This window comes from Armigeres subalbatus, chromosome 1 (assembly GCF_024139115.2).
Source record: "Armigeres subalbatus isolate Guangzhou_Male chromosome 1, GZ_Asu_2, whole genome shotgun sequence".
NCBI lineage: Eukaryota > Metazoa > Arthropoda > Insecta > Diptera > Culicidae > Armigeres > Armigeres subalbatus.
Window position 1 is genome coordinate 13001349 of NC_085139.1, and position 218388 is coordinate 13219736.

The 218388-nt window shown below is 41.2% G+C and overlaps 11 protein-coding genes, 4 long non-coding RNA genes and 1 pseudogene across 20 annotated transcripts; 8 read left to right on the forward strand and 8 right to left on the reverse strand.

Annotated features, from left to right (window-relative positions):
• Positions 1 to 36162: 36162 nt before the first annotated feature.
• LOC134205963 (beta-1,3-glucan-binding protein-like) lies at positions 36163 to 38304 on the reverse strand. The gene is made up of 3 exons (XM_062681661.1): positions 38056 to 38304; positions 37844 to 37998; positions 36163 to 37781 (listed from the first exon to the last, which is right to left on the reverse strand). Exons 1-3 carry the CDS (start codon positions 38302 to 38304, stop codon positions 36989 to 36991), a joined length of 1197 nt encoding a protein of 398 aa, XP_062537645.1. The 3' UTR covers positions 36163 to 36988.
• Positions 38305 to 53038: 14734 nt separating this feature from the next.
• Positions 53039 to 54934, reverse strand: LOC134208109 (leucine-rich repeat-containing protein 74A-like). The gene is made up of 3 exons (XM_062684192.1): positions 54435 to 54934; positions 53570 to 54373; positions 53039 to 53512 (listed from the first exon to the last, which is right to left on the reverse strand). Exons 1-3 carry the CDS (start codon positions 54804 to 54806, stop codon positions 53099 to 53101), a joined length of 1590 nt encoding a protein of 529 aa, XP_062540176.1. The 5' UTR covers positions 54807 to 54934; the 3' UTR covers positions 53039 to 53098.
• An 891-nt stretch (positions 54935 to 55825) lies between these two features.
• On the forward strand, positions 55826 to 106231 carry LOC134221831 (serine palmitoyltransferase small subunit A-like). 3 transcript variants are annotated; one of them, XM_062701013.1, is made up of 3 exons: positions 104333 to 104689; positions 104750 to 105001; positions 105458 to 106231. In XM_062701013.1, exons 2-3 carry the CDS (start codon positions 104902 to 104904, stop codon positions 105619 to 105621), a joined length of 264 nt encoding a protein of 87 aa, XP_062556997.1. In that variant the 5' UTR covers positions 104333 to 104689; positions 104750 to 104901; the 3' UTR covers positions 105622 to 106231. The 3 variants fall into 3 exon arrangements, with proteins under 3 accessions (XP_062556991.1, XP_062556997.1, XP_062557003.1); XM_062701019.1 differs by having other exon boundaries at positions 104770 to 105001; XM_062701007.1 differs by lacking the exons at positions 104333 to 104689; positions 104750 to 105001 and adding an exon at positions 55826 to 55988.
• On the forward strand, positions 80329 to 81126 carry LOC134208110 (uncharacterized). The gene is made up of 3 exons (XR_009978500.1): positions 80329 to 80463; positions 80584 to 80667; positions 80742 to 81126. It is a non-coding gene; the product is annotated as an uncharacterized LOC134208110 (long non-coding RNA).
• Positions 102587 to 103783, reverse strand: LOC134208112 (uncharacterized). Of its 2 annotated transcripts, XR_009978503.1 has the most exons (4): positions 103717 to 103777; positions 103464 to 103610; positions 103068 to 103401; positions 102587 to 103001 (listed from the first exon to the last, which is right to left on the reverse strand). It is a non-coding gene; the product is annotated as an uncharacterized LOC134208112 (long non-coding RNA). The 2 variants fall into 2 exon arrangements; XR_009978502.1 differs by having other exon boundaries at positions 103464 to 103783.
• A 108-nt stretch (positions 106232 to 106339) lies between the features above and the next one.
• LOC134221818 (TELO2-interacting protein 1 homolog) lies at positions 106340 to 109643 on the reverse strand. Of its 2 annotated transcripts, XM_062701001.1 has the most exons (3): positions 109546 to 109630; positions 108416 to 109481; positions 106340 to 108353 (listed from the first exon to the last, which is right to left on the reverse strand). In XM_062701001.1, the coding sequence occupies exons 2-3, from the start codon at positions 109444 to 109446 to the stop codon at positions 106358 to 106360; spliced, it is 3027 nt and encodes a 1008-aa protein (XP_062556985.1). In that variant the 5' UTR covers positions 109447 to 109481; positions 109546 to 109630; the 3' UTR covers positions 106340 to 106357. The 2 variants fall into 2 exon arrangements, with proteins under 2 accessions (XP_062556985.1, XP_062556981.1); XM_062700997.1 differs by having other exon boundaries at positions 108416 to 109643.
• An 11543-nt stretch (positions 109644 to 121186) lies between these two features.
• On the forward strand, positions 121187 to 185318 carry LOC134205964 (uncharacterized). Its single transcript, XM_062681662.1, has 21 exons — positions 121187 to 121472; positions 121537 to 122042; positions 122106 to 122297; positions 122487 to 122810; positions 122869 to 123048; positions 126262 to 126492; positions 129104 to 129691; positions 129749 to 129940; positions 130007 to 130243; positions 131600 to 131931; positions 149048 to 149338; positions 165835 to 165983; positions 166049 to 166380; positions 166442 to 166786; positions 166863 to 167351; positions 167581 to 167760; positions 176383 to 176577; positions 176634 to 176816; positions 177069 to 177311; positions 184712 to 184891; positions 184957 to 185318. Exons 1-21 carry the CDS (start codon positions 121329 to 121331, stop codon positions 185105 to 185107), a joined length of 5664 nt encoding a protein of 1887 aa, XP_062537646.1. The 5' UTR covers positions 121187 to 121328; the 3' UTR covers positions 185108 to 185318.
• LOC134208113 (zinc finger protein 26-like) lies at positions 124982 to 127039 on the forward strand. Its single transcript, XM_062684193.1, has 6 exons — positions 124982 to 125263; positions 125328 to 125845; positions 125909 to 126100; positions 126262 to 126585; positions 126643 to 126822; positions 126884 to 127039. The coding sequence occupies exons 1-6, from the start codon at positions 125117 to 125119 to the stop codon at positions 126960 to 126962; spliced, it is 1440 nt and encodes a 479-aa protein (XP_062540177.1). The 5' UTR covers positions 124982 to 125116; the 3' UTR covers positions 126963 to 127039.
• Positions 128786 to 132939, forward strand: LOC134221850 (zinc finger protein 836-like). Its single transcript, XM_062701027.1, has 4 exons — positions 128786 to 129045; positions 129104 to 129691; positions 129749 to 129940; positions 130007 to 132939. Exons 1-4 carry the CDS (start codon positions 128801 to 128803, stop codon positions 130245 to 130247), a joined length of 1266 nt encoding a protein of 421 aa, XP_062557011.1. The 5' UTR covers positions 128786 to 128800; the 3' UTR covers positions 130248 to 132939.
• On the reverse strand, positions 132735 to 134489 carry LOC134221861 (zinc finger protein 62 homolog). Its single transcript, XM_062701036.1, has 6 exons — positions 134248 to 134489; positions 133940 to 134086; positions 133695 to 133879; positions 133490 to 133637; positions 133315 to 133430; positions 132735 to 132997 (listed from the first exon to the last, which is right to left on the reverse strand). Exons 1-6 carry the CDS (start codon positions 134392 to 134394, stop codon positions 132805 to 132807), a joined length of 936 nt encoding a protein of 311 aa, XP_062557020.1. The 5' UTR covers positions 134395 to 134489; the 3' UTR covers positions 132735 to 132804.
• On the reverse strand, positions 146913 to 163286 carry LOC134208114 (uncharacterized). Of its 2 annotated transcripts, none has more exons than XR_009978505.1 (3): positions 162556 to 163286; positions 147342 to 147549; positions 146913 to 147230 (listed from the first exon to the last, which is right to left on the reverse strand). It is a non-coding gene; the product is annotated as an uncharacterized LOC134208114 (long non-coding RNA). The 2 variants fall into 2 exon arrangements; XR_009978504.1 differs by having other exon boundaries at positions 147342 to 147552.
• On the forward strand, positions 148825 to 149924 carry LOC134212638 (importin-5-like; annotated as a pseudogene).
• Positions 163658 to 164450, reverse strand: LOC134208115 (uncharacterized). Its single transcript, XR_009978506.1, has 3 exons — positions 164305 to 164450; positions 164085 to 164237; positions 163658 to 164016 (listed from the first exon to the last, which is right to left on the reverse strand). It is a non-coding gene; the product is annotated as an uncharacterized LOC134208115 (long non-coding RNA).
• Positions 181749 to 183732, forward strand: LOC134221869 (zinc finger protein Xfin-like). The gene is made up of 5 exons (XM_062701042.1): positions 181749 to 182118; positions 182178 to 182473; positions 182535 to 182759; positions 182879 to 183086; positions 183599 to 183732. Exons 1-5 carry the CDS (start codon positions 181960 to 181962, stop codon positions 183629 to 183631), a joined length of 921 nt encoding a protein of 306 aa, XP_062557026.1. The 5' UTR covers positions 181749 to 181959; the 3' UTR covers positions 183632 to 183732.
• Positions 185319 to 187429: 2111 nt separating the features above from the next.
• Positions 187430 to 203832, forward strand: LOC134221878 (serine/threonine-protein phosphatase 5). The gene is made up of 7 exons (XM_062701050.1): positions 187430 to 187826; positions 200522 to 200914; positions 200978 to 201099; positions 201170 to 201440; positions 201506 to 201956; positions 202649 to 202730; positions 202814 to 203832. Exons 1-7 carry the CDS (start codon positions 187685 to 187687, stop codon positions 202868 to 202870), a joined length of 1518 nt encoding a protein of 505 aa, XP_062557034.1. The 5' UTR covers positions 187430 to 187684; the 3' UTR covers positions 202871 to 203832.
• Positions 203833 to 205141: 1309 nt separating this feature from the next.
• Positions 205142 to 207407, reverse strand: LOC134205965 (uncharacterized). The gene is made up of 3 exons (XM_062681663.1): positions 206190 to 207407; positions 205973 to 206133; positions 205142 to 205814 (listed from the first exon to the last, which is right to left on the reverse strand). Exons 1-3 carry the CDS (start codon positions 207405 to 207407, stop codon positions 205142 to 205144), a joined length of 2052 nt encoding a protein of 683 aa, XP_062537647.1.
• Between the last annotated feature and the right edge of the window lie 10981 nt (positions 207408 to 218388).

Sequence of the window (218388 nt, forward strand, 5' to 3'; positions counted from 1 at the left end):
TATTTATTTCTTGAATCCCTTCGTATATTTCTCAGGAAATTTAATAAGATTTCCTTGAGATTTTTTCGGGAATCAGATCAGAAATTCTTTTAGGAATCGAAATTCCTTTTGGAAATTCCGTTAGAAACTCTTCGGAAAATTCCTTTAGTATTTTCAATTTTATAAATTTTATATAAATCAAATTCCGAAAAGATTCCCTAAAGAAATTTCCAAAGAAAAGATTCCTAATGAAATTTCGGAAGGATTTCTCCTAAATTAATTTTCGATTTTCTAAAAGAATTTCTGAAGAAATTCGGATTTACCTTGGTTTTGACTCTGAAATTGCTTATTGTATTGTATTGTATTGTATTGTATAAGCATACGCACAGCCAGTATTGAAAAGCATCCTGGAAATGTCGGTTGTATTTTCGAGCATTTTCTTGCCAGCATTATTATTTGGGGCATATCATAAATAGGGACACGGCAGGTATTTCCGTCCATCGTCATAGGGGCTAAAACCAACGAAAGCAACGTATATTTGCTAGAACTCCACTATAGCATAACGTTTCTCCTGAGCTTACGATTGCTTACGATGACGAAAATAGCTGCCGTCTCCCTATGACACAAATATTAAAACGGCCAGGCGCACCGTGCAGGCTTGAAATTGGAAGATAATTCATAACTCAACGGCAATCATATTATTCATTAATAAATAACATGATCAACGAAGAGTTTTGAATTTACAAAAGGAAGAAACTGGGACCGCCGTTCCAACCGTTTCACATTCACATTGAAAGTTTTTCGAAAAATATTTTTTTAAAATCCTAGTGACCTTTTCAATTATAGATGATAAAATGCAATAAAAATGTCGTTATATAAAACTGCCCAACATTTAATTCTTACTACTACTTATAAATAAACCAATTACGCAAAAAATGCGTCACCATTACCAGAACTCTGGGTCCGCCAGTAATTGTTATCCAAAACAGAAAGTCAATCCTGTCAAGACTACAGTCTGACTAGTTTGCCTGTCTCATCCAATTAATGAATCAAATATAAATATGAATTCCTTAATATTCCCTATATGCAAGCCATCTATCATCCAGATAAGGATCTGTATTACCTGTTAGAACAGTCAATTTTTATTAGTATTAATTTAGTAAATTCAACCCCCTTATTTCAATGATCCCTGGTATACAACATTGTGTACGATTTCCCTAAATCGGAGAGACGCACACAATGCACTAATTAGAAGGGTATTTAAACTGTGATGTTTCGTGTTACCATTCCCGTTCACCCTCATGCACCACGATCCATCGTTGAATCCACAGAATCCATCCTATGTCGTTAATTGGATTAAACTGGAAGCGATTCTGATCGGACTGTGTCCGGCCGATGAATTATTTACGACTCAGGTGATTAATTTTCGACGAATTATCATCGACCCTAGCCTATCCGGATACAGAAAAAAAAAGAATATTTCACCATTTCGGGTCAATCCTCCTCATTCTAAATCACATCTAAACATTCATGAGTGACTAGAATATAAGCTGTCCTACCTAGAATATAAGCTATCATGGACAAATAAAACGAGCAAAAAACCACAAAAGTTGAAAAGCACCGCTCGCTTTCGTACAAATCGAAATCCACCAACAAGACAGCAAGATATATTGCGATAGCATCAATATGCAAACTAGATGGATGTGCGCTAATTTAGAACATCATCCTCGTCTGTCGATCGCAGTAACCCGGCAACTCGATCGTAATACCACCCCGAGAAAATGGCGACCAGTCTGCTTAAAATTCTAAACTTTTATCTCCCTCTGGTTCAAGTTATGCGCGGGGCTGGCGCTCGAACTACGAGCCAAGCTGTGGCAACCACAAGCAACGATCAATCTGCTCCGATAAAATCCATTAACCTTTCCGTAACGACAGCCGTGCGAATTATGCACTTCCCGCTCCTGTCATTGCTTCCATACTAGAGCAGTTTGGTACGGCCATCGGAGGTGCCCGTTGCACCCGTGGTTGCTGTGGGAAACCGACAGCCATCCATCCACTATCCTAGGCCATCTGCGATCCCTGCGATAGCGATACGATTTTTTTTTATTTCGCCTCTCCGTTCTGGCAGTGCCTCCTCCATACTCATCCTTTTGACGCTATTTCGGCGATAGGTGGCCTGGCGACCAATCAGCAGACAGAACGTTGGCGACTTTGTTGGCTCCACGGCAATTGAAATGCACATTCGGAGCACTATGGCGCTTGAATTCCACCTTAAACAGGAGCAACCGGGCGGGAATACTAATTTGAAGACCACGAAGATTGATTGGCGGTACCCTTTAAGGCCCCATCGAGACTCGATCAAATGGGGTTTAAATGGATGGACTTTATGGGCTTTGAACGTTGCGCCGAACGTTAGTTACGTGTTTTTGGAAGCAATTAAATTCGGAGTAGGAACCTTGCTAAGTACCACAAATGCAGACAAATTCGAATTACGTACGCGGCGGCGTCTAGAGGTGAAAAAAGCAATTTGCATTTCGGTTTTTAACGAGCGTGACGTGTGTAGTACAGCACATTCCAATGCCCCAACGGTAAATGTTGTGTAAATAAGAGCACTTCGCATCAGGCTCATAGTGAACAATATTTGACTCGCTTTTGATGTTTTATATGGGCGATCTTACAAGCCCATAAAACCACATCGTTTAGAAACTGCTCAAAGTTTTCGAAAGCGGGGTCGAATGCTGCGAATAATATTTCTGTCATGCGCCTTCTTGTACCAACCAAGCGAGTCCGACATAAACAAGAATTTGTAAAGCTACTTCATCTTCACCCTATCTCACAAATGATTCCCTTGTAAGCAGCCAAAGATGGCTTTTACCCTTTTTGTGCAGCTCCTTGAAACATATCTCACGCATAGGATTCCAGAATATAAGCTATATGTGGTCCATCGAAGCATTAGGGGAGACTGTGGCGACTTGATCCCCTTTTCTGATTTCCGATGTAGGGGTAATGACGGCTTTGGCAGGTTTTATTCCATTATTGGCAGGGGTTTTTTTATGACTGATTATGCTCAAATTTGGCCCAAACATTCTTTGCATATCAAAGAATATTGTGGCCAAATTTCATAAAATTCGGTCGACAAAAACCCCCCTGCCAATAATAGAACAAAACCTGCCAAAGCCGTCTGTTCCCCTATCACAGCCAAAAATAAATAAACATACGCGATTTCCACACAGACTCTCTAAGAAAGATAGTATTTAACTTTTCTGATGTCGTCTTTTGAAATATTCGGGAGAAATTTATCCCTCTCCAAGAACTTGCTTTGATAAAATTAGAAAGATGCCTTCAGATTTTTTAAAATGTTTTTCCTTCAAAATACGCGGAATTTTCGAATTGCTGTGCGTATACATGAACGATTTTGTTATTGAATTCGACAGCACATGGAATTCTAAAATTTGGGGAGACTTGATCCCCTTTCTATGATATCTACGCAATAAATAATTTTTCCTGCCAACTTTTCATCAAATCTGTCAAATCTACGAAAAATTAGAAACCTGAGAACAGATTTATATTCCATCAGTACAGATCGTTAAGTATATTTATAGCTTTGTTCTGTGAAAAAACGAAAGCATTTGGTCATTGTTATGAAAAGTTGTTCAAGTTTTGCGTGGTCAAGAAAAAAATCTTTCGGAAGGTCAAAACATACAAACCGCCCGCAGAATAAATCAGGTTGTCAATCCAAAACATAACTCGCCAAATAAAGGTCAGTTGTCCAGTGGTGGTCAGCATTTTGTGCGTTTTGCCTTTCTCGTACAACAAAGTTGTACCGAAAGGCTATATGATTGCTTCAAAAAAGAACTTTTGATAGAAGGCCCGGAGACCCATACTGTTATATACCGATCAACTCAGCTCGACGAACTGATTTATTTATCATCAGACTAAGGCCGGAGTGGCCTGTGCTGCACATAAAAGCCTTCTCCATTCAGCTCGGTTCATGGCTGCACTTCGCCAACCACGCAGTCTGCGGAGGGTCCGCAAGTCGTCCTCCACCTGATCGATCCACCTTGCCCGCTGTGCACCTCGCCTTCTTGTTCCCGTCGGATCGTTGTCGAGAACCATTTTCACCGGATTACTGTCCGACATTCTGGTTACGTGCCCGGCCCACCGCAGTCTTCCGATTTTCGCGGTGTGAACGATGGATGGTTCTCCCAACAGCTGATGCAACTCGTGGTTCATTCGCCCCCTCCACGTACCGTCCGCCATCTGCAACCCACCATAGATGGTACGCAACACTTTCCTTTCGAAAACTCCAAGTGCGCGTTGGTCCTCCACGAGCATCGTCCAGGTCTCGTGTCCGTAGAGAACTACCGGTCTTATAAGCGTTTTGTAGATAGTCAGTTTGGTACGGCGGCGAACTCTATTCGATCGAAGCGTCTTGCGGAGTCCAAAGTACGTACGATTTCCAGCCACTATGCGTCTCCGAATTTCTCTGCTGGTATCGTTATCGGCGGTCACCAGTGAGCCCAAGTACTCGAATTCTTCAACCACCTCGATTTCGTCACCACCGATAGAAACTCGTGGTGGGTGGCTCACATTGACCTCTCTTGAGCCTCTTCCTATCATGTACTTCGTCTTCGACGTGTTGATGACTAGTCCAATCCGTTTAGCTTCGCTTTTCAGTCTGATGTAGGCTTCCTCCATCCTCTCAAAGTTACGTGCCATGATATCAATGTCGTCGGCGAAACCAAATAACTGGACGGACTTTGTGAAAATCGTACCACTCGTGTCAATCCCTGCCCTTCGTATTACTCCCTCCAAAGCGATGTTGAATAGCAGACACGAAAGACCATCACCTCGACGAACTGAGGTGATGTCTGTATGTGTTTTTTTTTTACAAGGGTTAAAGGCCATCAAAAATCTGCGCGACAGACACCTCGAGCATCCACACTATGCTCGAAGGCGAACAGGGATGGGCTCCTCCCGACCTGCCAAAAATGTGCCTCCCGGATAAACCGGGTCCCTTATCCTCCTTGCCTCGATCCCCCCGGGACCACGGGATGCTGCGACCACCTTGGTGGGGAGGGGGGGGCTGTGCTCATGCACTTCTTCTAAAATTCCGGCCCCTAGCTTAGGCTAATTCGCCGACTGGCTTGCTGAGATCCACTGCTACGTTGTTTCGATCCCTCGGCGGTCGTGCCGCAAACTTCCTCACTCGAATCCTCCTGACTGATCCGGTGAAGGAAACTTCCGCACTGATGGTGCCCCGACTACCGGCGGCTATCGCAGGGGACGCTTTCGCGCATTGCGCCGACTTCGTCTTCGGGTTGCAGAGGAGTCCGACAGTTCCGGTGGTGGATGACGTCCGCACTGGCGGTGCCCTACATACCCGAAGCACTTCCTTCTTCTTTCTTCTTTCTTCAGCAGGTTGACTAATCGAGTGCCGAAGTCCGGTCCGACGATTCCGGTTGGCAGAAGACTTCCGGTTCATCGGCGCCCCGACGACCCGAGGCCAAACACTGCTCACTATGCTGGTTTTTACTCCGAGCCGACGCTGGTCCCTTCTCCATCTACGCTGCAGCTCTGACATTATTTGCCTCACGACTCTGCTTACCGCATTCCACGTATCTTCATCGTGACACATTCGCTCTGCGATGTTGTCCACGCTTAGGGCAGGCATTCCTCTACGTGCTTCCACAAACCTCGGACAATCGAATAACACGTGCTCTGGAGTCTCCTCTACGTTGATACACGCCGGGAAGAATGGCGAGGACGCATGGCCACACCGGTGCAAATATTGGCGGAAACAACCGTGTCCGGACAGGAACTGTGTAAGGTAAAAATTCACCTCACCATGCTCCCTGTTCACCCACGTCGACACATTGGGGATGAGCCGATGTGTCCACCTTCCATTATCCGCATTGTCCCAGTCCTGCTGCCACTTCACCATAGAGTCCAGTTTCACCGTCTTCCTCACATTTCTGGTATCTCTCCGTTGGTAACACTCGATATCCTCTGCTAGAGTTATGCAGATTGGAATCATCCCTGCGATAACGCAAACTGCCTCCAAGGAAATGGTTCGGTACGCACTCGCGACTCGAACGGCCATAAGGCGAAACACGCTGTTCAACTTTCTGCGGTTACGTTTCGTCTTGAGCGCAGCTCCCCAGGTTGGGGCTCCGTACCTCAGTATCGAGGATGATACTGCTGCCAGAAGACGTCTACTGCTGCTTTTAGGACCACCCACGTTAGACATGATCCTTGCAAACGCACTGACCATTTTAGCCGCCTTTTCGCAGGAAAAGTCCACATGGGTGTTGAAATTCAACCGGTCGTCGATCATCACTCCTAGATGCCTCAAAGCCCGCACGGACGGTATGTTGTGCCCTCCTACGGTAATCTGGATCCGCTGGATCTCTCGGCAGTTGCTAACCAGCATCACTTCTGTTTTGTGGTGAGCTAGCTGCAGCTTGACTCCGTTCATCCAGTTTTCAACTGCGTCGGTCGTTTCTGCCACCAACATTTCTACTTCTTCCAACGACTCTCCGGTTATTGTAAGGACGACATCGTCCGCGAATCCGAAGATCTTCACGCCTTTTGGCAACTTCAGTTTTAGAACTCCATTGTACATAATGTTCCACAGCGTTGGGCCTAGTATGGAACCTTGCGGAACACCTGCCGTAACCCTAATCGACTTCTGCCCCGAATTCGTTTCGTAAACCAGGATCCGGTTCTGAAAGTAACTTTCTCCTGCACATTCCGTTGCTTTTTCGTGACTTCCTGCTCTCCAGGCGAATCCCTTCCTCGCTTTTCCGTGCGAGTGATTCGAAGACTTTTAGGTGCCTGCTGTGCCTCAACTGCTGTATGATCCGCCGCTTCTTTCAGCACCTTTTCAGCTGCTTCGGCTCTCTTTTTTAGCGCGATCTGTTCGTGTTCGGCTGCTTTTACGGCGGACTTGATGCTCGTCACTAGAAGCTTGATCCTCGTGTGAACATTGTGCTCGTCCTTCACGAAGTCATAAAGCTCGTTGACTCGCTTCCGCACCTCCATCAGGTTGGTCCTCTCAAGTTGTAGCTCCTTCTGAATAGCACCACTTTCCGATTTTTGGGTGGACACCCTATTCCCGGATCCTAGCTCATGTTGGCCTGCCTGATTCTCAGCAGTCTTGGCCGTACTAATGGTACTCGCTACTGCTGCCTGCGATATCACTGGAGATCGCTGCAACTTCCCACTTTTTGCGAAAACATTCACTCCGCCTGCTCCTTCGTTGTTTTTTGAATTCGTTTCCACGTTAAAAGGGTCCCCCCTCCGGGCCGTTATCTCTACCTGTTGTAGATAGTAGCCTTTTGTGATCCCATGGGTGCCTTTGTAAACAGTGAGGTCCATGTAAGGGTTGACTCCGGTGCCTTATAGCACCGTGTTCAGAGCCGGATCGGCGTAAATCAGGAATGGTGCATCTGAACCTACTACCCACCGGTATAGGTGACAGGTTTTGAGCGTTACCGGAGGGCTGCCAGGTTGTTTATCGGGACGGAGGCAGACGAACCCTTAGCCTGCTTGCCATTTCAAAAAGATGTCACTCTTTTTTACTCAGGAAACAGAATAGCTCGACTGTCAGCCCATATACGCCTAGTCCTATCCATAACCGAGAATCGTCCAATGTCATTTGCCGTGACCAGTATACCATAATCAGGATCTTACTGGTGGGAATCCTGATGTGCCGGTTGGCACTCCTCTTGGGCTGTTTTTTTTTTTTTTTTTTTTTTTGACATAAACTACGTCTAAGGGGAAGACTCGGATACAGGGTGTAAAACGGAAATTTCCAAATTCGAGGCCGTCACGAAATTAGGATAGATTTCAAACGCTAATAGCTCCTTTATCTTTCAATGGATTTTCGAGATTTTATTATCAATCGAATCGGAAACTCTCCAGCAATTTTGTATGCCCATTAGAACTATTGAATATTAACGTAAAAACATTGAAAATCCCAATTCTTCAGAAACCCATTAAAATTTTAGGGTTTCGTTACGTCCGTCATATGGTGCGGTTAGTTCTTGCGCTCTACTTTTGTGCGGTGATTCGCACAAAAACTAGAACAAAAGAACCAAAGCCATGACCGCTGTCGAAGCAAAAGAGTAATGTTTATGAAAAAGTGCTTTAGGTGCTGGACATGCTCGCCCTTGCTAATAATTATTTAAAGCTTACACTGATGGACATAATTATACTTCAAATTTTCATTGTAATCCCTCTAAATGCATAAACAGGTTTACGTTAAAAGGCAATCCTAGACTAACATTATAAAGCCAATTTTGACGTAAACTGCGTCTAAGGGGAAGGCTGGGATACAATTTGTACAATATTTCAAAATTGAGGACCGTCATGAAATCATGTAAGATTTTGAAGTTAATAGCGCCTTTATTTTTTAATGGAGTTCTAAAATTTATTTATCAATAGACTCGGAAACTCGCCAACAGTTTAAAAGTTCTATTAAAATTGATTATTAACTTTAAACAAGGTTATCTTACCATTTGGGCAGCACCCCTTAAAATAATACTTCAAAGAATTTAATAGCCATTTATTAGACAATTACCTTTGAGATGCATTAACCACTCTAAGTCGAATAGGTAATAATCGAAGAAAGGCATCATCACCACTGGGGAATGAATTCGTTTTTTTTTGAGTGAAAATTTTAAATTGTCGCATTCAATTCTTTTCATATTTTGAATTACGTCAATTTTGTTCGAAATCAGTAACATCAGCAGAGATTCCATGTTGCCGTGCCACATTGCATAGTTCGATAAACCGTGAAGCGATAGATGTACAGGGGTTAGACAAAAAGGTTGAGATAGGTAAAAATAAGTCGAAATTCAAATCAGCATAACTTTGCGTATAATAATCCGATTTTGATAAAACCAGGACCATGAGAAGCGGACACTCTTCTAGTATACTGTCCTCCTGCAAAACCTGAGATTGGTCCTTGGCCACCGGAAATGTTCCGGGTTTTCCGAGGGTATGTTCAAGATGCATTTTTTCCACTGCTTGTCATTTTATGTGACGTTATCTTTCATCATGTTTTATGCTTTCTCCTAAAACTATAACTAATATGCCGGCCTATTGTGGCTGTAGATCGAGAATCCATCAATCCATATATTTTGAGGACTGTAAGACTCTTTGGCCAATTTGTAACAGGTTTTGGAAGTTCTGCGAAAGTGACATTTGTTCAGGGTATATGGTCAATCCCGTATCGTTTTCACGAAAATGGCCATTTCTCTGCGTGTACCTATCGGATTTTCGATCTGCAGCCAGCATTGGTCAGCATATTAGTTCTAGTTTCTAGGGAAAACATAAAACATGATGGCAGTAAACGTTATATAAAATGACAAGCAGCAGAAAAAATGCATTTTTAACATACCCTTGGAAAACCCGAAACACCACCGGTGGCCAAGGGCCAATCAGAGGTTTTGCATAGGACCAGTACACTAGAAGAGTTTCTGCGTCCGATGGTCCCAGTTTGATCAAAATCGGATCATTCTACGCAAAGTTATGCTGATTTGAACTTCGACACATTTTTGCCTATCTCAACCTTTTTGTCTAACCCCTGTACTTGCTTTTGGAAATTTTTGATGTCATGTCCATCGAACTATTTCATTTATTTCGCGACGCAGAGAATACACTATTTGAACACTTACCCAAGCTAATTCAGCTAAATGTAGTCATGTAACTACTGTTCTGATGTTAGCCAAATGAGTTTTATATTGAATATTATGCAACCCATTTGATTTGATAACGTTCATTAAAGCACCCATTTCGTTGGTATGGAAAAGTAGGCCGTTTTATGACTCAACAATGAACCAGATATTATGATCAGGAATTGCAAAAAGTTAATTACAGTCGCCTTTCCACATCTCCATATTGAAGGGACCATCGAGATAAGGAGAGATCGAGGAATTAAAATGGGTAGTAGATGAAAAAAAGCTCGTTGCTATGAAAAACGGTAAAAAACCAAATGTCATTTCTTCTGTTTGATGCGTTTATCATTGCCCCAAGGTTTTCTAGTAGCCTAGAAACTTGAATATATCGACATAGAGAGAGTGAATCCTGAATAAAACATGATCAGAACACATCGAGATAGAGATACCAAGATAGGGAGGTTATCGAGATGCAAAAAGCAAAAATGTATGTAGTTCGTAGGGACGGAGAAAAGGGACATAGGGAGATATATCGAGATGTAGACTGTCGACGGTAATTGGTGCGCGATCGGTGCAGAACACTCTCGCGAAATACTGAATCGTGGGAAAATCAATTTGACACGTAAAAGAATTACATAAATATTAATAATGAGCAACAATCCGATCGCTTCGGAAAAATGACTGTCTTACATATTAGGAAATATTCTATGAAGTCTCCGGGTTGGGCCGCCACACAAAATGATCATATAAGGGGCGATTTCTATAGTAATTTGCATACAAGTATCAAACTGCTCGTGCTCAGTCAAATTACAACCAATTCAGTTAAAAAATTAGGAGGTTCATTAGAATAGCAAATTTTATCGTTCAAGCATAGGGGAGCCAAAAAGGTCAAAATTTGAATCACTCTAAGCTCATGCTCAAACCAGTGACATCAAATGAATTATCTTATAATAGGGGGATTCACTTAACGGCGTAGGTTGCTGTGTATCTGTTTATGGAAATGTTTCATAGGCGATTTGAAATATGTCCCTTGTGATTGAGTGTGAAACATTTCTATAATCAGATACGCAGCGACCTACGCCGTTAAGTGTATACCCCTAATCTGTTTTAGTTTACGTCGGGCGGTCGTATCTTGTATATAACCCTTCTGATTTTTTACAAGGGTTAAAGGCCATCAAAAATCTGCGCGACAGACACCTCGAGCATCCACACTATGCTCGAAGGCGAACAGGGATGGGCTCCTCCCGACCTGCTAAAAATGTGCCTCCCGGATAAAGCGGGTCCCTTATCCTCCTTGCCTCGATCCCCCCGGGACCACTGGATGCTGCGACTACTTCGGGGAAGGGGGGGCTGTGCTCATGCACTTCTTCTAAAATTCCGGCCCCTAGCTTAGGCTAGTTCGCCGACTGGCTTGCTGAAATCCACTGCTACGTTGTCGCGATCCCTCGGCGGTCGTGTCGCAAACTTCCTCACTCGAATCCTCCTGACTTCCCCCGGCGTCGAGGGTGGTCCACCAGTTCCTCTTGGGCTGTATGTCTGTATGTGTGTATGTATGTATGTGTGTGTGTATGCGTGTATGTGTACAAATTTTGTAGACACACTTTTGGAACTTACCATTATCCGATTTACTCGCAACAAGTTGTATTCGACGGGGAATGCGGTTCCATTGTTTGCTATTGATCGGACATTGCATCGGATCGGACTCGATCGGACATTGCATTTCGGAATTATTGAAAAATCATTGTTTTTTCCCAAGGGTCCCCCCTTGGAAAAAAAATTTCAAGACCAAAAAAAATTTTTTCCGAAAATGATGGCGATGCATTTTAACTAATGCAAAAACTTGCAAAATGATCGAAAAAATGTGATCTATTCTCCTTAAGAGCTTTTTTGACCTTTCTAATGTGATTCTTAATATATTTTATAATGCACGAGAAAGGCATCATCACTGCTAGGTGGATTAATCTGGGTTTTTTCCCTTAATTTGCTTGTCGCACAATAAACATGAGCTGAGGATATTAAAACGAATATTGGTGTTAAAATCACTCTGTACGACTTGATCAAAGTAAAATTACCTTGCGGCCCGCGGGCCGCACTTTTGTTTTGCTTTGATCGATTCGTACGGAGTGAATTTAACACCAATATCAGTTATATTACCCTCAGCAAATAGATATATTTGAAAGCTTTCGACCAAGTGCTAATTTGTATGGTCAAAGCTCATTTTTCTTGTATGAGAAGCAAATTAAGGAAGAAAACGCCCAATGTTATGAGCACCACTGGTCTAGAGGATCTATTCTAAAAATTTCGCTAGAACCAAACTACTTTAGTTCTCGATAAAACAGAAGGGGTGATCAAGTCTCCCCACCTTCCCCTACATTACAGGAAAATCTTTTCATAGTGCACATTTTTTATTGTACTCGGGGAACCTGTCAAAATTGCATGATCATGATTAATGAAATTCAACACTTCATAGATGCTATGTGGGCCAACAGCAAACATAATTCGATGTGTTTGCTCCAGGTTATGAAAAGAGCAAATGTGTATTCGTGTTTTTTTTTTCGTAGAGTTTGTGGTTTTCAGCAAAACTGTTCATAGAAAAAAAAATATCGGAGGTCAAATTAAACTATACCCTGAAGACCTAGATATCCAAAACTTTGGGAAGATATCGCTTCTGAAAGCATGCAAATAAATCTGATAATCCTATACCACATTGTTTGATAAATCTAAACACTTAATCAACCTGTCATAAGACGAGTTTATACAATCCCATTGAATTCCACCACTTAATTGTATCTTGACAGATACGTATTTCGACCTCAAAAGTAAGGCCGTCTTCAGTGTCTCGTACTTGACTCGACTTAAGTCTTTTTTCTTCTTTTCCTAATCTGTCAACAATTAAGTGGTGGAATTCAATGGGATTGTATAAACTCGTCTTATGACAGGTGAAAACATTCCACTAAAAAGCTCAAAATAATTTTCTTATCACTTAATCAAGTTAAGTGATCCTGAATGTTAAGCCAGTGATCAATTATCAGGATTACGAGATGCTCAAAGTTTTCCAAAACGATCTCGAATTCAGCCCACGGTATCTAACAGACCTAGGCTAATGCAATGTACTCACCTCATCATCGGCATTATTATTATTATTATTATTTATTCAGACTAAGGCCGAAGTGGCCTGTGCAGTATATAAGAGTCTTCTCCATTCGGTTCGGTCTATGGCTGCACGTCGCCAACCACGCAGTCTACGGAGGATCCGCAAGTCATCTTCCACCTGATCGATCCACCTTGCCCGCTGCGCACCTCGCCTTCTTGTGCCCGTCGGATCGTTGTCGAGAACCATTTTCACCGGATTACTGTCCGACATTCTGGCTACGTGCCCGGCCCACCGCAGTCGTTCGATTTTCGCGGTGTGAACGATGGATGGTTCTCCCAGCAGCTCAAGCAACTCGTGGTTCATTCGCCTCCTCCACGTACCGTCCGCCATCTGCACCCCACCATAGATGGTACGCAGCACTTTCCTTTCGAAAACTCCAAGTGCGCGTTGGTCTTCCACGAGCATCGTCCAGGTCTCGTGTCCGTAGAGGACTACCGGTCTAATGAGCGTTTTGTAGATTGTCAGTTTAGTACGGCGGGGAGCTCTATTCGATCAGAGCGTCTTGCGGAGTCCAAAGTACGTACGATTACTATGCGTCTCCGGATTTCTCTGCTGGTATCATTTTCGGCAGTCACCAGTGAGCCCAAGTACACAAATTCTTCTACCACCTCGATTTCGTCACCACCGATGCAAACTCGCGGTGGATATCGGCAGTTACAAACGCTAAAATCGAGCAATACAGATACGCGTGCCACAAGTGATATCTTGACCAACTAATGATTACTTGAATTAGTCCGTAAATCAGTGTACGACGAAAATTCCACGAGGGTTACATTTGTTTGTCTGCAGTTTAATCTTATCAACCATCAGCGGTAGCATGTTCACGCACTTCACGTCCTTCCATCTGGGCATGTAAATAATCCAGAATGAGCATAACTTCATACAGGATTTGAAACTTGGTCTCATGGTGAACATTCAATCTCTTACACCTCTCTCTGAATATCTCGTCTTATCGCAAAGGGTACCTTACTTGTATATACAGTGTTGATATATGTCCTTTCTTATTAATTGAATCGTTTAATTTCTTTTCTTATCAACTGATTGAGGAACGTACAGTCACACTTAATATTTCTACTGAACGTCACGTCAGATCTCTCTTTCTCAAACAACTTAATTAGGATCCCTTTTTATTTCAGAAAATTCTTCCCAGACGTCCAACAGTGTGGTATACAAGTTCCTACTGGATGTCGAATTTGGTTTTTCTTTTTCTCTCACACAAACTTTCCAATTGTTACCGAATGGTAACATTTACTCAATGCACGACTAGTGTGTGAATGTAGGGAAACTATTGTAAATTTAGCAACCGTCATTTCAAACCGGCGTGCGATACATCAACGGTGTATCTCTGCACTGTGGGTGGCAGCTGGATTTAACTACCAAAAGTAAGCTACCACGGCGATGCGGAAATGTTCGCCGTTAACCCACACTGGGTAATCCTGGCTACAGGAGATTTTGAGAAAGCCAAAAGAAGGGAAAAACAACGATAATTCGGTAGAAGACACACAACCAATTTGGAAGTGATTAACCCGAAAGTTTTGCTACAAAAAAGTTTGCAAGTTCAATCAGTTGTTACCAACCACAGGCTTTATTTGGTACAAACGTCGCGCTTAGAAACCAAGAATTGGAAGTCATCGCGAGTGAGTGGAATTTTGCAACCACAATAACGTACCTAATCTCCAACTTGGAAAGCTCCGGCATCTACGCACCTTTCCCAGACGAACGAACGTTCGGCGTCCTTGTGCTAGCCTGCGGGCTGCTGCCGGCTCAGTTTCCAGCCGATGAAAGTAAGTGCAAATATCTACGCGCCCAACCTCCCTTGGGCACCGGCACGTTTTTACCCGCAACCCAACTCTTCGTCGTGCGCCACCGTTGTCGGCGTTCTGTTATCAGATCCAATTTCCCGCAGGTGAAATTTTGTTCAAGCATCTCCGAATCCAACCTACTACCTAGAGTGCACCGGAATCTACTCGCTCCTGCCCGACGCTCGAGCGACGTCGTTACCGGTTCCCGTTTTCCCGCCTTATCAAACTTTCAATTGGTGATTCCCGCCAACTGAGATAATCCGACCGCAAATCTTATCATCGTCATCCTGCTACCTCGTGTGAACTACTAGCTCCATCACCCGTTCCGAACCCACGGTCCTGCCATACTCGTCAAGAAAAACCAAGAACGTCTTCGAACGCCCTGGGACCCTGAAGAAAAGAGGCCTTCTGCGCCCACCCCGGAAGCTGCCGTTGGTCAGACCACCAGCTTGGGGTCTAGGCTAGTCCCCTTCCGGGACAGCAAGAACTACCGGGCCATAACGTTTCACAATGAACCCGTCTCATTGCAAGAATACTCACAGGCATTCCACACTGTGTTGTGAATGTTTCTACCAAACATCCCGTTTGGTTTTTTTTCTCTTCACAATGAGCATCCCACACTGTGCTCCTACTAAACATCCTGTTTGTCGATCTTCACTTTACAATGAGCGTCCCATTTTAATGCAGTCATACTCACAGGCGTCCCGTACTGTGTCCCTACTAAACATCCCGTTTGGTTTCAATCTTCTCTTTACAATGAGCGTCCCGCCTCAATGCAGACATACTCACATGCGTCCCGCACTGTGTCTCTCCAGAAAAAACTCACATTTCGAAAAATACGAAAATACTTTTCTTTTCGAATGTTGCACCCATCAATTTTTAACTTACCAATCTGCAGCCTATATTGTTTTTCATTGGCATTTTCCTTTTTTAAACGAATTGACAATGAATCTTGGCCAGGATCGCCAAAAGTGTAATCCGTCGATGCCAGCAGGATCCGGAATCTTCTGGAGCCGTCACTGTATACGTCCGTCGCGTGCCACCGTCAGTTTTAGGAAGAGGGAGAGTCATGGCTTGCTATGCGCTGATCGACAACCGTCGATGAATCGTGCATAATGCAATCATTGAACAGGTAAATGAATCCATGTTAATTCATCTGCTTACATACTACATACATACATACTTACATAAAACGGGATTTAGTTAACTCCTTGATAAAGGTACAATATATGTAACCGGTAAGCGTACCATTGGTACTTCGCGTACCTGAAGGAATAAAATAGACCCCATCTCGCGGTCCTTAGCCTCTTACCCAGCAACTCCTATCCCTACCTCCCCGCGGTGATGGCCGGGATACGAGCAACCTTAGGGAAGATCGGGTAACCAACCCCGGTGGGAACTATGGTCGTATGCTGACAGGGAAGGGGGGGTTTGCTCCTCTCCGGAGGTGCAAATCTTATTGAGCGTCTGTTCTCCATGTCAGGATCGGCTGATCATCGTCCGAGTGCCAGCGAGGGACTCTAAGTGAAACTGTGCACCATGGTCCACCGGAAATAAGGAGGAATGGTCCTCCGGAAATTTAGGGGGTTTGGTGTCAGGCCCTGCAAGCCAGCCTTTAAAAAATCATAAGCAACGAACAATCAACAAGAGAGTACGGACCGGAACCATCGGCGAAGACCACTGCGACGAAAAGGGACTAGCGATTGGAAACTCGGTTCGTGGAACTGCAAATCTCTCAACTTCATCGGGAGCACACGCATACTCGCCGATGTGCTCAAGGACCGTGGATTCGGCATCGTAGCGCTGCAGGAGGTTTGTTGGAAGGGATCAATGGTGCGAACGTTTAGAGGTAATCATACCATCTACCAGAGCTGCGGCAACACACACGAGCTGAGAACAGCTTTCATAGTGATGGGCTATATGCAAAGGCGCGTGATCGGGTGGTGGCCGATCAATGAAAGAATGTGCAAGCTGAGGATCAAAGGCCGGTTATTCAACTTCAGCATAATCAACGTCCATAGCCCACACTCCGGAAGCAATGATGATGATAAGGACGCATTCTACGCGCAGATGGAACGTGAGTATGACAGCTGCCCAAGCCTTCTTCTTCTTCTTCTTATTGGCATTACATCCCAACACTGGGACAGAGCCGCCTCGCAGCTTAGTGTTCATTAAGCACTTCCACAGTTATTAACTGCGAGGTTTCTAAGCCAAGTTACCATTTTTGCATTCGTATATCATGAGGCTAACACGATGATACTTTTATGCCCAGGGAAGTCGAGACAATTTCCAATCCGAAAATTGCCTAGACCGGCACCGGGAATCGAACCCAGCCACCCTCAGCATGGTCTTGCTTTGTAGCCGTGCGTCTTACCGCATGGCTAAGGAGGGCCCCAAGCCACGACGTCAAAATCATCATAGGAGATTTGAACGCTCAGGTTGACCAAGAGGAGGAGTTTAGACCGACTATTGGGATGTTCAGCGCACACCGGCTGACGAACGAAAACGGCCTACGACTAATTGACTTCGCCGCCTCCAAGAATATGGCCATTCGCAGAACCTACTTCCAACACAGCCTTCCGTATCGGTACACCTGGAGATCACCTCTGCAGACAGAATCACAAATCGACCACGTTCTGATTGATGGACGGCACTTCTCCGACATTATCGACGCCAGGACATATCGTGGCGCTAACATCGACTCTGACCACTATTTGGTGATGGTGAAACTGCGTCCAAAACTATCCGTCATCAACAATGTTCGGTACCGACGACCGCCGCGATACGATCTAGAGCGACTGAAGCAACCTGATGTCACCACTGGATACGCGCAGTATCTCGAGGCAGCGTTGCCGGAAGAGGGTGAGCTCGATGGGGCCCCTCTTGAGGACTGCTGGAATACAGTCAAAGCAGCCGTTAACGACGCAGCGGAAAACAACGTCGGGTATATAGGACGAAGTCGACGGAACGATTGGTTCGACGAGAGTGCAGACAGATTCTGGAGAAGAAGGACGCAGCGCGGGCGGTCGCGCTGCAGCAAGGTACCCGGCAGAACGTGAAGCGATCACCATCCTTAATGCCGCCTACAAAGTGATATCCCAGATCATCTTCCGTCGTCTGTCACCATTAGTGAACGAGTTCGTGGGAAGTTATCAAGCCGGCTTCGTTGACGGCTGCTCGACAACGGACCAGATCTTTACTGTACGGGAAATCCTTCAAAAATGCCGTGAATACCAGGTCCCAACGCACCATCTGTTCGTTGATTTCAAGGTGGCATACGACAGTATAGACCGCGTAGAGCTATGGAAAATTATGGACGAGAACAGCTTCCCTGGGAGCTTACCAGACTGATCAAAGCAACGGTGGATGGTGTGCAAAACTGTGTGAAGATTTCGGGCGAACACTCCAGTTCGTTCGAATCGCGCCGGGGACTAAGACAAGGTGATGGACTTTCGTGCCTGTTGTTCAACATTGCGCTAGAAGGTGTCATGCGGAGAGCCGGGTGTAACAGCCGGGGTACGATTTTCAACAGATCCAGTCAATTTATTTGCTTCGCGGATGACATGGACATTGTCGGCCGAACATTCGCAAAGGTGGCAGAACTGTACACCCGCCTGAAGCGTGAAGCAACAAAAGTTGGACTGGTAGTGAATGCGTCGAAAACAAAGTACATGCTTGTGGGCGGAACCAAGCGCGACAGGGCCCGCCTGGGAAGCAGTGTTACGATAGACGGGGATACCTTCGAGGTGGTCAAGGAATTCGTCTACCTCGGATTCTTGCTAACGGCTGATAACAATGTTAGTCGTGAAATACGAAGGCGCATCATCTGTGGAAGTCGGGCCTACTACGGGCTCCAGAAGAAACTGCGGTCAAAAAAGATTCGCCACCGCACCAAATGTGTCATGTACAAGACGTCAATAAGACCGGTAGTCCTCTACGGACATGAAACATGGACAATGCTCAAGGAGGACTTGCAAGCACTCGGAGTATTCGAGAGACGGGTGCTTAGGATCATCTTTGGCGGTGTGCAAGAAGACGGTGTGTGGCGGCGAAGAATGAACCACGAGCTTGCCCAACTCTACGGCGAACCCAGTATCCAGAAGGTAGCTAAAGCCGGAAGGGTACGATGGGCAGGACATGTTGCAAGAATGCCGGACAGCAACCTTTCAAAGATGGTGTTCGCTTCCGATCCGGCAGGTACGATACGGCGTGGAGCGCAGCGAGCGAGATCGGCAGACCAGGTGCAAAACGACTTGGCGAGCGTGGGGCGTATTCGAGGATGGAGAGATGCGGCCTCGAACCGTGTATTGTGGCGTCAAATTGTTGATTCAGTGTTATCTGTTTAGATGTAAACTAAATAAATTAAATGAAATGGGAGAACCAGTTTAGGCTTATTTTTAAGGACTTTGCAGACTTTAAGAGTGGTTTGGAGTTATTATCAAGACTCTGCAATATTCTTTCAAAGTTTTTGTTACGAAGATACTGCAGGCGATCTTGAATACAATTGTTTAGGACGTGCATTTGATGTTTTTTGTTGGGGTCACCACTCCGTTGAAACTGTCGTCGGCAGAGCGATTCCGCACTTGGATGAAGTATTTGGTGTTTGGATCGATATGCAAGTACTCACCCTTTATTGGCAATCGTCTAATGTGGGTCTCGTCCGCAGTTGACCCAGTTGACATTGTGATAATCCTTTCGAAGACGGGCTGGAGTTGATGGTTACCGAATTTATCGAGCACACGACTGGGCTGTGGTCAGAGCTGAGGTCGATCACTGCTGACGGCTTGGAGATACTAAAGTTGGCCAGGAAAAAGTCCAGTGTACAAGTAACGATCAAAATGGCTCACGCGCAGGTTTCTTGTATTCGATAAAGTGATCCCATTAGCCCCGCCTTATCGTTAATCGTAATAATACACTCATATTTACATTTATGACATATCACAAAGGGGCGGGGCTAACGGGCTTACTTATTGAATACAAGAAAGCTGCTTTCCGGCTCGCGCAAGTCAGCTACCTTGGTCCCACCGGAAGTCAAGCCAAGCAAAGCAACATCCAGCCCGTCCACCAGCGAATGGCCGCCGCGCCCTACTCCTGGATTCCGCCAGCAGCAAGATAAGCACCCTCTACCCCCGGAGCAGGTGGCTCCGATATTCAGCCAACTTGCGGCTCGGCTTCGAAGCTGCAAATTCCGATTCGACCAGATTTTAAATTTCGTAATTGAAAATGGCTTCTTGGTTTGTTCTGTTAAATTGGAATGCTTGCTCGCTCAAGGGCAAAATCGTCGAGCTCAGCGATTTCCTTCAGGAGAAGAAGATTGACGTGGCTTTTATCACTGAAACCCACCTGAAGCCGGAGGTAAGCGCAAAAATTCCGGGTTTTGGGCTGGCGAGGATCGATCGAACAAGCTCCAGAGGGGGAGGAGTGGCAATCGCCTTGCGGTGGAACATCGAGTGCCGCCTGCTGCCGGATTTCAAGCTCAAAATCATCGAAGCCATTGGAGTGGAAGTTACCACATCCGTCGGAGTCGTCACGTTCATCGTGGCTTACTGTCCCATACAAGCCATAGTTGACGACGGCACGTCGGCTGAACTAAGGAGGGATATAGTGAAGCTCACTCGGCGGCAGGGGCAGTTCATCATCGCTGGAGATCTGAACGCAAAGCATCAATCGTGGGGAACACCGTCTCAAACCGGAACGGAGTCGTATGGTTAAACGACGAGTTGGAGTGGAGGGCCACTACACCATCCTGAGCCCTGACAGTCCTACCCGGTTGACACGGTCCGGGAAACATGCAACACTCGACATCTTCATCACGAACATGAACGGTCACGTCTCCCAGCCGGTCGTCTTCCAGGAACTCAACTCGGACCACTACCCAGTGGTGGCGGAAGTTGGAACTTCGGTGAATCGGCACAAGCTAACCCGGCGAAAATACCACCAAGTCGATTGGGTCGGTTTCAACGGTGCGTGAACGAGAACATCTATTACCAGCGGCATCCGGTGTCTTCCATAGACGTCGACAAGCAGCTGCACGCCATCCAGCAGGTGCTCTCCCTTGCCCGCGAGCAGAATGTACCAAAGGCCCAGCAGGTAAACAACACCGTGACCCTGATTGTGCTACCGAAGCAAGGAGCTAGACTTTACTAAGGTGGCGCAGATCAGGGCTGCGTGCCACTAGTTATCTCTTTCACTCTCCCGCTGTTCTTATGCAACGCAAATAGTGACGTCACTATTTGCGTTGCATAAGATCAGTGGGAGAGTAAAAGAGAGAACTAGTGGCACGCAGCATTGATCTGCGCCACCTTAGTAAAATCTAGCTCCTTGCTACCGAAGTGCAACTTTCTGTCGTCGCCGAACGATTAAGTTTTGCCCTTTGAAGAAAATTCATCTTGGATTAACCATATTTTGTATAAAACGTATAAAATGGTGACCCGGACAAAAAATCGATTTAATTTCCAATGATTAACAGAAACAAAATCAAAGAATCTTGCCACTTTCCGTCGACGATCCAAATCTATGTAGGTAGATGCCGTAGGCTTTTAAAATCTATTTAGACGCCATCTTAGTGGAAAATTTCATTTAGCCGCTTTAGTGTATAAAATGACGCATTATTAAGGATCTTTTCAGAACCATCATTGTCGTTTCAACTGATGAATTCGAAAACTTAAGCCTAATAGTCTGTTTGTCTGATGAAGATTTTTCCCAACGGTCAATACCTCTTCTTGGATAAATACTTCCAGTCCTGAAAAAGACTATGTGTAATGAATTCTTGTAGCTCCTCTCTTTTTCGCCACCGGCGCCATAGAAAACGATACACGTACGCTCCCATTGCGGGCGGAAGCCGAACCTTGCGAATAAATATATTTGCGTTTGGTTTCGCGCCACTTCAAGTCCTGCTTATTCTTCCATTGTTTCGGATAGTTTTGAGGATGGTGTCTTGTAGGATTCTAATGTCCTCCACTGAAAGCCAGACTTGGCTTCAGCGGCGATGCAGCCGATGAGTCGTGTTAATCCCTTTTCCACGGTTGGAGACTCAAAGTCCATCGAATTGGGAGCTACTATTCGGCTTCTTGATTCGGTTGACTTCCGAGCAGTTGTTAATAAAGAGACACAAATTATGGATACAAATACATTTTTCGTATAGCTACGTGGTCCTACGTCACCTTTGCGTACAACACGATTGGGCTGCACCTTTGAGTTTTTATATTGAGTTTTTGACCCGCGCAACCCCTATACCATTTCAAACGGTAAATCAAAAATTATGAGGAAAAGGATAAGAAATTAACTTTTTTCAAAAGTTCAAACAAACTAGTATCGACCAGTCAACATAAATTCAAACAAAAACTTCTACTATTTAACTAAAATTATTCCCATAAAACCGTTCATCGACTAACTTCCCTGCCTTCCGATAATATCTCACTTCAACCGGGTCAGATCTGCAGCTGATCGCAGCCTGCTTTGCCATTTATGGCTCACAACATCGAATCCGCGTTTACCATACAAAAACAATTATGTAAGCAATCTCGGAGCCTGCTTAGATAATCTAGATCTTCTATCACATCGCAGGCAAAACAAAAACTCCCCAGCTCTTAGCTGTAGTCAACAAGCTGCAAACATCTCAATTTCGTCGTGTCCCTCGCGACCGATCAGGATCGGCACCGGCATGCGATCCGCGGGATCCCCTCGAAAATAATAGGCTAATTAAGTCCCATTATTCCAATAAACTTTCCTATTCGTCCGGGAATAATAAAAAGACCCACACTTTCCGCCGCTGTGTGGGGACTTGGCAGCACATTGCAACTGATCGACTTCCGATAAGGCGTCGCGAGAGCCGTACTGCCGGCATATACAGCAGCGCGGCTGTCGCCGTCGTCGTCATCAGGCGATATCACAATTAAAACATAAAATTGTGTATTTTTTTCCTGCAATGGCCACTACTGTGTTGCGGCTAACGTTTCCCATTGGTTCCATTCCTAGGTATGGCCAGCCAGCGGCAATATGCTACACATTCCGCGCGGGTCCCGATCGCACGCCGCACGACAACAGCGGTGTGCAATAATAAAAAGTGTCACGAACTCGCGCTGCATCGATCCCTAAGCAGGCGGATGCTTCGCGGCGAGAGTTTAGTTTTTCAGCCTACTTAGGTACTATCGGAGCGCCCGTCGCGTCACACAGTGGAGAGTTTTCGATACACATCGGATCAAATTATGGCGACATTCCGTTTAATATGCATATTCCTAATGATAACTAGGCATAAGCACGCCTATTTCGCTAGTCATATGGCGTTATCCTGCTTTCTACGTTGAAACGTTTCGTTTACTATAGTTCACTTTGTAGCCTAAATAAAAGCATACGTACTACAATAAAAGTCACAAATTCATCTAATTATTTGTAACAGAATATTGATTTTTTTTTTAATATTTAAAGCAATCTTCTAAACATGTGATCACATTCCACTAAACACGCTGGTCTCGTTTTGCTATCTGTCACTGTGCACCGTCGTCGCCTGCTGCGAACTAGATCGGTTCGCGGTCGACTCCTCCGCCTCATCAGTTATGACCGATCTTAATTAACTCATTAAATGGGTTCCCGCGTTGCTGGTTGGTGCGATTGCCAAATCAGGAGGCGGGACGATTTTCCCGAACCTTTCTCGGGTCGCGTCCATTTTTGGGACAATTATCACCTGCTGGCAATCGGAACGGGACCAACCGGCGAAAGCGTGAACGACATATCAATTAACAAACTGTTGCACGCTTTGTGCCGTTGATAGCGTGACACGTCGCCGTCAACATCGGAGGAAACTTGATACCACCATAATTGTCCGCCGGCTTACCGAGAGGAATGCGAATTTTGGATCGATCGAACGCTCAATTATGCCAAAGCATCGCCGTCACTTACGTGAACTACTTCGGCCGTCTAGCGAGAGAAGCTCAGCTCCCGCGAGAATTCAATAAACCTCGTATTAATTCTGCAGATTAAGATTAATAAAATGACAAACTGTTCAAGACTTCATTAAATTATCTTGCGAAGGTCTCACAGCTCACAGGACTGACTCATGCGCGCCAAAAAGCGTGATCTCCGGGTCTATAAACGAGTGAATGGGCCTGAGAGTTCTCCCTGGAGCGCAAAAGCACACCCCGCTACGGCAGACATCGAGCCTTGAACAGCACAGCGGCGAGGTGTGCATTTACATGGAAACCGATAAGAGCTCGCGCGATCGCTTGCAAATTTTTCAATCTTTAAGTACACACTTAACTGTAGTCAACGCCAAGATCGCTCGAGCTCCTCTAGAGCAGCGTTCATTAATGATGAAAGAGGTCTCCCTGCATAGTTTTTGCCCTCTGTCTGCCTGGGACTCCCCATTATCTATGACACTCTGCTATCTTCAATTTGCAGCCTCACGCAGTTGAATTTAGCCTGCCAGGCAAGTGCACGAGCGTGAGAGACTTAATCGGGAAGTATATAAATTGTAGGGTCTCTTTTTCCGTTCAGTTTGTATCACAGTGGACAGATCACCACGCCACCCATTTCACCAGGTCGAAACGGGGAACCTGCATAGCAGGCGCGTTAAAGCCATCTTTCCACTGGCCTACTTAGACGGGTCATCAAGCTAAAAATACTACTCACGCTATTTTTCAATATTGCAATCGTCTACACGGCTCTCCTTCTAAGGTCTAAGGCGACAGAATCGACGTCGTTGATAAGACCGCGGTCACACTTTTTGCGGTTTTCGGCTTGATACTATTGTGTAGGCTTATTCTCTGGCCTGGAAATATCTTTATCAGCGCGTGCCACTCTTGCCGGCGGAATTCCACCATCGCACAACATAATAAAAAGAATAATCTGGCGGCTATCGGAAGAGGCACGGGTTGCTACGGCCAACGCAACGCTTGCTTGTCAACACGACGAAAATATTTCAAGGAGCAAATTGGTTTATGAAGCATGGGTGAAGTGAATCCAGTTCCAATTTGTGCGCGGTCTCCTCTCGCAGTCAGCAGAAAGCATGCACGCTCATTCCCAATAGTGGCCTTATTGTCTGGCTTTGTTGGCGTTATTATTGACAACCTGACCAAAAACCGGAAGCAAGTGCTTGAACGAGGCGAAGCAAACAGAAAATACCTACTCGATCTAGATCACGAGTGCGCGAGTGACCAAGCCATCATCACCATCAGTCGGCACACGATACAATAGGTCGGCGCAAGTAATAAAATTATGTTTGCATCAACGAATCACCAGACTGATCTCGTTGCGTATCAGAGGCGTAATCGGGCGTCAAGAGGAGTTTTGGAAACAAGATTGGCGACAAAATATATAATTCTCATTTGCAACATAATTTCATTTCATTTACATTTTCATTTTGCAGCATTTGGTGGGGCAATGAGAGCGCAAGTCAATCCAAGGCCGATAATGGCAGAAGAGTCCTTGCAGACCACTTGAACGCCATGGGGGATAGGGATGGGGTGAAGTGAGGCTCGGATTTGGAATCGACTCGACACTAATGCAAAATGTAATTGAATGCAAACTAGTCAATGATCAAATTTTAAAATGATAATTTCAAAAATTCTAGTACAACGTTTTTCTAGTTTTTAAAAGCAATGTTTTAAATATTAGTGTAACTCTTATTTATGGAGAATGAAAATTAATTAACTTTGTTTGTTTTGAGTTTAGGGTATGCGTTCGTCAAATCACTTTGTTTACCTAAATCATTGTTTCGTCAATGTTCTTAAGCTGTGTCGACACTACAAACTCAATGTAAGATATATTATGTAAAAGTGGAAACTGTTAAAGAATTTAGTTTATTCTATTATTTTTTTTTTGTCTATAACTTTAAACTGTTCTAACAAGTAGCTTTATCGTTGTTTACTACGGTGATTATCTATTAGGTTCCAATCAAGGTCAGCTATAGGATTCACTTTTCGGTGGCAAAGTAGAGCTTCATCACGCCTATTCCCTATCTATTAGTAAAATTTATCGAAAATGAATTCGTTATAAGATTTTTCATATACCATCATTATAATGTGTGATATTTTTTATTATTGCTCTTCGAATAACAAAATAAAACTGGCACCACGTTCCTAGTTTTGAAAAAAACTTCTACTCAGGGAACCCAGCAATCGATTCCCTACGAATGTCTTGAATACATTGTTTTTCATTAAAAGCCTATCTAAAAAAATTGGTTGATCTAGAAAAAAAATTTGGTTGATCTAGATCATTCCTCGATACTATAAAGGCTTTGTATGCAGACTACGTAACGCATGAGAGGAAGGCGAGGAACCGTTACTTATGTAGTATAATAGATTGAGTTGCTGTAAGTAATGGAAGTGTTGCGACAGGTGATGATTGTTTCGGACAATCCAAAGAGCGAACTCGTTTTTGGTTTGTGGAGTTGCTTTTAGCTGCAAAATATATTTTGTTTCAATTAGTATTAAGTTCAAACATAGTTCGTAAGTTCAATTTAGCATGAATAGGAAATTTTACAATTTAGTTCATAATTTGCATGATTTAGTTATAAGTAGGATAACAAATTGAGTGTTTAGCTTACATTTTTAGTCCCTTTTATGTGTGAATCCTGTCCAACAAACAATAATTAATCAAGTAATCTCACTTTTATTGACGGTCTCAACTTTGTGTGCTACGTGTGTCTCGTTTGCTATCTGTTTTGTACTGTATTGGGTGGACTGAAATGATCGGCTACGAAGTCATCGGTGCGGTTGTTTTTTGTTCGTTCCTCACAGTTGGCAGTAGGTACACGGGGGGAAATTATTCAGACGATAGGGCGCCGTCCTGAACAATCCCCGACCCGTATTGCTCTGTGTCCTCTCGAGCATTACCACCAGCAATATCTAGGACGGCTAGTTTCGCCACCGGTCGTCGAAGTACACCAGTTGCTGTCTGCACGTTTGCGCTGCGACATCTGTCATCTCGTCCTGAGAACACGCGTAGAACTTGTCCCCTTATCTATCCGTTACGGACTTGATCGTCCACGATGACCACCAGATTACCGGCAGAGACCGGCTTGATATCTATGAACCACTTGGTCCGTTTGGTGATGGTTGGTAGATACTCCTTCACCCAGCGCGTCCAGAATTGGTCCAACAGTCGCTGGCACAGGAACCAGCTGGTGTGCAGAGCCCGCCTATCATCCACAAGCTGGGTTGAAGACTGATTCACCCCGCTAGTACTAAGCAGAAGGAAACAGTTCGGAGTAAGTGCCGCATGCTCCGAAGTCGGGAGGGGCATGTAGGTTTACGGCCTCGAATTTACCATCGACTCAGCTTCTACTAGTAGCGTGACCAACACTTCCTCGCTAGGTTTGCGCTCGACAGATAGCGAAGCCAATGCACACTTCACCGACCGAACCATGCGTTCCCAAGACCCCCCCATATGCGGCGCAGCTGCAGGATTGAAGCACCAATGCCAATGCCAAATCTTGGTTGATTGCTCTCACTTGCTCCCTTAACTCGCCGCTGACTTCAACGAAGTTAGTACCCCGATCACTGTACATTTCCGAAGGTGCCCCCCTCCGTGCTATGCACCGCCGTAAAGCCATCTTGCAGCACTCCGTTGACAAGCTGGTGACGATCTCGAGATGGATCGCCCTGATTGTCAGACAGGTGAAGAGGGCGACCCATCGCTTCACTTCACGACGACCTTGGACGACCAACAGCGGGCCGAAGTAATCCACTCTGACGAAGCTGAACGGCCTGATGCGAGGAGTGACTCGTGCTGCCGGTAGCGGTGCCATTCTTGGAACTGCAGGTTTCGCTTTGTAGACCTTGCACCACGTACAAGTTCTGCTGATCTTCTTGAATGCTGCTCTCATTTCCGACAGGTGATATTTTTGCCGCATTTCATTCACTGCTGTTTCTCCTTTGGAATGCTTGTACCGCCGATGGTACGAATCGACGATAAGCCGGGTAACATAATGGTTCTTCGGCAGCACAGAAGGATACTTGAAGTCGTAGGGCGCATCCACAAAACCGTCGATCCGTCCCTCCATTCTGACTACACTTCGATTGTCCAGGAAAGGAGACAGTTTGTACAGCTCGCTTGCACGTCGTGATCGTGATCACCTCATCTGCAAAGGCTTCGAACTGGGCCTGCTTGATAATAGTCTCTTCTGCTCGCTAGAGCTCTTTGCGAGTAAGGATGGATGTAACGTCGGATTGTTCTTTACGCCGCTTTCGCTTCAGCTGATCGATGAATCGATGAACATTGGCAACGGCACGCAGACAACGCTCCCACTTGGAAAAGCGGCAGAACTGCACCACTTGCTCTCTTCGGAGTTCTCGATGTACGTGGATGGGTCTCAGTTCCTCTGTAGTTGGAGTAGATGGCGCGTTCTGTTTTGGCCACAGATTTGGAGGATCGTACAGGAAGTCTGGTCCACAGAACCAGCGATGATTGTTGCTGATCTGGAGCCGTTCTTTCCACTTTGTGGCGTCATCCGCCACATTCAGATGCGAGGGAACGTAGTGCCATTCGTCGACCTTTGAAGTGTCTAAGATCTCAGATACGCGGTACGCCACAAACTGGCGATATCTCCGGTGGTCCGAGCGTATCCATGAGAGAACAGTGGAGGAATCACCGCAGCAGAATCGTTGTTTGATTTGCAGTGTGTGGTTTTCCGCTACAGACTTCGCTAATCTGGCTCCGAGCAACACAGCCTGCCAACTTTCGTCTTCGATGATACCAGAGCGCAACGAATTTGGGACTGATCTACAATCCTGAAGAAGGCGATTGCTGCGTACGCATCTTTGCTCGCATCTACAAAAATGTGTAGCTGCAAAGATTCGTAGCTTTTCGGTAGATATTCTGGGAAGTAGCACCGTGGTATGCGAATTGTGTCAAGCTGTCCTAATAGCTTAATCCACCGCCGCCATAGTTTGAGCAGATCTTCGTTGATTTTGTCGTCCCACCCGATTTTAGCTCGCCGCCATGTCTTCTGAACGAGGATTTTTCCGTGAACTACGACAAGCGACACCAGACCAAGTGGATCAAAAATGCTCATGACCACTTGGAGGAGCTGCCATTTCGTTGGAACAATTTCTCCGTGAAGTAGGGGCATCAGTTGTTCGCGGAAAAGTCCGCGGAATCCAAATTCGTCCGATTCGGGAAACCAGCTCATCCCGAGTACGTGTTCCAAAACTGCAGCTTTATGCGTCTTGAAGCTCTTCGCAGATTCTTCAGCTGAATCCCCAACCCGTGAAAGCACCTTTCTAGAGTTGGACATCGAGTTCCGAATGTGGAACCCAGCCTTAGCGTGGACTGTTTTCACTTGCAGCGCCAGGTCTGCTGCTTCCTCGACGGTGTCCCGACTATCCAAATAGTCGTCCACGTAGTGATTGTGGACGATTGCTGCGGCAGCCTCGGTAAATTCAGACTCAAACTCCTTCGCATTTTGGTTTTTGATAAACTGTGCAGCGGAGGGAGAACAAGTTACACCAAAAGTGGCAACGTCCATGACGTAAATCTCGCAGTCCTTGAAGGGGTCGCTTCGAAACAGGAACCGTTGTGCCTGTCGATCTTTGGGTCTTATCTGAAACTGGTGGAACATCTCTTTAATATCGCCACAGATTGCAACCTAGCGTTGGCGGTATTTGGAGAGTACTGACGGAAGGGAGGATACCAGATCGGGTCCCGGAAGCAAGGAGGAGTTGAGGGACTGACCTTGGACTGTCGCTGATGCATCTCAAACTATGCGAACTTTTCCAGGCTTTTTGGGGTGTACAACTACCCCCAACGGAAGATACCACACTTTCTTGGGATTCGAACAGAGAACCTCTTCTTGTGTAATCTTATGCGCGTAGCCTTTCTCCACGTACTCGACTATCTGCTGCTTCAAGTTCTCGAACAGTTCGGGTTTCTGCCTTAAACGACGCTCCAGTGATTTCAGCCGACTCTTTGCCTGTCTGGCTTGCTGTCTGGAAAATCAATATGATCGTACTTCCAAAGCAGTCCTGTCTGGAATCGTCCGGATGGCAGCCGTGAAGTCGTTTCTTCGAGGATCTTTCTGGAGCGCATTTCGTCGGATCCTTCCAACAAAGGAGCTACAGCGACTCCAACGTGCTCCACCGAGAAAAACTCCTTCACAAGTTCGTGTAGCACATCGTCAGGGTTTCGAGTTTCTTTGCACAGATGAAACTGGCACTGCTACATCGAGGAACTTTCACCAGGAATAGGGCCGTACACCGTCCAACCAAGTCTAGTTTTTGCCAACCAAGTCTAGGACTTTGAGGAGAGTCTTCAGGTGAGTGTTGTCCAAATCGATCAGGATAGTTGGAGTGACGTTGCGATATCCTTGAACGGGTAGACCACGGAGGTGCGGAAACTGTTGAGCGAGTTGATCGAACGGCAAGCTTCGCTGAGGAAGACATGGTATGAGCTGCTGCAAGAGCGTGTCGTTTCTGAGCTCCATGCCCAGAGATTTCAAGACGAATCAGCTGCGAACTGTCCTCACAGCGTTCAACATCGCAGGTCCACTGCAAGTAAAGCGGGTAGACTTCACCTTTCACTCCCAACTCACGAGCAATTCGGTCATCGACCAACGTAGATGAAGACCCTTCGTTTCAAAAACGCAAACGTGTGGACAGATCGATCGTTGCCGAACAGCGTCACTGGTACTATACGAAAGAGCGTGGATACTTTCAGAGCGGTGTGAACGGCTGCTTTGCTGGGACTGCTGATTGTGGCTTGCCTGGGTGCAAAAGTTTGTGGTGTCGCTCATCACATCCTTCCATTCCGCACGAAGTTGCCTTACACGGGAACTGGAACTGTTTACCTCCAGAATTGCTTGGAGGATTCCGTTTACCAACTTTGTCCACCGGATTGCCAGATGCATGGGTGTTCACATACAGCTTCTCTTTTCCCTTTCCTTTGTCTGAACCGACACGAGCTTCTGTAGATGGTTTGTAGGGAGCGACGTCACTTGCAGCAACCACCAGCTGCGCCATGTAATTGCCAAATGTGCCAAGGTCGACTGCAGTGCACTTTTGTTTGAAAAGCGCCCAATCCAGCTTGATGTTCGCTGGCAACTTGCTGACTAACTCCTGCAGCAAGGCCGGATTGGAGAAGTGTGCCTGTTGTCCAGATACTCGCAGATGACCGCAAAGGTTTTGGCATGCTAGACCGAACGATATCAGTGACTCCAGCTGGCACCCGAAATTGCCACATGGCCGCGCGCTACAACAAGTGTGGTAAACTGCACCCGACGGATGAGTGCGACAAGATGGAGGTGGCCGATCCAAAGTACGCCAACTGTGGCGAAAAACATCGGGCCACTACGAAAGCCTGTCCGAAACGCGCGGAGTTCCTGGAAATCCGAAAGAAAGTATCCACCAAAGCCCATCCGAAGAGGAACCGTGTTCCAGTGATCGACGAGGTGAACCTTCCTGCTATTATGGCTCCCCGACGAGCGGACCAGTACTTCCACCGTTGCAGCCGCCCAAGCGACTGGCCGCAGCAGCAGCATCGATTCAAGCCCCAGCACCACCAGCTCCATCCTCCAGCGAATGGCCCCCGCTTCCTCCTCCTGGATTCCGTCGACAGCCGGAGAATCAAACTGACCCGCCGGAAGAATCTGCTCCGCTCTACACTCCGGAGCAGCTGATGCCGATCTTTGCACAGCTCGCCACTCGGCTGCGCGGCTGCAAAACCCGTTTCGACCAGGTCTTCACTCTTGGCATGTGGAACACAACTGGAACGCTTGCAAAAGCATCGAACTGGCTGATTTCCTCGAGGAGAAAGAGATCGATGAGGCGGTTATCACTGAAAGGCACCTTAAACCGGAGGTAAGCGTCCACATCCCGAACTTCCGCATCGTGCGACTCGACCGGCCCTCCAGGAGACGTGGTGTGGCCATCGCACTCCGATATAATATCAACTGTCGTCTGCTGCCAATCTTCCAGCTGAACATCATCTAGGCCATCGGTGTCGAAGTGACTACTTCCGTCGGCACAAACACGCTAATCGCGCCCTATTGCCCAATTCAAGCTAAAGCCGGCGATGGTTCATCGGCCGCCCTTCGGAGGGACATCGTCAAGCTAACGCGGAGACAACGGCAGTACATCATTGCCGGTGACCTGAATGCCAAACACCAAGCCTGGGGCAACAGTCGCGGCAATCGAAACGGCACCATCAGGAGCAACGATATGGATGAAAGCCACTATACGATCTTGAGCCCGGATTCCCCCACTCGGCTGAGTCGGTCCGGTGTCCACGCAACCCTAGACCTATGCATAACCAACATTAACGACCACGTCTCACAGCCGGTCGTCTACCAGGAGCTCAGTTCGGATCACTATCCGGTGGTGGCGGAAGTGGGATCCTCGGTCAATCGGTTCCAAAGGTGCGTCGACAACAACGTCGACTACGAGGTGCGGCCGGTAACGCCTTAAGCAACAGATCGGCAGCTGTGTTCTATCGAGGAGGCGATCCCGGTGGCCCGGGAACAACATGTACTGACGGCTCGGCAGGTAAGCAACTCCTGCTACTAAAAATCGATACTCTCACCAAAGATTGGATTCGATTGCGGAACGTCACTCGAAGGCAGTTTCAGCGTACTGGACTGTCTGAGCTTAAGGCACGCTGCAATCGAATCACAAAAATTATCAAGACCAGAATGGTGGATCTCAAAAATAACGATTTCTCGAATAAGATTCGCGCTCTCCCAGATTATGCTAAGCCGTTCCGGAAAATGACCAAAATACTAAAACCCAAACCTCGGCCCATTCCACCTTTGATCCCACTAGACAATAATGGCTCTAAACATCGCTTGATAACTCCTGCAGAGAAGGTCGCTGAAATAGGTCGTCACTTCGTCAGCTCACACAATCTTGGGCAAAACATCGTCAGTCCACACGAAGCAGCCGTCAACGAGCATGCTAACAACATCCATTTGATTCCCAACGACTTCTCGGAGGAGTTGGAGATCTCAGCTAGCGAATTGACGTCCTATATCAAATCATCGAAGAACATGAAGGCCCCAGGCTTCGACAGCACCCTGAACCTCGAGCTCAAACACATGAGTGCTCCGTTCTTTGAGCACCTCTCGATGATCTTCAATCAGTGTATGCGACTCAGCTACTTCCCATCCCGAGCAGCACAAATGTTTCAAATAAATTGCAGCAACTTCTATACGACCAGATTCAGTCACAACTAAGTCGCAGCAACCAAATTTGCTTTGATTGTGCTGCTTGGGATCGTCCTGGAAGTCAGCGAAAGTCATCCCCACAAGGAAGCCTGCGAAGGATCCTTCCTTCCCCAAAAGTTATCGTCCCATCAGCCTTCTCTCAGGTCTATCCAAGCTATTCGGCCGCCCTCTATTCGTCGGAGCGTTGACTTGGCTCGGCGAAACGAACGACCTACGGTCACGACAACTTATTGTACAGGGGGGAGCTTTTTCAATCATTACGTAACAAAACAACCAATTTGAAATAAAACATCTAAAGCGCTTACCTATGCAATTTTGACGTAAACTATGTGTAAGGGGAAGCCTCGGTTTTTCGAGATTTTCTTATTAATAGATTCGGAAACTTTCCACCAATTTGCTAATTGTACTAAAACTATTCATTATCAACTATTGAAAATTTTTGTTCTTTCACGGTTAGGGAATAATTTCAGAACCAACCAATTCCGTACATGCATCCCCAACACGGACATCAGATTGCTGTAACGTACGGACCTTTTGGCCCACCGCTTTATTTTCTCTGTATGTAAACAGAGCCGTGTCTTGCGCGCGCGCGTCATTTTCGTTCGAGATTTCACGGCGAGCGGACTGCTCCACTGGAGCGTGGACCGTCTGGTAACGGTCTGGTAACAAACAACGGCTCGTGGTTCATTCGCCTCCTCCGCGTACCGTCCGCCAGAGATGGTACGCAGCACTTTCCTTTCGAAAACTCCCAGTGCTCGTTGGTCCTCCACGAGCAGTGATGGGAAATGTCAAAAAATGTCATGGGGTTGCTATTACTAATTTGCTAATAACTTTTTTCAAAAGTCTTTTACAACTCGGATTTTTTTATTAACATGTAATGCTTAAAGGATCCTACAACTTTGCCAAACAGGTCATTGTTCTAAATATACAGTGTGAGGCATGATAACGAATTTAAAAAAATGTCACGGAATGTCATGACATTAATGTCATTTGACACTAATTCAGCTCTCACGCCGCCATTTTTAGTTTTAGAGCAATGACCTATTAGAAAAAGTTTAAGTATCCTTTGAGTGCTTTATGTTTATATAAAACATACGATTGTAAATTACTTGTGAAAAAAGTTATTAACAAATTAGTCCCATGACATCGATATGACATTTCCCGTCACTGTCCACGAGCATCGTTCAGGTCTCGTGTCCGTAGAGAACTACCGGTCTTATAAGCGCTTTGTAGATAGTTAGTTTGGTACGGCGGCGAACTCTATTCGATCGGTCTTGCGGAATCCAAAGTACTTCGTATTTCTAGCCATTATTCGTCTCCGAATTTCTCTGCTGGTATCGTAATCGGCGGTCACCAGTAAGCCCAAGTACACGAGTTCTTCAACCACCTCGATTTCGTCCCCACCGATAGACACTCGTGGTTGGTGGCTTACATTGACCTCTCTTGAGCCTCTTCCTATCATGTACTTCGTCTTCGACGTGTTGATGACTAGTCCAATCCATTTAGATTCGCTTTTCAGTCTGATGTAGGCTTCATCCATCCTCTCAAAGTTACGTGCCGTGATATCAACGCAGTCGGCGAAACCAAATAGCTGGAAGGACTTCGTGAAAATCGTACCACTCGTGTCAAACCCTGCCGTTCGTATTACCCCTTCCAAAGCGATGTTGAATAACAGACACGAAAGACCATCACCTTGCCGTATCATATGCGGCTTTGAAGTCGATAAATATATGATTTGTGGGCACGTTGTATTCGCGGCATTTCTGCAATACCTGACGTTCGGCGAACACCTGGTCTGTGGTAGAGCGTTCACCCATAAATCCCGCCTGGTACTGCCCCACGAACTCTCTTGCGATTGGTGTTAGTCTGCGGCATAAAATTTGGGAGAGAACCTTGTAGGCGGCGTTCTGCAATGTGATTGCGCGGTAGTTGCTACAATCCAGCTTATCGCCCTTTTTGTAGATGGGACACACGACACCTTCCATCAACTCCTGCGGCAGAACCTCATACTCCCAAACCTTGGTAATCACCCAGTGCAGCGCTCTAGCCAGTGCCTCACCACCGTGTTTAAACAACGCTCCTGGTAGTTGGTCAACTCCGGGGGCTTCATTGTTTTTCAGCCGGCCGATCTCCTCCTGGATTTCCTAGAGATTCGGAGCCGGAAGTCGTATGTCCTGCACGCGTGCTCCTAGCGTTGAAGTCTGATGGGTTTGGTATCACTCTTAGACAGTCACTTCTACTATTTTAAACATTAATTTTAAGTATATATTAATTTTTATAATTGTTACTCGTTATTTGGAATGATGTTATGTAAATTTCTAAACAAAAAACTTTACAGATTATTTGGTTACTCATTTTTTTGTTATTTGATTTTACATCCATAGCTTATTTATTACAGCTCAGATCTTTTTTGTCCTCCATTTCATATGAATTATATAATTAATTATGAATTGCTAACCTTGTTAAAACTAAAATACAATTATTTATTTCCATCCACATAATATTCATTAATTATGTTTGATTTGAATTTGGATGTCAGTCTTTGTATACTCCCACACATCCAACACTACTTTTCTATTTTCTGATACATTGTCTGATACATTTCCTTCAAAACACTTCCAATTCTTAAAAAAAAAGTTCAAATGTTTCACCATGATTTTCATCTTCTCTCCGTATTCAGAGGACTCCCTTGCTTAAAACATGTTTCAACAACTCACTCATGAGAAAAAGAAATATCGTCACCTATTCCTCCTTCGTAGTAATTCCTCAATTAAAACACTCTTTCGCTAGGGATCCGCCATTCGGCCCCTCTTCTTAGCAGAATTTTCCGAAACCCACGACCGCCCGGCGGCGCCAAGTCGAACGAAGGCTTGTTTTAATTATTCAAAATATCGTTCACTATCGCACTACACACATAAAATCATTAATGTAAGAACTATAAGCGAGTCTCTAGAATATTTTTTTTTAATTCGAGAAAATTGAAAAATTCGTGACAGGAAAAACTATTGGAACCAACCGTGCCCGTCGATTGCTGCGATCCAATCTTGATTAAGGGTATATGGTATGAATTTCAAATTGGCGATCTATTTAAAAACACCAAATATCAACAGTTTTAAGTAAAACTGTTTGGATAACATATTTTATTATTAGTATATCATTATCCATCATAATGCATTATGAAATTATGGATTTCTTTTGGCGATTCCCATGTGCTACAAACAAATAACACTGAAAGTCTAACTTTTTATTCAAACTAGTATAACTCTGGAGTTCGGACGAGTTCGGATGAGTTCTTGGCAGCAATAAAAACGTGGAAAGCTATCTTTTTATTTACAACTAATCTATCTTATTTACAACTAAACTATTTTATTTACAACTAAAACTTAATTTTAAACCGTCTAAGACGAGTTAAGTACTCTCCATTTAATTCCACCATTTTTTTTTCTTAATTTTAAAATTATTATCAATCATTAGGCCTATAAGACCAACCAAGTCTTGAATTTTCTCACCGATAAATATTTAAGTAAGTCCGTTGAGTCGTGATGATTAGCTACTTTAGATAATTTAGGTCCTCCTTTAGGTTGCTTTGATCATTAGCTTATTATGTAATCAACAACTATTTGAACGAACAAATTTGAACATTATATACCTCCACGAGGATATTGGTTTCTCGTGATGAGTACGTTCTCATAAATCAGCTTGAGTTTTTGTCGATGCTGAGAATATTGCAAAAGATGTGGTTGATACTATGGTCTGAACCCAAGGAATTTTTAAAAGATCTTGAACTTCTCAAATGACTAGAAATCGAATTTCCGTGGAATTTGTCTTAAAAATTTAATTTTTGATAAAATTAGGAAAACACCAAATTAAAATAATTTTAAGAAAAGTAGTTTTTAGCAAGGGGAAGCATACGATAAGCAGGGCATGTTGCGAGAATGCCGTTCAAAAATAAAAACAGGGTTCTTTCCAGACCCGGCTAGTATAAAAAGGCGGGAATCGCAGTGAGCTAGGTGGATGGACCAGGTGCGAAATGATTTGGCGAGTGTGTATAGCGCACCCAAAATTGGAGGAATAGTATTGTGGCATTAATGTAAGATTGTAAGAATAAATTCAAATGTTAACATTTCTGCAATAATCGTTGTGTTAATCAAAGCAAACTAATCGATTGTGTCGATAATTTTGTTAATCGATTAATCAATCGATAATCGAACAGCTCTAGTTACAATGCCCATACTCTCACGTAATCTACTTGCAGAGAAGCATCTTTGCTATCATTCTCATCCAGGTTCCACGTTGGCAACCAATCTTCCTTAGCAGACCAGAAACCACCTCTAGCAGTCGGTGATCCATTTGCCCATGGTTTGGCATTGTTCTTGTTCACAGCAGGTGAGTCCGGAAAATATCCATTTGTGCCCCCGACAGCAAGATTCATTATAATATGAAATTCTTCATCAAATGGAGCCATAAACCCTCCGCTACTCCACGGATTCGGAGTTCCGGGTGCCTTTTCATCGAAATTACCTCGCTGCCAAAAATTACCATCAACAAATAGATGTTCTTCATCGTCAACACTAAATTTCATGAAATCAGGCGTCCATTCAAGCTGATAACGGTGAAAGCCCTTGTTGAAACCTTCCGCAGGAGCACTGTTCTTCGAAGCAGTGGATGTCTCGAAGCCATTCAGCGATGGATTCGGTCCAAAATGTAGCGTCGAGCCCACCTGTTCAACACCAATATGAGTTCCATCTTCGAGGCGGTAATCCAGGTTACCACGACCTTCCATCAGATCGATTTCTCCCGAGGACGGCCATGTACCATATTGATTGAGCTTTGGCATCAACCAAAGGGCAGGCCAGAGCCAGTCGCCTGTCGGAAGCTTTGCCCGTATCTCCAGCTTTCCATACTTGAAGTTGAAAGATCTCAACGTACGTAAGCGGGCACTTTTGATCGGGTTCAAAGGATTTTCGAGTCTGCCAGTGCGTTCACAACCATCCCACGCGGGATTTGTACAGCTGTAATGAATAATACATTCCTACATTTGCGGCATCCTGAACATGTTTACATTGAAGCATACCAGTCGTACGGAGATCCTCCATTTATATCCAATGTGCCACTAGTAAGAAACTCCTCACCAGTTTCATCAGATAGTAAGGTTGGTCGAATAAACAGTGTTCCATTTTCCACGTATGAGTTTTGACGACTATTTAAATAGTATTGAAACTCCCAGTTCTGAAGGAAAGAAATCACGTGTCAGATGTTTACAAATTCAAATTAAATAATACTCACTCCTCCACCACCAAGAGTGTGTTCGTGTTCCCACTTGTCCAAATCCAGCCTATCGAAATTATCCTCAAAAATCAGATCTCCGGAACAGAAAATCTTTCGATTGACATATGATCCACTCGCAGTCGTGACAGAAGGTCTCTTACAAGAAGTTTTTTTATATCCGCAATCTGCCTGAACAACGCTCACAACTGAGGCTACTATCACTAGAGGAAGAAGGAACAAAATTGCACTTCTTCGGATAAAACACATTGTTCCAACAACTTATGGTATCTCTACTTGGTATTACACAGCTTCTAAAGTGAACCAGAGCTAGCCTTATATAAGCTGGTACGATTAGAAAATATAGATAAGAAAGGAAAATATCTCATTGAACGATGCATGTCTACTTGGGGGGATTCTCAATTTGAGATAATTGTATTCAATAAGGTTTTCTGCTATCATCTGCTATTATATACAGGGTCTACCTTGACATTTACTCTTATTTAGGTATAGATAGTACGCATGTTTATTAGTTTGCTGTCTACACACGGGAGCAAATCCATTCCAGAAAATGGAAAAATGACTCATGATCTCATGAATATATTGGGTGTTATAAAAGTGAAAAGTGATTATGAAGGATGATTTTATGATCTGTTTTAGGGTCTGTTACGATTTGTACTTCTTCTTATTATTATTATCATTGGCATTACATCCCCCACTGGGACATTGCCGCCTCGCAACATTTATTAACTGCGAAGTTTCGAAGCCAAGGTACCATTTTTGCATTCGTATATCATGCGGCTAACATGATGATACTTTTATACCCAGGGAAATCGATACAATTTCCAATCTGAAAATTGCCTAAACCGGCACCAGGAATCGAACCCAGCCACCCGCAGCATTGTCTTACCGCTAGGCTACCGAATGCAAATCATAAAGACGGTTGATGAAATCAAAAGTTATCTCACCTGAAATCTTGACTTTAACTTATTCAGCTTTGATCATATTACAAGGTAAACCGGCCCAGGGCCGAAAACCTCGTTAATAAAAACAGTAATAATAAGCTTTGATCATTAATGTGGGCTCAATCCGTAGTACATCTGGAATTCGACTCATGGTATCATGAGTCTTTTAATTTGTTATTTCCAGTTGATATAGCAGCGTCAGAAGCATTTAATGCTCATTGCTATCCCATATACTACTCCATTTCAATTTGTTTTAATCTAAACGTCATAATGTCGAGTGCCCAAACCCTATATTGTCTGTCGAGTGTTTTAAAAAGGGTTAACATTCAAGTTTTTATTCAAGGATTTCTCATTATAATTTCAAATTTGACACCCAACCAGCGGATGGCAGATTTTAATACAGTTAGAAACTGTATACTTTTTGATATATCAATTACGGCAGTGCGTATAAAACGGTTTCGAGATTAATGATGATACATTGATGATACTTCTAACAATTAGGCAAATAGCGCTAGTGGCAATAATTCACGATGCACCACGCGTCTCCACGCATTATTCATACCCGAATGTCGAAACCAGGGATTGAACTTATCATTTCAGTATCATTTAGTATTCAGCCAATAACTCATTCCAGAGACGGAATTATGAAAAGTGTTGTATGGCGGACTTCTAGCGCTGTTTCCCCTCTACAACTTTGTCTAAGGGTACATTGCCATATGTATAATATTTACATCGTTAAACGCTAGTATCACTTAAAATACTAAATGATAATAAGTGTTTTTATCATTTATTTAGTTTGTTAAATGATACTAGCGTTTCACACTGTAAATATTAGACATACAGCAAAGTACTCTTAGACAAAACTGTAGAGGGGAAATAGCGCTAGAAGTCCGCCATACAACACTTTTTGGAATTCCGCTTCTGGAATTAGTTATTTGCTGAATACTAAATGATAATGAAATGATAAGTTAAATCCCTGGTCGAAACATTGACTAGCCCTGGGGACCGTACACATATTACGTGAGCACTTATTGGGGGAGGGAGCGTCTGTCGTTTTCTTACGCACCATATAAATAAAAAATCATTTGTACTGGAAAAATCTTACATGGGGGGAGGGGAGTCGAAAACCCAGACACATGCTTAAGTAATATGTGTACGACCCCCTGGTACGTTGTTTCCTAAGAGATACCAGCTGAAATACGTTTTGGAATGCGCGATCAATTGTACTATTGCTTGTTGGAGCGGTGGCTTGTTAAAAAAGAATCACAGAGTAAAAAAACATTGTACGGTCAGAGTACAAATTAATTAGGGCACATTCCCGATCAATAATTAAAAACAAAATTATAACAAGGGAAGTTATTTATTTCAGAAAAATATTGTAACAAAATGTGTTATAAATTTTGCTGGTTAGTTGTTAAAATAACAAAAAATTTATCAAAAATACCTCTAGTCATAACACAATTAAAACAGAGGTTGATACCTTCATATCAACATTATAACAAACGTTGATATAATTTTTCTGTACAAAAATCTACTTTCAAGGTAATTGTCTACATCACGGATAGAAATCTGGTACGCTACCACGACAGATTTCCATCCATAATGTAGGCAATTAACTTTGTTCCAGCTATGTATTAATATTAAGCATATGCGGTATTTCGAAAAATTTCGTTTCAAATGGTTCGAAACAAAATTCCGCGGAATCTCGCGGAATTTGAGCATGGCGAAATCTGTTTTTTTGATTTCGTTTCGTTTCGTTAATCTACATAAATTTTGCCATCAAAAACTAGCTTTTAACGAAATTTAACGGAATTCCGCGGAATTTCTAAATTGATTTAAATATCATACTTCAAATTACTCAAAATTTCGGCTGCGCCGCTGAAAAAAATCAAGGAGGCTATTTTTAAATTGTGTTGCCTGTACAAGTTTTTTTTATATTGATGCCTACTATTTACGTAACCCCATTCCGAGTCGACAAATAAGGTAAATAATCCAATAGTGGAGGAACTAAGCATGATCCAACAATATTCATTTTCCTATAATTAAACGAAATTTCATTTCGCTTATCTTAGATATAGCGTTCCCCATCATTTTTATTGGAAAAATGTTTCCGTTGCATGTATTCCATGTATTCCGTCCTAACTCTAATTATTGGTACACTGTTTCGGTATTTTTAATTAGTTTTCCAAAAGTTGCAAATCCCATTGTTTTCTTACTGGGCTTGCAACTATAGGAACACTACCGCAAGTACTGGTGTACAGGCGAAAATTTAGTAAGGTATTTTCCAGATGTGCATCAGTTTTTGAAGATAATCAAAGCTGTTTTCATTTGCTTCGTATATTGTCATATCGTTTTATCATTGGTCGTAATGGGTTGCTGCGTTTGATTCGTAAATGTAACGCACACTGTACTACCGCAACTATAAGAAAACCCACGGCTATCAGATCGTTAGCGCTACGTATTTAATATTCTTCTAGAAAACGTGTTCAGTGTTTCTTTGGAAATGTTCAAAAGAAAACGAAAAGCATCTTTAACTAAATTGTTAGGATATCCTATTTTTAACGAAAATGAGTCGGATTTAACACAATTAGTACGTCAGGTTCAGAGTGAATATGTTCGTAAGGGGATGTCCACAAACCACGTGAATCGAAATTTCACATTTTCAAGCCCTCCTCCCTCTGGTAGACTTTTGTAGACTTTCTTACTAAAGGCCTTCTCCTCCACTTAGGCATTAGGCCAGGTTTAAGCGTATGAATGAGCAACGTTCAAGAGTTAAGAGAGCATGAAGAAGGCCCTCAGAAAAACAAAATGTGCAACATTTCACATCCAAACTACAATTTGAATCTCATAGAAAGTATGTGTTATCTGTAATACAACAGGCAATATTCAGCAAATCAACTAAATATACATACAGTTCTGCAGGTTTGAAATTTTGGCATATTGTTTGAATATTTGCAAAATATGTATGTAACATCGCAGAGTCGTAGGTATTTCTAGATCTTTGTGTGGAATTTGCCAAAGTGCTGTCCATAGCAGCTGTTTCTTGCACTTAAAGGGAAACAAAAAACCACTACACAAATCTGTATTTTTTGACTGAGTGTTTGTGGTATTCCCAGTATTGCACTACTACAATTACAATTTTATGAAGGATTTAAAGAGACGACACAACGCCGGTGGTAAAGCATTCAGAAAACTTTTCATCTTTCAAATTTTCTTTAGCCTTAATTGAAGAAATCTATGAACTTTATAGCACATCTCAGAAAGGGTGACTTAAAAAGCATGACAAATCGTGACAAATCATATCTCGCGCATAGTTTCATAAGGGCGTAACTGCATTGATCGATTTCTCTTCATCGATTTTTTCTTTCGTTAATAACGCACAAGATTCAAAGCTACAACCATGATTGTTTCTTCTGAAGAAAGATGCAATCATCATTCACCACCTCAAACTATAAAATCCATAGCAAACTGTCTAAATTCGCTGCATTGTTAAAAAGAAAGCGCGAGATAAACAAATTTCTGATGGTTCGCCACCTATGAAGTGGATCGATCAATGATCGGATTCGCTATCGAATCTTTGATAGCTCGTGCTGGTTGTATTGCGGATACATTTTGCTCATCTGTATGACGATATGGAGTATGCTTCAACATGATCAATTAATCTTAAGGTTTTTTTATTAGCTTTATTAAGGAGACTTGCAGCCCCAGGCTGGCTCGCCTCCGGTAATCTTAAGGTGAAATAAGAGTTTTAACAGAATTATATCCGTTAAGTGCTCATCACATGTTACAGATGTTAATCATCGCCAAGAATGTAAACATTGTGAACATCAGCATCGTAAATACTTAAGCACCCTAAATTCCCTTCCTTTCCTACTGTATTATTGTATTCCCTAACCTCGACCAAACCGCGAGTCTTTCGGTTTCCCAAAACTAACATTATTGTATATGAATCATGAAAAATTGTATTAAAACATGATTTCGGCTCCGCAACGCTTCACGGCAAATGAGCCTGCCAAATAAACGATAATTAAAAAAAAGTGCTCATCACGAGAAGAATTTCAAACTGATATAAACTGATATTATTCGCGGGCATATGCTTCACGATTAATTCCTTTAAAACGGCTTCTATATCCTGCTTCTTCTGTTACTAAAACTCTATTTGTTGCGTAACAGTTAGACCAATACAAATATTTGAAAACAATTATGTCTCCCCTCAGATCTTTTTGCCCAAGAATAATATTTTGAGGGGGCAACCAAAAAAAATTCGAGTGATTTTGAGGATTTTCAAAACATTATTTGCCAAATCCGGGGAATTTTATGATTTTTTTTTATTATCCACCGGAAATCCCACCCACCCTCGAGTAGTGGGAAATAATTTTATTTAAACATTTGTAACGGCCTCTTTCGAGTTTCAAAAATTTAATTTAAATTGGGTACATGAGCAATTCACCAAAAAATCCGCGGAAAAAAATTAAAATTTCGTTTCGTTTCGAAAAATCTTGAATTAAATAGACCTTGATTTCGTATCGTATTTCTTCCTTTTTTTCTCCCTTTTTTATTCCTTCTTCCTTTTTTCCTTTTTACTTCCTCCTTCCTTGTTCATTCATCCTTTCTTCTTCTTCCATATTTCTTCCTGTTTTCTTTTCCATATTCTTTCTTCTTTATTCTTTCTTCCTTCTTCCTTTTTGTTCTTTCTGTTGTCTCTATTCATCTTCCGTCTTCCATCTACCTTCTTCATTCTTTTTCCCTTCTTCCTTATTTCTTTTTACAAATTTTGTCATCCTTTTTCCATCTTCCTTCTTCCTTCTTTTTTTCCTTCTTCCGCTTCTTCTTACTTCTCTCTTATTTATTCTTTCTTTAATCTTTTTTCACCTTTTTTCTTCTTCCTTCTTCTTTCGTCATCATTCTCCCTTCTTTCTGCTGGCTTTTTCCTTCTTTCCTATTCCTTCTTCCTTTTTCTCTCTACCTTCTTTCTTTTTCCTTCTTCTTCCTTGTTTATTATTCTCCTTGTTTCTTTTTTCCTTCATCCTTCTTATGATTTCTTCCTTCTTTCTTTGTTATTCTTTTTTCCCCTCCTTCTTTCTTTCTTATTCTTTTTCCCCCTCCTTCTTCCTTCTTATTTCTTCTTTGTTCTTTATTCTTTTATCATTTTTTATTCATTAAAATTTGTTTTTTATTCCTTATACTCTATTCTTTAATTCTTCTCTATTATTTAATTCTTTATTCATTATTAATTACTCAACAACTCAACAGCCGTACTACGGAGAACAACGGTTGAAATTCATTGTATCCAACCAATTTCTGCCTTCTGATGCTTTACAGCCTTTTGATACTTTAAGCCTTGTTAGGTTTTCAGACTTTTGAGTTCCGCCTTATGAGTATTCAGCCTTATGTGTGTCAGCCTTTGGTGGGACCACGTGCCCTACGGAAGGTTGAATACTCATAAGGCTGAACTCAAAAGGCTGAATAAAGAATAAAAAATAAAGAATAAAGAATAAAGAATAAATAATAAAGAATAAAGAATAAAGAATAAAGAATAAAGAATAAAGAATAAAGAATAAAGAATAAAGAATAAAGAATAAAGAATAAAGAATAAAGAATAAAGAATAAAGAATAAAGAATAAAGAATAAAGAATAAAGAATAAAGAATAAAGAATAAAGAATAAAGAATAAAAAATAAAGAATAAAGAATAAAGAATAAAGAATAAAGAATAAAGAATAAAGAATAAAGAATAAAGAATAAAGAATAAAGAATAAAGAATAAAGAATAAAAGAATAAAGAATAAAAGAATAAAGAATAAAGAATAAAGAATAAAGAATAAAGAATAAAAGAATAAAGAATAAAGAATAAAAGAATAAAGAATAAAGAATAAAGAATAAAGAATAAAGAATAAAAGAATAAAGAATAAAGAATAAAAGAATAAAGAATAAAGAATAAAGAATAAAGAATAAAGAATAAAGAATAAAGAATAAAGAATAAAGAATAAAGAATAAAGAATAAAAGAATAAAGAATAAAGAATAAAGAATAAAGAATAAAGAATAAAGAATAAAGAATAAAGAATAAAAGAATAAAGAATAAAGAATAAAGAATAAAGAATAAAGAATAAAGAATAAAGAATAAAGAATAAAGAATAAAGAATAAAGAATAAAGAATAAAGAATAAAGAATAAAAGAATAAAGAATAAAGAATAAAGAATAAAGAATAAAGAATAAAGAATAAAGAATAAAGAATAAAGAATAAAGAATAAAAGAATAAAGAATAAAGAATAAAGAATAAAGAATAAAGAATAAAAGAATAAAGAATAAAGAATAAAGAATAAGAATAAAGAATAAAGAATAAAAGAATAAAGAATAAAAGAATAAAGAATAAAGAATAAAGAATAAAGAATAAAGAATAAAGAATAAAAGAATAAAGAATAAAGAATAAAGAATAAAGAATAAAGAATAAAGAATAAAGAATAAAAGAATAAAGAATAAAGAATAAAGAATAAAGAATAAAGAATAAAGAATAAAGAATAAAGAATAAAGAATAAAGAATAAAGAATAAAGAATAAAGAATAAAGAATAAAGAATAAAGAATAAAGAATAAAGAATAAAAGAATAAAGAATAAAGAATAAAGAATAAAGAATAAAGAATAAAAGAATAAAGAATAAAGAATAAAGAATAAAGAATAAAGAATAAAGAATAAAGAATAAAAGAATAAAGAATAAAGAATAAAGAATAAAAAGAATAAAGAATAAAAGAATAAAGAATAAAGAATAAAGAATAAAGAATAAAGAATAAAGAATAAAGAATAAAGAATAAAGAATAAAAGAATAAAGAATAAAGAATAAAAGAATAAAGAATAAAGAATAAAGAATAAAGAATAAAAGAATAAAGAATAAAGAATAAAGAATAAAGAATAAAGAATAAAGAATAAAGAATAAAGAATAAAGAATAAAGAATAAAGAATAAAAGAATAAAGAATAAAGAATAAAGAATAAAGAATAAAGAATAAAGAATAAAAGAATAAAGAATAAAGAATAAAGAATAAAGAATAAAGAATAAAGAATAAAGAATAAAGAATAAAAGAATAAAGAATAAAGAATAAAGAATAAAGAATAAAGAATAAAGAATAAAGAATAAAAGAATAAAGAATAAAGAATAAAGAATAAAGAATAAAAGAATAAAGAATAAAGAATAAAGAATAAAGAATAAAGAATAAAGAATAAAGAATAAAGAATAAAGAATAAAGAATAAAGAATAAAAGAATAAAGAATAAAGAATAAAGAATAAAAGAATAAGAATAAAGAATAAAGAATAAAGAATAAAGAATAAAGAATAAAAGAATAAAGAATAAAGAATAAAGAATAAAGAATAAAGAATAAAAGAATAAAGAATAAAGAATAAAGAATAAAGAATAAAGAATAAAAGAATAAAGAATAAAGAATAAAGAATAAAGAATAAGAATAAAGAATAAAGAATAAAAGAATAAAGAATAAAGAATAAAGAATAAAAGAATAAAGAATAAAAGAATAAAGAATAAAGAATAAAGAATAAAGAATAAAGAATAAAGAATAAAGAATAAAGAATAAAGAATAAAGAATAAAGAATAAAGAATAAAGAATAAAGAATAAAAGAATAAAGAATAAAGAATAAAGAATAAAGAATAAAGAATAAAAGAATAAAGAATAAAAAGAATAAAGAATAAAGAATAAAGAATAAAGAATAAAGAATAAAGAATAAAGAATAAAGAATAAAAGAATAAAAGAATAAAGAATAAAGAATAAAGAATAAAGAATAAAGAATAAAGAATAAAGAATAAAGAATAAAGAATAAAGAATAAAGAATAAAGAATAAAGAATAAAGAATAAAGAATAAAGAATAAAGAATAAAAGAATAAAGAATAAAGAATAAAGAATAAAGAATAAAGAATAAAGAATAAAGAATAAAGAATAAAGAATAAAGAATAAAGAATAAAGAATAAAGAATAAAGAATAAAGAATAAAGAATAAAGAATAAAGAATAAAGAATAAAGAATAAAGAATAATTAAGAATTAAGAATTAAGAATTAAGAATTAAGAATAAAGAATAAAGAATAAAGAATAAAGAATAAAGAATAAAGAATAAAGAATAAAGAATAAAGAATAAAGAATAAAGAAAAAAGAATTAAGAATTAAGAATTAAGAATAAAGAATAAAGAATAAAGAATAAAGAATAAAGAATAAAGAATAAAGAATAAAGAATAAAGAATAAAGAATAAAGAATAAAGAATAAAGAATAAAGAATAAAGAATAAAGAATAAAGAATAAAGAATAAAGGAATAAAGAATAAAGAATAAAGAATAAAGAATAAAGAATAAAGAATAAAGAATAAAAGAATAAAGAATAAAGAATAAAGAATAAAGAATAAAGAATAAAGAATAAAAGAATAAAGAATAAAAGAATAAAGAATAAAGAATAAAGAATAAAGAATAAAGAATAAAGAATAAAGAATAAAGAATAAAGAATAAAAGAATAAAGAATAAAGAATAAAGAATAAAGAATAAAGAATAAAGAATAAAGAATAAAGAATAAAGAATAAAGAATAAAAGAATAAAGAATAAAGAATAAAGAATAAAGAATAAAGAATAAAGAATAAAGAATAAAGAATAAAGAATAAAGAATAAAGAATAAAAGAATAAAGAATAAAGAATAAAGAATAAAGAATAAAAGAATAAAGAATAAAGAATAAAGAATAAAGAATAAAGAATAAAAGAATAAAGAATAAAGAATAAAGAATAAAGAATAAAGAATAAAAGAATAAAGAATAAAGAATAAAGAATAAAGAATAAAGAATAAAGAATAAAGAATAAAGAATAAAGAATAAAGAATAAAGAATAAAGAATAAAGAATAAAGAATAAAGAAAGAATAAAGAATAAAGAATAAAGAATAAAAGAATAAAGAATAAAGAATAAAGAATAGAGAATAAAGAATAAAGAATAAAGAATAAAAGAATAAAGAATAAAGAATAAAGAATAAAGAATAAAGAATAAAAGAATAAAGAATAAAGAATAAAGAATAAAGAATAAAGAATAAAGAATAAAGAATAAAGAATAAAGAATAAAGAATAAAAAGAATAAAGAATAAAGAATAAAAAGAATAAAGAATAAAGAATAAAGAATAAAGAATAAAAGAATAAAGAATAAAGAATAAAAGAATAAAGAATAAAGAATAAAGAATAAAGAATAAAGAATAAAGAATAAAGAATAAAAGAATAAAGAATAAAGAATAAAGAATAAAGAATAAAGAATAAAGAATAAAGAATAAAAGAATAAAGAATAAAGAATAAAGAATAAAGAATAAAGAATAAAGAATAAAGAATAAAGAATAAAAAGAATAAAGAATAAAGAATAAAGAATAAAGAATAAAAGAATAAAGAATAAAGAATAAAGAATAAAGAATAAAGAATAAAGAATAAAAGAATAAAGAATAAAGAATAAAGAATAAAGAATAAAGAATAAAGAATAAAAGAATAAAGAATAAAGAATAAAGAATAAAGAATAAAGAATAAAGAATAAAGAATAAAAGAATAAAGAATAAAGAATAAAGAATAAAAGAATAAAGAATAAAGAATAAAGAATAAAGAATAAAGAATAAAAGAATAAAGAATAAAGAATAAAGAATAAAGAATAAAGAATAAAGAATAAAAGAATAAAGAATAAAGAATAAAGAATAAAGAATAAAGAATAAAGAATAAAGAATAAAGAATAAAGAATAAAGAATAAAGAATAAAGAATAAAGAATAAAGAATAAAGAATAAAAGAATAAAGAATAAAGAATAAAGAATAAAGAATAAAGAATAAAGAATAAAGAATAAAAGAATAAAGAATAAAGAATAAAGAATAAAGAATAAAGAATAAAGAATAAAGAATAAAAGAATAAAGAATAAAGAATAAAAGAATAAAGAATAAAGAATAAAGAAAAGAATAAAGAATAAAGAATAAAGAATAAAAGAATAAAGAATAAAGAATAAAGAATAAAGAATAAAGAATAAAAGAATAAAAGAATAAAGAATAAAGAATAAAGAATAAAGAATAAAGAATAAAGAATAAAGAATAAAGAATAAAAGAATAAAGAATAAAAGAATAAAGAATAAAGAATAAAGAATAAAAGAATAAAGAATAAAGAATAAAGAATAAAGAATAAAGAATAAAAGAATAAAGAATAAAGAATAAAGAATAAAGAATAAAAGAATAAAGAATAAAGAATAAAAGAATAAAGAATAAAGAATAAAGAATAAAAGAATAAAGAATAAAGAATAAAGAATAAAGAATAAAGAATAAAGAATAAAGAATAAAGAATAAAGAATAAAGAATAAAGAATAAAAGAATAAAGAATAAAGAATAAAGAATAAAGAATAAAGAATAAAGAATAAAGAATAAAGAATAAAGAATAAAGAATAAAGAATAAAGAATAAAGAATAAAGAATAAAGAATAAAGAATAAAGAATAAAGAATAAAGAATAAAGAATAAAGAATATGTAAAGAATAAAGAATAAAGAATAAAGAATAAAGAATAAAGAATACAGAATAAAGAATAAAGAATAAAGAATAAAGATTAAAGAATAAAGAATAAATAATAAAGAATAAAGAATAAAGAATAAAGAATAAAGAATAAAGAATAAAGAATAAAGAATAAAGAATAAAGAATAAAGAATAAAGAATAAAGAATAAAGAATAAAGAATAAAGAATAAAAGAATAAAGAATAAAGAATAAAGAATAAAAAATAAAGAATAAAGAATAAAGAATAAAGAATAAAGAATAAAGAATAAAGAATAAAGAATAAAGAATAAAGAATAAAGAATAAAGAATAAAGAATAAAGAATAAAGAATAAAGAATAAAGAATAAAGAATAAAGAATAAAAGAATAAAGAATAAAGAATAAAGAATAAAGAATAAAGAATAAAAGAATAAAGAATAAAGAATAAAGAATAAAGAATAAAGAATAAAGAATAAAGAATAAAGAATAAAGAATAAAGAATAAAGAATAAAGAATAAAGAATAAAGAATAAAGAATAAAGAATAAAGAATAAAGAATAAAGAATAAAGAATAAAGAATAAAAAGAATAAAGAATAAAGAATAAAGAATAAAGAATAAAGAATAAAGAATAAAGAATGAAGTATAAAGAAAAAAGAATAAAAGAAGAAAGAATAAAGAATAAAGAATAAAGAATAAAGAATAAAGAATAAAGAATAAAGAATAAAGAATAAAGAATAAAGAATAAAAAGAATAAAGAATAAAGAATAAAGAATAAAGAATAAAGAATAAAGAATAAAGAATAAAAAGAATAAAGAATAAAGAATAAAGAATAAAAAGAATAAAGAATAAAGAATAAAGAATAAAGAATAAAGAATAAAGAATAAAGAATAAAGAATAAGAATAAAGAATAAAAGAAAAAAGAATAAAGAATAAAGAATAAACAATAAAGAATAAAGAATAAAGAATAAAGAATAAAGAATAAGAATAAAGAATAAAGAATAAAGAATAAAGAATAAAGAATAAAGAATAAAGAATAAAGAATAAAGAATAAAGAATAAAGAATAAAGAATAAAGAATAAAGAATAAAGAATAAAGAATAAAGAATAAAAGAATAAAGAATAAAGAATAAAGAATAAAGAATAAAGAATAAAGAATAAAGAATAAAAGAATAAAGAATAAAGAATAAAGAATAAAGAATAAAGAATAAAGAATAAAGAATAAAGAATAAAGAATAAAAGAATAAAGAATAAAGAATAAAGAATAAAGAATAAAGAATAAAAGAATAAAGAATAAAGAATAAAGAATAAAGAATAAAGAATAAAGAATAAAGAATAAAGAATAAAGAATAAAGAATAAAGAATAAAGAATAAAGAATAAAGAATAAAGAATAAAAGAATAAAGAATAAAGAATAAAGAATAAAGAATAAAGAATAAAGAATAAAGAATAAAGAATAAAGAATAAAGAATAAAGAATAAAAGAATAAAGAATAAAGAATAAAGAATAAAGAATAAAAGAATAAAGAATAAAGAATAAAGAATAAAGAATAAAGAATAAAGAATAAAGAATAAAGAATAAAGAATAAAGAATAAAAGAATAAAGAATAAAGAATAAAGAATAAAGAATAAAGAATAAAAGAATAAAGAATAAAGAATAAAAGAATAAAGAATAAAGAATAAAGAATAAAGAATAAAGAATAAAGAATAAAGAATAAAGAATAAAGAATAAAGAATAAAGAATAAAGAATAAAGAATAAAGAATAAAAGAATAAAGAATAAAGAATAAAAGAATAAAGAATAAAGAATAAAGAATAAAGAATAAAGAATAAAGAATAAAGAATAAAGAATAAAGAATAAAGAATAAAGAATAAAGAATAAAGAATAAAGAATAAAGAATAAAGAATAAAGAATAAAGAATAAAGAATAAAGAATAAAGAATAAAGAATAAAGAATAACCAAGACAGGTACAGTGATCACCACGTCACTATCCAAGCCGTTCCTAGGTGGCCGCTCGCCGAAAAAAAGCCAATAAATTAATTTCGATAAAGTCAAACAAATTCGGGGATCAAAGCTTTCCTAACAATAAAGAATAAAAAATCTAGACCAACATTTGAAAAGGGCATAACATCCAACATTTATTCCTTCTGATTATTTGTCCACATAAATAGCTTTGTATGTAGACGAAGAATCAAAAGGAATAAATTTTGGCTGTTACGTCCTTTTCGAATGTTGGTCTAGGAATGAAGAATAAAAATTGCACATAGAAGAAAGAAGAAGAGAGAAAGAAGGTGGAAGAAGGGAGGAAAAAAATGAAATATTGAAGAAAGAACACAGAAGAAGGAAGAAGGAAAAAGTAAGATAATGATAAAAGAAGGAATAATGATGAAGCAAGAAGAAACAAGGAAGAAGAAAGACAAAAGGAAAAAGGAAGCAAGAAGACGGAAGAAAGGTGAAAAAACGGAAGAAGCAGGAAGGAAAAAAGATTGAGGAAAAAACAGAAAGAAGAAGGAAACAGTAATATTAAAATGGAAGAAGGCATAATGATGAAGGACGAAGAAAACAGGACGAAAGCAGAAAGAAAGATGAAGAAACAAGGGACAAGGAAGAAGAAAGGAAAGAAAGAAGAAGAAAGAACGAAAGAAAGATAATGAAAAAAGGTTGAAAGAAGGAAAAAGGTAGAATAAAGAAAGAATAGAAAAAAAAGGAATAAGGAAAATGAAGAAGGTAGAGGAAAGAAGACAGAAAGAAAGAAAAAACTAAGAATTTAAAAACGGAAGAGGAAGGAAACAAGGAAAAGGAAGAAGTAAGAAAGTAAAAGGAAACAATAAAGAAGGAAGAAGAAGAACAAAGAAAAATTATGGAAGAAGAAACCAGAAAAAATAATTAGAAAGAAGATAGAAGAATAAAGAATAAAAAATAAAAAATAAGAAAGTAATCTTGGCAAGGATCAATAATCAAATACAAGAACAAAGAACAATAAAGTCTTGTTCCTTTCTATGTTACCTCAAAATTTTTTGAGCTGTATAACCAAAAAAATAAGAATTCCGTATAAAAATTGACAACAAGAAGTCGCAAGAAGGTTGCTGATCATTGCTGGAAGAAGAAGAAGATTCCATGGGGCAACGTAAAAGTGCTGGACAAGCCCGTTGCAATTTCTTCAGCCAAATCCGGCCAGGTGCTTCGGGCTACGAAGACAGGTAAAATGGCATTAAAACCAATCATTGGATTAAATAAAATGACCCATTACACATACAAAGATTTTTGGCCATTCCTGATCTGGATTCGAAACGATTTCAAGTATCATCCAGATACGAGAATAAAACTAAAAGAAGCTCATCTTACGCCCTAGTTATGCCCATGCGTATTCCACTGCTGAATCAGACTTGGAAACTACCATCATAAACGGCGAATGAATGAGCTAACGAACAGCCATATCATACTGTGACAAACAAGGCACTCGCAGTCTGATTCCTGAGGCTATGGAATGCCCACAATACATCGTACGATCGGATGCATACAATAGCCACTATTTTGTTGGAACCGAAATACTTTTATTATGGCAACTATGTTTCATTCTGTATAGCCCTTCCCGCGACCATTCATTTTGCCTTCGCTTTCTTCTTTCTCTTTCCTTTCTTCGGCTTCACCGGGGGCGGATCGGTGGGGTATTTACCCAGATATTTCAATGCCATGGCCGCGCAGTCAACCTGTTTCCGCTCCGCAAAGGCGTCCATCAGGGATCCGAGCAAGCTCTTGTCCAACTTGATGCGAAACTTTTTGACCAACATGACAAAATCATCCCTTTCCAGGAGAGGATTTTCAAGCTGCTGCAGTTGTAGCATGAAGTGACCCAGGTCACGTTTCCTTTTCTTCTTCTTAGGTTTGAAACCCAGAAATCGGCATCGCTCCAGCAGCATCTCCGGCACGTCCACCGGGCGGGGTGGATTGAATAAGATGACACCTTGGAACTTTATGGTTTTTGTGGGATCCCTAGTCATGAAGCGTTTTGAAAGCTGAAACATGTACAATTTTATAAGAAAATGAAACTACCGAGTGCAGGAGGAACCTACTCGTCCAGCCACTTTGTTAACAAATTGATACTCTCCCACTGATAGAAACTTCATGTTTGGGTTTCGCCCAAAAGCTTTAATTAGTTCTTTGATGTCATCTTCACTCATGAAGTTCCCACCAAGGAAGACTTCCTTCAAGATCTCGCATTTTCTAAACGCTTTCAATAAGGATGCACCCTCCTCCGAACGCAGACAGTTCATCTCCAAGTTCAGAACTTCCAATCGACTGCCCGTCATTGCTTTGTATAATGCTGCACTAAACAGAGTTCCACGTAGAGCGTTCCATGCCAAATTTAGCTTCCGGAGTGACTCATTCTTTGCAAGCTCTTTCAAGAAAGGAACGATGCACTCTTTCTCCAGATAAAGGAAGTTTCCTTCCAAGTTCAGCTCTTGAATTGTAGAGTTCGTGCTTAGAAATAACCCTGCCGCCACTCCTGTTAGGTGTTCCAATCTGTTCCAACTGACATCGACCTCTTCGATAGTAAACGACAGGGCCAACGCATTAAACAGTCGCATTCCGCCTACGTCGGTTAAATGACAATGCGACAAATTCAGTTTCCGTACGGCCGAATTGGACAGCGCTTCTGCCAAAATTGAGGCCACTTCGGAGTCACCTAGTGCGGAATGCGACAGGTCCAAATAAATGATCCTCTGTGAGAGCTGCAAAAGATTCGCCAAGCTGACGGTCAATGGAACGTTCATTAGAAGGTTGTGGCTTATGTTGAGGATGTTGAGTCGCTCCGGGCATGTCACCACTAAACAGTCCAAGATGATCTGGACTTGGCGGTTGCTGCATCCAATGCGCTATAAGATATGAAGAGTTACTCATCGAATTAGATCAATCTGTAGAGTATTTAGGTCTCACATTCAGGTCAACATCAACCAGTTCTTCCGGATTCTGTTCAACTGCTTGGAACACGTCGCATACGTACTGCAACGGAGTAACGCCATACTTGTGGCATTCATTCACGTAGATTTCTGCGAATGAACGCTTAGATAAGGGTGTCTCTTCAAGATCTTCCAAACGTTTTAAGGGATCTACAGGTTCCGGAAATTCTTCCGATTCATCTGCAATTGTCGATTTGGAGCTTACTCCTCGAAAAGGGCAAATTGTAAGCTGATGGAAATCTTCCGGAAATAGTTCTGGAGATATGATTTCTACTGGTTCAGCTAATTCTTCATTTTGATCAACAATCTCTTGCAGAGAGATTTGTTCAGATATTGTTTCGGCTTCCATTTTGTTTTTATTAGACTTCTAATTTATATTTTGATTTATTATATTATACGAAAATTTTGCTCCTCTCCATCCGAAACATGATTGCATTTGCGTAGGCTGCACGAAATGCCTTACTAATGACGTTAAAATAAAACAGCCTACTGCATACCATCAACTTCGTAAGCTTGAAATAGCAGCCCTCATATCGGAAAAGATCTTCGAGATAAAGTAAGTGATAAATCAACGTAAACAAAAAGTACCGCGACCATGATAACAGAGCTGCAGGGTACTCGAACTCTGTTTAGTCACACCTTCGAGTAAGAACGATGCAAGCCCATGAACCGCAAGGCTATACAATGCATTGCACGCGTTAACTTCGGCCATGGGACCAAAAACTATCATCGCAAGGACCGCAGCTCATACGTTCACCTGCACCTTCAAGGATCCAACGACAAAGTGCGTCAACTGCGACCTGAATCACTCGTCAAAATTCGAGCTGAATTTATCCTGTTTCGCAAAAAAGCATCAAACGTGATCAAATGCTTGCTTCAAAGACCAACTTGTCTCCTACTCCATACTTGTTGCACCAGATTTGATTTGGAGAGGACTGATTTTCTTAATTACATGTGCTCCCTGTCACTGACTGTGGGTAAAGATAAGCTGGAGTGGCGTGAGAACATCCATTAGCAACGCCGATTTCACAACGCCAAATCAATGTTTGAAGTATTCCAATCCGCAATGTTATGCACAAAACCCAAAGATATCAGTTGCTTATAAAATTAGATCAATATCTACTACGAGCATTCCATACCCAAAATTTACTTTATATGAAGACACTGCCCCCAGATTATCTGATAAACAAGCTTCGATAAGATATTATCTGTTTCGTTCCGGTGCAAAACGATCACCGGTTTGGCAGTGCAAATTCTGCTTCCCCGCAAGTTACCGGTTGTTCGGAATGTGATAAAAAGTGTTCTTCCGACAGTAGCTAAAGCCTATATCTATAGTTTGTGCGTCGCGTGTGTGCCGTGTTTCCAAATATGTTGGAGAAGGATATTAAATTACTGGATTATTCGCTGAATCGACCCAAACCGCCGGAAAACTTACGACAGTTTCTCCGCCGACAATGGGACGAGTTCTACTTCCAGTGGGAGATCTACACTATGACGTATATGTTTGAACCGTGGGAAAAGTACGTTGTTAGTATCCTTTTCAAATGTTATTGCGAGGTGTTGATCGTGATAGTTATAAACAAAACAAAACTACATGCATACATGTTCATTGGTTTCTAAATCACTAGTTTATATTATTGAGAGAATATATTTTCTGAATATCCATCAGCGATTGAGTTGCATTAGTGTAGATTTTGGGATTTCTTTTTAGAGTGAACTTTCCAAATTAAGTTTGTTTTTCTGAGGACCTTTCTAGAATTAAAAGAACTTTTCCAAGGAATGATTTTTGCGTTCTGTTTGACTCCCACTTCCTACATATGTATAAAAACTACCGTTTCTGGTTTGGTATTCCTTCGTGCATTACTAATGCCACTACAAACAAAGCGCCCCAAGGCTTTTTTTATCCACTAGTTTGACGCCATCATTTCCAGAAACCTTGTAGTTGCCATTGTACGAGCTGGAATTGCGACAAACGATTCTGGATCGGGCAAAGCATGGAGTGATCCTCCAACCAAGAAATGAGCCGGCGTTAAAGGTTCTAAGTCCTATGGATCATCGGATACTGCTGTCAATGGCATCGATTTCAAGCACCCTTCTACTTGTTCAAACAGTGCTACGCAATTCTCAGAGACACTGGAATCCTGAAATTCCACGTATCTGTTTTTTTGCGCCTACAAAATTGGTACCGTTCTCTGAATAGACGTCAATAAAACGCCAACGGCGCGCAAAGAATCTTCGCAAAGCTTGCAGAAAGCGCTCCGTCGACAGATCTGACAACAACTAATATGGACGGCTTTCGTAGCAATACAAACAAAGATTGCAACATACGCCTTCGTTGGTTTACGTCCTCTCCCTTCTCGCAAGTATACTGGTCCAAAATAGTCCACGCCTGTTTTCAAAACGGCCTTGAAACAAAGACTCTTGCTGCTGGCCACTCGCCGGTGCCTTGCTTTAACCAGCTGAGTCCATGCCACCACAGCTCGTTCTCACGGATGTTGTTGGGTAGAATTCCACGCGATATTGAGTCTGCTGAATTGGTGTTACCTAGAACGTGCCTCCATTTGTCTACTCACGTCAAACCTTGAATTTTTGCCACGAAAGTTCGTGGTGACGACTTGATCCAATGAAGAACGCAGGTCGAGTCCATCCAAAAATAAACCCTGTCCTCTATCTTCAGCGTATCTGCCACCTTTACCCAGAGCTGTGCTGCCAACAGTCCTGCGTAGAGATCAATCGTGTTCGATATAGGGCCGTCCAGAAACCATGTGGTTATATAGGTGGGGCGGGGTGGTTGGGAAATGACCACGATAAGCCACATGGGGGGAGGGGGGGGTGTTGCTCTCCAACCACGTGTTTTTTTTTTACATGAAAAACTTTTAGTTAATAACAATAGCGGTGTAAAAAATACAAATCATTAAAATTTCATGATTTAATCATTAAACGAAAAGCGCATCTAAGTGCCGATGCCCACGTAGCGTCTTTTCAACTCAGCGTTAAAAAGACGTAGGTGTGCATCGAGAAAAATCGATAACGCAGCGTCGGTCGCAACGCCGATGCATATCTGCATTATTTGACCATCTTAGCCTAAGATCCTATATCCATACAAAAATAAACGAAAAAACAGGTTGCGATTCAGTCTCAATTGCCACAAAAAAAATTTGGAAAGAAAAAATGGAAAAATATTTTTTTTTAATTCCGCCGCAGATGGTTTTTGGCATCACGCCGCCGACACTTTTGCATCAGGGGACTGCAGCTACAATTTTGAAAAAGACGAATTTCGCGCCAACTCTTCTATGGGGCTGGCAGCACCATTTCAGAATCGAATGAAACTTGGTAGGCATAAAGATATGGTATTTTTAAGCCACTCTGCATACTTAATTTTTCAAAAATTGTCAAGAGTAACATTTGATGAGGGTCTAATTTTTTTTCATTGATTTTTTAAAAATCGAAGTTACTCTAAAATTACAAGACCTACAAAAAAGTGTTGTATGGCGGACTGTCGTCAAATTCCCTGAAGTTTTTTGGAAAAATATCCAAAAAATAATAAACCGATTTCTACACTGAAAAAAAATAGTTTTAAAAATTGAAATCGATATTACAAAAAAACCTCATCTCAGAAATCGATGAAATTTTTTCTGCACATAGGTATTTCAATTATCTAACTTTTCTGGGAATAATGGTCCTGTGACATATTTAAGGAAAAAAAGTTTTTCTAACAAAAACTTTTTCCGTGTCCATATTGAGTAAAAATTTATCAGCGTGTTATATGCCTACAGCGCCAAATATAGGTTCAGCAGCCTATCATAACAACAACGACACATTTTGGACGTATAAAAATTTATTTAGGGAGCAATTTAGCATAATCTAACATATTTGTGGACCAACATTTGAAAAGGGTTTATATTTTCTTTGACTTTTTGTATCGAAGTAACTTAAAAACAATAGAGTTTACAAAAAAAACAAATAATTGCTTTGAAAACGGGCAAATGTTGCCGAAACGAAATTGAAGTGATATTTAATTGTAATACAGGTCGGACTCGATTATCTGGAGTATCGATTTTATTTTCACTCCGGATAATCGAATAGCATAGCATAGCATATGTGATTGTACAAATCGTGGGTGGCTATACAATGCTCAATTCAAGCTCCATCCGGAATAAGGGCGAATGTCGCAAGAGAAGACTCTCCCCGTCGACCCCCTCCCCCTTAAACAAAAGTGACAAGCAGCAGATCTCTCTCTGGTTTATCACTTCAGAACGAAAGAAAACAATGCGAACTTGCATTCTGAGGTGATAAACTGCAAAGAAACTCCCTGCCTGTCACTTTCATTCAAATGAGGGGAAACGACGAAGAGAACCCTCTCCCGCGACACCCGCCCTTACCAAACAGAGCTTGAATTGAGCAATCTACTGTATATTGTCGCAAATTGGTACTTGGGATTAGTACCTTTCCCTATACAGTAGCAGTTGCATACCAGGCCACGTCCTTACAATCACGGAAGGAAGGGAAGGAATGTTAGTTCAACATCTATTAGTGAAGATGCAGGGAACCCATACTACCTTCATAGATGTCTCGGGAAGGAAAATTTGTGTTAGTGGGAAAGGTAAATAATAGGGAGCTCTATTCGACAATATAGAGCGTTTGTCAATAACAGTATATGCTGTAAAAGTAATAAAATATATTCATCAATTTACTTACGAACCGTCCTAAGGGAAAAACAAAACAAAACAAAAAATTTCGGCAAATCGCGCGATCGTTCTGCCGTCCGAAACAAGAGCCAACACGCACTGAACTCATTTTCACTCCGGATAATCGAATCACCACAAAAAAAAAAAAAATCAAATAACAAAAAAACTTATGTTTTATTTTATTTGCAGTGGTGTAGTCAGAACTTATTGGAGAAAAACATTGATTAATCCACCTAGCGGTATCGGTGACTTTCTGGTGTAATATGGAAAAATAGTATTTTTGCCAAAACTTTTGAGTCTATCGTCCGATTCAGTCTTGATGCATTGCAACTTGATAGTTGAGAATAGGTGCCAATAAAATAGCTAGGCTATTTAATTTTTTTGTATGTAAAATAGTATGTTTGCCTTTATTTCTTTTGAGTCCATTGTCCGATAAATTAAATCTATATACATAAAAATGAATTTCTGTCTGTCTGAACCTTATAGACTCCTTATAGACTTTGTATGCAAAGGTTTTTGGGGCCGGGGAAGGTTCTTAAGATGGTTCGAGAACCCTCCTTCCTTTGGAAAGGGGGGCTCCCATACAAATGAAACAAAAAATTCTGCATAACTCGAGGACTAATCAGAGAATAAATGAATTTTAGGCGATACGAAGTTCGTCGGGTCTGCTAGTTATCAATACAAAACAATATGCTTCAATAGGAAACAGGATTTCCCACTAAATGCAACCAGTTGGAAGCAAATAAGGATAAGGATAAGTACCGCAAAATGGGTTAGATTTTGTGCACTCAAAAACACAGACATCACCTCAATTCGCCGATCATAGACGGTTGGTATATAATATTATGGATCTCCGAGCCATCTAAAATAAAGTTAGAAATGTTAAAAATTTAAAATAATCTGAATGTTAAAAATTTAAAGATAATTTGGGAGATTTCCTCTGAAAGCTAGAAGGGGACGCCGTGGTCACTACTAACAATTTAGTTTTGCTGAAGTTGTTAACTAAATCTAAACTCTGCTTACCTAAATGAACATCCATGAATTACATAAGTGTGACAATTAATACACAATTTTAAAATGATTGATATGAGAAGTTTGAAGGAGGGTTGGAGGATAGGGTTGAAAATGGTCGATTTTCGCGTTACGAAATTAATGTGTAATTTCAATTCAAAACATGGCTTAGAAGCAGAATGGCACTTTTTTGCAACATCGCACGGAAAAGGCCCTTGCGAAGCTATTGGTGGCTCTCTCAAACGAATGACAAAACGAGCAAGTCTTGCCAAAGTTTATGGAAATACTATTAAGACTCCTCGGGAGTTGTACAAATGGGCAGTAACACAATGAGACAAAAATATTAGCATTACATTAGCATTAGCATTGAGCATTTCGTACAAATTCGTAGGTGGTACAAGCCAAGTCTATTGTACGAGAGTAGCATCACTTTCATCCGTTACCACAGATATTGATTTCGGGACTAATCACTATCTCTTAGATTTCATTATTTTATACCAATCACTCATAATAAAATCCTGGCTAAAAGTGTTCCAACTCAGAATAAGACCCAAATGTCTTCAAATTGTTCGAATAAGTTTACAAATTAATGAGTTTTTTTTTTTTTTGATAAACCAATTTTTAACTTTACATTCATTGATTTATTGTCTCGGTGAACGAAACGCTCTTTTATGTTTCAGATTTTACAGTTCAGACAAATTTGCAATAGTCCATCAAACATCACAATTTTGTAAATCTGGTAATTTGTGTGTAACATTGATATAAGAAATCTAGTAAAATATACGCCCTTTTCAAATATTGGTCCACATTAATGTTATAGAAATTGCTTCATAAACAAATTTTTAAACGTCCAAAATGTGTCGTTGGTTGATGATAGGCTGCTGAACCTATATTTGGCGCTGTATGCATAAAACACGCTGATAAATTTTCACTCAATATGGACATGAAAAAAGTTTTTGTTAGAAAAACTTTTTTTCCTTAAATATGTCACAGGAACATTATTCCCAGAAAAGTTAATAATTGAAATACCTATCCGCAGAAAAAAATTCATCGATTTCTGAGAAAAGGTTTTTTTTGCCTTTCTCGTATACTAAGTATACGTAAAGGCTATAATTTCACTCCAAAACCAAACTTTTGATAGAAGGCTCGGAGACCCATAGTGTTATATACCAATCGACTCAGCTTGACGAATTTAGGTGATGTCTGTTTGTGTGTATGTATGTATGTGTGTGTGTGTGTATGTGTGTATGTGTACAAATTTTGTAGACACACTTTTTGGAACTTAGCATTACCCGATTTACTCGCAACAAGTTGCATTCGACGGGGAATGCGGTCCCATTGTTTGCTATTGAAAATTGGCCTGATCGGACATTGCATTTCGGAATTATTGGAAAATCATTGTTTTTTCCCAAGGGTCCCCCGTTGGAAAAAAAAATTCAAAATAGAAAAAAAATTTTTTTTTTCAAGAATGGTGGGAATGCATAGTAATTAATGCAAAAACATGCAAAATGATAGAAAATATGCGATCTATCCCCCTAAAGTCCTTTTTTGACCTTTCCTATGTGATTTTTTCAGTACATTTTACGATGCACGAGAAAGGCATCATCGCCGCTAGGTGGATTAATCTGGGTTTTTAACATCGATTTTAATTTTTAAAATTAATTTTTTTCAGTGTAGAAATCGGTTTATTATTTTTTGGATATTTTTCCAAAAAACTTCAGGGAATTTCACGACAGTCCGCCATACAACACTTTTTTATAGGTCTTGCCATTTAAGAGTTATATCGATTTTTTAAAAATCAATGAAAAAAAATTAGGCCCTCATCAAATGTTACTCTTGACAATTTTTGAAAAACTAAGTATGCAGAGTGGCTTAGAAATACCATATCTTTATGCCCACCAAGTTTCATTCGATTCTGAGATGGAGCTGCCAACCGCTGGTCGAGTTGGCGCGAAATTCGTCAAAATGCTTAATCAAAGAAAAAATGTTAAGAAGAAAAATTCAAAAGAATTTCTTGTGGATATTCAGGAAAAATCAAGTAAAGAAATTGCCTTTAAAAACTTTGACATTACTTCATACAATCCTGATGAAGTGCTAGCATTCAAATTTTTTTTGAACAATTCTCTCTGAAAAATTTTGCTTGGAAATTTTGCTACAAATTGATAATGAAAATAAACAATACATCTCCAGTGTAATTTCCGAGAAAATTTCCTTAAGACTCCGAAAAAAATTTCATGTGAATTCTGTCTGAAAATTCAAAACAGTCCCGTGCGAAATACATATAATTTTCGGTGGAAAAACATTCTAATGAGCCTGTCATAAGACGAGTTTATACAATCCCATTGAATTCCACCACTTAATTGTATCTTGACAGATACGTATTTCGACCTCAACAGTAAGGCCGTCTTCAGTGTCTCGTCGAGTCAAGTACGAGACACTGAAGACGGCCTTACTGTTGAGGTCGAAATACGTATCTGTCAAGATACAATTAAGTGGTGGAATTCAATGGGATTGTATAAACTCGTCTAATGACAGGTGAAAACATTCCACTAAAAAGCTCAAAATAATTTTCTTATCATTCTAATGAGTTTCTTCGACAAGTTCTTCCGAATCTTCACCAGAAATTCTTCTTCATTTCCAAAAGAAGTTTTTCGAACATTTTAAGGAGTGCACTTCAAATGTTCAGTCTCCAGTTAGCCTTGCGAGCAAAGGCGTAGGATTGCCAATCCAGAGATGACGAGTTCGATTCTCGTTCCTGTCTAGGATGTTTTCGGGTGGGAAACATTCTCGACACCCTAGGTATAGTGTATCCATCGTATTTGCTACACAAGATATATAATCGTGCAATGGCTGTCATATAAAAGCTTTCAATTTATAACTGAGGAAATGCTAATAGAATATACTAAGTTGAAAAGCAGACCAACTTCCAGTTGGAATATGGAGCCAATGCCACATGAAACACTTTGATATTTCAGTTGATTCTTTTTTAATTTTGGAATTTTGAAATGAAATTTTTTTGGAATACTTTTTTACGCTCTTTGTGTATTTTTTTATTCGAGGCATTATTTAGAATTTCCACAGAAGAGTCTATGGATTATCTTCAAAAAATTCTTTGGATTTTCAAAGAATAAATCTTTAGAATTCTCAAGGTTCATGTTTTTTAAATTTGAAAAGTTGTTGATCATTGCAACGTATAGCAGTACATGTTTTGAAAATATTTGTTTCGATTCAAAATGTAAACACACATTGTTATTGCATGTTTTGTCTTAAAAATGATCATCTTCCCCCCAGTTGACGGTACTACAAAAGTACATTTTTTTCGTTATTTCCACTTGTAAAAACATCGGAGTTTCCTCGGGAAATTCATTATTGGTGTTTCAGATGAACTTTTTTCGATTTTCTACTGGAAAATCTTAGGAATTTCCATCGGAAATATTTTGGCATATTCCGAATTATTTGTTTTGGAAATTTAAAAAAAACTGCTGAAAATTTCTAAGAATTTTTTTGGAAAACGAAAAAAACTCCATTGGAAATTTAGAAGAATTCCCTTTGAAGATTCATTAAAGTTGCCCAGGATTTTGAAAAAAAAATTCAGAGATTCTGTAAAAGGGTAAGCTGGATTTTTTTTCTAATTTCTACTGGAAATTCTTCGGAATTTGATGTTTATTGGAATTTGGAATTGGAATTTTCATCGTAAATATGCATTTCGGATCCTTCTACGGATTCTTCTAGTTCCTCAAAATTTCTACTGAACATTTTTCGGAACTCTTCCACAGAATTTCGGAAAAAAATTTCGTTGAAATTCTAAAGATTTTCCGGGGAGACTCCGAAGAATTTCTTATCAATATTTCGAAGGGTTTCCCTTGCAACTCCAGAATAATTATTCTTGAAAATTAAGAAGATCTTGGAATTTAAAATTGATCCAAGCAATAAATGTAGGCAATAAATTAAGCTCTCAAGTTCAGCCCACGAATCTACCAGATCAATCAAGACATTTGCAATGTTCTCATCATCGGTATATACCCGATGAAATAAGCATATGATCCTAATTTCCATTAACATGAGATCCAAGAGACAAGGTACCCAAAATTATCAAGTTGCACAATGACTATGAGGTTTGTTCGCAAACTGTTTTTGTAGGGCCTTAGAAGCACTGGGTTCACGGACTTGAATGATCAAGTAGTTCAAACATTACGACTTCCAGGACGTTTTGTATAACCTTAAAAGTCTGTAGTCGCTCGTATAAATATCAACCCAATGGACCTACTGGGTATTATTTCATACATCATTCATAAGTTGGTTAATTAGATAAATCGAATGATCCGAACTCCAAAATAATAATTGGTCTATAATACATTCATTCCTCTATGAGTCGCTTATGAAAGGACCATTGACCGAAGCATATTCGAGATGTGGAATAGAAGTTCCTTGGAAAATTATTCCAAAGAACCATCAGAGTGACCGAGAAAATATTTTTAATATGGCATCATTGGCTTCCACGATTGGCTCTGGATTGAAAATCTCTTTAGTAGAAAAATAAAAGAAATTTTCCATAATAAAATAGGAAATTGCCAAGAAAGAACAATAATAAATTAGCACTTGTAAAAGCAAAAATTGCAATTATGAAATAAAAATTTTCGGTAAAGAAATCAAAATGTTCAACGAAAAAATACAAAATTTTAATGAATAAATTGAACAATTAAATTAAATAATGAACAATTAAAAAAAAAATTTTTGTAATTATTTATTTCTAATATTGATGATTCTGGAAACAATACTGAAATTTCTACAGGAATGCTACTCAAAAGAAACAACAGTAGGAGGTTTTATTTGCATCTCTAAGATTACATATTAACTTTGTGATTTTTTTGTAGGAGTTCAGTTCAGATGCTTCGCTGAGGTTAATATCTTAAGAATTTCCAGTACCTCCAGAGCTATGGAAGGTCCCAAATACTCTAAGGAATCTATAGGGATATTCCGTGATAAACTTAATAGTTATTTAAAAAAAAAACTAATAAAAAAATTTAAAAAAAAATTTAATATAGGGATATTTTGGAAAATTTCTAAACCATTATAAATTGACATTTGCGAGTCCACACTTTTTTGTATCCTCCTGATGCATTGAAGGTGTGCGAGTTCTACATAGATATCCTAATACCTGATACACATCACAACATGATAACATCATCAAAATTTTCGAATTCCTGAAAATTTATAATTTAAATGCTGGGTTTAGTTTGATTTTGAATTAGTTTGTATGTTTTATATATGTTTTAGTTACAAAAGGTTTTTTCTTTAATTTTTGTACTTGAAAAAAACCACGTGGTGATAGGGGGGGGAGGGGGGGTTCTGCCAAATGACCACGATAAGCCACATGGGGGGAGGGGGGGTTGAGAATCTTCAAAAATATGACCACGTGGTTTCTGGATGGCCCCTATTGCGTCTTGAGCGGCGCCACTCGGGATTTCGAGATCAACAGGTGAATCGCAACCGAGCCTTTCTCTATCTAACTCCATATGCGACTGTCGAAGCATGCGAGAAACAGTAATATTCTAGGAATACCCTGCGATACCGATCCTAGAACTACAACGCATCGTGGAACCCGTACATCGTTCAGTACTGGGATTTGCTCGTGAAACTTTCGCTATTCCTTACCCTTTCGGATAGCGAGTCATTCCATTGAAGATTTTCATCCTTCTGCTTTTGCAAGCACCAGAGACGCTGCATAAAAACATCCGCTTAGCTTAGCGGTTCTCAACCTGGGGTACATGTACCCCTGGGGGTACCTTCGCTGGCCCTGGGGGGTACCTCAGAAAAATACGTAATGGGGGACGTATTACAATTCCACTCGAAACTTTTTCAGGAAAGCTCAGTTGCTTCATTCTTCTTGTTCTATCGCTCTACATTCCAACTGGAACTAATATTTTTATAGCATCTCCTCAGTTATTGATTGAAAGCTCTCTATGTCCGCCATTGTATGAGTATGTATCTTGTGTGGCAAGTACAATGGATACACTGTGCCCAGGGAGTCGAGAATGTTTCCCACCAGAAAACATCCTAGACCGGATCGAGAATCGAACTTTCCATTTCCGGATTGGCAATCCTACGCCTTTGTACGCAAGATTAAAAGCATCCGTCTACGCTTCTCGGAAGCCTTTTCCCAAGCAGCTTGAAAGCCTCATTCTAAGATGTTCAGAAGCCTTCTTTCAAAAGTTTCGGAAGCCTTCTTTCAAGAGGCTTGGAAGCTTCCTTTCAAGAGGCTTGGAAGCCTCCTTTCAAGAGGCATGGAAGCTTCCTTTCAAAAGGCTTGGAAGCCTACTTTCAAGAAGCTTGGAAGCCTCCTTTCAAGAGGCCTGAAATCCTCCTTTCAAGATGCTTGGAAAACTTCTTTCGAGAGGCTTGGAAGCCTCCTTCCAAGAGGCATGAAAGCCTCCTTTCAAGAAGCTTGGAAGCTTCCTTTCAAAAGGCTTGGACGCATCTTTTCAAGATGCTTGGAAACCTCTTTTCAAGAGGTTTGGAAAACTCCTTTCAAGAGGTTTGGGGAACTCCTTTCAAGAGGTTTGGGAAACTCCTTTCAAGAGGCTTGGAAACCTCCTTTCAAGAAGCTAGGAAGCCTCCTTTCAAGATGCATGGAAACCTCCTTTCAAGAGGTTTCGAAACCTTCTTTCAAAAGGCATGAAAGCCGCCTTTTAAGAGGTGTGGAAGCCTCCTTCCAAGAGGCATGTTTTAAGCCTCCTTTCAAGAGGCTTGGAATTCTCATTTCAAGAGGCTTGGAAGCCTCCTTGCAAAAGAGGCTGCAAGCCTTCTCCCGAGAGGCCCGGAAGCCTTCTTTTAAGAGGCTCGGAAGCCTATTTTAAGACAGTCGGAATCCTTCTATCATAAAGCTATGAAGGCTCCTTTCAAGAGGCCTACTTTTAACTGGTTCGGAAGCTTCCTTTCAAGATGCTCGAAAGCCTCCCTTCAAGAAGCTCGGAATTCTTCTTTCAAGAGGCTTAAAGCATACTTTTAAGAGGCTCAGAAGCATCCTTTCAAGATTCAAGGGAAGCCTCCTTTTAAGTGACTCGAAAGCCGCCATTCAAGAAGCTTAGAAGGCTCTTATCAAGGGGTGCGGAAGCTTACTTTCCAGATATTCAAAAGCCCCTTTCAAGAGGCTCGGAAACCTCTTTTCAAAGAGCTTGGAATTATTCCCTCAAGCAGCTTGGAATCCTACTTTCGGGAGGGGTACTTCAATTAATGCAAAAGTTCGAAAGTGTACCTTTCAGGAAAAATGTTGAGAACTGCTGGCTTAAGTAATCGTTAGCTTCGTAAGAATCTGCGGTGACATTGCGCACCTCGACTCGAAACGAGCAAACCATGCAAACTGTCATACGAGAGAGCTGTCGAAAAAAGATGCGCAATGAGGTGAGAGGAGGAATCTCGAACTTGTACCGAAACGATCGACGCAATGCGGTGAGAGGAGGAATCTCGAACTTGTACCGAAAACGATCAACGTTGAGAAGCCATGTTAAACCCAATGCTTTCAGGTAACGCCAAGCATTCGCTCGGAAGGTCTTTGAGTACTTCCGGACGAGTCGAAGCCCAATTTTGCAGTTTAAATTCTCCGCTGATCATCGTCGAGTTGACGCCTCAATTCGATTGCAGATTCGAAGTCGCCCGCGCCGAAGATAACGTCGTCCATATACACGTCTGGTTCGAAAGTCGCTGCCGTGAGTGGGAATCGCCCCCGCTTGTCGGACGCCAGTTGCTTCAAAGTACGTGTAGCCAGATATGGTGCAAATTTGGTACAGCACGTCACCGTCAGGGGTCTCCAGTTAGCCTTGCGTGCAAAGGCGTAGGATTGCCAATCCGGAGATGGCGAGTTCGATTCTCGATCCGGACCGGGATGTTTTCGCGTAGGAAACATTCTTGACTCTCTGGGCAATAGTGTATCCATTGTACTTGCCACACAAGATACATACTCATGCAATGGCGGGCTTAGAAAGCTTTCAATTAATAACTGTTGAAATGCTAATAGGACACTAAGTTGACAACCGGCCAAGTTCCAGTTGTACGACTATTCGGCACTGTTGCTGATGGTGAAAATGGCTTCTTTCGCTAGTAGAGCTTTGCGAATTTCCGCTGCTGGAACTCCAGTATTTTTTTTGTGGTCCCCTGCTCCTGCTCGAGCTTGTTCGGCCAGCAACAGATCCTTGTACTCGGCCGATTGGATGATCTGATCCAGGGACAGAATCACACTCTATCGAATCCATCGAACAACACTTGCTTCTTCCGTAAAAGCTTGCTGTTGTTGTAGTATTTTAGCAATGACTGCCAAGCAACCTGGTAGTTGTCCCTCGCAATCTTTTAAGGATCGACTAGTGCCTTACTATCGCATGCTAAGCACCCTTTGAGATATTGGAATATCTCCACATTGGGTAGAACTGGCTTCTCGTGAATCAGAGATGAGTAGAGATTCTTGAAGTTGACCCAGTCATCGATGTTGCCGTCGAAATTCTGCAACTGAATTTGAGGCAGGCAGGTGGTCCATACCACCATGAAGAGTGACATCTCCAGGATGAGTTGACTGGTTCTTGACGGAATTGTGTTGGAACTCTCCCACCTTCTCCGCTAGAAACGATTTCGTATTGTAGTAGCGATTCTCCATCTCCCTCTGCACACTTTTGGGCTCCGTGAAGTCTTCGTGCGCTTGTACTTAACAGATTGCCTCACTTATCAGAGCCCACAATACATCTAACTTTTCGAGGCGTGCATTGATCTGAGCGACAGGGTGACCCCCTTAAAGTTCTTAACATACGCGCTAATGTCCTCGTCGTCAAAGAGAATCCGCGTTTCTGGTAGCGGGCTTCATGATTGATGTCGTCACACCACGGAAACTCGAACAATGTCGATTGTCGGATGGGTTACGTAGAATCGTAGAATCGTCGAGAAATCCAAAATCGATAGAAAAGGAGATGTAGTAGGGGTAATGACGGCTTTGGCAGGTTTTGTTCTATTATTGGCAGGGGGGTTTTTTATGACTGATTCTGCTCAAATTTGGCCCAAACATTCTTTGCATATCAAAGAATATTGTGGCCAAATTTCATAAAATTCGGTCGACAAAACCCCCCTGCCAATAATAGAACAAAACCTGCCAAAGCCGTCTGTTCCCCTACTCAATATTGTCCGCTTCGGCAGGATATATATTGTTCAGCTTAGGGATCCTATATTAAGAGATGTGCGAATACTTTTCCAGACGATTTAGCAACGCTGTTACTTTAGTAAACAAACGCTGCCATCACTTGCTGCAGTGAAAAATGTTTAGGCTTGCACATGACTTTACATTCGAAGACACTTTTTGATTATTTTGTCTATTCTCTAGCAGTGCATTTTCGCTAGAATTGAAGAGCAATACAAATGAACAGAATATAAGGCATCAATTAGACTACTTTTACTTACGAAAGCAAAATAAATTGTTTATTCGATAAAACTTTTCATAAAATCTTTTTCACCAAAATCGCAATACCTTTCGATCTGCAACAATAACGATGTTCATTTGGCTTAGATTTTGACAGTTCTCAATGCTCGATTGGCTCAAGATGGCCGCTTTCGCATATCTCTGAATGTAGGATCCCTAGTTCAGTTCACCTGTGAGAAGAAACAGCGGCGCAGCCGAAGCCAAAACAACAAATTCTACGATTGAGTAAAACCTCCAATATTCGAACGAATGCCTCAGATTCCGATACCAGCCAGCAAATGCGAGGGAGAGGAAATAAATATGTAGTGTATACCAAAATTAAACTAGACATATACTGTTAGGTGCCCGCCAGCGTAAACGCGACGAGCGATGCGACGCGACTCACGTAAAAGAATAACAATCATTATCAACAGGCTGTCAAATTGCACTGTCGCGTCGCGTCGCATCGCACGTCGCGTTTACTCTGGCTTCACCCTTAGCCTCACCTATTAAACAAATGCAGTTCAGAAATTCAAATTATTGCCCGTTGCATCAATTTTTAGACTCTGGCGCAACTTCGTTTTACTTCGAATTTTTGGCGTGCACACCAATACATTCAAACTATCTTCGTAATTGTTTTTTGTTGTAGTTATTTATCGAACACACATGTTTTTGTTTACTCAAATAAACAATAAGCAGTGTCAATTCATTTGTATGTGTGACACGGGAAAAATATTCACGCAAATAATTTTCGCGCAGGAGTCTAATAAGGCGGAATCTGCGCAATATGTCCAATACCTTTATTGTACTTCCAGTTGAAAACCGAAGTGAGCTCTCGCGACAATCGAGTTTTCTCACGTTTCCTTTTGTCGCAACTACGTCGCGACTAGTGCGCATCATGGCGCACGACGGTGGCATAGATGCGCACTAGTCGCGATGCAGTTGCGACATCAGGAAATAAGGAAAAACTCAATTTTCGCGAGAGCTCACTTCGGTTTTCAACTGGAAGCACAATAATGTTAATCACCTGGTAGTTTGACACGAAATCGTCTTAGTGCACAGTGTTTTCTAACCCAGGAATTCGTGATCGAAAATGTTTTGGCCATGAAAAGTTGATTTTAGAGTCTCAGTGACTTCGGAGAAAAGTTTCAGTATGTTAAGCTCCATATTTCGGAATTTTTTTTTTTGACTAATCCCCCTAAAAGTGAAATGGAAATTCTCTTTCCTCCAATTATGAAGATGCATCATCGGTGTCTTCGAAAAAGTTGTAGAAAAAGTTTCTAGGAAAAATTTTGCTATATAAACTTTATTTCTATCTGCTATAGAAGTTGAGATATGGGTCGTTATTTATGAACGACCACCAAAAAACAGGTTTTTCACGATACTTTCGTCAATGTATTTTTTAGATTTTTCAAATGTTCTACAAAGATCTCCGTCGCGATAAAAAACATGAACCTTTAGAAGACAGTTTCTTCTTATTTTCAATATTGACGAAGTTATTGACATGAGCATTTTGACATTAACTGCATACATTTAGGGGCAAAATGGGGCAGAATTTTAATTAGGAGATTGAACGTATAACTCATGCACTAACGGTTGCATTGCAACATATATGTGACTTAGCTTTCCGTAAGTATCGTATAGATCTGGGAGCTGCGGATAGAGTCAAAACGAGTGTCAAAGAATCTCCAAAGTAAGCTGTCAAAAAGTATCCATCGCATCGAGAGAGGTTTTGTGCATTCTGAGCGCAGACGTGAGAGTACACGTATAAATCAACTCTTACTAAATATAGCTCCTCTTCAACAAATTTCAATTTTACGGCGTCATTTTTAATATATCGACGGATTCAACATAAGTAGAGGGTATGAATTAATTTAACATTCGATACGTTAGTTTATACGATGCGGCAAATTGACGAAATATTTGTAATTAATTTTTTAACGATAAACATAATGATAATTCAATGTGAGAAAATCGTAACGTGCACAGTAAACACTGAGAGGAAATTTGCGAGTTTCAAGCAAAATATCTTGAAAATTGGATTCGATTGAGTCCGCAGCTCCCAGGTATAGATATGTTTTATTCTTCTGGTTGTTATATATAAAAAATGAATTGGTGTGTATTCCGCATAACTAAGAAACGGCTGGGTTCAAATTTCTTCATCACAGATTCCGATGGGCTTACATAGTATTTTCTTATGTAAAAGTCACGACTTAAACTGAAAAAATATGAAAAATTCAAATTAGAATTTGTATGAGTATTTTGTATAGGCATATCACAACACGCATTCTCACCTACTGTGCAAGACAACGTCTGCCGGGTCATCTAGTTCATGATAATAACACTTACGCCAGACATATGTCTTGTTTTAATGTCCAAATTTTGAAAATGATTATCGAATCGACGGATATTTTACAGAGAAATACCAATATATCGGCATATTGGTATTTCCAGAGAATTCTAAATGAAAAGAAATAAACTAAAAATTTTGGAACACTTTTCTGTTAACCTGTTTTGCAATATTGTGATGTTTTAGACGTAGCAAACCGGCTTTTTATTATTCCGGGATATTTCTAAAAGTAAATAGGTAAAACAAGTACCTTCGAATTGCTTTCATAAAAATATATTTAAACTTATGATGTTTGAGGCGTCACTAACCATAGTTTCCATTCAATAATTACTGATTTACCCGATACTACATTTCCTCTCATCAGCATTCCTGGCTGTATGGTGATTTCTAAAATAATACTATTTGCCAAATACACTGGGGTCGCTTTTTACGTGACTTTTCGATGATTTTTTTTTTAATTACGCTTTGTTTCTTCCCGCGGAATTTGAAATTCATGTCAGTTCTGTAAAACATCCATCCATAATCGTTTAGAAAATTTTCATAGGTCATAGGTCTGGCGTAAGTGTAAACACTAAAGATGACCCTGCAGACGTTGTCCTGCACAGTAGGCGAGAATGCGATCTACCTTTTTAAAATTTCCATACAAATTTTGTTTTCAATTTTTCATATTTTTTTCCAATTTTGGTCGAGATTCTTACATGAGAAAATATTCTGTAAATTCATCGGACATGTTGATAAACAAATTTGCTGAAGAAATGAAGAAAATCTATCCAGCCGTTTCTTAGTTATGCACAATACAGACCAATTCATTTTTATATATAACAAGAAGAAGAAGAAAAAGATGTTCATACGGCACTTATGTCAAGCTATGTCACATATATGTTGCAATGCAACCATTAGTGCATGAGTTATACTTTCAAATACCTAAATAAAATTCTGCCCCATTTTGCCCCTACATGTATGCAGTTAATATCAAAATGCTCATTTTTGAACCGAAAATCGTCAATAACTTCGTCAATATTGAAAATAAAAAGAAACTGTCTTCTAAAGGTTCATGTTTTTTATCGCGACGGACATCTTTGTAGAACATAAGATAAATCTAAAAAATATATTGACGAAAGTATCATGAAAAACCTGTTTTTTGGTGGTCGTTCATAAATAACGACCCATATCTCGACTTCTATAGCAGATAGAAATAAAATTTATATAGCAAAATTTTTCGTAGAAACTTTTTCTACAACTTTTTTGAAGACACCAATGATGTATCCCCAGGTAACCATTAAGCACTTTAATAAGCCTTATGTAAACCATACACACCCGTTTCACATCACTCAGAGACTGAGTGAAATTGTATTGCCGTCTCTTTTTTTCCCACGGAAAAGTTACTCAATTTTCGTAAAAAGTGGAACTACTCAAAATTTGAGTAGTTCCACTTTTTACGAAAAATGAGTAAGATTTCCGTGGGAAAAAAAGAGACGGCAATACAATTTCACTGAGTCTCTGAGTGATTTGAAACGGGCGTGTATAATAGCTTTTCAGTGCTTATAACCCGAATAAAAAATACAGTAGAATAACAATACAATTTATTGTAACACTACTATTAATAACATTAAATTGGCAATAGATTATATTGTAAATGAAATCATAGAAATACATTAGAATGCATTGTTATGAACCATTTACTGAAATGTAAATGAAGTTTTCGCAATAGAATGTACGGGTTGTTAAGTATCGTAACTATACAAAATCTGAGATTTTTCCATACATTTTTTTCGTCACACAATAGAGTGTATGGTTAATATATTGTTGAAATATCCGAACAAAACTGTTCAAAATACAATGGATTGTATTGTATTTATATAGTAAAACAATACGATTTTAAATTTCTCAGTTGTGACAGGTTTACTGTTCAACAATGCAATTTAAAGGGAAAAATGCATATTTGGCGCTATGAGGCAAATATTGTTATATAGTTTATATCCAATGTAAAGAAACGTTTCAAAAACTATCAATGTATGAAACTTATGTACTAAAACGTTCCAAAAACAATTGCAAGTATAGTTACATTAGAGAAATATGTTGATGTATTGTATCCTCAGTGTTGATACAATCTGTGCAACCATCAAGAAACAATGTATCCTATTGTGTACCGTACATTTTATGGTAATTCAATTGTTTACACTATTGAACCAATAGTACATTTTTATCCGGGAAGCTATATAATTGATTTTCAAGTGCTTATTGGCAGTTTAAACTTTAAGCTGTATATCGGTATATAACGCTTCGATGCAATGCTGATCAGCCCTGTTTATACAAGCAACTATCATTTCTAATTTAGAGCTACAATCTATGACGTTTGAGTGCCACCAATAACAAGAACGCATAGAATTCCATAATATGTCTCTTTTACTCGCATTTGAAACAGAGATTGTTTTTAAACGTGTGATGTATGCCATTCAATAATAATTATGATAACGATGATTAAATATCATTTGTATAGAGAAAGAGAACTGCAGCATGTTGCAAGGAATATGCCTGATGAATGATTTACGAGCTGTAGATTTAATCTTGAGCGATATTTATTATTTCTCACTTAAAGAATGCTTTATAAATACTAGAATATTCCCATGTAAATTAATTGCAGATTCATCATGTTTACATATTTTACTCAATTCTTTGGTGGATCAGATGGCAAACTCATCGGGCAGCCGAAATCATATCCTTCCACTAAAGACAACAAGCGGTTCAAATCCGGGAATAAAATGGAATTATGGGAAGGGGAAGGGGGGGGAAGGAACAAAATTGTAAATAAATATTTTTCGTTTCATTTTTATTTTCGTTCCATTCCCACTCGTCTAAAAATTTTGTCATTTTTGTCATAGACGTGGAAAAATAGGTAGGGGCAAGCAGTATATTAGCCAAATAATTCGCCAAAAGTGGCTTTTGAGCAGCACTACAGCGTAGTTTAAGGTTTAATAAGCCATTTTATAGAAAGCTCAAATGACAGGAGACCTAACACTAATATTTACATTTTACAAGGAACATTTGCGAAATTGAAATGAAATGATGATGATGATGACGAAATGATGATGGTTTGCAAGCAAATTTACCAAAACAAAGACCGAGCCGTTCACTCAAAATTTCGATCAGCTGTTCGAATCTGTCTCATAAAATGGCTTATAGCACTGTTGACCATGTTCTAAATACGGCTATAGAACCGAATTAAAGTCATTTTTAACGGCTTAATGGTTACTTGGGTCTTCATAATTGGAGGAAAGAGAATTTCCATCTCACTTTTAGGGGGATTAGTCAAAAAAAAATTTTTCCAGAATATGGAGCTTAACATACTGAAACTTTTCTCGGAAGTCACTGAGACTCTAAAATCAACTTTTCATGGCCAAAACATTTTCGACCACGAATTCCTGAGTTAGAAAACACTGTGCAGTGGATCAAATTCAGTGCAGTGGGGAATGAACCGTAGTTTAAAAAAATTGCCTGCTTTGGCAGGACATATACTGGAGAACTGAGAACTACAGTGTCGCCCGTTTTCGCAATCGGTCGTCGTCGCTCCGTCTTGACTAGCATCGAATCCGTACCGTACCTTGCGTGGGTGCAGAGAAACGCCCAGTAAGTTTTTTCGCGAACATATCCTACAATAAACGGCAATGAGTCCAATGGCAACGAATGAATCGCCTGCTTTGAGCGTAATTACAGCGGCACACTAGGAGTTAACTTTCTGAAATCAGTATGGCGAAAGGCATCTAAGGTTCGATTTCTCAAAATTAAGCACCTTCATCGAAAAAATATTTGGTAGGTGTAGTAGCGGACACCTTCCTACAAAACCGGTACCAAATAGTTTTTCATGAAAAGTTCCTAATTTTAAGAAAACCCGCGTTAGATGTCTTTCGCCATACAAATTTCTTGCGGTTAAGGAAGCGGCGAGTAAAAAATCTAATAATTCATTAGCGAAAGCAAAAGTGGAGATTTGAAATGAATCGCCTGCTTTGAGCGTGCTTACAGCGGCACACTAGGAGTTAACTTTCTGAAATCAGTATGGCGAAAGGCATCTAAGGTTCGATTTCTCAAAATTAAGCAGCTTCATCGATAAAATATTTGGTAGGCGTAGTAGCGGACACCATTCCTCATAGCCGGTACCAAATAGTTTTTCATGGAAAGTTCCTCATTTTGAGAAAACCCGCGTTAGATGTATTTCGCCATACAAATTTCTGGGGGTTAACTTGGGGGTTCTTGGCTATTTACGCATATACGATAGCGCCTGGATGTGGAAGGGGCGGGTAGAAAATCAGCCACTGCCAATAATTCATTGATTTGATTTGAAAGAGGACAATTTGTCGACTGGATATATTAACCGAAAGTTGGCTCACCGACTCTGACCGCCTTGTTGGCGTCGGTGGCCGGTTACTTCAAGCTCTATCTGGTAAAAGGGCGAATGTCGCAAGAGAGGATTCTCTTCGTCGACTTCCCCTCTTTTAAATAAAAGTGACAAGCAGAGGATTTCATCGCGGTTTATCACCTCAGAATGCAAGTTTTCATTGTTTTCTTTCGTTCTGAGGGGAAAAACCGCAACGAAATCATCTGCTTGTCACTTTAATTTAAAAGAGGGGAAGTCGGCGAAGAGAATTCTCTTGCGACATTCGCCCTTATTCCAGATAGAGCTTGACTTCATCGTGGCAATCTTCGTCCCCTGCGATCCTCTATACCTTCCACCTTCCAATAATAGCGATATCGGGAACAAGGGTGTGGTATTCTTGAATAACAGTGTAGCAGGCAGTGTGTAGAGAGATGGAGTGAGATGTGCAAGTGGATGGTAGTTGTGTCGAATAAAGAGTGTTGGATCAGTGAATATGGAGTGTTAATATATTGTATGGATGGATATCACATTGGCGATCCTAGCCACGACAAAAGTGCGCTGGAAAGGAATGCGATATATACTTTGATATGTACAAAAAAAACTTGTTTGTGATCGAGCGGTAAGTTGTTTATCTTTATTTTTTGCTTCCACGGCTTCCATAATGAGTGACAGCCGACTCCGCCAACACTGAAAAAAAAAGGAAATGAATTCGACGGTGTGCACGGAAAAAGATGAAGGGTCTAAAATGAGTAGAAACTACACAGGGCTAGTTTTTTTTTTGGGCATTCAGATTGTTGCGCATCCTGAAAGTAATATGAAAACTGTGGCTAAATCATAAGTTTCGATAATTTTGATGCACGGAACGATTGGAAATAAGTTTGAAAAACTATGGAACATGCCTATTTTGATTTTACTATGAGCCGAGCTGTCAAGCTAAGCTTACTGTCAATGTATCGAACTTTATAAATACTTTCAAAATTAATTTTATATATGAGTGAAAAAAAAAAAGAAAGGAAGAAAAAAAATAACGTCAACAACTTGATTTTTCAGATTGTTTGATTGATTTATTTACCATAGTTTCGGTTAAGTAAAACGATTCAAAATAAAGAATTAGTTTATAAGTAATTAGAATCAAAAGTAAATACAGGATTAACCATGATTCGGTTTAATATTATTTAACTTATTGTTTAATTGATTTTATTCTTTGAATGAAGTATTCATGAAGGGTTTTTGTATCCGTGATATCGTAGAAATGAAATTTTTTTTAGGGCAGTACCAATTATTCATGCAGTATATCAATCTCGTATCTAAAGTTTCATTGAAAGAGTGACACTATGTGCTTAGTTTGGTATGCGAATGCGTAAGGGCGCGGTCAGAGTAAATGCGAAGTGCGATGGGAAGCGAAGCGTCCATACGATTTGACAGCTCATTAATATTGATTGATATTCTTTTGCATACAGTTTTCGAGTTCAACACGTCGCGTCTACTCTGGGACCTTCTAAGAATTAATGAAGCCTGTAATGATTTGTACACTTGATCGCACTGTTATCAGGTGTTCGATTAATATCGGAATGAGATGCGTCGGGTTGAGCCCAAGGCCATCTGGTATTTGTTCCATAGCGGCGAAAGATGAGTCGAGTGAAGCCCAATGCCATCAGGTATTTGTTTCATATAGGTGAGAGATGAGTCGGGTTGAGCCCAAGGCCATCTGGTGTTTGTTTTGTAGTGAAAGGAGATGAGTCGGGTTGAGCCCAAGGCCATCTGGTATTTGTTCCATAGCGGCGAAAGATGAGTCGGGTTAAGCCCAAGGCCATCTGGTGTTTGTTCCAAAGCGGTGAAAAATGAGTCGGGTGAAGCCCAATGCCATCAGGTATTTCTTTCATATAGGTGAGAGATGAGTCGGGTTGAGCCCAAGGCCATCTGGTGTTTGTTTCGTAGTGAAAGGAGATGAGTCGGGTTGAGCCCAAGGCCATCTGGTGTTTGTTCCATAGCGGTGAAAGATGAGTCGGGTGAAGCCCAAGGCCATCAGGTATTTGTTTCGTAGTGAAAAGAGATGAGTCGGGTTGAGCCCAAGACCATCTGGTGTTTGTTTCGTAGTGAAAAGAGATGAGTCGGGTTGAGCCCAAGGCCATCTGGTGTTTGTTTCGTAGTGAAAAGAGATGAGTGTGGTTGAGCTCAAGGCCATCTGATTCTATTGGAGAATTGAGATAGATTAGTCGGGTAATGCCCAAAGTCACCTGATATCTGATTTGAGATGAGTTTGTATAAAAAAAGACGGGTAAATACCAATGGCAATTTAAGATGTAAAGACGGTAAAGACCAATGAACATTTAAGGCGTATGTAAGGATGTACCATAAAGTTAAACATTAAAAATAAATAAATTAAACGAATGCTTAAAAGGTAAAATGATATAAAATTTGCATGTTGAAGAAGAATATCAACAAATTTGAATATCCTTGGAGCCAAACCATTTTAAAAAATGGTTTACTTTCCACGTGGCACCATAATAAAAAAAAAATGGTTACTGAACCATAATCGTACTGTAGTCCGTTAATATTTTGACCATAGTGAGTACAGTTTTTGAAGACCGGGCTGTATGAGTAACGTGGTTCGTAGACTGTAAACAATGAAGGTTAATGTGCAGTCAAGTAGAACTACCATTTAAAATCAATCGGTGAACCAAATTTTGCTATGCTATCCCGCATAATTACGAATTGTGCACTCTGTAAAAAGTCTATGTTAAACGCGTTTTTTTTCCTTCGATTATCTGCAGTTTATACTTGTTTATAATCCGTATCCTCCATCAGTGCAACGTTTTAATTCAAAATAGATTAGTTTTCAAAGCTATCTTAGCATAAACTTTGTGAATGTTTGTTTGAATGTTATTATAGGTTTGGTAACGTTCATTAGACAAATAACAATATGTTGAAATTCGGTGATTGTTTTCGCTTGCAAAATGTATAGAATGATAGAATGTGTACATATAATGCAGGAAATAGAAATCATTTTAAGTAGTATTTATGATTGAATCGATCGAAGTTTTTTTTTCTAGAATGGGGAGGGATCTTGAACCATCTTAAGAACCTTCTCCGGCCCGAAAAACATCTGTGTACAAAATTCCACGTCGATCGGTTCAGTAGTTTCCGAGTCTATAAGGGTCAGACAGACAGAAATTCATATATAAATTAATAAAATGTATATAAATTAAGTTAATTGCATGCTAACAATAGTATGAAAGAATAGTGACAATATACCTTATTGCTGGTCAAAAGTGAGGTTAGCATTCACAAAATTTTCACAGTACAAATAGATTAAAAAAAGGTGAAATAATAGATGTGTTAAATAGTGTACACGTGAATAAAAACCTTATAAGTTATTGCAAAAATCCATTTTAAAATACTTTACACTTCTTTATGTCACTTGATGATAGATCCTATACCAAAAAGCTAATAATATATATAAATTATATAATTTATATATAAATGTATATAAATCAAGTTAATTGCATGCTAACAATAGTATGAAAGAATAGTGACAATATACCTTATTGTTGGTCAAAAGTGATGTTAGCATTCACAAAATTTTCACAGTACAAATAGATTAAAAAAAAGGTAAAATAATAGATGTGTTAAATAGTGTACACGTGAATAAAAACCTTATAAGTTATTGCAAAAATCCATTTTAAAATACTTTACACTTCTTTATGTTACCTGATGATAGATCCTATACCAAAAAGCTAATAATATTTATAAGTTAATTAAAAGTATAAGTTTTGTAATGTATATGGCTGATGCCTTGGTTAATGCAATGTGCTTTGGCAAGCGGCACCAATTTTCATTTCTTGAATGAGTTACACTCAAATTAATCCAATGATATATTCTATGTGCGAAACTCGCATAGAACATTCGGCTAAGGATATTTTCTCGTTTTAAGTGCTCATCTTACAAATTATGTGCAAACCTTTTAGAACATATGACTGATTTGTATAATTTATGAGTGCAACAGCCATCACCATTAAACTATTATCCATCGCACATATATTTTAAAATAAAGCATAATATACATTTTAAACAACAAGTGGCAGGAAAAAAAAAAAACTTCTTCGGTTTTCATAGCCGGGAGCTCGCGGGAACCTAATAATAACTTTAAAGGTAGGTAAAAAGCTAAATGAACTCAACACAATAATGCATTCAAGGAATATATTTATTCTCCGAAATGGGGATCTCATTCAGCTGCATTTTTCTTTTGTTTTTCTCCCAATCGGCTAAAAGGCCCTGAAAGCTATACAGATCTGAGATATCACTGGAAGGTACAGAACTGCGATGCGGATCGTTGTCCCAGATGTTTCGAAAATGGTATAATTGATACAATACACTATTTGAGTGTAACCATGTTATAATGATATTATTTTTTCACCACGTTTTTACAGGCAGCTCTTGGTAGAAACTTCGCAGATGAAGATCGGGGATAAGGAAGCTGATGCGCCGGCTATACTTCTAGCCTTGTCCTTGGCGAGGTCTTCGGGATGGAAAGAATTTCCCGAGGAATTTCCATCGAATGGCCCAGAATTAAGTTATGCCCCAATGGTCAGCAGCCAAAAAAACAAATCATTGAGAAACTAAGATGTGCTACATATCATGAAATAAATATGATAACCTTTAGGCTACATTTGTATCACATGATGGAGAGTCACTTGATGTTATCCAATTTTGGGTAATCTATATGGCATTGTACTCCAAGATACACTCCATCAAGTGATAAAGCTTGTATACTATAGACTGACTATGTTATAAAAATACATATTTTCAATTGCATATTCTGATATAATTATTATTAATGCAATCATAAATCTGAATCAGATTGATAAACTTTTGAAAAATATGATTAATACTAATGCACATTTCATATTGCAAGCGTTTTATATTTCAAGTGCGGGATTATTGAAAAATCCAATACATTTGCACATAAATTTTATGATAATCGAATCGACAGAAATCTATTAGCAGCGCACATATTTTAGAAATGCGAAAGCAACTGATCATATTCTATGTGCACTGCAATTACGGATAATGTGTACTTTTTTCTGAGTGTATCTACGCATTTTAGCTGTAAGTTAGATTGTAAATATCGCATATGTAATTTTGATTGCATGGTATATCGTTTTTTCATTATGCCCGCAATATCCCGGGTTAACTTCCTATTCAGAACAATCTGCCAATTTAAAAACAGAATAGTAGCCTCACACAAACAGCAAACCTCCAGTATTTCTTCAAATGTTTTTAAGTACGCACAAATTCGAGTGAAAAGAGTAGCAGTCAGATAGTCGCATGTTAGAGAAAACGTTATTGCAGTGGTACAGGGAGCAAGAGATAATCTTTTCACACTTTAGTTGATTACTTACTACTACTGTTCTCTTAAACACCTTCATATCCCATTCCCATGTTTTCCTTTACATTATTTGTCGATTTCCTGCTTATATTCTTCCATGAGCTTATGGAGGATTTGGAAGCGAATAGTAGCAGGGAGAACACAACAGATTTAAACGCCAAACAGCGATGGGTTCTATAAGCTTGGTGCATGAAACATTGTTTTGCAATTTTTACGGCTGCTGGCAGCTAGAAGTGATTTTCAGCGAAGTAACATGTCAAAATATTATTGGGACCATCCTCATTGATAGATCGAAGGACGCTGGACGTAAACATGTCTTTCCATGATGATATTCAATCAGCGATTGCGAGGGTATTTTGAAAAGCCTACTGCATCTTCTACAAGTCTACAGGTCATATTCTGAAATTTGCTTTTACTGAACTTGCTTTCGATATGCGTACTACAGGGGGCCAATGTATCAATATGGTTCCGATAAATCAAATGAGATTAAAACCAAACAGCGAAAACGTAAGTGACTTAAAAGATAGGGTTAGAATATTGTTTTAATTGTAACGAATCATAACTTTTATTTATTTCTTTTACTTATAATTTTTATTTTGTATTATTTTTGTTCAAGTATTTTTTTTAGTATCGCCGGAGGAAGATGGGTTTCAACATAAATACCAGTAAGATTATCAACGCTATTCATCGGATAATCGTACCCCATGGGCAGACCGGTCACGACACCTTAAATGAACCAACAATACGGACTAAAGAACAAAAACCCAGTTTGACAATGGAATTCAGCATTTATATTAAATATTTATTTTGTATACCCATAATTCTGTCAGGGGAGGATGTGGTATTCTTGAATAACAGTGTAGCAGGCAGTGTGTAGAGAGATGGAGTGAGATGTGCAAGTGGATGGTAGTTGTGTCGAATAAAGAGTGTTGGATCAGTGAATATGGAGTGTTAATATATTGTATGGATGGATATCACAAAGGGAAGCACAGGGAAATTTATTTAATTCAACTAATTTTGCGACCAGCAAAAAAAGAAAAAAACTGATATCAACACCTGCGATCAATGCCGTAACGGCCGTAACAGCCACGAGTTGTCTTTGCGGATTTGTCAACGAATCGACTGCTTTGAGCGTGCTTACAGCGGCACACTAGGAGTTAACTTTCAGAAATCAGTATGGCGAAAGGCATCTAAGGTTCAATTTCTCAAAATTAAGCATTTTAATCGAAAAAATATTTGGTAGGCGTAGTAGCGGACACCATCCCTCATAACCGGTACCAAATAGTTTTCCATGAAAAGTTCCTAATTTTGAGAAAACCAGTGTTAGATGTCTTTCGCCATACAAATTTCTGGCGGTTAACTCATGCTGGCTATTTTGTGCATATACTATAGCGCCTGGATGTGGCTGCAGCGGGTAGAAAATCAGCCACTGCCAATATTCATTTCAATAATTGCTACACTGAAAGAAACGCGTTTTAAATTTACAGTTTGGTCCGAATAAAAACACTTTTAAAATAAAAAGATAACTTTCACAGTAAAAAAAATACTTTCATTTTAAAGAAAATAAAGCACTTTTCAAACATAAAGTTCAAAATATTTATAAAAATAATATTTGTTTTTTGTGTGTACGCATGTGCTACCACTCCACTCTCGTTCTTGATGGCCAATCTCTTCCGCTGATGTGACCTCGTCCAGCTTTTTACAGTGGAGTTTCTCCTCGCCGTGAAGGAACAAAATAGGCCCCATTTCGCGGTCCTTAGCCTCTTACCCAGCAGCTGCTATCCATAACTCCCCGTGGTGCTGGCCGGGATAGGAGCAGCCTTAGGGGAGGTCGGGTAGCCAATCTCAATGAGAACTATGGTCGTATGCTGATAGGGAAGGGGGAGATTTACTCCCCTTCAAAAGTACAAATCTGATCGAGTGTCTGTTCTCCATGTTAGGGGCGGCTTGTCCGAGTGCCAGCGAGGCAAAACTGTGCACACTATGCTGCATCGTGTCAGCATCGAGAAGACAGCCCCTTCAACGCAATGTAGGTAGAGGTGAGGTAGCCTACCGAAGATTCTACAGAAAGGCAAAAGTAGAGCAAACGGATGGATTCAAGGGCAACAGACCCGGCAACGAATAAAGGACAAAAGTCGGATCTTGAAACGTAAGAACTTTGAATGAACCTGCACGTGTTGGGCTCCTGACTCGTGAGCTCCAGAAGGTCGGCGTGACCGTGGCAGCAATCCAGGAAATGTGGTGGCCCAAAACTGGAGAACGTGTATTCCGAGCGGTGGATCCCATTGCAAACATTCAAGCAGGGGAAAATACCTATTCTTGGCAGTCTAAGACATCCGCCAAATTGAATGATAAAAATAATTAATAATTTCACTAAAACACAGGTACAGCTTAACTGGTATACATTTGTATGCTCTTTCTTTGATGATTGGTGTTCACTAAATATAACAGCTTTTACCACAAACTCAGTAAATTTATTATAAAGTAACAGGTCAACGTTTCTTCTATTGGCATAGCAATTTCTATTATCAGCAATGGATTTGCTCCCTTTAGCAACTAGACATGAACTAAACCAAGATGACGTCACGCGTCGATTTTCAGTAAGAAGAAAACCTCATCTGAGGGCAAAGTTTACAAATAATGAACATAAACGTGAACATCCGGTGAACTAAAAGCTCCGAATTCACTCAAATATTCATCGGCCCGCAGCGGATGTCATTTTTTTGAACGAAAAGAAGAAGAATCGTGAACAAAGAAGACGCTCGTGGTTGAGTCCATGGAAGTGAAAAACTGGTAATGTATTGGTGCCAAATGCTGGTTGGTTATATCCTCCAGTAGTAAAATTCATTCATATTAATCGGCCGCACGCTCATCTCGCTTCACTCAATTTTGGAACAAACTTTATTGTTTATCAAAACTGGCTTAACACAAAACATGAATTTTTAGCCTTGGCATCAATTTTATGTCATGTAGACAGATAGGCAAAAGCATTGTAAAACAAATTTACCCCTAATGAAGCCAACAAAAATCAGACGTGAATGGCATATAGGGTACCCGTGTACCCAGATATTGACATTTTCATTACTTTTACCATTTTCAACCTATTTGAATAATATTTGCCATTTAGGAGAAGGGAACTTAAATGCTTTTTGTCCGCTGCCAAGATTTACATCTTTTGTCTTTTGTAATGCCTTAGAGTCTACACGCGTAAGCAAAAGTCTATCAACCAGTTTCAAATATACAACTTGTTCTTGGCGGTCCTTACATGATATGTTTGTTTCATAAAAAAAATCATGGTGCTTGTGTACAAGACACGACCGCTCGACGTAAACTACGTGAAACCAAATCCATACACATAAGATATTTGTCTGTCTGCCCTTATAGACTAGGAAACGGCATGAACATTTGTATGTAGAGGTTTTAGGGAACGATGAAGATTCTTATGATGATATTAGACCCCTCCTCTTCTGGAAGAGGTATTCTCATACAAATGAAGTACACATTTCTGCTTTTTCGAAAATTAATCTAAAAAATGGAATCCAAAATTTGCAAATTTCGAATACTTAACGTCTTTTAAATAATGTAAAAAATATATATTTAATCAATTTTAGGTAAAACTAAGCTCGTCGGTTCTGTTAGTATAGTATATTAACAATACAGTGAACTCTCCCTTACTCGATATTGAAGGGACCATCGAGCTAGGGAGGTATCGAGATAGGGATCACATTTATATTTGGTAGAATGCCGTTTAGCCGAACAGTTAAAATGTGTTTTTTTATTAAGTGAAGTGAAAAGAGAGATGTTCGAGGTGAATGTTGAACAGCGAGAACTGAGAAGTGAGAAATGAGATTTTTTAAATGAGTACAAAGTAGTGAGAAGTGGGTACTGAGAAACGGAAGTGAGAATTGAGTAGTGAGATGTGTGCAGTAATATGTGAGTAGTGGAAAGTGAGAAGAAAGAGGTGAGAAGTGAGTTGTGATAGTTCCGAAGTGACAAGAAGAATGTGAGTAGTGAGAAAAACAGAAGAAATGGGTGAGAAGGAGAGAGGATAATTGTGAGATGAGAAGCGAGATGTTAAGTAGTGAGAAGTGAGTGGAGAGATATAAGACAGAAGAAGGAAAACAGAAGAAGGAAGAGAAAAGAAAGAAGGAAACAGGAATAATATCGTTTTTCACTTCTTGTTCCTCGGTCCTCACTTCTCATTTCTCAAAGCTTACTTCTCACTCCTAATTTCTCACTTTTCACTTCTCACTACTTACTTCTGACTTCTCTATTCGCACATTTTGCTTATCATCTTCCTTTTCCCACTACTCACGTCTCACTTTGCACTTCTCACTATCCAGCTTTCCACGATCGCCATAATGGCGGCTACTATAAAAAATCTGACAGTAACTGCTTCCGACGCCAAAACGTTATCGACGCTGTTGTATCTGAGCAACCATTTTCACTTTGTTTGTTGTTATTTTAACAAAACGAAAATGAATTCTGTTTTTCTCACACTTAGGATATTGATCTATTTATATTTTCAGAGGTGAAGCTGCAATCGAAAAGTATTATGATTTTATATACATGAGGATAATCTTCATAGGGCGCTCTTTGTTAATATCGATGCTTAGGATCCAAGACCCTCAAAAGCTAATAAACGGTTACAAGGAAATACGTTATTCATAAGTTCAAGAGAGTGCTCGATTCTAGGCTTAGTGAGAATCTGATAGTGAGAATGATGTTTCTGCAAAAACATGGTGGAAATCGGATCATGACTATCTAGAAAGATGCGTCAAAGCCTCGGTCAAAGCATTCAGAGCTACGCAGAATGGATAAGTTTGCGTGGCTTTTTACTCCATTCCTGAGGTCTCAGCTCCATTCGAAAGTAATGTAAGGAAATAATAATTTACTGGAAATAAAGGGAAAATATTACCTGATTCAAAGTTTAAAGTTCCCCTTCTAGATTCGTTGTTAACTAAAAAAATTGACTAGCAAGCAACCAAATTGTTTTTTTTTTTCAACATTTAAGTCCACAAAGTGGTATGATAAATACATTCTGCAGAAAATATTGACGCAGCTTCTGTAATCAGAATGTGTTTCGGAATGTTGAAATACTAAAATAATGTCCTGTGCCCGGCTCCGCTCTACAAGTTTGAGCAATTGTTGAATAAGGGATTGGTATGGTATCGAAACCATGGGGTCAATGGCAGTAATGGTAAAAGTCGCACTAACTATCTGCTATCGAAAAGATTAAGTAATATCAAATACTGCTTACTTCCGTTACACAATTGAATTACATGCGGAAGAACATTATTGGTAGACTTTATAAAAACTTTATAAGGCCCTCTGGTGATGATTACCCAATAAACTATTAATGAATATACGTGAGTAGCACGAATAATAAGCTTCATTGCTAACGCAATATCGAGTTCTAATGAGCTTGAAATAACGATTTAAAATAACACGGACATCTATATCCATTCCATTCTGAATCCTGCCTAAGATTCATTCACACTCGTTGGATCAATGGAAATGCATGGTGTAGCTTCCTATAACTAAATCGGAACATGAATTTACCAAAATCAGCCTTGTATTAGACCCGGTGTATAAATTAATAATTTTCTTCAACCTAAAATGCAAAAAAAATGTTAGCATATTAAATCTTAAAAATGTTGTTCCTAGATTCAAATTTCAGTTTGGTCGAAATGTGATAATTTTCATAAAAGTAAATAAACAACGTGAAAATTGTTGCTTGGATACGACCAGCGTCGAAAGCAGGTCAGCGTCGGAAGCAGTTACTGTCAGATTTATTTATAGCAGCCGCCATTATGGCTAACGTGGAAAGCTGGATTGATTTCTCACCTCTTATTTCGCACATCTAATTTCTCTCAACTCATTTTTCACTTCTTACTTCTCACTTGTAACTTCTAATATCTCACTTCTGATTTCTCATTTCTCACTCATCGCTTTTCACTTCTATCTTTTCACGTCTCATTTTTCCCTTCTTACTTTTCATTCCTCACTATTCGTTTCGATCTTCGTACTTTTAACTTCTCACTTCTCACCTCTCATTTCTCACTTCCCACTACTCACCTCTCACTCCTTATTTCTCATTTCTCACTTTACACTTCTCGCTTCGAATTTCTCACTCCTCACTTTTTACTTTTCATTTCTCACTTCTCACTTTGCACAACTCACTTTTGACTTCGCACATATAATTACTCCTTTTTTTACTTTTCACTTCTCACACTCAACTTCTTATATCTTACTTCTGACTTTCCATTTCTCACTTATCATATTTCACTTCTAACTTCTAACTTTTTATTTCTCACTTCTCGCACTCCAAATTTCTCACTTTTCACTTTGTATTTTTCACTTCCCACTACTTATTTCTTACTTCTTACTTCAAAATTCTCACTTCTCATTTCCCACTTCTCATTTCTCACTTCTCACTTACCATCTCTCACTTTTAATTTCTCACTTCTAACTTTTCCTCTCTCACTTCTTGCTTATCACTTTTCACTTCTAACTACGTCGTGCATGTACTGTTTCTGACAACATCGAGTTAGAGAGGTGAAAATGCTTTGAAAAATTACTTCGACTTAGGGAATATTGAGTAAGGGAGATATCGACTTACGGAGGGAGCGCAGTATGCTAAATTCAAGGAACTATGAATTTCATCTAGTTAGAGAAAATATCGAGTTACAGAATATCGAGTTAGGGAGAGTTCACTGTATATTCCACCTCGTGAGTCTTCATATGTTGAATAATGGACAGCCTCCAGCCGCTGGAGCCACCCCATTCTTACACTACGTTTCACAGTTGAATAATAGATAATACCCTAAAAGTAGGCAATTATTTTTGGTTGAAATGCGCTATGTAGGATCGGGAATGATTACAATTTTTTTGATGAGCTTGGAAAGTATTGAAGTTGCAAAAGGAAAGCGGTTCTGTCAACCACATAAGGGTTAAAACACTACGGTGTTGCTATCACTTTTAATATAATTCATGGTCTGTGTAAAAATCCGAATAGAAACATTTGTATTTTAATACTTTTTTTTAAATAAATGCCATCGCCGGATATTTTGTTCGTATTTTTGCTAAAATCAAATCACATAGAATTGTGCGTGGTATCTTTTTAGCGTGTGCTTGATATGCTCACAAACACATTCTCTCGCTCTATTCCAAAGTGTGCTGCTGTCAAAGAAAACGAACAGTCCCGATTTTATTTAGTGAAACATACACGCTCATTTGAATCTACTCAAAAGTGAGTCAAAGTGACTCACTTTAGCATTTGGATGGACATGTCAAAAAGTGAGTAACATTATATTTGGCAAGTGAGTCAATTTTCACTCACTTCTCAGAGATTTAGGCTTTACTCACTTTTGCGTTGTTTTCAAACCGTCAAACAGTTAGCAAAATATCCGTGAAAAATGTTCTCGTATTTTTATAAAGTTTTTTAGTTTTTGTTATAAATTTGATGTGGATAGCAGAGCTGCAGGAGGAGGTGATCTGGCTAGGCATGGCCCCCAAGGATTCTCGCAGAACTGGCAGTTCCGTAGCACGGTCGATTCGGAGGAGTTGTTGGTAAAATGTTCGGCAACAGAGGTTTCAATGCCGGATTCGATGATTTTTCCGATTGGCGATATGGTGTTGATTGTGCCCAGAAATTCATGATGCACTTGTCCTTTGCAAAAGGGGTCGCGGTGTCAACAAACGTGGTGGATATATGCCCCAAATGTACCGCATCATGATGCGATCAAAGCATCAAGACCGGCATGTGCCAGTACTGCGACGGAACCGGAATGGAGACTATATCTATCGGACCGCTTATGATGCGGTTCCATATGTCGGTATTGTATAAGGATACGCGAATGTACATTCAATATTCATGCCTGAACTGCGCCTGCAACGTGCAGATGGTTCAGCAGAAGCGGGTAACCATCACAGTGCCGGCCGGCGTTGATGATGGTGCGAAACAAGGAGCTGTGGTGCGCACTACCAACATGAATGAGTGCGCCCCCTGGATACACCTATGTAGAGTAGTAAAAGTTGGCGCCGCCATATTTGTTGTCAGTCAGTTGAAGTTATAATAAAAAACAATAAACACGCGTTTTTATCTTCGTTCCGCGTTTCCGTTTATTTATCGTTAGAAACGTCCTCCGGTTCCCACATTGGTGACCCCGACGTGATATTCCGTCGCGTTTGAACGAAAACACAGCGAACATGTCACAAGAGAACCTTGCAGGAAATGTGCAGACAGCCGCGGCCGCCGTGGCTGGAGTAGCGGTTAAGCTTCCGGATTTCTGGAAGAACGATCCGGTGATGTGGTTCGCACAGGCCGAGGCGCAGTTTGCTCTGGCCAATGTGGTGCGCGATCACACAAAGTTCTATCACATCATCGCAAAAATTGACCAATCCGTCATTTGCCATGTGACAGATTTGGTCACGAATCCGCCAGCCAATAACAAATACGACACTCTCAAACAACGTCTGATTTCCCGATTCCAAGTATCCGCACAAGGTAGATTGGAGCGGTTGCTGAGTGCTTGTGATCTTGGAGACATGCGCCCAACCCATCTACTTGCAAAAATGCAAGAAATCGCTACTGGACTGAACGTAACAGACGATTTGATGAAGATGCTATTCCTTCAGCGTATGCCTCCCAGCGTGAAGGCAGTACTTTCAATCAGCGACGGAACTATCGGGAAGTTGGCGGAGATGGCAGATAAAATGGTTGAGCATCCATCTTCCCACATCGCCGTCGTTTCGAATGTAGCTTCTGCTTCCGATACCGTTGCTGATTTACAGAACCAGGTTGCGGCTTTGACGGCTGAAATTAGAAACCTAAAAGCAACACGCGGCACATTCCGAAGTCGATCAACATCTAGATCTTCAAGCCGTTATCCGGAAGACGAAATATGTTGGTTCCATCGCAAGTTTGGCGGTCGAGCTTTGAAATGTCGGGAACCATGCAGATACAGTTCAAAAAACTAGATTCTCGTTCGCTCGAAACGGCGGGAGTGAACGCAAACGCAGTCAGCCGCCGTATACTTCTATTCGACCGTTCATCTAACATGCGATTCCTTATCGATACCGGTTCGGATGTATCGATAATTCCGGCAACAAGCAGAGACAGGAACAAAGAAGCGACACCATTCATCCTACATGCAGCGAATGGTTCCAGAATAAAAGTGTATGATAAAAGGTTTGTCACGATGGATCTGGGGTTACGTCGTCGTTTCAACTGGCCGTTTCTTGTTGCTGACGTGGGAATGGCAATTATCGGCGCAGACTTTCTCGCAACACATGGCATACTAGTGGACTTGAAGCATCGACGGCTTATTGACGAATTGACCAAGCTATCATCGACAGGATTATTATTTATTCAGACTAAGGCCGAAGTGGCCTGTGCGGTATATAAGAGTCTCCTCCATTCGGCTCGGTCCATGGCTACACGTCGCCAACCACGCAGTCTACGGAGGGTCCGCAAGTCATCTTCCACCTGATCGATCCACCTTGCCCGCTGCGCACCTCGCCTTCTTGTGCCCGTCGGATCGTTGTCGAGAACCATTTTCACCGGGTTACTGTCCGACATTCTGGCTACGTGCCCGGCCCATCGCAGTCGTCCGATTTTCACGGTGTGAACGATGGATGGTTCTCCCAACAGCTGATGCAATTCGTGGTTCATTCGCCTCCTCCACGTACCGTCCGCCATCTGCACCCCACCATAGATGGTACGCAGCACTTTCCTTTCGAAAACTCCAAGTGCGCGTTGGTCCTCCACGAGCATCGTCCAGGTCTCGTGTCCGTAGAGGACTACAGGTCTAATGAGCGTTTTGTAGATTGTCAGTTTGGTACGGCGGCGAACTCTATTCGATCGGAGCGTCTTGCGGAGTCCAAAGTACGTACGATTTCCAGCCACTATGCGTCTCCGAATTTCTCTGCTGGTGTCATTTTCGGCAGTCACCAGTGAGCCCAAGTACACAAATTCTTCTACCACCTCGATTTCGTCACCACCGATGCAAACTCGCGGTGGGTGGCTCACATTGTCTTCTCTTGAACCTCTTCCTATCATGTACTTCGTCTTCGACGTGTTGATGACTAGTCCGATCCGCTTAGCTTCCCTCTTCAGTCTGATGTAGGCTTCCTCCATCTTCTCAAAGTTACGTGCCATAATATCTATGTCGTCGGCGAAACCAAATAGCTGGACGGACTTATTGAAAATTGTACCACTCGTGTTAATCCCTGCTTTTCGTATTACCCCTTCTAAAGCGATGTTGAATAGCAAACACGAAAGACCATCACCTTGCCGTAACCCTCTGCGGGTTTCGAAGGGACTCGAGAATGCCTCTGAAACTCGAACTACGCACATCACCCGATCCATCGTCGCCTTGATCAACCGTATCAGTTTATCCGGAAAACCGTGTTCGTGCATTAGCTGCCATAGCTGGTCCCGATCGATTGTATCATATGCGGCTTTGAAGTCGATGAATAGATGATGTGTGGGCACGTTGTATTCGCGGCATTTCTGCAGTACTTGGCGAATGGCGAACACCTGGTCCGTGGTGGAGCGTTCGCCCATAAAACCCGCCTGGTACTGCCCCACGAACTCCCTTGCAGTTGGTGCTAGTCGACGGCATAAAATTTGGGAGAGTACCTTGTAGGCGGCGTTCAGCAATGTGATTGCGCGGTAGTTGCTACAATCCAGCTTATCGCCCTTTTGTAGATGGGACACACGACACCTTCCATCCACTCCTGCGGCAAAACTTCCTCCTCCCAAATCTTGGTAATGACCCAGTGCAGCGCTCTAGCCAGTGCCTCACCACCGTGTTTAAACAGCTCTCCTGGTAGTTGGTCAACCCCAGGGGCTTTGTTGTTCTTCAGCCGGCCAATCTCCTCCTGGATTTCCTGGAGATCCGGAGCCAGGAAAATTATGTCCTGCGCGCGTTCTCCCAGGTCCATCACCATACCGCCATCTTCGTCTGCCACATCGCCATTCAGGTGTTCTTCGTAGTGCTGCCGCCACCTTTGGATCACCTCACGCTCGTTCGTAAGAAGGTTCCCGTTTATGTCCTTACACATATCAGGCTGTGGCACGTGGCCCTTACGTGAACGGTTTAACTTCTCATAGAACTTTCGTGTGTTATTAGCGCGGTACAGTTGCTCCGTTTCTTCACGGTCTCGATCTTCCTGCTGGCGCTTTTTCCTCCGGAAAATCGAGTTTTGTCTGTTCCGCGCCTGTTTATATCGTGCCTCGTTCGTCCTCGTGCGGTGTTGCAGCAATCTCGCCCATGCTGCATTCTTCTCTTCCACTAACTGCTTACATTCGCCGTCATACTAGTTGTTTCTCTGATCCGTGGCACCGTGCCAAGTGCAGCGGTTGCGGTGCTACCAATGGCGGATCGAATATCTCTCCAGCCATCTTCAAGAGACGCTGCGCCTAGCTGCTCTTCCGTTGGGAGTGCCACTTCCAGCTGCTGTGCGTATTCTTGGGCTAGTCTACCGTCTCGTAGCCGCCCGATATTAAGCCGCGGCGTCCGACTTCGACGCGTGTTGTACACCGTCGAGAGTTTTGAGCGCAGGCATACTGCAACGAGGTAGTGGTCGGATTCAATATTCGCACTGCGGTAAGTGCGGACGTTCGTGATGTCGGAGAAGAATTTACCGTCGATTAGAACGTGGTCGATTTGGTTTTCCGTTTCTTGGTTAGGTGATTTCCATGTGGCCTTGTGGATATTTTTGCGGGGAAAGAAGGTGCTTCGGACTACCATTCCGCGGGAGGCTGCGAAGTTTATGCATCGTTGGCCGTTGTCATTCGATACGGTGTGCAGACTATCCGGTCCGATGACCGGTCTATACATTTCCTCCCTTCCTACCTGTGCGTTCATGTCACCGATGACGATTTTAACGTCCCGCAGTGGGCATCCATCGTATGTCTGCTCCAGCTGTACGTAGAACGCTTCTTTCTCGTCGTCGGGTCTCCCTTCGTGTGGGCAGTGCACGTTGATGATGCTATAGTTGAAGAAACGGCCTTTAATCCTCAGCTTGCACATCCTTGCGTTGATTGGCTGCCACCCAATCACGCGTTGGCGCATCTTACCCAGCACTATGAAGCCGGTTCCCAGCTCGTTGGTGGTGCCACAGCTTTGGTAGAAGGTAGCCGCTCGATGCCCGCTTTTCCACACTTTCTGTCCTGTCCAGCAAATCTCCTGCAGCGCCACGACGTCGAAGTTGCGGGGATGTAATTCATCGTAGATCATCCTGTCGCAACCTGCGAAACCTAGCGACTTGCAATTCCATGTTCCAAGCTTCCAATCGTGATCCTGTATTCGTCGCCTAGGTCTTTGCCGATTATATCGAGTCGCATTATCTCTTATATTGTTCGTAATGATTGGTTTTCTAGGCGGCTTATTGGGCCTGCGCAAACCTCCTGTCTCGTCGGAGGGCCGTCGTGTCAGGGCTGTTTAACGTCCCACCTAACACCAGGACTTGGGCTTGTGCGCTTTGAGCGGCACACGGTCGCTTTGGTGGGGCCTACTTGCGGATACATGCAGCTTTTTATAGAGGTTTAACAGGGCCCACTGTCAAACCCCACCACATCCTAGGCAAGCCCCACAACTCGCAGATGGCCTGGGGAGGGATCGTCAAGCCCTTGGACATAGTCCCTGCTGCCCGACAGGAGGCGTGACTGAAACATCGGTTCATTCCGTAACATTGATAGCTTCCGATCACCCGTTCCGGGAGTTGCTGAACAAGTTCAAGGAAATTACTTTACCGACGATGATCAAAACAGCAGTGCAACACGACGTTACACACCACATTCAAACCAGAGGTCCCCCGGTGTCAAGTAAATGCCGTAGAATGGCCCCAGACAAGGTGAGTGCTGCAAAAAAAGAATTCCAAGTAATGATCGATCTCGCTATATGCCGTCCCTCCAGTAGCTGTTGGGCAAGTCCGCTCCACTGCGTTCCAAAAAAAAGTGGAGAATGGAGGTTTGTGGGGGATTACCGTGCATTAAATAAAGCAACCGTGCCCGATCGCTACCCGGTTCCTCACATCCACGACTTGTTAAACACTTTTCAGGGTAAATCCATTTTTACAACACTGGACCTCGAAAGAGCTTACCATCAAATACCAGTAGAGGAACGGGATGTGCCAAAAACGGCAGTAATTACGCCTTTCGGACTCTACGAGTTTACGCGTATGCAGTTTGGGCTTTGCAACGCTAGCCAAACGTTTCAAAGATTCATGCACAAGGTATTCAGCGGCATGGATTTCGTAGTAGTTTTCGTGGATGATATCTGCATCGCATCTAGCACACCAGAAGAACACTACGAACATGTGCGGGCCGTTTTCGAAAGGTTGAAATCATATGGCCTCGTTATCAACGTGGCCAAAAGTAGATTTGCAGAGGCTTGCGTCGACTTCCTCGGATACGTGGTAAACAAGGACGGCATTACTCCTTCGCCGGATCGTGTTAAGGGTATTATGAATTTTCCAACGCCTAGTACCGTAAAGGATCTGAGGCGATTTCTAGCGCTTTTGAATTGCTACAAGAGATTCATCCCACGAGCATCGAATTTGCAGATCGAACTCCGGAATCTTATTCCGGGAAATAAAAAGAACGATTCTCGAAAAATAGTGTGGTCTGAAGAATCGAGAAAAGCATTTGAAATTTGCCGGAAATCTTTGGCAGATAACGCTCTCCTGCATTATCCTGATTCTTCGAAACCTTTGAGCCTCCTCATAGACGCATCAAATACCGCTGCGGGTGCTGTGCTTCAACAGTTTAATGGTGAGAATTGGATTCCTTTAGGTTTCTATTCCGAGAAATTTTCTCCTTCTCAGTTGAAGTATTCAACATTCGGTCGAGAATTAACAGCCATGAAGAAGTCGGTCCAATACTTTCGGCACATGCTGGAAGGAAGAAAATTCGTAATTTACACTGATCATATGCCGCTAACACACGCTATGACATCGAACCCAAGCAGTCGTTTACCACACGAAGATCGCTATTTGAGGTATAATAGATGTTTTGATTGTGTTATAATTTCCCCGTGACTCTTATTTTTAGGCGTACGGAATAAGAGTCATGATCCTCTGGATCAGATTCATCTAGTTTTTCATCAATTTTCACATCACCGTAACTCTCCAGGTCTGCATCGTGCACATTGAAATCATCATTTAGTTTCTCAGCCAGGACAAGTTTGCTTGGTCTTCGTATGGTACGTGTATTACAGCTACCAGCAAATTCCACACCAGCTGGAACTGGAACGAAATGCATCGCTGAAGAGGCATCGACAAGCAGCTCAAATTTAACGACCTCAGAAGAACCATTTCGACGACGCTTTAAATGTTTGTGGCCGCTGAAAATTGATATTACAACCAGAGTCTATTATATATAGAGTTACGCAAAGAGTGAAGCCAAATCTACCTATTGAACTGTCAAACCGTCTACCTATCGAGCAAAGTAAACAAATGCTTGTTGGTAAGGCGGAAGTATTGTTATCGCCTAATGGTTTTTATGGCGAATTAAAACGCATGAATTAAAATGTATTAGATTTGTTCTAGAAACAGCTTCAAAAACTTCAATACACCCCCCCCCAATAAAGTAGCAACAAGAAACTCACGTGTTTGCACTCTGTGGGTGACTTGGTTATCGAATTAAAAAGCTTTAGCAGTGAACACTCCCGTGAAGTCACTTTAAGGGTTGAACAAAAATGAAAGTTGCAAACACAATAACAAGAAGATTATTCAGAATAAGTGTAAGAAGATCCTCTTTGCGCAACTCTATATAATAGACTCTGATTACAACCTATTACAACTATGTTTACAACTAGAGGAATGATAACTAATGTGTTAATTAGTCTAGGAACACTATAGGAATTGTTGTTAAGTGGTTAGTTGTATGTAATGTTAGAATGAAACAAAAATGTTCTGTACCTATCTAGATGGGTTATAACCCAAGATCTAATTAATAAATGAAATGAGTAAAGCAGATAGCTTCTTTTTCTAATATTTAAAATGCCATTTATCAATATAAATGTTCCCGGCATTTCCAAAAAGTGAGTAAAATCTACTCACTTTGAACAAGGAAAAAGTGAGTAAGTCTTACTCTAATTTTGACATGATGCTACATTACTCATCAGTGAATAAACATATGGTTACTCAAAAGTGAGCTGTTCCACTTTTTTTCAAAGTGAGTCGAATTCGACTCACTTTTGAGTAGATTCAAATGAGCGTGTAGAGCAAATATTGGATAAATTTGCTCTTTGTGGTAATAATCAATGTAAATAAATACTAAGGTATGGAAATCCATATATTGTGTGCGTGCCTTTCGTGTATGGCGAAAAATCTTTCACTAGTACATTCAAACGAGCTCCCATAAGAAGCCGTGCAAATATGTACGTCACCATTTGCTGTTTACATTTTCCATCATCCACTAATACACTTGCATTTGGTCTTCTTCCTCACCTTCTATCTATTCTCATTGGGTAATAATCAAGTGGTGATAAGGGGCCGTTCAAAAATTACGTCCAAGGTTTGAGGGGGGGAGGGGGGTCAGAGTTTTGTGACAGTTTGTGACAGGGGGAGGGAGGGGGGTTCGTCTTATGTGACGTCCGTTCACAAGAAAAAAATACTGAAAGCATTTTAGAAACAACTTGCATTTTAAAAACATTCAAACTGTTAGTAAGGGACATAACTCACTATGTTATTGTGAAAATAGTGTACGAAAAAGATAAACCACAGTAATCGCTAAAATATAAATGAGACATGTACGTACAGGGGGAGGGGGGGGTCAATTATTTGTGACAGTTTGTGACAGGAGGGGGGGAGGGGGGTTGAAAATGCCGAAAAACGATGGACGTAATTTTTGAACGATCCCAAAGTGTAAAAAGTAGTGTACGTACTTAATTTGTCGTGTCAAACGCAATAAAGAGGAGAAACAGGCGATCCAAAAAAGTAAGTAACAGTTTGCTATTCGTGCGCTGCTTTCTTTGGCAATGCAATAATGGCAAGGATTTCGAAGGTGCAAATTTGTTTCGATAATTAACTCATCAAATCTTGCTACTTTTACACAAACAACTTATTCAAATGAAAGCTTAGACTTGAAATTGTGTGATTGAATCAAAATTATGTTCATAAATAGTGTATGTTTGCTGGAAAATGCAAATATTTTTGAGGGTGCCAACAACTGTCGCACCCTGCCAATGCCGTATTCTACCCTAGCTCATTTACTATAGTGGTTGTGACAGAGCAGTACCTGGAGTTGGCTTCTTGGTGATCGGAAAGCAGATGAAGCGGGTTATCCGGTGGATGCCGATAAACGACTGCATTTGCGTTTTGAGAGTGAAGGGCAAATACTTCAACTACAGCTTGATCCGCATCTATGTTCCAACGAACGATAAGCCCTATGCCCACTGTAGACGACACTGTTTGCATCTCATCATTGAAAAAACTTACTTTCTCGTGGTTCCGGAACAATGGACAAGAGAGTGAGAGCGCCGGGAGCTACGGAACCGGGATCCAAATCACACCCAGAAACGCTACAAACCCGAGAAATCTAAAAACCACCGCATGCTCGGGTGAACCCTGTTTTGCACAAGTAAATGAGTGCTAGTGGAAGACGTTTTTGAAAGACAGTGGTAAACAAGGGATTGCTAAAGCGTAGATGGGCACCGTTCGTCCCAGAAAAATTCCGCAGTAGTGATCAGTGATCGTGACCGTGACCCTCGATGCTCTGGCGGGGAATAACACGTGAACCGAAGCCATGTTCGAATACCTTCTGGTAGTGGCGAGCTTTTGAATTGGTGGCCGGTGAGCCCCCACGTCATTACCGCTCCGCACGTGGCGAGTGCGTGTACAATACATAAAAGTCTTCTCCCTTCAGCTCGGTCCATGGCTGCACGTCGCCAACCACGCAGTCTGAGGAGGGTCCGCAAATCGTCCTCTACCTGATCTATCCACCTTTCCCGCTGTGCACCTCGTCTTCTTGTTCCCGTCGGATCGTTGTCGAGAACCATTTTTACCGGATTACTGTCCGACATTCTGGCTACGTGCCCGGCCCACCGCAGTCTTCCGATTTTCGCGGTGTGAACGATGGATGGTTCTCCAAACAGCTGATGCAACTCGTGGTTCATTCGCCTCCTCCACGTACCGTCCGCCATGTGCAACATAGATGGTACGCAGCACTTTCTTTTCGAAAACTCCCAGTGCGCGTTGGTCCTCCACGAGCATCCTCCAGGTCTCGTGTCCGTAGAGAACTACCGGTCTAATAAACGTTTTGTAGATAGTCAGTTTGGTGCGGCGGCGAACTCTATTCGATCGCAGCATTTTGCGGAGCAATACAAACTCGTGGTGGGTGGCTTACGTTGTCCTCTCTTGAGCCTCTTCCTATCATGTACTTTGTCTTCTGATGTAGACTTCCTCCATCTTCTTACAGTTATGTGGGATTGACACGAGTGGTGCGATTTTCTGATTTTCACGAAGCCCGTCCAGCTATTTGGTTTTGCCGGCGACATTGATATCAGAGCACGTAGCTTTGTGAAGATCGAGATACAAGGTCGAGATGCAAGAAACCTGCATCAGGCTTGAAAGGGAAGCAAAGCGGATCGGACTAGTCATCAATACGTTGAAGACGAAGTACATGATAGGAAGAGGCTCAAAAGACGACAATGTAAGCTAACCACCACGAGTTTGTATCGGTGGTGATGAAATAGACGTGGTTAAGAATTCGTGTACTTAGGCTCATTGCTGACCACGACCAGGAGTTGCTTCAGCTGTTGGGAGCACCATTCATCGTTCAAAATTGGACGACTGCGGTGTGCCAGGCGTGTAGCCAGAAGAATGTCGGACAGTAATCCGGTGCAAATAGTTCCCGACAACAATCCGATGGGAACAAGAAGGCGAGATACACAGCGAGCAAGGTGGATCGATTAGGTGGAACTCCACAGACTGCGTGGTTGGCGACGTGCAGCCAGGAACTAAGTTATTAGTTCTTGGTGCAGCCATGAACCGAGCTGAATGTAGAAGACTTTCATGCACTGCACAGGCCACTCCGACCTTAAAGACTGGTTTACAGCAGAGTGTATGTAATTAAGAGTGGCGACATGTGCCGCATTTGACAGGTCTCCTGCTCGTTTGGAACACGGTTTTGTATGGGAATGACAGATGAATTCTGTTCCAATTCTGACAGTGTCGCCACTCTTAATTACATACACTCTGGTTTACAGTTCGGAAAACGTGTCCGCGGGATTTGATACGGGATTTTGCTCCGGGTTTTGTCAGGGAAAATTTTCCGCCGATAAGTCTCCACTGTCAAAACATTTTCCGTGATTGGGTTTACACTTCAGGATTTTGCTTCGGGATTTGAGAATCTGCGTATCCTCGCCCGTGCTTGAGTTTACACTTCGGGGTTTTGGTTCGGATTTCTTTATACAAGAGTTGGAAAGATAACGAGAAGAGGGAGATATAGCGAGAGAAAGGGAGAGAATGAGTGAGAGAGAGCGATTGAGTGGGAAAGAAAGAGGAAATGAGTGAGCGAGTGAGTGAAAATGAGTAAGTGAGAGTGGGTGAGTAAGTCAAAGTGAGTGAGTGAGTGAACGAGTGATTGAGTTAAGGTGATTATACAATCACGCCATGTGGTGAATTTTAAATTCACCACACGGTTTTCTACTCCTATGATCAAAAGTTCAAATCTGGCGTAGTAATTTTCGTGCAATGCTGAAATTAAAGTCGATTGTTTAGCATAAGTAAGCAAACGATCTACGGATGTTTCATCTCCACAGGCGTTGTGGTTCTCTCAATTCGTGCTCTTGGAAAATCACTAGAAAAAGCACGTGGTTTCCAAAATGGCCGATTTGTGGCTTTGTTGTATAACCACCTTAAAGCGAATGAGTGAGAATTCATGAGTAAGTGAGAATTCGTGAGTAAGTAAGAATGAGTGTGTGAGGTTGAGTGAGTGAGTGAGAATGAGTGTGTGAAAGTACGTGAATGAGAGATAGTGAGTGAGTGAGAAATAGTTAGTGAGTGATTGAGTGAGAGTGAATAAGTGAGTGAGCCAGAGTTAGTGAATGTGAGTGAGTGAGTGAGATTGAGCTTGTGAGTGAGAATGTGTGTATATGAGTGAGATTGAGTGAGTGAATGAGTGAGAGAAGGTGAGTGAGAATGAGTTAGAGCGAGTGAGTGAGAATGAGTTAGAGCGAGTGCGTGAGAATCAGTTAGAGCGAGTGGTGAGAATGAGTTAGAGTGAGTGAGTGAGAATAAGTTAGAGCGAGTGAGTGAGAATGAGTTAGAGCGAGTGAGTGAGAATCAGTTAGAGCGAGTGGTGAGAATGAGTTAGAGTGAGTGAGTGAGAATGAGTTAGAGCGAGTGAGTGAGAATGAGTTAGAGCGAGTGAGTGAGAATGAGTTAGAGCGAGTGGTGAGAATGAGTTAAGGGAGTGAGTGAGAATGAGTTAGAGCGAGTGAGTGAGAATTAGTTAGAGCGAGTGAGTGAGAATGAGTTAGAGCGAGTGAGTGAGAATGAGTTAGAGCGAGTGAGTGAGAATGAGTTAGAGCGAGTGGTGAGAATGAGTTAGAGTGAGTGAGTGAGGATAAGTTAGAGTGAGTGAGTAAGAATGAGTTAGAGCGAGTGAGTGAGAATGAGTTAGAGTGAGTGGTGAGAATGAGTTAAGGGAGTGAGTGAGAATGAGTTAGACCGAGTGAGTGAGAATGAACTAGAGCGAGTGAGTGATAATGAGTTAGAGCGAGTGAGTGAGAATGACTTAGAGCGAGTGAGTGGGAATGAGTTAGAGCGGGTCTCACTATGCACTATTTCTCAATTTTCTCAGCTTACTTTGCACTTCTCACTTCTTAGTACTCATTTCTCACTTTACTCTTCTCAATTCCCACTTCTCACTATTCATTTCACTTCTCACAACTCATTTTTTCACTTATCATTCTTCACTTCTCACTTCTCATTAGTCACTTTTCACTTTTCTTTTCTCACTCTTCATAAATCACTTCATACTCTTCACTTCTCGCGCCTCATTCTCACTACCTATTACACTACTCATTTCTCACTACTCAACTCTCACTTCTAATTTTACACTTCTTACTTATTATTCTCATTACTCATTGCTCATTGCTTACTTACTCATTTTTTTCATTTCTCGCTTATCATTCGTTAGTTTTCTCTTCACACTTCTCACATTTCTCAATTTTCACTATCCACTTCACTAATTTTTTCCCATAATAAATTTCCGTCATAGATTACACATTTCCCGTCCGGAATCAATTCAAACGGAATTGTTTCCCCGCGGGATTTGCATCTCTACACATGGGATTTTTAACCGTACACTTTTCCCGCGATTGGGTTTACACTTCAGGAAAATATTTTTTCATGTAGACTTCTGCTCCTGTCGCGGGAAACGCAAATCCCGCTCCCATTTAATTTACATGGGAGACCAAATCCCGGGACACGTTTTCCGAACTGTAAACCAGCCTTTTTACAGTTCGGAAAACGTGTCACGAGATTTGGTTCCCCATACATTTTTAAAGGGTCGGGATTTATGGGATTTGGGCACGGAAAACTGTTGGAAAGAAAGTGACCCCCCTCACAAAGAATAACAATACTCACGCTTAGTTCAGTTCACCCAAATATGGGTGAAAAGTACTCATAATCACCAAAAAGTGCACATACGTATTTATGGGTGAATTGCCGTTTACCGATTTATGAGTAAACCATAATTTACCTATATTTGGGTGATTTATAGAACAAAAATTCCTAGGTGAATTTTACCTATATTTAGGTAAATATTCAAGCTTTTTTAGTGAGCGTTGCAGCCAAGGTTGCAGCAGTATTTCCGAAAATTCTGAAATTATTATTTATGAAACCATATATGAATATATTCTTAAAAACAGTAGACAATCATTTATTATAATATAAAAGCTTAATACAATTTGACTTCTGTTATTTATGATCATTACTTCTTCAGAGCAATGCATCATTCTTCAGATCAATGCGAATCAGCGTAAAAGTTCACCGAGCTAGAATTATAGGCTTCTGTGGATCCTCTCCGGAAGCACCTGGAATACTCCGCAGATCACTATGTTGGAACCAATTCCCGGAAGATCACAAACCAGAATATCACGAGTGAATTGGAGTTTCTGGTGCCAAATAGTATTGATTGTTTGTTTGATTTGGCCTCGCAAACTGCAGCCGTCCTTCTCCTGGTCTAGCTGATTGGAGACACTCGGTAATCTGGACTCGGATAAATCCAGCACATTGGTGCGGATATCGCTGAGATCATATGGCAGTTTGTTATATAAACCTACGATTAGATAAGAGAGTCAATTGTTTTAAATTTTCCACAAGTTCTGGACTTCTCGGAACTTACATTATAAAGCGCTAATGCCGCCCCCGAGCCCCTTTGTAGTTGAGGAATCGTTTTCAGTCCCGAACGTTCCGGACGAAATTCTACCAACGTACCGACGAGCATATTATTCTTAACCATCTTTCGGGCTATGTAGCTGAGCGGCAATTTCCGACATGGAATTGTTGTTCTTTAATTTCCACAAGCGTATTCGTAAGGAATAATTTATAAAGTTTCAGCTACGCTTGATTATGAAGATGATTACGCTGCCCCAGAAAGCGCACGTTCATTGCCTGCATCGTAACTAATCGAACTGGTGACTTCCACCGATTCTTCAAGCAAATGCGAAATCGAAATTCTGCAAAAACAAAAATAAACATTAAATCTTTGTGAGCTGTTCAATATATCTCTAACACTTACATTGTTTGCAACCATGCTACGCCTTGGGAATGCACAATTTATGAATAATTTAACGGCGACGATGAAAATAGCAGAAGAATTTTTAGAATCTCCATGTTTGTTGTGAAGTTGTTGACAAGATTTTTTTTTCATCCAAAAATAGGTAAGCTAGATCACCCAAATATGAGTAAAGGCAGACTTACCAATAATATGAGTGAAATTTACAGATTTTATTAGTAAATTTTACTGATAATATCAGTAATGTTTCATTTACCCATATTTGAGTGAATAGGTTACGTATTTATGGGTGAACTAGGCTAAGCGTGAGAGTTCCCTCTCACTTCACGGCAGGCTACTGACTGATACTTATGCCAGCAGCTGCTGCAGTTCTCTTTATTTCAACAACAGGTATATGCAATCATCAATAACAAACTTCCTTAATAATATTTTAACATTATATTTCGAGTGGAGAATTAATAGGAATGCAATGCAACTAAAAAGCACTCGTCACAAAATTTCACGAGATTCAGCAACTGATTGGAGCTGGAAGCTGGAGAAATTCGAAGAGCGGAAAATGTTTGACAGACAAGTAACTGCAAAATAATTTTATTCTATTGGAGTGTTTTCAAAATATTCATGGACTCACTTGAGAGCAGAAAAGCGGCTCTATCCGCAGCACCCAGCTTTAGACTGAAAATAAATAAATTAATCAATTTTTATTATTTTTATTTTATCAATGAGTTTTAAAAAAATTGAGAGCCAACTCTATTCTGCATAGCCAAAAACGAAACGTTTGAAGCAGACGTCAATCGTTTTTGCAGACTATAAGAATTAGGGCAAAAGCGAAACGTCAAAATATGTTTCGACCAGCCGCGTTCTGTTTTATTTTTGTTCAAAATCTTCTTTAGTTTTCTGTTTCTTACAATGAGTGCAAGTTGTTTTTCTGAACAAAAGTTTTGTTGTCGTCAGTAGTCTGGAAGAAAGTTGGATGAATAATCTCAAAAATCACAGTGTTGTGTGTGTCAACATGATTATTATCTGCCATTTGATAAAGTTGCGATAAGAGTTTTTCAACTGAGAAGATTTGTACAACTAAAGAAAATCCTTCCAGTGGCTATCGATTTAAGAAGCAAATCTACGGAATCTACGTCTTGAGTGAGGGTATTTTTCTATTTGTTACATCAATGCAATAAGGAGGATCGATTTCTTCAAGGTGCAGATTAATTGCCTTCAGTTTGAAAACACAGGTACCTAACTTTATCTTATCTTGCTTCTGAATCACAAACGTTGTAACATTTTTTTGACAGAATTTAAGGTTCTTTCATAGTGACTGGACGATTTGCCACTCGTCATATTGATTAGCTATCGGGGAACGAGCAGTACGCGATAAGCTGATCCAACAGTTGTTAGTCATCGTCATACGACGCAGTTGGTTGGCTAACTGAAAGGAGTTCTCAAGATGCTCAGCTCCATCAAGAAATCGATTTCTTCCGTGTATCTGCTGTACGAGCTGAACACTTGCATTTACATGCTGGATCCTTGGGAGAAGAAGTTTATTAGTATCCTTTTATAAAAATATTCTGACAAACAAATAACAATAGTGGTTGATAGGTCGAGATAAGTATATCCGAGAACTTGTTCTCATATTTGGGAATTTGGGAATCAATTATTTTCTCATAAAATGGTATCTAATTTTCAGGATTTGTGCTCCCATTAACGGTGATGGCATTCGTGGAGCATATCGTAAACATATTCCAATTAGTGTACGATCACTAACCCATGACCCACTTCAATCGATTTGTGGAATAAACTACCCCAAAAAATCCCAATATCAATTTTTTAGGCATCGTCGTAGTCATATGCTTGTTAAGTATTTGATGAACTCATTACGTTTACATTACATTTTTAGGTACGCGTTCATATGTTCTGTAACTGTTGACCATCGGGCTTCATTGCCTTGAAGCGTGCATCAATCTCTAGTTTTGTTCCTTACATCAGCAATCTTCTCCCACTAGATGGTGTCATTTTCAGTATCCTGGCCCTGCTCGCTTTCTCCAGTTACGTGTACCTACCGAGCTACACCCGGAAGTTGATAAACGCCTTCATGCCGACCGGAAACGAGCTCACATTGGATCTGATGGATCACCACCAGCAACCGATTGACTACGGCGTAAACTAAGGCTAGCGGCGCCCGTTCCGGGAGACGCAATTAGAGAAACAGTCTTCGCAAATACCAAACTACGTTGGATGATGCTTTACTGGAATGAAATTTTAAATCAGCGGAGCAAAAGAATATCTCGCATTTACACGAACATAATTATACGATAACATAGTTGCGAAAAAAGATGCTATTTGAGCTACATAGTTTAAGCAGAAGTTTAGGGAGTTTTCAGAACATTGTTGGTGCTGGCTGCCGCAGCAGAAAATATTTGATAACCTTAATGACGTAGGTGGTATTTTAGAAAGCAGAAAGTTTCTTAACTTTTATAACGTACTGATCGCTTCTTAACTACTGAGTTACACTTGAATAGTAGCAAACACCCAGGGCGGTAGACGCGAGGGAATCATGTGAAATTAGGGCTGTTTCTTGTCTGTAGATATAGCTATTACAAGTATAATTAGAAACTATCACAAATAACAATTATAAAACATAAATTTTGTGTTGATTTGAGACATTTTTGAAATTGTTTTCTACTTGTTCAAATTCAACTTTAAAATTGCATATTTTTAAAATACTACTGTTTATGGATTCTTAAATTTAATAAACTTTTCCAACTACATTTACCTAATTTCGAACTTTGAAACTTTTTTGAATCAAATCCCTACCCTGGACGCGTACGCCAAGCTTCTGAGTTAGCTTCGGGCAGTTCTTTCACAAAATCTAAATTGCTCTCGAGTCTTTCCCGATAAACATTTTATTTATCCAACCCACACCCGTTCAGCTTTACAAAGACGGCACCCGGATCGTACAGTGCCAACTGGTCGAAAAACTCCCGAGCCAACTGTTGCAACTCCCGCCGAGGTGATTTAGTCAAGTAGAGCTTACCCACATTCAACACCTGATCCAGCTGGCGTTCGTTCAACTTCAACGAGCTGACCAACGTCGGAGCGTGAGCTAAGATTTTCCGCTGCAGTTTATACGTTTGCAAGGCACTGAAATCGGCACCGACATTGGCACGCATAAATTCATTCAGCCGCGGAAGAACGTCATCCAGCGTCCTCTTCCGAATGAAGTCCTTGGCTAGTTGACCCAAACTGATCAGCAAGTCGAACGCACAGCTCATCACCACCGGACTGGGATCCGCGAATCGTTCCGCAAAGTTGAACCAAATCTGATGCACTAACGGAAGCAGCTGGTTTTCGTGCTCGCTCAACAGAAAAATGCCCTCATTTAATGTCCCCAACGCGATGATTCTTTCCTCAGGAACACCCGACGACAGGTATTTAAAGTTCACCGTCAGAATTTTAACCGTTATACGGATATGCGGCGGCAATTTGTCCTCCTCGCTTTGATATGGTCCCTCGTGTTCCAGGGGTACGTCTTCATCCTCATCTGGTGCCACGGAATCATCTTCCACGGGGTCTAAAACTTCATCAATCTTTGCTTCTTTACTGGGCAGTTTGTTATCTAAATCCGTCTTCAGTTGTTCCATTTTTTCACGCAGCTTAGATTCCATGTCACTTTCATCGTTCTGCGGATGAGCCTCTGTTCGATAGCGGTACCGAATAGCCCGGACGAAGATTTGCAACACCCGCAGGCACAGTATGCGTCCCGTCCCCATTCGCTGGTCGTGCCCTTCCAGAATGGCCATCACGATGGGGCTGATGGTGGACTCGAGCACGGCGGACGATTCGTACGGAACGAAACGTAGAACCGATTCCAGCATTTGAACCCCCTCTGCGAAGGTAACGGTTCGCTTCAGACAGCGAGTTATGTGCTGCGAAACGTAGTCCAGGTTCTGAAAGATAAGTTCCTGGATGGAGGGCAGCTGTAGAGAAGTGGCAATCGCGTCTAGGGTGATTTCCGCTGCCTCGTTGACGCAGTTTAGATTACTTCCCGAGAGGGGTAGAATGTGCCTCAGGACGTCATACAGTTGCCAACGAAAATCGCCGCGAAATAACCGACAGAAGCGGGCGATCAGTCGCAAGGACAGACAAATGTGTAAAATGTTGAACTTCAGGTCGCTTATTTGGGTTGACTCTTCCAGATCGACCTGCCAGTGGTAGTCCTGAAGAATTTCGGCGAAAACGCTGCCGAACAGAGACCGTAATGACGGATGGTCGATTTCTGAGGGAATCAATTCCGATAATAGAAAAAGATAGCCGTTGATGTTCAGTTTGGAGGTAAACAGGTCTTCGAGAATATAACTCAGTATGGTTGACAATGTTTCCGGTCGATTTTGCAGACTGTATAGGATTTCTAAAAAACTGTTTCGGCAACGATCTGATCCATGAAAGTTACGCAACACTATCCATCGGGACTCTCTCTTCTCCTTGTCCAGTTTGGATTCCGGCTGAACGTATTCGAATCGATACGAAACGTACTCTCGTCGAACGAGTTCCTCGGGTTGATCCAATTCAGCGCCCGCCACCAAAATCATGACAATTTGATTGACAATTTCCTGGTTCGAAATAATGGTGTTCAACTGGGCATCCGTCATGAAGTTGAAGTAGCCATTCAACAATCGAAACCGGGCGATCTGATCTGATTCTTCACCTCTATAGATGCACCTAGGGATGGTTTTGAGGGATTCATAAAATAGCTCGTCCAATCGGGAGCTGCCGAAGCAAACACTCGAATTGGGATATGCCGTGAGAGCTTTCTGGCAAATAGAACTAATATTGTTTGATTCATCTTGAGAAAGCGCAAGAAGGGATTCCAAGAAAAACACTGAGCATGTTGGCATATTACTGGAACAAATAAAAAAAATAGAATACATTTTTAGCACTTAAAAACTTAGTTTACTACTTACGGAACACATTTCTCCAATAATGCAGCATTCATCCGAGCAAATTCAAGCCGTATCGTGTCTTCTTCTGCTCCTCTTAAATGACCAATTGTATTCAAGACTTGATTAACCTTCTTTTCCGCCTCCAGTAGCCATTCCCTGCTTCGACAAGTATTGCTGAAGTAATCCTGTCGGGCCTTGGAATCTCTCAGGCCCATTCCTAAAACATTTTTACCGCTTTCGCCAAAGTTATTCATCTCCTTCGAAAGCTTAACAAACATCTCCGTTTGGATATCTTCTTCCTCAACACGACCATCATAATCCTCGAATATCAAACCAAGCACTCGCCCCAGAGCCTTAATCCCCGTTCTGGTAAGGATCTTCCCCTGCTTTTCGTCGCCATTTACAACCGATACCAACGCCACCAGCAATTTCGGTAGCACTATAAAAAGCAGCTCCGCCACCTGACATCGCAACACCTTGTCCGAGAAGTCAAACTGATCGTGAATCTGCAATGTGGCCATAATACATTCCACCGCTTGAACCCGCAACTTTCGGAACTGTTCGCCGGATATAACGCTCACACAGACAAACAACACCTGCGACAGCAGGCTTAGGTTGTCCCTGACGTACACCTCCTCCACCAAATCCGGCTGGACATTCATGCTCGCCAGGGTTAACCCACGTAGCGTAACCATTTTGAATTCCTCCGAGAGACCCTCAACCAGCTGACCAGTCCGTGTGTCGTACAGCTGCCTCAGCATCACTACCAACATGGTCTTCATCGCCACGGCTTGGCGCAGCTTGGTCCTGGCCAAAATAGTACACAAACACTCCATCAGGTTGGTCTTCAGCTCGTTCCGGTTGCGCCATGGAACGCTGTCCAGCAGCATGGCCACCTGCTGGAGGATGACGTTCTGCAGGATCTGGAGACTCTCGCCATCGATTTGCGTCAGACATCCGTTCAATTGTTCAATATCCGTCAGCTGTGGATCACGGATTACTCGCTCGAGCAACGATTTCAACCGCTGAGAAACTTGCACGAACGAACTCATGAATTAGTTGAATATTATTTCCCACTTTCCTTGACCTGAAATCAGATGTGCCCGACAGGGTATCGTAGGATTAACAAATTACAATTAACTGCAAATTACTTTTGCAAAAGGAGCAAAAGGAGTCAAGCCGCCAAGCCAAAAAATAATTATTATTCACTGTTTTGTTTTTTTTTTTTTTTGTTTTGGCTGTTTCCGTTGTTTCTTGTTTCACAATAGACTAACGCAAAATGAACTCCCCCAAGAAATTATGACGTTTGAGCGGGTCGCATAATGAACGCAAAATGAACTTTTGTTCGAGAAGACGACCCGCTCAAATGTCAAAATCCATCAGGTGAGTGAATTTGATGAACTCCTGCACAGGTCTATGGTCCAATGCACCGAATGAACACAATGACGTTTGAGACGGGCGCTGTTTACTAAAAATGAACACTTGCATGAACTCGATGAATGAAAAAGTATTCATTCTTAGTAAACAGCGCCCGTCTCAAACGTCATTGTGTTCATTCGATGACTCATAAACAAATGAACTCCCCAAGAAATTATGACTTTTGAGCGGGTCGCATAATGAACGCAAAATGAACTTTTGTTCGAGAAGACGACCCGCTCAAATGTCAAAATCCGTCGGGTGAGTGAATTCGATGAACCCCTGCATAAGTCTATAGACTTATGCAGGGGTTCATCGAATTCACTCACCCGACGGATTTTGACATTTGAGCGGGTCGTCTTCTCGAACAAAAGTTCATTTTGCGTTCATTATGCGACCCGCTCAAACGTCATAATTTCTTGGGGGAGTTCATTTTGCGTTAGTCTATATCAAAAAAGTGTCAGGCAAGATGAATATAGTAGTAGGTGCTCCAACCTGCCAAGTTTGTGGAGGAGAAGACGGCGGGGGTGAAAAGTTCATTTTCAGTGCAAAATGAAAACAAACCGGCTGGCTCTCCCATACTAAAATCCAAGATGGCTGAATCGTGAATTTGGCAGATTGGAACAAGATGAATACACAGCTAGGTGTTCCAATCTGCCAAATTCACGGTTCAGCCATCTTGGATTTTAGTATGGGAGAGCCAGCCGGTTTGTTTATGTTTTGCACCGAAAATGAATTTTTCACCCCCGCCTTCTTCTCGTCCATAAATTGGGCAGATTGAATTACCTAGCTGTGTATTCATCTTGGATTGGAACACCTAGTGGTGTATTCATCTTGGTGTCAGGGGCGGCAGGGGCTAGTCAAATTCAAATTCACTCACTTCGACACTGGCTAGTGGCGTGTATTCACTTGCACAAAAGTTCATTTTGCGTTCATTTTTCGCTCAACCGCGACCGATGAGAGGGTTCATTCCGTTCATTCAGCTCTCCTCTCTCTCCTAGCCAGCGATTTTGTTTCAGTGCAGTTTTATGCAACGTACACACCAGTCAAGCAGTTTGACGAACATTGACTCCGCCCCCCAGAAAACGCTTCGGTTGCTGCTTTGTTTGAACGTGTGTGAAGTTGTTCGAACAACCATTTGACAGTTGGCGGCTCGGTTGGAAAAAATTAAAACGGTTTGATTTTGTTTTGAGTTGTGGGGGGTGGAGACAAGGTACGCCGAACATGTTTGAGCATTTGTAGTGAAGTTGCACAAACCCCCATATATTTTTTGATGGTTGGTGCTCAAGTTGGCGCTTCGGTCGTTCGTGTGTGATATTGTTTGTCGAATAAATTGATTTTTCGTGCCGCTGTTGGTAAAACTAGATGGATGTTTGAATAAACGAGAGGTGGAGTCAAAGTTGGTCAAACTGCTTGACCGTGTGTACGTTCCATTACGACATAAAACCGTTTTGGGGATTCAACAGAAATCCTTCCTGGATTCGGACGGAAATGGTCCAATGCACCGAGTTCATCATTGACGTTTGAGCGGTGCGCTGTTTACTAAGAATGAATACTTTCTCATTCATCGAGTTCATGCAAGTGTTCATTTTTAGTAAACAGCGCCCGTCTCAAACGTCATTGTGTTCATTCGGTGCATTGGACCATAGTTTCGGGACTCCGACGAGAATCCTTTCGAGAATTGAGTGAATAGTGTTTCTAGAGAAGATCCTGAAATTCTATCCGGACCGGTGCAGACGGTGCGAGCGCTCAAGGAAAAAAGTAAGTAATCGGGGAGGATTTTCAACGGATTTTGTTTATTGCATCATTCGAATTAGGGTTTCTGAAAATGGGATTTTGGAATGTTTATAATTTGCGCTGCTTCTATATAACTGTTCGACTGCGACTTTGGAAATTTCGACGGAAATCGTTTCTGGATTCCTTTTGAGATTTCGATGAGAATTCTTTCGGGATTCCGACGAGAATTCAAGAATCCAGCATGATTCCCTTCGGATTCCGACGGGAATTCGGGACTCCGAAGGAATACCGACGGGAATCCTTCCGGGACTCAGACGGGGATTATGACGGGTATCCTTTTTCGGAATTCCGACGGGGATCCTTCCGGGATTCCGACGGGAATCCTTTCCTAATTCCGACGCGAATCCTTTCGGAATTTCGATGAGAATCCTTCGAGATTCCAACGGGAATCCTTTTGAGATTTCGATGAGAATCCTTTCGAGAGTCCTGGAGACGGGAATCCTTTCGGGATTTCGACGCGAATCCTTTCGGAATTTTGATGAGAATCCTTTTGAGATCCCGATGGGGGTCGTTTCGGGATTCCGACTGGAAATCTTTCGGGATTCTGACGGGAATCCTTTCGAGATTCCGACGTGAATCCTTTCGAGATTCCAAGGCGAATCCTTTCGGAATTTCGATGAGATTTTTTTAAAGATTCCGACGGGGATCCTTCGGGTTCCGACGGGAAACCTTTCGGGATTCCGACGGGAATCCTTTCGGGATTCCGACGGGATTCCGACGGGAATCCTTTCGGGATTACGACGGGAAGCCTTTCTGGATTCCCACGTGAATCCTTTCTAGATTCCAAGGCGAATCCATTCGGAATTTCGATGAGATTTTTTTCGAGATTCCGACGGGAATCCTTTCGGAATTTTGATGAGAATCCTTTTGAGATCCCGATGGGGGTCGTTTCGGGATTCCGACGGGAAATCTTTCGGGATTCAGACGAGAATCCTTTCGTGATTCCGACGGGAATTCTTACGGGATTCCGACGGGAAACCTTTCGGGATTCCGACCGGAATCCTTTCGGGATTCCAACGGGAATCCTTTCTGGATTCCGACGGGAATCCTTTCTGGATTCCGACGGGAATCCTTTCTGGATTCCCACGTGAATGCTTTCGAGATTCCAAGGCGAATCAATTCAGAATTTCGATGAGATTTTTTTCGAGATTCCGACGGGAATGCTTTCGGAATTTTGATGAGAATCCTTTTGAGATCCCGATGGGGGTCGTTTCGGGATTCCGACGGGAAATCTTTCGGGATTCTGACGGGAATCCTTTCGAGATTCCGACGTGAATCCTTTCGAGATTCCAAGGCGAATCCATTCGGAATTTCGGTGAGATATTTTTCGAGATTCCGACGGGGGTCCTTTCAGGATTCCGACGGGTGTCCTTTCGGGATTTCCACGGGAATCCTTCTGGATTCCGACGGGAATACTTTCGAGATTCCGACGGGAATCCTTTCGGGATTCCGACGGGAATCCTTTCGGGACTCCGACGGGAATCCTTTCGGGATTCCGACAAGAATCCTTTCGAAATCCTTTCGGGATTCCGACGGAATCCTTTCAGGATTCCGACGGGAATCCTTTCAGATTCCGACGGGAATCCTTTCGGGATTCCGACGGGAATCCTTTCGATTCCGACGGAATCCTTTCGATTCCGACGGGAATCCTTTCGATTCCGACGGGAATCCTTTCGGGATTCCGACGGGAATCCTTTCGGGATTCCGACGGGAATCCTTTCGGGATTCCGACGGGAATCCTTTCGGGATTCCGACGGGAATCCTTTCGGGATTCCGACGGGAATCCTTTCGGGATTCCGAGAATTTCGATGAGAATTTTTTCGTGATTTCTATGGGGGTCCTTTCGGGATCCTGACGGGAATCTTTTCGGAAATCCGACGGGTGTCCTTTCGAGATTCCGACGAGGGTCCTTTCGGGATTTCGACGAGAATCCTTTCAGGATTTCGACAGGAATCCTTCCGGGATTCCGAGGGGGGTCCTTTCGGGATTTCGACGGGATTCCGATGGGAATCCTTTCGGAATTCCAACGGGAATCCTTTCGAGATTCCGACGGGAGTCCTTTTGGAATTCCGACGGAAATCCTTTCGGGATTCCGACGGGAATCCTTTCGGGACTCGATGGTTCCAGTTCGTGAGAGCAGCACGTACGGACGTGCTTTTTGCTCGCTCCAAGTGTTTTTTCTCGTTTGTTCGATGTGTTTACTTTTTCGCTTCGTTGTGTTGACGTTATTTTCCCCCGGATCCGTCATGGGTGGCCGATTCGGTCGAAGGAAAGTGTGGGGTTTGAATAAGTTACCATCAGCGTGTGATTATAAATTAACACCTCAGCGTGTCGATCAGGGCACAGCAAGCCATGACTCGGGCCTTCTGGTCAAAACCTCCGTGGCGTCCACACGCATCCGGAGAGCTGCTGTTATAACTATTCGCTTGCGGCGCGGGTAACCCCTCCAAGCAGCTTTTGCAGAACAACGTATATTCGTCGTTGCCAATCAACGATGCCGGCAATCCGCCGAAAAAACGTAAGAAGCAGCAATCTCAGCTGCATACTGTTGGGCAGAACCAGGTCGCTAAATCCGTTGCCCGTACAAATTGTGGAGATGCAATGCCCCTAGCTTCGCCTCAGTACACCCCTGTGTACTCTCCACTGCTGTCAGCCAACCCACGCGGTGGGTGTAGAGATATTCAAAAACCAAAACGAACGTCATACCGTCGAGACGTGTGTGCTAATACTGTACTTTTTCCAATCGGATAAATAAATACCTTTTTTGTCTAACGCTCAGTAGTTCGCGAGTGCCTTTATTTCTTGTTACCGAATTTTCCCAGATACGCGTGATTCCACTGCTCATAGGAACCTGCACAATCCGTCAGGTTATTGGCCCAGTGGCAGCTGCGGAAGTGAATCGGTTCGCGAGTGGTCTTTTGCTCAAACGGAAAGTTCCGTGGTGTTCCGCCCCGGGAGAGGGCGAAGAAGGCAAAGCAAAGTAGTAGTGTTAAGCCCGCAGTCCACTGTTTGTCATAATGCCAAATATTTGTCAAGTTGATCTGGACATCTATCAAACCGATTATCACTTACAAAAAACTTCGCATTATATTCATGAGTTCACACATGGATTTTTGCAATGGGGGTAGCGAAATGGATTCCATACTTCCGACACATATATTCCATGCGCACACATGCATTGCATGAGTGTTCACACATACTATCCATGTGGGTTATAGTATCCATGTGTGAATTTGTATGCAAATTAAGTATGTGCCGACGCATGATATGTATATTTCAAAATACATGGATTTTTGCCATAAAGTATGTGTCGATTTTCCTGAGTGTAGAAATCGACATGGATATCAGGCTAACTTGACAAATATCTGTCATTATGACAAACAGTGTACTGATAGCTTTAGTGATCCCTTCTCCAGGAGGAGAAGAAGAACAGAAAGAAGAATTGCGTTGCCGAGCAACTGTCGCTTGAAGAAAATTTGTTGTTATTCTTCGTCAGTGTTTCCAAGCCATTGAGGTCAAAAAGAGACGAATAGTGTTTCGCGCCGTGACTTTAACCGACAAACGCAAGAGTGCTTTTCCAAGTAAACAAAACCAGTTTTTTTGTGTACCGTGTGCGCCGCGAATTTGCTAGTGTCGAAATGTCAGACGCGAGGTTTGCCGTTCCGAAGCTCTCCGGAACGAATTGGCAAACATGGAAAATACGCCTCGAAATGTTGTTGTGCTGCGAGAATTTGTGGAGCATTGTATCCGAAGATTTGTCAGATGAAGACGATCGCGATGACGAGTGGGAAATAAACGATCGGAAGGCGAGGGCAACGATTGTGCTGCTGCTGGAGGATAGCCAGCTACCGTTGATTAAAAAGTGCACAAATGCTCGCGATACTTTTTCGGCTCTTCGTAGTTACCACGAGAAAACGTCGCGTTCGGTCCGCGTCTCGCTTTTTAAGAAATTGTGCGCATTTGATTTATCGGAAGGCGGGAATTTGGAGCACCACTTGTTTGAAGTGGACGATTTGTTTGGATTGGTTGGAGGCCGCGGAATGTCCTTCGATATGGACACGAAAGTGTGTATGCTTTTGCGGAGCCTCCCGCGTTCGTTTGACAGTTTGGTGTCCGCTCTGACAGTAGGCCAGATGATGATATTACGCTTGGAGGTAGTGAAAGCAAAACTGGAAATATAATCGTTGTCTGGAACGCGATGCGGGTGCAAGAGGCTCAAAGCCGGAACGGGCAATGCGCTCTGAAATGAAGAAAGAAACGCGCAAATGTCATTTCTGTAAGTGCCCGGTCATCTCCGGCGTAACTGCAGGAAGTATAAGGACTCCGTGAAGAACGAAGAGAGTGACGTGAAGCCTTGCGTGAAGCAAAGAAGAGAAGAAGCCGGATAAGCCAAAACGGCTCGCAGTGAAGTAAAACACGTCGCGTTCGTGGTCGATGGTGACTCTCATTCGTGGCTTATCGACAGTGGGGCAAGTGCCCATATGACGAGTGACAGGGCGTTTTTCTCGGAACTGAAATGAGTTCACGGGCGGTTGGATCACGATGGCCGACGGAAAGAAAACGCGAATTTCCGGTGAAGGTCGCGGAGTGCTTTACGGTTACGATGATGACGATAACGTGGTACAAATTGAGATGAACGACGTAAAATTCGTACTGGTCTTGCAGCTAGTCTCTTGTGGGTCGGCAGGCTAACACAAAAGAACATGAGTGTGTGTTTCGGGAAGGAAGATTGCAAGATCGTCCACGCAACAAGCGATACAGTGGCGGCAGGCGTTCGCAGTGGTGGATTGTATTATCTGCGAATCGCAGGTGCAGCTATGAAGGCGACGGAGAGCCAGCATCGAGAGAATTGCCAACACCAGTGGCACAGGCGCCTAGGCCACCGCGACTGGACAGCCACCGAGTGGATGCTGAAGGAAGGTTTGTTCAACGAAATAAAGGTAAGCAACTGTAGGATGAAAATCATTTGCAAAATTTGTTTAGAGGGGAAGTCGGCAAGGGCGCCGTTCCCGGATGTCATCGACAGGAAATCCCGGCAGGTTTTGGACATTGTGCATACGGATCTCTGTGGTCCCACGAAAAATGCCACACCGAGCGGCAATCGTTACGTGATGCAAGTTATCGACGACTACAGTCGCTTCACCGTGACGTACCTACTTAAGCACAAATCCGAAGCAGCAGCGAATTTGAAGGATTATGTACGATGGACGGAGAACATATTTGGACGCAAACCTGCAGTAATCCGCTCGGATGGAGGAGGAGAGTTCGATAACAACGAGCTGCGAAAGTTCTACCGTGAGGGAAGGTATTAAGCCGCAGTTCACAACTCCGTATTCGCCTCAGCAAAATGGCGTAGCTGAGCGGAAGAACAGGAGCATCACCGTGATGGCCACCTGTATGCTGATCGACGCCGGTTTGGAGAAACGCTACTGGGGAGAGGCTGTGCTTACGGCTACATACCTTCAGAATCGCCTGTTGTCCAGATCGATAGGAAAAACACCGTACGAACTATGGTGAGGGCGGAAGCCCGACTTGTCACATTTGCGAGTGTTCGGCAGCGAGGCGTACGTGCATGTTCCTGCAGTGAAGCGTACCAAAATGGATAGCAAAGCACGTAAGCTGGTCTTCGTTGGGTACTCCATGGAGCATAAAGGGTACCGGTTCTTAGATCGTGATACGGACTCGGTTATAGTCAGCAGAGATGCTCGGTTCTTGGAGTTGGGCAACGGTTCATCCTTCGTGGAAATTCCAATGTCAGGTGGAGGTGGAGAAGGCACTGAAGGGACAGAGTACCCTGAAGCAGGAGGAGCAAGAAGTCGATTGTCCGAAGAACGAAACTTCAGAAGATCGTGATCCATCGAGTGACGGTTCTGGCTGTGACGAGCAATACGAAGATGCAGAGTCCGAAGGTGAAGAACAGCAAAGTCGTGACGGCGGTCCACCTGTTCTACTCGTGGTGTGGTTCCGCGGCGGCTCGGCGACTACGTACTGGAAAGTGTTGTTGAAAAGACGTCCTGTGCTTTCGAAGAGCCTGGTGATTATCGAGAGGCTATGAAGGATAAGGAGTGGCGTAGTGCTATGGTTGAGGAACCTAGCGCCCACAGGCGGAATGGAACCTGGGAGTTGGTGTGCCTTCCGAAAAACAGAAAATTGTTGATCCAAGTGGGTCTTCAGAGGAAGGAAACGAGAAAGGTGAACTGGTGAAACGCAAAGCCAGAGTCGTTGCTCAAGGCTATACCCAACGAGAGGGAATCGATTTCAAAGACGTGTACGTACCTGTGACTAGTCACGTATCGTTGCGTGCATTCCTGACTGTTGCGGTGAACAGAAAATTCCACGTTCACCACTTTGATGTGAAAGCCGCTTATCTCCACGGGTCACTCGAAGAGGAGATTTTATGAAACAACCTCCGGGATTCGAGAAGAAAGACAAGAGAAACTGGTCTGTAAACTGAAACGAAGCATCTATGGCCTTCGACAATCTGCGAGGTGCTGGAACCAGCGGCTCAATGAAGTGCTCTCCAAGCTTGGTTTCAAGGCATCTGTAGCTGATCCCTGCCTTTACGTACGAGAAGGAGACTGCGAGGCTTATCTGATAGTTTACGTAGATGACCTGTTGCTTGCGTCAGCGTCCGATGACATTCAGAACATATTCAACAATTTGAAGGCGGAGTTCGATCTGACGTCCCTAGGACCTGTGTGTCACTTTCTAGAACTGGAAATACAACGGAAGGAAGGCATTTTCAAGATCCGTCTCCACCAGTACATCGAAAAGCTTGTCAATACACATGGAATGGGAGAAGCCAAAGCGAGCAAAGTCGCCTATGGATTTGGGCTACCTGAAGGACATGGAGGTCAGTGAAGATCTGGAAGATGCAACTAAGTTTCGGAGTCTAGTAGGAAGTCTTTGTATCTGGCAGTGGTCGCTCGCCCCGACATAGCTAACGCTGCTGCGATCCTCGGTAGGAAGTTTTGTGGCCCGACGCAACGTGACTGGACTGCCGCAAAACGAGCTCTACGCTATTTGAAGCAGACTAGCGACCATTTCCTAGTGATTGGTGACGATCCAGATCAGAAGCTAAACGGATATTCGGACGCCGGCTGGGCCGGAGACCCAAACGACCGGCAATCAACGTCGGGAATGGTATTTTCTTCGGCGGTTCAGTGCTTTCATGGGCCAGCTGGAAGCAAGGGAGTGTAACGCTGTCGTCCATGAAGGCCGAGTATGTGGCCTTGAGCGAGGCCTGCCAGGAGGCTGTATGGATCAGGAAACTACTCAGCGACCTCGGAAAACCACAAGTACAGCCTACAGTGATTCGAGAGGACAATCAGGGCTGTTTATCTTTCGTGAAGTGTGAAAGGGCGAGCCGGAAATCAAAACACATTGACACCAGGCAGAAGTTCGTACAACAGCTGTGTTCCAACAAGGTCGTCGAACTCGTTTACTGCCCGACTGAGAACATGACTGCGGACGTGATGACCAAGCCGTTAGGGCCGACCAAACACGCGAGATTCTGTGAAGCTCTTGGCTTGCATCAGTGAACCCGAAGCTGATGTTCATTGAGGAGGAGTGTGGAGATGCAATGCCCCTAGCTTCGCCTCAGTACACCCCTGTGTATTCTCCACTGCTGTCAGCCAACCCACGCGGTGGGTGTAGAGATATTCAAAAACCAAAACGAACGTCATACCGTCGAGACGTGTGTGCTAATACTGTACTTTTTTCAATCAGATAAATAAATACCTTTTTTGTCTAACGCTCAGTAGTTCGCGAGTGCCTTTATTTCTCGTTACCGAATCTTTCCCAGATACGCGTGATTCCACTGCTCATTGAAACCTGCACAATCCGTTACAAATGACCCTCACTCCGAATTTTGTACGCCAACTACCACATGCGCCCGTACAAGTGGCCCGACTCCGATGCTTGTACGACGCCTCTCGATGCTCTACCGACCAGCTCCTGTTTCGACCCGTAACTCCCCCTGCACTCCTGCTGACCAGGCAGCATCCTACCGAACGTGATGAATTCCGTCTGGCGCTACCCATGACTAACGTGGCCGATCCATGATCCCGCTGCACCACGCGACTTATGCGGCCGATCCATGATCCCACTGCTGTAACGTTGACGGTCAATCCACCCCACTAAGATATAGATCCAGAACCGTGCTGGGCCCATAACCTGTTGGGCAGAACCAGGGAACCCCCTCACAAAGAATAACAATACTGAAGTTCCCTCTCTACAACAACATCCTGAATCTCGAGCTCAAACATATGAGTACTCCGTTCTTCGAGCACCTTTCGCTGATCTTTAATCAGTCTTTCCGAAAAGTTGTCGCTCCATCAGCCTTCTCTCAGGGTTATCGAAGCTGTTTGAAAAGCCGATTTACAGTCGGTTATTTGAGTATGCCGAACACCACAACATCTTGCCCGAGGTACTGATTGGTTTCCAACGCAGTCGGTAAACCGTACACCAACTGACCCCAGTTAGCAACGTCCTCAGACGAAACAAGTCTGTCTCTAAAACTTCCGCCATGACCTTACTCGATGTTGAGAATGTATGGCACGATAGCCTGGTGTGCAAATTACAACTCTACAATCTTCACAGATACCTGGTAAAAGTGGACCCTCCTTAGCCGTGCGGTAAGACGCGCGGCTACAAAGCAAGACCATGCTGAGGGTGGCTGGGTTCGATTCCCGGTGCCGGTCTAGGCAATTTTCGGATTGGAAATTGTCTCGACTTCCCTGGGCATAAAAGTATCATCGTGTTAGCCCCATGATATACGAATGCAAAAATGGTAACCTGGCTTAGAAACCTCGCAGTTAATAACTGTGGAAGTGCTTAATGAACACTAAGGGAAGATCCATAAAGTACGTCACGCAAAAAATGGCGATTTTCAACCCCCCCTCCCCCCTTCGTCACGTTTTTTGTAACAAACCCCTAAAATTTTTGTATGGATCGTCACGCTGCTCAGAACCCCCCCTCCCCCCTAGAAGCGTGACGTACTTTGTGGACGGCCCCTAAGCTGCGAGGCGGCTCTGTCCCATGTAATGCCAATAAGAAGAAGACCTGGTGAAAATCATCAACAATTGTCTGTCGGCAAGGACATTCCGGGTCTCAATCAGCGCAGCGAGGTCCAATGCGCACAACATCGTCGCAGGCCTCCCCCAGGGCGTACAGAGCACCTCACCAGCATTCACTCACGTAATGGATTTTGACCCTTGAGCACTCTAACAAAAGTTTATTTTGCGCGTTCATTTATGACCCGCTCAAACGTCATAATCAGGGTTCTTATATCAGGCGATGTGCTTCAGTAAAGGTGTGGGCCAAAGTCCTCTAAGCCTGTAGTAGTCGGAAAAATAATGTAAACGATGCCACCCACAGTGGGCGGGCGGAGTGAAACGTCACGTCTGTTATAAAAATTGTACTGAGTATAAAAATCCAAGATGGCTGAATAATGAAATTGGCATACTGCAGACTGCTACACCTTTTTGTATACACCTTGGTCATAATTTCTTAGGGGAGTTCATTTTGCGTTGGTCTATCGCCAAATTTAACGTTATGTGATTTGTGAGCGACCCCTCGGGCCTCGCATTGACACAAATAAAATAAAAACAAACAACAGTGTGTTCAACTGCGAGTTGAAAATGGTTGCAATTTATCAACAGGCCATGTAGAAAATAGTTTCCATAGTTTATTGTGAATTAACTAATTAAAAATTTAAACAATGTCGTGTACGATCAAAACAGAATTCAATGGTTACAAATGTGGCTTCGGAATGTGTCGACTTTGCCTGAGTGAAGAGTCTTTAGAAGATGTTTTCGAGCAAGATGAACTTAATCAATGGATATCGAATTTTCTCTCAATTACGGTGAGAACTATTGAAATTAAGAATCAATATCATAAATTTAATGAGATTCAATTCGATTTTTCAGATATCTGTCGAAGACCACTTCAGTCAAACTATCTGCTCTATTTGTCGAATGCGGTTGATGGAATTTAACCAGTTTCGATTGCGATGCCTGGAAGTGCAAGGAGTATTACAATCTATGATTAAACCAGAGAATGTTACATTTGGAAAAACAGAGGCGCAAACGGCGCTCCAAGAAGCTAAATCAGAACCATGTTCCATGAAAAATGGGTACACGATACTTCACAAAGCATCTGCCAATAGTGACAACGACGATATGGAAGACATAATTGAGGCAGAAGCAATAAAAATTGAACCTCGTGAAGACGATGATCTTGTTGCGGATAACAATCCTGCAAGTGCAATGGAGAAAATTGATCCAGACGAAAGGCAAACGGCTTGTGATATGAAACATCAGTGTGATGTATGCCTTAAAATGTTTTCAAATAAAAAGAAACTTTCTTGCCACAGAAGGATTCACAAAGCAAAAGAATTTGTATGTACAGTTTGCGAAAAGCCTTTTGCATTACGGTAAGTAAAAAAGCGATTGTTTTTAATTTGAATTTATAAAATAATGTGCCTTCCTCGAAAAAGCTGGAAACTCCAAACCCATATGATCACGCATGAGGCGAAATTGACAACAGACGGGAATATCGCTCGACCATACACGTGCGATATCTGTCAGAGAGGGTTCCGGAACAGAGAATCGATACGAGTGCACTACACAGAAGTGCACGGACCAAAAAACCACGAGTGCCACATATGTGGACTTAGATTTCAAAAACGGTAAGAAAGCAAAAATGCCTAGTCCAGACAAAGACAGTACTCGACCATTGTTGTTCGAGTTTGCTTTTGTTTGCTGCCACTATCTTGTTCTTTGATCCGATAACATATGTCGTTAATGCTTTCTCTTGGGTGTGTGCAATTGTGAATAGTTTATCTATTGTCTGCTAATGTTCATTATTCAAATTCTAGGAGCGCAATGGCAATTCATATGAAGCATCACATTGCTCGTAGTGAAACCAAAGAGGAGTATCTTCTTGTAAAAGAGTTACGTCGAAAAAAAACTAGCGAGATCTGTAATAATGGTATTGAGGGCGAGCAACAAATAGACGGAGAATCGTCGAAACATATTCACCATGATGAGGTCGCATCCACTCGAACGGGTGAAACGAAAAGGCTGGAATGCGTAAAGTGTCACAAGATGTGTCAAACTATGAGAGGTCTATGGCATCACTTCAAACTTGCCCACCAGAGAAAATTTAATTGCTCCATGTGCAAGGGAGCGTTCGCAACGAAGTAAGATGTTCAACCTAACTTTTTTAGAAAATTGACATGAGAAACTTTATTTATTTAGGAAACTTCTGGACGCTCATGTCTTGAAAATTCATAAGCCAAAAGATGGCGAATATCAATCACTGGAATGTCTGCCGTGTAATAAGAATTTTTCATCCATATCTCGGCTCAACCAACATATGCGCATACACCAACCGAAGACGCTTAGTTGTAAAGTTTGCAATCGATTGTTTAGAAGAGAGTAATAATGTAGATTGATATGCTTGCATGAGAAAAGTATTAATTATTTATTTACTTTCAGGTATGATGTGAAGTCTCATATGAAAACTCACTTAAAAGACGATAATCGTCCACATGTCTAGGATAGCTGTGTGAGTTGAACTACGAAATGCTTAATGAACACTATATATACCAATCGACTAAGCTCAGCAAATGTCTGTGTGTGCGAGCGTGTTTTTTTTTCTCCAAGAAAGAATGCATTCACGCACGACCCAGCACACGTGCTCAATAGTTGCCACCTACTTAAAGCTACCGCACTGGAGTCATAAGTGAATACATGTTGCAGGTTATCAGAGATTCATCTCATCGCATATGGACGGATCCATATGCGATGAAGTTGAAGTCTGCGATGACGCAGCATTGTGTTTGACCCTTCAGACTCGACCAGTGACAGGTAATACCGACTAAACTCATCTTGGGCTCCGCTATAATTCCTCCCAGAAACTGCCTCCCAGCTCTGTGTCTTGTTACGGTTTATTTTATCTTACTTGTAAGTGACAAATATTTGAATGGATTTTTGTACGTTCCATTTCTGAATGTTCTGAAGATAGGCAAAAAAATGTAAATAGAAATGATTCCCAGACACAGATTATATTGCTGGTGTCACATGGCACAAATTAATTTAGGGTGCCCAAACAGGATCTGAATCCTACACCAACAGATCTGGGTTTCAGTTACACAGGTTTTTTTTTTCAGATTTTCGGGAACCCAAATTAGAGTAACCACTGCACTGCAGTGTTTTTCCTAATCTGGGTCACTTTGACATAATTCTGAGTAGATCCACGTTGGCGTGTAGTCCGGGCGTCACTACACTCAAACAAATATACACACTACTATAAAGTGTTTTGTATTTTGATTTGCCCTACTGCAGTCAAATATGTGAAACTCGAGTGCAAAACACTTTCAGTCACTTTGCATTTCACATATTAACGCATTTGCCCAAAAGTACACGCGGTGCTCCCCTCAGGAAACGACGCGCCGCGCTTTTCTCTACCCGTATACTCGATTCTTATGGGAAGATAACGTTGCGGCGTTTCCCAAGGTGCGGTTGTTCCTTTCCAATGTGAAACGCCGCGTGGAATCTTGTGCAAATGCGCTTTTGGAAACATTACAACAGCCGCGCGGTGTATCGTATTGACAGCACCCTACAATATTAGTCTGAACAGCAACACATTTTAGGCACAATTTTGTTTTATACTTGAGAAAAAAAAAGTTCTCTGCATTGCATATTCAAGATGGCATTGTATTGAAATCAAAAAGTATCATTCTTGATTTGCAACAGTAAAAGCTTTGGAAGCAAAAGTTATTACTATTCTGGCAATCGAATTTTCTCAATAAATATTCTAATTTAAATTCATTTTATCAAATGACATAAAAAACCGTGTATGATAATTCCATTTAATTTTTATTGAATAATATTTCAAGAATTTCCTCTATTACATTTTTATACAACTGAACCACCTGCGTGTTGTGTCATATTTGTTATGCTTGGAATGATGACTTCGTCGAGGTCTAAAGAGAAATAGAAGTTTAATAATCACCATATACGATTACCTATTTAAAAACAACGAGTTGTATCTACCTTAAAGTTAAGCTACATGTTACTAGACCTCCAATAATGCTAAGTTTATACAGGCCAAGTGAATTGAAGAAGTCGCTCGAATTGAACGTCTAAATATATTCGATGAATGAAAATAAATTTAAAATGTTCAACCTTTGGCAAGTCAATTAAATTCAACTGTGTTGTTCAGTTCACTTGTCCTGTCAAATCGTTGCATAAATACTTTCTACTGAAAACCGCGAACTGATTTACTCAATTTTACCAACGATTTTTTTTTGTGTGTGGGTATCCAAAAACGCCAAATTTAACTTTACGTGATTTGTGAGCGAGCCCCTCGCGTTGACACAAATAAAATAGAAACAAACAACAGTGAGAAACTGCGAGTTGAAATAGTTGCAATTTAGTAACAGACCATGTATAAAATTGTATCCATAATTTATTGTTTATGAACTAATTCAAAATTTAAACAATGTCATCGAGTACGATTAAAACAGAATTCAATGGTTACAAATGTGGCTTCGGAATGTGTCGACTATGCCTGAGTGAAGAATCTTTAGAAGATGTTTTCGAGCAAGACGAGCTTAGCCAATGGATATCGAATTTTCTCTCAATTACGGTGAGAACTACTGAAATTATGAATCAATATCATAAATTTAATAATAAATAATCTGATTTTTCAGATATCTGTCGAAGACAACTTCAGTCAAACTATCTGTTCTATTTGTCGATTACGGTTGATGGAATTTAACCATTTTCGATTGCGATGCCTGGAAGTACAAGGCGTATTACAATCTATGACTAAACAAAAGAATGTTACATTTGGAATAATAGAGTCACAAACGGCGCTCCAAGAAACTAAATCAGAACCATGTTCTATAAAAAATGAGTACACGATACTTCACGAAGCTTCTGCCAATAGTGGGGAAACATTCGACAACGACGACATGGAAGACATAATTGAGGCAGAAGCAATAAAAATTGAACCTCGTGAAGACGATGATCTTGTTGTGGAGAACAATCCTGCAATGGAGAAAATTGATCCTAACGAGAGGCAAACGGCTTGTGATATGAAAAATCAACACCAGTGTGATGTATGCCATAAAACGTTTTCAACAAAAAAGAAACTATCTTGCCACAAAAGGACTCACAGAGCAAAAAAATTAGTATGTACAGTTTGCGAAAAGCCTTTTGCATGGCGGTAAGTAAACAAGTAATTGTTTTAAATTTGAATCTATAAAATAATGTGCCTTCCTCGAAAAAGCTGGAAACTCCAAACCCATATGATCACGCATGAAGCGAAATTGACAACAGACGGGAATATCGCTCGACCATACAAATGCGATATCTGTCAGAGGGGATTCCGGAACAGAGAATCGAAACGAGTGCACTATACACAAGTGCACGGACCAAAAAACCACGAGTGCCACATATGTGGGCTAAGATTTCAAAAACAGTAAGAAAACAAAAATGCATGTCCAGACGAATAGACAGTACTCGACAATTGTTTGTTCGAGTTTGCTTTTGATCGTTCTCCGAAAACATATGTCGTTAATGCTTTCTCCTGTCTGTGTGCATAGTTTTTCTATTTGGTAATGTTCTTTATTAAAATTATAGGAGCGCACTGGCATTTCATATCAAGCATCACATTACTCGTGGTGAAACAAAAGAGGAGTATCTTCTTTTAAACGAGTTACGTCGAAATAAAACTGGCAAGATCTGTGATAATGGTATTGAGGACGAGCAACAAACAGAAGGCGAATCGTCGAACCATATATACAATGATGAGTTCGCATCTACTGGAACGGATGAGAAGAAAAGGCTGGAATGCGTAAAGTGTCATAAGATGTATCAAACTATGAGAGGTCTATGGCATCATTTCAAACTTGCCCACCAGAGAAAATTTGATTGCACTATGTGCAAAGGAGCGTTCCCAACGCAGTAAGATGTTTAGCCTATTTTCTTAGAAAATTGACATGAGAAACTTTATTTATTTAGAAAACTTCTGGACATACATGTCTTGAAAATTCACCAACCAAAAGATGGCGAACATCAATCACTGGAATGTCGGCCGTGTAACAAGAATTTTCCATCCATACCTCAGCTCAACCGGCATATGCGAATACACCAACCGAAAACGTTTAGTTGTGAAGTTTGCAATCGATTATTTAGAAGAGAGTAATAATATAGATTGATATGTTTGTGCGGAGAAAAGTATTAATTATTTATTTATTTTCAGGTATGATTTGAAGTCACATATGAAAACTCACTTGAAAGACGAAAATCGTCCACATGACTTGGGTAGCTGTTTGAGTTGAACTACGAAATGCTTACACTCTTAATTCATACCTCATAAATGTAACCATCTACATATAAGAACAAAAGAGGTTATAAACTACTGAGAAATATTGCCGCTGTCCGGAACATCTTTTGCTGCTGGATGAAAAAAAAGTCATACGATTTAACAGTTCTGTACCCAACATGTTTCGGACAGCAGAACAAAAGGAACCGAAGCGACAATCTTTCTATGTAGCTTATAGCCTCTTATAAAAACTTTTCTTCTTCTATGTTACGAACACTACATTCTAAAACGAATCTATGCTAACAGCGTTTCTTCTGGTTGGCCCTAGATTCGTTTGTGCAGTTCAAACTTGATTAGTATAACCTCCGTATCTTCTCTGTACACATTTTTAATCTTAAATAAATTACTTTTCAAAGTTAAACTTAGTATAAACTTTGCAAATATGAAAAATGCCTTGTTTGTATGTTATTTACAGGTTTGGTCTATTCTTGAGTGCGCGCTATATGTTCTCTCTGAAGAGGACGATTTTTGATGACATTTTATTCCACTCATTACCTCGGGTCATACTGACTCGTTCTTGTTCTTTCCTCGGTTCTTACTGGGTTGCCAAGAAATAAATACTTCTGCTGGAGACATCATCTGGGGTATGATCTTTCTGGGCGTCGATCGGTACACGAAAAGAGGAAAGTTAGAAGATCTTCGAAAATCGATGGCCTTCCTCCCTTACTCAACTTCTTCATTCCACGCTTTAAGAAATCGACAAATCGCTCAGTTCTCAGTCTGGATTGTGGATGATATGCACACTTAAAATTTTCCACCGTTCTCGGCTATGCAAATCTCGGTTAAAGATCGTTAGCTGAAATATCGGCTGAGTGGTGTAAACGGGCTTGGTAGTCATATGGCTACTGCTTCTGCCTCATGCGCAGGAGGTCGTGGGTTCGTGTTTTTTTTCTAGAACTGGAAATGGACTTCCATACCGTTTCCATTTCTATCCCTATACCTTCAACTTGGCTATTCTAGCAGTAGCTGCTAGAATTGGAAATGAACTAAAAAAACTAGTTTCCTACGTCCAATTAGAAATTCAATCAGTTGATTTCTTCTATCTATAACATTGCATTGGCAGGTCGTTAACCAAGACGAACCTCTGCCTGTCGAACCTAACCCAAAAATTCCAATAAATTCCGTATGATCTCGTGGCAAGTGCAGAGGTATATTCGGCTTGCAGTGGGCGAATGATTACATCATCATTTCCTCCCCTTCCGTACATTGACTTGCATTCTGACGTGGTGACTCTCGATAAAGGTAATTTACAACGGTGAATGGCTTCAGATATAGCATCTATGGATAAGGATAGAAATACATAGATGTAATTATTTCTCCGGAAATTTTCAACTGATTTAGACAATTTTAAGCGTTGTGGAGATAGCAAGTTCTGTGCTTTACAAAAGCTGGTTGTTATCAGTTATCTCATTCCTGTAAATTCGAATGAAATGTTCGGAATACAAATTGATAGCCCTATTACCGTATTCTAGGTACCGTATCGACAATCGTGTTTTTACTTTGTCAGTCGCGCAAGGCTCGATGCCCACGTAGCATCTTTCCAACGCTGCATGGACGTGGCGTCAAATAGACGGGGGTGTACCTCGGGAAAAAGTGGCGTTGAAAAACCGCTACGTGGGCAACGGCCCTAAAGAGTTAATGAAGATAACAATCATGAGAAAATTATAATGACTATAATACCACAGATAATACTGTGATAATACGATCATAAACACAATAACACTTTTCGACAATAAACAATTTTAGATTTCGCCGGAGGATTGCATGAGTCAGGCCATCTGCATAAGATGTCGAATGCAATTGACTAAATTCGATAATTACCGAAAACGTTGCCATGAAGTGCAAGATATTCTGAAATCCATGGTAAAATGTGATGATGTCGATGATGTGACACATTCCAAACAAGCAAAACCGTCGAAAAGTGTCACTACAGCAAGACAGAGTCAATTCCAGTGCGACATATGCAATATAATATTCACAACAAAGCGACAATTATCCACTCACCAACGGGTACATGGGCCGAAAAAATCAGATCATGGGTAAGAAAGTATGAGTTCAATTGTTTCTGATATTTTAATTCATTATTATTTATTCAAGTGACGAGATTAAGACAAACAATTCGATGGAACCTAGACGTGAGGATGAGGTTTCAGAAATGCTTCAAGAAGTTGAAAATGGACCTTACGACGATACGGCTTCTCGAAATGGGACACATGGAATTGAGACCAATAGAATTTCAAGTTTATCAATGACGATTGAATTTGCAACGCCGAGTATAGTTAAGCAAGAACAAAGTCCAGAGCCATCACCAGATGTTAAAGAAACTGATATGGAAACTTCCAAACAATCTGCAGAAGATGAACATCTAGTCGATGATATGATAACTATTTATGAAGTGAAAGTGGAATCTGATGAAGATAATATTGGTGTTACAGAATCAGGAAACAGTAAAGATCAGGAATCTAGTGTACCTGGAAAAGCTTGCACAAGCGGAAACACCAATGATGCAGGCATCTACGAACTTGTAAAATCGGAAAACGAAATATACACAATTCAATCTGTACAAGATCATCAGTGTGAAGTGTGTCTAGTTTTTCCGGACAGTATGGAACACTCACGACATAAAAGATTGCACAAACCAAAAAAACATGTGTGCAAAACTTGCGGAATGTCTTTTGCAATACGGTAAGACCGTTCATTTTGTTTTTAATTCGTAAACCCTAAATATCACTTCCTTCGTAGGTACAACTTACAGAGACACTTGCAAACGCACGTGCCGCTGAGCGAACGCCCCAAAGAACCCGTTGGCATGTTCGAATGCAAATTGTGCTCAAAAACGTTTAAATTCAAGCACCGATTAAGGCAGCACCTCAGCCAAGTTCACAGACCGAAGACACTTGCGTGCCACATATGTGATCTGAAGTTTTCACTACGGTAACGAAGACATTTTTAGTCTTATATTCAGTTGCATTTTCATGTCTGTTAACTTTCAAATCTTAGGAGCGTTATGTTGAGGCATTTACGATTGCATACAGCTCATGGTGATACCAAAGAAGACTTTGCCCGAAGACAACGAAAGCAACAAAAAGGCACATCCGGCAATGAAGACGTCGAGGGAGAGTTCAGCAAAAATCTAGTAGAAGTGTGCTGCGACCAGCGGAGTTTTTGGTGTCACTACGCTTTAACACATCAGAAATATTTCAAGTGTTCAATGTGTGACGCAGCATTTGGATCAAGGTAAGATCGGTACACCAAAATCGCAAAAAAAAAAATTGCCAAAAATTCAACGAACGAGATCGTTGAAAATTTGATCAATATTTCGATAAACTTTACCGAGCCATCGGTAAATTACCATAATAGCTTGCGGTAAACAATACTAAGCTGACACCTTCTTGCAAGTTCAACAAAACAGTTTAAGTGTAGAAGAAACACCTCGTGCCTAAATTATCAAGAATTCCTTTTCGGTTTTTAGCAAATACCTTAAACGGCATATGATGATACTCCACCAGTCGAACGATGGAAATTTTCAACCCCTGAAATGCCTGACGTGTGAACGGAGCTTCTCGAACGTTACTCAGTTTAGATCACATCAGCGAATCCACGTGCTGGAGCAATACAGTTGTAAGATTTGCAACCGACGATTCAATGCTTAGTAAGAACACATATTTTCTATTTCAAATCATTCCATTGAAGTGATTCTTTTGTTTTCAGTTACCATTTGCAGCGACATATGCATATGACTCATTTAATGACAGCGTGATCGTAGCGGAAGATGCAAAACCTGCTTTTTGGGTTACGTGTTTATAGGCTTAAGGTTGCGGCCTGAGTATAGACGCCACTACAGAGAAATGCATCAATGACACTCTTGATCAAAATGTTCTTCATATTTATGCCGAAATGTTCATAATTTTTAGCATCACTGATGTCCATTTGTTCTAAGAACACAGGTTTCATTAATTGGAAATCTGTCATGCGGAACTTGTAGCACCCGGTTTGATAGCACTAAAGACAGCATCTGGTAAGTTCATTTTATTATCGTGAAAACTGTTCTCGAAATGAAATAACGAAAAACGACATTTTACAAGCCTGATAATAATTAACTTTACTGCAGAATTATTATTCCATTTTGCATCTTCAAAGATTCCTTACCAAATAATAATGAAATGAAATTTTAACAGTACTCCTGAATAATACCAAATATCTGTTGAATGTTGGACAAGTCTAATGTTATGTGTACGATGTTTATAATCCCTTAAGCCCTGTGAATATGTTGTTGTCTATTGTATATTGAATGTAAAGAGCCGGCCAGACGCGGACCAGACGATCGAGTTTGTGAAACAGCGGCTGATGGACGAGTTCCACCGACGGATCGAGAAACGTGCAGGAATGTTCCGTGAATGTGATGACCTGACATTGAGTGTGCACAGAAGAAGAGGAAGCGCGCGTGCGAGGGAACGATTTTGTTACCAATGCCGAAAACCGGGTCACATCCGGGTAAATTGCCCTGTGCTGCAGAAGATGAACGAGCCGGAAGCGAAAACGGTAGCTTCGAGGGACCCCCAAATTTGTTTCGGCGTGTGAGGCGATCGACAGCAGTGGAACTGGTACGTGTATAGTGACGGATGGTTCCGCCGTAAAATCTGCCGGAGTAGGCGAAGGCACGCTGAACTGTATCGATGGTAACGGTGAAGTGAATGAGGTAGTCATGAGGGAAGTGCTGGACGCTCCGGGACTGGACAGTGGACTGATTTCGGTCCGGAAACTTGCTCAGAAAGGACTGAGTGTGAACTTTGACAAAGCTAAGTGCGAAATAATTAGCCTCGGAAGAAGAGTGGAAGCCGTTGCTGATCTCCGTGGAGGACTGTATGCCTTGAGAGTTGCAGAAGAAAAGGAGCGGAATTGGCGTACGGGCGTGCAAATGCAAAGTAAAGCTAGCAATCGGCGTTCGCTTGAAGAGGAGGCGCCTAAAGGAAGAAACCGATTTTTATGACTGTGTGGACGAATATTGAGGAAAAACCCGATGCTGTGTGCCGGATGAGTCGTGAATGACGAAGACCAAGCGGTGAAGAAGACGAAGCACGGGTCGACGACGCAGGGAGAGTACCGAAGACTGAGTGTCCAGCTATGTAGAACTTTTGTTTGACTTTGTGAGGTAATACTTTGTGGACTTAGTGATATCTGTTAGTGATGATAAACCTCGAAGAGCAGTGTTGAATGTTGGACAAGTCTAATGTTTTGTGTACGATATTTATAATCCCTTACCAGCCCTGTGAATATGTTGTTGTCTATTGTATGTTGAATGAAAATAGAAGTAAATAAACGACCACTGCGGAGAGCGAATCGCTTGTGTTTTTTCGTTCAATTACGCGTCCGAAATACCCTGTCGGGAGTTGTGTTGCTTCCGCTGTGTACCGTGGGAAGCCTCCGTGATAACTTCCCACAACATCAAGCTCTATATGGAATAAGGGCAAATGTCACAATAGAGAATTCTCTTCGTCGGCTTCCTCTCTTTTATATAAAAGTGACAAGCAGAAGATTTCTTCGCAGTTTATCACCTCAGAATGCAAGTTCTTTTATTCAAAAGAGGGGAAATCGACGGAGAGAATTCTCTCTTGTGACATTTTACCAGATAGAGCTTGATATATGCTAACAGGACACTGGAGGTATTTTTTTATTTGTTCTGCCCTGATTCTCAGCCTTATGATGTTTTATGTAGCAGTTTAATGTGTTCGCTCAAACAAAGCTGTTTATATTTCTTTAACTAAAATAAAATTTTCAATTAGCGCATCAATCAATTCTCAGCTCACTTCCTGTTGGTCATGCTTTTTTCGACGTCCTTCAACTTTCGGGCCAACGTGCTCGTTGGAAACATCAAATATATCCTTTTGAGTTTTCTCTTGTACATCTTGAATTGTAGAATTAGATCTTTCTGCTACTTCTTCCAACTTCCTAAAATGCTGCTTCGTTTTGAAGTGCCTTCTCATGTCACACCTGTATCAAAAAAGAACAATTTAAACAACCGAAGACACACTTCTAGATTGCTTTGAGAATAGGTCGTATGTGCAAAAGAGAGATTCTCTTTGATCGCGCTCTCTTTCGCTAATATATCGGCTAGTTTTGCATTTTTTGCTACATTTCCACTTCAGCATGATAGACAAAGCTATCGTCTTTGGTTATCTGCCAAAAAAATCGAAGTAAACTTTTGTATAGTTTTGTAATAATCGAAAGAGAATAGATCCAAAGAGAGACTCTCTTTTGCACATACGACCTATTTTCAAAGCACTCTAGACTTTATCAACACAACCTACAGAGTAGCGCAACGATAATCGCAGATTTCACATTTGTGATTTTTTGGTCCGTGAACTAGCCTCTTATGGACCCATAACTTTTTCTTGGTCGATCGCACCGTCTTGCATATGTCGCACTGCAATAGTCGATATTATCGTTATTCACAATACCATGAGATAGTTCAGCCTTCAATACCTGTTGTGGTTGCTGCGAATTGTCTTGGTTGTCACCAACAGCACGCTTTTCATTCAAAGATTGCATTCGCTCATTGAATTCGATTGAATTCTCATACACCAATCTCTTGTCTGAATGACATGAATCTAAGTGACCATGCAAAGATCGACTGGAAAGTAAAGCAGTTATAATAAAATAATATCAATGATGTTGTGTAATCACTGACAGATAAACAAACGATTTACCGCAACGTGAACATGCGAAGTTCTTTGGCTTATGGTTCCTCTTATGATCTTTCAGTAGTCTCCTGTTTTTGAACGTTTTTTGGCATACATCGCATTGGAGTTGTTCATATTTTCGTTTTTCTTTGCGAGTTTGATTAGTTTGAACCTTATTTGGTAAATCCAGCACCTAGAGAATCGTCAATTGTTTAAAATTAAATTGGATTGAAACTGAATTCAAAATTCTTACCTCTAAAGCAACGACATTTTCTTTCTCAACCAAGGATTGAAGTACGTCTTGCACTTCCATGCAGTTAATTCGAAATTGATGAAATTCGGTTAACCGTATTCGACAAATTGTGCATATTAAGTGACTCATGCGATCCTCTCTGGATATCTGTAGAGTATGGTACATACATGATAAAACTATTTCTAGCACAAATGGAATAGATATACAATAAATATATTCAATTGATAGTTTAACAAAACGCTCAAGCGAGACGATCGATTCACTTGCCCAATATAAACTTAATACATTTAAAATATTTCGATATTTACCACAACCGACAGATATTTCGAAATCCACTGATGGAGGTCTTGATCCTTCAATATATCTTCAAGTGATTCCTCGCTCATACATAGCCGACAAATTGTATGAGAACTCTCTGAATCTATTAATTCTGTCTTTACTTTAAACGATGCCATTGCCTCAGGATATTTTAATCACTTTCAAGCAACACAAAATTTTCGGATTACTAAATTATGAGGAATTATTTAAAAAAATACGATAGCGTGTTGTGTTGTTTGCTAATGTTTACAAACAAAATGAATTTGAATGCCACAGGTTCCACATCAGTGCTGCATTCTCATACACTGTAAACTTCGCATTATCCATTAATGGGGAAAATATACATTTTTGCCTTTCTCGTACACCGAGGTGTAATGAAAAGGCTATATATTCACTTCCAAGACGATTTTGTGATAGAAGGTCCGGAGACCAATAGTGTTATATACCAATCGACTCAGCTCGACGAATTAAGATGATGTCTGTCTGTGTGTATGTATGTGCGCAAAATATAACTCACTCATCTTTTAGGCAATTATCTTGATCCGATTTGTTTGCAATAATTTAAATTCGACGGGGAATCCTGTCCCATTGTTTCCTATTGAAAATTGGAAAAATCGGACTATGGGATCAAAAGTTATGGCCAAAATACGATTTATATACAAAAAACACGCTAAGAAATTCTCACTCCATTTTTTTTTATAGCACAGGATACTGTTTTTACACGATTTTTTTTCGCTCGTATTTTTGATCGTGTGACTTCAATTTTCCACCAAACTCTTTGCAAAATGGTTTAAAAAATCCAGAATAAATCAAAGAAAAATCACATGATAGTTGGGTTGTTCAGGGGTATCGATGTTTTTACATATTCTGAATTTGTAGGAAAAACTGAGCCTAACCCCAATTTTTCAGAATTTTTGGAGCCCCGGAACTATTTTTAATTTGCATTTTAAATTTATATGGAACTGAAAATTTGTTCTTATGCTGAATGGGCCAACTGTCATTCTATGAATGTTAGTGTCATTCTATCGATTGAAATGGCATGTTGTTTGCTGTATAAAAATGTAAATAAAAGGTTTACAAACAAAATAAAAATATGTTGGAGATCAGAAAAGCATGCTCTTTATGTTAAACTATAAAAAACCTCATATTTTTCTTCGCTAATCAACCCAATTGATATGCGGTAAACATTTAGGATGAGTGGAAAATTGAGAAAATGTAAATCGTGTAAAACCAGAATCCATGTTTGTTTTCCTTGAACATTTGCTCAAAGTAAAAAAAATAGATAGAAATATACTAATTTTAACTCAAGCTTTGATGAGGTGCACCATCAAGGAGTGTTTGTTTTCCTTTTATCACCACTCACACATTCGGACGTGAGAATCTAAATAAATGGAGCTTCCAAAATAATTAGCATTTTAAATTTTCAAAAAGTAAAATGGCTATTTTATCCTCATTATATTAAACAATGCAGTTGCCTATAGATAGTAGAATCTACACACTCAGTTTTTGACGTAGGACTTACGTCTCTCTTTACTATACCGGGTGTCATTCCAAAATATTCAAATCGACCGCGTTACGCTGTGTTGAAAGATTTTAAACGTTAATAGCGTTCGTCTCAATGGACGAATTTCTGCGGTAAGCCCCTCAATCGACAGATTTCAAGTATGCCTTTCATGTCCATGCTTGATAAGACCCGAAAAACTTGTTTCAATAGGCATGAAACTGTTTTCAATGAAAAACATTGAGATCAAGGGAACCTATAAATATGGGTACCGCATACTTCTTGCATCATTCCATTACCACGTTCTCATTGGTGCAGACACCAGCGAATTAGCAGCCGAATTAGCAATGCTGAGCAGATACCGGCAGCAGCAGCAGAGTCGAGCCGAGACCGGCCGGCATCGATGATGAGCCGAGACAGGCTGAAGAAAAGCCACATGATGCAGCATGTAGGGGAAGTGGGGGTAACACGCCCATAGGGGTTAAAACGCGCCACCCCTGAATAAGGTTAAATATCCCCATTGTGATTATTTTCAATAGTCTATGGAGTCTAATCTAATCAATGAAAAATATTGCCATTGGATACATATATTTCATGATTTTTCTCTAGTTACACATGAAAAACTCGAAAAAATGATTTTTGCGTGTTTTGATGCAATTCTAGCTCGGTGAAATTTAGTCTTTCTATCGCTGTTATTCATTGGTAAATTGAAAATTGAGCCATGAGCCATGCTGCTTACTCGTGTTCTTCATGTTCCACACGGAATCGTCGTCAAAATTGGTCTTAAAACGATTTGATGGGCCTTCAAACTTCTGAGGTCGGTGTGGGGCAGTACGCCCATGCTCATTTCGTATGACCGAAACAGCTGAAACATTCGGTTAATTGTCTTAATGTAGGCAATTAAAATGAAAATCAGTACGATAAACACATGCGCGTTTTAACCCATCCACTGGCGCATCTCACCCCGCATGGTTTCAAAATCAATATTTTTCGGGTGCTTTTTAAAAATCAAATTTCTGTGCAATAAAATGTACAATTAGATATCTGTCATCGGTAGTCAGTCGCAGATATGCTGTTCTTTAGTATGCGCTGATGAAAACTGGCTGAAATGGTGGTTTTCATTGATAAAAATGGCATTTTCCTTAACGTGGGCGTCCTACCCCCAGTTCCCCTATGTCCAAAAAACAAACGGTTCTTCACAGAGCCAATAATAGAGATCAATATCAAAGCTTTCAATACCCTTCGGGATAGAAATTGTACTTGGGTGCCAAATCCAATATTCTAGTGATAAAATTTCATCCGTGATTTTCATAAATAGCGTCAAAACTAACAGTGGATAATTTTTCTGATTTAACCGCGAAGTGGACGAAGGACTTCGCTTGACCATGCCTAAAAAAACATAAGATGTCCAAATCTCTCACATAATATTTGGATATTTGGATTTAAAAAAACACCGATAACAGCTCAAACATTAATAAACTATCAATCGATTTTTCATCAAATGTTGGATTTTTTGGCATTGATCAAGAAATATCTAGATAAACATTGTTTGATACTGACCGCACACAAAGCGAACGTGACTGAATGATCGTCCCATGTTACCAATTCTAAATCTTATCACCCGAAATCCCATGTCCGGGTGTTTCCTTCCATCCAAGGATGTTACCGATCATTTAGTAATCTGGGTTCGATCATTTAGTAGTTTATCAATAACTCATCCCAGAAGCTGAATTTTAAAATGTGTTGTATGGTGGACTTCGAGTGCGAAGGTTTTTCTATAACTCTGCCTAATGGTTCGTTGTTTGATTTCCTCTAATAACGGAGGTAAAGCGCTAGTTGCAGTTACTTAAACCACAGATAACAGATATTGAGGCTGACATCCGATACGTGTGTAAACATCCGAAACCGTTAATTCAAATGTATTTTAAATTGGGACCGCGTTTGGCAATCGATTGGAGATGGCGCAAAGATCATTGTTATTGAAAACGCAGCCCGAATGCAGCTGTCAAATACATTGGCTGCGTTCGACGATTGTTAATCCGCTGCGTTCGTATGTACTGCAGCAATCAGTTGAGTAGATGGCAGTAGTGGGCCAACGTATATCAATTCAAAAGTTTACACAGGATTTTCAATAAAATTTGTTCTAGCCTAAATATCTGTTATCTGTGCTTAAACTAAATGATAACAAAATTTCAATCATTTAGTTTAGGTTACTGCATCTAGCGCTATAACTCCGTTATTAGTGGAATTCAAACAATGAACCATTAGGCAGAGTTGCAGAAAAACTTTCGCACTCAAAGTCCACCATACAACACATTTTGATATTCAGCTTCTGGGATGTTTATCAATCAAAACTCCAAGGTCCAGCCCAATCGGGTTATACGCAAAGGTGACGTTGAACTACCCGACCAGTTAGTCATAACAAAATTTTATCACAATTATATCAATATGTGTTACAAATAACAAAACTTGTAATAATTTTGTTATAAATTCCCTGTCAAAGTTGATGGGAAAGAAAATTTCATGATCGTCATAACATGATTATAACATAATGTGTTAGGTTTTTTTTCCGAAAAAAGAATTGCCTACATTTTTGGTAGATAGGAATTGGAAAAAAACGAAGGTACCACCTTCAGTATAACTTGAACCTACATTCAAAGTTGAAGAAGCAGGACAAAGTTAATTGCCTACATTATGGATAATCATAATCTTTTCAATAACATAATTTGTTATAGTATAAGATATTTTCACCGCTTTTTATGTAACACATCGAGTTATATTTTTGTTCGAATCATAACATATTTAGTAATATTTTTGTTAAAACTAGAAGAGATTTTGTTACAATTTTTGTTATTTTAACTACTAATGGTACATGTTTTATAACAACCGCTGTTATGAAAAACGACTGTAACAGAATAACAAGTTCTGATATAAATCTGTTACTATCTACTGGTCGGGTACGTAGCTATGTGTAATGTACAGGTTTTCGACTCTTCCGTTCGATGAGACCAAAGCAAGCATTTTTCAAGCCCTGGGTGAATCTCACACAAAAACACAATGCCAATCATCCGATTCCAATTGAACTTCATTGTTCACATTAAATTGTTTTTAGTTAAGTTTACATTAAAATGAATCGATTCCCAAATTTGAAAAGTTTACGCCGATAACAACTCCGATAACAAACAATATTGTAACACACTGGAGTCGGTTTTTACGCGGAGGATATGGGCCGCGTGAATTAAAACAAAGTAAAAAAAACTGGTTAAATCCCATAATAAATCTGAATAAACCGCGGAACTCCCAAAATTCGTGTAAAAAAAATCGCATAAAAAGCGATTTGTTTAAAAATAACCGCGTAAAAAACGACTTCAGTGTACATCGGGTATGAAGCGTTGATTCTTCCTTGATTGAATGGTCCAAGAAAATTAAAAATCCATCGAGAAACGGCTGAGATATTAACGATCAAAGTCTATCATATTTTCGTGACGTTTTTCGATTTTGTGCAATCGCACACTAAAAAATAATTAATCTTACACGTGACGCAATCCTTAGCACATTTAAATATTCGAGCACGTAATCGCAAATACATAGCATATATACGTTTCATTTGATGCATAACGGCAATGCAGTTCTTAAAATGAAATACAAACATTTTTATGTTTTGAAACATGTAAATTCCCATTATAAATTTAAAATCTTTAGCTCTCCTTCAGCTTCAGTCGTCGGTAGGTACTCAACAACGTCGGTGCGAATCGAAATTAGTGATTTTTTGTTTAGGCATATGCTGGCAAATGCACATAAATTGACAAAAACTGCGAGTTAAAGTGATAAACTATGTTTGGTTCGCTTTCGGATTTGTTCATCAGCTGAAGGATTCAAAGCTGTGTGGCTGAAAAAATACTTAACACATCGTACGGTCGCCGCGTTCGTCGTCGTCGTCAAGAATTTGAAAATGAAGCCCGTTCAGTGCTTAGTGTTGTGATATGATTTTCTTCCATCTATGTAAGATATTGGATACTTGTAACTTATCGACACTTTTGAGTTCATATTATTTTGTTGAGCTTGGGAGGCAGAAAATCTAACAGGTGAGTTTGTTGATGACCGATAAATAATTGAAGTTTTATATGATAATTGACCATAGATTGATAAAGTGCGCCAAACAATCGGGAATGGAAAAAGCGGCTATATTTTATCACAATCTGCTTCTGATAACTTATTCTGGAATCAAGATTTCGTGGCAGTAAACAACTAACGTTTCGGTGCCGGAACTACATAAAAACAAAACCATGCAAATAACCGCACGTCATGATGTAAAAGCTATCGTCCATAGAGGCTGGCTTTTACGTCATGACGTGTATTTTTTTTAGATTCTGCTTGACGTGTAATTTTAAAATCAGACGTATTTTTCTGACAAATTGGCCGCTCCTTTTATGTGCATGTTATTCAACATAAAATTACACGATATTTTTTAAGTGTGCGTAAAGTGTACCCCAATATTGAAAAGACAGACGTAGTTCTACGTCAAAACTACTAAATGATCGGTAACATCCTTGCTTCCATCTACTACTAACAATGTTGTCTCAGAAAAGAACACGTACTTCTCACCTGAACTGCAATTCTAAGCTCGCTTGCCCGGCTTATTGGCCTTTTTTTTTCTTGAGCAAGGGTAAACGGAAATCTGCAACCAGACACCTGAGGAGGTACTCAGGTAGTGTGGGGATGGGTATGTCATGTAACTCTTACCCGACCCACTAAAACCAAAACCCTTTCGCCAGTCCGTACCCCCGGCCCGCAATTAAGCAATACATCAGGGGGGGACTATTGAGAACGCTCACGCCTATGCTAACGCACTTGACGTCAATACACACAACATCGACTTCAAGGGTGGCTACCTCACCACCCGTCGATCGCAAGCTATGATAGTAACCTAACGGTCCGTATCATAATCTCACGTTGGAGACGAGCACCCTGACAACAACCACCGCGCGTGAACCGCAATGACCTCTATATCTACATACTGAGGTCCCGCAGCCCACCCGCCACATGTTAGTTGTCGGGGTGAGCAAATGTTCACTGCATCACAGGTGCCCTTACTGCACTCGTTGGTTTTGTTCAAGACGCCACCACCGCTGCAGTTTCGACATGATCTGTTGAGATGCTGTGTTCACCGCATTCCATATAGCTTCTTCCCGGCACATCCTCTCGACGAGGTTGTCCGGGGTTGTATCCATACCACTAATAAGCAGCATGGTATTGCGTTCTACCTCGAATCGCGGGCATGCGAACATCACATGCTCTGCCGATTCAACCTCACCTACACATTCAGGACACTCCGCAGAATCTGCGAAGCCAAACCTGTGTAGGAATTTCTTAAAGCAGCCATGTTCAGACAACACCTGTGTTAGGTGGAAGTTGACTTGACCATGCTTCCTATCAACCCAGTTGGACACATCTGGAATCAGTCTGTGGGTCCAACGACCTTTGACTGCGGTGTCCCATGCTCTTTGCCATTTGAGCAACGAAGCTGCTCTCTTGACACGTCGCACTTGCACCGAGTCCCTTTCGTTGTAGCACTCCACATCCTCCTCTAGGAGTGTGTCGATCGGCATCATTCCAGCTATAACGCACACCGCCTCATATGATATGGTGCGATATGCGCTCGCGACACGTAAGCACATCAGCCGGTGTACTCTGATCAATTTCTTTACATTGTACTCGGCTTTTAGTGCTACGGCCCATGCCGGCACGCCATAACGGATGATAGACAATGCTACGCCAGCTATCAGCCTACGCACTTGACTATGCACCGCCGATCTGTTGGACATCATTCGTGATAAAGATTTTATCGCCAATGAAGCCCGCTGACATGCATAATCGACGTGGCTCGTAAAATTGAGCTTATCATCGATCATCACGCCCAGATGCTTGAGAGACCTCACGGAGTTAACTGTGCAGGTCCCTACTCTTATCCTAGCCTGTTGCAACCCATGACGGTTATGCACTACCACGACTTCCGTCTTGTGGTGTGCAAGGGATAACCGTCTCGAGTTGAGCCATTCCTCCACTCTGCCAATCGCGTATGAAGCCTTCAATCTAACTTCGTCGAGAGTGTCACCTGCTACTTCTACACAGTTCGAACGAATCATGTACATTTACATCAAATATCATGCACATAATTGGAGCATGATAAACAATAGAAATTTACATTTCATTTTATTTTTACATCTCTTAACATCCCAAATTTTTGTGTTGTTTTAAATTTACATGTTCTATTTTATGCTATATAAATAAAAAATGGTTAACATGAGAATCGAACTCAGGTCCGCAGAGTGATAGCCCGTTCTGATACCACTCTACCATCTTCACTTCTTGAATCCAATGTGGCCCAAAGAGTAACAGGTTCTGAGTTATGGCGATTCAAATATACCAGTATCGAACCCGTCGTGATCGGGTGCTGTCTAGGTAATGTAAATTTACATGTTCTGAGTAAACGCATGCGCATAGTCAGGGGAAAAATCTGACTGGATGAAGTGCAAGAATTCGAAGTTTTTCCAACGATTTTAGTAAACGCCTGATGAAGTACACCGATGAAATGCAGCATAATGGATGTTGCTTTGTAGTCGTGAATGAAAATCTTCACTTTAGTATATGACTGTGGTCGAAAACGAAGGTTTCCCGCTGCATTTACAGCTGCTGTGATGGATTTGTTTGTTTTGTTTACATTCTACCGAGATCGTCGCAAGCGTGGCCATCTTTAGTTTCGGTTCACATAATATCATGTAAACTTAATGGTTTATAAGAATAAAGTATTGTTGTCAACAGAGTGTAGTAATAATGGTAAGGTAATGTATTTATACGGTTTAAATCATGCTCTGTTTATGTGCATGATTTTCAACGCATAGTTACATTGAGAAAACGATTACATGATCTGCATTTACATTAGTTTCATTGATTACATTACCAGTAGAAGTCAAATTTTTTTGCAGTGTAGCATTACGTCATCCGCGAAGCCTTCTATCTTCACTCCGGCCGGGAGACTTAGGCGTAATACTCCATCGTACATAATATTCCACAGAACCGGTCCGAGGATCGATCCCTGTGGAACACCCGCTGACACTACGATCGACTTTCGACCGGCATCAGTGTCGTATAACAGCACCCTATTCTGAAAATAGCTTTTCAGTATCCTGCACAGGTAATCCGGAACTCTCAATCGGTGCAGGGAGTCAGCAATTGCTGCCCAGCTAGCATTGTTAAACGCGTTTTTACATCAAGTGTAATCAACGCGCAGTACCTAATACCTCTTCTGTTTAAACCTCTCGCTATCTTGGCCGTATCCGTTACCGCTCGAATTGCTTCGATGGTAGAACGGCCCTTACGGAAGCCATACTGGTTGCTAGATAAGCCACCAGCACACTCTGTATAAGCCGACAATCTATTCAGAATGACCCTCTCTAGCAGCTTTCCAGCTGTGTCGAGTAGGCAATTGGTCTGTATGCCGAAGGATCCCCGGCTGTTTGCCAGGCTTCGGTAATAGCACCAATTTCTGCCGTTTCCATCGATCTGGGAAGTTTCCTTCGTCCATGCATCTCTGGAGGCAGCTCCTGAACATATCTGGATTGGCAAGAATGGCGTGTTTAAGGGCCAGGTTTGGAATACCATCCGGGCCTGCGCCTTATTGAGCTTAAGTTTTCTTGCGGCTACGATAAGCTCTTCGTTAGTCACTAGCGGTACCACGTCGACTGACTCGTACGGTGTAGCGGGCCAGTCCGATGGTTCATGTGTCGGAAACAGTCCCTCTACTATACTGGCTAACAGCTCTGGGGATCTTTCAGGAGGTGTGCTATTGGTCCTAGACATCACTATCCTGTATGCATCGCCCCACGGGGTGTCATTCGCCATCCTGCACAGCTGTTCGAAGCAGGCTCGCTTGCTACATTTAATCTCGTAGTTCAGGGCTCTGCTCGCTGTCCGGAATACCCCTCGTCTATCGAGTCGCTCGGCGTCTGTTCTAGCACGTCGCAACCTTCTTTTAGCTTTAAGACAGGTTCTACGAAGATCTGCAATCGTGTCAGAACACCAGTACACTGGTTGAAGATTTCCTGGGGGCTGGGTCTTCCTTGGCATCGCCACGTCGCAAGCACGTGTAAGTACTTCCGTCAGGTCGTTACCGCTTAGTCCTGTAGTCCTACTCTCCCAGCGCAGCGCCTCCACCAACAGCTCTTGATTGAACTGTGACGTGCGCCATCCGGGATCCGTTGCACCACCTCTTCTCGTCGTAGTTCTCCGGGTATACTCGACCATAAAACGTACTTCCTGATGGTCGCTAGAAGTATGACCCTCGTGGACCATCCATCTCGGTTCTTCAGTCCATCCTGCGCTGCAGAAGGTGACATCGATACATGAATCACCGCTTGGTCCTCTGAACGTTGGCACTTGACCTTCGTTCAGCAGAACTACGTTCAATACCGCTAGTGACTCTAACAGGATATGACCTCTAGCGTTAGTAAACCGGGAACCCCAGTCCACTGCCCACGCATTGAAGTCACCTGCTACAACTACTGGTTTAAGGCCAGTTAGCTTCGCCGCAAGAGTATCAACTACCCTAGTGTACTGCTCTATACTCCATCTAGGAGGACAGTAGCAGCTACAAAAGTAAACACCGTTTACCTTTGCTATGACGAAACCCTCATCGTTAGGCGAAGATATTATCTTCTGGATGGGGTAGCGCCCACAAGTCCAGATTCCCACCATACCGGACTTGTCCGCAATCCAGCTGCAGGGATGCGGTATGGGTCAGACAGCAAGGCAACATCAGCTTTACACTCGATAACCGACTGTTGTAGCAGCAGCTGGGCCGCCTCGCAGTGGTTCAAGTTTAGCTGTGTTACTTGCATGTCTGGACCCTTCTAGAGGCCGGACAGGCCTGCGCACCGGTGAGATGCCTGTTGTCTGCCCCCTGCCCCTTGCGTTCACAATATCTCAATATCCAAAAACAAGACCAATAACATGCAACCAGTATACCATAATCAGGATCTTACTGGGATCAATCCTGATGTGCCAATGGCACTCCCTGGGCTTGTGCTTTTGAAGCGGCACACAGTCGCTTTGATAGAGTCTGCTTACGGGCACTTGTGGTTTTTTGGGAGGGATTTTAGCAGAGCCCACTGCTAAATCCCCGTTAGGAAATAGACGCTAAGTCCCGTTAGGAAATAGACGCCGGCAGTGAGCAACAAGCGTAAAAAAGAAGAAGACCTTCTCGAACGCGTTGATGATGATGACGCTTTGGCTGACAAAGAAGCGGGATACAAGACACTAGCTGATTGGCCCACCAATTGGGAAGCAGAGAAGATTCAAAATAAGGTATAAAAGAAAAATGCATTCGCTCGCAGAGCATTCAGTCTTTTTTATACCACCACTAGAAATTCGCGGTTATTTGAAAAGATCGTTTTCTTACTTTTTGGACTTAGCCGAAGCAAACAGCCTTTTTCAAGGCTCTAAGAGTTAAAAATAATGTTCTCCTTCAGTCGCTATCACACGGATTAGGAGGCCCTACATCCCCTGCTGGGCCAACTTGTGGCTTATTTCAGGCAGTCCTTCAGTGGGAAGGTTGCCACTGTCGAGGCTAATATTCCGTGACTGGACAGATACTTCGTGAATTTTTTTTGATGATTTTTGTTCGAGGTAGATTTGATTTCTGTGTCGGTTTGATGAGAAGATTTTGCCAAGGAATGGTATGCAACGCCGATTATTTATCCAAAATAGTTGATGTGAGAAATTTGGACATATTATGAATCTTAAAGGCATGGTCAAGTCAAGTCCTACGTCCACTTAGCGGTTATGTCACAGACATTACCCACTGTTCATTTTATTTCTGCAACTCGGCAAAATCCGCACAGCCGTCAAAAATGAGGTTTGTTAGCTGGGTTTCGGCAAATTATGTACAGATTTTCAGCAACTTTGACAGATATCTCAGCGAGAAACATGTTTGCCGATGCTCGGCTGTGCGAATCTCGGTAAAAGCTGAACAAATTGCTGAGATCCCGGTTAAAAAAAAAATTAAGTTTGTATAAATGAGCGAAAGCATATGGTTGGGTGACCATGTACCAGGCGCATATGACTTCACACCCCTAAGAGAATCATTAATGGGCGCGAGTATTTTGATCACCTTCACAGCGCTGTCATTTTAGTTAGTCACTCTTTTTCGTATCGGTCACTGTTTTCGGCTATCAATTTGGTTGCTGTATATCGTACCGGTGACGTTTGACGTTTGACAGTTGATAAAATAACAGCGCTCTTACCGCGCTACCAAATCAACCTACTTTTGTTAATTTTTATATATTAACTCTTTATTTAGGAAACAGAAAAAACAGAAAATGGTTGAAACCTGAGACGAGACCTGCAAAGAGGAAAAAATAAAAAATGTAACTTCAGCTGCTGCCAGTCAACTGCTGTCACGAACTGTCAGGTGCAACCAGCAGCTTTTTGAGTGAAAGTATTGGTATCCCAAATAAAATATTCCACATCATTTTTGTTTTACCAAGACTTTTTTACTTTAACGAGTATTCCAAACCTTCCGTTTAGCTTGTTAATAATCAGGAAAAAACCTGTGTTTTGTTCCCGGTATAAAAAACCTTATGAAAATGAATTAACTATTTCGTGAATTGGATACACTTTTATTGTGCTCAGAAGGGTCCACCTGGGGCTTAGGTGAAACAGTCAAGTAAACAGTTGAAACTCGATGGTCAACTGTGATGAAATGAAGAACAAGTGTCAAAACAAGAGAAAAGAAGCAGCGTCTTTGCAGGTCTCGTCTCAGGTTGAAACCAAATGTGCTAGATGCACATGACCAATTTACTCAGGACTGTGTCCGATTACGTTTCGTCTTTGACTCATCAGTACAGAGCAGTGCAACGTGCACCGCTCAGTAGACGTAATGTCTAACTAGTACTAACAACAGTGTAGTACTTTAAGTAAACGACTGCGCAGAAGTGTGTCGTAGCTATAAGCTCCACCTTCTCAAGTACGCGCTATGTCGTTCTGATGAGATCACAATAAGATCGAAACTTGAGGCGGCTTTCTGGCCTACCACAGATTGTGGAAACAGAAAATGGTTGAAACCAAATATATTTTAATTTTATTAATTATTATTTCTTTTTTATGTTTATAATGATAAAATTAAAATGGCATGGAACGTCTGTCACCGGAATCGTGGCAGCATGCGGAACACCTTGTGATGTGGTGACTCCATATCCCTGAAAATCTGCTGCATAATCCTCCCGCTGGTCAACGAGTGTTTCGTTATATTAGATTGGCCAAATCGGGTCGAAAGTTCTCGTCGATGAAGCCGGTGACATCGTTTCGAACATCTCTCGAGTGTGAAGCATATGATGGATGATTTTAAATTGGGATCTGACCCGGATGTAGTTTTGGTTAGATCCCGCAATGATTTTAACCGGCAGCTGGTGTCGTCTGCAAAATTGAAAAAAGCTCATTCAGAAGTGCTGCTGCTATTTCAATACAGTGAAATGAAATGTTTAGTGAGGACCTGGTGTCAGGTGAGGACAATCCTCAGATTCTTACCGGAAATAAAAATATGGCAAATAGAAACGTCATGCATAAAATTCTCACTCGAAATAATCTTTTCTCCTTTGCCAGACGGTCCATCAATGTCCATCTCGCCTCGAAATTATCTTTACCATGAACATTGCTGTCCTAAGCATATGCCTGGCGTCGTAAACCCGAAACCGCGTCATCGTTCCGGAAAAGGCGAACCACCAGCCAACCGACGCTGCTAAAAAACAAAGAAATAGAACTCTAGTGAAAAAATACATAAAGTAAAATACTCCGAATCAGGCGAATCAGGACCCGGATAAAAAATATTATTAAAAAACAATAACTTTTTCTGTTACAACACCATTGTGTATATAATAATTACCATTGAATGTTATGGAAATTTTACAATAAAAGTGCATAAGAATGAATGGTTTTGCACGATAAAATGAATGGTAAATGGGACTTTTACAATTAAAAATGGGGGTTGTTATGTATCTTTACAATAAAAAAATCGAAAATTTTCCATACAAAATTCAGAACAAAACAATTGATTTTACGGTTCTTCAATGGGATGATTTCTATGGACGAAACAATAGAAAACAATGTGGTTTAAATATTTTTCCTAACTTTGGTTTATTGTTTTACCATTAAAGTACAATTGTTTTTAAACTAAATTTCACTCCAGTAATTACAATAGAAATATAATACAATTTGTTTTACAATTTATTTTTTTAACTGAGAAAACATCACATTTCTTGTGAGATGCAAAAAAAACCTCTTTACAAAACATCATTACAATTTGTAATTTTGATATCACAAAATGTAATAATATTTTATCAAGATTTTATTCTTTTCTGCAACTCACAAGAAATGTGGATTTTTCCCTGTTAATAAAATAAATTATAAAACAAAATATATAAAGGGGGAATGACGGCTTTGGCAGGTTTTGTTCTTATATTGGCAAGAGGGTTTTTTATGACTGACTAGGCTCAAATTTGGCCTAAACATTCTTTGCATATTAAAGAATATTGTGGCCAAATTTCATAAAATTTGATCGACAAAAACTCCCCTGCCAATAATAGAACAAAACCTGCCAAAGCCGTCTTTCCCCCTACTTTAAATTCAATTCTAGTTTTAAGTTATTATTAAATTTATTTTAAATATAATCTCCTCAATTCTTAGTTTTCATTTTAATAACTTTTATCAGGGGGAAGACACTCGAATCATTTTTTAAATCATTCAAAAGATTTTAAAAGAATCAAAAAAAATTTGAATGATTTGGCGGGATGAATCTTTTTTAAAATAATTTCTCGCTTTCAGAATTTTTTGTTCAGTGTGGCGAGCCTGATGGCGAGATTTAATATAAAAAAAATGTTTATGGTCCAATGCACCGAATGAACACAATGACGTTTGAGACGGGCGCTGTTTACTAAAAATGAACACTTGCATGAACTCGATGAATGAAAAAGTATTCATTCTTAGTAAACAGCGCACCGCTCAAACGTCAATGATGAACTCGGTGCATTGGACCATTTATTGCGGAAGATGCGGAAAAGATGCCACTGGAACAAGCTTCATCCCAACAGGGCAAGAAATTGCGCAGATTATTTTAGGAACGCAAATCGGTTTCACTATTCAAAGTACGTATCGTGAGCTAACGGTGATTGTAAATAATATACAAAATGTGCTTATTGATTAACGATTTTTTTTGTTATGGTTCTCTTTTGTTTTAGCTGCGGATCAGGCTCAGTTTCACCAGCTGCTAAATTCCCTGCTCTCGACCGACAACGAAGTGCGAACCCAAGCCGAGGAAACCTTTAACAGCCTACCAAGCGAAGGCAAAGTGACACACAAATGCTACCGAAGAAGTTCGGATGATGGCAAACGTTCGTTGAGACGATTATTCTCCGCTGAGTTCCAGGACTTCTATAACCCGCTGCCCCCGGAATCGGAGAAACAGCTAAAGCAGCAGGTTCTGCTGACGCTGAAACAGAACGAAAGTCCCAGCCTGCGTCGAAAAATCTGTGAGGTAGTGCCCGAAGTTGTGCGTGCGTAACCTAATGGACGCCAACGGCAATAACCAGTGGCCGGAGTTCCTACAGTTTTTGTTCCAGTGTGCCAGCGCTTCCAACATGCAGTGCTAAAGTTCGTTATGGATCTTCACCCGAAAGTTCATTACGCAGTGTGTAATGGCGATTGGACAGAAGGCCACGGATTTCGACCCAATCTTCAAGAAAAAAGTTTCACGAGCGTCATTCCAGGGCACCTGAGCTTGTTGGACGACGTGTGGAATCCAAGCGTACAGGCTCATGCAGGTGCAGCACTGGTCAACAATTGCTTATAGAATATCCTCATCCGGTACATGGATGGTATTAAGGCTAAGCTGAAGAATATCCTTACAACCAAGTTCAATGAGTTGGTTGAAAAGGCACCAAATTGGTCCTGGAACAGGTAGTGATTGGTTGCTGATACAACTGAGAAGGACTTTGTTGGTTACTACAATCCCTTAATGCCCTGTCTGAAGTACATACATAATTCAAAACGATAACACCGACGAACTCCGACTGCTTAATGGCGAAACTATCGAATCCGTCTCACTGATCGGTTTGGCTGTCGGGGCGGAGAAGTTCATGTCCGATGCGTCGGATGTGATGGACACTCATCGAAGTTGCCCGATGTTGATCCTCAGTTGTATTTATTTATTAAGACTAAGGCCGAAGTGGCCTGTGCGGTATATAAGAATCTTCTCCATTCGGCTCGGTCCATGGCTACACGTCGCCAACCACGCAGTTTACGGAGGGTCCGCAAGTCATCTTCCACCTGATCGATCCACCTTGCCCGCTGCGCACCTCGCCTTCTTGTGCCCGTCGGATCGTTGTCGAGAACCATTTTCACCGGGTTACTGTCCGACATTCTGGCTACGTGCGCGGCCCACCGCAGTCGTCCGATTTTCGCGGTGTGAACGATGGATGGTTCTCCCAGCAGCTCATGCAACTCGTGGTTCATTCGCCTCCTCCACGTACCGTCCGCCATCTGCACCCCACCATAGATGGTACGCAGCACTTTCGAAAACTCCGAGTGCGCGTTGGTCCTCCACGAGCATCGTCCAGGTCTCGTGTCCGTAGAGGACTACCGGTCTAATGAGCGTTTTGTAGATTGTCAGTTTGGTACGGCGGCGAACTCTATTCGATCGGAGCGTCTTACGGAGTCCAAAGTACGTACGATTTCCAGCCACTATGCGTCTCCGAATTTCTCTGCTGGTGTCATTTTCGGCAGTCACCAGTGAGCCCAAGTACACAAATTCTTCTACCACCTCGATTTCGTCACCACCGATGCAAACTCGCGGTGGGTGGCTCACATTGTCTTCTCTTGAACCTCTTCCTATCATGTACTTCGTCTTCGACGTGTTGATGACTAGTCCGATCCGCTTAGCTTCCCTCTTCAGTCTGATGTAGGCTTCCTCCATCTTCTCAAAGTTACGTGCCATAATATGTATGTCGTCGGCGAAGCCAAATAGCTGGACGGACTTATTGAAAATTGTACCACTCTTGTTAATCCCTACTCTTCTTATTACCCCTTCCAAAGCGATGTTGCATAGCAGACACGAAAGACCATCACCTTGCCGTAACCCTCTGCGGGTTTCGAAGGGACTCGAGAATGCCCCTGAAACACGAACTACGCACATCACCCGATCCATCGTCGCTTTGATCAACCGTGTCAGTTTATCCGGAAAACCGTGTTCGTGCATTAGCTGTCATAGCTGGTTCCGATCGATTGTATCATATGCGGCTTTGAAGTCGATGAATAGATGATGTGTGGGCACGTTGTATTCGCGGCATTTCTGCAGTACTTGGCGAATGGCGAACACCTGGTCCGTGGTGGAGCGTTCGCCCATAAAACCCGCCTGATACTGCCCCACGAACTCCCTTGCAGTTGGTGCTAGTCGACGGCATAAAATTTGGGAGAGTACCTTGTAGGCGGCGTTCAGCAATGTGATTGCGCGGTAGTTGCTACAATCCAGCTTATCGCCCCTTATGTAGACACACGACACCTTCCATCCACTCCTGCGGCAAAACTTCCTCCTCCCAAATCTCCTCCTGGATTTCCTGGAGATTCGGAGCCGGTAAGATTATGTCCTGCGCGCGTTCTCCCAGGTCCATCACCATACCGCCATCTTCGTCTGCCACATCGCCATTCAGGTGTTCTTCGTAGTGCTGCCGCCACCTTTGGATCACCTCACGCTCGTTCGTAAGAAGGTTCCCGTTTATGTCCTTACACATGAACGGTTTAACTTCTCATAGAACTTTCGTGTGTTATTAACGCGGTACAGTTGCTCCGTCTCTTCACGGTCTCTATCTTCCTGCTGGCGCTTTTTCCTCCGGAAAATCGAGTTTTATCTGTTCCGCGCCTGTTTATATCGTGCCTCGTTCGCCCTCGTGTGGTGTTGCAGCAATCTCACCCATGCTGCATTCTATCTAACCAGCCATCTTCAAGAGACGCTGCGCCTAGCTGCTCTTCCGTTGGAAGTGCCACTTCCAACTGCTGCGCGTATTCTTGGGCTAGTCTAGCGTCTTGTAGCCGCCCAATGTTAAGCCGCGGCGCCCGACTTCGACGCGTGTTGTACACCGTCGAGAGTTTTGAGCGCAGGCAAACTGCAACGAGGTAGTGGTAGGATTCAATATTCGCACTGCGGTAAGTGCGGACGTTCGTGATGTCGGAGAAGAATTTACCGTCGATTAGAACGTGGTCAGCTGATCCTCAGTTGACATATCTGATTTCAGCCTGGGCACGTATTTGCAAAGTTTTGGGCAAACAATTTGAGCAGTTGCCGGTGGTTATGGGGCCGATTATGCGAACCGCATCCATGAAGCCGGAAGTTGATGAAGTTCAGGACGTGGCAAGCGACAATGACTGGCAATTTGTCAATTTGGGCGAACAACAAAATTCCGGAATACGCACGGCTGGCTTGGAAGGATAAAGCCTCAGCCTGTGAGATGTTGGTATGCTATGCACATGAGCTGAAGAACGGATTCACGAACTATGCCGAAGAAGTGGTGCGTCTATTAGGTTTTCTGCGAGCGTGTACGCACACGCACATTTCACTCACACTTTTACTCAGTTTGTTTGCAATCACGAGCAGCTGTCACGGCAAAATCAAATGGGATTGTTTGCAACCACGAACCGTGCGTTCGTGTTGGTGAGAAATGTCGGCGAAACCCTAATTTCAATGACGGGGTTCGCACAGCAGCTGCCGAATCGTTGCCCTACCTGCTTGACTGCGCTAAGATAAAAAAAAAACACCTATTTGGAAGGCATCTGGCTTTACATTTGCCCGGAACTTCTGAAAGTCATAGATTCTGAACCCGAGGCAGACGTCCAGGCCTAGGCACCGCTTGCCTCTAGAAGGAAACCACGGATGAAGTACTCAAAATCATTGGCAAAGGAGGAGAAACGCGCCCTGGCATGCAAAGAAGAGGACTACGCCGAAGCGGTCGAGGATCAGCTGGCTGAAGAGGACGACGCTGACATCTATCTACTGTCCCGAATTTCTGATATTGTCATCCCTACTAAAATGGACCAATGCTGTCGCAAATGGCACGAATTTTCATACTCCGTCAGCAGCGTAATTTCGTACCACCGGAATTCAATCGAGGTTGCCGTCGATCATCCGAAAACGTTTGCTTACTGAAGAAAGCAAAATGATTGGGCGATAGCTAGAAGATTCTGCTGAACTTTTGTCAGGCTTTAAAATTCGAACAACTTTGGCATTTTTCCATTTATCTGGGAAATATTCCAAGCGAAAACATTTGATAAATAAATTAACCAAAAAGGATAAAGAGCTCTCGGGAAGTTTTTTGATAAGGATGTATTGTATTATAATAAACTGTCAAATTTACATTTGTGTATTTTCATTACAGAATTGAATTTAATTGCGATTTTTAGAATGAGGCATGTATGAAGCATTCTGCGAAAGACCACATAACTTTGACATGCTAAAAATGGTGAAAATTTAAAGGTGACTCATATTGCCTCTACATGTTCCATTTTCACATTTTCGTTTTGCACTTGCTGAGCCTCCCATTGATTGTGTGCTAGCCATGAACGTTTCTTGTTAACCTTGTTCCGTTAATTCTGAAGTGCTTTGAGAATAGGTCCTATGTGCAAAAGAGAGGTTCTCTTTGTTTTTCGAACCGGCTTTCACGTCGAATGCTACCTGCTGCCATTAAATCACACACACACACATGGGGCTGCGAGATGGTGAGTTGACATCTGGGAAGGAGCGACCTACACAGCTCTGATCCTCACAAGTTCCAATCTCACGCTTCCACGGGTCTTCCGATGACAATTGACCGCCAGCTAAGGGTTGCGTACTTAGCTGGTAGTGCAGCCTGGGCACTGTTGTCCTTCTGACATCAGCTAGAGTGAGTGGGTGCGACCAACGGGACCATCGTCCCTAACCCCTAATCCCAAGGCGTTAAGCAACCCGTACCGAGGGGATGCATGGCCAGGGGGGTGAAATAATGAGCTAGGCCTTTAACGGAGCCTGTGGGGTACCTGGGCACCCTCCACAGTAATTGTCCCTTACCGCGTCATGCTGGGCTCTGGCGTGGTGGACCTCTTTTCCCGAGCAACTCGTGGGACATTCTTCAATTAGTGGTAGTAGTTTAGGCGACAACCCCTTCGCAAGAGGTGGGTTGTTCAGGTCTCCGCCTAGGAGGCCAGAGGCAATAGTCGGCAGCTCAGTGCGCAGCGCCAGCGTGGGTCACTTAACCATCTCCCAGGCTCCGCCGGTAGAGGTTATAGACGGCCCATGGCTTGTGAAAGCGATGAACCGCAAACGTGATGGGCTTTCGGCCTTCGAGGTGGCGACGGAACAGCTGGACGCCATCATCGACTTTGCGTCATCGAAGCATAATATCAGTAAGGGACTGAAGATGAGCTTGCTGAAACTTCGAAAGTCGATGTTGGACGCCAAGCTGGAAACGGCGGTCGGGACGACCAAGTGCGAACCTGGGTGCTGCAGATAGAGCCGCTTTTCTGCTCTCAAGCGAGTAGCGGGATATTTTGAAATCAATCCTATAAGCAGAATTATTTTGCAGTTCTCCGGCTGTCAAACATTTCCCGCTCTTCGAATTTCTCTTTCCATGCTGCATGAAGGCGCACGAGTGCGCGAGACTCTACATGACTTTACGATAGTTTACATACATGCCTGCTCCAATCAGCTGCTGAATCTCGTGAAATCTCGTAACGAGTGCTTTTTAGTTGCATTCCTACTAATTATCTACTCGAAATATAATGTGAATATATTTGTTACAGAGAATGCAAAACTCAAACTAAGTTTATTTCTATTTTTTCCCCAAATAATAACAATACTTCTCAATATAAGATCTAAAACGAACATAACCACAATCTTCAATGTTTGGCTCCGGCACAATAGAAAATTTTGGCTTCAGTTTGACAACCAAATCGATTCTATCCGCACCACCCAGGTGCGAACCCGTGAAATCGGTGGAGTCGAGGTCTACCCAGACTGAGGCCCAAGAATTCATGGATTTGGGCAAGGTCGAATCGACCGAGAGCGTGCCAGCGAAGACGGTGGTGCCAAAGTCTACCCAGACTGAGGCTCAAATATTCGCGGGCACATCGGGGGTTACTGCTCCAACGGAGCAGACACAAAAACGGGGGAGACAGTCTCCAGGTGGGGGCTGTAACGCGGAGGGTTACTACCCCGAACAAGGGTAGTGAGGCTGGGAAGCTGAACCCCGGCCAGGTACCTCCAAAATAGGGGGAGGGAGGATCTGGAAAGGTCCGTCCACCCAGGAAAGACGGTGGTAAGGAGTTACGGCAGGCTGAGAGCTCTCAGCCGCCCCAGACCAGAGAAATAGAGGGAGATGACGCCTCCCGGACCCTGGTCAAGAACAAGAGAAAACCGAAGACTTTAAGGGCCGAAAAGAAGGCCCAGGCGAATGAGGACAGCAAGAAGTCTAGGGTAGGGGCCAATCGCTCCAGGGGCGATGCCCTAATCATCAAGACGGAGGCTAAGTACTCGAACGTCTTGAAGGCGATGAGGAGTGACGTCAAGCTCGGTGAACTCAGCGCCGACGTACGTCGAATAAGACGTACCCAGATGGGCGAGATGATCCTCGAGCTGAAGCGGGGCGTCTCGCAAAAGAGCGCCGCCTACAAGAAGTTGGCAGAGGAAGTCCTAGGCGAGACGGTCAAGGTGAGGGCACTCACGACGGAGGTGAATCTAAGGGTTAAAGACCTGGACGAGATCACCGAAGTCGAAGAGCTCGTCACGGCACTGCGGCGACAGTGTGAAGTGGAGGCGTCCACCGCAGCCGTTCGGCTACGGAAAGGTCCGGCAGGGACGCAGGTAGCATTGGTTCGGCTATCTGCAGCGGACACCTCCAAGGTAGTCAAGTTAGGGAGCGTCAAGGTGGGGTGGTCGGTATGCCCTGTGGGCATGTATGAGCAACCCGAAGTTTGCTTCAAGTGCCTGGAACCGGGGCACAAGCAATGGGACTGCAAAGGCCCTGACAGAAGCAAGCTCTGTCGACGCTGCGGATTGGAGGGACATAAGGCACAATGCGGCACGAACCCTCCCAACTGTTTTATCTGTTCCAGCAAAGCTGCGAACAGCAAGCACCCCATGGGGGGTTCGAAGTGCCCGGCGTTTAAGCGTGCTGCAAAATCACAGTGCAGGTAACGCAGCCAAACCTGAACCACTGTGATGCAGCCCAGCAACTGCTGTGTCAGACAGTTCGGTCGAATGCTAGATTGTTTGACGGCTAACTTGATGGGACGTAGGCCGGTGGTGATAACGGGGGACTTAAACGCTTGGGCCGTGGAATTGGGAAGCCGATCCATGAATCAACGGGAGCAGATCCTGCTGGAATCACTGGCAATGTTGGATGTGGACTTGGCTAATGTCGGTACCAAAAGTACCTAAAGCTGGAACGGGGCCGAATCGATTATCGACGTTACGTTCTGGAGCCCTGGCCAAACGAGTAGTTCGAACTGGAGGGTAGATGATGGCTACACTCACAGCGACCACCTGGCGGTTCGCTACAGTATCGACTATACGACCAGCATTCAGCGGACGGAAGAAGGGGCGAGGTCTAGCCCTCGTATGTGGAAGACATCGTACTTCGACGACGAGGTGTTTAAGGAAGCGCTCCGCCGCGAGCACAATACTCTCGGTCTGAGCGGCGAGCAGCTGGTAACAGTACTCTCGCGTGCATGCGATGCCAGCATGCCTAGGAAAGTCCACCCTAGGAATGGGAGGCCACCGGCTTACTGGTGGACTCAAGCAATTGCGAACCTGCGCCGCGCCTGCCTACGGGCACGGAGGCGGATGCAGCGAGCACGCACAGAAGAGGAGCGTGTTGAACGACGGGTGACGTTCGTGGCTGCTAGAGCCACTCTGAAGACTGAGATTAGATCAAGCAAAAAAGCCTGCTTCGAGGGCCTGTGTCAAAATGCCAGCGCGAATCCATGGGGTGACGCCTATAGGGTCGTAATGGCCAAGACACGTGGGGAGATGGCCCCTACAGAGCAGTCTCCAGAGATGCTGGAGAGGATCATCGCGGGAATTATCCCACGTCATGACCCAAGTCGATGGCCTCACTTTGTGCAGCTGCCAAGGGCCAGGGTGGCCGACGAGGGAAGAGTAACTGTGGCGGAACTTGTGGGGATTGCACAGTCCCTTAGTGTAGGTAAGGCGCCAGGACCGGATGGTATTCCGAACCAGGCCATCAAGGCGGCCATTACTGATGCTCCCGAGATGTTCAGATCTGTCATGCAGAGATGCCTGGACGAGGGAGTCTTCCCTGAAGCATGGAAAAGGCAGAGCTTTGTCCTATTGCCAAAGGAGGGAAAACCACCGGGGGATCCGCCGACATATAGACCAATATGCCTGCTTGATACGGCGGGGAAGGTGCTCGAGAAGATCATCCTCAACAGGTTGTTGACACGCACGGAGGGTGCGGATGGTCTATCGAGTAACCAGTTTGGCTTCCGAAAGGGTAAGTCGACCGTAGACGCTATCTTGTCGGTTACCAAATCCGCGGAGATAGCTATCCAGCGTAAGAGGAGGGGAGTTCGCTATTGTGCAGTAGTGACTCTCGACGTGAGGAATGCCAGTTGGGCAGCTATTGCAGATGCGCTCCTGCGTCTTGGAATTCCCGAGTACCTGTACAAGATTCTCGGAAGCTACTTCCAGAATCGAGTACTGGTATACGACACGGAGGCGGGTCGGAAGTGCGTTGACATAACCTCAGGGGTTCCGCAAGGTTCCATACTGGGTCCGGTGTTATGGAACGTCATGTACGACGGTGTCTTGAGGTTGAAGTTCTCGGTGGGCGTGGTAAACGTCGGCTTCGCTGACGATATTACGCTGGAGGTCTACGGCGAATCGATTGAAGAGGTGGAGTCCAGTCCAGTCCAGTGCAGCCCACTCGATCGCAATTGTGGAGGAGTGGATGAGTTCCAGAAGTTAGAACTGGCTCACCACAAGACTGAGGTGGTTGTTGTTAACAACCGAAAGTCGGAGCAACAAGCGGTGATAAGGGCAGGCAACTGCACGGTCACCTCTGAACGCTCCATCAAACTCTTGGGGGTAATGATCGACGATAAGCTCACCTTTGGTAGCCACGTCAATTACGCCTGCAAGCGTGCCTCCACAGCTATAGTGGCATTGTCCCGGATGATGTCCAATAGCTCTGCGGTTTATGCCAACAAGCGCAAGCTTCTGGCTAGCGTTGCTCTGTCCATACTGAGGTATGGGGGGCCAGCTTGGGGCACGGCCCTGCGTATTAACTGCTACAGAACGAAGTTAGAAAGTACGTATAGGCTCATGTGCCTAAGAGTTGCGAGCGCGTACCGTACCGTGTCGCACGATGCACTTTGCGTCATCACCGGTATGATGCCTATTGACATCGTTATCGGTGAAGACATATAGTGCTTCGAAATGCGCGGCACGAGAGGCATCCGTAGGACTGTCAGGTTGGCCTCAATGGTCAAATGGCAGCGTGCGTGGGACAGTTCCACTAAGGGTAGATGGACACATAGGTTGATACCGGAGATAGGTACGTGGGTCAAGAGGCGCCATGGGGAAATCACTTTCCACCTGACCCAGGTCCTTACAGGCCATGGTTGCTTCAGACAGTACCTACACCGGTTCGGACACTCGACCTCGCCCGAGTGTCCGGTGTGCGCAGGTTTAGAGGAAACGGCGGAACACGTGTTGTTCGTGTGCCCGCGTTTTCGCACAATGCGTGACCACATGCTTGCCACATGTGGTCTGGACACTACCCCGGACAACCTAGTCCGGAGGATGTGTAAAGATGAAGTTGGCTGGAACGCCGTTTTATCGGCTATCGTCCAAATCGTCTCGGAGCTACACATAAGGTGGCGCGTGGACTCGAGGAATGGCTAGTTCAGGCGCAAATAAGAGGTGGCACAAGGGTTCGGAGTCGGCTTCATGGGTCATACCGGTGCCTTGTGGTCGAACTCGATCCTTTTATCGAACAAGTGGCCGCGTGAAGAACAACATGGTATCGTCGCTTTCGCGGGGTCGGTCAACCGGGCGGGTTCCGAGCCCGAAGACGGACGGGGGTCCTCGTCAAGGCTGGGGCAGGCGTAGGCACCGCGTCGGCAAGTCCCTCTGTGTGCTGGCGAATAGGCCATATCGCAGAGAGGTCAATTTGAGGTGCACGCGGCATCATCATTCTTGATACCAGTCGTGCATAGCGAAGCAGGCGCGAAGTCGACCCTTCCTACCTTCCGAGGACATAGGGCGTGGTAAGGCCACCTGGAAAGCCGGCAATGCGATGGCACGATACCATGGTGTTCTTCTAAAAAAGCGAGTTACGATGTTCGATGCTGCAAGGACACGCAGCTAACCTTGAGGGTGCGTTATGCACTGCCCAAGCAACCAAAAGTTCGTCATTGCATAATAAAATCCCCTTTGAAGTTTCTAAGAGTTCATATAAAGTTCCGACAGCACTTTCTAGCTGATTAAGAGGCTAAATAAGTCTTGAAGCTACTTCTGGATCCCAAAAGTTCCAATGTGAACTTTAAGCAACTTCAAGTTCTAAAGAAGTTCTAAAGGTGCTCTCTAGCAACTACAAAGTAGAATAAAGGCTTCCTAATAGCGTCATAAAAACTTCGAACATAAAAGTTCCAAACAAGTTCACTGTGAACCTTCTAAGCGACTTCTATGTTTTCAAACGTTCAACTAAAATTCTCATGCAAAACTTAATAAGAAAAATAGTTTATACATAGTCATTTTATCAAAGTTTATTCAAAAGTTTAGGCCAAAATTGATTTTTCATATTATTTTTATTTAACGCAATCATAAAAAATAAGGATAAAGTGGGATTCGAACACGCATACTTCGTATTACAGACGCAATTGCTAACCACTACACTATCGAGGTGTTGTGATCTGTAGATGCGAAGACTATAATTTAAATTTCATCATGTTGGTATAGAAGATTATTTACACTTAATCAGTAAGTGACATTACTCACTCGTTTCAAATATGTGCGCTGGCGCATCGGATTATGCAGGGACTTGCACGCTGAGTCATCGAGTTCAATACCACCATCAGGAGGAGGAGCAAGAAAGAGACAAACATCAAACATAAATAAATAAAAATTGACTTTGACAATTCCCCTTCCACCACTCAGAAAAAAATATAATTTTAACCACCCGGAAAATAATTTTTCACAAGTTCTTTTAGAAGCTGCTTAGAAGGCTCTATAACTTCGTGAAGGAACTTTCAGGTTCGTTTAACGACTTAAAATTCAGGCTGCTTAGAATGCTATATAGCCACTTCAGTCAAGCTGATTAAGCGAAAAACGTACTTTTAAAGGAACTTTTGGTTACTTGGGTGGCCCCCCTTTGAAGCATTACTTTCTGGTTGTACCGAAGGGACGATGGGCTTGGCGGCAATGGAAACGGTTTAGCCTCGTTTGGAGGTGGCCCCTAACCCCGCACTTCCTGGACAACCCAGGATGTCTGTTGACCAGATTCCCCCTCCATTGCTTGAGAAGAAAAAAAACACACACACACACATGTAAAGGTGGCACCTATAATGGTGCAATCCCATTTTTATTAGCAAATTTATTAGTTTATCTATTGGCCAAGATATTAAAGTTGTAAATTTCTCATAATTATCAATTTTTTGAAATATTTTCTTCTGTGGATCTACTAATACCTCCACTATTGGTACCGTTACCCTATCCGTTATTTCGCGTCAGCAAATTGTTTTCAACTATGTATTCGATAAATGTAAGTTAGATAGAATAAGCGAGTTTAATTGAATTGAATAGAAAAAAGCTACTTATTAAACTTTCCCTTTGCTAAAACAGCAAAGTTACAGATATGCCAATAATTTTGAATCAGATGAGCTGAATATTCGCATATCAGCCTCGCAAGCAAGTGTGTGTTTCACCTTTTTCAAATTTTCAATTGAATTGATGCATTAAAATATTTGTATCCTGGGTGCGCCAGGTTTCGATTGCAAATAACATAACACAAATATTGAGGGCAGACATGAAACCCCTCCCACACTTCGAAATTTTTTAGTGTTAGCGATTCAATTTGGTTTTTCTATAATTCGTTAAACTTTTGTGTAGTCGGCGATTGTACAGCATTGTGTTCGCTCCTTAACACGATGATTCATTCGTGCCCAGCGATCCGAAAATATCCTAGACTGGACCGGGAATCGATCACAGTCAACCAAAGCTTGGCCTTGTTTTGTAGCGGTGCATCTAACAGCTAGGATAAGAAAGACTACATCAGACTGTCGTAGTAGGAAATAAAAGCAGTTGGTTAAAAGAGTTTCTGTCTGGATTCCATTCTGTGTCGTAAATATCCGATCGGTGTAAATAGCAGCCGTAAGTAGGCGCTTCTTTCTGTTAATCATCAAAGAGGAAAATAAGCAGATCTGGAATGTCCACCCTCAGACAAGCATGGTTCGATTCATTTAGTTAGAATTTGAATCATCAGTAAAAAAAAACTCATAACGGAAGATGATTTTAGTACATTGTTTGAAATATAATATTAACAACTAGAGATTGTATCTTACGGACATGCGAAAAGGGGCAGGCTGCAAACTATTATTATGATAGTTGTGGCTATGATACGACTGTCGTAATAATGGTAGTATTACTAATTGGACTTATTCTATGAGTAGAGCGACGTATGATTGCTCGAATGACGTGAAAAGCCGTATGGGGGAATTTGAATAACATGGTCACCTCACGTGAGAGTAGCTATAATCGACTGACATCACGTCACTCTACTCATAGAATAAGCCCAAATATTTGTTTTAATTCTATCACATCTAACTGAATATAATGTTTCTCTTAACGATTGATTATCGACGAGACAACTGTTAGGTCAGCATACTGCAGATTGATCGATCTCGTCTGTTGATACTTGCTTCTGCTGTCTAATATTCTTAATTCTCTGAGCCAGCCAATCCGACTGAATTATGACCATTCGAAGCAAATCGTCCAGACGTGGTTACTGCTGGTAATGAATTTCTCCTTGAAACACACAATATTATTCCGAAGTACCTCCGAAAGAATATGGTGATAAATAGGGTAGGCCTGGGCTACGCTAGGCCAGAGCTGACGTCCTACTGCGAGTATTGACTGACTGTTGTTCTTTTTATATTTATATAGATATGTATAAAATTCTGCTTGTACAGGATGAAAGTATGTCGATGACGCAGAATGGTAATTCAAGGGCATATCAAGATGAATACACAGCTAGGTGTTTCAACCTGCCCAGTTTATGGAAGAGAAGAAGGCGGGGGTGAAAAATTCATTTTCGGTGCAAAACATAATGGCCCGTTTACATATTGGCTAGTTCTAGCGGACAATGCACTGTCCGACAATACTAGCGCGAAATTAGCATAATGTAAACAGGAATTGTCATCTGCTAATAGTGTTTACATTATGCTAATATCGCGCTAGTATTGTCGGATAGTGCATTGTCCGCTAGAACTAGCTTATATGTAAACGGGCCATAAACAAACCGGCTGGCTCTCCCATACTAAAATCCAAGATGGCTGAATCGTGAATTTGGCAGATTGGAACACCTAGTGGTGTATTCATCTTGGGGCATATTATGCTGGAGCCTGTTGATAAAATAACATATCGTATGGTAATTCCGTTGTTAAAAAGCATATAGATTCTACGGCTGATTGATTCAGAGGAACTTACATTGAAAGGAATAGTACACACTAAGGTGATGGTTATCCTGGCTCGTTCGGATGACAGTAACGATGATGGTCCACTAGTAAATTGCGACGGAAGTGTATAGTTATTCCACGGGAGCCGGGATGCATTTCTTAAACTGGTCTATCACTTTTTCCATAACATTCTTGTAGTCGTCAAATTTAAATTGGTGCTGCTGTTTCATGTATTTATTACATCTAGCGAATTGATTAATAGCGAAATAGGCTTCTGTTGTGAATTTTTGGGGGATGATACGACTGTCGAAATAGATTAGATTACAACAGATTGAGGCAGCTCCTCCAGCTTATTGAGCCAGTCTAAACAAATGGTGCGGCATAAAGAAACCGGGTTGACTTAGCTATGGATTCCTTCGATATCATTCCGGAGTACCCTCGAAAAGTATGGGCATGAAGTTGGTAACTTAGATTGTGATTGAACGTGATGGATTGTTGATGTCGGTAAAAGATGTGGCCGTTAGGCCAGTGTTTGCGATATCTTGCGAGTGCTGAATGGCTGGCGAACTTCACAGGTCCAACAGATCCGCTCCTTGCGCAATAGATAGTTCCTCTGCAGACTGTGCGGATGACGTGGCGAATATTTCAATCACTTTTACGATATACATACACAGGAAATGAATGGATAAATGATTGGCTCAGCTCAGGAACTAGGTTCTCCCTTCTGAGTTGTAGTAATGCTTCTTTTCGAAGGAGTTCTGTGATGGTCCAATGCACCGAATGAACACAATGACGTTTGAGACGGGCGCTGTTTACTAAAAATGAACACTTGCATGAACTCGATGAATGAAAAAGTATTCATTCTTAGTAAACAGCGCCCGTCTCAAACGTCAATGATGAACTCGGTGCATTGGACCATAGTTGCTATGAAAAAACAAACAAACAGCAAACGTCTAAGCGATTTGACGCAGACAGGAACAGGAACACACTGAAAAAAATATTGTTCAAAATTCAAAGGCGGGATTGATAAGATTAAAAAAAGATTTTAAAAAAATTAAAAAGATTTTCAAAAGATTCGAAATGATTTAAAAAAGATAAAAAATCGAATGATTCGAGTGTCTACCCCCCTGACTTTTATTCACTTCTAAATTATTTAAATTTCAATTTGATTTCAACCTAATTCCAATTTAATTTTATTATATTAATTTAGTTCTATATCAACTTTAATCGAATTTAATTTTAGTTTTGATTTTTCTAGTGACATTTTATTTTATTTTTTTTTTTCATTCGACTTAAATAAGATTTGTTAGAAATATTGTTGATCATATGTAATACTCGATGAGCACGTTATAACTGCTCTGCTGTTATTAGCTGGGATGTTAATTTGGACTGGATTGGGACACTGGTGGCACCTATCCACTCTACAGATTTGTCTCAGTTAGGTCGCAGGTAACCGTATCTGTACAGCAGAGATCTAAGATCCGTAGGTATCCTGTGAAAGTTGTAAATGAGGAGAACATGTGATGAAATACGCCAAGAGGGAAGGGAAAAGTTACCTACATTCACTCTCGGAAACAGTCAACGACGGCCGTCGTAGGACATTCAATCAATGGAAGCGGCGAGCAGCAGGTTTTAGATATTAGTTCTGAAATGTTAGGATGAGTGTTAACTCAAATGTTCCGTATTGCTTCGGTGGAGAAAATCAATGATCCCCTGGGAAAGTACAAAAGGATTAACAACAAAATTATCCGGTATTATGATGACACCACCTAATACTCACCATTTTTACACGGCATTGTGGCCAATTATTCCCCGCTTACTCGTTACCGGCAGAGACGATGTTAAATTACGTCTCTGTTTACCAGAACTTTACAATGAAAAACACCTGCTCCACACTCCATTCCTGTTTGATTTCTGTTTTTTCGTTTTTTTTTTCTAATCGTCAACAAACTGTACACGCTCAAATGAATCCAGCCTTTCTCCGAGTAAAATGAAATGCAAATTTTTTTTTTAATGTGGTTGTTCTAAGAACAATTTATAATCAGAACATTTCAAGATTTGTAAGTAATAAAAAAAAATAATCACAGCATTCAAAATGTTTTGTAATAAACTATTGTTATTTCATTGTTTTTAATTGTTATTTTATCATTACAATAAATCGAAGAAATATTCTAAAATTACTATATTTCTAATTTTGAAATAGGATTCTCTCATTAATGAAATAGAAAAAATATTATTTGTTTAGTATTTTGATGCGCAAAACACAAACACTAGGGCACAATAAAAATATAATAGAATGTATTGATAACATTTAAATTTATCGTGCTTTTTAAGTAAGTACAATAAAGATTTTTACAACCATAGAAATTCTACATTAAGTATACAATAGTTTGTATCGTTTGTCATACAATCTATTGTACTTCAATAGGTTAAACCAAGATGAATACACAGCTAGGTGTTTCAATCTGCCCAATTTATGGACGAGAAGAAGGCGGGGTGAAAAATTCATTTTCGGTGCAAAACATAAACAAACCGGCTGGCTCTCCCATACTAAAATCCAAGATGGCTGAATCGTGAATTTGGCAGATTGGAACACCTAGTGGTGTATTCATCTTGGGTTAAACCTTACAAGGTACTGTAACTTTTTATCCGGGGAGTACGACTCGGTCAGAACGGTCAGGGCTGCTTGATACCGATGGCTTATGCGAGCGCTCATGGGGAAAGTTGTTTAACGATGAATTTTTGTCAGTACCAAACCAAAGGGCAGTCAACTGGACTGGTGAAAAAACATGGCGAAGCCGCGAGGGAGACGAAAAAAGCGCGCATGTTTTGACAGTTGCACCGCTTCATTTGCTTGGTAGTATGGGTGAACCGCTGAGCACACACGCTAGAAAGGGATTGGTTCGAGCACAAGATAAATTTGAGGTATGGCTAGGATGGTTTGCATCTTATCCAGGTAGATTCCTGTTCTCTTTTAGACATCCTTCCATGCGGGCTTGAATTAGCTTATTCAAAGTTCTCCGTGCAGTTTATAATCCATTTTTTACCCATTAAAGTGTACTTTGTTGGCACAGTGTGTACAGACATTTGATTGTTTGTTATATCTGGCATCCCTGCGTAACATCAGTCAGTCACAAGTGAACAAAACAAAATAAGCATATTTGTAAACAACAACGCAGTGTTGATTTTCAATATAAATCAATGGTTTTTATTGTGGCATTACTAATCTCAAATTTATTAGTACATGCGTTATAATAGATAGTTTCTAAAATTATTGTGATTAAAAACAGTTAAAAAATGACATCGAAAGCAATTAAGGTAGATCTGGCGGCGGTGGAATCATCTAATAATGAGAACACTCATGCAATTTGTCGACTATGTATGAGCGAAGAGTTACTTGAAGATGTGTTCAATGAGGATAGTGTCCGTTCCTGGATTTCAAATTATTTGTCGATTGTGGTAAAACTTTCTACATTAGTGTTTTATCGGTTCTGTATCTACCTTCTCCGAAATATTTTTTTTAGATATCCACCGAGGACCTCTTGAGCCATGTAATTTGTGCGATATGCCGAATAAGGTTGGCTGAATTTCATCATTTCCGGATACATTGCCATGAAGTGCAGAGCGTATTGGAAGCTAAGCTTCCTAAAGTGATTGCTAAAGGTAGAGAAATAAGTCATCCACCTGTTAAGAACACTGAAACCCAAACAATAGGATACAAAACAAGCAGCGGACCTGTGCAGTGTAAAGTATGTGGAAAACATTTCAGCAATAAAAAAATATACTGGAACCACATCAGGATCCACAGACCCAAGAAACATTCGTGCACCATTTGTGACAAATCGTTTGCATTACGGTTAGTACTTTAACAACACAATCACCACCACCACAGACTAACAACCGAGTTATTTTTTCAGATCTGCCCTGATACGCCATATGCAGTATCACGAGAAGCAAAGGTTCAAGAATCAATGGCAAACCTGGAAGGTAAAAGGAAATATTACATCGGAATCGAAAAACGCCCACAGTATTACACAACATGATTCAAAGTCAGATAACAAGCTTCCAGTGAAAATAGAAAGCCAAACGGAATACACTGTGAATGCAACAAACGAGGCCAACAAACACGGATCCGACCCTCTTCAATGTAATATATGTCAGAAGAAATTGTTGACTAAGCAGAGATTTGTTTTTCACCTGAAACGCGTTCATGGACCAAAAATACATGGATGTGACATCTGTAATTTGAAATTTAGTATCAAGTGAGTGTGTTCACTATCTATGTTAATTTATCTGTTACCTAACACTATATAAATCTTATACATCTTTTCATAACAGAGGGGACCTATATAGCCATTTTCGTTCAAATTCACACTTAAGAAAATTAACTGAATTACCGAGTACTAAGATTAAAGTGACAACACCTGAACTGAAAGTAAAAGATGACACGAGCAACGGTGTAAGTTCTACATGTGCACCAACACACGTTAAAGAAATAGACAATGATTTTACTGGTGCTAACGATAAAACTCATAGCCAGAACGGAAACGATGGCCAGTCAATTGCCATAAAAGTTGAAGAGTTGACGATAGCTGATGAAGCTGACGAGCCTGAACGAAGGGAGACTTCTGCCGCCACTAAACGGGACGAAGAAAGCAATAGGAGGAGCCCGTTACAAAAGCACCCCTCACTGCATAGTGATAGTCTTCTTGAGTGTGATATATGCCACAAGACCTACCTATACAAGAAGGCACTCACGGCACACAGGAACACACATGAACTAGAAGAGTATACATGTCATATTTGCGAGCAGATGTTTTCTTCAAGGTAAGATACTTTTTTCGAAGCTTGATGTGTAAAATGAAATGAGAAGGGTAAAAGACACGTTACATTTCCATTTGCAAGCAATGGACGCTTGAAAGTTGTAGCTCATTGATAACACGTTGCAGATGGCACTCGATTACACTTTCTGCTATATGTAACACAATTTGACCTCCTTTAACAATGCGATATAATAATGGTTTCATTCATACAAAAATCCGTTCTATCGTTACAGAATACAGTTAGATAAGCATCTTTTACTCCATGGACTAGAGCAAGCTACTGTGAAAATGTTTCATTGCGGAATATGCCAAAAGAATTTCAACAGCAGACTTAGATTGTCAGAACACAAGAAACAACAACATGACGCAAGGAAACACGTTTGCAACAAATGCGGCAAAACATTTGTATATCGGTAACTATGCTTTGGACCTATTTTACTAATCCAACTTAACTCTAGATCTGTCCAGCGTCCATGATCAAACGAGTTATGTGTACTGCGTTTAAACTACAGACTGGATTACATGTTATTTAAATAATCATGCATGAGATGCAATAATCGGCATGAGAAACGCAATCACGATTCTGTTCACAAATTACGTAACGCAAACATCCGAGTTTTTGACCCCCTCCCTCCCCCTCGTAACAAAAAGTAACATTTCTGGTACCCCTCCCTCCCCCATGTAACGCGTAACTGTGAAAATTTTAGAGGCAGATTTTTTGACGTAGGATTACGTCTGTATTTTCTATATTGGGGTACACTTTACGATTGCGAAAATCGGGGACCATCACGAAAATATGATAGACTTTAAACTTTAATATCTCAGCCGTTTCTCGATGGATTTTAATTTTTTTAGGACCATTCGATCAAGGATGAGTCAACGCTTCTTTGTATTTATATGAAAATACTATTTTTTAACTATTTATTATCGATAATTGATAAAAAGTTTAGAAATAGGTAAACTAACCAATCACGTACATGCATCACTAGCACAGACATCAAAAATCAATCACTTGCGGGTTTGGATCTAATCCTCAGTTTGAACAAGATTTTACGCAGAGCGCACGCATCAAAGCGATCGCAGCGGAGCGGACACAGCATCACGGAGGCGCTAATAACATTTTTAAAGAAAATCCATCGCATTGGTGGTGGTGCTCGATGTGTTGCTGCAGATCATTCAACCTCAACGAACCAGCATTTTATATGAAGAAAGGGTTGACCATAAAAATAGCACTGTGGTGATCCCACACCGACAGTGCCGATGCTGAAAATTTATTACAAATTGTGGTGTCAGTTGGAAAGGAGCATTGGGAAAATAAAATTGGTTCTTCTCAGGACCAACATTTAATGGAAAGAAAGAGTTAATTGCGAAAATGGACTGTATCGGTGGCATCGGGCTGGGTGGTGCGGATAGAATCGATTTGGTTGTCAAACTGAAGCCAAAATTTTCTATTGTGCCGGAGCCAAACATTGAAGATTGTGGTTATGTTCGTTTCTGATCTAATATTGAGGAGTATTGTTATTATTTTGGGAAAAATAAAAATAAACTTTGTTTGAGTTTTTTATTCTTTGTAACAAATATTCTCACATTATATTTCGAGTGGAAAATTAGTGGGAATGCAACTAAAAAGCACTCGTTACGAAATTTCACGAGATTCAGCAGCTGATTGGAGCATGAATGTATGTAAACAATCGTAAAGTCATTAGAGTCTAGCGCATTTGTGTGCCCTTATGCAGCGTGGAAAGAGAAATTCGAAGAGCGGGAAATGTTTGACAGCCAAGTAACTGCAAAATAATTTTGTTCATGGGAGTGATTTCAAAATATCCTGCTGCTCGCTTGAGCGCAGAAAAGCGGCTCTATCCGCAGCACCCAGGCATCGGGTTTGGCGTGGTACCTTGGTTGCTGTTAGTGATTCCATCCATTCAAATTTATTGCATCATCTCCCTCCGACGCGCTATCAAATTCGCTATTTACGATTGAGTTTTGCACTTTGAAGAAAGTTTATTTCGGATAGTCGGATCAACCTTCTTTTGTATAAAATGGTGGCTTTTGAATAAAATCAATGAAGACGCCACCTCAGTGGAAACTATCTACAGCAGCGGTTCTCAACCTTTTTTGTGAGAGGTACCCCTTCACACCTTTGCATAAATTGAGGTACCCCCTATTTATTTGTTAAATGAAAATAAAGAAAACTCACAAGATATATGGTAAAAGCAACTAAAAATAAACGGGATATATGACTCTCCATAAAGTTGGCTGAAATTTTCATTAGTCCGAGCTCTTGGAGAAAAGCTTCCGAACCTCTTGGAATACGGCTTTCGTGCCAATGAAAAGGAGGCTTTTAAGGGTCTGTCTCATTTGGAGAATTAAACTGAAATTAAACTTAAAAGTGACATTTCAATAATTATCAAATAACCCTGCTCGCAGAGCAAGATTACTTTTGACAGATATCTTTTTTTTTTGAAGGTTTACTGGCGGGACTCTGAATAGAGTAGAAACCTCTACACCAGGCCTTTGATGATTCCGTTGCATAATTCCGTTCGAAGCAGTTTGCCAGCCGTACACGGAACATGTCGTCCAAGAAGACGCTGTTGCAACTGAATCAGAGGGAATTACGTTCATAGATAGTCAGAGAGGTCTAATGCTAACTAAGATCGTAATCGTTTAAAGTCATTTTTGTCATTTTCTTGTAAAAGTCACATTATTCAGCCAGTTTTTATGCTATTTAGACGTCTATTGTCATTGTACGCGTTCAAAATCAACCGAAGCAGTTTATTCGACTCACATGGGACATGCTGCCCAATGCTTTATCGTAGAAACTGAGACGGAAGTTTTTTTTTATCAAATAGAAGAAAGTGTTCAATCCCGATTTATAAAAAATTACAAGCTAATAACTTTTGAAGCAGTTTTCCAGCCGTACAAGGATCATGTCGTCCATTAAGACACTGTTGAACTGGCTCAAAAGACATTATATTAACAACTTTAATAGATATTCCCTCCCATTATCTCATTCTTAATTATATAGATTGATGTGTACGATGTCATTTTTGTCTTTATGGTCAAAAGGTATGAAGTATGGGTTTCTCGAATTACTTTGTTTACCTGAGTTATTGGTTCTTCATTGTTTTCGTTCTGTGTCAATACTATCAAACACAATGTAAGTTATGTCTTGTAAAAACTGGAAACTGTTCGTGCATTTGGTCTATTTTATTGTTATTCCTTTGTCAAGGTAGTCTAAAACTATTATTATGTTCTAAGAAGTATCTTAATCGTTTCTAAACTGTCAATATCTATAATGTACTATTGAACAGCTATGAGTCAGCTATAGGATTCACTTTTCGGTGGCAAAGTAAAGCTTCATCACGCCTATTCCCTATTATTAGTAAAAATTATCGAGAATGAAGCCGTCATAAGATTGTTCATATACCATCATTCTAATGTGTGGTATTTTTTATTATGGCTCTTCGAAGTGAGACATAACAAAATAAGACTGGCACCACGTTCCTAGTTTTGAAAAAACTTCTACTCAGTGAATCCAGTAGTCATTTCCCTACGAATGTCCTGAATACATTGTGTATCAATAAATGCCTAGCTAGCTAAGTATAAGCGTGGCTACGACTCATCGTCACAGGGAACGCATCAGAAAAGTATTGCCGAAAAGAAGAGAACTCACATCATTATCACTGATGAAAAAGGCCTCTGCCTGACTGCATTACCATTCAAGGCTCTAAGACACGATGTCCGTTGGATTACATGCATATGCCGTAAATTGATGCGTCAATGCCAGATATGTAACGCGGCACCAAACAAAAATAGTCAACATGTGATACCACCACGACAGGATATGTCTTTGGTTGCCATATCAGTGCTAATGGCGTAAGCCGACCCACCGCGGCAAGGTAACATATCCGAGGGGAAGGAAGATTACTTTTGATAGATATCGAATCATTTTGCATCGATGTCTTATTGGAATTGCTGGGTAGCACCAGCCATTCTTATGACTGGGTTATTTGCTAATTTTCGAACTGTCACTTTTAAGTTTAATTATCCAAATGAGACAGAGCCTAAGCATCTTGAAAGGGCGCCTCTGAGCCCCTCGAATGTTGCCTTCCACGCTTCTAGAAAGATGAATTTCGAGCGCCTTGAGGAAAGGCTTCCGAGCCTCTTGATAGGAGGCTTCCGGGCTTCTTGATAGGAGGCTTCCGGGCCTCTTGAAAGGAGGCTTCCGGGTCTCTTAAAAGGAGGCTTCCGAGCCTCTTGAAAGAAGGCTTCCAAGCCTCTTTAAAGGAGGCTTCCAAGCCTCTTGAAAGGAGGATTCCAAGCATCTTGAATGGAGGCTTCCAAGCCTCTTGAAAGGAGGCTTCCAAGCCTCTTGAAAGGAGGTTTCCAAGCCTCTTGAAAGGAGGCTTCCGGGCCTCTTGTAAGGAGGCTTCCGGGCCTCTTGAAAGGTGGCTTCTGAGCCTCTTGAAAGGATGCTTTCGGGCCTCTTGCAAGGAGGCTTCCGGGCCTCTTGCAAGGAGGCTTCCGGACCTCTTGCAAGGAGGCTTCCGGGCCTCTTGCAAGGAGGCTTCCGGGCCTCTTGCAAGGAGGCTTCCGGGCCTCTTGCAAGGAGGCTTCCGGGCCTCTTGCAAGGAGGCTTCCGGGCCTCTTGCAAAGTGGCTTCCGGGCCTCTTGAAAGAAGGCTTCCGGGCCTCTTGAAAGAAGGCTTCCGGGCCTCTTGAAAGGAGGCTTCCGAGTCTCCTGAAAAAATGCTTCCAGGCCTCTTGAAAGGTGGCTTCCGAGCCTCTTGAAAGGAGGCTTCCGGGCCTCTTGCAAGTAGGCTTCCGGGCCTCTTGCAAGGAGGCTTCCGGGCCTCTTGCAAGGAGGCTTCCGGGCCTTTTGCAAGGAGGTCTCCGGGCCTCTTGCAAGGAGGCTTCCGGGCCTCTTGAAAGGAGGCTTCCGGGCCTCTTGCAAGAAGGCTTCCGGGCCGCTCGAAAGTAGGCTTCCGGACCTATTGAAAGTAGGCTTCCGGACCTCTTGAAAGGAGGCTTCCGAGCCTTTTGAAAGGAGGCTCCCGGGACTCTATAAAGGAGGCTTCCGGGCCTCTTGGAAGGAGGCTCTCGAGCCTCTTGAAAGAAAGCTTCCGGCCCTCTTAAAAAAAGGCTTCCGGGCCTCTTGAAAGGAGGCCTCCGGGCCTCTTGAAAGGAGGCTTCCGAGCCTCTTGAAAGGAGGCTTCCGGGCCTCTTGAAAGGAGGCTTCCGGGCCTCTTGAAAGGAGGCTTCCGGGCCTCTTGAAAGGAGGCTTCCGGGCCTCTTGAAAGGAGGCTTCCGGGCCTCTTGTACACTCTAAATTTTAGTTCAGAAGCATATCCTTTAACATGTCATTCAACATTTTGTTTCAATCAGGTAGATTGCATAGAAGATTTTAAAAATGTGTTCATCCGTCGTTATGCGATTTTGATTTTTTATCTATAGCCCAGACTCAATAGTCTTTAAGTTACTAATCGCTATCCAGATTATAAACAAAATTTAGAAAAAAAAATATGCGTGCATCAAAACTTTATCAATAAGTTTTGATTAAAATTGCATAAATTCCGCCATTATGCATTTTTGTCCGAGGTACCCTCTGGGCCCGGTGAAGGTACCCCCAGGGGTACATGTACCCAAGGTTGAGAAACGCTGATCTACAGCAACCACCCATCGGTGAACGTCGCTCGGATAGACAGATGCCGAAAGCTAATGTTTTGCAATATGAAGAAACTTCGTCTTGAGTTAAATTTCTGTTGTCGTTCTTCGCAGCAATACGCATCTAAGATAAACTACATCTCATACTTGTCATAAGACGAATTTGTACAATCCCATTGAAGTCCACCACTTAATAATTGTATCTTGACAGATACGTATTTCGACTTCAACAGTAAGGCCGTCTTCAGTGTCTCGACTAAGTCGAGTCAAGTACGAGACACTGAAGACGGCCTTACTGTTGAGGTCGAAATACCTATCTGTCAAGAAACAATTAAGTGGTGGAATTCAATGGGATTGTACAAACTCGTCTTATGACAAGTGAAGACATTCCACTAAAAAGCTCAAAATAATTTTCTTAACAAAATTACATCTCATAACCAAATTCAGAATCGAGAAAATTTCATAAGATTCTTAGACCTCCGAGCAGTTTGCTCAATGTTAATAAAAGGACACAAATTATTATGGCAAATACTATCAATTTCGAATAGCTACGTAGTCCTACGTCACTTTTGCGTACAACCCGATTGGGCTGCACAAAAGATATTTTAGTTACTAGATAAAGATTGTCGCTGTCGTCGCTGTCCGGAACATCTTTTGCTGGTGAGGATAGGGGAGCTAAATGTCAAAGAAGGAAAATCCATACGATTTGACAGGTATGTACCACACATGTTTCGGACAGCAGAACAAAGGGAACCGAAGCGACAATCTTTATCTAGTAACTAAAATATCTTTTGGCTGCACCTTTGAGTTTTTTCCCTTCTCTGAAGCACTTGGGTTTTGGTATTTTTTGAACACTGTTAGAATAGGGACGGCACATGATCAAAAATCAAGGATATCAAGAATGCAGCTAGCAGAAACGAAAATATAATTTGTGATCATAATCATTTTGTACATAGTTTTGCGAAACTGTGGTGTCGAGAAATACAATATTCGCTTGGTTACGCATATCAGTCCCGCTATGTCAGCATGCTTGATCTCGATAATGACTAATGTCTTCTTCTTCTTATTGGCATTACATCCCCACACTGGGACAGAGCTGCCTCGCAGCTTAGTGTTCATTAAGCACTTCCACAGTTATTAACAGCGAGGTTTCTAAGCCAAGTTACCATTTTTGCATTCGTATATCATGAGGCTAGCACGATGATACTTTTATGCCCAGGGAAGTCGAGACAATTTCCAATCCGAAAATTGCCTAGACCGGCACCGGGAATCGAACCCAGCCACCCTCAGCATGGTCTTGCTTTGTAGCCGTGCGTCTTACCACACGGCTAAGGAGGGCCCCTTAATGACTAATGTACGATATTCAAATAAATTTTTATTCGCGTTATGCGTAACATTTGGTAGTACCCACCCCCTCCCCCACCTTTTAGTGTAACAAAGTATAACGCAAGTTGGACCTCCCCCTCCCCCTAGAAGCGTTACGTAATTTGTGAACAGACCCTAACCGAATAACATTTATGAACAGTATAAAAGTATATGGACAGCAAAAGTCCATAGTATGGACAGAGTATTGACATTTCGCGGGATATAGAACGAATAACATCGTATTTGATGTCGTGGGCGAGCAAATGTCTTAGGACATCCGTCGAATATCTGAAATCTCTTGGGCTGTATACTCACCCGACAGTGTGTCGACAGAACCAGTAACTCTACTGATACTGATACACAGGCGATGCACCAAACATTCGGTTCAGTATCGTCTCTTTTTCTTCGTTTCGTTCTGTAAATCGATTTTATTTGTGTTTTTGATAGCCTACTATTTGAAAGTCGATTGCTATGATTGGAAGTACAAAATTTATTCAAATAATTCATGCTTTTATTCAGTATTTTCGTTTATTATTCTAAGGGCGAAGCCAGAGTAAACGCGACGTGCGACGCGACGCGACAGTGCAATTTGACAGCCTGTTGATAATGATTGTTATTCTTTTACGTAAGTCGCGTCGCGTCGCATCGCACGTCGCGTCTACTCTGGCGAGCACCTAATGCAATCGGCTACTACCACATGTCGCTCAGCCACGACTAGGAATGGGCGTTTTTCGGAAAAATATCGATACTGCCGTATCGATGTTTTTATTGTCAAGATATCGATGCCGAAAAATATCGGCGCTGAAACATCGATATTCCGATATATCGATACGTTCAAAAAATGTAAAGCACGAGCAAAAAAAAATTGAAAATTGAGACTACGAATCACACATTTTACGAATTGTATCTAATGTTTGCTATATTTTCCACTTTTTTGTGTTACGGACTAAAGTTAAAAATATCGAAATCCGATATCAGCTACAAAAAATCGATACGGTCAAATATGAACATTAAAAAATCGATGCAAAATATCGATTAATCGGAGTGAAAATATCGATTCCCGATATATCGTATCTGTATCGCCCATTCCTAGCCACGACATTTAATATCCGGATTTGATTTTGACTTCTACTCCTGATCACGTTTTGAATAGTTTCAATAGTTTGCAATAGTCATCGAGCAAGTAAGTGCAGCGCGTGTTTTATTCGTCGGGAAAACAATAAATTATTTATTTGGTGTTCGGTGGCTCATGCGCATGTATTGCTCTTTGCGCCAGTCGAAACAAGCGTGATCTTTCATAGTTTGCTGTAGCTATCGGGTTAATAAGTGCAGAGTGCTGTGCGTCCGTTTGGTCGTCCAAAACGCGATTCTCCTCAGTTTAACTATTTTCTCGTGGCGAGACAGCGAATTAGTGTTATTTCCCATCCCATAGATCGCGTCACTCACCAAAGTGAATCCAGTCGAACTAACAATCCTTCCCTTCCTTGAGACGGGGCCGGCGCCGTTATTGATTTTAAATATTTGAGCTCCCGAAACGTGTACATTGAGAATGGGTAGCTAATCCCAAGCCCCATTTATTATGTTCTCTGTACAATTTCGCAAGTTCTAGTCAATCACTGAGTAGCAACTACGAATCGTGCGGTCATAATGCTCACGCTCACGTATTGAATAAACATCTTCATTCAATTGACTTGAAGGAAAAGAATTCAACTGAATTGATCAATTCTCTTGCCTAGTCTAAAGATAAATCCAAACTAGGTAAGTGAATTGATGAACTAAGTTGAATTAAAAACTGACAGTGGGACATATTCAAATTTCTTCTTATCAAAGATAGTTGGGCTCGATGCCCACGTAGCGTCATGCAGGTGTTTATACATTTAATTTGCGTTCACATGTAAACCTTTACTTGTTTTCTCTTAGATTTAATTTACTATATGAGACCTGATGTGAGGCCCGTTAGCTCTACAATACCACTATTGTAAAAAAATGTTTCATTTTTCATTTCAGCTACCAACTAGATAATCATTTGCGAGTGCATGAACGCTCAGCAAAAATCCAGAATGAAAAGGGTGCGACCATATTCAAATGCGGTATCTGCCAGATAACACGCAATAATCGCCATAAAATGGCAGAGCACATGAAGTCCAAGCATCAAATGAGGAAACAAGTTTGCTCCATATGTGGACAAAGATTTGTTTATCGGTAATCAGATTTCGGCATATTTAAGTAACATTTCATAACACTTGTAATTTTTCCAGACACCAATTGGCTCGACATTTGCTATTACATGAACGCAGACTGGAAACCCAGCAAAATACGCATGTTTGTGACATTTGTCAATGCGCCTTCAACCTTGAAAGTTTGTTGAAACGTCACAAAAAAGATGTACATGGAATCAAGCCATATCAATGTCATATTTGTGATTCCCGATTTTTATGGCGGTAAAAATATCGTGGAATTATCTAATTATCTAAAAACGAATTTGTACTTATCCATTCAATTCCACCATTTTTTTTAAAACCTGATTAATATGTACACGTATTGTGACTATGTCAACAGTGTCAGTTACCATACTCTACAAATACGCGTATCTTTACAATTAAAATGTTATGGAATTGAATGGAACAGTATAAACACGTTTTTTTGACCTGCATCGATCAACAGTCATTCAAATTTTAATTATAATATTTTAGATCTCGTTTATCTGTACATCTGCTGACGCATGACTCAAAGGAGTTCCATCCACTACAACAAACGTTCGATACAAAATCCAATCAAAAAGAGAAAGATAATGTACAAATAACGTCCGGGACACCTAAGAAATGCAAAAAATGTCCAAAGAAGTTTCAAAGCATAATATCATTATGGTTCCATAAAAAACATTCGCATAAACCAAAGTACAAGTGTACAATGTGTTACGGAGCTTTCACATCAAGGTAAAATATCGATGAACCTGAACTTATTAAATATTATATCACTTTTTATTGAACCTTTCCAGTGCACTTTTGGAAAGGCATAAGTGGACCAAACACAAACAGGCAGATAGTCAACCAATGAAATGTGTACCGTGTAACAAAGTTTTCACAACCACAAAGCAGCGCACATCACACATACTGAAACATATGCCAAGAAAACGTTCCTGCCAAATTTGCAACAAACAATTTTTGAGCGCGTAATTGTTTTTCGCGTGGCTGCTCTCTTGTAACACGTGATAATCGTTTTTTGTTTTCTTTGCAGGAATCGTTTACTAAACCACGTGAAAATGATTCATAATGCAGATCGCGAAAAGGGTTCAGAAAGCAATCCCAAAACAACTACTGTACAGAATACTACCGTCGAAGTGATAGTGAAAGATGAGCCAGTCGAAATTTGTTAGAAGCTTGGTTTCCATTTGCGACATAAGTGACATGTCATGCACGTCTTACGAACGGATCATCAAAACTGTCTTCTGCCCTTCGGTGCCTCAGAGCAACCGGACAAGAAAATACTTGACATCAAAAGTCTTTGTCATAAATAATTTAATAGTTTTTTTTGCTCACTAGCCCAACACCAGTCGACACATGTCCTTTTTCATTGAAATAGTGACATTTATTAAGGTCGTTTAAAAGGTCTTCCTTTCCTTCCCACGACTTTTTTTTTCGAATATTTCAATAAGAAGGAATCATTTTTGCTAAAAATGCTACAGCAAAAGTTATTTTGCATTGGCATCAACTCAAATTAGTGAAAAGTAAAAAAAGGGTTTTTAATTGTAAATCAATAGCTACTTGATTGTTTTCAATAATTTCACTATTTTACCAGAAAATTGATTTTATAAGAAGTCTAATAAAACCAGCAATCTGTGCTAAATATACTTTTTGTTGACGAACGATCTGATCGAAGTTAGAAAGTGCCAAATGTGATGGAGCTCTACATCTACCATGGTAAGGAAAAACTTAACCTGGAAAAGGTCCTGGATCACTCACGCATTCCTGCCCGTCTTGTTAAGGACAAGCGTGCTTTTTTAAGATGTTGTACTTTTTACAACGGTGCGAGTCCCGAAAGGTTAAAAGTCTACTCAAGTTAGTTTGAATTATCCAATAAATCTTTATGTAGAGAAAAAGAAAGGAGACTTCTTCATTACCGAGATATATAATCCATGGTTGCAGTGCAGCAAAAGTAACCAGGGTGCAGAAGAGAGTTAACATTCTTTTCCCGGCCGGCGGACAGGTGAACGTGTTGTGTCGTACTCTTCCATCGAAAATTCGAGACGATTACTGCTTCATGGTATCTTGCGACATCGCTCCTGATGGAGCCTGCCTGCAAACAGAAGGTTATTTTCTTGATAGATTATAACTTAAATCATTCCTGTTCAATTGAAATATTTTATCAGTTAGATTTGATTCTATTTTTCATTGGTCTCATCATGTCTAGACCAACATTTGAAAAGGGCGTAACAGCCAAAATTTATTCCTTTTGATTCTTTGTCCACAGATATAGCTATATATGTATATGTCTATAGACGAAAAATCAGAAGGAATAAATTTTGGCTGTTACGCCCTTTTCAAATGTTGGTCTAGATGTATAAGTGAAACCTTCTTATCATAGAGTAAATGTCTGATCCACTGTTATTTGTCCTCAAAAACCGCTTTGATATTCGCCGACAAAGGTTTTTAAAATGGGCACAGTCTGCTAAACAGAATTCGAGAGATTACCATGTAAGCGGCATTAATGAGTGTTATACTTCGATAGTTAGCGCAATCGAGTCAATGCCCTTTCTTGCACATTGGAACATATGAGGCCCTCAAGCCATCAATTTATTTTTCTTATTGGCATTACATCCCCACACTGGGAGAGAGCCGCCTGCTCAATCAAAGTTAATTGTTTATTTTTCTGGTATTGGACCACCTGACATGGACATTAATTTACAGTGTTTTGAAAACTCAGATGTGAATATGTACCTACATCATGTGGAAGATTTTTGATTTGAAAAATGTATTGGAGGTAACCACTCTCCTCAGTACGCTAGACTGGTGCTTTCTTCAGTAAGGAGACGAAGTTTCGATTTGACCTCCCACCTGGCCTCCTCCGCTTGACTAACTGCCAACTCTTCCGTTTTGCCTCCTTACTTTCCTGCAGCAAGGACCTCCACTCCTGCTTTGCATCTGTCCGTGCACAAGGCTAACATGAGTTAACATTTCGGATTGTATGTTTATGTATTTCACCATTCAATAATTATCTACCTTTGAGGGTCCAAAATATGTTGCACTGTCCAAAACGAAGAATATTTTCATTTCAGAAAATTGAAGATTTCATTGCTTTATCAATAACTGAAGTTTATTTCGAATTTCTATTTCAAAAATAATACTTTCATCTTTGAAATGGTGTTATTTCCGCCCGTATCGAACATGTATTTCAATAGATATAAAACTACAATAAAACTAGAACGAAACCTACCACAACCAGGCCGAGGCCAGATTGACCTACGGTGGTTTTAGGCCGATGACATACTGACGCGTGTGTGCGCGAACGCGTCTAAGAGGCTGTGAACCATTCCACCGATTCGTTCAAATTTTAGTTAAAATTTGACAGTTCGATGGTTATTTCTCTGTGGTCAAAAATAACACTGCTCCGCAGCATGGTTAAACACTCAGTTCCGCTTGGCATTTTTTTATTCTTTTGCCGTGATCCGCACAGCCGAGCGCTCGGTTCATGAATTTCTGCCGATATCTCAGCTGGAAAAGTCTTTTGTTTACTGCGGTACTCAAAAGAGCCGCCGTAATTATATGTCCATGCAGCCGATCAACAAACGAACTTGAACCTGTTGGCCGGAGAAGGGAACCCCCTCACGAAGAACAACAAATACTAGAGTTCCCTTTCTACACCACGGCAAGCTACTGACTGATACTTCTGCCAGCAGATGCAGTTCTCTTTATTCAACAATAAGTATATACAAAACATCCATAACAATATTCCTTAATCTACCCAAGAGCAACTACAACCAACTGGCGCCTACCTCCTATCCATCTTCGATCTACAGCGAAGTCGCACACTACCTGATATTCCAACACTCCTCCTTAGTGTGCACGCATCGCTACTCTGCCCATGATCGCATATTTGTAACACTCGCATTTTTTCTCATTTTGTAAAAAACCTGTGAATCGTTCAGAAAGCTCAATTTATTGCATCTAATCCCAAAACAGTAAAATAGGATTTACTATCTTGCTTATCCGTGGTAAGCTGGAAATTATTGAGTTTGTGAGGAGGATTGACAAACAATTTACGAAATCAATAAAAATGCAAATGTTACAAATATGCGATCATGGGCAGTACTGTCCTGGCTCCTCCTAACACCGAGCCTCTAAGTCCAAGACTTCCTAAGTCCAAGCTCCTCTTCGCCGAACAATTCCTCCTGGCCCAATCCGTTGCCCGTACCTCGTTGCCTGGCCTCTATCCGACTGGCCAGCACCCTGTTGACCAGCTCCTCTTGGACTCCTGCTGACCAGCCAGCATCCTACCGAACGTTCCAACCTCCTGATGAATTCCGTCCGGCGCTACCCACCCGGCCACTGCAATAACGTCGACGGCAATAAGATGGAGAACGGGAATCGTTCCTGGGCCCATAACCTGTTGGCCGGAGAAGGGAACCCCATCACGAAGAACAACAAATACTAGAGTTCCCTTTCTACACCACGGCAAGCTACTGACTGATACTTCTGCCAGCAGATGCAGTTCTCTTTATTCAACAATAGGTATATACAAAAGATATTTTAGTTACTAGATAAAGATTGTCGCTGTCGACGCTGTCCGGAACATCTTTTTGCTGGCGAGGATAGGGGAGCTAAATGTCAAAGAAGGAAAATCCATACGATTTGACAGGTATGTACCACACATGTTTCGGACAGCAGAACAAAGGGAACAGTAGCGACAATCTTTATCTAGTAACTAAAATATCTTTTTATATACAATACATCCATAACAATATTCCTTAATCTACCCAAGAGCAACTACAACCAACTCGCCTACCTCCTATCTAGAAATACTAGAATAAGAGATCGGCGAAGACGCCATCTTGTTTCCAATCGAACCGTCAAAAGCGGTTCCATTTCGACTTGTTTACTTTTTGCATCCATAAAAAGCAAGCAAAAAGTTCAAGTGCTGCCAATATCATTGTCACGATTTCATGCATTTTCATACGTTGCCATTTCGACAGTTTTTCACTTCGCCGGTCTCTGGTTATAGGGTTGCTACTCCTATCCATCTTCGATCTACAGCGAAGCGTCGCACACTACCTGATATTCCAACAGAACCGAGATTTGAACAGCTATAGCATAAAAGTTAAACGAGTCGTCGGAATGGTTCACAGCATAAACAGTCGTGAAGAAGAATATCAGCAATAGGATTCCTTTGGTCTTGTACGCATTCGCGCACGCACACGCGTCAGTGTGTCATCGGCCTTAGCCAGTTGGAAGGACAAAAACAGAGAAAAACAAAATAGAAGCATCAATCCAAACTTATTCAATCAAGTGTTCAAGTATTTTGCGATTTTAATCAAGTTATACGTGATCTCGTAGGTACAGACCTTATTTTTAAGAAAATAGACGAAAAATGACATCCAGAGAAATCAAGGAGGAATTTACGGAGGTGGAATCAGCTAATGATAACCCTCATACAATTTGTCGACTATGTATGAGCGAAGAGTTGCTTGAAGATGTATTCAAGGAAAACGGGGTCTGTCAATGGATTTCGTATTATTTGTCGATTATGGTAATGATGTTTACATTGATATTTTATCATTTTTGTATTCTAATTATCCCATTTTTTAGATATCCACCGATGACGTCTTGAGTCATGTAATTTGTACGATTTGTCGAATAAGGTTGGTTGAATTTCATCAGTTCCGATTGCGTTGCCAGGAAGTGCAGACCGTACTGAAAGCTAAGCTCCCTAAAGAAGCTGCTAAGGGTTTAAAAGCAAGGAGAGATAAACCAAGCATAGCATCTACCCAGTGTTTCATATGTAAGAAACAGTTCAACGACAAAAAAGCGTTATGGAATCACCGCAGGATGCACAAACCTAAGAAACATATGTGCACAAGTTGTGACAAATCCTTTGCCTTACGGTTGGTACTTGAACGACAATATCACCCTCAGCAACCAAAAGAACTACTATTATATTTTCAGCTCAGCCCTGATACGCCATATGCAGACTCATGAGAACGAAAGGTTTAGGAAGCAAATGGAAATCTGGAATAGTCTGGCAAATACGGCAAACGAATCCGATCCTCTTCGATGCAAAATATGTCAGATAAAGTTTTTGACCGAGCAGAAATATATTATCCACCAGAAGCACGTACATGGACCAAACAGACATGTTTGTGATGTCTGTAATTTTAAATGTTCGATGAAGTGAGTTCGTGCTATTACAACCTTTATGTTAATTTCTATATTACTTGCAACTTCATCGAGTACTTGCACCACATATCTGTATTCTAAATCGACCTTCATTATACTTTCTCTTACAACAGATGCGATCTATATTCCCATTTTCGAACTACTGCACACTTGAGAAAAATTGGAAAATTACCGAGTACTGATACTCAAGTTACGACACCTGACATGAACATCAGATCTATTGGTTCAACACGTGTTCAAGAGATACAAGAAATGTGTGAAGACAGCGATTTAAGAAGTATTATCGGAAGACCACATAGCCAGAACGGAGATGATGACCAGGTAATTGGCGTCGAAGATAAAGATTTGAATAGTAAGAGTCCTCTCGAGTGTGATATATGCCATAAGACCTACCTGTACAAGAAGTCGCTCAGGGATCACAGGAATACACATGAACTAGCAGAGTTTACATGTCATATTTGCCAGCAGATGTTTGCTTCAAGGTAAGGTTTCAAGCTCCGATTTGAAGCATTATTTATCGACTGTACAAGACGTTACTTGCATTTATCGAAACATATGATCGTAACTCCGCCATTCTGACAATATCGTGTGTAAAAAGCACGTCACTTCTTCGTTTGCCAGTCATTTGAGCGATGAAGGTGGTTGAAGCTCATTGATAACACGCGCGGTACAGTTCCTCTTATTGGTTAAACATGATTTGGTACTCGATTACACTTTCTACCTTGAAGCTATAATATGTAGTACAATTTTATACCCTTCATTAATCAAATATAATTACAGCGTCCTGTAATTTATTTAATTAATTCATACAAAAATCCGTCGTATCGTTTCAGAGTGCAGTTGAAGAAACATCTTTTTCTTCATGATTTGGAACAAGATACTGTGAATATGTTTCATTGCGAAATATGCCAAAGGACATTCGACAGCAAACGTAAACTGACAGAACACAAGAAACATATGCATAAAGCTAGAAAACATATTTGCAACAAATGCGGCAAAGGATATGTGTATCGGTAAGTAAGATTTGGAACTAGGGTAACGGGAGATAATGTTAGCCTTGAATGTAACGTTGGCTCATCACGCAAATCAATCAATAATTCAGCAATAATACATTTTTGCCTTTCTCGTATACTAAGTATACGTAAAGGTTATTTGATCGCTCCAAAAACAAACTTTTCATAGAAGGCCCGGAGACCCATAGTGTTATATACCGATCGACTCAGTTCGACGAAAATTGGCGAAAGTGTCAATCATTTTTCTGACACTTATCCTTAACCGATTTGCTTGCCTTCAACGCAAAATCCTGTTCTATTGTTTCCTATTGAAAATTGGCCAGATCGGACTATGGGCTCAGAAGAACACACGAGAAAGGCTCCATCACCGCTAGGTGGATTAATCGGGGTTTTTGTAGATAGATATTTATCACTGCTTCTTTGAAAAAAGTATATCCAACATATTTTACCATGACCATAACACTGTGAGGTTGACAGTTGCTTGTTACTTACAAAATAGGTGTATCTTGACAGTTAAAAAGTGGTGGAATTAAATGGAATAGCACAAACATGTCTTTTGTATCTGAATTGTTCATAAGTAATTTCAATTTTGTTTTTCATATTTTAGATCTCGTTTAGTTATGCATATGCGGACACATAAATCAAATCCAAACAAGAAAAGGTTTCCTCCATTACATCAACTGTTAGGTAAAACATCCAATCAAAAGCGGAAAAATAGTGGAATGACGATCAGGGATACCAAGAAATGCACTAAATGTCCCAAGGTGTTTCAAAGCATAACATCCTTATGGTTCCATCACAAACATTCGCATAAACCAAAGTACAAGTGTACAATGTGCTACGGAGCATTCACATCAAGGTAAAATATTGATAAATCTAAACATATATTCAATATTGTTTAACTATATTTATTGAACATCTTTATCATTATAGCACACTTTTGGATAGGCATAAGAGGACCAAACACAGACAGGCGGAGGGCTGCTCCTTACCAATGGAATGTGTTCCGTGCAACAAAGTTTTCACAACCACAAGTCAGCGCACATCACACATACTGAAACATATGCCAAGAAAACGTTCCTGCCAAATTTGCAACAAACAATTTTTGAGCGCGTAATTGTTTTTCGCACGGCTGCTGTCTTGTAACACGTGATAATCATTTTTTGTTTTCTTTGCAGCAATCGTTTACTAAACCACGTGAAAATGATTCATAATGCTGATAGCGGGAATGACTCAGAAGACAATCCCGAACCGGCTACTGTACAGAATACTAACGTCGAAGTGATAGTGAAAGATGAGCCAGTCGAAATTTGTGATGAGCTCAGTTGAAAGCCATTTCCAGTACGATTCGAATGTTCACACAAATATCACTTGAAACAGTGACATTTAGGTTTATTCAAAAGCTTATTCAAGTTAGCAAAGCAGTAAACAATGAACATTCAAATGAGTATAATCATTGTCATTTGAACTGATTCTGTGAAGAACATCTCAGTGATGTTAAGTACAGCACCTGAATAAAAAAAAACACTTGCAACGTTAACCTGTAGTTTACGCATAACTCTCGTAAGCCCTGTGTGAAAAGATTTAGCGCGCTCTTGTATGAATCTCTAAAAATATGCCACGAATCAATAGAACTCTTTACGCTTGTCGAACAGCATATTTGCGGGTTGAAATCGCTGTTATTTTGCCTGTCTTGGTACAGTGATCATCACGTCACTATCCAAACCGTACCTGGGTGGACGTTAGGCAGAATAACAGCGAGTTCAACATTGCTTGTTCTCTCATATGGTCCTTTGCTAATATTCAGATTCTATTCATTTCACACTTGCCGTTCGCTTGCGGTGTCAATAGAATCTGTATCTTCATTACTTTCATATACTCCCGTACGCTTTAAGTAGTATAATTATCACCGGAAAAAGCCAATAAATTTAATTTCGAGGTGATTAAAACCATCCAAGTTAAACATAATATAGGGGACAGACGGCTTTGGCAGGTTTTGTTCTATTATTGGCAGGGGGGTTTTCGTCGACCGAATTTTATGAAATTTGGCCACAATATTCTTTGATATGCAAAGAATGTTTAGGCCAAATTTGAGCAAAATCAGTCATAAAAAAACCCCCTGCCAATAATAGAACAAAACCTGCCAAAGCCGTCATTCCCCCTATGTATTTTGTTTTGTGTTAGGAGTTGAGAGTTAGTACTGTGAAAAGTTGTTCATTTTTATCTGCCTACTCGAACGCCGTCTGCTACCAAAACTATCCAATTTTCTGCTACCAAAGTCACACGATACGGTTGGTATGCACGAGAAGACGGAAACAGAGAAATAATGGGGAAAAAAGTTTGGGGTTCGGTGGAGACTCAGCTCCACTGCTCGTCCTCTTTTGGGCTTGAGCCATCGAGTGTGCTTTTCGAGACTATCTATATCGCGAATAAGGATATTAAAGTTGTGCGGTTGGCGAGAATAATGCCCAAGTACTGATAGTGCGTGGATTGTGCGTCAATATCCCGAGAAATAATCCGAAATCCGCTGGGAAACTTAAGTTATTCCGTGATGTTGGACCCTAATCGCCACCTCTTCTTCTTCTCCTTCTTCTTCTTATTGGCTTTACATCCCCCACTAGGACATTGCCACCTCGCTGCTTAGTGTTCATTTAGCACTTCCCGCGAGGTTTCTGAGCCAAGTTACCATTTTTGCATTCGTATATCATGAGGCTAACACGATGATGCTTCTAATGCCCAGGGAAGTCGAGACAATTTCCAAGCCAAAAATTGTCTAGACCGGCACCGGGAATCCAACCCAGCCACCCTTAGCATGGTCTTGCTTTAAAGCCGCACATCCTACCGCTAGGCTAAGGAGGGCCCCATCGTCACCTATTTTGGTCCCAATCAACCGGTCGTAGAAAAAGTGAATGCTCGGTTATTAAAAAGCCGACTGCGTGTGCCTAGCAATGGTGGGGTAGCCAAAGAAGCAACTGTTTAGTGTGGTGCCGAGTAACGCGAGTACACAGTGCACAGGGTCTGACGTAATCTCCAGCGTCCGTCCAACGACGCTCATACCGAGGCTCATACCTGGCCCCCAATTTTTTTTGTTTGATTTAGATGCAAACAACATGGACACCGTCGCTTGAAAATCATAGCAAAGAAAGCTTTGCAATGATTAAATCAAATTCAATCTTCAATAAATTAAATCGAAAATAATCCTAGTATTGTCTATGCGAGTCATCGCTGGACCGTCGCGTCGCTCAACCAGCGAGCGCTTTCCAGTTTGGTGCTGCAGCGACGCATTGAATTTGCCTTCGTCGCTGGAGCACTAACTGGAAAGGGTCGCCAGCTACCAGCGACGTTTCAGTCGAGCGACGTAGTTGAGACAAGTTCATATACATGTTCTCGATTTTATCTGCGTCGACATAATGAGTGGATAGACCGAATATGGTTTTAGCTTAAATTTTAATCTATTTAGCTTTTATATTTTTATCCGTGCAGTTTTATTTTCATATTCAAACTGACAGCCCCGAACGATTTGAATCACTGCTGATTTTACTCTTAAAATTTAAATTGATTCCATTCCTGCTTGCACAACACCACAGGGCATTTGGTGAGAGGATTGTCATCATTTTGACAGTTCTCTCACGTTTTTCGGTCCCACTTCCATCATTCGCGCTGAGTGCTGTTTCTTCAAAAAATCACATTCTGCGATTACACAGCGTTGTGCAGCACTTTTTCCACAATTTTTGTAAAGTTTATTTCGGCATTGAAAATACACTTTAATTCGGTTCCGGTTTAGTTGTGCACTTGGTGGATCTTTCACGGGGAGTGCATTCTCTTTCAGTGGACACAAATTGTCTCGAGTAGAAAGTCCCGGAGCTTAGCACCGCGAATTGGATTTTTTTCTTCTAGTGAAGGATAATGTCTGCGGCCGTGAAACCGGATGATGGCGTAATTGGCGGGGACCAAACTGGAATCACGGATTCGTCCGACCCCAAAAATATGGAAACGATTAAGGCGAGGGCCGAGGAACTGAAAAATCAGGCGAACGAGTACTTTAAAAGTGAGTAACCTACGTCAAATATTGTGTGGGATGGGGAAGGGCTGGCGTGATGGGCATTACACAAATTTTAACTGGTCATGCATGGAAGTAACTAGAATCATATAAAAAATTGTTATTTTGAGCTAATTGTCAACATTGAAACTAATCAGATCGAATAAGGTATGGTTTGTGTGTAGCCAAATCATTATATTTAAATCTGAATTGCTTCAATTTTATCTCAGTATTTAACTTTTGGCCGGAGTTTTGTTGGACCAAACAAAATCAAACCAAGTGTAATTAAAATAAGATACTTTTTTTTACAGTTAACGTGTATAACTTATAATTAATACTCAAAAGACCAAGCTCTTCAAGAAGGCAAATTTTGAAATTGATAAAAATAACCACTCAATGTGAAATTTTAGGACAAGGTTTAATTCTAGTTTCGATTCCTCATCAAGTATTGTATTGTCCAGATTCCAGAGGTTTTCGGAATTATAACAGATTCCGTTGGGGTACCTCCGATATGGCGTTTGGGGTATTTCGATAAAAACAGTTTTTTTTATATGGAGCTCTTCTTAAACATTACCCAAAAATAAAGTTACATTAAATACGGTTCTATTAATGATTTAACAGAATGGATCAATCAAGGTAACTTATTTTGCACTTACCGCATCAAAACAACGGGGGCACTGTACGCAGATTTCTATTCGTGTGTGTTTGACAGAACATGTCTACGGTGGCGCGATCTGCTCATTAAATAGCGGCAGTTTTTGCTTATTGATTGGTCCATTTTTGAAATACTGGTGAGCGATGTAGGATGTCCCCAAATGTCCCCGGGGATGCTGTAGGAAGGGACATTTTAGTTTCAAGCCCAAAACATGTTGAACGATAGCTCTTTCTCCATTATTTCCCACAAATCAACTTCTGGTAAGTCTATACAGTGCGAAAAGCCAGGAACCTCACGGCCCTGGGAAAACCTGTAGGAAAGGACATACCCGTTTGTAGAACAAAACGTGTCATGCGACAGCTCTGCCTTTTTTGTTTTTTACGCGTAATGTTTCAAGATAAATACATTGAATTTCTTTCCGTGTAGTCCTGCACACATTGGCGTAACTAACGGAAAATTCTAGGGGGGGCTAACTTTTCAAAATTTTAATTTTTACAGTCAAATCATAGAAAATTGTCGTTTTCGCCCGACGGTCAACCAAACTAATGTACCTATATTGTTCAAAAGATGGTCTAGCAGTTTGCTATTTCAACTCATCTTCCGACGACTTTGATATAACAAACGATATTTATCATTAACCCTGACCTCATAAGAAGTCATAGGAGTTGTATATGAATTCGTTGATGTTTCATTTACCTCCCTTGAAATCTCAAAGTTTTGACAAACTTTACCAGACAAATAAGAAGAAAAAAATAGATACGATATGGCCATACTGTACTCTGTATTTGGTAATAACGTTCTTGAATGGATTCTAATCATAATCCTTTCAGGAATGCGACACATCTTTCAGGATTATGTTAGAAAGCCAGATATTATTTGTATATGGTCGGGGTTCTGCCAAACCACAACAAGTGGCTTTTTGACTGACTTGTGATATTTTTTGTTCGTAAAATGAAAACGTAAATAATTTCATATCAATTCATACGTACATTTGTTGTAGGATACTCTCAGTTATGGGGTTGATGGACCGGAGACCTCTCTTTTTGACATTCGATGTTTTCAAAAATCAGGCGAGAATTGATCCAAGCTCAGAAACTTAATAAAGTGTAGTCAACTTGCTGTAGTGTTTCGTAGAGATGCAATGAAAAAAAATCACTCTCTGTAGCAAAAATTCTATGGGGGGGCGGTCTAATTGGATTCTAGGTGGGGCTAACGCCCCCCTAGCCCCCCTGTAGTTACGCCAATGGCTGCACACATTAGAATGTGTGAGTGGTGAGAAGACTCAGCGCTTGAACTTTTTTGACGTAGAATTACGTCTTTCGGTAAGATAGGGGGGACCCAAAGATCCAAAGTTTCAAATTTGGGACCGTCACGAAAAGTGGTCAGGAAGTAAAAGCCAATAACTCAGCCGTTTTTCAACGGATTCTGGAGATTTTGGTATGAATCGATCAGTAAACTCTCTAAGATTTCATACAACTATTGTAAACAATTGATTAAATGCATTTCACTATTGAAAAAAAAATCAATTTCGTCAGGTCGTGTGTTTCGACGGCTTGACGCAGTTTCGAACGCGAATTGTTTTCTGGCTCGGTATGGCACTAGAGAAAAGTGTAAAGGGTAGAGGAACACGAAACCTACGGAATCGATAAAAGTGAAAAAAATTGTTATTTCCGTCGACTCCATTTTCAATACCGGTTGGAAACAGCGGCGAATATCGTAGTGTGCGTAACCAGAGAGAGGAACGAGAACAACGTGAGGAAAAAATCATGGCCGAACCGGTTGAAGCACTAATTCACCAAGTAGATACTTCTTACGATGAATTCAATGGATTTCAAAATCGCATTTACTTGACGGATCCGGCTCGTAAAGCAGAGTTCGAACAAAACTCCATCGACTTTGAGGAGGTGTACGTGTTCACCTAGATTTCTATTTGTGAAATGATTCAGGCGTACGAGGATGAGCAACAAGCTTTAGCTGAAGTCTCTACAGCCGCAAGACAAAAACAGCTGATTGCATTGAATTCCGGTGAGCATGGCTCAGATGGTGGTAGTGGAACACATACTCAGGCACGAAATCCACCTTTGGTAATTTTGCAGCACGCTTCGTTACCCACTTTTGACGGACGTTACGATCAGTGGTTCAAATTTAAAGCCAGGTTCCGTGACAACGTTGATAAGTGTGTACATGAATCCGACGCTACGAAATTACATCACTTGGACAAGGCTTAACGACAATAACTATGATGGTGCTTGGAAGATGCTGGTTGATCGATATGAGAATTTACCAATGGTGATACACGGTCACATCACAAAGTTACTCAACTTGAAGCCGATGATCAAGGAATCAACACAGGAGTTGCGAACCTTGCTTGACGATTGCGTAAAACGGCTGGAATCACTTGAATTCCACAAACTAAAAATGGATTCGATGGCCGAAGCGATCATTATCACTCTTCTGACGGCAAACCTTGACCCTGCAACCAGCAAGTCGTGGGAGTTGTCGGTAGGGCACGGCAAGTTCCCAGGGTACAAAAATACGATCTCGTTCCTGAGGAATCATTGCCATGTACTGGAGCGCTGTGAACAAGGAGTTGGTCTTGTGAAGGTAAGAAGTCAGCATTCTGTTTCAAAACCGACTGCAGCACAAAAAACGTATACGATGATAGTTCAGAAACCAGACGACGGATGCCCGATATGCTCAGCGAAACATTTGGTCGACTCCTGCGATGCTTTCAAGAAGCTACCGATAGACGCGCGGTATGACAAAGCGAAACAATTTAGTTTGTGCTTCGGATGCCTTAAAAATGGACACCGGATGGCATTTTGTAAGAATCGCCTGTCTTGCAGAAAGAAGCATCCACTGATGCACTATGAAGAGAAAAACTCTGGCGGCTCGGAATCTTCGGCAGAATATAAACAAGCTAGTGGCAACGTAGAGCAACTAACAGCGGCGAAATGCGTGATACCTGTCGAACATAGCTTGGCGAAGAAGCAGATCCTATTGGCAACCATGAAAATACCATTTCACGACAATGTGTGTGATCTGAGCGCATCTCGGCAGCAAGCAGAGAAGAGATTCCACTCGTTAGAACGACGGCTTGAGCGATTTCCTGAAACCTTCCCTATTCGACATTATGGTGAGGTTTCGAGATACACTACAGAATGCTCAACAGTTGCAACGCGATTTGGTAGCTCTACTTGCCAGAGGGGCTTTGAACTGCATAAGTGGTGTGCGAACAACGTTACACTTCTCGAAGACAGTTGGCACACGCACATGAAAAGCAGCTGAAATTCGATGAAAGCGGTGTAATCAAGACCCTAGGTATCTTGTGGGACCCAACTGCGGACGCCTTCATGTTCCGAGTGAAGCCAGTGATGAGATTGCCTCTAAACCGACAAAGCGATTAGTGCTGTCCGAGACAGCCAAGTTGTTCGACCCGCTAGGTTTCCTGGCGCCGACTGTTATAATTGCGGAGATGATAATGCAGCGGTTGTGGAGCGAGAAGACGAATTGGGATGATCCCAGTATCAGTTCATTCAAAATCGACCGAAGGCTAACGGCGGATGACGTGGTGCCACAGGAACTCCACGGCTTTGCCGATGGGTCTATGATGGCGTACGGTTGCTATATTTATTTGCGAAGCGTGACGATGGATGGAAGCGTGAAAGTGTGTCTGATTTGTGCCAAGTCAAAGATGGCGCCCATGAAGGAACAGAAGCGTGTTGAGAAGCCTGGAGCCGAAATAGAAGAAATTACTATCCCGAGACTTGAATTGTGCGCGGCTCTTCTGCTAGAACAAATGAAAAAAGTGCGCGAAGCTCTAGCATTTGACACCAAAAAGGTGGTGCTATGGGCCTCGAAAATAGCGTTATGTTGGATAAGTAGGGTATGATGGGGCAAGATGGGTCGCCTAAGGCGAACCCTGAATATCTCAAAACAGAAACATTTTAATTTAACTTTTCAACATGGATCTATAAAAATAGCTCATAATCTGTAAGCCAGGGGTATGAAATAACAAAAACTCCACTTTTTATTCTATTTCGAGTAATTAAAGTAGAAGTCTATTTTTCTGTCGATCAAAAAATGGCGGGGTAAGATGGGTCAAACAGCGGGGCAACATGGGTCACCTTTAAATACTGCAATTAATATCGTTTTTATTCCCAATATTGAATTACACACAGATAGATAGCTTTATTGCCAATGATTATATTGAATAAAAAATATTTTTTAAGCCTTGGATGAAGAAATGGCTCTACATTTAAAAATGTCTGCAAATTCTTATGAAAACAAGCCGTCTGAGTATTGCTTTCTTAAAGACAAAAATAGACATTTTCAATAAACAAATTAACATCATTATGTCAAAAGTAACCTTAAAATAATTAAACCAGCAATGCAAAATATGTTTTGAACACGAACTATGCTCTTCAGTATGTGCTGACCCATCTTGCCCCATTTGTAAATTTATCTTAGAATGTCTAATTTTCGATCAAATTTATTTATTTCAACGCAGTTAGTATAACATCACCTACATTACTTATAATACGTTCACTATGTTACTAAAAATGTTTAAATTTTACATTGCTCGACGAGATAACACGTTTTATAGAAAATGTGTTTCGCATAAGAAACAATGCTGAAAAATATTTTACCTTGCCATACTCTACCAAAATAAAATTTTATCATCAAATCGAGTGATAATAAAGTAGAACCAAATTATTCCTCCTACAAAGTCATAATCTCCACATTAAAATGTACACGATGCTCAAAAACGGCCCTGACCCATCTTACCCCGTGACCCATCTTGCCCCGCCTAACCCTAAATTGAACCTTAAGGCTCCAGTATTTGTGAGAAATCGAGTGATGAAAATTCATAACCTGATGCCGAGCGTTAAGTGGAACTATGTACCTACGAAGGAAAATTCTGCGGATCTGGTATCACGTGGTGTGTTTCCCAACGAACCAATGACGAGCATTCTTTGCTGGTTGGGACTAGCGTTCATCCAGGGTGCAGAATACGAAACTGGTATCGAAATTGTTGCTCCGAACGAAGTCGAAGAGTCTGTTGAGGAACAGGTTACAGCAGTGACGATCGACATTCCCGAACAGATAGTGACAGTTGCTGTACCTGATAACCAACTTACAACGGCATCCTTGGATGCAGCATTTTCGGAAGCTGCAGCGAATCTTTGGCTATGTCAAACGATTTATCTTCAATTGTCGGGTAGGAAAACGACAAGTGCTGCAGCAGCGGCGTTATGGATGGTTGAGCAGCGTTGAACACCACGAGGCTTTGTTGAAAATGGTGTATGTTGTTCAACAGTGTGAATTTTCCGAGGACATCGATCGAGTACTGAAGCGCAAAACAATGAGCAGAGTGCTGAGAAATGTGAATCAAATTTATGACAGCAGTAATCGACTGTTGCGAGTTGGCGGTCGAATAAAGCATTCTGACCTGCCAAAGGATCAAAAACACCCGATTCTTCCGGAACGCAATCATTTTACTGACATCCTAATTGAAGCACTTCATATTGAAAATTTGCACGTCGGTCTAAGTGGCCTCCTTGCAATTGTTAAGCAAAAATTCTGGCCCATCGGTGCCAAACGAGCTATTCATCGAGTGTTACGGAGGTGCATTACATGTTTCCGTTCGAAGCCTACTGACCTGCAGCAATTAATTTATGGGAGATCTTCCGAAATGTCGTGTCACCATACTGCCGTAATCTGGCAAAGTGACGTATACACCATTTTCCAAAAATGGTGTTAATGAGTAGTACTCATTGTACCCTTTAACAGAAAAATGGAAAATGGGGCTGATGGGGCTGATTGACAACTTACGGAATTAGCTGCGCTTTTGGAGTCCCAGTTTCTGAAGCAGCGCATAAGTGATTTCTGCCAACCACGAGGAATAACTTTAGTTTAATCCCCCACGTGCACCGCACCTCGGTGGGTTATGGGAAGCAAACGTAAAGTATATGAAAACTCACCTCTACAAGGAACTCAACGAGAGTTACTTGACGTATGAGGAAATGAATTCCCTAATAAATCAAATAGAAGGAATTTTGAACTCTCGCCCTCTCGTATAACTGACCGACGATCCATTAGATTATAAAGCCTTAAGTCCGAACCATTTTCTAATTGGTTGCGAAATAAATGCAACAGCGTTTTCTTCGTGATGAATCACTTAAACGATGGACTGTTCCGAATCCGGATCCGGGATGAACATTCCGGTGAGCGGACTGAAACTATTTTTTGAGAAGCTGTGAAGATATTGTCCATCTACTTTTGTTTGTAGTTCTGTATATGATGAATGAGTGGTATTTTCCAGGAGTGGACAATGAGGTTGCCTTATCAAACTCAAAAGCTCAAAATAATTTTCTTATCAAACTGATTAGAAGTTAATTAGTAAGAAAGTATGCAGACAGAGATTGGCTTCCTGTTAAATTCCGCGAGTGACTAATAAATACTATCGTCTTTACAGGCCCATCAGAAAACTCTTCGTTAGAAATCATGAAGTAAAAGCTGTCGAATGACACGATCTAGTCTGCACACGAGAATGTTGCCTCATGGTGCTCGTTCCAAGAACTGCCAACAAAGTCTGTCGTCCCTGTAGTGACATGAGCTACTCGGTAATATAACCGAACCCTCTGGAAGGGTTATCAGCATAGAGTATACTGTGTTAAATGTCTAAGGATGACTGAGTAAATAAAGTTAGTTGATTTATAACCATGAACTGAAACAGTCGTTTTTATAATGTTGTTGAAAAGCCGGTTATTACAGTGGCGACGAGGATGAAATAGGCGTTTTATCGTGCGTGCGCTGCACGCAATTGTTTTATATTCTCACGACCGCCGGCAATGGTGCTTTTTCCTCCGGAGTAAGTTGATGTGGTGAATGGTGTTACTCGGACCATTTTTTTCTTTTCCTCATCATTTTAAAACTTTTACCAAAGTAATGCATATAGCCATTTTGTAGATTTTAGTGTGTTTTTTTGTTTTGTTTTGGTGTATAGCATTGCGTGAAAAATCGCTTCTGCCTGTGATATTGGCGCTAACCATTTTATTTTACACTATTTTTGGCTCCCTGTGCACAACTAATTTTGAGAGTCAATTTTATTTATCTCCCTTAAAACAAAAGGAAAGTGCGCTGTTTAGAACCAGTGTAGTGATCAACTGTGGCATTGAAGCGGTGTAAGAGGTAAATCGGCAATATTTAATAGCACAACTGCGGATTTTCAAACTGTTTACGTGCGGCTCGGTGTATGGTGCCGAATTTGTATACTTTACGACTGCATTTTGTTTTTTTCCTATTGCTGTGGTAGTGCGTTTGTTGCTGTTGTCAAACCGGCTGAAAGTGATGCAAAAAAAAAACGACCTTTTACCAGTTGATGACTTGTTTGCGAGGAAAGGGAACGATTTGTTTTCAATTGAGGAAGCTGTTTACGTTTAACCTGTGTTACGTGCCATGGAGAGATTTGAAAGATAATTTGTGTTGCGGTAAATATTCCATGCCGTCGTTTTGGCTTGTTTTTAAAGGCTGCATCGAGCGGCCGGATGATTTCGGTGGATAATCATCAATCGCCACCTGCCTGTTCGTCGTTTTGTTTTGTAAGAACAAGATTTCAACTGAACCAAACAAAATCCAGAAACGATATAGAGTGCGTGTTTAAGGATTCCGTTGCAGATTATTCGGTTTATTTTCATTTGTGGACAATTTCTTATTTGATGGGCAGTTGTTTCAGAAGGTTGCACATACAAATCTTACTGCACAAGCCACTACAGGCTTAGAACTTTTCCTGAAAAGAATATTCGATCAACATAGAGGGTAGTAGTGAATAGGCACAGAAAGAACAGTAATCGATAGTTATGTTTCTGTAAAAAAAAGTTTACTTTTGATTAGGATTGAAGTATAAAATTGTTCAGTATATTTTTAGCATGAAATTTCGATTTTGTGAATAAGAAAATAATAATTTGCGTTCTGAAAATTATAACTAGCAAATATGAATCAATATTAAATTGCTTATGGAACTATGTATTAGGTAATAGAATATTTTAACTAAGGGGAAAGGAGTTGTAGTGACATGAGCTACTCGGTAATATAACCGAACCCTCTGGAAGGGTTCTCAGCATAGAGTATACTGTGTTAAATGTCTAAGGATGACTGAGTAAATAAAGTTAGTTGATTTATAACCATGAACTGGAACAGTCGTTTTATTATGACGATAGTATCTCGGGTTATTACAGTCCCTTACATACTGTCGCATGACACGTTTTGAAAATAATACACCCTCGGAAATAATTATAACGCATTCGCTGATTTTCATACAAAATGGTCTCCTAGCCTAAAATGACCTAAATTTTCAATGGTTCTTCTTCTTCTTCTTCTTATTGGCATTACATCCCCACACTGGGACAGAGCCGCCTCGCAGCTTAGTGTTCATTAAGCACTTCCACAGTTATTAACTGCGAGGTTTCTAAGCCAAGTTACCATTTTTGCATTCGTATATCATGAGGCTAACACAATGATACTTTTATGCCCAGGGAAGTCGAGACAATTTCCAATCCGAAAATTGCCTAGACCGGCACCGGGAATCGAACCCAGCCACCCTCAGCATGGTCTTGCTTTGTAGCCGCGCGTCTTATCACACGGCTAAGGAGGGCCCCAATCAATGGTTGATTGTATTTTTGTGTGTGCATGTTTACTGAAAAGGTACGTTTCAGTTGGACATAGCACATACAACCTCTACTTGATTAGTGCATTTGCGGATGAAGAATTTGTGTAGCTGCCAGACAATTTAAATACTCAGGCTCACTCTAATGTGAACGTGTGCTACACTCATGTGGAAGTGTTGATTTGACAAATGGATTGTGAGTACTTCAACTATACGTCCGATTTCTTCTCAAGTTGCGAAGGCCGACGAAGGTCCTTCGTAGCTTAGATGGTTAAAAGCATCAAACTAGCGTACTGAGAGTCGTAGATTTGAGTCCATCGAAGGAAAGTTTTTACCTACAATATATTTTTCAAATCAAAATCGTCCACAAGCCTTCATTAGCTCTAAAGCCCTATAAGATCAATTATATTGAAATAACACTCAGTTAATTTATTAGTCTACGTAGTTCAGCAGTGCTGGCAGAATAAACGATTTTTTGCATATGGTTTGAACACTCAATCTTCGAACCGTTATAACTTTTTTCGTGGACGTTCCAGCAACGTGCCTTCTTCAGCAAAGTTTTTCGGCATCCTTTGGATTATACTTTAACGCAATGTGCCACTTGGTTTACGATGAACTGAAACCTCTAGTAGTAGCAATGCAAAAATAAACGTTCTCCCATACTAATTTCCATACAAACTTCAAACGTGATGCGGAAAGCGAGGAAGTAACCAATCGTTCAAAGTTCTGCACAGTTGTTTGAGACCCCGAATGGTTTCGAAAAACCATTGAAAAAATTATTATGACGCACTACTCTAGTACATATTCACATCTGACTTTTCAGAAGATAGTAAATTAATGTCCAAGTCGGGCCCCTTTAATGTCCCCTCCTACAGCTTCCCTGGGGATATTTGCTAGAGACGATCATCAGCACTTCAGAAATTCTGAAAAATCCCTATTATAACCGTATTTAGTATAGCCTTTGCTTTAGGAGAGTTCCACGTGAAAAAAAAAAATTTTTAGATGCCTCAACGGAACATGAAATCATTCCAGAATCTGGACATCACGCGATGTGGAATCTAGAATAAAAACTAGATCTTGTCTCAAATTTTCACATTGATATGTATGCAATATACATAAATTCAACCTTCCGATTATGTTTAAATGAACTAAATATTTAAGAGATCGGGCTTACCCCATCCTCCGCTACTCCAACAGTCCTCAAGAGGGGACATTTTCTCCTTGATCAGCCCGATCACGCGTCTCTGCATATCGCACATCACAATGAAAGCTGTTCCCAGCTCGTGTTTGTTGCCGCAACTCTGGTAAATGGTATAATTACCTCTAAACGTCCGCACTATTGATCCCTTCGTACAAACCTTCTGCAGCACTACGATGCCCAATCCACGGTCTTCAAACAAATCGGCGAGTATGCGTGTGCAGTTCCACAAATCGATTTTCCAATTGCTAATCCTTTTCGTCGCTGTGGTCTTCGCCAATTATTTCGATCCGCATTCTTTTGCTGATTATTCGTTGCTTGTTTTAAAAGGGCATGACATCAAATCCACCAAATTTCCGGAGGACCATTCCGCCTAAATGTCCGGTGGACAATGGTACATAGTTTTGCTCAGAGCCATTGACGATGATCAGCCCCCTAACATTGAGAATAGACAGCGTTGTGAGCCGCTCCTAATATGGAGAAGAGACACGCGATCACACTCTGAAAAATCTTCACGTCATATTTACCTGAAAACAAATGCGGTTCTCATCCACCATACTTTTCACGTAAGAGTGACCTGAATAGCATGTAACCTGAACAAAATTTAGCTTCGTTGAGTTACGTGATTTATCAGCTGAATTTGACTGGATTTTCCAGTACTAATGACGTGAAGTTTGAAAGTAGTTACGTATTTGATCAGGTGAGCCTTACGTGATTTCTACGTACTAGTTACGTGAACTTTTAGTGAAAGCTACATGACATCAGGTAACCACTACATGGTTAGAAATGTATCGCATTTTTTTTTTAAATTTATGCAAAATAAAATAGTGACTGTCAACAGACGTAAAAAGGAGACCTTTTCGCTTTGTGCTTAATGCGTTGAAATGCATTTGATGCAGAATGATGTTTTTATCATTAGACAGGTAATACTTTCATTTGGCCATTGCGCTTCGGAAGTTACCGCAAAAACACTGCTGGAGAACAAATCAAAGTTACTGACGAATGTCGAATGAAATTTATCAGATTTGTTGATAAATGATGAAATTAGTGTCTTTCTCGAAAATTGCGGCTTATTCCGCTGTTAAATCAATCACCCTCGAAAACCGAAATCTGGAATAGAAATTTCATACTAACGCTACCGAAAAACTAGTTCTAGGCTTCATGTCACTTTATCTTTTTCCATATCACTTTTCACCGAATCTGATAAATTTCATCCGACTTCCGTTGATATTTTTTTCCAAAAGGGGAACATGCAGGTTCGGAAAATCCCCGCCTAGTGGCACCTGAAATATCTCTTACCTCGGCGAAGCCTAATTATGTTTAGGTTATGTGTCATTCATTCTTACGTGAGTGTCGAGTCACTCTCACGTGAAAAGTATAGTGGATGAGAACCATATTTGTTTTCAGGTAAATCTGACGTGAAGATTGTTTACAATGCTATGGTTTTCCGCAAATGCCGAAGCTGCAATAACACTAACACAATCTCATTTAAATTGTTTACGACTACATACAAACATATTCACCAAGATTTCATGTAAATTTACGTGAATTTCAGGTGAACACTACTAACGTCACGTAAGAATCGTCGTTTGTTCAAGACAGATCAGTTACGTGATTTTTCACGCGAATATGACGTGATGATTATTTAGAGTGCAGATTTGCACCTCCTGATAGGAGGCCACTAGAAGGAAACCATCTTAATAGAAGTTCCGTAGTCATTTATTTTATAACGATCACAGTGAAACGGTACTGTGATATGTCCCTAATAAAGCTAAAACTTGATAATAGATGGGAATCAATGTTATGTCATTCGATTAAATTTTTCTTATTAAAAAGTATAGTTATCAAACTCATTCAATTACAATAATTAATTATTTGAGTGTATTACTTCTACGTGAAGTCAGTGCCATTGGAGATATATCAGCTTCCACACTGATATTCTTCCTTCCCCCTTCATACGGGAGTTTGGCAAAAGGAAGGTCGTGCGATATATACCATCACAAATATTGCCCTCCGCTCGCTTTCAAATCGACTTCTATAAAAACATTCTTCATGCCTGCCGTATCCTAACGGAACTATCAATTCTATACTTTCGCCTCTAATTCTATCATGAACATGTACGTCTAAGTTTGGAAGATGATATTAGCATTTCCATATCATCATTCAATTATTTTATTTCCCAGACAAAGACAACGAGAAGGCCGTCAAACTGTACACAGAAGCGATCGAGCTGGATGGCACCAACGCGATTCTCTACGCAAACCGTAGCTTTGCCTACCTCCGACAGGAAGCGTTCGGATATGCATTGAACGATGCCGTCCAGGCGATCAAGTGCAACCCAAACTACCTTAAAGGCTACTACCGGAGGGCTGGGGCCCATATGGCCTTAGGAAAATTCAAACTGGCCCTGCAGGACCTGGAGCTGGTAGCGAAGCGGTGCCCCAACGACAAGGACGCCCAGACGAAGTACACCGAATGCAACAAAATTGTCAAAAAGATGGCCTTCGAGCGGGCGATCGCCGTCGACAAACAGGAGAAGAGTCTACTCGAAATGTGCCGTGACTTGGAGTCGGCAAGTAAGAGGTTATCGGAGTCGAGGTGATGAATGCGTTTAACGCTTTTTTTCGAATTTATTACAGCCATTGAATCAGATTACGAAGGACCTAAACTCGAAGACGGCAAAGTGACGTTGGAATTCATGAAGCACCTAATGGACTGGTACAAAAATGAGAAGAAGCTTCACAAAAATTTTGCTTATAGGGTTAGTATCAGAACCATTGCAATTTTGAAATATAATTCAATAAAAGAACTTATACCGTTACCTCTTGCAGATCCTGTGTGATGTGGAAGCCCTGTTCAAGAAGCAACCATCACTGGTGGACATCAAAGTGCCGGACGAGTGCAAATTCACCGTGTGCGGTGACATTCACGGCCAGTTCTACGATTTGCTCAATATTTTTGAAATCAACGGACTGCCTTCGGAATCCAATCCATATCTATTCAATGGAGACTTTGTCGATCGGGGTTCGTTCTCGGTGGAGTGCATATTCACGTTGTTCGGGTTCAAGTTGCTGTATCCAGAACACTTCTATCTTTCAAGAGGTAGATCGCTTTGAAATTCAAATGCTTATATTTGCAATCTTACACTGGAAATTCTTATCTTCCAGGAAATCACGAGAGTGTGAATATGAATCAAATGTACGGCTTCACCGGTGAGGTGGTGGCGAAGTACTCGCAAACTATGTCAGAGATGTTCACGATTGTGTACAATTGGCTTCCGTTGTGCCATTGCATTAACCAGAAGGTGCTGGTCATGCATGGAGGCTTGTTTTCGAAGGACGGTGTATCGCTGGACGATCTCCGAGCGATCGATCGGAACCGGCAACCCCCGGAGGAGGGCTTAATGTGCGAACTGTTATGGTCCGATCCGCAGCCGCAGAATGGGCGGGCCCCATCGAAGCGCGGCGTCGGCATTCAGTTCGGACCGGACGTGACGCAAGCTTTCCTGGCGCATAACAAACTGGACTACGTCGTCCGGAGTCACGAAGTCAAAGATGACGGATACGAAGTGGCCCACGACGGAAAATGCATAACGGTGTTTTCGGCGCCAAACTATTGGTAAGTTGAATATTGAAAGCTTATGATAAATAGACTTAAATAATTGACCTGGCTGGCGGCAATTGTGCTTTTTTTTCGGAGGCATCGGTCAAAGCATTGTGTTGGTTAATTTACTAAGGCCCAATTTCTTTACCTCCGGTACCTACCCATACGCTTATGTTATGGATACCTAACCATCGGCTTAAATATTGGATCCAAAAACGTTCGCTAAATTTGGACCCTCTTATCTATTGTTTAACGCCGCTAGCTGTTTGTTAGATTATATGTGAAATCCGGCATTGATGTACTGATTTTACGCATGTGATCCAACGGACATCGTGTCTTGGAGTCTTAAATGGAGGTGTTGTTTTTCATCAGTGATAATGATGTGAGATCTCTTATTTTTGGCAATACTTTTCTGATGCATTCCCTGATGATGATGAATCGTAGCTGTCGTATCCAAACGATTTGGATGGTGCATGCGTTCCTATTATGGATTAATCAATTTTTAGGATAATAACAAATTTTATTGTGGTTTTCACAGCTGTTCTAAGAAGCAGGAAGTAAAACCTTTCCCTTGATATATAAAGTTCACCCACATGCCTTTTACTTATTAAAAAAAAAAAAGTTGTTCTTATGTATGGCGACAATTGGTACACCCACCCTAAAGTAACTAACTTTCTTTTTGTTAAAAATTCCAATTTTCATTTCAGTGACGCCATGGGTAATTTAGGTGCATTCATCAATATAAAAGGAAATGATTTAACACCTAAATACAAAACATATGCCGCTGTTGTAAGTATCGCGTACTGCACTACGTACTGCACCACATATTCGTTTATTATGCATTACTCAATTTCATCCCTTGCCCTGCACAGCCGCATCCCAAAGTCAAACCAATGGCCTACGCTAGCTCGCTAAGTCTTCTTGCGTAGTACCTGAGCTCAACGGATACTGCCAATAAACTAGTTTCCTAGTAGTAAGTGGAAGTGATCGCGGGATTCGACCAACATCAAGCAGCCTGGACCATCTCCAACCGCTGCCTGGAACGGTTCTGCTCTGATCTTTTTCGTTAGAACAACCAATTGTGGAGGTAGGTATTATTTTTTTAGAAATGGTTTTTTTTTAACTGATTCCAACACAACACGTTTACAACATTGAGTTTTATGTTATACAACATTTTTGTGTTACTTTTATGTACAATGTACTGCAGTCGGACTGTTGAGAAGTCGCGATTAAAATTTTATTTCAAATTTAGAAAATGCTCTGAAACATACAAAAATGATGAAACACAGTTGTTAAATTCTAGACTGTTAGGTTTTAGACAGCATCTTACAGATGATAATTGAGATAAAAAATATATAGGAAAAAAAACAAGAGTAGTTAAATAAACACATGATTAAATCGTGATCAAATGTGAAACTAAGACCAACACAACACACTTGCTATACTCTAGTAAACATACTACAAGTTGGTATTGTAGAAGTAAATTTACACACTAACAATCACACTCCAACATTCTTACGAATAAATAAAAAAAAATATAAAAAAACAGTAGAGCTAGTTCTCGAAAACCAAAAATCACAATATCAATAAAAAAAAGCCGTTACGCTCTCGACGGAGACTCCGCTTTTTCTATACGTATGACTCGGGAAAAAGATTTTCGGTGTAAATTGAGAAGAACATTGCCCTATCTTTACCACACATTAAAAAAAACAAAAACGAGTGAGCTGAAACGAGATCGAACACTGTAATAAATACAACGGAGGGCTTGTCAATGAAGCCGAATGCATGTGTGCGTGTTTTAGTGGATATGGAACAAGTTGTACCGTACGTTTTAGGGAAAAGAACAAACATTATAGATAATAAAGCCGCAACCATTGTTTCAGAAAATGAATTCCACGGAATAATAGATAGTTCTTTGAGATGACATAAATCCCTAATCGTTGTAAAAAGTGTTCTAGAGATGGTGCACAAGCTTGATTTATTGATTACTAAGAGTTAGTAACATTATATGTCGCGTTATTGATGGTCTCCAGTTAGGGCGAAGGATTGCCAATCCGGAGATGGCCAGTTCGATTCTCGGTCCAGTCTACGACGTTTCCGGGTGGGATACATACTTGACTCCGTAAGAATAGTATATCATTTTTTGTCAAATAAATGGTTTTACGAATCCATTCGGGGTCCCAAACACGGGACTGACACTTGAATACCTCTACCACAGTTCATTTCGTAGCCAACATAGAAAATTCCGCACTGACAGCCATAAGAAGAATCATGGGAAAGAAAGAGATAGGTGCGTTCCACACTGACAGTTCCATAAACGACAAGCAGAAGAAAGAAGACTGCATCTACACTACGAAAACACAACCAAAACATCAGACCCCCGGTCCCAAACAACTGTGCCTAATTTTGGCCCGATTGATCGCTTTTCGCATCGCGTTTGAAGTTTGTATGGAAAATAGTATGGAAAAACGTATATTTTTGCATTGTCATGTCTAGAGGTTTTAGTTTATCGTAAACCTAGTAGCCCATTGTTGGTCGTACCAACTGGAGGGTCGTCTTCCGAAATAATGAACCGTCACGATGATTCAAGGTTGGTTAAAATTTCCTTTAATTTTACAATAGTTAGCGTTTATAATGTGGGTGTAATATATTCGCTTACGTTTAGTGCCTCCAACTATTGTTACTACCGCAACTGTTGAATTATTTAGGATAAGTTTTCACTAGTTCATTTACACGTTAGGAATTTGATCTCTTACCATTTAGGCTTTTAGAAATAATACGATAATAAATTGCCACAAACTATCGGCTAATGTATGGTATATGATGATCTAAATTAGATAAGAAGATAAACGTTTAGGTATCTAAAGCAATGCAAATTCAGAGTATAATTACACCTTGATATTTAAGCACTATAAATGTAATAGTAAATAGTAAATAGTAAATTCAACAGTTTAACTTTTCAGCCTTTACAAATTATTTACTTTTAAATCATTTGTCTACACATGAGTTCACGTTTCATGAATCAGCATTTTTCCTTCTGCCTCTTCTGTCATCTCTGATACAGACGTCGTGTGTCATATCTATCGATCTGCATGTCAAATGTAACGATATCGATAAGAGCATTGGATTGCGATGGTAGGTGCGTACGTCCGAGGACGTCACACTCCCCCCTGGTATGCGAAACAGATCTTCAAGTTCGCTTACACAACATCGCGCCGAACATCCAACACCGCTAACTTAACAGTCGGTCGCTCGTAAACTCCATGAACAGTTTGAACGGTTGCCTTGCGAGTTTGCCCTCCACTAGTTACCACTCCGATTACCCGTCCCTTGGGCCAACAGTTTCTGGGATGCTCATGATCCACGATGACTACGATGTCACCCTCCTCAAGAGGTTTCGCCTTCTTGTGCCACTTCGTACGTCGTGTTATGTCGGGTAGGTAGTCCCGAATCCAGCGCTTCCAGAAGAGATTCGCCAGCCATTGGGATGTCGGATGTCCTCGTCGCAATGCCGCAGTGTCCGCGTCCACGAACGTCAACGGTTTTGAACCATCCGAGGAGCCCAAAAGAAAGTGGTTGGGCGTTAGGGCTGGTGCTGCTTCGTCATCGATTGGCACGTGAGTAAGAGGGCGCGTGTTAAGTATACCTTCTACTTCCGTTAGGGCATTCCTCAGTTCCTCGTCAGTTGGGCGCCGTGCGTGCAAGACTTCGGCCAGGTTCCGTTTGACCGACTGTACGAGTCGCTCCCAACTTCCTCCCATGTGGGGCGACGCAGGTGGGTTGAACTGCCACGATGTAGACGACGTAATGAACTCCCGCATCAGCTGATTCCGATCAACTTTTGGTAGAGCTCCTGTAGCGTTCGGTTGGCACCTACAAAGTTTGTGCCCCTATCGCTATAGAAACTAACTGGCGTACCTCTTCGCGCGATGAAGTTCCTCAACGCCATTATGCAGGAACTTGTCGTTAAGGAATGAGCTACCTCGATGTGGACGGCTCTTATTGTCAAACATGTCAGTAGAACCCCCCACCTTTTCTCGACCCTTCGACCCACAATTACTTCTATTGGACCAAAATAATCGACCCCCACATGTGCGAACGGCCTCGTGTGTGCGGATAGTCTGGCCACTGGAAGATCGGCCATCTCCGGCGGTTGAGGACAGCGTCGCGATTTTTGCACCACTGGCAGTTTCTACGGATCGTGGCAAGTGTTTGTCTCAAGCGAAAAATGCTATACTTTTGGCGAACCTCGTTGACTGCGATGTCATAGTTTCGATGGAGGTACTTTTCGTGATAGTGTGCCAAGAGTAGCGATGTTACTGGATGCTTAGGTGGTAGAATAACAGGATTCTTCGCGTCGCTGTGGAGATACGCACACACGCCGGTTCTACCCTTCATCCGCAATACTCCTGAGTCGTCCACAAATGGGCTCAGCTTGTAGAGCGGACTCGCCTTTGGAATTTGTTTTCCCCTTTCTTCTTTAGCCACCAACACTGCAACCTCGTCATGGTATATGTCACGTTGCGCTTGCCGATAATGGTGTGCTTCCGCACTGCGAAGCTCTTCCCGCATGAGTGGTCCAGCAATTAAGGGAACTTTCCTACAGCTCCGTTGAATGTTCGTGCAGAAACGAAGCACGTATCCGGTCACTATCAACAGTCGTCGCCAACTCGAAAACCTGCTGACATCGATTACCGATTCGGAAACACTGATGTGGAACAATACGCTGGGTCTCATCTCTTCCTCGGTAGAGATCTTTACTGGAAGGCTGGGCCACTTCTCTGTTGCTTGCATCAGGAACTCTGGACCCTTGAACCACCTGCTCTCCGACGATAGGTCAGGTCGATCTCGCCATCTGGTCCCATCATCAGCGACATTAGATCGAGTCGGAACCCATCTCCAATCGTGGATGTCCGTAGATTCCAATATTTCGCTGATTCTTGATCCGACGAAAGCACTGTATCGCTTGTGGTCGGCACGCAGCCAACAGAGCACATTTCGAGAGTCTGTCCAAAATGTACGCTTACAAATGTTCATCGTCAGGCTTCGTGTTACATTGGCAGCCAATCGACACCCCAGAACTGCGGCTTGCAGCTCTAACCGTGGGATTGAGGTGTATTTCATCGGTGATACTCGAGTCTTAGCCGCAACCAGAGAACATTCCAGCTGGTCACCTTTCGTAAATCGCAGAAACACAACGGCTGACATAGCACTTTCGCTGGCATCAACGAAGACGTGCATATCTACTGCAGCCTCTTCTATCGACAATACAACTTGCCGGTAACACCTTGGGATCCGAAGTTTCTCCAATTCCGGGAGAAGACGAATCCACGTACGCCACCTCTCGAACAGATTTTCAGGGATAGGTTCATCCCAATCAATCCCAGTACGCCACACCTCCTGAAGCAGGATTTTCAGTAGAACCAAATAGTGATCTATCAGCCCTACAGGATCGTAGATGGTCATCAGTGTCCTAAGGATCTCCGTTTGGTGGGACAACGACTTCCATCGAGAAGCGCTGAATCAAATCTCGTCCATCCGATCTTGTACTTGAACACATCATCCTGCGTATCCCACCACATACTGAGGATTTTCTGGCTAGCTAACTCGGAAGTTATATTCAAATCCTTCTCTGTTGACTGCTCTGCATTCATTTTCGACAGCACCAGCGATGAGTTGGAGACCCAGTTGCGGATTTCAAATCCACCCTGCATGTGGATATAACGTACCGATTGAGATAGCTTGACGATTTCTTCCTCCGTTTCGGCGCTCAAAACCATGTCGTCCACATAGTGTCGTTTCTTGATCACCGCTACTGCTTCCGGATATTCGTCTACGTATCTGTCTGCGTTGCTGTTCTTCACGAACTGGGCTATAGCAGGAGAACAGCTCGCCCCAAAGGTCATTACCTGCATGACATAAGTCCTAGGCTCACCATGTTCCACGATACTGCGCCACAGAAACCGCTGACAGTGCTGATCTTCCGGAACTATCCGTACCTGGTGGAACATCTCCCGAATGTCAGCACACGCCTACTCGATGCTCACGAAACTGATACAGAATGCCAACTAACGACGTCAACTGATCGGGACCAGTAAGGAGTGCCGAATTCAGTGATGTTCCGTAAGCTGTGGCGGCGGCATCCCAAACGATACGTACCTTTCCAGGTTTATTCGGGTTGTAAACCGGGAAAATCGGTAGATACCACACTCGTTCACGCTTCTCCGACAGTTCTTCTGGTGTTAGTTCGCGAATGTAGTTTTTCGAAATGTATTCCACGATTTTCTCGTTCAAAACGTTCGCCAGTTCCGTATCCTTCGCCATGCGTTTCTCCAGGCATTTCCACCGACGGATTGCGACTGCCTTGTTATCCGGTAGCCGAATTCTATCAGAGCGCCATAAAAGGCCAGTTTCGTACCGCTCTCCATTGAAGTGTGTCCGAGATTCCAACCAACATTGCTCGCTCGTCATCCTTAGATAGTCGTTCGAGCTGGTTGGGCTTGACTACCAGACTGTCGATAGCAAAGTAGTCTTTGACCGTCTGGTTTAAGTGCGTCATGCTTTCTTCGCTACACGTACAAATGTGATAGGTGTGACTAGTACTCGAGGAATTTTTCGTGGCCCAGCCACCGTACACCGACCATCCGAGATTGGTTTTTACAGCAATTGGGTCGCCAATCTTGCCCTCACGACTTTTCCGCACCAGCATAACATTAGCGTGCCTCAATCCAATAAGTATCCGTGGACGAACGTTCGTGTATGATTCCACAGGAAGTCCCTGCAGGTATCGATGCTGTTTAGTGAGTTGAGTCATATCCAAAGACTGGAAGGGTAATTGCAGCTCTTCCACCGTTCTCACATCTTGCAGTAACAGCCGCTTTCCTCCTCTTCCGGCGACCACAAGCTCGACACTCTGTGAATCGGATTCGTAGCGATGAGTACCACCCGTCCATTTCAGGCAGAGCGGATGAATGGTTCCGGACAACCTCAGCTCCTCAGCTAGTTGCTGGTCGATGAGCGTAAGTTCGGATCCATCGTCCAGGAAAGCGTGACATTTTAGCTGTATTCCGTTTCCAAACAATGTCACTGGCAAGTAGCGAAGCGAGCCCGTGCCAGTTTGATGTGTATTGACGTTGCGTTCCTCGTTCTGCCTCGAAGGGCCGCTCCTATTGGCACCGCTTGGTGGCGTTTGTGCTAGTAAGTCCTTGTGAAGCAAGACGTGATGCTTGAAGGTGCATCCGTTCTTCCCACACTCTCCAGAATTGCAGCCACCTTTATGCTGCCGAAGACATTTGCGGCAGAAGTTGAATCCACGTACTGTTGCCCACCTTGCTTCGTACGACAGCTCAAGAAATCGCTTGCATTTTCCAAGATATTTGCAATCTTCTTTGCACGCGGGACATGCTTTGTTTCCTCCGCTCACTCCGGTCACCGTCGATCTTTCTTGGGTTGGGTATACAGTATGAGTCCTATCCTTGGAATGAACTTCTGCGTGAGTGTTCACATACTTCTCCTTTCGGTTTCCTTTTATCTCCTGATTCCTGCCTCCGCGGCACTGAGGCTCGAAAACAACGGTAACATCTTCCGCTAAGTTGTATATCCACTGGCTGAACGTGGACAACTTTACCTCTGGCAAGTTTCTCTTGTACCGCGCCCAATCCAGCTTTATTTGAGGGGCAGTTTCTGGACAAATTCTTTTAGGAGCGTGGCATCACACATATACTCCTTTCCACCGCAAGCTTTTACAGTGGCACAGAGATTCTGGACCTCCAGAGCATAATCGACCAGCTTGTCCATCGCATCTGGCTTGATAGTCGGCATCGATATAATCTTCTCCTTCAGGTATTCAATTATCGTTTCCGGTCTACCGAAGCGTAGTTTCAGTGCACTGATTGCTCTGCCTACCGTTTCAGGCCGCATCAAGAAACTACGAACAGCGTTAAATGCATCTCCCTTCAAACAGTTCCTCAAACGGATCATGTTCTCCGCTTCCGTGTACCCACACATAGCCGTTGTATCTTCATACGTGGACAAGAACATTGGCCATTCCTCCGGATTACCGCTGAACTTGGGCAGCTCACGAGGTACAACCTGTCGTGCTGCAATCTCATCCTTCGAGAGTCTTTTGCTGCTTCTCAGGGAGTGTTGCCGGCCTGTAACTGGTCGACTACTACCACATATTTCAACTTTCTTGGCTGTTTCACTCTTCGCTCTTTGGTGTCTTCGCCCTGCTCGTTCGTCATAGGGTTGTGCTTCTTCTTCACTGCCATCACAATTGGTTCCACCGAAGGATGAAAGTTCTTCTTCACCCTTTGTCCCGGTACCAGACATTTCTTCTTCGCTTGAGTCTTCTATGCTGGTTTCCTTGTATGACGAACGCTTATCTTTCACTTTGGTTTCGCTGCGATGGTTCAACCACTGTTCCACCTTGTGATGACCATTATGCTGATCAATGACTGATTCACCACTGCCTTCCAAATCGGCCATCTCCTTTAGAACAGCGAACTTCTTTTCAGCTAGTTCCCGCTTGCGCCGCATCTCTTCTTGCATCAGTGTCTCTTCAGCCTCGATCTGTTGAAGTTCCACATCCAAACGCGCCTTGACTGATTTCCGTGATGCTGCTGATATTGATGAACCAGCCTTGCTCACCCTTGCTTTCGTCGCTACCTGTGCATCATCTCCGCTCCGTCTAGTATCTGCAACTGCATCCTCGCCATTCGCCGCCGTATCACAAACATCATGTTTCCGCCCCGTCGTTGGAATCACTTTCTTCGTACCTTTGTAGCTGTTGCTCGAGTTGTCCTCTTCCGTAACGTCACCGCCAATTTCTGTGTGGAGGTTTTCCTTCTGGATTTCGTTGCCTTGGTTGCTTTCGCAGTAGCGCATTCCAAGCAGATCCAACTGCAGCCCTGAATATCCTCTGAAACTCCCACGCACACGAAATGGTGCCACACATCACATGTATCGCACTGCACCATTTGGTCGTCGTCCGGTTTATCGCACAACTTACAACTACCTCGAGCCACCGGTGTGGTCTCACACGCCGCGTTGGGGGGATTTAACGAATTGGGGGTCGAGCTCGCGAAAATAGCGCCTTTTGGGTCATTACTTAGGGGTTGTCTAGACGGGTCTTTAGGGGGTTCTTTATTGCCTGACTTTGAATTGGAAGGAGATGTTTGCCGCTTACCTGAGGTACATTTGGCTCTGCTGTTAGCATCCATACCTGGTTCCGACATAGCCTGCCGCGGTAAACGAAATTTTAATATGTTGGTCGTACCAACTGGAGGGTCGTCTTCCGAAATAATGAACCGTCACGATGATTCAAGGTTGGTTAAAATTTCCTTTAATTTTACAATAGTTAGCGTTTATAATGTGGGTGTAATATATTCGCTTACGTTTAGTGCCTCCAACTATTGTTACTACCGCAACTGTTGAATTATTTAGGATAAGTTTTCACTAGTTCATTTACACGTTAGAATTTGATCTCTTACCATTTAGGCTTTTAGAAATAATACGATAATAAATTGCCACAAACTATCGGCTAATGTATGGTATATGATGATCTAAATTAGATAAGAAGATAAACGTTTAGGTATCTAAAGCAATGCAAATTCAGAGTATAATTACACCTTGATATTTAAGCACTATAAATGTAATAGTAAATAGTAAATAGTAAATTCAACAGTTTAACTTTTCAGCCTTTACAAATTATTTACTTTTAAATCATTTGTCTACACATGAGTTCACGTTTCATGAATCAGCATTTTTCCTTCTGCCTCTTCTGTCATCTCTGATACAGACGTCGTGTGTCATATCTATCGATCTGCATGTCAAATGTAACGATATCGATAAGAGCATTGGATTGCGATGGTAGGTGCGTACGTCCGAGGACGTCACACCCATTGCGCTAAAGTACACCCAAAAAAATCTGCACGTTGTTTCCACCTGAAAAAGTACGTAGATTTTTTCCACCTGAAATTCACGTAACTTTTACCTGATTTTTCGATAGAATTCTCATTCTACGTGAAAGTCAGGTAAGTTCTACCTGAGTTTTGGATAGAATTCACCGGACACGTAAGTTTCACCTGAATTTTCTGAAGCATTTTCAGCTACGTGTGCACGTAAAATGTACCTGAAAATTCAGGTGGAAACAACGTTTAGATTATTTGGAGTGTATAACTTAAAGTTTGCCGAAAAACTTTGCTAAAGAGCATTCGTTGCTGGAACGAACGTCCACGAAAAAAGTTATAACGTATCTCCCGCGATAACCCCGATGGTGTTTCGGATTATTATCCCTACATCAGGGAATATAACGCGCACGATTTGTCGAATTAAAACAAATTTATTCGCGACACCATTCATCCATCCATCGTTCACACCGCGAAAGTCGGACGCGGACGACTGCGGTGGGCCGGGCACGTAGCCAGAATGTCGGACAGTAACCCGGTGAAAATGGTTCTCGACAACGATCCGACGGGCACAAGAAGGCGAGGTTCGCAGCGGGCAAGGTGGATCGATCTGGTGGAAGATGTCTTGCTGACCCTCCGTAGACTGCGTGGTTGGCGACGTGTAGCCATGGACCGAGCCGAATGGAGAAGACTCTTATATACCTCACAGGCCACTTCGGCCTTAGTCTGAATAAATAAAAATAATAAATAATAATTATTCGCTACACGTTAAAATTGGCATCACTAGCATATTACCATACATGGCTTACATAACAAAATACAATACAACGACAATCAGACTAAAACACATTGATAGAGGCCACGATGCGTAATGACAGTGACCAATTTGTGGTGCTGCTTGTCTATTTCCACCTGTAAGAAAGCGTCGGACAAATCTATTTGGCTGAATACCTGGCAGCCAGCGAGCTTGGCGAAGATGTCGTCCGGGTACGCGGGTACTGATTGGGTTATATTTATATAGCAGCGGCAACCAGGTGGCGGTAGTGAACAAACGTCAAACATAACGGATTGAAAGCGCCATCGGCGGCCGATCGACCACGTACAAAAATTAAATCCACCGTTAAAAAGATGAACAATGTAACATGTGTAGAGTGAGACGTCTGTTTCTCTGTGGAGCAGCATTCAACCCCGTGGTTGAACGTTGCGAACGACGACAAAAGAAGCGGTCCATTCGGAGTAGTCGACAGGTGTGATGCTCAAATCTCCGATTCTTTTCGGAAGCAGTGAGCAAGTTCGGTAGCGGAAAGCGATTTGGAAAGCGAGGACGTGAACAACAAAAACGTCCTTACAATGACACCGGTAAAAAGCTAAATTAGCCGTGCTGACTCTGCGGTGTGCTACATTTCCTTCAGGACTGTAGCTACAAAACCCACAAATGCAACGATCGGGCATCGTGAGGGGTACTGCGATAATGCCAAGTCCCGTAAACCTGGAAGCAGTCGCAGAATGTGGAGAAGTTTCGAGCTATGTGGTGGTCGTCGATATCTGCAGCGTGCAACAGCGGCGCAGATTTGTTTCCGTTGTCATATCCGGAACGTAGATACGGTTGCAACTTGACACGGCGTCCGACATCACCGTCATCAGCAGGGACATATGGAAGAAGCTCGGAAGTCCTGTTCTAACACGAACGAAGGTCTTGAACGAAAAGCTCGGTTTGAGCAGTAAAATCAAAGTGAAATTAGAGCTGAAAGAAAGTGTTCGACTAGTTTTCTGTCCGAAGCGTTCGGTAACGTATGCGATATACGATGCCGTCGACTTGGAGCTTGATCGACTGGAGAAACAGTTTCGAAGAATGATTGTTTGAACCATATGCAAAAAGTCGTTTATTCTGCCAGCACCGCCAAACTACGTGAACCAATAATACAGCTCAACAAGATTTTTTCCCTAACACCAAATAATGTGTCCCTAGTAGATTTTGGTTCGCTGAATCCTAATCTGACTTCAGATTTGCTCTAAAACGTCGTGATTTTGAGATGTACCTCAATAAATTTCGTAAAATCAATGATTTTGAGCGTTTTGGAACAGCCATCGTTAACCCTATAAAAAGAATTACTAGTCAATCAAGGTCCAAAATGGACCACACACATCTAATCTTTCGAAATGTGGTGCATTTTGCGCAAATTGAAAATAATAAGTGTGATTTATCTACAATTTTAGTAAGTGAAAGTTATTTAAAAATATGTTTTATGCAAGCCACCTTCAAAGACTTGTTAATTGTTTAATTGTTTATGTGTCTTCGATTGGATCGTATAGACTACTCTTATTCTAAGTTTCTTATTCTAGATTTGAAACAATACTTGGACACGTTAAAATCAAACAAATTACAAACATTATTAAAAGCTCTAAGGCAAGGGCTAAAGGGATTATTGTATCCGTACGTTGTTCGGTGGGTTGGGACAGCGAGTAAATCAGCGTGACGCAGGCTATGGCTAGGTATGCTCAACTGTACTTCCACGAGCAAGTCCGGACAGTCTATGCTACTGCTGATGATGTCATTATGTGCAGATTCAGCCTACACAAGGACTGCACCCACATTTGCTGTGAGAACTTGCCCGCCAGCGCATCCCAGTTGAGTGTGGTCATCAGCCTAATCGAGTTGGCGAAGGTAACACCCAGAATCTTGACTATGTTGGCTGTTTGTAGCCACTAGGTTAGGTACCAATTTCGTTACCTTCCAAAAATCCAACATTTACTGCACGCTGATGTCGTCGGCGTAGGCAACGAGCAGATCATCCCCACATACTTGCTCAAGCCTACACACCAGTGGTGAAGATAGAGCACGAACAAGTGCATGGACAGGGGGTCACCTTGCCGCACCGACCGAGCGATCTCGAACGATCGAGAGAGGTGCCCATTGATGAGCAGCCGAGATGTGGACCGACTGGTTATAATCGAGAGAAGAGAGATGAGTTCCTCGTTGAACCCGAGCGACCGCATGGTGGTGACGGAGATTGGCGATCCGATCTTTCAGAGCGAGAGTGTCCTGGAAGATGTTTCGCTCTGCGTTTTAACATGTCCGTTGCTCAGGACGCGGTGGGCCTGCATAATACGTTCCATCCTGTTTTTCAGGATGCGGGAGAGCAATTTATAATCGCTGTTGAGCAGCGATAGGGGCCGGTACGCTCGGGCTGTGTCACTCCCCTTCTTCTTCACTAACACAATGACACCTTCCACGAAGGCATGGGGGAGATTGCCGTTGAGTGCTTCATTCATTAGCATGTTCATGTTCACGGTGGATGACATCGAACATCCGGAGATAAAATTCTCGTTGGATCCCGTCGGCCCTGGGGAATCGCTTGGGTGCGCTCGCCCTGATATCAGACAGAATTTCTGCTGTTTGTATCTCCTCCATGCAACGAAATAGAGACTCGAGAAAAAATCAAACAGATTTGCCTCGATTTCTTGAAGCTCGACGATGATTTCATTTCTCCCGTCTGCGTGATCGTTGTTTTCTTCCGTCGCCTTTCCCCCAGCTGGAAGATCGACATTGGCTCACCGGCCACGTGCGTCATGTGGAAGAAATTACGCTGCAGTGCCAACATTTCCCATTTCAGCCGGTTGATGGTGGTGATCATTTGTGGCTGCTGATAATAGCCGTCGTACGCTAGCCGTAGTTGCGCATAGAAATGCTAATGCGTATCGTGGAACTCCTCGTAGACGGCACAAGATTTCCACTTGAAAAAAAATTGATTTGATTTGATTGAATTTGAGTTTCTGTGCTGACGAGTCCAATATTGTCACTTATACTGAAACTCGGGAACGTTTTCTTCGGTTAGAAGATGTAGTCGAAGAGTCCAGAAACCGCGCATGGACTCATGTCCCAATGGGGGAAGACAGAGTCTGAGCGTTAACGCTTTGTGATCCGTGAAACAGCAGACGTGCGTATAGGCCGACTGCAGTTTGTCGTCGAAGATGTCGGTTGACATAGATCCGATCGAGTCGAGATCGTGCGTTTCGATAGACATAGATAAAAGGTACAACCGGCATCTCGTGGACATAACTTCTCCCACATACAATATATCTGCAGCTGCTGTACAGCTGTTTTGAGGGACGAACTGGTGTTCGGGCTGGACGAATCGCACGCACGCAGCACTTAACTGAAATCGCCAGCTACGATGACGTTCTCGGTGTGGTGACGCACATAATAGTGCCGAAGGGTTCGTAGACGTTGTAGATCGTCGTGTCGTGCACTCGCAGCGCGATTAATCGGATGTCCAGATTCTTCTCCACGTGAGTGACATGGATGTGCTCCTTCACCGCAACAGCTGTGCCTCTTCTCGTGTGGTCCACGTTCGCGAAAACGATAAAGCCAGGCAAGATAAGCTGTTCGTTCTCGACTTCCTGCAGACACACGATATCGAGGTTTTGGCTGCTAATGAAGGTTCGGAGTGCGTTAAGTTTCGTGGGGTTCGTGATCATTCCAATGTTGATTGATGCGAGGTTGTACGACGTGAGAGCCATTTATGGAAGGAAGTCCACATCCTGCTCGTCGTGGCATCGCTGTTTCTTGCCTGGCAGGCGTCCTCGGCTTCGGCTACTTCTCGTCGATGTGGTCGAATCGTTCGTGTCGTTGCCGGCGGCTCGGTCTTTCGATCGCAAAGCATTTGCTGGATTTTTGAATATGTCAACCAAGACCACTTAAGCGGTCTGTGGTTGTGTGCGCAACGACGACTATGTGCTGCACGCGTTTTGAGTTTGCAACGGGTTGGGAGACACCGTTCGTGCAATGGGCGCAGTCGGCTGGCTTGTAGTTGGGTTTTATTGAGCCAGACGGTTCGGTCTGACTCGACGGCTGTGGCAGCTTGTGGAAAGCCTCCAGTTATGCTGGTGGTGGAGCGACTGAACGCTAACCGACGAGTTTGGCGATTTTGGCGCTCGGGGGTTTTGCACCGTTCGACTGCTTCGGTGGTTGTCGTGGCTCAGTTTGCTTCGCCACGTTCGCATAGCTCTTCTGGACTAGCAGCTTTTTGTTCTGGACACACGATATGCCAGTATGCGCTTGCTCATTGCTGTATTTACAAGAGACGATCTGTCCCTTGTAAAAAATGTAGGCCTGTTGTCCAGGTATCAGGTATCAGAACGTCTGCTCAGGAGGCGATTTCTTCCCCAATTTGGGAGATTTGTGCCATCGCCTTTACTGGTCTTTCTCATCATTTACCTGACGGAAAAGGAAGTGAAAAGGGGAAAGGAAGAGGAAGTGAAGTTGGAAAGGAGATTGGAACTGGTTTCTGGAGAAGGAGAATTAAATCAGTAATACATACATACGATGCATTTTGAAAAACACAATGAAACGCGAAGCATAAAATATACTGGATAAGTCACACAATGCAAATGCATATGATATACCATTTATAGGAAACCCAATGATGTAGACTCACACGCATTACGCTAGGGACTAAAGAGAGGTGTAACAATGGACGAACGTCAAAGACGAAACACACACCCTTAGTTTTTATTTCTGCAGCTCGGCAAAAATCCGCACAGCCGTGCGCCAGCAAAATAAAAAACTGATATTTCAGCAGAAATAACGTTTGTTAGCTGATTTTCGGCAAAATATTTGCTGATTTTCAGCAATTTTGACAGAAATATCGGCAAAAAACATGATTGCTGGGGCACGGCTGTGCGAATCTCGGTAAAAGTTGACCATTTTGCTGAGATCCCGGTAAAAAAAATTAAGTGTGCAGAGTGCACTGTGGAAAACGCATAATGTGAATCCAAATAGGTGACAATTTGTTGAAAATCCAAGTAAATAAAACATATTCATAACCCCACCTTTATTTAGCCTCAAGTTGAGATTAAAGAAGAGTAGCCGAAGACAAACGTTAAAGACGAAACACAGAGTACACTGTGAAAAACGCATAATGCGAATCCATATAGGTGACAAACACAAAGTACATTGTAAAAATCGCATAAGGGGCCGTACACATATTACGTAAGCACTTTTGGCGGGAGAGGGGGAGGTCGGTCAATATCTTATGCTCCATATAATAAAAAATCATTAGCATGAAAAAAATCTTACATGGGGGAGGGGGGGGGTCGAAAAACCCAGAAAAAATTCTTACGTAATAAGTGTACGACCCCTGACGCGAATCCATATAGGTGACAGCTTGTTGAAAAATTAGGTCAAACACATTCATAACCCCACACTCAAGTTGAGATTAAACAAGAGTAGACAAAGCCGAACGTCAAAGACGATACACAGAGTACACTGTAAAAACGCATAATGCGAATCCATATAGGTGACAAATACAAAGTACATTGTAATAAAAACGCATAATACGAATCCATATATTTGTTGAAAATTAAGTAAAACACATATTCATAACCCCACTCTTATTTAACCTAATATATCCGGTTAAACTACTACCGAAACGTATCGAGACTAATGGGGTTTTCGCGGGAGATAATAAAAAAGACTTGTGTCGTGTTCGAGAGATCGATTAGAAAGAACCTGTCGGTTCGTTTATTGTTCAACGAGA

Coding starts and splice junctions, on each gene's coding strand:
- LOC134221850 (XM_062701027.1), top strand. CDS start 128,801: ATGCAATTGACTAAATTCGATAATTACCGAAAACGTTGCCATGAAGTG. Junction 129,046..129,103: donor CCGAAAAAATCAGATCATGG/GTAAGAAAGTAT, acceptor TATTTATTCAAG/TGACGAGATTAAGACAAACA. Junction 129,692..129,748: donor GGAATGTCTTTTGCAATACG/GTAAGACCGTTC, acceptor CTTCCTTCGTAG/GTACAACTTACAGAGACACT.
- LOC134208113 (XM_062684193.1), top strand. CDS start 125,117: ATGTCATCGAGTACGATTAAAACAGAATTCAATGGTTACAAATGTGGC. Junction 125,846..125,908: donor GAAAAGCCTTTTGCATGGCG/GTAAGTAAACAA, acceptor TCCTCGAAAAAG/CTGGAAACTCCAAACCCATA. Junction 126,586..126,642: donor AAAGGAGCGTTCCCAACGCA/GTAAGATGTTTA, acceptor TTATTTATTTAG/AAAACTTCTGGACATACATG.
- LOC134205963 (XM_062681661.1), bottom strand. CDS start 38,304: ATGTGTTTTATCCGAAGAAGTGCAATTTTGTTCCTTCTTCCTCTAGTG. Junction 37,999..38,055: donor ACACTCTTGGTGGTGGAGGA/GTGAGTATTATT, acceptor TCTTTCCTTCAG/AACTGGGAGTTTCAATACTA. Junction 37,782..37,843: donor GGAGGATCTCCGTACGACTG/GTATGCTTCAAT, acceptor TATTCATTACAG/CTGTACAAATCCCGCGTGGG.
- LOC134205964 (XM_062681662.1), top strand. CDS start 121,329: ATGTCGTGTACGATCAAAACAGAATTCAATGGTTACAAATGTGGCTTC. Junction 122,298..122,486: donor GGACTTAGATTTCAAAAACG/GTAAGAAAGCAA, acceptor TTCAAATTCTAG/GAGCGCAATGGCAATTCATA. Junction 129,692..129,748: donor GGAATGTCTTTTGCAATACG/GTAAGACCGTTC, acceptor CTTCCTTCGTAG/GTACAACTTACAGAGACACT.
- LOC134221831 (XM_062701007.1), top strand. CDS start 55,826: ATGTTGGAGAAGGATATTAAATTACTGGATTATTCGCTGAATCGACCC. Junction 55,989..105,457: donor GTGGGAAAAGTACGTTGTTA/GTATCCTTTTCA, acceptor TTCTCCCACTAG/ATGGTGTCATTTTCAGTATC.
- LOC134221861 (XM_062701036.1), bottom strand. CDS start 134,394: ATGGCATCGTTTAAAGTAAAGACAGAATTAATAGATTCAGAGAGTTCT. Junction 134,087..134,247: donor CGAAATATCTGTCGGTTGTG/GTAAATATCGAA, acceptor CATACTCTACAG/ATATCCAGAGAGGATCGCAT. Junction 132,998..133,314: donor GATTATCGTTGCGCTACTCT/GTAGGTTGTGTT, acceptor TTTTTGATACAG/GTGTGACATGAGAAGGCACT.
- LOC134208109 (XM_062684192.1), bottom strand. CDS start 54,806: ATGGAAGCCGAAACAATATCTGAACAAATCTCTCTGCAAGAGATTGTT. Junction 54,374..54,434: donor TGGTTGATGTTGACCTGAAT/GTGAGACCTAAA, acceptor CATATCTTATAG/CGCATTGGATGCAGCAACCG. Junction 53,513..53,569: donor TTAACAAAGTGGCTGGACGA/GTAGGTTCCTCC, acceptor TACATGTTTCAG/CTTTCAAAACGCTTCATGAC.
- LOC134221818 (XM_062700997.1), bottom strand. CDS start 109,446: ATGAGTTCGTTCGTGCAAGTTTCTCAGCGGTTGAAATCGTTGCTCGAG. Junction 108,354..108,415: donor TTATTGGAGAAATGTGTTCC/GTAAGTAGTAAA, acceptor TATTTGTTCCAG/TAATATGCCAACATGCTCAG.
- LOC134205965 (XM_062681663.1), bottom strand. CDS start 207,407: ATGACCATCTACGATCCTGTAGGGCTGATAGATCACTATTTGGTTCTA. Junction 206,134..206,189: donor ATGACATCGCAGTCAACGAG/GTTCGCCAAAAG, acceptor CACGATCCGTAG/AAACTGCCAGTGGTGCAAAA. Junction 205,815..205,972: donor GGTCGAAGGGTCGAGAAAAG/GTGGGGGGTTCT, acceptor CAAACTTTGTAG/GTGCCAACCGAACGCTACAG.
- LOC134221869 (XM_062701042.1), top strand. CDS start 181,960: ATGACATCCAGAGAAATCAAGGAGGAATTTACGGAGGTGGAATCAGCT. Junction 182,119..182,177: donor CGTATTATTTGTCGATTATG/GTAATGATGTTT, acceptor CCCATTTTTTAG/ATATCCACCGATGACGTCTT. Junction 182,760..182,878: donor AATTTTAAATGTTCGATGAA/GTGAGTTCGTGC, acceptor CTCTTACAACAG/ATGCGATCTATATTCCCATT.
- LOC134221878 (XM_062701050.1), top strand. CDS start 187,685: ATGTCTGCGGCCGTGAAACCGGATGATGGCGTAATTGGCGGGGACCAA. Junction 187,827..200,521: donor GGCGAACGAGTACTTTAAAA/GTGAGTAACCTA, acceptor TTTATTTCCCAG/ACAAAGACAACGAGAAGGCC. Junction 201,957..202,648: donor TTTTCGGCGCCAAACTATTG/GTAAGTTGAATA, acceptor TTTTCATTTCAG/TGACGCCATGGGTAATTTAG.